This window comes from Tiliqua scincoides, chromosome 1 (assembly GCF_035046505.1).
Source record: "Tiliqua scincoides isolate rTilSci1 chromosome 1, rTilSci1.hap2, whole genome shotgun sequence".
In the NCBI taxonomy this organism is placed as follows: Eukaryota; Metazoa; Chordata; class Lepidosauria; order Squamata; family Scincidae; genus Tiliqua; species Tiliqua scincoides.
Genome location: NC_089821.1, coordinates 114082888 through 114330441, shown reverse-complemented (window position 1 = coordinate 114330441; position 247554 = coordinate 114082888). Strand labels below are relative to the sequence as shown.

At 42.9% G+C, this 247554-nt stretch overlaps 2 protein-coding genes, 1 long non-coding RNA gene and 2 pseudogenes across 3 annotated transcripts; 1 reads left to right on the top strand and 4 right to left on the bottom strand.

Annotated features, from left to right (window-relative positions):
- Positions 1-23827: 23827 nt before the first annotated feature.
- Positions 23828-23947, bottom strand: LOC136638263 (5S ribosomal RNA; annotated as a pseudogene).
- A 20675-nt stretch (positions 23948-44622) lies between these two features.
- Positions 44623-44742, bottom strand: LOC136638079 (5S ribosomal RNA; annotated as a pseudogene).
- Positions 44743-63169: 18427 nt separating this feature from the next.
- Positions 63170-156668, bottom strand: LOC136636606 (uncharacterized). Its single transcript, XR_010793531.1, has 2 exons — positions 156527-156668; positions 63170-63743 (listed from the first exon to the last, which is right to left on the bottom strand). It is a non-coding gene; the product is annotated as an uncharacterized lncRNA (long non-coding RNA).
- Positions 156669-173482: 16814 nt separating this feature from the next.
- On the top strand, positions 173483-190423 carry ZSWIM2 (zinc finger SWIM-type containing 2). The gene is made up of 9 exons (XM_066621714.1): positions 173483-173635; positions 177991-178067; positions 181227-181267; positions 183218-183431; positions 183671-183922; positions 186076-186160; positions 187933-188048; positions 188468-188621; positions 189932-190423. Exons 1-9 carry the CDS (start codon positions 173483-173485, stop codon positions 190421-190423), a joined length of 1584 nt encoding a protein of 527 aa, XP_066477811.1.
- Positions 190424-197378: 6955 nt separating this feature from the next.
- On the bottom strand, positions 197379-238406 carry FAM171B (family with sequence similarity 171 member B). Its single transcript, XM_066621701.1, has 8 exons — positions 238208-238406; positions 212229-212462; positions 211594-211686; positions 208069-208227; positions 204118-204288; positions 202626-202742; positions 201122-201245; positions 197379-198717 (listed from the first exon to the last, which is right to left on the bottom strand). The coding sequence occupies exons 1-8, from the start codon at positions 238404-238406 to the stop codon at positions 197379-197381; spliced, it is 2436 nt and encodes an 811-aa protein (XP_066477798.1).
- Positions 238407-247554: the final 9148 nt, after the last annotated feature.

Genomic DNA, 247554 nt, shown 5'->3' with positions numbered 1-247554 from the left:
ATTATGCATTGATTAATATATAACATGATGGTCCTATTCCTCCAAACTCTGATTTTAGTGATTTTGAAAACTTGTAGAGTCACACACAGACACCCCCATGTCAACTTACGAACACCTTATTGCAGCAGTTCTCAAACTTTTAGCACTGGGACTCACTTTTTAGAATGACAATCTGTCCAGGACCCATTGGAAGTGATGTCATGGCCAGAAGTGAGATCACCAAGCAAATTAAAATAATTATAATAATTAAATTAAATTAAAAGAAATAATTAAATAAGGGGGAGCCAGTCGTGTTCCACCAAGTGAATCTACTCTGAAGTAAGTCCTATTGTGGTCAATGGGGCTTACTCTCAGGAAAGTGTGGTTAGGATTGCAGCCTGTGAGCCCAAGCCTATGCATGTCTACTCTGAAGTAAGTCCCATAGTGGTCAATAGAGCTTACTCTATTGAGTAAGCCCTCAATTGTTATTATAGTCTACCTGCAATAACAACCCCCCCCCCCCAAAAAGAATCAGTGAGATTTCCAGCCCTTCCCAGTGCCCAGTTTAAAGTTCTTCTATTTCAGGTACATCAAGATAAAAACGCTCCTGGCTTTGCAAGTGAAAAATAGAAAACTTTCCTCTTACCAGTTGAAGCCTCTTTTCTTTGTCCTTTTTAGGGGGGGGGAGGCTGCCTTCTGGAGCATGTGTTGCACTCCAGCTCCATCGGATCAGGACCATTCTACTGTCCTCACATTCCCCTTTGCCTGGCCTGACCACCAGCCAAGGCACGTCTGCCTACTCACGAGTAAATGCAACTGTGCGGCTGCTTGGCTTTCCATAGGGCTCAATAGACTGCAGCTGGGAGGGAGGCAGGGACCTCTTTCTCTCTTTTGTGTTTTTGGGGGCTGCATCCATTGGATTGGGACCATTCTGGTGTCATTGGATTCTTCTCAGCCTGCCCTTTCCAATGAACTATGGCAAGCATGCCTACTCACGAGTAAACGCGCGATATGGCTCACTTTCACTTTCCATAGGGATCCATGCATTTTTTCTTTCCAGTTTTTTGGCCATAACTTTTGAAGGAAAGGAGCTATTTCAATTCTGTTTTTTTGCATTGCATTCTGCTGGACATTCCGCATCCAACAGTGTATAGCACAATGGGGTAGTTCCTAAAGCCGCAATTTTAGTGCGTCCTCCCCCCAGAGTGGATGTCACCCGGTGCGGCCCGCACACCCTAGCGACACCAGTGATGGTGCTGTACGCTCTGGGCTAGGGAAAGGATTGGGCAGTTGGTTTCTTGTAATATAGGATATGATTGGAAATACTGTAATGCCAATAATTTGATCATAAATGAGATCTATACCTAGAATAGTCAAATTGCCCCATTTCTAACAGCCCAATCCTATTCCCCCTTAGCCTACACAATGCAGCACGGCCGGTGAAGTACACACAGCATCTCATGGTGAGGGGCCACCCAGATGGCCCAGGAGATGTAAGTAAAATACATCATTTTTTTTACTTACTGCCCCCAAGCGTCCTGGCTGCCAATATGTCTTCTCAGACCGATGCCAGCTATTTAAATGGCATAGGACTAACAAGATTTGAATGTGTGCCAGGCCAAGAAAAGAAGGAAAGGATCTTGGCATGTGCAACTGCAGCTGAGATCTACCCCATCACACTTTCAAACCACCTCTGCAACCCCCTGCAATTTGGCACCCGAGGCCTGAGGCCCCCTCAGGCCCTCCCATTTGTACACCACTGAGTGGATCCAATCTGTTTTGAATTCTCTGCATGCTACATATAGAAAGATGAAAGCTTCAGAACACTTTCAATTGAAGTTTTTCCCCTACTGTAAATAGTGTGTAGGAAGTGCAGCAGGAACAATGTGTTAAAGCTCCCTGCTATATTTTCGTTGTGTTTCACACCTTCTACCACACAGTATTTATTTTTTTATTTTTTAAAAGAAAGGAAAATAGGCAAACACATACATTTAAAATAATGTGATTTGGGCTTCCAATTTGGGGATTTGGTACTCTTGTGTGGTATTTGCATAAATGAAAAGCATCTATATGAGAATGGTCTCATATTGGTGGGAAGTTTTAATGGAAACCATGTCAAGCCAGCTCCAGCAATTTATTTTCCAAAGGGAGTTATGTTGTGTCTTCATAAAAGTCCCTTTATTTATAGATGCACAGGATAGGAGATTTATAGGGTTGCTGCAGCCTAGAAGAACAGGCAGTGTCAGTTCCAAAACAACAGCACTCCCAGACATAAAACTTAGCCACATATGAAGCCAATGATTGCTTCTCAGTCTCTCTTTCCAGCAATGAACACAGCCAAAAAAAAAAAAACAAGTGAGAATCCCTCCCTTCCATCTTGCATGTCTGTCTCTGGTTTCTAAGGAAACCATGTGAATTCAACAAGCTGGTCAGTGTCAAACAGGTTGTAATGTGCTTCAGCCAATCGAATCGTGTCAGCATAGATGAATCTCAAAAGAAAGCTAACTAGATCTTTCTAGGTTCTTCTAAGCAGACTAGGCTCAAATTTTTTGAGACGTAAGAAGAAGGAAAAACTTATGAAGGATTATTCCATGCCACTGAAGTCACTTACTGATAAACAGCCAAATAATTAAAAACAAAATACATACGGGAGCTTAAATTATCCCATTCTTTTTGGCAGGTCACAAAGATGGGCCGTGATGGCATGAAGACATGATTTGTTCTTTCCATCAAAACAACAGAATGCTATCCCGGTGAAAATGAATGTACAGTTCTACTTTTACAAGTTATGTAAGGAGTCAGTCTATACAGTATCTCACCTCTTGCATACAGAGTTGATTGGGTTTTGCACAAGAAAGTTGACCACTGAACAGAAAGGATCAGTTCATGTATGTGCTGATCCAGCACCTTCTTAAGGACAAAGAACTCCAATACATACAATTTATTTTCTACTTTTAAAGGCTTTCTTTTCTTTTGAGAGAACATATGCAATCATTGGTATATGCAGGGTATTTTTTGTAATGGAACGCACCGGAAGAGCGTTCCGGCACCTTTTTCCCCCCTCCTCCTGGCCCCCACCTTTTTTTCCTCCTCCTGGCCCCCACCTTTTTTCCCCCTCCCTGCAGCACTGCTGGCTAGGGAGGGATTCAAACAGGCACCTTTTTTCCCCCTCCTCCTGGCCCCCACCTTTTTTCCCTCCCTGCGCCACCCAGCACTGCTGGCTAAGGAGGGATTCGAACCTCCAACCTTGTGCTCCACAGCCCAGCATGCTCTCCATTGGGCTATAGGAAAGCCTAGAGTTACAGTGTTCAGAACTAATATATAAGGTCCTGAGCCCAGCTGGTGGCCATCAGCGCCTCAAGTATTAGTTCCAAACACTTTGAGTCTAAGACTTCCAATGGCTCAATTACTAAAGTGCTGGTCTGTGGAGCCAGAGGTTGGGGGTTCAAATCCACATAAGGAATAATTTTTTTTCTTATTTTTTTTTTTAGGTGGGGAGGTAAATAAATAAAAGATTACACTTGTTAATCTTAAACTTGTTCTTGTAAGTGGGTTCCTGCACCTTTTATTTTTTTTTACAAAGAAAGCACTGCCCCTGCCTCACCGCACTCACAGCTCTCGCCTGAGCCCAGCCCGCCTTTCCTCTCCCCGAGCTCTGCTTCCCGCGCAGCTACCAAGCCGGTGAGGGCGTGGGGACATGTGCTGAGGAGGAGGAGGAGGACAACGACGAGGGACAGCCAGCCAGTCAGCCAGCCAGGGAGACGGGTTGCAGCACCCAGGTACTGGCCTGGCATTGGAGGGGGAAGGAAGCTGGCTGGTGCAGCCCCTACACCTGAGACAGCCTAGGCATGTCTACTGAGAAGTAAGTCCCCTTGTGTTCAGTGGGGCTTACTCCCAGGAAAATGTGGATGGGATTGCAGCCCAAGCCTATGCAGGTCTACTGAGAAGTAAGTCCCCTTGTGTTCAGTGGGGCTTACTCCCAGGAAAATGTGGATGGGATTGCAGCCCAAGCCTATGCAGGTCTACTGAGAAGCAAGTAATTCATTCATTTTTATAGTTATTAATATAAGGCTTGGCTGATCTAAATTAATTAAGCAAAAATTATTACTAATAATTTAGTAGCTTTGTAATGTCATCAACAGGAGATTTAGGTTTTTAACTATAAATGGGGAAGCTTAAGTGTCCTTGCTGCATTATAATAACACTTAGGAAATATGTATTCCTCTGTGCAGTAGGTCAGATCACTGTTGTCTATTAATTTTTGGTTTTATTAGACTATATTTAATAATTACTATTATTATAATGGGGAATGGGAACATAGTACACAGGGGAAAGGGGGGAACCACAAAAGATGGGTTAATGAATTGATTAAGTTATGAAGTTATGAATCAAAAATCATGTGGTCACACACCCTCTATTGGTTCAAGATGAGTTGTAAAATAGATTATATTCCGGTATTATATAATTTATCTATTTTACAATTCATCTTTTGTGTTTATTCTTCTGCTCCCCCCCTTGTGTGCTTATACTGTGCATTCATTGTTATCTGATCACATATTTCTCTTTTTTTTTTTGCACCAATCATGTTTCAATGTCTTGAGCCAATAGAGGGTATGTGACCACATGATTTTTGATCCATAACTTGTTTATTAATCAATTAATTAACCCATCTTTTGTGCCCCCTCTCCCCTGTGTGCCAATTGATTTGGGTTCAAACAAATCTGTAGAGTGATGTAATGTAATCATTTTTTTATATTTTGCCTTCATCAATTGTTTTAACCAATATTTATTAAATGTTTTAAAAGTTTTAATTAATTTTTTTGGTTGTTACATATTTGCAAATACATGCAACAAGCCGTGATATAATCCTTGGTGTGTGCTCCAGAGGTGGTCCGTCTCTTTTTGTTCTTCTCTCTTGAAGATCTCCCCTCATTTTCTAGTTCTTAAGTAGTTGGGGAATGGGGATTTAAAGAGAGAGAAATGAGATGAATAAATAAATAAATAAAAGATTTATTTTATTTTAAATTTATATATATATATATATATATATATATATATATATATATATATATATATATATAATAATATTTTATTTTAAATAAATTTAAAAATAAATAAATAAATAAAAGATTAACAAGTCGTGAGTTCCTGCACCTTTTTTTTTTTTTTACAAAAAAAGCACTGGGTATATGATATATGTAATCATTGGCAAATGCACAGATGGCCCACTCTCTTCTGCAACGGATGAAGAGTTCCACATATTCCAAGCGTGGAACTCTGAAACAGGGCAAAGTAAGCCCAACTGAATACCATAATGGGAAATCCATGGGACTTAATTTCAGTAGGATCTAAGTGTGCTGAATTGTCCATACCTAGTTATTTTCGTTCTACCAATCAGTTTCAAAGCAAAAGAACAAAGAGACCAAAAAAATCTCAAAAGAATTTTAAGGATGAAAACATTAGTAGCCATGCGAAATGTATCAACAGATCACAAGGAGGAACGCTCATGAATGGCACCTCCTGATCTCCAGGTAAAGCAAACAGCTTAGATTGCAGTATAAGACATTACTAGAAGGAATGGTAAACATGAATCTAAGGCCCGGATCCTATCTGGGGCTTAAGGTGGTGGAATTCACAATCTGCCAGCATAAGTTCCAGGCCAGCAGCACAAAAGCTGTGCCACTGTAGAGTGTGCCAGGGCTGTCAGCTCAAGGTTCAACATGTCTTACTGTGGATCCTGGACATCCTGCTGGAGCAAGTAAGGTGGCAGTGAGGGTAGTTTGGGAGAAGACCAGGGCAGGGAGCAGGCCAGGCAGTGAGGCAGTTCAATGGGAGGAGAGGGAAAATGTTGGGGGCAGCTGTGCATGCAGAATTCCAACCGCCCTTTTCCTAAATAGCTGGTCTAGGTCTGAAGAAACCCACTGGAGGCCAGGTGGTGTACAAGGAGATAAGTAAAAAGGAATTTTTACATGACATGGGGGGCATCTGGTTGCCCCCTATCATATCATGCAGTGCGCATGCTTTCCATCAGCAGTGCTGTGCACTATGGGCTGGAGGAGGATAAGACTGGACTATAAGTAAGTCCTGAACTAGGACATCAGCTGCACAAGCTGTTCTTATTGAAAGAACAGTGTAATGGAGCTTGTGACACTGAGAAAAATTATGCCAGTGTTTTACATTATTCACATTTTTCCTCCAACCAGGAAAACTTTTCTCAACCAGGTGTTGATAAACGAACCAGGTGATGGCTCACCCCCTCAACGGTCTGTGAGGTACAGCAAATGGAGAAGAGAGGTCATGAGACAAGTGCTGAAGAAGACAATAAAGGGGAAATTATACTTTAGGCTGCTGCCTACCCAGTATTGCCAGCTAGAGAATGTACCAGTTACTGACCTGCCATTGGGCTCTATGGGACAAATGCCCCAGGTGCAAGTCTCTATGACCCTGCAGAAGCCTCTCTGAGGCTCCCAATGGGATTGGAAACTGCACTTCCAGTTTTACAGAAGCACAGTTTATAGCGTCAGAGAAGCCCAGAGAGGTTTTGCCAACTCCGCACTGGGTTGTGTGAGGCTCTAATAGCCTTAGGTGAGTGGAGGGAGATGGATTTTCATGCATCTGAAGTTTGCTCTGATCCAAGGGAGCCCGACTGACCAAAATGGCACAAACGCATTCGAATGCAGTGCATGACCAACATTTTATAACACCTAAAGACACATGGAACACTTACTGCTTTAATTTTGATCCTTTAGGCACTTGACTCCAGGAAAGAGAGAGTGGAACAATAACCGTTGCAGAATTTCAACAAAGCTGTGCGCGTGATTTGAAAATAAAGCTAAATCCCATATGATTCCTTAAAATGTCCACATTTCTCTGCTGTCAAAACTGGAAAGAGAGTTTAAAAACTGATAAGGCATTCATGTTGCGCTTTTATGAACTTCAGTAGCATTGCCCGTAAGCAGTGTTGCTTGAACTGTAGTTTTTTGTTATGGGAGATGAGATGCTTGCTTTTGGTCTCTGGAATAGAATAGGCTGCAGGATAACAGGCTAATAGATGAACAAACAAATCCTCCTTATACCAAATGAGACCATTGGTCCTGCTAGACCAATTACTCTATCAACTGTTGCTCATGCCCAAGTCCCTGGTACCTGAAATGTTCTCAGCTTGAGAGCTCAAGGATCAAACCCAGGGCATCTGCAGAATACCTGTGCTTTAACTTTTGACCAGTGGTCTCTCCACAGACATAGGACATGTCCACACCTCAAAGTCATCACTGAATACGTTGCTGGTCTGTCTTTAGTGTTTCTCAAACTGTGGGTTGGGACCCACTAGGTGGGTCACAAGCCCATTTCAGGTGGGTCCCCATTCATTTCAATATTTTATTTTTAATATATTAGACTTGATGCTACCACCGTATGTGACTGCATTCGGGGAAACGTTACAGACCTGTACTTTTAACAAGCTACTAGGTATATTCTTTTAACAACGATAGCTACTGGGACTTACGCCTGGGTAAGCGTGGTTAGGATTGCAGTCTAGGATTGTTAAAAATTTTCCTGCTTGATGATGTCACTTCTGGTCATGACATCACTTCTGGTGGGTCCTAACAGATTCTCATTCTAAAAAGTGGGTCCTGGTGCTAAATGTGTGAGAACCACTGGTTTATTTTGTTTTTATCATTGAAGCAGGAGCCTGATCAGGATTAGGACGATGGGATGTGGGAAAGGGAACTTTCACTCTCTCTTCCCATCTAAGCAGTCCTGATGATAATCCAGAATTAGCTATAAGCTGCAGGTGGGATGCTTCCATAGGCATTTCCATGATATTACCAATACAATGGGCAGGGGCCCCATTTTCTTTGGGACCACAGAGAAAGGATTAAATGCCTTGCACTGCAGTCCCAATCCTGAGCTTCTCATGCCTGCTACTTGAATTAAGGAAAAAAGGTTGACACTTCAGAAAGGCTGCAGGTGTTCTGTAGAGATGCAACAGCAGAAGGAGCACTGCTGAAAGGGCTGCCCACATAATAATAGGGCTCTCCCAGTGCATCTGCAGCTTCTCCCTCTCTCATACCTCTTGGTCTAGCTCTTACCCTGTACTGTTCCTCGCCTTCTGAGGCCCATCCCTCCCTCCCAGTGCTTTAGCAGAAGCGGTGCTGCTGAAAGGGTGGCACTGGGAAACCCTAATTATTACGCGGGCCACCCTTTCAGCAGTGACACCTCAGCAAAAGCAGAGCTGCCTAAAGTGTGGCCTGCCTGCTAACTGGGCTCTCCTGGCACCACATTTTCAGCAATGCCACTTATGCCAGGGTATACTTCTCAGCTCAGCAGCTGATGGTCGTGCTAGGAGAACCCAACTATTTTGTGGGCCATATAAAGAGCTTCTGCAGGCTGCGTCCAGCCTGCAGGCCTCATGTTTGACACCCCTGTGTTAGCCTGAGGTTTGACAATCCTTGTCTGAGAGCCTAATAAAATTTTGTGTTTGTATTCAAATTTTTGTAAAGGATATTGTAGTTTTCTCCCAGAGAATCTTGGAATTGTAGTTTGGTAAGGGCGCAGAGAAGTCTTTGGTAGAGATTCTGAGACACACCCGCACACAGAGCTACAATTCCCAGGGTCTGCTGGAAAAAGAAAATGCCTATTAAGTATCAGTCTGTGGTGTAGATAAGCTCCTTCTGGTTTCCATGCAGTCTTATGTTTGGGAAATTCCTGGCTTCTCTCTCTACTGATCCTCACAGGAAGACAAATCTTCAGCATCTTCCAATATTTTGACAATTGATCTATGAGTCCATTGGAAGCTGATGTGTGATTGTTTTCCAAGGACTGGCAGTATTACTGGTGGGAAATGTCTGAAAAGTTTGGACATAAAAGTGGTATCTCACATTCCGTGCACTGGTTATTAGAACTGTTAATCAGACAAGAATGGTTCGTAACACTCTATTAAAACAGTGATTCTGTCAATGCTTCATTGCTTTGTCATTGGGTAAAAAAAAAAAAATTGTGGTTTATCCTTTGACAACTGCTAAATCTTTAACAAAATGCCCTCTTAATTATTAAAATGTGACAACAAAAAAGTTGATAGTGTTGTGGCTTTATAGCTTTAATCCTTTGGATTTCATCTGCTCTGAATGTAACAATGTGAATGTGAATCTTCTGAATGTGAAGATGTTATTCATGGACAACAAACATTTCTCTGGTATTCTTGGAGCATCGACATATGCAGCAGAGCCACAGATTTCAGGATAGAGGGAGGTCCTCATTATAAAGCAGCAAGAATGACATTGTGACAAGAGAGAGACCCAATGGGAATATCATCAATTTTGATCATAATCAGGGTGGCATCAAGCATCAGCAAGATTGGGTACCAGCCAAGGGCCTCCATCCATCAAAGGACTCACATGGCTGGGTTGACAGTTGAATCCTCAATACTGGTGGCAATGGTAGTACACAATGCTCCATTGGGGGCAGGCAGGAGATGCCATGGGGAATTCAGTGGAGTGTTTTGCCCCAGAGCCTCAGAAACTTGGTGCCAACACTGTAATCAGGTCAAGCCTTTCAAATGTTATGAGGATCCAGTTATGGGAAACCATGATCTAATGTAGGGCAGAAAAGCACAGCAGCTACAGCCTGATGTACAACAGGTGCTCTGTTGACCAGATGAGTCATGCACCTTTGCTAGTATTGAGTAACATCATAATTAAAAATTGATCAAGATATTAAGACAATATATTTCATGCAAATATGTTTTGAAAATAGAGTGTTTTTGATAATAATGGGTTGACAATGAAAATTGCAATATTTATGACATGAGTCAGTTTCCTTCATGTAAAACAGAATGCTCAGGCACAGGCAGAAGACCACATGCTGAGCATTCAGAGCAAACTAGGGCAATTCAGAAGCTTCATAGAGTTGCCCTTTCATAAATCCTGATGTACATTGTCCTGCCAAAACCTTTGTCTACTGATCTTATGCCCACTTTAGACTAATTACCCTCCCTTCTAACCCCCACCCCCAAGAGCCAAAGTTCTGTGGAAAGCATCACTGGACCCCACCACCAAGGTAGCTTGCCTGTTTGAAATGCAGAGGTTCTCCTTCCTCCCTGTTCCGGTCAACAGCTTCACCTTAGCTCTCAGCAGCTCCTGAGCAAGACAGCCACACACCAGTCAGTCAGTCACTTCTTCAATCTTTCTCCTTCTACTCCCACACCTATCTGGCTTTCAGACATCACTTTTAGTTCCAAGGCGTTCATTACCTTCCCTTGGTTGCAGCTGTTAACAACACCTATTGCAATTCAAACCTCTAGCTCTAACACCCTAGCGCAGGGGTGCCCAAACCCTGGCCCTGGGGACACTTGCGGCCCTCAAGGCCTCTCTATGCGGCCCTCAGGGAGCCCCTACCCTCCAATGAGCCTCTGGCCCTCCGGAGATTTGTTGGAGCCCACACTGGCCCGATGCAACTGCTCTCAGTGTGAGTGCAACTGTTTGGCCTCTCGAGTGAGCTGTAGGATGAGGGCTTCCTCCACTGCTTGCTGTTTCATGTCTGTGATGCAGCAGCGGCAGCAAAGGAAAGGCCAGCCTTGCTTTGTGCAAGGTCTTTTATAGGCCTTGAGCTATTGCAAGACCTTCATTCATTCATATAAGTTCATCTTTAATATATTCATTTATGTAAATTTATTCAAATTTGAAATGTAAATTAATTATTTTCCCCCCGGCCCCCGACATGGTTTCAGAGAGATGAAGTGGCCCTCCTGCCAAAAACTTTGGACACCCCTGGTCTAGCACCCAGATCTGTCAGCACCAGGGGCCACTGCTGACACCACACATCATCTCCTCGAAGGAAATCTTCTGCATTTCCTCTTCACACACATGAAGGTCATGCAAGCTTTTGAACAGTGCTCCAAAGAATTATTTCCAAGTATAAAGCTGCTACACATGGTAGCTTGCCTTATTTTTCAGTTCATTCGTGGCGTGTCTTTTTGCTTCTCTGCATAACCAATGCACATGTGAGCATTTAGAAAACATGACAAAAAAGAGAAAGAAAAAAAAGTCAGGGATGCTGACAAAGCTCACCAAAGCTTGGAAATAAACTCCAGGAGCTTTTTAAAGAAGTGAACTTGAATGCCCACCCCCCATTCTGTGTGCCCGCTGGGCAAAAAGGCGGGGTATAAATTAATAAAATAATAAAATAATAATAATAAATAATTCTTCTCTGGCTCAGATTAAAAATACATGCCTGCGCCCCTCAATCTCTGTTTAAATATAATGGAGCACATGGTGCCATTATATTAAATAGGAGGTGAATTCAGATGCTGCAAGGGCAAAAACATTGGGGAGGTTTAAACCCAATCTCTACACTGGCTTCCCCCTCAGTTATTGCCTTCACAGCATCAGAATTCTGCTCCATTTTTTTTTTTTTTTTTTTGTATCAGTGTGACTTTGCTCCATTGCACTGAATTCAGGGCTTTGGGTTCTTTTTCCAGGCCTTGATTGATTCAAAAAATGATCCACGGTCTTCCAAATTCTTAACTTCTCAGATCACTTGTCAGTCAATCTGAGGTGACCTTGGAGAGCTCACACATCTCTAAAAGCAGTCTCTGAAAATTTTCCTAATCAAGCTAGCTTTCTGAAGAAGCGACGAGAAAGCAGAACAAACTACAGAAACAATAAAGGAACAGGCAGGAAAACCCTGCTATCCCTTGGGTCAATTGTGCGCAATGCCTGGAAGAAGTCAAATAGTGGAGCTCAGCTGAGGGTGTTGGTTTTGTTGTTTTTGATTTTGTTTTTAATGAGAAGCTGTTACTAGGCTTGGCACCTCCAAGAGACAGAGTATTGCATCTTTGCTAGTGCTAACAATCGAATGAAAAATTGGACTATGTATTAAGACAATATGTGTTGTACAAATACATTTTGGAAATATTCTGTTTTTTTTTTTATCATAAATGGGTTGACAGTGCAAACTGTAATACTGATTATGTGAGAGTGCATCCTTCATGTAAAAACAGAATGGTGCCTAATTTTTAGGGCTCTTTGTGCAGAAGAATATAATGATCACAAATCGATAACACTCCCTAGAACAGGGGTTCCCAAACTTTTTAGCACCAGGACCCACTTTTTAAAATTACACTCTATCAAGGCAATTTTCAGCTTTTTCATTTCATGGCACACTGAGAAGGCATTAAAATTGTCAAGGCACACCATCAGTTCTTGGACAATTGACAAGACACACTGCACTGCTGGCCAGTGGCTCACATCCCTCAATAGCCCTACTAATATATGACCCTCCTCCAAACTCACACAGCACACCTGCAGTCCATTGTGGCACATTGGTGTGCCACAGCACAGTGGTTGAAAATCACTGCTCTATTGGGACCCACTTAGGTTTATCGGCCTTTTTTAAAAAAAGAGAGAGAGAGATAAAAAGAAATAATATTTTATTTATTTATTTATTTATTTATTCATTCATTCATTCATTCATTCATTCATTTATTTATAATAATAATAATAACCAGATAATAATAATTATCTCCCTATCTTTACACATGCTTGCAAACTGTAGGATCTCAGTTCCTTGCAGGGCAGTTAGCAGCTCTCTTGCAAACTGCAGGAGATGAGAGCTCTTTGCAGGGTAATTAGCAACTACAGTATCTGATTTTTGAAGAGCCTTAAGCCTTGAGGCAATTAGTTATCTGATCTCTCCTTGCCCTTTGGTGACCCACCTGTGGTTCCCGACCCACAGTTTGGGAACGGCTACCCTAAAATTTATATACCATTTTGAGTGCGCTTATATGCAGCAACTCAGTCAGACTCACTATATATAACCTTATACGTACAATAGGTCCCATATAATAGAGAGAGCTGATACTGTATAGTGCCTAACCGTGCAATTTTATACATGTTTCCTCAAAAGTAAGCTCTACTCTTTCCGCCAAGTGTGTATCAGTTTGCTGGTCTAGCAAATTTGCAGGATTTCCTGATTCACTGCTCAGAGGGATTGTGTAACTTTCCTAATGGCAGTCTGAAGGTCTATGATATTGTTTCAATACCTACAGTTTTTCAATTGCGTATGGAAGGAATTGGGTACATTATGCCACTGCACAACACAGGTCAATTGTGTAAAGATTTTAGCAGGAAAACATGGCAGCTTGATCCACTATGATAAATATTTAGCGTGATGATTGATGTGCAGTAAGAGCCCCCTAAGAAATGTCATGGGTCTATGTTTGCTGCATGACTGCCTCCTTTGAGAATCTGAATCTGCAGACATCTGCTGATTACAGGTAAGCTCTGTCGGAAATGTGTGGCCTTTGCATCTCTCCAGTCTGGCTTCTCTGTACATAGAAAAGGAGTGAGATTTCCCCACATCTGGGACATTTGGCCCAAAATGATAGTTAGGCCTGGAAAGTGGTTTGCCACAGCAAATGTAATGCTTCCTTATGCTGGCGCACTGGCATGCTGGCTTTCTCTTGTGACTGACGTCTTTCCTCTAAACTTCTGACCTTTTTCCTGTCCCACAGCCCGGATACATTTCTTGGTGCCTGGTGCAGACATGCTCTTCATTTATATTTGGGTGGCCTGTGAGGCTGTGCAGACGTCTTTTGCAGTTCATTTCAGGCTCCTTCCCTTTATTCCTTTCGGTTGTAGGATTCAAGTCAGCCTGCTCATTGCCGAATGGTGAACGAGTAGGAAATGGGCACTGCTCCAGTACAACAGTTGTTTTTGGTTTGCATTCATTCTTGTGAAGAAATGAAGCCTCTTCTTGGGTAGAAGCAACCTCTGTTTGCTACAGAAGTGGGTCCTGTACTTTAAAGGCAACCTTCACCAACAACATGTAATAATCAGACCACATGAAATGCTCCTGCCATTTTATCTGCCTCTGACACAATCATACAGTGGTGGGAGGGGTGGCATCAGGAGCCAGCCACATCAGGCACTAGGGGAGAGCATTCATCTCCTCTGGGCCAGGCCAACCCCTGAGCCCCCAGAACCAGTTGTAGAGAGGAGCACCTAGGAAGTGCCATAGACTCAGGCCCCCCTCCCCCCCACAACCTGGTACCAGCACAGCATAGTTCCCTCTCCCCAGTTCTCAGCAGGGTTTCCCACTAGGGACAAGGGCAGGGATGCTGTCAAGTCCTCCATTGGAAACAATCTGCTTAGATCTCATGGTGCTGCATTCCTTTGGTTCCTCTTCCTAGAATTCACTGTGCGACTTGTACAGCTGCCAGGAATTTCTCATGCCACTGTTGACACCAGAGAGTAGTGCCTTTGGAGTCAGTAATGAGTAATGAAGACAGTGACAGTAATAACTATCATGTGGACACAGCTAATGAACATAAAAGGCTTCAACCAGATTGGTTGGCTTGGTGGCGAGACTGAGGTCTGAATCATCACTTTCCTGCTTTGAATCTCTCCTCTGCCATGAACTCACTAGCTCGCTGTAGCCAGTCGCTTCCTTGCATCCTCAGCTGCAATGTAAGGATAATCATCCTTAATTACCTTTCTGAGTTGTTGCTGTAAGGATTACATCAAAATAATTCATGTGAAGCACTGCTTGGGTCAGAAAGTGTTACACAAATACTAAATAATGTTTAACCAGGCTCAAATTGCACAAAATTTCCACCCAGCTGCTAGTCCTGCAGTGCATCGGAGTCCTAGAGGGCGTCCAAAGTCGTCTTTACTAAAATAGTACCACTCAGTAATGTTACCGGGGGGCAAAGTGCTAGGTTTTGCAGGGTTCACTATACTATTGTATAGGGGCCACTGTTCTGAACAACCACATCTGCCAAAAAGTCATCCACAACTTGGTCCTCAACATGTCTACGGAGAAGTGAGCCCTGTGGAATTCTGTGGACCTTACTCCCAAGTAAGCGTGCATAAGATTGCAGCCCAAGGGTGCACGTTGTGGCAGTCTGGCCCATAGAAACAGAAGCCGTTCATTCCCGAGGCCCACACTAGATAACAAAGCACCACTGGACTTGCCATATTAAGCAGCAGAGATTGCACAGCGGTTTCACCACTACAGGGATTGTTTCCAGTGGATCAGGGAGAGGAAAAGAGAGGAAAAAGATGAACTACATCTAGGCAAGAAGAGCAACAGCAGCTTTTTTCCCATTGAAAGACAGGGGCTCATCTGGAAATGATGAATGTTATTTTTTTTAGCACAATTATTTAGCACATTTTTTATTATTATTATTTTATTTTAGCACCATTGTTTTAGCACCATTGATAAGAAGTTATTTTAGCACAATTTCTAAAAACCTGAGGAAGACTGGGACATAATCACCTGATACCTGAAGAGGTGCCCCCCCTTTACCTGGTGATCCTCTAGTTCAGTGGTCTTCTACCTTTTTCATTCCTGTAAGTTGCTGTGACCCCACAACTGAGGCTTCGCCACCCCATTGAGGTCCCGACCCCAGGATTAACGAACACTAGCCTATATCACCCAGCTCTCAGATGGCTTTTAATATATGGATTATTATTTCTTATATTTCATAGCATCACTATGTGTAAAAAGAAGAAAAACATCTCCAAATTCTGTTCCACGTCAAACCCAAATTCAGAGATAAATCAATAAATCTGAATCAGTTGTCTCATTTAACCCTCCTCCTACCCAGCAGATGCATTTTCTGCTTCAGTTATGCAAAATACTGCTGCCAGGGCTGGACCATCCATGAGGCCAACTGATGATGTTTCCTCAGGTAGCAGTTTGGTCCTTCTTCTCGTCCTCCCTGGATTGGAAAAGGAAGAGAGCAATGGGGTGGAATAGAAAATATTGGGGGGGGGAGAGTTCTGAGCCAGAACATTGGAGAGTGAAAGAAGCAGAGATCAGCACTTCCCTGGGTAAGGGGGCACTGTTTGGCATGCAGCTTCAGATGCCAGGAGGTCTTGGGCGAGTCCTGACTGCAGCCCTGTTACTTCTTGGCCACTGGCTGTGATCCACAACCCATTTTTTTGAGATTATTCCAGAAACATCCCAGATTTTATACGCTGATCTTCATAGAGGGACAAGTGGTTGGTCTCGGAGTGTCCAATGTTGCAGGACTGCTGAAAACAAAACAGAGCAGATGTATGCCTGATTAGGCCTTTGGGTGGAAAACGATCAGGAGCCAAATCTACATAAAATGAAGATATATTCGTTTAGAAATTCATTGGTGAAAAGCTTCTTTAAAAAAGGTCATGACAGCAGGGATTCTCAAGGTGCTGACCTCTGTGTTTGATGTCGAATTCCATGCTTGTGTGAAATGATAAGATGGGTGGAATGCACACCCATCTTACAGTGTATCTATGTTATAGATATGCAGGGCAATCCTAACCCATTTTACTCAGAGGTAAGTCCCACTGAGCAGCGGCGGACCTGGGGTGGAGCAAACAGGCAAACACCCCGGGCGCTGAGACTCGTGCAACTCCAGAACCATGCAAGAAGTCTTCTAAGACTCCCGACATGATCAGAAACAATACTTCCGGTTTAAGACTACAGGGAAGCCTCAGGACACTTCCCCAGTCAGTCTTGGAGTTGTGTGAGGCTCCATCATGCTGGGTAGGTATGGGACAGTGGTGGAGGCATCGCACGGGAAGGCAGCATCACAGACCTTTGCCCTGGGAGAGGCGAGAGGTAAGTCTGTTCCTGCCATTGAGTTTGTTAGGCCATATCCCCCAATAACTTTGTATTGGACATTGCCTCTCTCTATCCAGAGAATTCTGGAAATGAATTGTATTGAATTGAGGACTTGAAATCCCTAATCCCCAACACTCCCATAATACTGTTTCCAGGACTGTATTATATGGGGGAGGGGGAGCCATGACTGTTACAGTAGTTTAAATTATATAAGGAAGTAGTGTCAATATACCCAGACTACAGCAGGATCTCATTACTATAGTCCGATTTCATGCACAGCAAAAAAAGATTTGACCAATTTACATAAAATAATACAAACACCTTGTGGTTTCTTGGTGTCTGGCAATATTTCACTTTTTAAAAAATATGTTTTATATGACTATTAAAAAAAAAATTATTCAGCATGATGATTCTTTCTTCTTATCGCATTTTCTTGCTAAGGGCAAAAGTTCATGCACTGCAGGACAAGCCCATCTGCTTTCAAGATGCTTGCTTCCTTCTAGTTTACATAGTTTTCCTAGCAAATAAATTCCTTTGAGAATGCAGTAATATGCCTTTACAGATAACTCAATCTTGACAACACCAAACGAACCCTGGCACAGAGCGCAGGAGAGATTAACATGGCTTAAATTGAATTAACTACCACTATACAGATATCAGTGTGTTATTACACAAAGTGATCTGGTGAGTGCCATGCACTGAAAGGTGCTGGATGGCCATCCAAGCAGTCAGTGTTGCTGTACTGGTGAACTGAACCATATAGTCAAAAACAAAGAGTGGTCACAGATTGAAATGCATTCTATATATTGTTGGGGACGTTCATCCAGATCTCTTTCTCCTTAATGCTCTAGGGCTAAGGTCTCAAGACTATCCCCCAAGAGTTTATGTGATGCAGTGGCAGCAACAGAGCATATGCTTCATCCTGTGATGGTGGTAGAGGTGACCAGAGAGTCCAGGAGAGGTTTGTAAACATATTTTTTACTTACCCCCTGGTAATAATAATAAATAATAATACAGGTATTTATATACCGCCTTTCTTGGTCGTCAGATTTCTCCTCAGACTTTAATTCAAGGCGGTTTACATAGGCAGGCAATACTAAATCCCAATAGGGATTTTTACAATTGAAGAAGGTTCTGTCTTTCAAGAACCACAACATTTCAGATGGATCTTTAATGATCTGGTATCGCATTCTGGCCTCCATTTTCCTCCCACACAGGCTGACAGCGGCCAAAGAGCAGGTGGAATAACGTGGCTCAGCTTGTCAGCTGCTTCAAGGTCTCGCCGTTCACGGTGCCGGTGGCCTCGAACTGGCGACCTTCGGATGTTATCTTCAGGCAAATGGAGGCTCTACCCTCTAGACCAGATCTCCTGCCCACTGTAGGCGACCTGGTCACCAATGAGTCTCCTCAGACCTGTGCCAGCTCTTTAGCTGGCATAATTTCAAGGAGGCAGGGTTGGTTTGGGAAAAGGGATAGGATCCCAGCGTGTATGCTGCAAATGATTCACCTCCTCCCACCCCACATTTCCCCGTCTGACCCTCTCCCTGCCTTGATCCTCCCTTGAACCACACTTGACCTGCCCTGCCTCCACCTTACCTGCTCCGGCACTGCCAGGGTGGACCATTGTTGTGTACATGGGACCGCTGGCCATTTGCCTCAGTGGTCCTGCAGCACAGAATAGTGGCGTGCTTTTTGCGGAGCTGAACTTATGGAGGATGACTCGTAGGTCTGCCACTATAAGTACCCAATCAAATTGGGTTGCCAGTCTGTATGTGCATCTGCCCACCCTTTACACTTGAACCACGTTATTGGCCTGGTGGCAGATATATTCTAAGAAATCTGAGAAGGGGACAGGCAGAGAGTTAAGGCTGTGGAATAATTTGACCGTTCACCTGGGAGAAAGGCTCCTGTCCTGAAGAATTACAGTGGGTAGAATCACGGGGAAATTATCAGAGTGTGCATGTGTTTGTAAGTGCCTTTGTGGGACCTTGTCAATTCAGTTTGCCAGCCAGTGTGTCAATCCCCACTTCCCACAATCCCCAGATGGCCCTATTAGCAATCCCTAACTGTGGCCAGGCACACGTTGAGAGTTCAAGCTAGTCAAACCTAGAGCCCCAATGCATTCACTGCCATCCTCCCTGCTCTTCTCAGCAGTGGTGGACCTCCCCAGCCCCGCACCATGCGGCAAAGATCCACAATGGCACCCCCCATGGGCTGTTGCCACCCCCACGTGGAAATCCAGCCCGCTCCACTCACCTGAGGCTCACGGAGCCTTGCACGACCCATGCCTGCATCGGGGAAACCTCCTGAAGTTTCCCCAATGCTATAAACTGTGCTTCCGGAAAACCGTGAGCACAGTTTCTGACCCCATCAGGAGCCTCAGAGAGGGTTCCATGGGGTCCTAGAGGCTTGTGCCCAGGGCGCTTGCCCCATAGACTGAATGGGAGGTCTGCAACTGCTCCTCAGGTTCACCATTTGTCTGAGTAGCACCTCAGCCCAGGGACCCTTCTTCCATGTTTTGAACTGCATGGAGGTAGTGCCCCCAGGTTCAGCACTGCTCTCCTCAGACAAATGCCAAGCCTGGGAAGAAGAAAGGGCATGGCTAAGAGACTGTCAGTGTGGAGGCTCAGAGGGGACCGGCTGGCATACACTTGAGTAGGGCCTTATGTCAAGTGGCTAGTGAGCACTCAATGCCACTGAACCAAAAAGTAGACTAGTAAACTAACTAGCCCAAACACAGTCAGAAGTACTTTCTTAAGTATAATAGTATCTCCATACTACCTGATGGCAACGTACTATTTCTAACTCATTTCTAGTTGTCCAAATAGCCACATTCATTTCACTGTGAGGGAGCATGCAGTGTCTTGCCACCACACTGATGCGCAGAGGTCCCTAACTTGGAAAAAACCCTGCCTTTATCTTTTTAAGCGTGTCCATTCTGCAATCTGCCAAAGACCCACGGACCTGGGTTCCAAAGTACTGAACGGAATTTCTTTCAACAATTGGATTTTTCCATCACTGTTTCTTTGGCTGCACAGAGCTGCTGTTTTGTATGAAATGCAAGTGTATCCAGTGCAGTCAATGAATTAAAGATTCATGGGCAAAACAGAAGGTCGAAATGTGGGTTTGACCTCTCCTGAATGAGTAGTGTCCCCAGCTAAAATGAATAAAATAGATGCTTCTCTGAACCTCAATAGTTTACCCCCGGGATTTGCACTTTTTGCTTTGTAAAACCTTTCTGCTGCCATTTGTTAATGAGATAAGTGAACGTCAGCATCATCTATTCACTTCAAAATATCCATCCAGGATGGATGGATGGATAGGTAGGTAGGTAGATAGGCAGGTTGAAATGTAGATGTTCCTTTGTGGTGGAGTAACACCAGGACAAATCAACAGGATTTGTCAGCAAGTGGGAGACTTTTTGAGAAGTTGTTAGTGGTATTCTTAATGTGTGTTTTTTAACACAAGAAGAGTGGCATAAATTTAATTAGTGACATTACGGTAATGTAACAGCGAGTGCTTAATTGTTCCCTCCCTGGTTCTGGGAATAGATGAAAAGGGAAAAACACTCTGTAATCCTTATTTCGAAAACAGAGCGATGGGGTTCTGTCCTTTAGAATGTTAGAAAAAGAGGCTGCTAACTTTTTCTACTAATGTTCTTCCAAAGTTCCCATCTGGGTGGCATTTCAGTGATGAGACCATTATCAAATTAAGGCTTTATTGGATGGCTGCAATAAAAGTCACTCTTTTGCCTTCACTCCTGAGGTTGGATTGAGCTGTGATGACACACACATGGCTGCGGCAGCCTTCTCCTTGTCTCCGCTGTAACATCCAATAATGTGAACATGTGATATGATATCACTGAATCATGATGATCCCCACTCACACTCTACTTCATAAGCTATTGCTTGGGAAATTTGAAAGTGATGAAATAATATCATGTGTTTCATATTATTAGATGTTACTAGAAGTGTGGGGAAGAGAGACGTTGATGAGAGACTCCTGATTTCTGGTAGCACCAGACAAATGCTTCAGGGGCCTGGAATGTTTCATTCTAAGCTTCACCTTGGAGGAACCCCATAGAAACTTCATTCTATACCTCTTGTCGTTAAGGGCCTGACCCTATTGGGCCTGGTGCTGGTGCTCTGCTGGCCTGACTGTCACAAAAAGTGCTGTAAGGCACTTTTGCACAGGAGGTACAGGTTCACCTCCGGCACTGGGCCCAGAGGCAGTTGGTGCAGGGCCACAGCGTTGAAGGACACGCAGGGAGGGCTCCTAGTAGTAAGTTTTGCCACTGGCTGAAGGCAGGAGGGAGAGCGGGGGAGGGGAGGGAGGGGGCAGAACTGGTTGGGTGAGGACGGGGGAAGAAGAGCAATGGGTCCAAGAGGGGGGCAGAGATGGCAGCTCTTCCACCATATCCTGACCCTCCTCCCAGCCCAGAAGACCCGACATGGGTCTCCTCAATTCTGTGCCCGCTCAATAGCGGGTGTAGTTCCAAGGAGACCCATTGGGGCAATCTGGCCACTACATAGAGGAGACCTGGCGCTGCTTCCCTGGCCCCACTGGATGCAGCGGTCGCCATTTTGGTGCCGCTACATCATGGAACACCAGGGAAGCTTAGGTTTGGGCTGCCCAATGAATTAAGAATGAAATTACTACCACTTCACTACCATTATTACTGCTAAGATCCACTACTCCTAACGTATTATTACTGACATATAGAGCCAGCGTATGCTTCCTTTATAGAGATACAAGGGATGCACGCCTCTTCTGTGTTTCAATGAGCATATTTTATTTATGTAAGGAAACAGGAAGAGGAATATGCCTACTGAGTGGTACGAATGAACAAAGAATCCACTGAAATGAGGAAAAAATGTAATATGATGGGATGTTCTGGTATTCACAAAGGAAGAGTTCTTTGTCCTTTGTAATGCATATCAAAGGGTTGGAAGAACAGACACATGAGTAGGAAAGAGCCATGAAGACAGTAGAATGGATTGTTCTTGTTTTAACTGTATTCAGGCATAGGAAGGCATGACATTCTACCAGCAAACTGGGTCCCTAAATTGTGATAAAAAAGCAGAAGCAATAGCCAAGGAGAGTGAGAATGATAAGAGGATGATACTGTAAATGTCTGTTCTGCTTCACATATGCATGGTCATCTCTCACGAGGCTGAGAATGTCACAGTGAGACCAGGTCCAACACATCTCATCCAAAAAGTGTGCAAGAAACAGCAGGGATGTGCAGTGCAGGGGTGACAAGTGAGGAAGAACTGCCCTGTTGTTGTCCATGGAAAAGTACTGCAGCTGCCCCACCTGCTTACACCCAAGGAGGCTCTCCTTACATCTGCTTTCACAAGTGTAAGGAGAGCCTTCTCAGGTGTAAGCAAGTGGGGCAACTGTGGTGCTTTTCCATGGACTATGACAGGGCGATTCTGCCTCACCTGCCATCCCCACACCTCACATCCCTGGGATGATGTTTGTGTACCCTGTCCAGTCAAAGATACCGCAAGCGGTGTCTGATCTCTCATTCACCTGTGCAGACTGCCTCTGAGACCTCTTGCGCAGCTGTACCAGCGGGAGGAAACAGTAGGATTGGGCTGCTAATTACCGGCACAATTATGAATATACGTTCCCCCAAAACTCAGTCCTTTGACATTGCTGTAATTTCTAAGCTTGAATGTTCTGATGCGTTTGGTTTTATTGCTTTTTCAATGTGCACACTGAAAATTAAATGGCCATGTGTCCTATTTATTATCAGGAGATGGGAGGTATCTAATTAGCAAAAGGATAAAGGGCTTAGAAAAGTCATTAAAAGCTCAGTGAAACTCACAGGAAAAAAAGATGTCAAGGAAAGTCTCATTGACGAAATCTTCCTTTTGAGCTATATCCTAGAGACAGTGACGCTTAATCCATTTTTGCCCAGCCCACAGGTTTGCGCATTTGATCCCTGTTGCATATATGCAACATTGGGCAGAAATGGCTTAAATCAGGGGTGTCCATACCCCGGCCTGGGAGCCAAATCTGACCCTCGGGAGAATTTTATCTGACCCCAAGGTTCCCCAACCTCTCAGGACTAAAAATAACTCAAAAGACACACTTCCAGGTATATACAACATTCAGCCATTAAAGGTGCAGAATGTAATGCAATATAATGGTAAGAAATTATTCCTTAATAATTTCCTAGTGACTGAATGAGATATATGTTGATGCTGAGAGACCTGCCATATAAATATAATGTTAATTCAACTTAAAATGGAGCAGAAACTGAGACAAAAGTTTGAGATTTGCATTGCAAGTTGCTTGATGTTTTTTCAAAGTCCATTCCCCCCTTTTCCTATGCAAATCAATTTTGCCCTCTGCTCCCTCCTCCTTCCACTCCCACCGACTTATTGTATTCAATCAAACTCTCAGCACATCGGTCCTCCAATATTATTTATTTTCTGGCCCTTGACACTGTGTCAGATACACAATGTGTCCCTCACGCCAAAAAGTTGGACACCCCTGACTTAAATAATGGGGCTGACCATCAGTGATGAAGTCTGGAGCAGATGCTTAGCAGACTTTGCGCCTCATTTCAGAAGTCAAATTGGCAAATGGCATCACTTTGGGAAGGATTCATTGACTGAGGATAAGTGTATTCTAGATATTCAAGAAGAGGCAGCTTTAAAAAGTTCAGGGTTTTGCTGAACCTAGTGCCCCAATAACCATCAGCAGCCATTGGCTTTTGCAGGTGTCACTATAGTCAAGGAACCTCTCCACTTTGCATGATGGGAACCCATAGCTCTAAAACCTAATGGATCCAGATTCTGTGTCCTAAATTTTCACCTTCCTTCAGCTTCCATGCCGAGGAAAATGTAGGAAAAAAAAATTCATTGGTGCTACGTTATTTTCCAGAAGAACATCATGCATAATACATTGGAAGGATATTTTTTATGGATGAAACTGTTTTGAAGCTGGGTGGGTCCGAAACATTCTATTACTTCCCTTAATCAAATGGGTGACATTATTCCAACAACAGTGACTCTTTTTAAAAATTAAAAAAAAAAAAGAATGTTCTAATGCTGAGACAGGATATTCATTTATATGCTTCTTTTCCCGTTATTAACCTTTACTGTTACAGCTCATGGCCTAATGCCTAAGAAGGAAAAACAAAACCTAATAATCCAGAAGACTCAGATGGTACATCTCATAGCAAAAATATGGTTGGCAACCTTCAGTCTCGAAAGACTATGGTATAAGCCTACAGCACCCGGTATTCCCAGGCGGTCTCCCGTCCAAGTACTAACCAGGCCTGACCCTGCTTAGCTTCCAAGATCAGATGAGATTGGGCATGTGCAGGGTAACAGTTGCTCATAGCAAAAATATACTGTACATGGATGGGCCCAGTTTCTTAGAATGTTGACTGAGAATAATAGAAATTCTATCAGTTCTGCACCAACATTTTGGCCTGAAATCGTTGCTTTTAACCTACTGAATACACAGCAGGTGCAATGGTGGCCCACTGAAGTCAGTAGCATAAGGACACGAGAAAAGCCCTGCTGGAGCAGGCCAAAGGCCCACCTAGTCCAGGATACCCCTTTCCATATTGGCCCATCAGCTGCCTCTGAGAAACCCCCAAGCTGGAGAAAAGGTATACTCCTTCCTTGCTGTTATTCCCCTGCAACTGGTATTCAGAATCAGACAGCTGCTGAAACCAGACATAGAGCACAGCCATCGTGACTAGGAAGCATTGATAGACCTGTCCTCCATGAATTTGTGCAATCCCATTTTAAAGCTGTCTAAAACCCCCTTCCCTGCCTAAAACCCCCACCTTCCTCCTGGGCTCAGTCCACCCACTAGCCTGCCCACCATCCACCCTCCCACTGCCCCCAAACACCCCCAATCTGCCCTCTACTCTCCCCTGTACTGGCCTCCCCAGGCCAACACAACCTTACCTTTCACCAGCCAGGATCTAGCACAAGAGGCCAGTGTGCATCCTTGCACCAGCTTCGCTGACTCCTGAGTCATTGCAGATGTGCCTTACGGCACGTTTGCAACACTCCCGGGCCTGCCTAAGGTACTTAGGCTGGCCCAGTAAGTGTTTTGCATAGCGCTCTGAATTTCATCCCAGCCAGCCTGAACTAGAAATTGATCCTTAAAGCTTCTTGGTGACCTATCTTTCAGTCTAACCTACCTCACAGGGTTGTGATGAGGACAAAAGGTAATGAAGAAGGTCAATCGGAAGTGAATCCTTGGGCAGCTAGGCTAGTACTTCTTAGGCCTTCCTGAACCTCTGCTCTGATTCCATGTCACCACTGTTCCTGGGTCCCAGGACAATATAAAGGTACTGGGTTCAGGGGTCCAGATGGAGGAGTCGTATCCCCCAAATTACTTGCTGGATCTCACTTGACACCAGTACTTGCTGTGCTGCTGTGAGTGGCTCTTCCTTCTCTCCCAAGGAATCTTCTTCAGGGTGTGGAAATGACTGAGCTCCAGCACCAGCAAAAGGATTTCTGATGGGTCAGTGCTGTGCAACTGGTAGTCGAACTTTTACTGTATGATTTGAATAATCTAGCTAGTGATCTACAACTGCAGCATTGACCTCCCCCCACCAGAAATGTGTAGGATGTAAGCATTCACGGGCATCAGATACAGTATGAATTCCAGAAGTGAAGGTTCGTGGTGTGCAGTAAATTATTCAAATGAGAAGATGCTGTGATGTGATGTATACATAACTGCCTTTGTAAGTGATGTATCCAAGGAACCAAATAAACTCTGCAATCTCTAAAGAAATTTCTGATCAATGCCAGTTTCCTTGTTCATTGAATTCTGTTGGGTTATAAGGATTGAATTAACATGCAGTATGGGAAGAGGAATAATGATATTGGAGAGACATCTGAACGATTCATTGCTCCAAAGAAAGCAGTAGCATTAGCCCTTCGATGTTTATTTGAACTGTTAAGTGCCAAAAAGACAGTCACCCTTGTTCAGAGAAGTCTGTGAGTGTAGCAGAAAGCTACCCATACTTTGCTGTACTGTGCTTGGAGATACAGAAAAGAAAAAAAAAGGATCCGTCCAAATAGAGTTATGCCTCTGATTCTCAGTGTGCATTGATGAATGCCTTTCTTTTTCCTGCTGTTCCGTTACTGCCAGGGTGCAAAAACAGCTGACTGTGTGATGCCTTTGGTAAAGGAACCATTTAGGGACAGTTGTGTCTCAAACCTGTACCTGAGCTGAGGATTCTTCCAAAGCACCTGTATCTCTGACCAGTTCACACATCAACTCACCATATGCCACTCAATGAATCCATGCATTAGCTATAGGCACAACAGGCATATATTACATTGTTCTCCCTGCCCCCAAGAGGTGCCAGTTTTGTCTTGTGGTGCTTACACAGCCATCATCTTTATGGAGTATTTTAATAACCATAAGCACTCCAAAAGGACACTTTTTGCTGTTTAGCCATTTATGAATTTATCCATGCACAGCCCTCTAGACCAGCTATTTTCAGTCTGTTTCATCTCATGGCATACTGGCAAGCCACTAAAATTGTCAAGGCACACTATCCATTTTTTTGACAATTTACAAGGCACACCATGCTGCTGGTGGGGGGGCTCAGATCCCCCAATGGCCATGCTAATAAATGGCCATTTATTAAATGACCCAAACTCCCACGGCACACCTATGGACAATTCATGGCACACCAATGAGCCATGGCACAGTGGTTGAAAATTGTTGCTCTAGACATTGCTGAATTTTGCCTGCCTCTTCCCCCTGAAACCAGCAAATGGCCCTTACTTGTTGGGATTTGAGCACCAGTCCCTCTTGAGGCTGGTTCAAAAAGTTGAAGTCTCCCTTTAAGGATGAGCAAAATGAAGTTGTTCAACAACACCATAAAATTTTGGGCAGAGATCAGGGATCCTTTGTGCTCCAGATGATGGAAGCTGGAGAGGATCTATCCCAGATGTGAAATTTGTGCTTCTAGCACAGCTGAAGAGGACTCTCCAGGAGGCCTCCTCATCTGACTCAGGCCTTCAGAATAGTTAGAGAATTGTGTTTCTGTTGCCAGTGGGCTACATCAGACACATAGTATAATGATCTGGCAGCATTAGGGGCTTGACAGACAGGTAGCATCACTGGGAAGCTTGGGAATGAGTGCTGTAGGAGGCCTCCTCATATGCTCCAAGCTTCTGATGTGACCAGTGATGGGTAAAACCAATGACTTGGATACAATCAGTGTGTGTAGAGTCATATCTGCGAAAAGCCTAGAGATATTCCTAAGCCCTTCTAGGAAGCTGCCTTTAATGCTCTGAATTTCCACTGTGACCAAAGAGTGAGGAAAACCACCCTCTGGTCATGCTGGATGCAACTGGAAATACAAGTAACCATCCTATAGTGTCTGCTCAAGAATAGGGTAGGCAGTCCTGGAGGCCTCCTTGAGGTAACAGAACTTTCGTTCCCCTACCTTGGAGTAAACGTCCGTCACCCCAGTGAGTCTCCTGGGACCTGCATCAGCCATTTCACTGGTGCAGACCCAATGGGGGAAGTAGAGAATTGGGGAAGAAACAGGGATAGGATCCTAGTGCATGCTGGTACTACTGGAATCCACCCTGGCCCTTCCCTGTTCAGCCTCCTGCCCCCTTCATGCCCAGTAACTCCCCTGTTCATACCCAGTAATTCCCCTGCCACCGCCATTTGCAGCAGCATCCCTGAAATGGCTGCTGGCATTGCTCTGTTTGTGACATCATAAAGGCGTTTATCCTCTGGGGGCTGGGGATAAGAATAGGCCCTCAGTTTGGCTGTACTTGTCTTAAGAGGCGACTAAACAGCCACCGGGTAGATGGGACTCGTCAGCCTGGGAAGGCAGCTCATCTGAGAGAAGGAAAACTCTGATCCCAAACCTCCACTGCCTTGTGGCTACATCCAGTTATGGAAAAGGCTTCAGGAGTCAACCTCGAGGCAAAATCAGGAGCCGGAGTCCCTGAGGCAGTTTGTGGCTGAACACAGTAACGTTCTGGCAACTCCTGCGACCAACCGTATTGGCCTCTGCCGTATTGGCCTCTGCCTTTCCATTGGACCATTTCAGCGATGTGGAGAGGGGGGATTTGCTGCATGGGTAACAGCCTATCCTCCATACCTACTTTACCCAGGATTTTTGTGCACTGGAGAGGACACTCTGTTCCAGAACCACCATTCAGAGCGTGACACCATAGTCTTCCGAGACTGAAGGATGCCAACAATGAAAGGCGTTTAGGACATTGCAAAGCCCAGCTAGAATTGGACCCACAGAGCCCAGCAATAATCGTGTCCACTTAGAACTGCAACAAGTCATACTGGATTCAATAAGGTTTTTTTCCCTGGAAAGTCATATAGATTCTACTCTTCTGATGAACTGTACCATCCTAGGGTCTATCATCCCCCACTAAATACTTTTCACTCAGTGCCTCTCTCCCCTCCCATCCCCTGAGAGGTTTCTCCTGCTATTGCAGTGATGGCCCAACCATCCATCTGTTTTTCTTGAGTAAGTGCACACTAAACACACACACTGTAGAATAAATTGAGTAATGTGATTGTTTCCCCTTTTTAAAACAAATCCTGGCTCATTGAATCTTCAGGAAAGCTATTGGCATGGCAGGAAGGTAAATCCCAGGGAGGGGCACGCCAAAAAACATTTGTGTGAAAGTAGGACAGAAAGGAGCTGGAGCTGACAATAAATCAAAAGGTTTTAATGAACTCTGAGCCACAAGGAAACAAAATGTGGTAAAAGATAAGAAGTCCAACATGAAAGCTGTAGGGAGAAAAAAAAAAGTTGAGTACACTGAAAACCATAAAATTGAATCCAGTCTGAGGGTTGTTTCATACAAGTTATTTTTATGGGAAGAGTGCACAAGGGTACTTTTGTGTTATTAAAACAAACACAGAGGGCATGGTCCTTTCCTGATCATGATGAAACAAATAAGTCAGTTTAAGTTATAAGTGCTCATTGTTACACATAAACACTTGAATAGAAGTGCAGCATGCCCTAAAGTCTCAAAGACAGCAACTGGGACCATGAAACAAAATGTGCCTCTCTGAAGAGGGCTATTTGACCCTCTCCCCCTTCCAGTTGCTTTTGTAGTATGAAAAGAGTCAGTATAGAACAAATTATCACTGTAACTTCGCCTGCATTTAGTCTACTGCCAATCTAATTTGTTTGAAAATGTCCCGCATCACTCATCCCGTTCTGTTTCATTTGCAACCCCACCAAAATAGGAGCACCCATGTGTCTCCATGTGTCCATGCGTCTCCCATGTGACCGTCATTGTGGTAAGAAATCAATAATCAAAAGCAACAAAAAATGACATACTCCCGCATGTCCTAGGACCTGAGTTATGTACTACAGCAACTGAAGTACAATTCCCTGGTATAATGTGGTAATCACATGCCCAAGGCACCATCAGCACAAACATCAACATTGCCAACTGGGACACTCAATCCAAATTTGCACTAAACGCTCAAATGGAAAAGCACCAAAAGATCAAATCAGTTATGAACAGAGAAGGGAGGGAGCGGTGTCAGCACCAGGTTGCTATGGCCCTGCCCTGGGGCAAAGTTCTGTTCTTGGCCCACCCCTTGATGGTGCATTGGATACGTCATTGCCACCAGTACTGAGGATTCAGGGGTTGGCCTGGCCATGTGGTCCTTCTGAGGAGTGTTGGCCTTCATCAGTATTCATGACTAGATCAACCTATGACATTACCCCTCAAGGGGAACCTCACTAGCACTAGTATAGTCCAACCTTCAGTGTGGAAAGAGAAAACGGACACCTCAAGCATTTAGGAAGCATGCCATCTACCTCCCCTAAGCACTATAAACTGCAGTGTGTTGTTTCAGAGAGTTTTGCTGACACTTGCTAAAAATCTGTCTGTTATTGGACTATTTCACTAGCTAGACAACCTATCTTCAAAGGTCCTTAAAATCAAGAGCATTTTTGCTCTCCAGTTGAACAGCAAAAGGAAGGACTGGCATGTATAATTGGCAGCTAAATCAGAAAAGGGTGTGTGTCGCATTTAATATGTTTAAATAAAAATGCCAGTCCTTCCATGTCATAAATACCTGATATCCTGTTCCATTATGGCAGTGGGTGTATATGTCTAATGGTATAACAAAGGAGTATGACTGTTTATTTGACATTTTGCCCTGGGTCATCATACTGCATTGTCTCATTTCAGGCTTTCTTCTTTCTCATGGGAACCATGTTTTCATTAAAAATGCCCAACATTAAATGTTGGCGTGTTGTTCTTTGATGTCGATGTGTATATTAGGGCAGCAGTTGTTTTCATTAACGATAAACTTTACTCAAGGCACAGGCCCAGATCCAGCTGTGTGCGAGCATAGCGGTGGGTTGCTTAAGGAAAGGCTCTGTAAATAATCTGCAGTCAGGCAGTCAGGAGACGGCAGAGTGGGAGGAACTAAATTCCGCCCCTCCGCCTGACCGTTTCCCGCACCCCATGCCAATTCACTGGCATCAGAGGATCGGGAGGGCTGCACAGCTGGCACCTGTTTACCATGTCTGGCAGCAAACCAATAGCCCGCAACAGTGTGTTACACTTTGCAATGCCATAAGTTGGGCTGTGCTGTTAGAGTGTGAAATTCAGAAGCACGGCCTGATGGTTGAGTAGGACCGTAAGACATTCATTTCATTTCCAGCTGTTCCGTACAACTACAAAAGGCACAGCAGCTCTGTCTGGTGCCTCTGATCCCCTTATTTCAGCTGTTTTGATGAGTCCAATAAAGGTGTTGTCTGACTTGTGCTCTTTTTCCTTTGCTGTTAGGTGTGTGTGAGCCACTTTTGAAAGGATGTCATACCTTACAGTGTAGAAGGATCCTTGGACATTGTTAACAATCAATCAGTGTAATGTTACAATGTTGAGTGGCATTCTTCAAGACTTCTGATTCCATATATTGTATTAGTTTTAATTTTGTCAGACTCTTCAGTAGCTCTATCCCTGATTTTATCTACTGCTAGGTCTCGCCACAGCTGGGCTGAGCTGAGCAGCTTTGAAAAAGTTCGGTAGGCCATGAATCAAACTATATGGCTCAAACTACACAGTATGGGGGAGGTCTGTGATATTTCTTCCTGATGTGTTTGGTTTTACTTTAAGGCATCCACAAGGCAGGGGGAGAATGGGGCAGGCTTTGAATTTAACTAGAGCACCAGCACTGAAGTAGATGGTTTTTCAGTTCTGTATTTCAGGAGAATATAGGACAAACGTTTTCTCAACACAAAATACACTGAGGAGGGCAGGTCAAGAGAAGACCAGAGGACCGTTGGGAGCAGCGTGAAGGGAACATGCACATACATGTTGATATGACCTAGCTAGCCACAGGTGTAGATCTGTCTTGCTCCTGGGCGTAACTGTCTTGCTCCTTGCTCCTGGGATTCTCTGAGAATCCTCTTGGGTGTTACAATTACTATATATCCCAAGAAATGTTGGTTGAGTAAGATACAAGCTGCTGGAAAAGTAAAAGATAGACTCCGGCCAACAGTTGTTGGACTTTCTCTTGATTGTGCCTGACTCAAATTGCAAGGAGCATTTTGCAATGTGTCCAGTCCGGTCCAAGACCTCATTTGATTAATGTCACACATCCTACAGTTTCATGTTGGTCACTTGGCTTGTAGCCTTGGTAGTAAAGTGTAATTTATCACTGTCGATAGAATTAAAGAAAAAGCTTTCCAAACTCTAACCCCATGTACAGATTCTAAGGAGGGAGCAAATGCATTAACACTTGTGCATGGTCAGAAAGATGACCCAGTACAAGGAGCTTCTTCAAGATATTCTCTCCCAGAGGCTCCGATTTCCCAAGTTAATACGCATCCTCTCCTTTCCTTCTTAGCCCTGCCTCATTCATTCCAAATCAGACATCATTTATAACTCAAGTGATTATACTTAAATTCATTTGTTTTCACAGTTGACAAGACACAGTGGACCCAGCTGGCCCTGGGTTGATGAGGATGGTTCCTTTCCTTGCCTGTTGGAGATATCTCGAATTGGCTGCAGACACCTCCCTGCAATCAATCTCCTTGCACTTCATTGAGGTTGCTTTCTGAATGGCTTTTGTTCAGTTTTCATATATATTTTGTAACTGCTTTTGAGATGCTCAGTGCAAGAGCTGTTTGATCAATCCTGGTGAGTCAGAAAACATATTGTGATCCATACATCTGACATTCTCTCCTCCGCAGTGCCGAGATTCTCAGAAATGTTGACAATAAAAAGGATCACTTTTCGTGATTTTACAGCATCCTAGAGAGCCAAAGCAAACAAGGGAAGAAACTGCTTCCAGGAAAGGATAAAATGTTTTCTTTCTTTCTTCTTTTTATGCAATACCTCTGGGGGCAGTGAGGGCCACTAATGTGCCTCCCAGGTAATGAATTTTTATTTTTTATCGGTATTGTGGATTCTTTGATGCATCATTTGAAGCAAATGGCTGATCGAAACTCATGTAAGTGGCTTGCATAATCTTTACCAAATAAGCTAAATAAAATATGAGGGGAAAATGGGCCATATCCAAGTAATCTTTTTGAAATATTTATTAAATGGACTTTCTAAGGTGCTGATCATCTCAGTGAATAGGTCCAAGGTGCTGGTATTGACTTCTAAAGCCCTACATTGCTCAGGACCACCAGACTACGAATGGGTTCAGAGGTACTTTCAGTTCTTTTTCTTACATGTTAATAGTCCTGTCACCAAGGGGGCTCACAATCTGACATGAAAATGACCGCTCTGATCCAGGTTCATTCACTGGCAAAAATGAGGCTGCTGGGACCTGCAGCCTGACATGTTCACTGACACTTATTTGCACATGTATATATATATGGTGCTGGGATGCCTGCCAGGAGAGCATGATTCAAGCCAGTCATGTGGCATTTTAACTGGACAGGAGGCCTTAGGTCTTACTGGCCTTAAAGTAGAGGCCAAATTTTGCTTTTCAGAGCAACCCCCTTCCCCTCTAGCTGGCTGGCTTAAGAACCTCAACTGTGGTTCTTTGGGAAAATTCCATGACTGGCTGCACCTTGCTTTGGTCAGCACATTTGGAACCTATGAAGAAGCCACATCCTGGGAGCTTCCTGACTTGGAGTAAACAAAGTTGATAGCCACACAAAAAACAAGCTCCCACAAACTTAGCTTCCTTCACCAAATCCATGATTAAATCTAAGGTATATGTTCATTGAGGCACTGATCTCCAGAGCAAATCAAGAGTCCATAGCTGCACGCTTGGCAAGGTGCAGAGCACCTGTCTTAAGATGTGGATGAGCTATGAAGGCCCATCGAGGCAAAAAAAGATCCTTTTTCACCCCATAATAGCCTCTATGCTTCCAAAAGGGAATTTAAAGCACTGGTCTTCATTACTGTCATTGTCAATCATGGATCTATAAAGGTTAGTATATAAAAATGTAGGTTGATAAACTTAGGGCACAATCCTAACCTACTTTCCAGCACTGACATAAGGCCAATGCAGTTCCAAGGTAAGGGAACAAACTTTTCCTTACTTTGAGGAGGCCTCCATGAGTGACCCCCAACTGCAGGATGCAGCACATGCCTCATTGGCACAGCTGTGCCAGTGCTGGAAAGTTGATTAGGATTAAGAACATAAGAAGAGCCCTGCTGGATCAGGCCAAGGGCCCATCTAGTCCAGCTTCCTGTATCTCACAGTGGCCCACCAAATGCCCCAGGGAGCCCACAAGACAACACACAACAGACACAGTGCCCTCCGCTACATCTGGCAATCAGAGGCAGCCTGCCTCTAAAACCAAGAGCTTGCACATACCTACTATGACTTGTAATCCGTAATGGACTTTTCCTCCAGAAATGTGTCCAATCCCCTCTTAAAGGCATCCAGGCAAGGTGCCGTCACTACTTCTTGTGGCAAAGAGCTCCACAAACTAATTACACGCTGGACATAGAGCAAGAGCGCAATAACCTGTGAAGAAGCCACATCCTAGGATCTTCCTGACTTGGAGTCACTAATTATTGCACTCTTGCTCTGTCACTGAACATATGGTGTATGCAATTTTTTTTTAATTTCCAGTTTTTCAGAAAACCTTCAATATAGTGCCCAGCAACAACAAGAGCCTCATTAAAACACACTTATTATCAGCTCAAAAATGGTAACTTTTCATTACCAATAGAAACAGCAGCTTAAAGGGGCGTAATGAGGAAAGACAATATAATATGAATAAAAGCATGACCTTTAGTTTGCATAAGCACTGAGATACAAAAACATGAAGTATGGGAAGGCGCCAAGCAGCAGGCCTACCGTCTAATCAGCACTGCCTGAGATAAAGGAGGAAGTGTGATGAAGGGAGGAACTCTTGGACATGTGCACCAATCCCCCAGGATTCCAGCCTCATGGTAGTTTTGTTGTGTCTTTAGGAGTCCTGCCAAGTTCAAGCATGAGGGGAAGTTTAAGTAATCACTAGTTATTGGCTATGTATTCGTGATGGGATAGTGAATAGTTGCTAGGACATGAAAAATAGGTGACATTCCTTAATAAGTTTCTTAACGTGCTTGTTAGATCTTTATAGCTGTGGTCCACATTCTCATACAATTTATCCAGAAGTTTATCCCTCAGAAACTCTAGTCGAAGGAAGGACAGGAAAAGTTGGGAGAAAAGAGAATGGCAGGGGGAGAGACAAGAAGACGACAAAGGGGAAAGGGCCATGCTTTGCACATGCTTGGCATGCTTGGCATTTCCAGTAGGCCAGTGCAAAAACCCCTAAGTGCTAAACCTAGAGAGCTGCTACCATGAAATGTTTCTGCCATGACATGGCATGACGGGCAGGAAGTCTGGTCTAGAGGGTTGAGCCTCCATTTGCCTGAAGATAACATCCACAAGGTTGCCAGTTCGAGGCCACCGGCACCGTGCGACCTTGAAGCAGCTGACAAGCTGAGCCGAGCTATTCCATCTGCTCTGAGCGTGGGAGGATGGAGGCCAGAATGTGTGACCAGACCAAGAAAGAAACATCTGAATGTTGTGGTTTCTTGAAAGATAGAAACCTTCTTTCAAAAATTGTAAAAATCCCTACGGGGATTTAAATTGCCTGCCTATGTAAACCGCCTCGAATAAAGTCTAAGGAGAAATCTGAGGACCAAGAAAGGTGGTATAGAAATACCTGTATTATTATTATTATTATTATTATTATTATTGTTGTTGTTGTTGTTGTTGTTGTTGTTGTTGTTGTTGTTGTTGTTGTTGTTGTTGTTGTTGTTGTTGTTGTTATTATGACATTGTTTTTAAAGGATATCAGGGATCAATGGCTACTGACTCAGGATGAGTCAGCAGCCTATTTAGGTTGTTGAAACATCTCAGAAATTTCAGAGGAGGTTAAAAAGGTCCAAAAGGAGGGAAAAGTAGAGAAAATAGGGGTTTTTTTTACCACTGGTAGGAAATGCTGGAGACATTTGAATCTCAAATTAAACAATTAGAATAAGCCTTCGCATGAATTTTTATGGTTTTCTATTTCTAAGAATATATTTCTATAATTTACCAAGTCTCTAATGACATAGGACATCAACCATGGCAGTACATTAAAACTGTTCATTGGGCTTTATTGGATAATTATTTTTCTCATTAAAGTAAGCCTAATATTTATATAAATTATCTTGCTTAAACAAAGCAAGCTTATCCACCATGAAGGGAATTCATTCGTCATCATTAGAACTAATTTTCAGTATATTGTAGGTCTCTGTTTAAGAGAACCTGTGTAATTTTTAACCGGTCTAAATGAAAGTGACTTCTTTTATGCAAAAGCAAGTAACATTTGCATCAAAGGGGGAGGGCTATGAGGACCGGTTGAGTGCCAGCTTGTGTGCACAAAGTCACTTCTGCCAGACTTCTTGTTAGTGTGGCATAGGATAGTAATGATCAAGAAGAAATTGCATATTTTAATGATTGGAGATGCTCAGGTGCAATCCACTATGACCTCCCCTCCACACACACATTTCAGTGGGTCATCAATGGGGTGAACAGTAGTAAAGGTATTGCAGGGGGCCACAGCACTAAGCACAGCTCTACTGGGGGGCCACATGCAGGGTGCATCAACACAGCTGTTCCACCCCCTCACCATCAGAGCCATTCTGGGTGGCGATAGCAAAGTCTATCAAGCGCTTAGGATTGCCTTTCTTTGTGCAAACCAGGCTCTGGATCAGTGTAATAGATTGGAATTGATACTTGCTCCCCCCCCCCCCCAGCACTACAAAGTTGTTGTTGAAAACAACTGGAAAGTTGGATAGGATTGGGCCCTGAGACACCTGATCTAGTCATCCTTGTGTTTGGTTCCCAGGAGTGGCTGCTGTATACTCCTGGGAACAATGTTCAAAAAAGAATGTTCAAAAAGATGTTCAAAAATGTTCAAAAAGAATCAACACAAATTATGTCATGTGAGGAGCAGTATCGAGGTCAGATGAGCTAGCTGCAAACAAAAGTGTCATTTCCCTGAAAATTGGGGGAGGGGGAGAAAAATGAACACAAGGTGCCAGATTTGGCTAACACCCCTCTTACATCACCAACTATCACCCTAGCATAAATGAGTGCTGGTCTTAACCCAGAAAACTTTTGTCATGATGTCCTTGATTGTCCTAAACAGATTGTTCAGGATTCTTTTTTTTTCTTTTTTTTTTAATCCCCCAGTAGCTGTCAGCAAGTTCTCAGGACTGAAATCGCTAAGCAGGAAAGACAGTTATTGGGTAATATGCGTTAGCCAATGAATGTAAATATGACATTAAATAATGAGCAGGCTAAAAGGATTCAGGTTCTCGAGTTGCAGAATATAAAAAGCTGGAAACTGGAACTCAGCATTAACAAACTTTTCTCATCAGCTTAAAGAAAAAAGAAATTTCATTGACTACAAATTAAATCCAAATTTGAAATGGATTTGACCTTTCTGATCTTACCAGTGGTTTTGAAGTCAGTCTGATTCGTTCCTCATTAATCATACACAGAACAAGCCACTTCAACCATCTGCATTGGTGGAATATCAGGCTTGCACTGTTGCAGGCGCTCTAGTTCCCTGGGCAGCAAAAGGTCCGGAAGGAACACAGCAGGGATTCATTTTCTCTGAATAAAAACAGGTGTTGCCTTCCCAGGAGGCAGAGGCCCATCGCCTGGTATGAGAGCTCATTGCGTCACCTCCATGATGGATCTCCTCCAGTACCAGACCATGCCAAAAAAAATTACAATATCATACACACAGCCTAAATACAGTGGCATCACTAGGTTTGGTATAACCCCCATTAACTTATTTTAATATAGAACAGTACAGATCACCCAACAAATCAAACCAACAGAAAACCAGTAGCCAACTGGGTGATACTCACACAACTGAATAAGAGTTCTGGTTTTAGCTCCAATACATGGAAATGAGAGTTGACTCATACTAACAACTGATTGGTTCCCTGCTGTATCATAATTACACCTCATTGGCTCTCAGAACAATCAGTTTCATTGGTCAGTTCTGAGTTAAGGAAATCCCCTTTTTGCTACACAAGGCAGTTGTTTTTATTTTCTGGTTATTTGGCCATAACGTTTGAGAGAATACAGATACTTCAACCTGGTTTGATTCATTGCATTCCACACTGAATTACCCAGCAATTGATATGTAACATGATGGTTGGTTGGTTGGCAACCTTCAGTCTCGAAAGACTATGGTATAAGCCTACAGCACCTGGTATTCCCAAGTGGTCTCCCATCTAAGTACTAACCAGGCCTGACCCTGCTTAGCTTCTGAGATCAGACAAGATCGGGCATGTGCAGGGTAACAGTTGATATTATTTGAAAATGCCAAGATTTTAACCATTTTGGCCAATCGTGGTGTCACACACACCCTGTGTGTCACTCAGTGTGGTCCACACACCCCACACCCCATCATGATGCCACTGCCAGGAGACAACCTAAAATACTTGTTTCAGGCAGCAGATTAACTGGGGTGCCCATGCACCATGAGAGTAACCCCCAGCTGCTTGCTTTGGAACTAGCAACCTGCTGCCCCCTTCCCAAGAGAAAGTCTTAGCAGCACCAGGAGCCAGGATACAAAAAGCTGTTACTCACTTTTTCTTCCTTCCTTTCTCTTTCCTACAACTGCCTGTTCCCTTGTAAGATTTAAAGGGGCATGCTGTGAGCAAAGGAGCTGCTGGCAGCCTCCTTCACTTTTAAAGCATGTAAGGGCAGGCTGGGGAGCTCATAATCAGTTGAAAAGTGGTATATAAATATTCTTATTAACAGCGACAACAACCCTTGCAAGACCATACATCTCTCTCGCACTCCCTGCACTTCCTTGAAAGCAAGCAGGGAACTTCCCAGTTGGGCACTTAAAGGCCGTGCAAGAGGTGAGGGGTCAGTGGGAGAGTTGCCAGCAGCCTCACTAGCCCTGTACCCGCTTTCCGGCCACCTTAAATAAGGGAGTATTGGCCCTTGTTATCCAGACCCTATGGATTTCAAAACCAACAGATAAGCAAATCTGTGGGTTTGGGCCATCAGACGGCTTCTGGACATGACCAGAGGCACCTTCTGGTCACGTCAGGACCAGAGAACATGTGTGGCCTCTTTGGGCCACAGAAAGTCCCCTGGAGATGTCGCAAAGGCACTGCCAGTTTTAGCGAAAACCAGAAGTGCCTTTCCAAAGCTACAAGAGGTTTTTGGAGGCCTGGAGAGGCCATGCAATGCCTCCCTGGGCCTCAGAAAATGTGGGCGTGACTGGAATGCGCCTTCGGTCACGTCCAAGATATCGGGTGAGACCTCCAGTGTGGGTTTGAAATCCTCACTGACTCAAATCCCAGATTCTGAACCTGCAGCTAAAGAGGCCCCACTTGTACTTTGGAGACTTACGGTGTCTTTGCAACATCTCTTGTATTTACAATAATTCCAGCAGAGCATCATGAAAACCAATAGATTCCTACAACAGGCAGCAAAACCAGGGATCCTGCATGAGACTGCAAATAAATGATGTGGAACTCTGCATACTCAGATTGCTGCTTCAAAAACTGAAATAAATCGAGGCCTTGTGCTATATGATTAATATCTATTCAGTATAATTTAAACTTTTCAAAAAAATGCTGTGGTGGAACAGTTGCTATGGAAGGTGTTGGTGGTGGTGCATTTTTAAAAGCTAAACCTTCCTCAGAATAGCACGAGACATAAACACTGAAATGCAGTATGGTTCTGGCCTAATAAGAATCTTGCCTGATATTTAAAATGAGGTTGGCACAGAACCAAATTCACTATTTATGCAATATTCAACCTGCAGCACTTTGATTTTATGCAGGGCCTGACTCCAAGCAAGAAAAATGTGTCTTCCTTCATTTGCTATCTGCCTTTTCCAGAAATTTCCCTAGAATTGGAAGATAATTGTACTCTGATTGTCACCAGTGAACCAGAAAATGCAGAAACATGAGAACATTCCATGAAAGACAAGAGTTGTCAGAGCTGTCTGGCTGTCACAAAGTTGACAGAAAATTAATTAATACATTTCAGGAGTCCAGGAGCTAAACTAGGTGTTATATGGCAGGCATGTCTAACAATTTCCCAACAGATATGTGTGTGTGTGTATGTGTGTGTGTGTGTGTGTTTTAGGATGAAGAATTGATGGGAGGTAGGGCCATCCCAACCATGAGGTCAACTGAAGTGGTTACCTCAGGCAGCAGACTGGTGGACGGGGTAACCATCTTTGTGATCATACTTTCCTCCTCAGCATCACCTTCTCTTTCCACTCTCTGAATTGGAAAAGGAAGGGGAAGCCAGATGAAGAGGAAATGTGAGAGTGCTGAGATAGAACATTGGAGAGTGGGAGGAACCGAGGCCAGCACATTGGGTAAGAGGGTGCAGTGTTTGGCATGGTGTCAGGAGGTCTTGGGCCAGCCCTAATGAGAGGCTATCAATCTGAACAGGGGAGCATCAGGGGGATTCCAAGGAGATAACCTTTCTCCTACAGCCATATTTTAGCCCAAAATCACACATACAGTATACCCATATGTTTTTCCACCCATGGGAAAATTAAAAAGATGGGGCAAGAGTTAAATATGCCCTTCCTCCTGACATTTCTCCACTCAGAGTGACGGCTTTCAGTGACTGCTTTTTATATTTGGATTTAAAACACACACACTGAGATATTGTTAGGGTCTCAGAAAGGAGTCTTTCCCAGCCCTATCTGGAGATGCCAGAGTTTGAATTTGGCATTAGATGTATGCAAAGCCTTGTGCTCTTCCACTGAGCTATGAGTCCTCATTGAACTTGAGGGATGCATTTGATTGTTACATATGTAAATAGAGACCCCCATTTAAGCTTTGGGCCACAAGTGCAATTACAGATGGATTAGTGCCCAAAGCTACCTGGGCAGCCCTATCCAGCACAAATTCCCCCACACCAATGCAGCGGCACCAGCATGGCTTGCTCTGCGTCCAATGGGGAAATTTTGCATGCTGGAGGTCTCCTCGAGGGAAGGGGACATTTGTCCCCTTGTCCCAGGAAAGCCCTAGCTAGGGCAACAGGTCTACTCAGACCCATGCTAGCAAGATCGCTGGCACAATCCGAGTTGATTCATGTTGGCGGATCAGGCCCAGGAAGGGGGATAGGATATGACGCATGCCAGCATCACTGATCCTGCCCCCTACTGGGCCCAATCTGCCCACCCCTGTCGCTTGCCTTCCCCCACTCTGTTCCACCCCTCCCTGCCCAGCAGAGATTTACCTGCTCCAGTTTGCACTGCTTTCTACTCTGTCACAAAAACACTCCTAGCTAACTATATATCTACACATGGACTTTAAGAATGTTACGGGTGATGATTCACAGAGCAATAATGTTTTCATTATTTTCTCTGCAATTATGAGAACCGGAGTTTTACTTTTAAGAAAACTGTGATTTAATAATATGGTCAAACAGGGAGGACCGTTTCCCACTCTTAGCCCGACAAAGTCCTGATGGTTATATTTACCCAAAAGTTGCATCTACAATGTTATCAATAATGATGATAAAGCCAGAAACAAAACTAACTGGAAGGAAATGTGGGACTGCTGATATGATCTCCATGTGAGCAACAGGAGCAGCTTTACTCGGTCATTAAAGATTTAACTATTGAAGAAGCAAATGCCTACAAATAGCTTTTTCCTTTTCCAAAGGAAAAGAGCAAGAGACAATCATGTTAATGCAAGTATCTTATAGGATAAGGAAGGATGCTGGCTGTTGTCAGTGTTGATATTTCGGCAAAGGAAACAGAGAATTGAAGCTGGTTTTAGTGCTGTCATTAATTATCCTTCAAAGGTGCTTATGGGCTCCAATTTGGCCATACAGGTTGATCTTTGGCATCTATGGGGGTTCCATTCTCGGAACCCCCACGGATGCCAAAAACCATGGTTAATGAAATACGTAGTCCAACCTATTTTCTAAGGCATGGGGAGATCACGTGCGACCTCCCCACACCTCAGAATGCTTAAAGAGGCCACAAGTGGCCTCCCTGTAACTCTGAAGACCTTCCAGGTGCAACCAGAGGTTGCATCCGCGAGGTCCTCTGTGGGTCCTCAGATGCAGGTTCAGAACCCACAGTGGATCAAGTCTATGGGTTTGGAATCCACGGTGGAGCAACTCCACTGGTTCCAAATCTGCAGATAAAGGGGACCTATTGTACACAGTTTGATATAGTTTTTCACCTTAGAAAAAATGGAGCTTAGAGGTTTGCAAGTGGATCCCAGGACATATGCTCTACCTGCCATACCTTAGATACACTATTGATCCTGACATCTAGTTTTTTGTGTTCAGGGAGCTTTTTGTATGGAGAATTGTTCAGTGATGTGAGCCCGCACCAGCAGTCATCATCATCATCAAACCTTTATTGCTTAACCATAGGTCATTACATTAGGAAATAAAAATAAAAATATAAAATATATAAATTCTTTAGTACAATAGTGCCTTACAGTAAAAACATCATTTATTGACAGATTGAATAAAACAAGATCTTATATTTTTGGCCGCTAGAGCAAAATGTGCCACAGCAAATGTAACCTTTGATTGTAAATCCTCAAGTAAATAATAAACTAATTGTTCAGGGGAATAACCACACAGGGGTTTTATTATTGGTTCCAAAAAACGGCTTCTCGGATTCTCATATAAGGGGCAAATCAATAAATAGTGTAACACTTCTTCAACCTGCCCACATCCATAAACACATAGACACTTTGCTATTGGGATTTTTTTATATCTACCCTCTAAATATGCTGAAGGCATTTGTTGAAATCTCAGTTCAGTAAAAGCTCTTCTTAGCTGTGGGAAAGTCAGAGTCTCAAAATACATGGACATTGCATACTGAATGTTAATATGGGAATACCAACTCAAATAATGAGATTCCCATAAAGAAACCTTGTCTTGGTATGATTCCCAGTCATAAATCCATTCCCTGAGCTCTTTAGGACTCAGGCAGAGAAACTTGTCAAACTCCAGATTAAAATACTTTAACTTAAGAAAAACCTGATTAGTCCAACCTCCAATAAGCATCTGTTCGTTCCAGCATTCTTTAACCAGAGCTGACTCTTCCATAGCATTGATCCTTCTCCAATATCTGAAGTAAGCAAGGTCAACTCTGATGGCTAAAGATGGCAGTCCTAACTCTGCTCTAATATGAACCACAGGAGTACCTGGAGACAGTCCTAGTATTTGTCTCAAAAATTTATTGTGTAAGACTTCTAACTTTGCTTTAACTGAGTCTCCCCACAACTCTGCCCCATATAACATATGTGGTAAAATCTTAGCTTCACAAACTTTAATCAGTGGGGGAATTGCACCAGCAGTCTGAAGTAGTTCAATCAGACTCAGCTTTACCATTGTATCTCATACCTCTGTATCTGTATGTATTGGCTCTCAGTGGTTATTTATATTAACAATTACATTAGCCAAAGTCTAATGGCCAAAGTCTGCATACTCAGCAGATTGGCTGAGTATGCAGGCCAAAGTCACTACCTCCTTTTCTTTGAGAAACAAAGCATTGCTGTTTTAGTGATTTGATCCCAAATATAGTCAAAAGTGGATGTGACAATCACCACTCTAGTAACACCTTAGGGCCCAATCCAGACCCGTGTGTGCCGGCTTAGTGCCAGAGCGCACCGTCGCAAACATGTCGTAAGGCACGTTTGGGAGCCTTACCACAGGCCCAGTGCTGGAGCTAGTCCAGCATGAGCCCATGCTGGCCCAGCTCTGGAGCTGGGCTCACAGTCCGCCAGCCGGTGCTCCATATGAACGCCAGGCGGTAGAGAGGTAATATGGGGCAGGGGGAGATAGGGAAGAAGCATTCCGGGGTGGGTGGAGGGCGGGGAAGGCGTAGCAGGAGGAGGGAGCAGGGCAGGCGGGGTGGGACCAGTGGAGCTGAGCTCTGCCAGATTGGAGCCCCATGTTAGGCTGCATAGCCTGACATGGGACTCCTTGATTCTGTGCTGGCTAAACAGCTGCCCCAGAATCAAGTAGCCCCATTGCAGGGCTACTTCCCTTACCTGGGGGAAGGAGATGAAAGTCTCCTTCCCCTGAGGAGCCACCAGCGGCTGCCCGGTGCGCTCAGGATCCAGCAGCAGCCATTTTGATTGGGCTGTCAGTCCCCTATTCTACTATTTACTGGATGGACTACTTGGTACTGTAGTCTCCTAGAACCAAATCCTTCAAAGCACTGGGGAAAAATTATGTTTCAGTTTCTATTTTAGCATGTTTAAACAAATGGTTGTTTTCTACCACACAGATTTCATAAGGGTCATCTTGGTGAGGAAGAGTTCAGTTGTCCCAAGAAGCATTAATACATCCAAAAAATATGTTAAAGCTCATTTTAAATCAATGTTGTTGTTGTTGTTGTTTTAAAAAACTCCATAGACTGGCAAAAACAATGTTATTAAACTTCCCAGTTCCAGTTAAAGGGAGTCATAGAAAAATATATTTTAGGACAAATTTGTCAGAAAAGAATGGACTGCCTTATACATGTAGATAGTTTTACGTGTAAATCCTGTTCCTTGTAATAAGTGTTGATTCTATATTTCCTCTGTGACTATAAAAGAAAATGAATAATATTTTATTTAACATCTGCTTTCCTGAAATTATGTTTCCTTTTCCCCAAAGCCCTTTATTTGCTGCATTCATACATAGGTTCTCTTAGGACAACATTGTTTAAGGTTAGACAGACATACAATCTCCTCTACATATTCATCTTCTCAAGTTTTTATTATCCCCTCAATTTAATTTTGGCAATGTCCTTTGGCAGTATTTTACATATTGAAGTATCTTATATTCCCTTGCCTCATTTGGCATGGGCATGCAAGACTATTTTCACAATACAGCTGAACTTCAGAAACAGAAACTCCAGAAATGCAAACTTACTGGCAATCTGAACCAGGGATGTGCAGTAGATGGGGAGGCAGGTGAGGCAGAGCCTCTCCACCAGAGTCCTTTGAAAAGCCACCGTGTGAGGCACCCAAGCACTCACAACTCACACAGTCTGTGCTCTTCATGCTCTCCGCACTCCACACATGGGTTGTGAGTGCTTGGGCACCTCAAACAGTGGCGGTGCTTTTCAATGGATTCGGGTGGGGAGGCTCTGCCTCACCTGCTTCCCCACCCACCGCATGTCCCTGATCTGAACACTTTTTCATGACTGATATAAATTAGCTCCTCAGTCAGGAGCTCGATTACAGAAAGACCTCCCCATCTCACATTACCTTTGCAGTATGGGAGCCGCTGTAGTGTAAGTCCTACTCGGATCACAAAGGTAATGTTCCAAGACTCAGGTTGTATGGGAGACAGGGCCAACATCACAAGATGTCATCCTTGGGCAGCTATTGGGAGCCCAGTGCCCTTGTGGAACATTGCTGAAGCCTGTTCTCCCCCCCCCCCCCAGTATGTGTTCGTTCTGACTGGCAGAAGGTAGCTCTTCCCTTAACTTTGGCAGTGCAGTAGATATAGTATTTAGTTCATGAAGTTGAGCCAATGATGTTTTAGCTGACAGGGACAGGTAGGTTGGTAGGTTGGCTACCTTCAGTCTTGAAAGACTATGGTATAAGCCTACAGCACCCAGTATTCCCAGGTGGTCTCCCATCCAAGTACTAACCAGGCCTGACCCTGCTTAGCTTCCAAGATCAGACGAGATCGGGCATGTGCAGGGTGACAGTTGCTGCTGACAGGGACATTCTGCCCAATATTTCTCCTCCCATAGTGCCCTTGACCAACAGAGCATATCACTGCACTATTTCAGGGGACACCGTGAGGGGGAAAAATGGCCTGTCAGTAATACTTCTGCCAATGCAGTGGCAAATTAAATAGCCACTGCCAATGAAAGGTGAGGAGGTCGATCACAGTAGGCAAGAGCTCACTGGAGGTCCCCTGCTGAGACCCAAACCTGCCCTGGAAAATACCCAATGGAATTGGGATCTCAGAGGGAGGGAAGCGTAAAGCTCTCCTACCACCGTTGCCAATCTAGATTGGAGGATCCTATGTATACTGTTTACATAAGAAAAAGCAAACACTGGGGCCAGTGAGGGTGACGTGATTAAAGTCACATCGAGTCTGGCCCTTAAAAAAGGTTGATACAAGACGTTCTCTTGTGGGCACACCCACATAGGCAGTGCACAGAAATCACAACACACATTTCCTTTCTGGAAACACTGTATATACCAAAAGTATTCACAGTGGGTATTGTCCATTCTTTCGGAAGAAAAGATTTGTTTCAGAACTTCCGGTAGAGTTAAAAGGTTGCCTGAGTTTTCTAGCTGAGAGGAAATTTCTTTAGGAGAAAAAAAATTATCTGCAATTATGTGTCCACTAAAGAGAAATGTGGCACTGGGAATTTTCTGAACAGCATAACGCATTTTCAGTTGGTTTAATTAAATGTGTTAATTTTGCTGTAACTTTCTGCACCTTAGCACTATTTTGCGGTTGGCCTGCTTGGCTACTTTAAAATTGACACTGCAGAAGTCTAGTCTACTGCTCATTTAGAGCCTCGTGCTATATGTGGGCCTCTTCTGGGTGAGATGAGAAGCTCCCCAGAGATGCCCGAGACACAGAAATATACTAGACAAGTATTTTATAGTTTTATTTCCTGATCTTATTATGAGTGGTTTAAAAGTACACATGCAATTTTTTTTCAAAGGACGCTTTAAAAATAAATCCAGGGAAATCTGTTTCCTCTTATGTATCTACTTTTAGCACTTGGCTTGACATGACCTTCAATTTCCCATGATATAATCAGATATAAATATTTTTACTTTGCTCTGAGAGAGTGCTGATCAAGAGGACAAAGGAAAGGCATCTGCTTTTAGTAGCCGTTTTTAATGCATAGCAGCCCTGAAATTTTATTCTTTTCTCTGGCTCTGTGTAGATTAAATGCAATGCTCAATGCATACGAGGTGATATTCTCTAAAAGAAGACCAGGGAAGCCGATGGGGAAATGCAAGCTCCTGCCTTATTTCCGGTAGCATAATTGTTGTGGGTGGAAACAGATAATCACTGAACACACAGGGGACCCTTTTATCACATTGAAATTGTATGCCTCCCGCCAGCATTAAGCCCACTCCTGCAATTGCATGGAAATCAGCAGATGTGGAGTGTCCGCCAGTGCTAATGCTGAGCTTAATATTGACCAAAGGCCTGTGCCTGAATTGTGCCAGAACATGACATGTGAAATGGTTAGAATGATGACATGTTGCACTTGCTGTGCTGGGAAACCCACATCAACAGCTGCTAAGACTATTCTCTCTAACATGCTGCATAAATGTAATGAGTTTCGCTAATGTATCATGTAATGTGGGGGAACAACTAATTCAATGATACTCTGTAGAAAATGTGACAATTTTAATGAGTGCATGAATTTCATTGTCTGCAAAACAGATATTGCCTGAAAATGTCAGTCTCAATCTGCAATCTTACATGGCCTTGCCTGGGAGTAAGGCCCACTGAATACAGTGGGACTTACTTATTTCTGAAGAGACAGGTCTAGGATGTCACTATAAGTATATTTGGATATATCAATGCAGGTATCATAAAAACAGTTATATTTTTATTTATATATAAAGGTTATATATTTAGGTTCACGAAGGAGGTCAGGTCAGCTCCTCCACGCATTCATTTGTACCTGTGTGAAACACTGGGCTCATGTTTCGTTATAGTGATGTAGAATGGTCACTGATGGAGACAGTCAGCAAGGGGAGGAGCAAAATGACAGGTTGTCCCATCAGTTACAGAAGGGGCCTCATGACCCCAACACAGATTACACCCTAGGGTGTGGCCTCTTCCATATGTCAGTGGTGAGCATGGTTTTTCAGAGTAGAAAACCAATAACAAGCAGAGTCTGAAAAATGAGCAAACTAATCAATCTCCCCTCAGTTTTTGGTGCTTGGTGAGTAAGAATCACCTCTAATGATCAGACGGAGAAGTGCAGGCATCCCCAGATGCCAGGGGATATGGTCCTGCCCTCCTGCAGATACTGAAAACCACAGATGAAGGGGAACCCTATCACCACATGATCTCTGCACGCCCTGCTTAATTAACCTTGCTGTTAACGTTTGCTTAGACTTCTCTAGCCCTGCTTGTCTTCCTAGAAGCTTGCATGTTTATAGCATTTGGTAAAAAGAAGAGACATTTTTGTTTAGCGTGACTGTAAAGAAGGTAAACAAAGGCGTGGGGGCATGAAAGGGGCATGGAGAACCATGAAGTACAAAATCAGCAAATACTGGATCTGCAGTTCTGGGAGGAGCCTGTATTTCAAAATGTGATTCTTTTGTTTCCTTTGGCAATAATGGATAGCAGAAGTAGGTACGCCCAGGTGGCCTTGTAAAAATATTTGTGGGTTATTCATTTTGGGGATGTAATTGTAAGTAACAAGGCAATGTCATTATGCAAAACTGGAAAATACAAAATTGTATCTCTTGTAAAAGCGGCCTCTGGGAGTTTTGGGGAGAGGCATTATGAAAGAAGACAATGGAGTATATACCACAGATATGGGTATGTTACTCACCTGTCTTGCTGAAATGGTGCTTGCTTATGCCTTTCTTCAAATGCTGAACATTCAGACCATTTTTCTAAGCTACTAACAACAAACTTAAAGGTATGATAACTCTCCTGTCAAGTCAAGGAAAGATTTATAATCAATTCTCAACAGCCTACACAATTTCAGACCATCCTGTTATGGTACAATGACTTAAAAACTGTTAGCAAGAGTTCTTGGCGAGGTCTCCTCATCAGCAAATCAGCTCATTTGGGATTTGAAGCTGTTCAGGCTTCTCTTCCTATAAATGCAGGAAATGGTTGTGTCATCTCAAGTGTGCAGGAGTTGCTTGTAAAATGGGTGGAAGGCTTGCAGAGGAAATCTTTTGAACCTGTTCTGGGTGGAGATTGAATTAAAACATTGCTTCATGCACTTGAGCTTTCACCTCTGGAACTTGAACTTGACTAGAATGAAGCAATGGAAAATTCTTTCAAATAGAAAATTTCATGGAAAAAGTGCATACAGCTCAGATATAGGTACAGAAAGCTAATTGTTGCCATACCTAATGTTGTTTAACGAATCGGCATTCAGGTTTAGATACGTTTCAGAACTGTGACTGATTAAATATCTTTAATAATAATATGTGGCTTATCCTGATAGTCAGTCTGATTGCAATAGTTATAGTTTGAACAATAAAGTTCAAAACCATTCAAATTGGCTTGGTATTATTTTCATCGTATTATTTTGAATTAGTCAATCTGAGCAATGAGCAGTCCAGTCCTAATTTGTGCTGGCACAGCTGGGCTAAGTGGCCCATGCTGTATCCAGCACAGGTAAAAAGCAGGCTGGAGATCTCCTCCAGGAAAGGGATATTTTTTCCCTTACCCCAGGTAATATTCCAGTTTGGTAATGGGGCTACTTGGATCTGAGCCAGCTAATTTGCTGGCTCAAATCCAAGCAACCCTGTGTAGAGCATTCAGGCCCTCCTCCGCCAATCCTGCTCCCCTCCCAGGCCTGATCCACCTCCTGTTCCACCCTCCCTACCCTGAAATGCCCCCTCACAACTTCTGTGCTGTTGGATGGGGGCTATCTCAGCAGAATAATTACAAGTGGAAACCCCGCCGCCGCCGCCACACAGGCTACTTGCTACTAATCAGGGACACACAAAAGGAGACTGAGGCTAGGTTCAAAATTCAAAGAAATGTTTACTCATAGTTCCATGATAATTTATCTGTACAGCACCTGGTTATGGCCAGGGGTTTCTATCACTTAGAAGTCCAGGAGCCCTATGTAGCTGCTGGCATGTGCATGGAGGTCTAGGGGAATGGCAGCAGAGACCAGGAGCTCAGTAGCCTGCATCCATTCACTTGGAAGGTCAGGAAGCAAGAGAGCAACATGTTTGAGGGGGGAAGTGGAAATGGTCAATGGGTACACCTCCTGCAATGATCATTGAGAAGGGACAGATAGAAGGTCACTTCAGGTCAGCAGACAGTACACTGCCCCCACCTGACACATGCAAGTCAGTGTTGTCAGTTTCCAACACATACTGCCCTCCCCAAGCCCCTGTGCCACTCAGTGCTTTTCTTACCTCCACTGGCAGCCAGGGGCTCAGTTGCAGCACCTGCAAGCCTGTGCAGGCCTTCCTATTGGTGCCGTTTACTCTAGAGTCATCACAATGTGCTTTAAGACATGTATGTGGCACTCTAGGCAGGTGCAGATCCAAAATTGGGTGTAAGCTCCCCATGGTGTAGACGCATGATGGGGAAAAAAATTACTGCGTAACATGTGGAGCTATCCTAAGAATGAAAGTTTTCATTACTTCATGTCAACTGAAGAGCCATAATCAGACTCACAATCAGGCAAAGAGCTAAATGAAAGGAGGCCAGAATGCACAAAAGTAGGATATACTCAGGAATGAAGCAGAAAAGGAAGAGACAATATACCTGGAGCTAGGCGGTGCTTCAAAATCTGGGAAGGAAGAGAGATATCACCAGCATGTCTCCACTCTCCACTCTCTAAAACCTGGACCTTTAGTACCAGGTTGCTCTGATGATTGTCTGGTTAAAGAGAAAGATTCCATGTACTACAACAAAATAACTCTTAGTGGCTTTTGGAAGACCTAAGACTTTTGCATTTGCTCTTTCTGATGCTGTCACCACATAAAAGTCATACATCAGATGACTTGGAAAAGTCATTTGTCATTGTATATCTCTATCTCAAATAACAGAATCAACAAGGTGCAGAATGATGGTCTATACTGTTCTTTCACTTACATATTACCTGTCTAACATTTGTTTCAGACAGTGACTTTCTTTCAGGACTTATCACCAGAACTAGGCACTGGTGGCAAACCTCACAGAACCCTACTGCTTTTTATACTGCAAAGTGGTGCGGAAGGGACATACAACATTATTTTTCCAGCAGCAATAGTTGCTGAGGAGCAATGTATAGGGGAGAAGAAGGGGGTCGTGGATCAGCTAACTCTCCCTCCAACCAATGCCACTTTGGCATGGAAAAAAACGGCAGCAAATGTTCCAGGATCCATGTTGGTTATTGGCACAGTCCAACCCTTAGACAGCACTCCTACGTTAACTGTATCCAAAGGACACAGTGCTAATGTTCTTTAATTTAGCAGGTTTTATTTTAAAATTTTCATTAAAAAATTTTTTTTAAACCTTGCAGAAACAGACTCCTTTTTTCATGGCTTCAGCATTGTGTTGTGTATTACAGGAGATACAGAAATAATCCAGATCAGCCTGCTGTTTCTACACCTCTGAGTTTGCAATCAGCTGTTAAGATGGTCACTTCATAAGAGATGAGTACATCAATCTACCATTTGAAACATATGGCTGCCTCTCTGGCAAATAGCCTGGACTAAGTCTGATTAGTATGGGTATAAACAAATGGGTGGGATGTTTTTAACTTTTGACATTTTCAGTTGTGGCACTGATTCATTGTTGCTTGTCAAGAAACTGTAGACCTGGGAGTCTGGCCAAGATTACAACTTTTTTTTTTTTTTTTAACTGGTAGATAAATTGCCCTAACTGTTGGCTATTGAAACTCTGACAGATGAAAACGAGGAAGGAAATGATAAAATGAGAGAGGAAGATGTCAGAGATGAATAGCTTTCTGCAAATCGTAAGAGGTGCTTGTGAACACTGTAAGGTTGCTACATTGCGCATTGGTTTCATGGTTTGGGGAACATGTATAATAAATGCAGTGTGAAATTTCTGTATAGAAACTTTGTTGCCTAGATATGGAACTGAGGTAGAAATATGGGAAGCGGAATACAATAGTGGCCATTAAAGCTTTAGAGAAAAATGATATCACAGGAGATCCTCTTCCCCCCTTTTCTGCTGTATTTGCAAAAATGTGAGAGCAGCCCCAGTTTAGAGGGCACTTCCTGCAATTGTTACAAATCATAACCCAGACCTTTTTCCCAAGTTGAGTTCTTTTGTAGACTGATTGCAGAGCTATGTTTGGTTCTGAGTGCGTGACGAGTGGCACGCTGACAACATTTATTCCTGCATGTTGAGGAAAATGTCGAAAAAATAGAGACTGCAAAGGCTGCAATGCTAAACACAGGTTAGGTTGCATATATTTGTGCAAGATTTCCCAGAAAAAAAAGGCTTGGGGTGCCTTGGTTCTGAATATTTTGTTTCCCAATCAACATAGTACTGCATCTGTACTTTAATCCTTACAAAACCCCTATCATCGTGACCAGAAAATGGGAACAGGGTCTGTATATTTTCTACTGCACTGTCTCATTTTGCCACCACTGAACTGTATCCCCAGATGCAGCCCATCACTGGGAACTGTCAGACTAAGGGTGCAATCCTATCCTGCGCTGGAGCAGGCAAGCCAAGAGACTTGTGCTGTATCCAGCACAGGATTGTGGCCATAAGCAGCTCAGCCAGAGGTAAGGGGAAACATTTCCTCTTGCCTCTGGGAAAGGATGCTGGCCCCAATGGGTTTCCTCTGACTTGTGCCACCTCTGGAGGTGGCACAAGTCCAAGGAGAGTGGAGCGGCTTGAAGCTGCTGGATAACTACTGGATTCCAGCCCCGCCTCTCACTCCCTGCCACCCGCCCACCGCTGGGTAGAATTGGGTTGTAATTCAAATGCAGCTCAACAACCGGGGGTTCAGTAAACTTTCTTATTTTACTACCCAGTTGAGTCTACAAAAATAAAGGGAGTTGTGAAACACCTGACCGGTCATGTTACATGGTTAGTGGAAGTGCCACTGCAATAGCTCTGTGGGCCTTAGGACAAAGCCCAGCCCTCGGCTACCAATCCCTATTGTCACCACTGCTCAGACTACCTGGCTTCAGTGGTTGACCAGGTAGGCCCTGTGATGGACATGGGCCCTAAACCAGTGCCTCAACTGGCTAACCTCTGATGCCAGTGCTAACTGGTGGGTAGGCTAGCCATGCAAGTCTGTTTAGAAACTGAAAGCACATATTCATCAATGTGACATTTATTATTTTTTGGACAGGAAAATGGGGAATGATCATTTAATTTGATGTTAACAATTTCACAAGAGTTTTGTAATGCAGTAAAACAGACTAATGTGAGAACTAACATGTGACTCCACATGTTTTCTTAAATCATCCTTGCAGCAATTTACAGAAATGAGACACTGTTTTTCCCTTCCACCACTCTGACGAGAAATGAACACTTTGAAAAACTTGCATAAGTCACTATCCTCTTTTAATCAGTCATCTGCTCAATGAATTCCCTGAGGAAGAGTAACATAAAGTATAATTTTCAAAATCCTTCAAATGCTCTGTCTTGGAATTAAAGCTCCTGTTTCAAAACAAGTTACAATTGTCTAGGTTTTTCTTTTCTTTTCTCTTTTGTATTTTCATGTCACCTCCTGGGAATGCAAAATGTCTCTGTGATCATTTGTCTTACTGTAATTCTTTTCTGTCAGAGATTTTTTGATGAGAATATGTGCTAGATGACACATATTGTTGAGTAGAACAAAAACAGTGAAAACAAGGGATCAAAACATCCAGAGCTTGAATCCTCTAAGTAGGGAGTTCTGGAAAACTACAATGAAATCAAAACATTTGCATTTAGGGCAGGAGATAAGAGATTTCCGACTCTGGGGGTGGATGGGTTAATGGAGGGCCTGAGGAACAAAATGTAACAGGAATCTTAGAGTTGCTGCAGAAAATGAACCATCTGTGTCATTCCCTCTTTCCTCTCCACAATATCTAGCACAATTAACCTCATTACACTGTGCATTTTTCACTTTCCAATGGGTAACCAACAGTGATGGCAATGCCATGTTTCACGCTGAGTTTCCCCCTGAGAGAACGTTTCATATGCAGCCTGGAGGCTGGGTGAAATTCACATAGGCTGCATTCCAATAATGCAAGTGCAAAGTTTAGTTTGCGAGACTTTTGTTAGTCTTGGGCTGCAATCTAAAAGACACTTCCCTGGGAATGTGGGAATGACACAGAGGGAATGACACAGTGGAGTAAGCTCCACTGAGCACAATAGACATGCATAGGATTGTGCTGCTACTGTCTTACAGTCATGTAATGCAGTGTTTCTCAATCTGTGGTTATGGGTACAGCCAGTGGTACTTGAGGTGGTGTCAGGTAGTACTTGCAGGACTTCTGGACCCTGCCCAGCAGCAAGACCAGGCACGTGACACAACAAACAGTGGTAGGAGGCTCAGCTCAGTGGGCAGAGCTCCAACGCATGCTTTTCTCTGCTCCAAAAAGCCCTCCTATCCATCCTGAGCCTCTTACTGGTGTTTGATCATATCATATCTGGCCTCCTAACCCAGAAGTAACTATTGATGATGTCCTCGCCGGTTCTGGTGGTACTTTGAATAGTTGAACCATGTGGAACAAGATGGTTCAACAAGATGGCAGAGGGCAAATGTTGAGAAACACTAGTTGCTTGAGATTGAGGGTCAAGAGCTATTCTGCGCAGCTAACACCATTTGCTCCCCTCTCTATCTGCACATCCCAGTCAGTTTTGGGAAGCCAGTTTCTTTCTTTTATCATCTGCAGTGCCCGCAGGCTCGCAGAGCATTCTCCCTTGTGAGATGTAATGCATTTCCATCAGCTCTGCTAGTGGGCAGGTTTAGTGGCATTCCCTACTCAGAAAGAAGATGTACCTGTGACAGGAACTGTGTGGAGACATTACAACATATATTTTTTTATTGCCCACTTCATGACATCCTTCATAAGAACTATCAAAGAACTATCAAACTATCAATTTTGAGACATACAAAATTATGCAGGGGATGGACAGAGTGGATAGGGAGATGCTTTTTACACTCTCACATAATACCAGAACCAGGGGACATCCACTAAAATTGAGTGTTGGGCAGGTTAGGACAGACAAAAGAAAATATTTCTTTACTCAGCGTGTGGTTGGTCTGTGGAACTCCTTGCCACAGGATGTGGTGCTGGCGTCTAGCCTAGACACCTTTAAAAAGGGATTGGACAAGTTTCTGGAGGAAAAAATCCATTACGGGGTACAAGCCATGATGTGTATGCGCAACCTCCTGATTTTAGAAATGGGTTATGTCAGAATGCCAGATGCAAGGGAGGGCACCAGGATGAGGTCTCTTGTTATCTGGTGTGCTCCCTGGGGCATTTGGTGGGCCGCTGTGAGATACAGGAAGCTGGACTAGATGGGCCTATGGCCTGATCCAGTGGGGCTGTTCTTATGTTCTTATCTGGCTCCACTGCTGAACAAAATGTAGGGTTGGGAGGATTCAATTACGTTACAATCTCTTCTTTCTATAGAGGAAACTGATTCTCTCGACAAGGTTGCTAACTTTGCTTCTGGGGTACTGGCAGGATGGAATTCTGGGTCTTCTGCTATATTATGGTGAATGGGGGGAGGGAGTATTGGATGATTATAATTGTTCTATTTTATTGTTTTTTGTTTGTTTGTTCTGGATGCCTGTTTGTTGTTGTATATTTCCTTTATCTATGCCAATAAAGGTCTTACGTATATGTACTGGTGTAGAAAATATTGAACTGCAGGAGCTTGTCATGACATTCTCCACTATAAACAGATTGTGTCTGCATGGAATGGAATGTGTGAATTCCTGTACCAAGCTACAGACCAACCATGATTATACCAGGTATCCAGATATACCCAGGCAGAGTTTAAGGGGTGAACAGACTTATCAGCAAAGGCAAAAGGTTTCCATGCCAAGAGACTGAGCTGTGAACCAGACCTTTCCTGGTTTGAAACTCACCTGTGTCATGAACTGGGACCTGAGGGAGGGGGGACTGGCAAGTGCAGTCTTCCTTTCTCCTCACATGTTTACTGAACACATGGGGGGAAATGTGACACGGCCATCAGTTGCAGCTGATCAGTAATGGAGGCCAAGGACTGAAACCTGCTCTGCCTGCGGTGTAAAACATCCTAAAGCTCACAGTGAGTACAAGGTTTCCTGCAAGATGTCATTGTTGCATAAACTAAAGCAGTGGTTCTCACCATTTAGCACTAGGACCCACTTTTTAGAATGAGACCCACTGTCAGGGCCCATCAGAAGTTATATCATGACCGGAAGTGACAACATCAAGCAGGAAAATTTTTAGCAATCCAAGGCAGCAATCCTACCTACACTTACCCAGGAGTAAGTCCCATTTACTAGCATTGTTAAAAGAATATACATAGTAGTTTGTTAAAAGTACAGGTCAGTATTTCCCCAAATGCAGTCACATACCATGGTACGAGTATCAAGTCTCGTAGTATCAAGACTAATATATTAAAAATAAATTATTGAAATGAATGGGGACTGATCTGAAATTGGCTTGTGACCCACCTTGTGAGTCCCGACCCACAGTTTGAGAAACACTGAACTAAAGGGAGGACTTCATCTGCATTGCTCTGAAATGTCAAAAAAGTAAAATTTGAAAGGAATGTCAAGGTTTCTTCCATATCAAAACATCCTATAATTTTCTCAGGGGCTTCTTCATAACCTTAGAAAAAGCTCTAATGTCTTGTGTTTTTAATGTCTAATGACAATATGTCTTGTGTTTTAAAAACTGCATGTCTCCGTTCTTATGAGCTATATATCACAGTTATTCTTGTGACTGATATCATCAAGTGACAAACAGTAGTGTCTGACAGCTGTGGGAAAAGTGGGTTGAGTGTCATTTGGCCACACCCTGTAAATGGCCCTGGTGGTCAGTCCCTCAACCTTTTCAGAAGGTTACATTCCACATCATATAAACAATTTGCAGCTGTTGCCCCCTTTGCAGACACACTAAAGAAAAACATCTCCTTTGTTCATACTTGAATTTCCAGAATTAAATGTTATGGCTCATGGTAATCATTTGCAGGGCAGGGCTGCAGCCACATATGGGAGTTTTACAGAGTTCTTCAATCATTGGGGGGGGGGGAATTACATCCAGGTAAATTTGTTGTTTGTCCATATGGATTAATACGACTATGACCCCTCAGAAAATTGTTTTATATAGATATCCCAACTATACAACCTGACATACAGTTAGTACAAAACTAAGGGCACAATCCTGAAGTGCCCATGGGCCGACACAAGTCCCTTGCACCGGCTACCTTGCTGAGGTTTATGTCGGCCTGGTTGGGCAAGCCTCTGGGTTGGGTAGGGGGAGGGCAGGCAGTGGGCGGCCCCGGGGGCGGGTGGGGAGCAGGTGGTAGGGTTGGGATCCAGCAGTTATGCCAGATCAAAACCCCCATTCCTGGGGAGATCGGAGCAGATTCAAGTTGCTCCGCTCTCCTCGGACTTGCGCCACCTCCGGAGACCCATTGGGGCAAGGGCGCCTTACCCAGGGGTAAGGGAAAAAGTTTCCCCTTGCCTCTGGCTGAGCCATCTTGGGCCCCTATCCTGCGCTGGATACAGCACAAGCCTCTTGGCTTGCCTATTCCAGCACAGGGTAGGATTATGCCCATAGATATCAATTTGAGGCCTTCCAGAATTATGTCACGGGCCATGCAATCCTATCTTGCACTGGAATGAGGAGAACAGCAGGCCTGCCCCATATCCAGTGGGAGTTTCAGGCTGAAAGCGGCTCAGCCCAGGGGAATCGCTTCCCTTACTCCAGGTAGAGCTGCTGCAGCCCCAATAGATGTACTTGAATCTGCACCACCTCAAGAGGTGGTGCAGGTTCAAGCAGCCCAGAGCTGGCCCAGGCTCTCCAGGAATGGGGTCAGGGTCTGGCATAATAGTCAGCATAACAGCTGGGTTCTGACTCCGCCCCCCACTTCCCCACCACCAGCCCACCACCAGCCCATGGGCCCACCCACCACCCGCCTGCCGCCTGCTTCCCCACCACCAGCCCCCGGGCCCACCCACCACCCTCCCTCCCCCCATCCTGGAATGCCCCCTCCCCGCCCTCCCCACACACCCCCAGATCTCCATGCCAGTCGAGCTCAGCCAGCATGAACTTACCCTGTTCCGTCGCCATGGAGGTTGGATCTGGCCTCTGCGGGACAGTGCATCTCTGTGCACCTGTGCAGTTGATTCTGGAATAGGTGCGAACATGCTTTATAGCACATTTGAGACCCTCCTAGGCTGGCACAAAAGACTTGTGCCAGCCCAGCGCAATCTTAGGATTGCACTCTTAGTGTAGTTAAAAATTATAAGTAGCCACATTTGTATAGTAAGAAAAAAAAATCCAATTGCTACACTCTGCCACACCTTTATTAGAGCCAACCAAAAATGTCACAAAATGATGACCAGGCAAGCTTTTGAGTTCTCTAAACTCTTCATCAGGCTGGATGCTAAATGAAAATGGGGCATGGTGCAAAAGTGCCAAATTCTGCAGTTTATAACAGTAAGGACTGTTATATCTCAAAAGCTTGAGATGGAGTGCAGGAGGAATTAAGTAGACCACTGGTCGCAACCCACCAGTTCGTGTAAAGTTTCCCCCATCCCTTTAAGGGGCAGGGGGAGGAAAGAGGCAGGGAAGCAATCCCCAGTATCATGGCCGTATGGGGGGGCAAGGGGGGTGCTTGTGATTTATTTTATTTTTCACATTTTTATACCACCCTTCCTCCAAAGAACTCAGGGCGGTTTTACACAGCTGCTCCTCCCCTCCCAACTCTGTGAGATAGGCGAGGCTGAGAGAAAGTGACTGGCCCAAGGTCACCCAGGAAGCTTTGTGGCTGAGGGGGGATTTGAACCTGGATCATCCAGGTCTAAGTCCACCTCCCAAACCACTACACCACCCTGGCTGCAGCAGGCTGCAGGAGGAGCAGGGAGCCCTGCAAAGCCCTCTGCAGCAGTCCCCAAGGCTTGGAAAGTTCGGAGAAAGTGGGCGCAAAGCACTTCCATTTTGTAGCACTTCTCGCCCCCCCCTTAGCGGCGCAATCCTCAGGATCGCGTCGCTGCCCTAGCCTCTCCCCCGCAAGAACTTACTGAGGGAGTAAAGCTTCCTCAAAGTTTGAGAACCACTGAAGTAGACTGATCAACCTCACTAGCAGCTCAATCCTATCAGAACTTTTTCCTGCCTGTTAATGCAGCCATGAAAAAAGGCTTGCGCTGCATCCCAGCTGGGAGGAGCAGATCAGGAGGCTTGGAAGGGGTAAGACAAAATATTTTTCCTTACCTCCCTGTAAGCCTCTCGACTTCCCACATGTCCTTACGTGAGATCTCAAGCACTATGTATTCAATGAAGCACAACAGCAGGGAATCTGCAAGGGTCATAGATTCCTCATACACTGGGCAACCAGGCTTAAATGAGCTGCTGGCACATATGCAGCACAACTCAAGACAACTAATTCTTATACAATTAGCATCACGTTTCAGTTTGACTGTCTGCTTTACGAGCTCATAATTTGTTGCTGTATACATGAAACATATTGCTAGCTTGTGAGAGCGTATATTAAGTTCATTGAAGCATCACAATTTCATTCCCACTGCTAACATCACTTTAACTGCTTCTGTTATTGATTGATGCTTGAATAGTTGGGTTTCATTGATTGCCATACTATATGTATTATATTGGCAGTAAGGGTGATCAGATGTAAAGGGGGATTTGTTCTTGTCCCTTTTCAGACAGTTGTGCAGAAGCTGGAATATCAGCAAATGATTTTTGTCAGCCCACAAGAAGCTGTACCTGTTAGCATTTCCTCTCCTATTGGCCCTCTCTCACATCTGGTCAGCTTTGATGGCAATGCATATTCAGAGGAGGCTATGAAATGTGAGGTTGTAGAGCATTCGATGAACATCTTTGTGTGGGAGCCAGAACAAATGTTCAGTTTTTGTGTAGGAACTGACTCACTTGGGATTTGTTCCATGATTGTTTTCCATGTGAAAATGCATTTAAACATTCAGAGACTGAAGCTGAACTCCATCTATGTCAATCTTCTTGTGGAGGTATTCAGGTCTATGTCTGAGTGCACACGCAGAACACATTGACCACACGTTAATGTAAACCAAATGTTCATACAAGTCAAATGTGAACCAAATGGAAAAGACTAAAATCATGGTTTGGGGATAAAAGGAACCCTGTCAGCTGCATGAAAAACAAACCACAAATATCCATGTGGAACTGCCTTTGGATAACCATAAAAACCATGTGAAAACATCAAACTCATGTGATAAAAGAAAAGTTTGTTCTGGCTCTAACTTAAGACTGAATTGTGGCTTAAAATATGACAAAGCAATTGCATGGTAGCTATTTAGCTCACATTAATTTTAGATGAAATTACCTCCTGTCTGTCAAGCACTATCAGACTCAAAGGCCAAGCCTATGCTTATTTACTCAGAAATAAGTTCCATTATAGTCAATGGAACATAATCCTAGGTAAGTTTGGATATGATTGCAACTTCATACATACAATCTAGGCATTTTGTTGTGTTAGTTAATATTTTCAATTCAAAGTCTTACATTATAAACTTCCATGCAAATTTATATCCTTACTTATTAAAAGATAGGCTGGCATCCTTCAGTCTCGGAAGACTATGGTGTCACGCTCTGAATGGTGGTTCTGGAACAGTGTCCTCTCCAGTGCATGAAGCCTGGGTAAAGTAGGTATGGAGGATAGGCTGTTACCCATGCAGCAAATCCCCCCTCTCCACGTCGCTGAAATGGTCCAATGGAAAGGCAGAGGCCAATATGGTTGGTTCCAGCGGCGTTGCAGGAGTTGCCAGAACGTGACTGTGTTCAGCCATGAACTGCCTCAGGGACTCTGGCTCCGGATTTTGCCTCGAGGTTGACTCTGAAGCCTTTTCCATAACTGGATGTAGCCACAAGGCAGTGGAGGTTTGGGATCAGAGTTTTCCTTCTCTCAGATGAGCTGCCTCCCCAGGCTGACGAGTCCCATCTACCTGGTGGCTGTTTAGTTGCCTATAAGAATAGGCCCTCAGTTTGGCTGTACTTGATTAAAAGATATGATCTACAATATTATTCATTATTCAGTTCTGTGTCAAACAAGGCCATAAATTCCATTTTAAGGTCCAGCCCGAGAATAAGATACCTTATTTGTGAAGCTTAACATCAAAGTCCTTTTTCAACTAACCAAATGGATGGTGTTACTTGCTTCTATAGTCAACTTTCTTTTAAAGGTAATAAGGATTAGAAACGTAACTTGTTACAGCACCTAAATCTTTTAAAGCTGACCTGTGTAAAAAAAATATAATTTACCATCTCTGTGGAGACACAGAGTTCTTTTAAATCCAACCAAAGTAAGATGTGCTCCACACTAGTACAGTATTAACATGTACAGAGATCTTCTTAAACCAGGCAACTATGGTAAACAAAATCTCACTAAGAGTATACAGGTCGTGCCTCTCTATCCATGGTTTAGGGGCCCACGGTTTGAACCCATGGATTTGGCTGGTTCTGGACCCTCCAAACATGATCAGAGCTGTGTTCCAGTCATGTCCGGAGTGCCTTCTGAGGGTTGGGGAGGCTGCACACGGCCTCCCCGACCCTCAGAAGGCCTTCTAAAGTCTCCAGAATGAAGAAAATTGTCACTTCTGGTTTCAATTAAAAAAACAGACGTGACGATTTTCGGTCTTCTGGAGGCATTCTGCAGACCTGAACCTGTAATGGACCTGCTCTCATTGCGTCCAAGGGCAGGTCTGTGATATGCCGTCCCCCCATCATGCCGCCCCCCCATCGCTCCGCCACCTCCCCTCCCCAGGATACTCACCGAGGCTCACAGAGCCTCATGCAATCCACAACCCGACTCAAAAAGCTGTCTGAAGCTTCTCACAATGTTTTAACAATACTCCAATTTCCCAACGAAACCAGAAGTATTGCTTACGGGTGCACAAGAAGTCTCAGAAGGCTTTTCATGCTCTGCCAAGCACCACGCTGGGCTTCGCCCGCCAACAGGCAGGTGGCTCCAACAGGCAGGTGGGCAGTGAAGTGGGCAGAGACGGCAGTGGTGACCCTGTGGTAAGCACAGCGCTCAGTGCTTTTGCCCCCCCAGCCCTACCGCCACTGCCTCTTGTTTCATTTTTACAGCTCAATACGAACTGTGTTTACTTGCAAGTAAGACATGCAGCTGAATAGAACCTAACTGTAAGGAAGTATACTTCCCATACATCTGCATACAGATTTAGGAGTAACCTCTGTTGGATTCATGGTGATTTGATTTACTCCATACAAAGAATACTGGGTGGCACATTTTTGTTGTTGTGGAACCACAGACAATGAAAAATTAATTGTAACATGCAATTATCAGTGAACTTCCTGTGAACCCTCCAGGGAGTGCTTTAATGGATAAGGTATATTTTGAATGTTGATGAACAATACATTTTTAATAAAGTTGGATGAAATCAAATGAAGGCTGGCCCATCAGTCCCAATGAAAATGGAATTCAACTCCCCCCAAGTTTGTTAATTATATGGGTTTGTTTCTCTGCATGAAGAGCTCTTAATTTTAGAAAGAATGTGTGAGTGTGCCTGACTTTAAGAGGTGCTAGAGGGAAAAAAGTGATTCTACAATAAATAAAGTAAAAATATCATTGGAAGAAGAGGGGTTGTCTCTAGTTCAATGATTGCTCAGAACTATATATATAGTAAGTATATCATTGTTATGGAAAGCTATGATGATATTTCTTGTGTAACTCTGCCATCTCTTGGGGCCGAATTAGATAATATGTGCAAACACATTTCCTTTTTATACTGTTCACACTCAGTTAACCTCTGAGTTGGCAATACAGATAATTCAGAAATGATGTATTTTGCTGTTGGAGTAAACTCTTGCTGTTTGAAACTGAAAATGTAAATGCACTCATCACATGACTGAACTGGTCACCTGTCGCTTAACTAGCCCAGCACCAAGATGACCCAGGACCTACACTGATTCATCTGTGACAGTTAACATCACCATCTGCCTCACAACATACTTCCTGGGACAACACGCTTTACATTGTTCTCTTTACAACAGCAGTGGTAAGAACAAAGAGCTGGAAAGTTATTTAACATTATGGTCCCCAGGATCACTCATAACTGTCCCACCACCAAGACACACCAGAAACCATCTCATCTGCATGAGAAAAAAAAACCACACACCTGAGCGCCTTTTTCATCTGATGCAGCCTTGCCCTGCCAATACACTTCCTTGCGACAGGGCCCCTAACTACAGCAGTGACAGAAACATCAGAAAACTGGAGACAGGTTTCAATAGAATCATAGAGTTGAAAGATGAAGGTAGTCCAACCCTCCTGCCTGTAGCAGGAAATCCACGTAGAGTATCTCTAGCAGGTGCCCATCAAATCTCTGCTTGAAGATTTCCAGGGAGGGAGAATCCACCACCTTTCTCAGCAATCTATTCCACTGCCCAACTGCCCTTACAGTCAATAAGGACTGAGATGTGTCCCCCACAGGCCGGCACCAAGCTTAACATGGCTCTGTGAGGTGCACCTTGACCAGCTCTCCTCACACACCTGTCTTCTACCCTGGCCATGCCAGGTGCACTGTGACCATAATCACTACATCTTCTCCCCTCAGGGAACCAGGCTGACAGAGGGCTCTTGGCCAAGCTGCCTCTCTTAGTTCACTCCTCACCAGCTCTCTTGGTTGCTTGGCTAATAACCAGTTGGGAGGCCCATAATTACTGCCAGCATCTTGAAGTAGGTGTTGGCAGTTGAAAAAGATGAGCCAAACATGGTTACAGGGAAATCCTTCCCCCCACATTTCCCTCATGTTGAAATGAAAAGTCTTTTAGGAGAACTTTTCCCACCACTTTATTTACTATATAGCACAATGGAGTGAAAAATCCTCTCAGCATGTTAAGGAAACATTCCTTTATAGCTGTAGTGGAGAGAGAAAAAAAAAGCTTCCTTGGCATTAAAAAAAAATGAGAATGTAAAATGTTCATATAGAGACAGAAATGGCAACATCTGAAACATAATCAGCATTATTTGCCTCATTTTTTTCTTTGCCATTCACTGGTCTGTCGCCAGTGGAAAATTCCAGGCCATTCATGAGAACACAGGTGTATAAATCAAATGACAACGGAAATGTATCTTCCAGCCTTCAATAAATAAAGTGCAGCTGCAATAATTTTCAGAATGAAGGGTTTAGCATTTTCATTTTATAAACACCTCAAGTCACTAACGCTCATAATGTCACTGCTGGTTCATTGTGCACCCGGCAAACGGTGCGTTCCACTTTGCAACTCGCAAAAATTGGCCAGAGAAAATATTGTGCTGTAGAATATGATTGTTATAGTGAGTTTAATTTTAGAAGATGAGTTGTGTGACCCCACTTACAGGTCGGCTAGCAGATTTTTTCACCGCACAATGTGATTTAAAGTGACAGTACCATTTAAGCTCAAATACGGAAACCGAGGAAGAAAAAGGAAATGAGTTTACACATGAGACTCTGGGAGCAAATTGAATGCAATCAATCACTTGCACAGGCCCCAGAAATGTGTAAACATTTCCACAGAAGGTGATGACAGAAGGATGTTTGTCTCAGGGTTTCTTAAGCCACAGTCAGCATTTCTCTTCCACAGTGTACTTGTGCCTTCACCTTCTTTTCAGGAAGTACAATATCTCCCCCCTTTTTCCTTCAAGCAAGACGCTTCTCGGATAAACCAGACCCCCTTATAATAAGAACTGAAACATCTCTGTGTAAACTGTATAATGTATTTTTGCTAGTGATTGTATTCCATTGGTTTAGGTTTTGTTCTCTATTCCTTGTGAGGAAAACGAACGGTCTGGTTCAATGCATGCTGAAGTTCACGGCTGTTATTCCATTTGTCTCGCAGGGAGCTCTTATGAAAGAGAGAGAGACAGAATACAAAACATTGTCAGTAAAAGACTTATCACAATAAGCATGGAAAAGATGCTCATTAAGAAATATGTTGACTGTTTACTGACACTTGAAAGGTATCGTTCGTTTTTTGGCTTGAAACAAAAAAAACCTTTGTTCGGGGGGGGCGAACACAGGCTTTCTCCTTATAAGTGGCTTGGATGCTAATGTTTTAGAGTCAGCTGGTGTGCACCTCATTAATTATCCCTGAACACCAATGTTCACAAACAAAGTGCGGGTTGTTCCACTTTACTGGAGAGCTGGTTTAAAGCCAAAAAATGGGAAAAGGGAACAGATCAATAAATAATTATGTGTTTGACCTGAACTTAATGGGTACTTTACTTCATAGCCAAATGTGTTGCTATTTTTTTTTTTTTTTTTTTGCATGCCTCATTCTCCAAAAGCTAGGAATTTCAGGAGAGCCTTTAAATCGGAAAGTTTTTCTTTGGACACAACTTATGGTGTCCTGGTGGTAATATTCATTTTTGTTTACAAGTGCATTGCTTGTTAGGCATTTCTGGAGCAAAGAAATCCTCCTAGCATAAAAGTAGGTCACACTAATCTCAAAGTCATGTAATGGCCAATGACATGGACAGAAAAATGTAAAGTACTGTAGTAGAAAAGCACAATAAAATATCATGACAAAGAAATCAGTGACAGGTTGCCACACTTCAGTGGCATCCAGAATCTTTAATCTGACAACTGTTCAGTCTTCCTAACAGAGACAGAATCATCAAACCTACCCCCCCCCCAATCCAGACCAGCAACCTGACAGTAAATCTCAATTGCTGCTTTTCCTCTTCTTTGTACATTTAGATAGACATCAAGCCCATTTCAGTCATTCCCAACCTTCAGGGAGATTGCCTCAAAGTCTATTCCAATTAGAGTTCATTGAGAGAATAAGGGCGCAATCCTAACCCCTTATGTCAGTGCTTTCCAGCACTGGCATAGCAGTGCCAATGGGATATGTGCTGCATCCTGCAGTTGGGTGCCACTCATGAAGGCTTCCTCAAAGTAAAGGAATGTTTGTTCCCTTACCTCAGAGCTGCATTGCCCTTATGTCAGTGCTGGAAAGCTGGAAAGCATTGACATAAAGGGTTAGGATTGCACCCTTAGAAAATTAGAGTTCATTGTCCTCCATGAATTACCAGTCTGCATCAAAACTTAAGACAGTACAGCATGGCACACAATAGCCATAGAGTGTTAAAGGGGGCAGGTACGAGGGCAGATCAGGCCTGGGAAGGGGGCAGGAATGGTGACAGCAGCATCCACCAAATCCAAACCCCCTTCCTGGACTTGATCACATGACCCATGATTTGCAGACATGTACCAGCAAATTTGCCAGCACTGGTCTGAGTACACCCATCCACACCTCAGGGGCACAAATGTTCCCTTACCCAGAGAACTCCAGGACTGCCCTTCCCTACAAGATGCAGTGTGCACCTTTTGAATGCAGTGTGCAGCTGCATCAGAGGCAGGGTCATATATGATTGGGTTGCAATATACCTTTTATGTGTATCTGGGATTTTTGTTTTAATTTCAGTTTTTACTTTTTATACTGTATATTTGTTTTTAACTGTTGCAACCCTCTCAAGGGTTTGGAATGAAATGAACTACAGATAGATCTTTAAATGATGTATAAGTAACAAAGTGGGAATAAGGGCAGGAGACTAAAAGACTCCAAAGAAGAAATACAAAGTTAGTTTTTTTGTAGTATAGTCTTAGTGGGAATTGCCATGATAAGTTTCTGCACATCAGAATTTACCACTGTACCTTTGCCTGCCCTCCTACCCATGCCTGAGTCTGACCACCTGGAGACTGACCCTTGCTGAGGCCTGGCAAAAGTACAGGAAGGTTGCAGTAGGTTAAACATTTGGAAAAACTTCCTATTTAAATGGTAAAAGAGTTCAGCAAAGGGACAAGTTATCAAGGAAAGCTGTAGGAGTTCCCCTCCCCTGCCCACTTATGTAGGATTCAAAGGACATCTGGGCAGGCATCTCTCTGGGATAGTTCATCGTTTTGCAATAATACAAAAATCTGTGCAAACTGGACAATTCAAATGAACAGCAATTCTGTTGGTTAGATATTGCACGGAAGGGCAGCCCCGTTCTGAGCTGCCTGGTGCACAGGGCTGCTATGGCACTGAAAAAAATGGCTGCTGCGGCTTCCAAAGCATGCCAGGCAGCCGCCGGCAGCTGCTTGGGGAACGGGACATTTGTCCCATTCCCTCACGTAAGGGAAGTAGCCCCACAATGTGGCTATTCAATCTGTGGCAGCTCTTTAGCCAGGGCAGAATCAAGGAGTCCCATGATAGGCCACGAAGCCTGACATGGGGCTCTGGGTTCAGTGGAGCTGAGCTCCACGGGTCCCATCCCCCTCCTGCACCGCTCCCTCCCTGCCATGCCTCCTCCCTGCCCTCCCCCCGCTCTGGGACGCCTCCTCCCTGACTCCCCCCATGCCCCCACTCACCTCTCCTCCGCTCAACTGCTTGGGTGAGCCACAGAGCGGAAGACCTCTGCAGAGCTGGCCCAGAACTAGAGCTGGCCCAGAGCTCGCTCGCGCTGGACTAGCAATGGCACTGGGCCTACAGTAAGGCTCACAAACGTGCCTTATGGCACATTTGCAACAGTGCATGCCGGTGGTGAGCCAGCGCGCAAGGCTCAGTATTGGGCCCTCAATAATACCAAAAAATCCCATTCAGCACCAATATTTTCCCATGGTTCCTTCCAAAGCACTGCAGATTCTAGTGTATATTCTCCCTGTACAGTGAATAGGAAGTAAATGGTGCTGACGGGGAGGCAGCAGGAGCCGCAATCCTGCAGAGAAGGGGTAAGCACCAAGCAGCGCAGGGGCATAGGAAAGGTGGCGGGAGGGTATGGGGGAGGTGTTTCTGGGTAGGGGAGGGTGTGGAGAGGGCACAGCAAGAGGAGGACCAGGCCCAGGAGGGGGGTGGGACCAGCGAAGGCCCTGTCTGGCAAATCCTATCCCCTGTGAAAGGCTCAGAAGCCTGAAATAGCAAAACAGCTGGCTCAGACTCAAGTAGACCCATCAAGCAGGATGGGGTGTTACTTGTGGTAAGGGGACAAATGTCCCCTTCTTAGGAGAACACCTCCAGCCTGCTTGGATATTGCATAGGCCCCAGCACTTGCCATTTAGCACCACTGCTCCTGGGTTGGATAGATTTGGGCCATAAGTCTCTTGCTTCTTGCCTTACTCTTTTTTTTGAACAGCCTTCAATACGCTTTGTATTGAAGTTCTGGATGCAAATGCGACAAAGATATGAGGAAAAACAAATCAACAGCATGATCACAGTCATTGATTTGGGAATCTCAATTTTAAAAGCACACAGAGTATGATATCATTATTCTCTCTACCAATTGGTTATTTGGCTAAAGCTATTTCTAAGAAAACGGAATACTACAGCAACTGTCAAATACTGTGCTGTTATAAATAGGGGAGGAAGCTAAGGATCAAACTGCACATTATGTGAAGAACGTGCTTGCATTTCTATTTCTTTTTTGTCTTTGAATAGTAGCTCTGCCCCTCGTGTGTGTGTGTGTGTGTGTGTGTGAGAGAAAGAGAGAGAGAGAGAGAGAGAGATCCTGATTAGTACTGAAACATGGAGGAGGGGAGGTTCAGCCCTTTCCTCTCTCCATTTTCCTAACAAAAATCCTTCCACCAAGCTGCTTTTCTCCCTGGGGAGGGAAGCTGCTATTGTTTTGAACAAATAACAGCTTGGTGGTGTGATCATCAGGAAAAAGAAGGAGAGGCAAGAGTTAAATCCCCATCTTCCACCATGCTACCAGTGTGGATTCGGTCTTGTCTCTGCTTAAAAAGGCGGGGGATATGAAAATACAAGCACATTTTTCAGGTCATGAATAGGTTGACCTATAAATACTCAGAATTACAAAATAAAAAAAACTTATATAAATTGGAATCCAAGCATTGACTGTATTAGAACTTTCCTAAAACTACTCAATACATTTACAGCCCTGTCCTAACTAACAGCCCTGAGCTGCTCAGTGCCCAGGACTGCAGCAGCGCCAAAATGGCTGATGCTGCTTCCCATGAATGCTGGACGGCTGCTGGCAGCTCCTGACGCCTCCTCAGGGGAAGGGGACATTCATCCCCTTCTCCCGACTAAGGGAAGAGGCCTTGCAATGGGGCTACTCAACTCTATGCTGGCTATTTAGCTGGCACAGAGTAAAGTAGCCCCGTATCAGGCTAGGAGGCCCGATGTGGGGCTATGGATCCGGAGGAGCTCAGGCCCCTCTTCTGCCCCACTCCCTTCCCCTGCCCCACCTTCTTCCCACTCTGCCTCTGCCCCAGAATACCTCCCTCGCACCCCCACTCACCTCCCTGCTGCCTGGCGCTCTTTTGGAGTGCCAAGTGGCGTCTGGCCAGGCTCACACTGGACTAGATATGGCATGTGCTGGCGCCACCAATCCCATCCCCTCCCAGGCCATTCTGCCCACTCCCTTCCATCTCCTCCACATTCCATCCCTACCGTCCTTTCCCCACGCTCCTCCTGCCCTGTACGAGACTTAGCCTGGTCTGGCAGACCGCATGATGACTGTCGGCGCACTCAGGAATACTCCGACTTTCCTGCTGGTGCATTGGTTATGAACACTGCCGCAAAGCATGTTACTACACTTTTGCAACAGTGTGTGCCAACAGAAGTTTTGCAAGTATGGTTTTGCAAGTGCAGCTCAACCATAGGATCAGGCTGTTACTGCATTTCATTTATTTTTTTCCTGTGTTGAAAAAGGTGTCCCAATTTCATTTATTTCTATTCGGATTTGCTACAAAGACATTTGCATTGTTTAAAGTAGTTTCAACTACCACTTTCCTCCGACTCCATTCTCCTCACAATCCTCTGTCTCATTTGTCCTCATTCCTGGTTGGTCCTTTTGGCTGTGGTGATCCACAGGATTAACTACATGACACCTGGTTGTTCATAAATGAAATAACGTTAGTCACCTCAGATTCAACAGCACGATGGACGAATGTGGTTGAAAGCAAAGGAGGAAAATCCTGCTGACAGGAAGCCCCAAGCAGACCATGAAAAGGATTTTAATTTGCGGCAAGGCAGCACAATTATTTGATAAAAGCAATCTTTACAGTCTTTTGGGGTATATCAAAAGTGGCATGTTCATAGCAAAAGTTAAGATTAGAGAACACTCAGCATGGTCCTAATGTTTGTTCACAAAACCAGCGTACGGCAGTTGATTATTTAGGTTACTCAAATGTTGAATTTTGCTTACAAGGCCAACCCAATAAACATTTCAGAACAGAAAAGACAGGTTGCTGCATCAAAGAAGCTATGGAACAGAAAACTGAAAATTGCCAAGATAGTCTGGAAAATATTTCAAAGAGATTATTTCCTGCGTTTCATTTTATTCCCTTGAAAAGCTCTTAGAGTCTTGCAACTGAGAACAAAGAAATGCATGACAATTGATGGAAAATGAGAAGCAGATATAACAGGACCAAATCCAAAACCTACAATTGGAAGATAACTCCATTCGTTCCAAGTAACTTTGGATCAGGCCTATAACACTTACTTAAATGAAACTGGGTAATTGAATTGACAGAGTAAATATGGCATGGAAAGCTCCATACAGTTGGATTTTAGGAGTAAAGTAGTGGTTCCCAAACTGTGGGTCAGGACCCACTGGTGGGTCACAACCTAATTTTTGGTGGGTCTGCAAAGGGGGATAGAAAGATCAGATAACTAATTGCCTCAAGCCTTGAGGCTATTCAAAAATCAAATACTGTAGCTGCTAATTACCCTGCAAAGAACTCAGCTCCTGCAGTTTATAAGATAGTTGCTGACTGCCCTGCAAGGGGTTGAGCTCCAGCAATCTGCATGCATGTGTAAATATAGGGAGAATATTTGAGGATATCTTTTCTGGTTACAATTACTTATCAATCAATCAATCAGTTATTTCTTTCTATAACTCCTTTTTTAAAATTAGGTGGGTTCCGAAAGAGTATTGCTTTAAATTAAAAAAAGTGGGTCCCAGTACTAAAAAATTTGGGAACCACTGGCATAAATGGTTGGCTGCCAAGGCCTGTAAGATTGTGCACATGTTGGGAAGGAGGGAGGAGGATGGGTAGAACGGGTGGGGGTTGAGTTGAACAGGGATGCAAAGGGGGTAGAGAAGAGGGTAGGTTTGGCAGCAGTAGCACCTGCTGAAATCCTAATCCCCTTCCTGGGCCCAATCCACCTTCACCGTTCAACATGGACATCCACTAAAATTAAGGGTACAAGAATTCAAACAAACAAAAGCAAATATTTATTTATCCAGCAAGTAATTACTCTGTGGAACTCCTTGCCTCAGGCTGTGATGATCACACCTGGCCTACATGCCTTTCAGGAGGTCTACATGCCTTTCAGGGCAGGAGGTCTGGTCTAGAGGGTAGAGCCTCCATTTGCCTGAAGATTAACATCCACAAGGTCGCCAGTTCGAGGCCACCGGCACCGTGCGACCTTGAAGCAGCTGGCAAGCTGCAGCTGAGCTGTTCAATCTGCTCGGAGCGTGGGAGGATGGAGGCCAGAATGTTAAACCAGATCGTAGTGTAACATCTTGAATGTGGTGGTTCTTGAAAGAGAGAACCTTCTTTCAATTTGTAAAAATCCCTGCGTGGATTTAATAAGCCTGCCTGTGTAAACCGCCTTGAATAAAGTCTTGAATAAAGACCAAGAAAGGCGGTATATAAATACTGTATATTATTATTATTTATTTCAGAGGGGACTGTACAGACTTATGAAGGAAAAGTCCATCACAGGTTACAATCTACAATGACTATATGCAACCTCCAGATTTTAGAGATAACCTATCTCTGAATGCCAGTTGCAAGGAGTGGCAACAGGACCCAGGCATCTTATTGTCTTCAGTGCTCCCTAAGACATCTAATGGGGTATTAGGCATTTGTATCCTGGACAATTGTGTCCTGGTCAAATGCGCCTTGATCATTGCAGTATTTGGACATTCACATCAGTGGCGTTGCTAAGGGAGTGCAGGCTGCACCGGGTGAAACGCACGGGGGGGGGTGACACCATTACAGGCCAAAATGTTTAAAATCTTGGTACTTTTGAATAATACCATCATGTTATATTTATTTATTTATTCCCATTTTTATACCGCCCTTCCTCCAAAGAGCTCAGGGTAGTTTACACAGCTGCACCCCTCCTTCTTGTCCTCACAACAACCTTGTGAGGTAGGTGAGGCTGAGAGAAAGTGACTGGCCCAAGGTCACCCAGGAAGCTTCGTGGCTGAGCAGTGATTTGAACCTGGATCTTCCAGGTCTGAGTCCACCTCCCAAACCACTACACCACCCTGGCTCTCAATCAATTTATATATCAATCTAAAAAATCTATAAAAAGCAGATGGTTTTTTAGTCTCTTTTGATTCTTTGATTTGATGAATGTACTGGGAATAAATGCTTTCAGGATGCCAAATAATGATAAAAGAGAAGATAGCAATGCTCACTGAATTGATTTAAATCCAAATGTTGTTTGGAAAGGGTTAGGAGAATCCTACTGTCATATCAAATTAATACATTAGCCATTTATTCCTAGGATAAACCATTAACAATCACTGTGAAATTACAGTAAAACCTTGTAAACGAAGAGCCTACTAGAATGCAATCTAAAGTTAATCAGAATGCCACATGAAAATGTAAACTCTTTTTACAGAATTTAACTACTCTAAAATTAAAAGGAACCCTGAAAACACGAAGACAACCCTGTCATCAAAATGCATGAGCGGGATATAGCTGATTGAAATGTGATTCACAGCACTACTGAATGAATTTGAATAGGAACAAATTGCTAATGTAGTTATCCTGAGCAGGGTGATAGCCTTGATTCCAGGTAGAATGCAGGTACCTACTTGAAAAGGATACATATGGGTAGTCTCTAACTCCTCGAAAGCTGATTAGGAACAACTGCTGCCATGTGCTGGAATTAAGGTTTTGGATCATGGTGGCATTATACAGTGATGCCTCGAAAGATGAATGCCTCGCGCAACGAAAAGCTCACAAGACGAAAGCGTTTTGCGATTTTTTTGGTGACTTGCAAGACGAATTTTTCTATGGCCGTGCTTCGCAAGATGAATTTTTTTCCTTTTTTTTTTCTTGGTTTGTTTTAAATCGCACTTCGCAAGACGAAAATTTCGCAAAACAAAACAACTCACAGAACGAATTAATTTCGTCTTGTGAGGCACCACTGTACTTCAGACTAATTTAATTATATTTTAATCAAATTTAATCAAAATCAAACATGTATTGATCAAAAGCAGGACTGTATAATCTCTGTAGAATCAATTTAAGTTTGATGTCTAGGCATTTCTTATTCTAATCAAGAAGCCGCAAAATTTGAATAAGTATAGCTAAGGTACATGACATTCTCTCTATGAATTTTTAAAAAAATATATACCTTAAAACAGTAGCTCTCAACCTTTTAGCACTGGGACCAACTTTTTAGAATCAGAATCTGACAGGACCCACCGGAAATGATGTTATGACTGGAAGTGACATCATCAAGCAGGAAAATTTTTTAACATCCTAGGCTGCAATCCTATCCACACTCAGGAGGCGCAGCCCAATCCTGAGCTGCTCGCAGCGCCCAGGTTTGGCAACTCCGTGGAGGGCTGCCACCAGATCCTACACCTCCTGCGCTGCCGTGGGAGGCACCTCGGGAGAAGGGGACATTCATCCCTTTCCCCAGAGTAAGGGAAGCAGCCCTGCAAATGGGGCTACTCTCTTTGGCGCCGACCAAAAGATCGGTGCTAAAGTAAAGGCACTTGTGTAGGGCGCACAGCCCTGCACGAGCACCCTGGATCCTGTGGAGCACAGCTCCGCAGATCCACCTCTCTCCCTCCCCCCGACACGCCTCCTGCCCGCCCCCTGGCACGCCTCCCCCCTTCCCAGAACACCTCCCCCACGCTCCCGCCTCCCGTTCTGCAGCCCGGCAGTCCAGGAGACCGCCAAGCTGCAGAACCCAGGTGACCGCCACGCACTAGCTCAGCTTCGGCTGGTGCTGGCCTAGCTCCAGAGGGAGCCCAGCTGTGAGCCCCGCAAACGTGCCTTACGGCATGTTTGCGACTGTGGTCTGCGGCACGTAGCCATGCCGCAGACCACAGGATTGGGCTCTCAGTCTCATTGACTATCATTGTTAAAAGCCTATACATAGTAGCCTGTTAAAAGTACAGATGTGTAACATTTCCCTAAATGCAGTCACATACCATAGTAGCATCAAATCTAATATATTATAAATAAAATATTGAAATGAATGGGGACCCACCTGAAATGGGCTCGTGACCCACCTAGTGGGTCCCAACCCACAGTCTGAGAAACACTGCCTTAAAAAAAAATCAAGGCTATGAGATTTGGTAGGGAGAATCTCAAATGATCTTTTGAAGTTCTAGACAAAAAGTTTGAATAAAATACAAATCTAAGAAATGTAAATAATTTAAATATACATTCACAAATCAAGTATTCTGCTAAATGGAAGGTGATTATTTTATTACTTATTATTACCTTAAAAAGAAGAGGGGAAGAAAGGTTTTTAAAAAAGGAAGCATCTTAGCAAAATTATAGTATAGTATAGTATAGTTATTTGATTTTTCTCTGTAAACCACTTTGTGAACTTTTAGTTGAAAAGCTAAATAATATTAATATTTTCAATTTAGTTGAAAAGCTAATAATAATAATAATAATAATAATAATAATAATAATAATAATAACCTACTTGAAACTGATAACAGTAAAATGGTGAATGAGTTAATTGTTGCATTACAGATCACTCCCTTGTGCAATGTGTGTTCCTCAGCAATGACTTCAATAAGCCAATTCACATAAAGAAGTTGTGCTTTATAGACAGACAAAAATGAGAATAGTTCACTGACCTAATTCATTCAATGATCTTTTAGCCCATCTATTTCAGTTTATATTGTTTGAGGGCCGCTTGGCTGGTTTGCCAAGGAGTTTCTTCTCCTCATGAGGTTCCAAGCAGATGTTCATCTGCTTCAGAGGTCACTACGCAATGGTTTCTTAGGGCAGAAGCTGTTTCCCTCTTCAGAGCAAACCTTTTAGCAGAACAAAACAAAACATCAGTTTCACTTATTCTGCTTCTACTAACTTTTCCTAATTTCCTAGTCCTGACTTTCTCAACCCTGTGATTCAACAAGCAGAAATAGAGTCTACCAGTCATGTACCTTTGCTGAGATTTGTGATATTTCTATCTCACCCTTCCATCAAGGAGCTCAGGATGCCGTTTGCCTCAGTGGTGGGCTAGAAGCTGGCAGCAGCAGCAGACTGGGAATGAAGTGCACCCGGAATCCCCCATCCCTTTGGAACCCTTACAGTCTGCTATTGATACAATCCACTTCACCTATCTCATGGCTGGCCAACAGTGATGTCATCATTAGAAGAAAAAGACATGAAACTAAACTAGACATGATCCTAAATAAGTCATTGAAACTTTTGTGAGTTTTTTATTAAATTAAATAGCAAACTGGGAGTGACTAAGGGCCAAATCCTATTCAGCTTCACAGCCCTGGTGTAGTTATGCCCATGAGATGTATGCTGCATCCTGTAGAGGGTGGGTAGTCATGAAAGCCTCCACAAGGTAAGGGAATATTTGTTTCCTTGACTTGGGGCTGCATTGCAGCTGCACCAGTGCTGGAAAGTTGGATAGGATTGGGCCCTAAATAGGCTGAAAACATGGTTAGAGGGTAAGGGGGTAGGGGAGATTTAGTACAGTCAGACTGCATCTTATGCACAATAGACTCACAAATTCAAGTACAGTATATAGGAAATACATTCAGTCTGTCCCCCCAAAAAGGAGAAAAATGGAGACAATGGTGAAGGGGCACTAAAATTTAGCAAAAGTGCTCAAAAACAAAAGAAAAAAAAATAAGGTGTTTCAGTTGGGTCCCCTTTGACATCCGAAGCGTAGTGAAGCAGGGCCGTGTTCTTGCGCCAACCTTGTTTGGGATTTTCTTCGCTGTCCTGCTGTCCTGGGATTTTCTTCGCATGCCTTTGGAACTGCAACAGAAGGCATCTATCTCCGGACCAGATCAGACGGAAAGCTCTTCAACCTCTCCAGACTGAGAGCAAAGTCCAAAGTTCAGCTGAAATGTCTGCGTGACTTCCTCTTTGCCGATGATGCAGCTGTCACTACCCACTCTGCCAAAGATCTCCAGCAGCTCATGAATCGTTTTAGCAAGGCCTGCCAAGATTTTGGACTGACGATCAGCCTTAAGAAAACACAGGTCATGGTTCAGGATGTGGACTCACCTCCCTGCATTACAATCTCTGCGCATGAACTGGAGGTTGTCCATGACTTTGTGTACCTTGGCTCAACGATCTCTGACACTCTTTCTCTCGATACCAAGCTAAACAAACGCATCGGTAAAGCAGCTACCACGTTTTCCAGACTCACAAAGAGAGTCTGGTCCAACAAGAAGCTGACGGAACATACCAAGATCCAGGCCTACAGACCTTGCGTCCTGAGTACACTTCTGTACTGCAGCGAGTCATGGACTCTTCACTCACAACAGGAGAGGAAACTGAACGCATTCCACATGTGCTGCCTCCGACGCATCCTCAGCATCACCTGGCAGGACAAAGTTCCAAACAACACAGTCCTGGAACGAGCTGGAATCCCTAGCATGTATGCACTGCTGAAACAGAGACACCTGCGTTGGCTCAGTCATGTTGTGAGAATGGATGATGGCCGGATCCCAAAGGATCTCCTTTATGGAGAACTCGTGCAAGGAAAGTGCCCTACAGGTAGACCACAGCTGCAATACAAGGATCTGAAGGCCTTAGGAGTGGTCTTCAACAGGTGGGAAACCCTGGCCTCTGATCGGCCCACTTGGAGGCAGGCTGTGCAGCATGGCCTTTCCCAGTTTGAAGAGACACTTGGCCAACAGTCTGAGGCAAAGAGGCAAAGAAGGGAGGCCCATAGCCAAGGAGACAGACCAGGGACAGACTCCACTTGCTCCCAGTGTGGAAGGGATTGTCACTCCTGAATCGGCCTTTTCAGCCACACTAGACGCTGTGCCAGAACCACCATCCAGAGCGCGATGCCATAGTCTTCCGAGACTGAAGGTTGCCAACAATGAATTTAATTAGCTTACTCACTCTATGCAGGGGAGGTCTACAGCTAACATTCACATAACAATGGAGCCCCCCCCCAAGCAGTTAGGAAGTGGAAAGAGAGGAGAGAGGAACCCCTTGAAGGAGAAGGGGGCAGAGCAACATGGGGAACAATCTGGTGGGAGAAGGGACATTGGTGGATTAGCATAGTTTCCTATAGGAATCGGGGGGGGGGATGGAAAGTTTTAGGGTTCCAAAAATGGGAGAGAGGAAGAAGGTTACTGGGGATGGAAAAGCTTTTAGATGGTTCAGATTGTGACAAAAGACTGACTGGAAACTGCTCACTCTCACCTAAACTTAGAGATCTGGGCAAGAGGTGACCCTTGGAACTGACCCTGTATACACTTTACCCACTTGTAATGAGGGAGGTAGTATATCCCACTGAGCCAACCCTCTGGACCAGGGGTGCCCAAACAGCAGCCCTGGGGCTACTTGTGGCCCTCAAGGCCTCTCAATGCAGCCCTCAGGGAGCCCCCAGTCTCCAATGAGCCTCTGGCCCTCCAGAGATTTGTTGGAGCCCATGCTGGCTTGACACAGCTTGAGGGCGACTGTTTGACCTCTCGTGTGAGCTGTGGGATAAAGGCTCCCTCCACTGCATGTTGTTTCATGTCTGTGATGCAGCAGTGGCAGCAAAGGAAAGCCTGGCCTTGCTTTGTGCAAGGCCTTTTATATAGGCCTTGAGCTATTGCAAGACCTTCATTCATTCATATAAGTTCATCTTTAATATATTCATTTATATAAACCTATGTAAATTTATTCAAATTTTAAATGTAAATTAATCCTTTTTTTCCCGGCCCCCGACACAGTGGCAGAGAGTTGATGTGACCCTCCTGCCAAAAACTTTGGGCACCCCTGCTCTGGACCGAGGCAGCAAGTCTCAGAGGACTAGCTGGATCAGTCATGCGAATTTGTTGGGCCAGAAGGAATCTGAGGGCCTCCAAATATGGATTAAAGTTACTGTTCCTTTTTCTCTGAAGTGTGAGAGTGTTTTTGGTGGCAAAGGACCATCCAAGTGAATCTCCCTTAGCAAAGTGGGGTCTCAAAGACTGAAAGGGGTCTACAAAGTTGAGCTCTACTAGCCCAGGATTGATGGTTTCTATCACCCACCGAAAGGTAAAGAGCATCTTGCCACACTTCAGGACATAAGAGTAAGGCTGAATTGTGTAGTAAAGTGTCTATCTGCATCTACCCAGGGAGGGTCACAAAAGAGAACGGGAGACCTTGTCTTCACAAAAACTCCGGTTCAGTAGGCAAAAGAGCACATATTCCAATGAAGGGCATTGTGTTGACTTTCATGTATCCAATTTGTTTATACAGCCACACTTTATTTCATACATCTTGTTGAAACATTCTATTGCCTTGTTTGGGGGGCTCTGTGTAACCTTATTACTCTAATTAAGGGTAGACATAATTCAATGAACATAGTTCTCGAATTTCCTTCTGCTTTGTTTTCAAAAGCATCCAGGTTTAGCAGGTTAACATAGGCTGCAGGCCCATGTAACAGAATCTTTATTTTACTTTACTTTTTAGTGTTTTCTTTGAAGATTTCAGAAAAAGAATTTCTAAGCAGGAAACTGACACTAACGTTTAGGACTTTAGTTGGCCCAGTAAATGTTGCTTCAGTCAGCCTGTGGATCTGTAGGACCAACCAGTAGGACCTGAAATAGTCTGAAAGCATGACAACAGAGTTTGATGTCTGAAGCTAAGCAGGTCTAAGTGCTCCATGGATGAGAAATTGCCAGAAACGTTCATCAGCTAAATAAAACAAAGTGGCAGGGGCCACTTCACCACCACCCAAAAAAAAACCTCTTCTCTATTAAAAGTACAGTTCTCAAGAATTTACAAAATAAATAAAGGCCTCGGACCTTCTCCTAATATGAATTTGGTCACCTGGATGTGTATACAAAGCCAAACAGACACACGTAGGGTTGCGAGCTTTTTTTACTGTCTTTCCTCCTATTCTTTCACAGCAGTCTGTAACATAAAAAAGAGGCATGGAAAAGGCAATGTTTCACCTAATTAATTTCTCTTGTAGCAGTCTCCTGTTAACAACCCAGCCCCCAGGACCACTTAAAAACTAAAACAAAAGCAAAAATAACGTGCAACTTTTGAAACCTGTGCATTTCTCATGTGAGATTTGTGCAATTTCCTATTTTAAATAAAAAATTCCGTTTAGGAAATTTGGTCACGGTTCAGGTATCACATCATCTCCTCAAAACAATCCTTTCCAGAAACTGGTGCGCTAGCAAAGCTGGGAGACTCACTGCAATAATAATACATCTACAATGCAAACGTATGTCTGTCTACTGAAGACGGTTCGGAAACTGCAACTAGTGCAGAATATGGCGGCCCGTGTAGTTACTGGAGGTAGGCAGTTTGACTCTGTCAGTCTGCTTCTCCAGTGGCTGCATTGGCTGCCCATTCGTTTCTGGGCCCAATTCAAGGTGCTGGTTTTGACCTTTAAAGCCCTATACTGCTCTGGGCCAGGGTAATTTAGAGATCGCCTACTCCCATACAATCCGGCTTATCCTCTTAGGTCATCAGAGAAGGCCTTTTTACAAGTGCCGCCGCCTAGGGAGGTACGTGGGGCGGCGGCAAGAAATAGGGCCTTCTCAGTAGTGGCACCAATGCTATGGAATTCCCTTCCCCTTGACTTAAGAATGGCTCCCTCTCTTGAGACTTTTCGGCGAGGCCTGAAGACCCTTCTGTTTAGACAGGCCTTCTGAGTTCTCGGCCTTTTTAACATCTTTTCAACACCTTTCAATATTTTTTAAATACTTGGTTACAGGCCTGATTCTTTTATGATTTGCTGCTCTATGCTCTTTTTACCTGATTACTTTTTATCTGACTGCTGTTTTTATGATATGTGTTATATGCTTTTATCTGTTTTTTAAATTATGTTTTTAATCTGTTTTAACCTGCTGTAAGCTGCCTTGAGTCCCTTTGGGGAGAACGGCAGGGTAAAAATAAAGTTGTTATTATTATTATTATTATTATTATTATTATTATTATTATTATTATTATTATTCAGAAGTAAGCCCCATTAAGTTCAATAGAACTTATTTCCAGACACTGGCGATCTTGGCCCCTGTGCCACCTGAGGCCAGGACTACAGAATACCCCCCCCCAAGAAGAATGTCCCACATACACATCCAGGAGCCTTCTGTGGGCCAAAGGAGGCTGTGCATGACCTCCTCTGGCCTTCCAAAGGCCTTTTGATGCCTCCAGAAGGCCTTAAACGCCACTTCCACTTTTAGCTGAAAACTGGAAGTGAGGTTAAAGGCCCTCCAGAGGGAAGGCCACCCTGGCCCTCTGAACAGGGCAAAGAAGACAGGAGCAAGGAAGGTAGCAAGGGAGGCAGCAGCGCCCCCACAGGTATCCCCCCAGATATTTCTCCCCAACCCTCCCCCGATATGCCAGTGCTTCTAGGTAAGCTTGCACAGGCCTGCAGCCCTATAAACATTCTGGTCATGTAGAAACAAACTACATCTTTTTTCAGGAAGTTTTGCCAAAACTGCTCCAGTTTTGCCAGATTACTCCGTCCACAGTACCTTTCCAACAAAAGAATGCATACAGCATGCTAGATTAACTAAGAATTGTTATTAAGGCTACTCAGTATTATAGGGCTTAAAAAAAATTTTTTTTAAGACATGTTTCTTATGGAATACCATTGAAACAACCCCTCACTTCAAGCCAGTATTTCTGCTACCACATAAACATGAGCTTTGGTTGGCATTGGCTGTGCTCTGTGGCCGTCCATTGGGTTTTAGGACAAAGAGAAACCTAGAGACAATTATTTCAGTATCCCTGTTTGTTTGTTTGTTTGTTTTGGCAAGTTTGCTGTAACCTTTTATATAATTATGACTTCTGGATGGTAGGGAGAAAAAAATATCTGGGTGTCTGTTGCAGCTGGAGGGAAGCTTGTGCTCTCCAAAAACAATGAAAATGATTCCTTTCTTGCATATTTGTTGGCTGCAGCTGTTGGCTGCTGAAAACGAACAACAAACTCTTACTTTTTGACTCAAATGTAAATTAATATCGAGTAAAAAAGATTGTGTCATTCCATGCCTTATGTAGAATGAGGCAGCAAAATACCCAATCATAAGTGCTGAAAAGTATGACTTCAATGCGGGTCATGTTTTGTAATGTTCCCAAAGAACTCTCTGCATGTCATATCAGGAATAGAACAATAAACTTTAAGTTCTGGCAGTTTATTCCATGCTACAGTTTTGTTTTTAATGGTGAAACAGTGGACGTTCAAAGATGTAATCTCTCTTTGCAATTTGAACTAGTGTATGCCAGAATTCTACTGCCTCAAACTACTGTCTCATTTTGCATAATGTGTAGAAGGCTAGTTCAAAAACTAATTTCCTTTTTTTTTTTTTTGAAAGATGCTTCTCTGAGGTCTCTCTCTGCAGATTAAAGTTGTATTTTTCTCACATTCCTGCTGCCTGTATTAATAGACCCAGAAATGTATACTAATTTACTACTTTACTAATGTGCTATTCTTTACTTAAAAAAAAAAAAAGGAGTAAATTAGTAGTAAATTTTCAAGTTGCGAAAAACAGTAGTAGATTTACTACTCTGACAGAGGTCAGCATAGTAAATATTCTTGCTAACTAGGCAAAGAGGCACTTTTCAAAGTTGTGTTCTCATATTTAGCAGGGGGAGAACGACTTTCTGTTTTTACCCCCAGCATGACGTCTTTTCCAGTGGCTGTTGCTGGAATCTCTTCTGCATTATTTTTTTTTAGTGTGTGAGCCCTTTGGAGACAGGGAACCATTTATTGATTTAATTTACTATATAAACCACTTTGTGAACTACTCTGTTGAAAAGCGGTGTGTCAGATTTGGGCACTTGACTTGGATGACTAGGACTCGAGTTGTGAAAATACACAGTTTTCGCTGACTCGTTGACTCATGAGTCACATGCGTGGAAGACTTGGAAAAAGACTTGAGTCAGGGCCACCCTGACTCGGCACTCATCCCCACGTGTGCAGAATTTAATCTGCCTGTGTCTGGGTGTGCTTGCTTACAGTTTTTGCAGCTTGAAAAATCTTGTGTGGCCATCATTCAGACTGGGTGAGCAGCATGGAGTTTCCAGCCGGGAGACAAGGAAGGGTTAATGTTTGCTTTTGCAGAGGGTGGGAGGGGGGAGGTGGAAGTAGGCTTCTCTCTCTCATTGGATGAAGGATGGGCAGTCTGGTATTTTCTTTGGCTGTGGGAGGACAGAAGGAGGAGCCAAGGGCATTCTTGCCTTACAATTGGCTGCAGAAGCCCAGGAAGGGCAAGCAGGCAGGGAAGCAGAGGGGACGCAGTTCATAGCAATCATGTTTTTCACCGCATGGCTACTTTGAGGTGCTCCATTGTTACTTGGGCATAGGAAGCCTCACTGAATGACCGGCTGAAGTGGGACTACTTCTGAGTAGAACTGCCAAGTATCAGGTCATCCTGGTAAGCCTCACAGATACTGCTTGTGATCCTCTTGCCGCTTCTGTCCCTGCTGTCTCACAGTCCCTCGACCCCCTCCTGCCCTATTTACAGATGGGCGGGGAATATCAGGGGAGTGTTTAAAGTGAAATTCGACAACACACACACATCCCGGCAGCAGCCCTGTGGCCCTCTGCAGAGCCATGGTGGGTTTTTTAAGGGGGGGGGCAACTTGACTTGAATCTTATCAAGTCGCGAAAGGGTGACTCGGAAAGTGTCCTCATTATGACTTGTTTTCAAGTCAAATTGCGGGGGCGGAGACTCTAGGCTCAACTCGAGTTGGGCCACACTGGGTTTTCCCATCCCTAAGGTATATGAATGTTCTTAATAACAATAATAAATTAGAAGAGAACCAGAATACCCTAGAAATATTTCTGAGACATACAACATACTATTGGGAAAGGGAACAGTAAAGGCCACACCCCAAATGGACAGAAGACCTCGTTAAATACTGTTAAGTGCCTCAGCACTAAGTACATGCATTTAGATGCAAGTACATTCATATCTTGAACTAAACAGAATAAACAGAAATAAAATATTGATCATGTAATACCCCCTACCTGGAGTGGTTAGGAGTAATTTCCTTAATTGCCCTCCTGCATGTTATATAGTAAAGGGGTGGGGGAACAAGTGGCTTAATTCAGATTAACATCACCTGGATCACACTTCTCAAGGTAGTGGGAGTCATCTCTCCCCCGCCTCCAATCTTCCGTGATTCTTTACCACATCTTCTTAAGAGTAATTCCCACTGGACTCCATAGGGTTTTGTACAGTTAATATGCCCTAACATTTCACTGTCATGTTGCAGAATGCACTAACTGTGGGCCCAATCTTCCTAGCTCTTTCCTTCTCTTCTTTCTGTTTCCCATACATTGTCCTATTCCTTGAAAACAATAGTCTTTCATCCGCCTTGCCCCTGAGCAGAAGTGTTCCAATGTACTATGAAGTCTCTTTAGAGATCCAGATTCTCTCTTTTAAATCTTTAGGTTCTTCAAGGAAAAAAAAACACAACCTATTTTAGGGTGGCTATTTGGCATCTTTGGGGGGGGGGGAGTTGTTTTTGAAAATTCCTAACTTCTGCAAAACTCTAAATTTCACTACGTGCCGAGAAACCTTCATGGGTGGTTCCTGCTTGGGCTACAATCCTATCAGCATGGAACAGGGACTTCAGAAATAAAGGAATAGATATTGACCATTGTTGAGGAATACTGCAGGCCTAGAAAGAATGAAATACATTTTATATGCCTAGGAAAAGTAGGCCAAACTGTGGGTTGTATGTCACAAAATTAAGACGCTTAATTAAAAACCACAGCTTTGGTGAATTAACAAGATCTCTGATGAGTAATCGAATTATCTGCAGTGTGGAACATAATGGGCTGCATCCTAACCTGCAAAGGTAGAATGAAACACATGCAAGGTATCTTCCCCATTCCTTCCTCTCCTCTTCCTCTTTTTGTAGATTAAATTGCATTTTTCATCATATCTGTTGCCTGCTGTAATGGACTCGGAAACAGTACACTTTGCAGTATCGGCACTTTTGGATGAAACCAGAGGCACAATGAGCCAATTTAAGATATAGAGGCTTAATTTATAGTAGGACTTTTGCCCACTTTTCAATCACTGGCAATTCAGAAGTCTAGAAATGGGAAACAACTAATGGAAAAAATTCTCTTTGCTCCTTATTGTATACAGTACATTAGCCATTGTGCAGCGAGAACTCTGAAACAATAACAGCATATTGCTACTGGGAGAGATAATAATTTTCCCATGGGAAATTTTAAAAAGTTCAAATGTAGGGCTTGATTGTACTGTTTTGATACTATTCTGCTTTCTGAGTGGCATCAAGCTACATTGTTTTAGAGGGAGCTGACCAGGAGAGATTCTTGGATGGTCTTGAAGTGCAGATGTACTGTAAACATATGTACTTCCGTGCTTTTTGCCAGAATGTGGTATATTCCGGGCTGCTTGTATTGTGTACAAAATGATCATGCTGTGGCACATGAACACACATTCTTCACTGAGAAAAGTTGGACATCTGGGAAATCAGAACCTTCTCACAAAAACTTCTCATCTGAGCAGTGGTCACTCTACTGTGGTGAAACCTAAAGTGGGTCCAATAGTTAACAAGTACAAATTGTTAGACATTTGGTAAAGTTTGGGACTCCTAGGATCTGGCTAGAACAGTGGTCTCTAAACTTTTCGGCTGAAGGGCCACATCAAATATCTGGCACAGTGTCGAGGGCCAAAAAAATATTAAATATAAAATTTAAATAAATACATTAGAGATGGAACTTAGATGAGTGAATAAATGAATGGACTCAAATGTCAAGGATTTCTCCAAGCACCAACACAGACCAAAAAATAAAGCACACACTTAAATGGACTCCCATTCCCTTACCCCAAAAGCATAACTCTGGTTGTGTTTGGTCAACTGGGCCAGAGGCTCTCAGGAGATCAGAGGCTGGCTGCGGGCCAGATAGAAGCTTGCTGCAGGCCACATCTGTCCCCCGGGCCAGGGTTTGGAGACCCCTGGGCTAGAATATCACATTTCTGGATATTTTAATATGTCAGTAGGTTATAGAATTTCTATTCCCCAGCGTGAGCTAAGTATTCACATGTGAAATATTCAAAATGGTTCTAAGTACCTTAGAAAATCAGTAACTGATTTTACAAACCACTACATGCTCCTGATAGCAAAGTTGTATGCAACTTTGGCAAGAGAGACTAGCAACCGTTCAAAAAAAAAAGTTTTGTTTTTGTTGTTTTGTTTTAAATCCCCATCTGTTTGGTTAATGCGACAGCATGGAATCCTTTATCCTCAATGGCACTTTGTATATCTGTTTCCTAAACCTGGCTGATGAGGAAGGAGCAATCTACAGCTGGTTTAAGAAAAGCCAGAACAGAAACATTTTAATGTAGAAAACACACCGCTCTCTGCTGGCAGACACAGAGAAAAAGCAAAAGAATCAACTTGCCTTTTCTCTTAACGGATTCTCTCTCACAGCCCAGTCCTGAGCTGCCCAGGGTGTGCGGCTGCAGCAGTGCCGAAAATGGCTGTTGCCGCATCCTGCACGCTTTGGGCAGCCGCTGGCAGCTCCTCAGGAAAAGGGGACTTTCATCCCCTTCCCCCAGGTAAAGAGAGTAGCCCTGCAATGGGGCTACTCAATGCACTGCCAACAAAAAAGGCGTGGGGCGTGGGGAGGTGGGAAGGAGGTGTTTTGGAGTGGGGAGGGTGGGTGGCAGGCATTTCTGGGGAGCAGGAGGTAGGGCAGTTATACTGGATCCTAGCCCCGTTTCCAGGCAGTTTGGAGCAGCACCTGACTGCTCCATTATGTTTGGATCTGCACCACCTCGACAGGTGGTGCAAATACAAGTAGACCCATTGGGGTTGCTTCAGCGCAACACGGTGTAAGGGGAAAAGTTTCCCTTGCCTCGGGCCAAGCATCAGGCAGCCCCAAACTTGATGCAGTGCAGTTCTGCTGGCCTGCCTGCTAGAGCGCAAGTTAGGATTCGGCCTAGAGTGTTCCAGCACTGCTGATCCCATCCTCCCCTGCCCCTGTGCTGGGCTTATCTGGTCCGGTAGGTGTCCCTGTGGCCACCATGGCCAGTGGGAAGGCTCTGGTCTTCCCACTGGTGTGTCTTATGACTCTTTATTTTGCTTTTGCAGCAGCACACGCCGATGGAACTTGCTCTCTGCCAGCACTACTAGCGATCAGGATTGGACCAAAAATTAATTCAACACAGCTACATTTTCATCAAGCTTGGGACAGAACTAAAATCAACTGATAGTGAAGACAGAGATTCTTTGAATTCACTGCTGGAGTGAATTCTGTTACCACGTTAATTTAATGCTGCCATGTAGAAGAGAACTGAACACTGCCTCTCTATAAAGCTGATTCTGAGCTCTAGTTCCATGAATGGAAAAGGTATTAAAATTGCTGCCATTCCATTGGCTGAAAAGTTGCCAGACTTTTTTTGAAAAATTCCATTGTCAATGAAGATGTCTCAGCTCATCACAGCCCCTCCCCATCCCTCTGGCAGGGATCTAGGTGCAAAAGGAAATGAAGCATTCCTGGTTCCCGCCTTTTCCCAGATACAGTCTCCATTTTTTCAGCTTGATGCAGAACAATTGCAGGAAATGGTAGAAAGGTGGAATTTTTTTCCTCCTTCCTAGAAGGCAGCATTGGAATCTAGCAGAGACACACCTAGTGGTGCTTCATTTATGAATTAGAGGAAGCAGGACACATCTAGTGGATTAAAACTGACTGACATGACAGAGAGAGCTAGCTTGTCACACATACACACGCACTTCCCAGATGTACCTCCCTCTGACAGTTTATGTGGCACTCCTTTGTCATTCATTCCTTTCCTTCCAGGATTCACTAGGAGAACCTGCAATGTGATCATGTTAAAGGGCATAAAAGAGGCGGCTCCTCTGGCAAAAAGCCGACAGACTAGTGACCTATAAAGCAGTGCTTCTCAACGTGTGAGGGAATCTTCCCTAGGGCGGGTACAGATGGTTCCCAGGGAAGTTCCAAACATCCCCCCGATCCTCCCAATTACCGTCTCCACTGGAACATGGGGCAGAGTGCCAACACACACACACCAGGCCAGCCCCATGGTATATGGGCACTGTCCAAGAAAAGTGAGGACTGGTTCACATATGCATGCCTGTCACTTCATCATTACTGGAACTGGTGATTATCTGCATGCACACATAGCCATCAAAGATATAACTTTCATATCACCTCATGTCACCCCCAAACACAGTGCTTGTGGATGGGGTCAGTTCGCACATGTAGCTGCCAGTCACCAAATACAGGGAAAGGGTGTTTCTGTAGTTCAGCAGTGCAGCACCTGTTTCGCATGCCAGAGGTCCTTGGCTCAATACCCTGGTCCTTCTAGGTAGGGCTGAGAAAGATTTCTTTCTGAAGACCTGGAGTGTTGGCCAGTGTAGAGTCGGTGTGGACAGGACTGAGTCCAATGGATCAGTATAAAACGGATTGGTATGCTCACATGCTTCAGGTGTTCAAGTGAAATGCAGGTATGAACCAACCTATAAGTTCTGTCTAAGCCTCCTTGAAACCAATGGAACTGAAGCGCACAGTTAAATTAAAGCTAATTTGTGCCCTATGTACCAACTCCCAAACTTTGGAGTTGGCCATGACAGTGGATGGCCCACCAGGTGCATGTGGACAAGATTCAGGTCCACAGGATAAGTAGTGATAAACATTGTGCAACAGCTTTTGGAGATTTATCACATGGTCTACTGTATGATTCTGCACACCACGCAAGAACTTAAGAATATGAGATTGAAATTCTAGTAGGAAAACCCTTAATTAAATAGTAGCAATGGAGACAGGGAGCATTTCCTGGGCATTAATGACCAGCTGGTAGGAACTGATGGCTCTTGGAGGTTATTCATAGCCTGAAGCTCAGCCAAGCACTGTCAGCTTCTACCAGCTGGTCCAGTAATCCTCAGGAAGTGCCCTACACTGCAGTCATTTTTACTATTATTATACCCATCTTGCACGTAAAGGACATCACAGGGTGACTTAATGGGCAGTGTTACCAATAATTTTAGGTTACAAATATTATGCCACTGCATATATGTTTTGGAGCTTCTAAATTATCTGTTTGTTGTTTTTGGCCTTTAAGTATCTATGCAGAACAAAGAAAACTAAGGGTGGAACTGCATATTACATTAAAAACTTTAGCCTTGACATGCTCATTTTTTTTCTTTATCCAATAGTAGCCATAGAGGACTTGATCTAGAACAAAACCATAGCATTGAGGGAGGAGGTATTAACCTTTAAGCCTCACTACAATCCTATTCTGGATAAGCTGCCCCATAATGATTATGAACCACAGGAGAAAACCTCTTATTTTTCCAATGTCCCAAGGCCAATAGCAGCCACTGAGTGGATTCATAGCAGGGGCAAAGGGTTAAAGTCATGGTTCCAATTAGAATTGGAACCCCATGGATGCTTTTGAGTACCGAACAATTAACCATATCAGGGTCAAGCACATTTGTTAACAAAAAGCAGAGTTTAGCCCCAACAATGTTGTAATAAGCATTTCAGTTCTAAAACAAGCCACCCTACGGCTTTCATTGTCAAAGTCATTTAATCATTTGTTTGTTTGTTTACTTGACTTGAAATTCCCTAATCCACTTTTCAGCTCATAATAATTCTCAAAGTGGAGAACAGGAACAAAAAAAGGCTAAACATATCATTTAAAACAACAACACTAATGGAATCATAACAAGAACAACTCAATCAGCAGCTTATCTCCACCAGCAAGGAAAAATAAAACACAGTTCAAATAAACATCCATCACATTAAAGTTTAAAGACTTGCCTCAAGAAAAACATGTCTCTAGTGTGTGCCTCAATATGCCAAAATATTCGATCCTGGCAAAACTCAGATGGCAATGGATTCCACACATGCAGAGGCATGACTGAAAAGGCTCTGTTAAGAGTTTGACCTCTAATTGACTGCTGTGGCATCTGTAACAGAGCCTCATGACTGAGTGTCAGCTTCATATGGGAGAAGGGCTTCCCTTAGCTATTTTGGATGGGACCATAGCTCAGTGGAAGAGTCTGTGTCGTATGCCCAGGTCTTGGGTTCATCCCTGCATAGGAAAGTTCCCCATCTGAAATCCTGATATGTAGCCAATGCTGAGTTCGGTGGTACAATGTTCTTACTCAATGCAGGGCAGCTTCATAGGTTGTCTAACTAGGCCTTAAAGGTAAGAACCTTGCTGGAAGGAAATTGGTCATCATTGGCACTGCAGGCCCAAACCTATCCAACTTTCTGGCATCAATGAAGCCATAATGCACCCCAAGGTAAGGGTGTTGAGGAGGCCTCCATGACTGCCCCCCCAGGATGCAGCACACACCCTATTGGCATGACTGTGTCAGCACTTGGAAAGTCGGATAGGATTGGGCCCTCACTCTTCTTAATATTGGAATTATGTACGTTCCTGGCAATGTGAATGTCTACCACTAGTATGGCTCCCACACTTTAGTCCAACTGAAGTTCCTGAACTGTCTTCTTAGGCAACCCCACCTACAGTACATTACAGTAGCCCATTTGACAGCTTACCAAGGCATACTTTACAATAAATATTGTTCCTTTTTACGGGACCACCTCTAGCCCATACGATGCCTTTGTGTGCATTAGAAAAAGGCATCTTTGTGCACAGTAGAAAAAGACGCCTCTTCCTCTCCACCAGAGATTAAGTTTCACCTCCTTCTTATATGAATGGTGCCCCTAAGATATGGCACCCTTGTGCAGTTCACAACCTGCACAACTGTACATGGCAGTCCTGCCCTTTTGCCCTGTATTTCTTCCTCTTTTTCCTGGAAGGGGTTGAGATGGGGTACCAGACTCAACTGATAAAATGCACTGCTGGTACAGTCTTCAGCCCAGAATCAAAGATCACTGGTGGGTGAGCTAGGAATTCCTAACAGAATTCTCAGCACCTCATCACACAAGAATTCTCAGCTCTCTTTGGGGGAAACAGTTACTGGGAAACACACACAAACTGACAACATAGATCTGCCATCTGTGTATTCTCCACAGCTCTTTAATACTGCCACACATCCTAAGGCTGAACTGTGGCAGTGAAGATGGGTTCCAAGTCATCTTCTTGTAAAATAAAAAATGAGAGGAGACACAGGATTCCACCATGCTGTTAAAGTAATGAATTCTTTGATCCTAAGAAAAGTCACAACTCAGGCGGGAATGGAACCTAGAAAATGCTGTCAATACTCCACACTTTAATTTGCCCTCCCTCTGAGAACTATTTGTACTGAGGGAGTTCATCAGGTTGGCGGCTTTATCAGCTGTTGGTGAATATTTGAGATGGTTCAGAAAACAGTTTTGGTTTTCTCTTTGGAAGAACAGAATCAGCATGTCACCCCCAATGCAAGCACCAGATTGCTTGAGGCCTGAGGCAAAGTCTCGCACTGGAGTCCCCATATTATTGCCACCAACCGCCTGAAAACCCAATCCTATCCAACTTTCCAGCACTGGTGCAATCGCAATGCAGACCCAAGGTAAGGGAACAAATGTTCCCATACCTTGAGGAGGCATCTGTGACTGGCTCCCCACCAAAGGATGCAGTATATGCCCCATTGGCACTATATTGGCAGTATTATATGTGACCCATTGGCAGTATATGCCCCATTGGCACTGAAAAATTAGATAGGATTGGGCCCTGAAGCTGCTTTAGGTACTGCTGCCACTGACCACAAGGTGGTCCAGCCAGGTGGACTGTTTGATGTGTGTGAACCTTTGGTCAGTGCCCAACTTCTAATAACATCCTTTAGGAAACACACACACACACACACACACACACACACACCCTCCTTCCATCCATCCAGACTCAACAAAGGACAACTATGAGAATATTCAGGAAGTGCTTTCAAGTCTTCTGTTCTGGCCTGGCTTTGAATGGTAAAATTAAAAGCTGGTACTTGTAAAGATTAGTTTTTGCTGTTTTGCTTAGCTGTAAATGCTGCAATTTGGTCAGAGCCCAAGAGATACGGGAACAATTAAAAGAGTAAAACAAATGGCTCTTTTATCTTTGCCCAAATGAAAAAATGAGTAGCTTCAACAGCACCTTTTCTGTTTCATCTCCGACAAACTAGAAGAAAACTCTGTTGGGCAGGAGTAGCGCACTCCTTCCCTTCTCCCCCGGGGGGATTCCTAGGGCAAGCAAGGGGGTGGAAGACATACGGGGAACACATACGACCTTTTGGTTGGTGCTAAAGAGAGTAGCCCCATCACGGGGCTGCTTACCTTACTCGGGGGAAGGGGACGAATTTCCCCTTTTCCCGAGGTGCCTCCCACGGTAGCGCAGGAGACGAAGGATTCAGCTACAGACCTCCTTTGAGCCGCCAAGCCTGGGCACTACGGGCAGCTCAGGATTGGGCTGTGAGATAGTAAAGAAATGTTAGAAAATGATATATAAAATGTTATAAAAGATATAAGTGGGTAATACCATTCAAACTGAAAATGTTCCTCCTAAATATGTTATTAGAATTTGTATAAGAAATATCCCATTATACATATTAATATAGTAGTAAAATTATATGCGTAAATGTGGAAATTTATAGATATTTCAGATAGAAGAAAATATTGTAAGCCTTTTATGAATGCATAGAAGATTTTAGATAATAATATTGTTCTTTTTTTGTTTTTCTCTTTTTTAGATTAATAACTATCATAAGAATAAGAAAGATAAAATATGTATGAATTTTTTTTACTTAGAGATTGATATGATGTAATTCCAGGCAACTTCCCTGATGTGTAACCTTTGTATCCCTATTCCTAAGTCTAATCATTTCCTTTACCCATACCTGAAACAAATAAATAAATAATTGTGGGGGGGAAAACACACATACTAGTTCTGAAGCAAGTTGTGACTTTCAGTGATGAAACACTGTAAATACAAGTAATTGGAAGGGAAGTTTGTTTTCTATTGACTTCATAATCACTGCTGGCATCAAACAGTGAGCTGACCAAGGTAGATGCCCGGGGAAACCCCTCCCCCCAAACCCCACTGAACAACCCAATGGCTGCAATGAAATTCAAGCAAGTCAAAAAGCACAGTATTAAAATATAGAGTCGAACGGGGCAGGTGGGGGTAAAGGCAATTGCGATCATGGGCAGAATTTGACAAAACATGTCATTCAATAAACTTATGGTATTATAATGCACTCTGCATGTTGCTCAGTATTTCCTCCAGTTAAATTCAGCTTTCGAGACATAGGCTGGGGGAGGTGGGGTGGTGTTGAGAAGGCCTAAGATGCGGAAAATAAAATGCCACCTCTGGAAGCCAATCTTGGCATTCCACCAAGCATCTGAAGCAAAACAGACGTTGATTGGAAATGGCCTTTAGAAGGACAAGCACAAATTTAAACATCTCTTCATCATTTGTAGCACTTTGGGTCTGAATAGCAGCTTCACTCCAAACCCCCTCCCCTTTACTGTGTTCTGAACTCACATTTCCTATTTCAGTTTATTTTCCAGAAATAGCAGTTCCAGCATCTAAATTGTTGGGAAAAAATTTAAAAAGGAGGGAATTTCCACTCTCTGTAGTGCCTTAATTCATAGCGCATTAGTCTACTTTATGTGGTACAGTATTGTCCCTATATTCTGTGTTGAGGAAAACTCTTATTTCTTTTTATTATAACCATTTGTTGCATACTTTTGAAAATGTACTTGAAGCAAGTATTTTAGAAAGAATAAACCAATTCCCATTTCCTTAATTCATCCCCTCCCCACCACACTCTTTGCCCGTGGCTCTTCGCCAGTGGATCAAGACAGTGGATCAGAAGGCTGTATGACTCTTTGTTATGGCTCTTGTTGCTGAGCAGCTCATCATCTTTGGATCCCTGATCGCCAGCACTACACATTTTCCTTTGATGCAGCGCTGTGCTGTTTAATGATTGGACATCTGGGAGGGGTTAGGAGGCATTGTGTCAGCATTAGGGTTTGTCTGAGACTGAATGCAGGATTGTGAGTGGGTGGCTGAGGAGGTGTCATGTGAGTGAGTTTTGGTTGTGATTCAGGAAAGTTAACCTTTGGTCTTGGATTAAGGTCTTGGATTAAGGAACTGAGAAGCTGGTGTCCTCTGTCTTGGTGAGAGAGGGACAGGGGAGAAGGTGGGGACCTCTGGCTCAGTGAAAGGGGGTCAGGGGGCAAGAGTTCAGTGAGAGGGGATGTTGTATGTAGTAATAACATACTGTGATGTGAGAGTGACTGAATGCCGAATGGAGTGTGTGGTTGAGGTTGTGTGGTTTATGGATCAACCCTGCCGAAGGGTAATGTGTTTGACATCTCAAGGGAGTTGGGGGTGTGAGTGCAGCCACCATTAATAGAGTGAGTGGATTTTTTAAAAAATTTATTTTAATTTTGGGTTCCAAGTTTTATTGTGTTTTAGTGTTTTTTAATTATTTTATTTTTATACATATTTGTATTTTTTTGTTTTTTATGATTTCTTTTGTAAGCCACCTTGAGTGCCCTTTACTGGGACAGAAAGGCAGGATATAAATTCTATAAGTAAATAAATAAATAATAAAATAAAACTGATATTTTCTGTTGCTAAGAGCAACAGCTGTCACACTAAAGCAGGAGTGTTCTAACCCGGGCCCAGGGGCCGGATGTGGCTTATGGCAAGCCTCTATCCAGCCTGTGTCCAGTCTCTGGTCCCCTGAGAGCCTCTGGCACAGCTGACTGAACATGACCTGAGCTCTGCTTGTGGGGTGGGGGAATGAGGGTCCATTTAAGTGTGTGCTTTATTTCTGTGGTATGTGTCGGTGCTTGGAGACATCCTGGAAATTTGAGCCCATTCAATTTTTCATCTAAGTTCCATCTCTAATGTATTTATTTAAATTTTATATTTACATTTTATTTTTTTTTTGGCCCTTGACACTGTGCAAGATATTTGATGTGGCCCTTTGGCCTAAAAGTTTAGAAACCCCTGCACTAAAGGAAAACATTGGGCAGCATTATCTAGCAGAAGCACTGAAAACCAATTCTGATCATCCTCTTAGCCTGCATCAGTGACAGCTTTGCATTTGCTTACACAGTGCTTTCAGCTGCACTGCCATGGGCCGTCATGTGATGACCATCAACATGTGCTAAACTCAGCATGGCTCAAATGCTGAAGTCCAATTCCTGGTGCATGAATTGGTGGCCATATTGCTACCTTGGCCCACGCCACTATGGGTAAAAGTGAGTATGATGAATAATCCTATTCAAATTTTTCTTCTCTGTGTTCACTAGACACAGGAGGGGGCACCCACCGGCTCTGCCCCCGACCTCAACACATCGAGGCAAAGGTCTGAAAGGGGAGCCTTCCTGTACATGCAGCTGCACTTGCTTTGTCCTTCCTTTCAGACCTTTAGGCAGTGGAAGGGTGGGGTCATCAAGTGCACCAACATAAAACTGGACCAGGAGGCATGATCCTACCTCACCTTCACATATTTACACACTGCATGGAAGAAGGTGGAAATAAAACTAGTGTTTAATAGCCACTTTCAAGAATGATGAAACACTGGCATCACTAGGGGAGTGTGGGCCACACTGGGTGATGTCCATGGGGGAGGGGTGGTGTCACTACTACTGGTCAAAATTTTTAAAATCTTGGTATTTTTGAATAATACCATTATGTTATATATCATTTGATGTGGAATTACATGGAATTTCATTTCAAATCTCTATTCTATCAAAAGTTATAGACAAAAAACCAGTGGGGTGGGGCAATGGTGCATTACCACACCCACTGCCTGGGGTGTTGCCCTGCCAACTGCATGGGAGAAGGTCCATCATGGGGGTGACACACTGGCCTCCCGCACCAGATGACGAAAATCCTAGTGACGCCACTGACTATTAGCCAAGATGGTTTGAATGGAGAAGGAATTTTCTGAACATCATCATTCTCACACTAGGCACATGATTGAGCTGTATCAAAAACACACACAGGACAAGGGGCATTTGGTTGTTAAACTCCATTCAATGTACTATTTCACAGGCTTCTGAATGACAAATGGCAGGATCTAAGGGCCCAATTCTATCTAATTTTCCAGCTGCAATGCAGCTCCAAGGCAAAGGAATAATCATCCCCTTACCTTCAAAAGGCCTCCATGACTTCCTCCATCAACACAGGATGCAGCATGCACCCCATTGGCACAGCTCCATTGGTGCTGGAAAGTTGAATAGGATTGGCCTTAAGTGTGTGGTTCTCCTGTACTTGCCCCCATAGGCTCTGCACCCTGTACATGCCCAATCTTGTCTGATCTTGGAAGCTAAGCAGGGTCAGGCCTGGTTAGTACTTGGATGGGAGACTGCCTGGGAATACCGGGTGCTGTAGGCTTATACCATAGTCTTTCAAGACTGAAGGTTGCCAACCAGGCTCTGCTGAAGGAGGTGGGATGTGTGGAGGCAGAGAAACATGGTAATGTGGCAGCAGTGGTAACTGTGGGGACCACCTCACACTAATTTTCCTCTGTAGTCCCCATCTCCAAACCTGCTCCAGGCTCCACCCTGGCCTTTAATTTTTTAAAATTAAAATTTAGCAATCCTAGAACTTAGAACCTCCTATGTGAAAATCACCAGAGCTACCATCAAGCAACTATACAGAGTAAACACAGAATGCCTTCAGGGACAAATGCCAAATAACTATTATGTATTAGCAAAACAACAGATGTTCCTAAGCCCGCTTCCACAGAACTGCTTTTCTTGTACTCAAGCTTTTTTCGGTGCATTTCGCCTGAAGCCAACATCCTCTTCAACTCAAGGGCAGAATAACCTGGTTTATTTTCAGGCAGCATCTTTCAAGCAAACATGTAACAAACACCCTTCACAGTCAGATAAATTAAACTGAACTGGTCTGAACCCTGTGTGGATATTTAAACTCTCTGGTGAAAGGAAGGGAAGCTGAACTATTTCTGTGGCCTGGGCCCAGTTGCTTACTGAAACCACTTACTAGATTCCTTGGGATCACCACCTCTGATATGAAACTATAAATAAATTGTTGCACATTTTATTTAGAAGCCAGCTTCACATCAAGCTAGCTTTCATGAGAGTCCTTTTGCCAAGAACAGGAGGCGAGACTTGGCTCAGAGCCAAGAAGCCTTATATGGGGGAACTATCTGGATACAGATGGGGGAGGGGGAGAAAATACTAGAACTTTGTACCTTTCATACATGTTTCAAAAGAAAAATAGAATGGAAAGTATCTAATAGTTAAAATATTGAATGGAAAACAGTGGACATTATTTTCTCATATTCATATTGCCTTAGATAAAACAATGTTTGCTATTTTCATTCACACACATATGTGTAAAAAGTAGAGATCAGAGGTAAAAGGTCTCCGAGAACAGCATTCCACACACACACACACACACACACACACTCCAATGAAGGGCGTTTTATACAAGTGACTTAAAGCAACTCTTGCTTCCATGGGGTTTGTAATGCAAATGTAAAACCTACATGGGGCAGACAGCTCATTTGCATTATAAATGTGTTTACTACTGGATGAACAGGCATTAAAGTAACTACTGTACATGAGAGAGACCCAGAAGCAATTAAAGTGTCACAAGTGAAAACTCTCAAAGTCATGGCATTCTGACAACAGTGCTCCGCAGCAAAGAGGTGGTAGGTTTCATTTAGCTTGCAAGCACAAAAGAGAGTTGGGGAGCTTTTAAATGCTGAAAAAGAGAGAGAGAGTGTATGCTGGATTTGCAAGGATTTTCTTTGGTTTTATTCTAGTATGACTTGTGGTCAGACAACAGAGCCAGAACTTTCAGTGGGTGGAGTCAGGGCAATGTCCTATTATGCTGGGGAAGAATGCAAGGAGGTCAGGTGCAGAAATGTGTGAAGGCATCACTATTTTTTTTTTAAATCATGGGAGATAAATATTTAAACCTGGGAGCAACTATACATGGTTGTAAATCATGGTTGTAAATCATGATCATGGTTGTAAATCAAATCTGATAAATTAATCCAGCATCACTAGTTAGATCTCCCCTGGGGGGCTGGAGATAAGTATAGGCCCTCAGTTTGGCTGTACTTGTCGTAAGAGGCGACTAAACAGCCACCGGGTAGATGGGACTCATCAGCCTGGGAAGGCAGCTCATCTGAGAGGAGGAAAACTCTGATCCCAAACCTCCACTGCCTTGTGGCTACATCCAGTTATGGAAAAGGCTTCAGGAGTCAACCTCGAGGCAAAATCCAGAGCCGGAGTCCCTGAGGCAGTTCATGGCTGAACACAGTCACATTCTGGCAACTCCTGCGACGCTACTGGAACCAACCGTATTGGCTTCTGCCTTTCCATTTGACCATAAGAACATAAGAACAGCCCCACTGGATCAGGCCATAGGCCCATCTAGTCCAGCTTCCTGTATCTCACAGCGGCCCACCAAATGCCCCAGGGAGCACACCAGATAACAAGAGACCTCATCCTGGTGCCCATTCCAGCGAGGTGGAGAGGGGGGATTTGCTGCATGGGTAACAGTCTATCCTCCATATCTACTTTACCCAGGCTTCGTGCACTAGAGAGGACACTCTGTTCCAGAACCACCATTCAGAGCACAATACCATAGTCTTTCAAGACTGAAGGATGCCAACAACTAGTTAGATGTTTGTTATAGCCCAATCCTCTGCATCTGCTGCACTGCCTAAACATGAGTTCTGGCAGCACAGTAAGCTTTACAGCAGTTGACCGGCTATTCTGTGCAGCCGGACCACTGCCCAAGGTGGTGAGTTGCTACAGTCACATGCTAGCAGCCTCCAGAAAAGCCCCAGTGTCAGTAAGTTGTTGTAGACAGTGACCAGTGGGCGGAACAGGGAGGATAGGGGGAGGAACTTAGCAGAAACCAGTGCCGGAGGAAGGTGTGTCGAGGCTGAGAAGGGGCAGTATCGGCACTTGCAGCTCCACCAGTATCCTATCCTATTCCCCTTCCCAGTCTTGATGCACTTTTGCAGGTGCGCTTGGGACTTGTGCCAGCAAAATCACCAGCACAGGTCTGAGTAGACTCATTGTGGCAGGAGAGGCTTCCACCTGGGCACTGGAACAAATGTTCTGTGACCAGGAGGAGACCTCCAGAAGACCTCCAGGCATCCCTGCATGGTGCAGTGTGGTCATGTGTTGTGGCTGCACCAGTGGAGGAATTTCCGTAAGATTCAACTGTTAGTTTCATTGCTGGACCACATGTTATTTATCCATGATGCAGGATTGTGATTAATCAAATTAACAAACAGCAATATTTCTTGACCAGCTTTTAGATACCAGGTATTACTGATCAGGACTCAACAGCTCAATTCAAACAAGTTTTCCCCCTTACCTTTGCCCTAAATAAAGAAAAAAAAATTGAAAAGTTTAAAAAGAAGGAATCTTTAAAGAAGGCTTTTAATTTTCTGTAAGAAAGAGATATATTAAATCCTGGAGACTGGTTGATGACAGCTTACACTGTATTATCTGACCTGCTCTCACTTTCTTATTGGGCGACCTCCCACAAGTAAATTGATAATGGTGATTTAGAACATTTAGCCTATTTGTTAGCTGAAGCATAAATGGCAATTTTCTGTAATTGAAACAAAATACTTGTCCTCCCACTATTACAGCATAATTTTCCTGACACTGGGCTATAGTTACAGAGGTTAAACTTACCGTATAATCTGTCTATGGGAACAGAAAACTGTTTCATTGTAAACCAAGGTTTATTTGTAATGCTTTGGAACAACTAACATCAGCATTCATGTAATGTGTTTATGGTGTTGTAATATGGTAATTATGTACTCCTCTTTTCACTGATGTGGTTTTATGTAACATTTCTAGTATTGCTTTGTAATTGAAAGAAAACGAAACACAAAGGCCTTCAACTAGTTATCCATCTGGATCTCACTGTAGATTTCAGTTCTTCGATTAAGAAAATACATAGGATCATTCTTCCTTTCAGAACACTGACAGTTTGCATCAGCACTCAGTGTCTAATATGTTGATGAATCTAATGTGCTGATGTGTCATCAGGATACGAACCATGTCCCACCCAGTTATGTCAACTTTTATCATGGTTTTTATCATTGGGTGGGACATGGCAATAACCAGACTTCGGCAACTCAAAATTATGCACTTCTTATTTTGATGGGATCATGGTAACAAAAAACACATGTGGAAAATAATAGACTCTCAAACGTGAGCTGCTAAAAGGGCAAACATTCACAACACTTTTCATTAATTTTGCATTCTTTCTTTTCTTGCCCAAAGTTACACCCAGTATCCTTTTTGTGCACTTAAGATCTCAACTAGTAGAGAAAGGATTTTGTTCTTTATGACTCCAAAGGGATGCTGTTCTATCATACGTTGTATTTCAGTACTGGGTTTGAGAGAAAATCGATCTCTATTTCACAGATTTTTGCAGCAACAGCTGGAACACAAGCTGCTGTGCACAAGGATGTCCTCACTAAACGTATTTAGTCATTGCCACAAGTTATGAAAAAAGCAGAGAAATGAAAAGAGAGAATCTAGATTCAACTTTCAGTTTATCCAATAAACAGGATGTTGGCACTGCAAAAGTGGACAATGGCAACAATTGTTCATAAAGATTCTGTGTTTTCCCAATGGGGTGGTTTTTCCCAGATGGCTGTCTGCCTGGTTTCCTCAGCCTGGGATGATGACAGTAAGTATATCTACCAATTCTCCCCAACGCTGCCACCGCTTTCAGCCACTGACCTGATAATTCAGTGGAGCAGGACGGAGTGTGTTGAGTTGTCACCACTAGACACTACTACCCTTGATCAGCCTCCAGCTTTCCCACCACTATCTTTACTGCTGTTTGATTGCATGCATCCTATTAAGCAACTCTTTTTTCTCTGTTCTGATAAAACAAGTGGAAGGCACAGACCTGTTCACAAAAATAGAATCTTACAGAGCTTACAGGAACATGTTATATAATGAAAGAAAAGAGTTGTCTGAAATGACTGACAGCACGGCCATCAGTTGAAGACCTCACAAACAGTATTTAAATATGCTGTATTCTAAGTGTTATTCCTTTTAAACCGCTATGTGTACAGAAACATCTGTCACTCAGTGGGATTTACGATTGACAGCCCAATCCTATCCAGGTTTGGGCTGCCAGCCATACTGCGTTATGACGGCAAAGCACACTTCTGCTGTAACAAAAAGGCCGGCAACAGCCCACAGAACCCTGCATTGGTGGCCCTTTTGGGAGCACTGCCTCAAGAGGTGGCAGCACTCCCCAGCCATTGCCATTCCCGCCGTGCCTGTTGAAGCAGATAAGGCAGAATAGGTGCAGGGGAGGGATGAAACTGGGCAGGGAGGGGGAGGAATGGGTGGGGAGGCTGCAGAAGGCGATCCTATCCCCTCGTTTTGCAGCCTCACCTCCCCTTTCTTCTCCTTGGATTTGCACCAACTACAGAGCTGGTGCATGTCCGAGGAGAGCCATTTGCAGAACAGGAGGCTTACAGAGGAGTAAAAGGAAATAATTCCCCTTTCCCCTCCAAAGCTTCCTGATTGCCCCCTCCCCTCTGGATACAGTGTGCTAGTTTCCAGCATGGCTGCATCGACAGCGAGGGAGGATAGGATTGGGTCCTATGTCAACTAAAATGAATGGGTTAACCATTTCTGCCCAGCCCACAGGCGTACACATTCGATCCCTGTTGCATATATGCAATGTTGGACAGAAATGGCTTAATCACTTTCATTTTTTTACTATCTTGCATTGCACATACCACATTCGACTGAAAATTAAGACCCTGGTTGTTTTTACAACCTGCATGAAATCTTTCTCTTTAGGGCTATATTCACACAATTCTATGCCAGGTTTATTAAAGTTTATCTTATTATTTATTAAACACAAAACAAAGAAGAAGTAGAAGTCCATACAATTAGAACAAAAGTTGGGACACCATACTGTATCATGGAATACAAAACAGGGGCTCATCAGATTTCTGGGGGGAAGCCCTCATAAAAAGCATTATAGAATACCATAGGATAAATTGACTTTTTAATTACTTTTGGCCATATTAATTTGTGTGTGTTTATATTAATTTGTGTGTGAGAGAGCCAGGGTGGTGTAGTGGTTTGGGAAGTGGACTTACAACCTGGAAGTTCCAGGTTTAAATCCTGCCCTAGCCATGTAGCTTCCTGGGTGACCGTGGGCCAGTCACTTTCTCTCAGCCTCACCTACTTCACAGGGTTGTTGTGAGGACAAAAAGAGGCGAGTAGCTGTGTATACGGCCCTGAGCTCTTTGGAGGAAGGGCTGTATAGAAATGTGAATAATAATAATAATAATAATAATAATAATAATAATAATAATAATAATAATAATATTATAAAGTATATGAACTTGAACCTAAGTGTTGAATTTTTAATCTCTTAATCCATATTGAGTATCTTCAGAATATTATGTTCTGAATATGTGTTCAAGAAATATCCATTTGTTTAATGGATAAACAAATACCATACAATATTGTTGACTCTACCTGGATTGGGGGGGGGGGGGTATTAAATGATTTGTTTGAATTTGAGTGCAACTACATCACTGAAATTATACCCAGCACTGTACCACTGTTTTGTAACTTACTGACATCTTGATGTACTCCATCTGAGAATCAACATTTGTCTATCAGTGCATTTGAGAATTCATATTGGATCAAAGCCAAACAGAAATTGTTTTCTGGCAAACTTAGCTTCTCTCCTCTGACTCCTCTCATACCTACTTTGTATCAACTGACAGTTCAAAAGGATGGCAATAATGTCCACTGAGTTTTTCTGAAACCACAAGGAGATCTGAGAAGTTTCATATAATCATCTTCCCACTGAAATTGGTGGCAATTTTGTCAAAGGGTGAAATCTTCTCCCCTCAAAAGCTGCTCTTTGATATTTGGGGTTGGTAAATTATATGGAGTCTATTTTTAGTTATGTTTTGTGTGCAATTCAAATTCATTAAAATTACTTCTCCATCTGCATACCCATGAATGGTAAAACACAGATCTTACTTGCAGATAGATCTATGTTGTTTGGAGTTGATTTCATAATGCTAGAACATGCAGAATTGTGTGCCGTTAAGATACATAGGAACACCTCCTTGACAGAAGGGGATAGAAACCTTTTTAAAGAAAGGAAGAAATGTGGTTTTGTTTTGCACATTACATTTTCTTGTGCAATCCAGACATGAGAGAAATTTCAGCATCTGCAAAAATCTTCAAAAACACATGATGATTCAGCCTAATTGTCACTCTTTTTTGGCAATCCCTTGGATTAAAAGAAAAAAAAATCTAAATATCTCTTAGTTTTCAGAAATCTATTGATGCAAGAAAAAAAAATACCAAGTTTCTAAAACTAGTTAAAGCTGGATCCACTTACAGTTTTATCCAACACATTAAAGTAATGTTTTAAAAATGTGTTTAAACCACCTGCATATTGATAAAATGTAAAATGTGTGTGGAAACAAAACAAATAATTGTACATAACACTTGGCTTTCTTGTCAGTCAAGTGTATTAAAAAGTTAGGATCCAACATGTTTTTTTTATTTTGATGCCAGTATTTAGAAAAACATCTGTTTCAGTTGTACACTGTCATTACTGAATTAGCCAGACTGAACACAACATCCTTCATTGCAAGCACTGAATGTCCCCGGGGTTGCTTCAATTTAATTACTCATACATGATAAAGACTAGACTAAGTTTCACTCCTATGAAAAATACAGATTGTTACAGGGAATTCTACAGTTTGGCATCCCTTGTCCAAAGTGCTTGGGACCAGAAGTGTTTTGGATTTTTCCATATTTTGCAATACTTGCATATACATAAATGCCATGAATAATAATAATGAGCTATCTTGGGGATGGGGCCCAAGACTAAAGACAAAATTCATTTATGCTTCATATACCCCCTATACACATTGCCTGGAGGTAATTTCATAGCATACTTTTAATAATTTTGAGCATGAAACAGTGTGTACATGAAACAGTTAGTGATTTTATTTCTTTAGGCAAAAAAAAAGTTTAAAAAAAGTTATGTTGGTGCTCAAAAAAATTCCATGTTTCAGAATATTCCATTTTTGGATTCTGCTGATGTGGGGAGAAAGGGAAGAAATGTGGAGAATTTCAGCACCATGTCATGCACCAGTCCAGCTTCAGGCTGGGCCTAAATGCTCAAGTGGATAGAAAAGTAAAACTGAAGGCTTGCTTGTTTGTTGCTCAATATTGTAGAAGTAATATCAGGATCAGCCCAAGCCAACATCCTCACCCACATGGTTTGGATGGCATGGCAAGCTGCCACTTCTGCTTGTGTGGGTGCCCGGTCAGACATGCACACACTCCCCCAATCCTCTACTATCTTTAACCTTATGGTATGTGAGTGCCTTTGCTACCTCCACCTTCTTTTCCTCTTGGCCTTCTGTGGTTGTAAAAAAGGTAGAGGGCAAGACAGAGGAACACAAACTGTATGGAGGAGAGAGATCAAGGAAACAGAAAAGAAAGTGTGTGGAAGAAAAGCAAGTGATAGCCTAGAACATCTCCTGAAAGACACTCTAGGCCATAACTCACTTCTCCACATTCTTCTTCTTCTGCCTTTATAGGGCAGGGAGCAGTAGGAGGATGGGGTAGTGGTGGTATGTGGTAGTAGCTAGCACTGGGCTATATAAGGGTGTAGGAAAGGAGGCCACAAAACTGTTTCCAATACTGAAATGAATGCAGAACCCCTATAGGTGGACTCTATTTGCTTATTAGAGTTGCTACGTTTGTAGCAATTCATTGCACTGGTATAGTGTATTATCTTTTAAGCCAGGCCTATTAACCAGTTAAAGATCTTTAGTACGTGCCCAATAAAGTGATTTGCCCAATTAACAGCGTAGTCCAAACCTCAATTACCTGGGAGTAACCTCCACTGGACAAAATTGAAAGTACTTCCAAACATAGGAAAACTACTGTGCTGTAACTTTACTTATATAGTACAAAATGTCAATAAAGATGGATTTTCTTAAGGCATCAAAATTAAAGTGAATTTCTTTTAAGCATTTTTTTAAACAATTACTCAGTGTATAAACAGAAAATATCTATCCCCTGAATTTTCAATAAATATGTAAAACAAACAATGCTCTTAATATTTCAAAAAAGTGACATTTCCAGTGAATTTTTGAGTGACTCCCAAAGAAAAACATCTGAGAATTTTCAAAGGAAGCCAAATACATTTCTATAAAACCAATGCAATATTTTTCAGAGGGTTTCTACATAGTCTTGAATTTGCTCTAATTGTTTTAGGTTTGGGCGAGCAACAACTGTATTCATTTTTTTTAACAAGAAGGAAATACGTCTATACTGAGAACTTCATCTAATAATGAAATCATGTCCAAAATTACTGTTTATACAATATGCTACTCAAAAGTTTAATCAAATTTCTCTCTCTTACCCCTCCTCTCCATTCCCAGTGTAATCAGGACCAAATGACTATTATATGTAAACCAATAAAACAATTACAAAGAAAGAACAGTAAACAAGAGCATATCCACAAATAATAAGCACACTTGAAAATTGAAAACACAAAAGGAAGAGTTGGCCAAGAGCAGCTAAGCAATTAAACATTGTCTAAGCAATCAAAAATAGTTGATAGACAGCAGCATTGTTTTTTCAAAGCTCTGCATCCTTTTGAAAGCTAGTGCACCAAGATGGCAAAGAGTCTGAGCTGCGAATTGCTTTGTTTGTTTTTCATATTTTTATATCTCCCTTCCTCCAAGGAGCTTAGGGTGGTGTACATGTTCCCAACCCTCCTTTTGTGCTCACAACAACCCTGTGAGGTAAGTTAGGCAGAGAGATGGTGACTGGCCCAAGGTCACCTAGGAAGCTTCATGGCTGAGCAGGGATTTGAACCTGGATCTTCCAGGTCTAAGACTCAACCTCAGAACCACTGCAAAGCAGATCCAGCAATGAACTCACTTAATGGCCTTAGAAACTCCTAGTATCTTTGTCTTTCTTCAAAAAGCAGCTGCATGTAGGGCGGTAGGATTTGGAATGAGGTTGTAGTGTGGGTGACAGACATCTAACCCTTTCTTGTAAACCTGACCAGCCTGTGCATAAAGTGCACACTGCAGCAGCAAAGCGCTGAGGCATGGGAAGCAGTAAACAGATTCAGAGTGCTTTACATCAAGAACCTGCCACTGCCTCCCTCCAACCCACTGCAAATAAAGATGTTCTGATCTGCTCCAGCTTGCTCTAAGCAAGCGGGAAGTGAATCAGAAGACAGCAATCTGCCCCTTGCCCTCACCTTGCTCCTTCCTTGCTCAGTCTCTTTAAACAAAAGAGGAAATGCAGAATGCACTGGGAGCACTGCCAGAATCTCCCACACTTCCTGTTTTGTTTAAAGAGACTCACAAGAAGGAGCAAGGTGAGGAGCTATAGAGTCAGATGGTTTCCTTCTACATTGGGGGGGGGGTTAGCAGTGGAATTCATGTCCTTCTTAAGTGACTCTTGGGCTCAGGCCAAACCTGTTGCACAAGGCAGCCACAGTCCTGATCCAAATCTCCCCTGAAACTGTGATTAGCAGCAGATGAGAAAACTTACAGGTACAAAATTATGGTCAGAAGTTTTCTCCTCTCTACTAGTAGCAGCTACAGTGGGGAAGTGATTTAAGTCAGGCATTTGGCACAGGAGTAAATAGTTATGCCTCTCCTCCTGTGCCATTGCCTTAATCAAAATCAGGGAGTTCCTACATCATATCTACTTTGACCTCTTAAGCTTGCCACTTTCAGCTTTCATCTGTAACTTGGGAATAAAATGACTGATTAACATTACAAAGTTGTTGCTGCGTTTGTTGAGATAATGTATGTGAAGCAGGCTGTCCAAATGCTTATTTTGTTATCTTTATTATCATAATATTATACATTTGCTTATGCACTAGCACAGGGGTGCCCAAACCCTGGCCCTGGGGCCACTTGCGGCCCTCAAGGATGGCAATGCGGCCCTCAGGGACACCCCAGTCTCCAATGAGCCCCTGGCCTTCCGGAAACTTGCTGGAGCCCGCACTGGCCCGACACAACTGCTCTCCGCATGAGGGCGACTGTTTGGCGACTGTTTGACCTCTCACATTAGCTGTGGGATGAGTGCTCCCTCCACTGCTTGCTGATTCACATCTGTGATGCAGTGGCGGCAGCAAAGAAAAGGCCGGCCTTGCCTTGTGTGATGCCTTTTATAGGCCTTGAGCTATTGCAAGACCTTCATTCATTCATATAAGCTCCACCTCTAGTATATTAATTTATGTAAACTCATGTAAATTTATTCAAATTTTAAATGTAAATTAATTCTTTTTTCCCCCAGCCCCTGACACAGTGTCAGAGAGATGATGTGGCCCTCTTGCCAAAAAGTTTGGACACCCCTGCACTAGCAGCTTAAAAGCTCACATCTATGGCAAGAAAAAATGTTGACTTTCTAGCCTAGCAACCATCAGTATCATCCCTGTCCCAAACTACTGAGAAATAGTCAAAATTATATGCAGTTTTGAAAGGTTTGCAAGCCACTCAACACTGTTTATAGGTCTTCTTTCTCCTATAAAGGAGTATGAGCATTTTGGTTCCCAGATATATGTACTAAATTCTCCCCACAAGAGCCCACATTACTACAAGCAGCGAAAGAGGGGTTTAACAAGACTGAAATAGAGGGTTTTTTGATAGATTTTGAGGTTCAATAAAACTCAGATTAGAGTCCCACAATTTGAATACATATTATGCAACAACTTAAACTATCATAAGGAAGGGAGAAAATAAAAAACAAGGTTCGCAGGTCTGGCAGATGCCATTCACAAACTATCTCAAAGTGTGATTATCTTGATCCAAGAAACAGAGGTATTATACAGGCAGGTGCTGAAACCGAAACTAAAACTTTTAAAAGACTGAAAACTGAATAAAAAGTGACATCTAAATCTTTTCTCCCAGACTCTCAGATATAGGTTAGTTTAACAGCATATTATTTGAGCCAAACTACCTGTCACACATTAAGGTAAGCAAGAAAAACTTGACGGCCCACTTCTTTGCAAAGAAGCAGCATTAGGATGGGGAGATTTTGAGCCGATAATTGATGAAGGAAGGGGGGTTTGTAACCCTTTCCCCAACTTGCCACTTTGAAACTGAAATCCTTACCACAAGCTGCTTTTTTCCCCACCCTCTGTTCTATGTGTATTTCCAACATTACACGTCTGGAACTTGGGGCGTGTGGGTGGGGAAGAAGTATGAGGTAATTGCACTGAAAACACAGTGGGTAAGGAACGAGTTGTCCTTCCCCCCCAACTTGCACACACACACACACACACACACACACACACACACCCCTTTTCTGTAACTTGCTCTAGCCCAGTGTTCCTTCTCAACAAAGCAGACTCCCTGGTTTTCCTATGATTTTTCCTATGACTCCTGGTGTCCCTATAACTGCTGCGCATGGTTGTAGCCATGTCTGGGGCCTATTGGAGCCCTCATTATAAGATCTCCTTACCATCTCCAACGTAGGTAAATTATGGAAAGTGGGGCCTTGCTGACCCATGGGTTGAGGGGGCTTGCAGCAACCACTGAGGGAATTTCTAGGCACCATCAGAAGCGTGATGTGAATGTACAGTAGCTGGAACTTTGACCTCAGTTGAGGTCTGAACTTTGAAATGAATTGGAGCTCACAACATTCTGAAAATAAGCCGTTTTACTCAATCCCATTCAAATTGAGACTGGGCAGTTCACTCATCACCCATCACTTGCATCATCTGAAATGACAGGCATGAAAGGATTTACTTCAAAATCAAGTATACCTTTGGAGGATACTTCTTCAACAATCTGTTTAAAATAATCTCTGTGTTCTCAAGCTTCTTGTCATTTCCATTTTGTTCCTTGAGTCTCATAACATTAGAGGTTCAGTTGGGCCTCTATGCTATGAGAATCAAGGAAATGGCAATTTCAAAGCAGGATAATATAGCACACAAAAGTTTGATTCTAATGTCCTTGAAAAGAGAGAAGTGATGAGAAGGAATTCCCCATCCATTTCAGTGGAAGGATCACATCTCTCCACTGAAGTCGAGGGGGAATTTGCAAGCATGGACATTCTGCAGATGTAGTGTTTGATCTCACTCTCTGAGGCTCACAATGTTAGAACGATGAAAAGTGCTTATTTTCTACTGCCTAGTAGCGTACATTTGTTTTATAGGGATGTTTGATACAGAAATTCAGCAATCCAGATAATGTTGCCAAGCCTGTTTGGGATGTCTACATGATAAATACTGTTGCCAGTTCTGAATGAAATGATTCCTAGAGATTTTTTTTTCCTTCATAATGATGGAAATTCCTGGAGGTCCTGTTAAAATCTCTAGGATTGCTGTAGATTGATACTGATACCTGGAAACTCCAGGTCAACTAAGGAGAGTTGGCAACCTGAACCTTAGCAAACGGAATTCTGCCATTTGTGTGGAGTAACTCAGAGTTCATGTCGTGTCAGGCTGACAGTGCAACCATGACCTCAACAAAGATTAATGTATATATGAAAACATCTGGTGTCTCTGAACAGCTTCTTTTTGAAAGGCCTCTTCCCACTGTAGAGCATCAACAAAAGCCTTTCCAATGCTCTCTGTATCTCATCACTGACAACACTGACAACACCTTTAATTACTTGTGTATGTGTGTATGTATGCAAGGACACGCCTGCCTGTCCTTGCTGTACACACACAAGCAACAGAAGTAGGGAACCACAATTTTGTCTCAGACAAAATTAGACCTCAGTGTGGTCTAATTGCATAAAGGACAGCTGGATATATAACATATGTCACTTCTTGAGAAATGCCATTGTTTCTACAAATACCAATGTAACCAGAAACTGTTCCACACGCAGGAAAAAGGAATTAATCAGACCACTGCCATATATTTTTTCCAGTACCATATTGTTGAATTTTGCTGAAATGCTTCTTTCTGCCCTCTCTGAAGTCACTTTTCTGTGGATCAAATCATACCTTTCATACTCCGGAACAGCTGGAATTCTCTCTGAAGGAATTGTTTCAAATCAGGGTCTTTCTGAATGTATAATTTTCTTTCTGAATTTTCTTTCAGGGTCTTTCTGAATTGAGAGCAGCTTCCTCATTATTAATGTTCCGGCGCGGCCTGAAGACTTTTTTATTCAGGAAAGCCTTCGAGGCACTAAAAGGGCTGTTTTTATAAATTTATAAATTATGTCTTTTACTGTGTGCTTTTAATCTGCTGCTATGTATTTTATCTTGTTTTAATTGTTTTAAGGGTTTTGTATTTTTAATGTTTATCTGTTGCCTTGCATTTTAACTTGATTGTTAGACACCCTGGGTGCCCTTCGGGGAGAAAGGCAGAATACAAATCTAATAAATAAATAAATAAAATGGAAAGATATAAAAAGGTGAACCCATGATAAGTGATCCAGCACTCTGTGCAAAAGGAAAAGCATGGTCACCATCAGGAGTAGGCCCTTGTTCCAATCATATGTGCTGGCTATATTACTGAGCTGTTGACTGGCTAAGTGTTCCATTCACTTCAGTACATTCTACACACAATGATAAAAGATTGACATTTTTATAATACATTGTCGTGCTCCGAATGAACATTTACTGGATTTAGTGGGGAAAATAAAGTGGGGAGGAACTAAACACATACACACACACTCTCTCTAAAATCAACCAAGCAGCAGCCAACTGGCCACTTTCCATGTATCTTTTATGAGCTTTGAAACATGCATCTCATACCACATTGTCTTTTTAAATGTATGATTTTATTGCTTCTTAATACTCATCAGTAAAACATTAGCACTTGGTAACAATGAGCCACATCATCATCATCAAGATGATGGTTACCCTTATTGTAATGAGGGACACATAAAACCAGTCTTTATAGTCTTTGGCTGTGATCCTGCATACAGCTTGACTGCTAAAATTCCAGGGAAGTCCACAGGATTTTAGCTGTCTAATATTGGACAGCACTCTGGCCTTTCATTTTTTACACTCTCATCCTCAGAAACTATGAACAGGAGAGACATGTGCTTTCAATCCGAAAAGGGGGCCACACTAACAAACAGAAAGATGGAAGAGGTGAGGCCAATGAGATGCAATGGCTATTTTAATCAGTAATTTTCAGGGAAGACTACAGCAGTGACAGGCAGAAGATAACTTCTGCCCTGTAAATAGCTCCTTTTCAATTGAAATTATGAAAGTGAACTGTTTACCACTTTCCACCTGCTTCTTAAATGAATGCTTTTTATTTACTCCCTCACCCTGCCCTCATGGAAGTTATAATTAGCCATAATCGTATTTTAAGAATTGCACTTAATGTGAAATCTGTTTCAATCTGTTTAAAAATGCAGATTTGCAAAGTCTCATTTCCCTTGCATTTTACAGATAACATAATAGTCATTAATTTAATGTCATTTAATTTAATCTGGGATGTCGAGACTATTTTGTTTTAATAATCAGACAGACCAAACTCAATTTCCCCGCTATGACAATTGGGGGGGGGGGAGAAATACATACTTTTCTGTAATTTCTCAAAAAGAATAGTGTTTCTGGTTAAAATCCCTTAGACATGTTTGCACAAGTTGGAGCACCAGCTAGCAGATGGTGCCTTCTGCTCATTAACTTTCCCATTCAAATATGGAGAGGAATATGAATAAGACAACATTATTTAAATTTGCATTTATGACTCTGCAGGAAGGAACAGAATTGATGCAATCTAAAAACTCCAGACTACATACACCAGAGTACTAATATGCAGTTGAAGCTCTAGGGAGCTCAGCAAAAATTTCCCAACATTAAAGCTCACGCAGCAGCCAGTGCTTGTATAGGGCTCGGTCAGATTGAAACCTAAATCTTAATACAGAATCTCTAGGACAGCATTTCTCAATGTATGTCCCATGCCAGACCACTTCACATGGTCAACCTATCAGAAGTACCACTGGAAGTAACTGGGAATGATGTCATCAGTGTATTGTATGTATGATGAAGTGTGTACCTCAGTGCATTTTATGTATTGCAGTGATAACTCTTGAAATAACATTCAGGAAGTAATACCCTGTGTTTTAATAGGACAAAGTTCAGAGAAAGGTTCAGAGCTGGAGCCCATGAGACACAAAGATGGTTTGGAGCCCCTCCTCCCCAACAGAAGTGGATTGAGACACAGAACCTAGGACAAAATCCATTAATTCATGTGCGGTACCCTACTTTACTCAACTGTTATGGTACCATTCTATTTATTTATTTCACATCTTTTGTCACTAGAGCACAAGAGGATCTATGAGATGTGTGAGTGTTTCCCCATCCAGCCTTACTTACTCCAAAACTCAGCCTTACTTAGCTTTCACCAAAAGTGGCTGTATCATGTGCCACACAAACCATTGCTCTGGACCCTCATGAGACTGACATTCGCCATTCCTGCTCTAGCTATATTTCAACAAACCAGCTTTGTTTTCACAGGGACACATGTATATATACACACATATCCAAATTTGTGTTTCTAATGGTCTTTGGATCACTGGTTGTGGTGTTCCTCAGAGGAGCTTGCATTCACCAAGAGATGCAGTGTATTATTTATTGGAGCTGCGCATCTGCAATCAGAGGGAAAGGAAAAACAATGTAATCAATGGATCAATGATTCCGGTGGTTATATTCACAGTAACATTGTCTATAAAACAGCATTACTCCTAACAAGCACTGGTTTCTTGTAGAAAAAAGAGAGAGAGAGAGTTACTGAGCTATTTGGAAGCAGAGGAGTAGACTGTAGATCCAAAGTGGACATTAGTATTCTGTGTAATTAATGGTCCAGTCTTATTGAGGGCCTATGGCAGTCCCAGGCTGGCATTGTAAAAGCTGCGCCGTTATTATGTGCTTTGGAGCCACTGGCACAAACAGCTGGAGGGTTCTGTGCATCCACCAGCAGTTCATCCATCCCACACCAGAGCAGGTAAGGTAGTAGTGGGGGCAAAATGGGGGAGGATTGGAGTAGGGAGTGGACCAAACTGGGGATAGGATAAGAAGAATTTTTGCTGCAGCATTGCATGCCATGATCCTTTCTTCTTTTTACTGGCCTGACATGCCCACCTCAGGCTTACACCAGCTGAATAGCTGGCATAGGTCTGAGGAAACCCATTGATGGCCCAGCAACTTACAGGAAGTAAGTAAAAAAAAATTTTAAAATTTACTTTAGGAGTAGGGAGTAATTTTTACTTACTCCCCCAGGCCAACTTATTGCCCCCATAGTATGGGCTGTTGGGGGGTAGGATTGGGCTCCCCCCCCAGGGAAAATAAGGAAAGAAAAGTAAAGGTAGGAGAGACCGAAAGATAGACGTTCTGTGACTATGTATAAAAACAGCAGGCACTTCAGCCATGTATGGAGATATCACTGCAAATCCGTTTGTGTTAGCAAAGGAGCAAAATTCAAAGCATGGCTCAGGCTCTTTAGCAAGCTGGCTATCAATTCATTGTCTTGGGTAGAAGAGCTTATGGCTCTCTGTATGGTACTCTTTACAGGTACTTTACAGGTACAGGTAGGTACTCTGTATGGTACCTACCTTCACTGGATGCAGATTTTAACAAAAATAAAACCAAATGGTCCTTCGCTATATCAGTGAAGGGGAACCAGCCTAAGGGAGTCTGGAGGAAAATCTTCAGGTTCCCATCTTAACTGGTTAAAAGATATAGATGTAGAGAAACAGGAGGGCAGAGCAGTAAGTTGCACCACCAAGAGACTATGTGCAGGAATCTGGAAGATAGGGAAAATGTGAATGATTGCCTCTCCTTAAGGTGCTGAGATAATTTCTTGGCACACTGGAACAAAGAGGTGAAAAGGGAAAGAGTCTCAAGGCCATGTGGCCAAGTCTAAGAACTTTCCTCCAATAAACAAGGGTGGTTTCCAACCATAAGACCATTTACTTGAGACTTATATGTAGTGAAGTGACTTCCTGGGGAAAGTGAGGCACCACAAAGTCCACCAAAAGCTTAGAGAAGGGAGAATGGAGATGTTTTCCTTGAACAACAGGGTTTGTGCATAGCTCTTGGGAGCAGCTGGCTAGGTTTTAGTGAAAACTGAGGCAACAGCAGAAGAAAGAAGCAGAATAAGATAGTGCTATGAGATAAATGAAGAGGCAAATGAACTTCCTAGGTGCCTGAGTTGTCATGGAGATTTCTCTGGAGCTGGTGGAGTAGAAATGCAGCAAGTCAGCACAGAGGATGACTCCCAAACAAGAGAATAAGTAAGAGTGAACATCAAGGGGTCACTGGTCAGGTTTTTCTGTAGGGTCTCCCACTCCAGGCTACTTTTAGCTCAGAAGAGTTTTGCATTTTGGTTGCAGTATGGTCTTGAGCCAGGGAAGATAATTGAATTAAGGGCAAGGGGAAAGGCAGATGTCTGCAGTCTCTCAAATGGATTGATATGTAAGGTGGCAAGGAAATTGGATAAGTGTAGGATTTGGTGGAAGACTTCAAAGATTCAAATCTATTCTTTCTGGGCATACACGGCCACTTTCCTATCTAGTAGCAGGACATCCTGATAGTCATTCCATGTTCTGCATGTCCAGAAGATGACCAGTGCAATCACCTTTTAGGAAATTTCCACAAAGTGTCTCTAAAAAGAGGCAGAATTTGGGGGGGGGGGCACACAGACATGATGTCCTCTTGATTTTGGCTTGGTTCAATGAGTTCCTAATGTGAAACTTCTACAAAAATAACATCAGTCTGGCTTGGGGTACCTCAATTTCAAGCACTGATCCTTGACCAAAATCACATGTCAATCAGTCTGGCTTGGGGTACCTCAATTTCAAGCACTGATCCTTGACCAAAATCACATGTCAACGGCACCCCAAAACAAATAGGGGTACTGCTAAATAGCAGCATGTTGAAGCAAATATCTGTGAAAGCCTGTTCACTGACAAGGAAATATTTTAATTGCATTCCCCAACTGCGTAGATTTTGTTCTCTAGGACATGGTACAATACAGAGTGGTTGGCTCAGAAATTACAGTGTCCCTGAAACACAATATCTTTGATTTTATCGGTAGGAAATTACTTTTCATCCTATCTTTGTTTCTTTGCTCCTTTTAAAAGCTAATAAACCTAGGTCTCTTGAGGTGAAAAGCATTATTAGAAAAATTTTAATCATTCCCCCCGCCCATACTTTTGCCCTTGACAGTTCTCAGCTATGTAAGACTGCTTGTAAGTAGTGGACAGAGGTATGCATCAGCGCATTATTCCATTAATGGAGCCATTGGTATTCTAAGTGCAGTGGGTCTACATCAGCATTAGCGATAACCAGCTTGCCACTTTGAGTTTTAAAGAGATTGATGGCAAGATGCACTCACCACTTACAGTGGTCTAGCAGTCCATACTGGAGCCAAAAGTTCAGGGTGCCACTATCTATAGTACTCTTCTATTAAAAAGTTATTAAAGGTAATACTCAAAATGTCTAAGACTCAGACTAAACATGACATTTAACATTGTGACTGTTAAATGAGAAAAGTATATGGTAAATGTTATGTGTATTTCAGGTCTCAGGGAGAATCTATCTGAATGAATATTCACATAATTTAGATAGTTGTACAGTTCAGAGACTGGTTTGCCACCAATTTTGTGGTTTTGTGGCGGTTTGCTTGTGAGACCTAGAGAATTGACCAATTGGGATTTCTCCCTTGATAATGTCATCCATACAGCATATGAATACACACTACCTTTTTTCCCCCAACAGGGCTAGTTTGCCTTTATGAGCTGTGTGAGCAATTGCATCTGTTCCTGGCACACACAGATGATGATGAGAAAAGCATCTTCTGCTGAATTCATGAATTCACCTTTGCGGCTGTTTAAAGCATCACAGCCCTGGCAAAGGAAAGCAGAATGGCATCTTTAAGGAAGAAAGACACCTGAGAAAAGGGACCTCTCACACAGCTGAATAACTTACCTTACACATAAAGGCCACTTCACCCACTATGGGAAGTACAAGCATCCATGTGTGTTCTCTGCATGTCTCTGCATAGAGATGGACACATGAATATGTAAACACATGCCAACCAAACAGCTAAGACAGCGGTGTCCAAACATTTTGGCAGGAGGGCCACATCATCTCTCTGACACTGTGTCGGGGCCGGGGGGAAAAAAGAATTAATTTACATTTAAAATTTGAATAAATTTACATAAATGAATTTATTAGAGATGGAAGTTATATGAATGAATGAAGGTCTTGCAGTAGCTCAAGGCCTATAAAAAGCCTATACAAGGCCTATAAAAAGGCCTATACAAAGCAAGACCAGCCTTTCCTTTGCTGCCATTGCTGCATCGCAGATGTGAAACAGCAAGTAGCAGAGGGAACCCTCATCCCACAGCTCAGGTGAGAAGTCAAACAGTCGTCCTCATGCTGAAAGCAGTTGCATCGAGCCAGCATGGGCTCCAGCAAGTCTCCGGAGGGCCAGAGGCTCATTGGAGACTGGGGGCTCCCTGTGGGCCTGATTGGGAGCCTCCAAGGGCTGCAAGTGGCCCCTGGTCGGGGTTTGGGCACCCCTGAGCTAAGAGACTGGATCACCCCGAGCTCCTCCTGGTTCCTGTTTTCATCCATACACCTTCATCCTCTCTTGATGTGCAAAGTGGCCGTAGGTCCTCTGTATTGGGATCATTTCCCATGAGTAGAATTATGCTGTAAGGCAGTGGTACCCAAACATGTCCTGCTCATCATGTCTTTCTTTCATGACACTCTGTCGTGTCACCACTGTGACATGGGAGGATGAGACAGCCACCAACAGTCCCCCCAGACTATATGTGATCTTGCGCAAGATCTCAGCCTGGCCAAGATGGCTGTGCCCAGGAGATCCAGGAAGAAGAGTTCGTAGGGACATCCTGCAGTGCCCTTGTGAGTTCACCATGGCGTCCTGGGATGCCATAGTGCACAGTTTGGGAACCGCTGCTTAAAGGCAAGCGGGTTACACCTATGCAAGCTAGAGCCAAGCTAAGAATTATGTGGTGAAAAACTGCAAAGTTTAAAACAAATGCATTTCTACTTTTGTGCGTGTGTGTGAATTATCGGTGGCTGTGACCCTATGCAGAAATTCAGATATGCATGGGGGCAGGGGTGGAACTGTGGTGGTTGACCCTGCCTCCAGCCTGTACCCATTCCAATGGCCCTCTGCACAGAGCCTGTGCTTATAAGACTGTACAAGCTCTTGTAAGACTGGGCTCTTCCCAGGCAATCAGGCAAAAATGCAGTCTCATGCACATACAACTGCACATCTGTCAGCCCTGTGCCCATGTTTAAGGGCATGTAGGCTTCCTCATATATACACACATGTTCACTGTACACAGTGTTAACATCTGCACAGGACTAGTCTGTTTCTTCTTCCCAGGAAGTGAGTGTACAAACCAGGCAAAGCCATTTCTGTGTAGGATTCTATTGATTTTCCACTGCTTGCCCACATTGGTTAATTAGGATGAAAGCCTGGAGTGAGAACACTCATAGGTCACATGAAATCGCAGTGGAGCATGAGGCAACCATTTTTCTGATTGGCTTCATCATGAATGACATGAAGGTACCACTATAACACCAGAAGCTGGCCTAAGGTCTGAGCACTAGGCAATGATCACTACTTAATCTCCAGCAATCCTGTTTTTGACCGTGAATTCAATTATGTTATTATGTGAGTAGAAACAATGTCCTGGAAAATGAGATACCCTTAGGTTTTTTTCCTTTCAAGCTTACTCTGTGATGTGGTTAGAGTCCTAATGGATAGAGCCAAGAGTACAAACATCACAAGCCTAATACAATCATCCTAAAACATTTAATAAGGCTTCAGCTGCAATAAAGCAGTTTGTCACTAAATCATAACCTTGTTTCATTTTTTTCTCCAGGGTCCTGGAACAGAACTGCTAAGTGAGCAGTGCTGTATGTTCAAAGATGTGGGAAATGGCAAAACTGCATTAGGAGTAAGCAAAGTGGAAAGGGAAAGCAAGGATTGAAAGAGCAAGTAAATACAGCAAGTAACCTTCACAAATATGATAGGAAGAGCTAAGACTCGTGTGTAAACTAGCTTCTAGGCATATATTTGGATCACACTTGTAAATGAGCAGGATTCCCCAATCCAGGAGCTGGATGCATACAGCTTCACACACAGAGCAATCCTAACTGGCTCTGGAATGGGGAGGCCAGCAGGCCTGCCAGGTATCCACTGCGAGTTTGGGGCTGACAGAGGCTCAGCCCACAGTAAGGGGAATCGCTTCCCCTTCTCCCGGGGAGAGCCACTGCAGTCCCAATGGGTTTACTCGGATCTGTGCCACTTAAAGAGGTGACACAGATTACAAGTAGCCCAGAGCTGCTCCGGGCTGCCCAGAAGGGGGTCAGGATCCAGCATAATTGCCAGGTCCTGGCCCCACCTCCGCTTTCCTGCCGCCCATCCACTGGCCCACCTGCCCTCCTCCCACCCCGGAACACCCCCTCCCTGCCCTCCCCACACCCCCCTCCAGATTCCCGCACCAACTGAACTTGGCTGGCACGAACTTACTCCATGGGTGTGCGCATGTCCTTGAGCCAGCCCGGCTGATGCTCGAGGTGGTGTAAACATGTTTTATGGTGCATTTGCAACCCTCCCAGGGTAGAACACAAGCTAGGAGATGAGAACCATAGATGAACCATCTCCTTACAGTCATGGGCCACAAATCAGATAACTCAGGCTCGAGTCGCGAAAACACATGCTTTTGAGTCATATGAACTTGAGTCACACTTGTCAAAAACTTGGGCACTGACTTGGGGGTTTCATCCTAAAACTGAAAAGACTCAAATAGACTTGAGGCAAGACTCGTGTGTGTTTGTGACTCTGTTTTGTGTGTGTGCCTGCTTGCTTTTTTCACAGCTTCTGTGTCTTGACTAGCTTTTTGAAAAGACAAGTCAAATTGACTCTAAAAATGCCCCTGGATGAGTCATGATGGCCACAAGTCAAGGGGGGGGGTGCTCAGGACTTGACTCGAGACTCGAGGAAGTAGCTTCAGCACATCCCTGCCTACTGATGTTTAACAAAGACAGCCACACTTATTCTGGGTTAAGAGCATGTTCAGAGAGTAGTATTGGGTAGTGATTGTTTCTTCTGCATGACTTTTCTATAGGCTTACTACCACCTGTATTTTACTTTCCTGTAAGATTATAATTGGCAAAAGGCATCTGCTTCCTACTGCAATGTAGGCCACTACCATCCTCTCCTGCACTCTTTCTTTCTGTTGCTGTCTTCCTGTTCAAATTCAAGGAATGGGAGTAGCAGCAGTAGAGGAAGCTAGCAGGTCCCAAGATTAGGGGGCAACATCTGACATGGCAAGGTAGTATTTTGGTGTGTAAAGCAGTGGGAGATCTTGGACCAGCCCTAAATATATGCTTGGAAGTGGTTGTCTCAACAGCTCAACAGGAAGATGGTTCACGGGTAAGCACTATGGAATTACCTGGTTATGGTTACACATGGTTACTGTTAAAAGGCTTTCCTTACTCTTGCTTGTTGTGTGCAAAATGAATACATGAAGGAACTGGGATACATTGTGGAAAACTGTCACAGAGAAGAAAGGAAGAACACATTATTTTTGAGAGTCAACTTCCCTGTTTGCTCTTTGAGCTCATGGCGTCGGGTGTTGAAACAGCACTACAAGTCCCTGTTTGCTCCCTGTTTTGTTCACTTATTGGAGCTGATGGAAGATCATCCTGCACTGATGACATATATTGGTGCATGTTAGGGAAATGTCAGCTGTCCTCTCTCTTCACAAACACCATTAGTCTGCATGACTAGTAGGAGAGTGGAACAAGGCCACTTCTGAGTGGACTGCTTTGATCCATTTGTATATTATACTTGGGGTGTTAGGTGCTTTGAATTCTTAGTCAAAAAGGAAATATGGCATTTGATCATAAATAAATAAGATGTCCGGATTGTACACAACAAATGGGGGAAAAGGTGAGCAAAAAAATGGTTTCCAAAAGGTCACATGGATAAATATAATTAAGGAAATATTAATGAAGCAATGCCGCAATTAAGATGATCAAAGTAAATTGTTCTCTAAAAATGAACAAAAAATTGCTGCTATTCTAGAGTTAGAACAGGAAATGATCTAAATGTGCTAATTAATGTGCTAAATGTGCTAAATGTGCACGTTGGGGGAAGAATACCAGGCAAATCTCTAACAAAAACCCTTGACTTCCGACGGGCGGACTTCCCTCAAATGAGGAGGCTGGTTAGAAGGAGGTTGAAAGGGAGGGTAAAAAGAGTCCAGTCTCTCCAGAGTGCATGGAGGCTGCTTAAAACAACAGTAATAGAGGCCCAGCAGAGGTGTATACCGCAAAGAAAGAAGGGTTCCACTAAATCCAGGAGAGTGCCCGCATGGCTAACCAGCCAAGTTAGAGAGGCTGTGAAGGGCAAGGAAGCTTCCTTCCGTAAATGGAAGTCTTGCCCTAATGAAGAGAATAAAAAGGAACATAAACTGTGGCAAAAGAAATGTAAGAAGGTGATAGGGGAGGCCAAGCGAGACTATGAGGAACGCATGGCCAGCAACATTAAGGGGAATAATAAAAGCTTCTTCAAATATGTTAGAAGCAGGAAACCCGCCAGAGAAGCGGTTGGCCCTCTGGATGGTGAGGGAGGGAAAGGGGAGATAAAAGGAGACTTAGAGATGGCAGAGAAATTAAATGAGTTCTTTGCATCTGTCTTCACGGCAGAAGACCTCGGGCAGATACCGCTGCCCGAACGGCCCCTCCTAACCGAGGAGTTAAGTCAGATAGAGGTTAAAAGAGAAGATGTTTCAGACCTCATTGATAAATTAAAGATCAATAAGTCACCGGGCCCTGATGGCATACACCCAAGGGTTATTAAGGAATTGAAGAATGAAGTTGCAGATCTCTTAACTAAGGTATGCAACTTGTCCCTCAAAACAGCCACGGTACCAGAAGATTGGAGGATAGCAAATGTCACGCCTATTTTTAAAAAGGGAAAGAGGGGGGACCCGGGAAACTATAGGCCGGTCAGCCTAACATCCATACCGGGTAAGATGGTGGAATGCCTCATCAAAGATAGGATCTCAAAACACATAGACGAACAGGCCTTGCTGAGGGAGAGTCAGCATGGCTTCTGTAAGGGTAAGTCTTGCCTCACAAACCTTATAGAATTCTTTGAAAAGGTCAACAGGCATGTGGATGCGGGAGAACCCGTGGACATTATATATCTGGACTTTCAGAAGGCGTTTGACACGGTCCCTCACCAAAGGCTACTGAAAAAACTCCACAGTCAGGGAATTAGAGGACAGGTCCTCTCGTGGATTGAGAACTGGTTGGAGGCCAGGAAGCAGAGAGTGGGTGTCAATGGGCAATTTTCACAATGGAGAGAGGTGAAAAGCGGTGTGCCCCAAGGATCTGTCCTGGGTCCGGTGCTTTTCAACCTCTTCATAAATGACCTGGAGACAGGGTTGAGCAGTGAAGTGGCTAAGTTTGCAGACGACACCAAACTTTTCCGAGTGGTAAAGACCAGAAGTGATTGTGAGGAGCTCCAGAAGGAGCTCTCCAGACTGGCAGAATGGGCAGCAAAATGGCAGATGCGCTTCAATGTCAGTAAGTGTAAAGTCATGCACATTGGGGCAAAAAATCAAAACTTTAGATATAGGCTGATGGGTTCTGAGCTGTCTGTGACAGATCAGGAGAGAGATCTTGGGGTGGTGGTGGACAGGTTGATGAAAGTGTCGACCCAATGTGCGGCGGCAGTGAAGAAGGCCAATTCTATGCTTGGGATCATTAGGAAGGGTATTGAGAACAAAACGGCTAATATTATAATGCCGTTGTACAAATCGATGGTAAGGCCACACCTGGAGTATTGTGTCCAGTTCTGGTCGCCGCATCTCAAAAAAGACATAGTGGAAATGGAAAAGGTGCAAAAGAGAGCGACTAAGCTGATTACGGGGCTGGGGCACCTTCCTTATGAGGAAAGGCTACGGCGTTTGGGCCTCTTCAGCCTAGAAAAGAGACGCTTGAGGGGGGACATGATTGAGACATACAAAATTATGCAGGGGATGGACAGAGTGGATAGGGAGATGCTCTTTACACTCTCACATAATACCAGAACCAGGGGACATCCACTAAAATTGAGTGTTGGGCGGGTTAGGACAGACAAAAGAAAATATTTCTTTACTCAGCGCGTGGTCGGTCTGTGGAACTCCTTGCCACAGGATGTGGTGCTGGCGTCTAGCCTAGACGCCTTTAAAAGGGGATTGGACGAGTTTCTGGAGGAAAAATCCATTATGGGGTACAAGCCATGATGTGTATGCGCAACCTCCTGATTTTAGGAATGGGTTAAGTCAGAATGCCAGATGTAGGGGAGAGCACCAGGACGAGGTCTCTTGTTATCTGGTGTGCTCCCTGGGGCATTTGGTGGGCCGCTGTGAGATACAGGAAGCTGGACTAGATGGGCCTATGGCCTGATCCAGTGGGGCTGTTCTTATGTTCTTATGTTCTTATGTAATTAGGGCAGGGCTCCTTTTGTCAGTGTGTTCCAGTGCTTAGTTATTAAGACACAGTTCTAATAAGGAGTAGCTATTGTGGTGACAAGTGTTGCGATTCCTCATTTCCAGTTTTTCAGGTCAGAATAAGACAGCCATGGATGAAAACTGAAGAAGAGGTGGAAAACGAAGCCTTTGTGGCTCTGCTTTCATTAATGGCATGAGAAAGAAAGAAAGAAAGAAAGAAAGAAAGAAAGAAAGAAAGAAAGAAAGAAAGAAAGAAAGAAAGAAAGAAAGAAAGAAAGAAAGAGTATATTGTGACATTAATGCTGTAAGTAACAGCAGATCTTTGAAGGAAACAGGTGTATGTCATTAAGGTACAAAAGGGCGCTTTTCCAATTTAGCTCCAGGAAAGCTTTAATCTGCTTAGCATCTCTGCTCCTGAGGCTAAGGTTGTAATGAAAAGGTAATAAGGCTGCCTGGTAACACCAACAGCTATTAAGTCTTTCCTCTGTGCTGCTCTAATATGTTTCTTTTTCATAAGAGAATTAGGGTCCAACTCCACAGTACCTCTTGTAATGGAAACCTGGTGGCCCTATTTCTGCATGAAAAGCCACTTCAGGAGGAAGCAGTTGAGAACAAGCTTCACCATCTCCCTGCCTGTGGATCTCCTACTCAGAATGCCCCTTACCCACAACTTGTCCCCCTCCCACAAGGCTTCATTGTGTTTGAAGGTCGGCCTCACATTTTGCCAGGAAGATGAGTGTAGCCATTTCTAGTGTTCTATGTGCACTCAAGTGTGTGCTAGTTCACAGCCCCTGCACCAACTCCCCACCAGTGTGTGATGAAGACAGAGAAAAGCATTGGCTGCACAGGCAAGCAGACTACCATCACCACATATCAAGGGCCCTGCTATGTGCTGACACCAACCCATATGTCAGCACTAACAGAGGGGAACTGCATTCCAGACTGGGGCTAAAGAGGTCCAGTTTCAAATTCTGACTCAACCAGGAAGCTCACTGAGTGACCTTGGGCCACTCTGAGTCTAACCTGCCTCAAAGGGTTGTTATGAGGAAAACATGGGGAGGGGAGCCATGCATGGTCTTTGAGTTCCTTGGAGGAAGGGACAACATGGAGGCTAAGAGGAAATTAGTTAGATTGTATGGTTATTAATCCGTGAAGAGGCAAGTGAACGTGAGCCCTAGGAATCATTATCATCTCCAGAACTGCCATTAGAAAATGTTATTGATCACCATCACAACCAGACAACCAGAACAACCAGAATTCAACTGAGATAGAACCAAAGGAGTGTTGGAATCTTAGGAGAAGAGTGAACTGGGGGATTCTACTTATCGCTTGTTACAATTGGTAGAGGGAACACTTTTCCCTCATGGGAAGGAGAGGAGAAGGGCAGTGGTTAGATTCATAGCACTCCTATGCATGTCTACTCAGAAGTAAATCCCATTGAGTTCAGTGGAACTTACCTCTAGGTAACTATATAGCAGTCTCACAGCCCAACCCTATCCACACTTTTCTGGGAGTAAACCCCATGGACACTAATGGGGCTTACTCCTGAGTAGACATGCCTAGGATTGGGCTCTGACTCTTTACATAAGTGGTCATTAGCTGGTAGGAATTAAAAACCAGGTATGTTGAACATAGAAGATACAATATTTGAGTTACTTAACTGTTCATAACCACTTTTATCCTGAATATATGAGTTAGTGGGAGAATATGGTTGTATACTAAAGCTTTCTTACTATTAAGGACTTTCTTAAGTCCTTAATAAGGACTAGCTACTTTTAAAGTATTTTAATGACAACTTCAAAGTTGCAATCAGTGCAGTTGAAGTAAACAATTCTCTCTGAATCCTTATACAAGCTTTGGGGTTAAGCAGAGGCTTTAATCCACATTGGTAACTTTGAATATGGAACAGGGAGCGGTAATTATTTGGCGATAATTAATGCAGAGTAAAATGATGTGGGTTTGTAATTAAATCTTCCTGGCAAGGTCTACTTTATTTTACCCATTTGCTAGGTTTTGTTTAGCTGTTAGGTGCTGGAAGGGGTGGGAGAGAACCTTCCTCTGTGTTCCCATATGTCTCTCCAGATCAGTCATCAACCAAGCTAAGCCAGATCTATAAAAAGCAAGTTCATATTTCCTGTAAAGCAAAGTAAGCTGATGCCCCGTGCTGAGTAGAGAAATGCATAAGCAAACGATCATTGAGGTATTCTGTGCCGGCTTCGGCTTAAAATCCATAAGTAAGTATGTATATAAATCGTTTTATGTGAGGAAACTTGCCCACTTTAGATGTGCAACCAAACATGTTTTCTTCAAAAAAAACAAAAAAACCAGCCTTGATCTTATTTCAAGATCAAAGTGCATACCCTGAAAATATTTATATGACTTCCCTCCCTGCATCAAAATGAAATCATCTGTTTTCACTAGATGTTTCAACTTTGTCATATGCAGCCAAGAAAATATCCTTACAACCGAGGAGGGGGAAATCAACACAAGTTCATATCCCAAAACAGAGTATGAAATGGTTTAGGATGAAATACATCTTCATTACCTGGCAGGTGGCAAAATGAGTTCTTTACTTTTTCCCTTCAATATTATGAACTTTAAGGTGAAGGGGGAGAAAAAAAACCCCCAGAAAGAATACAGCTGGTTGTTGATTCGGTTCACGTCATTATGAGTCCAGCTTGTGGAGGTTCTAATTAAGGTTCCAAAAATTGGTGTGGGTAGAATAGGCTCCCACCCTCAATTCCGTCGGAATGGGGGATCCTCTTTTACTAAAGTCTGAAACGTTTCATCAATTTTCATTCCTGCCATTATCCAAATAGAAGCCAACTTCTGAGCTGTTAGCAGATAATAGGCTCCATGTTTGTTTGTGGTTTGAGTAAAATGCTTGCTCTCTCTCCTTACTGCTGAACAATACTCCACAAGCGACTTGGGAGGCCCTCTTCTTCATGTCTCGACCTGGGATGGACTAGACCTTCTGTCCATTTTGGTTTAATGAAGCACCTGCCTGCCATTGGAGTGTTACTGTTCATTTTAGGGAGGGAAGCCTCTGTTTGTGCCAGTTTGGGGGGGACTAGTCAGGCAACTAGTCAACAAATCAGGTTATCTAGATTGAGATTGCAACAAGGACAAGGAATAAAGGTGTCAGGCACTGAGCAGGTGGGGGGGGGGAAGACATGGAGCTATGATAGACTTCCCCCTTCCTCCCTCTAGAGGGCCGCTGCTGCCACAGTCATCTTCTGACTTTCTTTCAGCAAGTCAGAAGAGGATTGGAGCCCCTAGGGAAGTGGCATGCTGGAGAAGGTGGCTGACAGATGGGCTGGGGGGGGAAGGGCATGTCCATTCACTGGCCCTCCAAAGGTACTGCTCAGTGCAACCATTTCAGATTGCTTCATGTCAAGGCCAAACCCTATGCTATTGGTAGACCCGGTAGAGATGGGTGAAAATGGTTTTATTTTCTGATGATTTTGGTGTTTTCCAATGTTAGAAGTGCAGAAAGTGCTGTTATATGTTTTTATTCCAAGGACACATTTTTATAAAGTATAATTATAAATTATAATCACTTTTAAAATGTACTAGGCAGGTGATATAGGTAGTATAGTGTCAGCCTATATAGTCACATGCATGTAGAGGTGTTAGAGAATGGTTTTATTTTTTCGCAGATTTTGGTTTATTTGTTTTTTTTACAAAAATGAGAAGTGCAGAAAGTGATGTTGTGTGTTTTTATTTCATTATCACTGAAAAAAACCCCACCATTAGTTATGCGATATCAATGAGATGCGGGCTGTACTGACAGTAAATGCTAGATGTGCCCTGAAGGACCTATCATTAAGCAGCTGAGTTTCAAAACCAAGCTTTGACTTAAATAAAAACAAAGTAGGCTTTGCTGGTGTAGACCCACATACACGTACAACAGAAATCAGTGCAGCAGTTAATGTTTTCTTATGGTTCCTTTCCATGGTGTACTAATCTCATGCCAAAAGTTGAGGTAGACTCAGATAAAATTCCAGCAACTCATCATAGAAAGTCATTATTTGCATTATCAGAGACTGGCAGCCCAATCCTGAGCTGCTCAGAGTGCGGGACTGCTGCGGCACCAAAATGGCTACTGAAGCATCCTGAACACAACTGGGCAGCTCGCAGTGGCTCCTTGGGGGAAGGGGACCTTCGTCTCCTTCCCGGGTAAGGAAAGTAGCCCCACAATGGGACTACTCGATTGTGTGGTGGTTCTAGAGCTGGCACAGAATCTGAAACTCCTCTGTTGGGCCATGTGACTGAGCAACACCAGACCACCCTCCTTCTGCCCCATTTCCTCCCATGCCACACCTCCTCCCTGCCCTCTGTCTGCCTTCCCCTGTCTCCACCCGCCCCAGAACACTTCCTCCCACACCTCCACTCACCTCTCCGCTGCCAGTCAGTCTAGGCAGCTGCCCAGCGACAGATTGCGGGCCCAGTGCTGGAGCTGACCCAGTGCGGGCTTGCACTGGGCCTGTGGTAAGGGCTCACAAATGTGCTTTATGGCACATTTGCAACAGTGCGCACTGGTGGTAAGCTGGCATACACAGGTCTGGATAAGGCCCTGAGGAAGTAAAGCATGATGAGAGCTAGGATGGTGGAGTGGTTCTGGTGTTGGACTTTGACCTGAAGATCCACGTTCAAATCCTTCCTCAGACACGAAGCTGCCGGGGTGACCTTAGGCCAAGCTCTGTCTCACAGCCTAGCCTACCTCACAGGGTTGTTATGAGTACAAAGGGAAGCATGTACACTGCCCTGAGCTCTTTGGAGGAAAAGTGGTATAAAAAAGTAAAAAATAAATAAAACGTGAAGTTACTTTCAGAGATGAATATGAAGTAAGTAACTTGAGATTCCATTACTGACTTGCCCAGATGGATATTTTGGTGATGCGGGTGTTTTGAAATGCAAAACAAAGAAGTAAATAGAGGAAATGCCCTCATCCAAGAACAGTGTTTATATAACCTGCATATTATCCTATGTCAGCTAGTGAAGAGCAATAATTTCTGATCCACTTTAATCCAATCTCCAGGATTTGTGCTCATAAGTTTTGCTTACAAATTCCATTGTGAATCACCAGGTTTAAAAGTCTGATTCTCTCTAGCAGTGAGGTTGTCACTGCCAAGGCAACTCACATGGGCACCCTACTGGATGGGAAATTGTTTGTGTGAAGGGTCTCCAATGTGGTATAGGCTGAATTTAATCTCCCCTAGTTCAACAAAGCCATAAGCTATGTCAAGCCAGACCCCCTTAGAATCTATATTGTATCTTGCTGAGGCAATAACATTAGCCTGACCCCCATGGAAGCTGATCTACAGAAATGGTTTGGCATGGAAAACCTGCTCACAAAGGTAGACACACCACCTGTGTAAGGTGCGGAGCAGATCTGAGTGAAGCCTATGAACAAGACTATATGTAGCCTGCAGTTCCTTGCATCTGCAGCCATTGTTTTTATCAACACATACAAAGAGAGAGAGAGAGAGAGAGAGAGAGAGAGAGAAACAGGGCCTAATGTTGCCTGGGGTGGAGCAATACGGTGATATCATCCCAGGTCACCGCACCACCCCCTGCACCAACCCGCCAATCGCCCCCACTGTCCAAAATGGCTCCATTTCAGCACCAAACATACACAGGGGAGGGCAAGAGGGCCAACCTTTACTGCTGCTTTTCTTTGTCATTGTCACCGCCACCGCTCTTCGCCTGTAAGCCCACCCTGCACCCCACCTCAACTGGCACCTTAGGGACCACCTGTCTTGCACCATCCAAGATACACCTCTGTGCGTGCAGGCACGTACACAAATACATGCCGTTTTTTAAAAAAAAATAATGGAAATTCTACACACATAATGTAACATAGTTTAGCTCTCAGAAACCAGAAAGAGATTATTTCTAGTGATGAGAACTCATGGATTCATTGACCTGAGTAGCTATGTGTGCCTCACAGAATTCAGCTTATCCTGATGCATTTTTGGGGTTACTGCCTTAGTGCAGTTTGCAGAATGTAGATTGCCATGTCTCAAACCTCTCTTAAGATCAGGTGCCATTAACCCAAACTACAGCATTCTCTCAAACACACTTCTTCATCAAGGTTAGAAGCTTCCTTTAAATAATAATAAAAAAGAATACAAAGAACTTGCATACTGGGGGTGAAGAGGGATGGTGACAATACAGGTGATGGCCTAGTCATGAACTTGAAAGGAAGAAAAATATTCCAGTATTTGGAACAGTTTGGGGAACTATATGGAATTGTTTGTGCTTTGACAGCTTTGTCAGTAGTTTCACAGACAGGAAAACCCACTTTGTTAATAACGTACCTGATTTATGGAAGTGGTGAAGTTCCTCCAGCACCACAGTGTCTTCTTGCAGCTTCATGCTCCAGGGAAATCCAAATAAAGTTGCATAGGGCAGGTAAATAAATTAGCTTTTAAATAAATTAGCAAGAGAAAGAGAGCAGTGAAATGGTACAGCTGCCATTTCATTTAAAGCAGCAGTCCTCCTTCAACTCAGCAGTCTCTCTGATATTCACCAACCTGCTGCTAAAGCACTTGCTGAGTTTTGCATAAGCACATCATTGAGCTTAACTAGAGTCGAAGAGCTATTATGAAGTGATCAAATAAACCCAAGATTCCTGATCTGGCCACTGGACTGAGAAGAGCTTTGTTTCCCTAAGTGTGACATGAAGTTATGAAGATTCTGGTGAAATTTACCATGTGATTGATGCCCTGTGCTTAAGACAGAAGCGACAAACTGTGATTAACAGAGAAAAAGACTATCACTGCAAGATCAAGACCAAAAGAGGAATATTCTATATGAACACAGCAACAAGTGCATTTTTGGAGAGGGCAAGAAGGAAAAGCTAACCAGGTGATATCACCATTGCCACCTGCACCTGCTGGCACTTTTCAAGACTACTCCTCCCCTGTCACAGTGGGCATAACACCACCAGCTGCCCTGTGAGGAAGAGGAGGAGGAAGAAGAAGAAACTATTGTCTCCTCTACCTGCTGGTGTTTTTTTCTTTTCTTTTTAAAGCTGGTTGTGTTCCTCTGCCCTCACAAAGCCCCAGAACCACCACTGCTCTGTGAGGAAGAGGAGAAGAAACCAGTGAGGCAGTGTGCTTGCTGAAAGGTACAAATGCTCTAAATAAATAAATAAATAAATAAATAAATGCAAGAGCTCATATATAAAAGAACCATTCATAACTGTTTTCCTGTGATTGCTTTCAGGTACAAAGACTACATCTTAACTTCTTCCAGTAATCCATGAACATTTGATGAGGCTTCTTTTATTAGAACCATCACAAAAAACAGCATGGAGACATGAAAGGTGCTAAAGAGGACTTATCGCCCACCTCTTTACAGCAGTAAAAAGTGTGTGTGGTTATATACTTTACTGTGCCTAAATAATTATGTAACATCGAAGACTTGTCAAATTCTAAGCTTATATTAATTTACAATCAGTTCTCATTATCTGCTAAGGTTAGGTTCCTGGAAAACCTGGTGGATACCGAATTAGCAGATACGGAATCATTGATCCTATGGTGAAAATGGGGTTCTGTTCCAGAGGACTCCTTTCTCCATACACTCTATGAAATTCATGAACCCGAATCTTAACTTGAAGTATATGACTGGGTGATACGAGGGCTAATCTGTATCTCCAATATATGATGCTTTCTCCTCCATGCTGGATATCCCTTGAAGCATTGGAAGGTTGTGGCAATGGTGATGGTGATTTCTCTTTTTCTATCCCTCAACTTGTTCAAGGTTGGTGGCCCAGCAATGAGGCCTCAGCAGTGGGGAGGAGGGGTATCTTCACCTGTCACTTCCACCTGTCTCTTGGCTCTTTCCCTTGGCTTGTCCCACTCCAGAGCAGCCCTTAGGTAGCTTTCCTCTCATCATAGGCCTCTTATCATTGCCAGGATTGTGAAGGTTCAGCTGGAGTCCCCGAGATGGTGCCCAAGATGGTGGGACAAGTCTGGAAGTGGACGTGAATGTGTCTGACACTTTTCCACAGGCATATACCAATGCCCGTTTGATGCAGCACCAGCACGGTACTTGTGGATAATGAGAACAGAGTCACAGACAATGAAAGGTAGGTGGCAATTCTGCCCCTCACAGATTAGTGAATTCACTCACATATAAAGAAAACTGACTGCATTTTGAGTTCCTTGTACTAAAAATAGCATTGAAATTAGGTAAAGACTTGATAAGTCTCTAAGAATAAGACTTTATTGTAATCCACATATATAATCTGCTGAGAGTCTCCTTGGGAACTTTTGTCCCCTTCCCCTGAGGAAAGACCCAAGCCCCACAATTGGGCTTCTCAATTCTGTGCTGACTATTTTGCTGGCGCAGACTTGAGAGACTCCATGTTGGGCTTTTCAGCCCAACATGGAGTTCAGGGTACAACCCCCGCTCCCAGAGACCGCATCACTGCCAGGTGATTTCACTTACCCCTGGCAGCAGTGTGTCCTCCTCCTGCCAGCCCTAGACCAGTGGCATGTCCTCTCCCTGTGGCATGAACAAGCTTTATGGCACATTTAAGGCACCCAGCACTGACACTAGTTATCCACTGGTTCATCTGGGTACTTAGTATCTCTACAATTGGCTTAGAAGCAGGACTTCAATATCATGAATGTTTATAATGACTCTACCACAGAACAGGGACATTAACTTTCCATCTAGCCCTTCAAGGTAAAAAGTTTTAAGCCTAGCCTTCTCCCTGATATGCTAGTCTCCTACGTGCAGGAAAGTGTTTTGTCGCTTTGTTTTTTGAATGGGCATGAAATTCATCTGTAGCAGAACACTACAATATGTAATTTTGCTGACTGTAGCTCAGTTCTTTTTCCTCTATCAATTTTGCTCCCACAGCAGGAGGATTTCTCCTTTTCGTGATTCCCATGCTGGGGTCTCACCAGCGGTCACGCAAATGAAACCTCTAAATATTGTTGTGTTTTCCAGTCCCTTCTGTCTATAAGCATTGGTTGCAAATTCTGCTTGCCAAAAACTCAGCCACTGTTCAACTTGGCCAAAATGATGAGACATTCTATACGTTCAATTACAAAACTGCAGTTGCCCGTATAAAGTGACCTCGTTTTTACATCTGCTCAAGCACTTCATTTTGGTTTATTTACTTAGGAAACCCAGGAGGCACATCTGTATCTCTCTCCCCTTTGAAAACGTACTTAAAGATGACAAATGTGTTAGATGATTTCTTTAAAAAAAATTCAAATAACACAGAGTCATAGCAAAATCATTTTTAGACACTAGTGAGAAAAGACAACCATTAGAGCAATTGAAAAAAAAAAACATTCAGGGTTTTTCTTCCTCCTTCAAAGATCATGAGGAAATTAAATGCTTCCTCTGGTAGACATCAGAATACCCTCAGGAATGGAAATTAATCTGTTCAGTTCAGATGTACCATATCACATCATAGGTAATTAAGAAAAAGAAGAAGTTGACAGCAGTAAGGGATGGCATGACCCACAGGGCATTTTATGGTAGAAAAGGAATGGCAAAATCTTTCTTCTGCAATTAATAAGAAACATGCAATATGTTTCTATTAATATTAAAGAAGGCCCAAGAGGGAGCTCAGAGAAAGCTCTTACAGGTGTAAAACTTCACACAGGAGGTGTGAAGTAGAGATGATTCAAGGGCTTACTAATGAGACTCCATTCAACCAACATACAATTTAATTTTGATCGAAAAACAGACATCCACATGCAGTCTCCTTGAAGAAGCAAGCCCTGTGCTAGCACAAGCTCACCTGGCCACCCCAAACTGTGATTTGAAGTTCAGCACAACTTAACTGAGAAATGTAGCACTAAAAAATTCTGCTGCAGGATGAGCCTACTGACTTGTCTTGTGTGATGGAAACCTGGCTGGACAATGCAGGAAAGATTAACCCTTTCTTAAAGGTGTCCACCAGGCGTTTCCAAATTCAGTATAGCAGTAGACAAGGGCTGGGGAAGGGGTGTGTTACAGAAATCTATCATGATTTGATCCCTCTGTTGATATCCCCTCCCAAGCAGTGCCAAGTATACGTAAGTAGGGACACCAAGACAGAGTCAGGATTCTGTTGGTGTACCACCCAACCTACTACCCAACAGCCTCCCTTCCTGAGCTTACAGAGATGGTCTCAGTGTTGTGGCTGTCTTCCTCTTGGCTGTTGACTTCAATATCCATGCTGAGGACCTTTTGTTTGCTGTAGCTTAGGAATTCATAGCCACTATGGCAGCCATGGGTTTGTCTCATATCTGGCCCCACACACGTGGCAGGGCATATGTTAGACATGTTCTCTCTACTGGGAATTCACAGCATTCTAGAATAAAACTGACATACTTCTATGCAATCTTTCCTGTTTAAATTGGTTTACTTTTCAAATTTCTCTCTCTTCTGTAATATTGTCTTTCTCAAAGTAATCTGTTTCAAGGTGGCAGAAGGCATTTTTGAGTATCAAAGCTTCTGAAAAATCAGAACTACTGGCAAAAAACTGAAATTTATTCAGAAAAAAATACATTAAAACAAATCAAAGCAATATCTTCACATACATGTGGAAAGGGTCCACCCAGGAAACAAATCTTGGATTTGTAATGAATAGCTCACTAAAAACACCAATATTGTGCAAGTTCCATTTTAGGAATCATTAGGAGAAAATATGGAAAAGGGGTTTTGCTTTGGTGTGACATCATCTTTCTCATGCTACAGAGCTAATCATCACCAACTGAGACTTTCTACTGTTGGCTTATTGGGCCGCTCTTTGAACACAGAAGGGTGGAAGGAATAAAAGTGTTAGCTGAAATCTGGGTAGCACAATTAATTAAACTCCACTAATATTTTCATGACTATTTAAGTCATTTCCTATGCATGCTTTTTGGAAGTAAGCTCTATTCTATTTCATGGGTTTGACACACACGTGTACATGGGAAAACAGCCTTAGAGCCCTGTCCTATACATCTGTGCTCATAAATAAGCTTCACTGTGATATATAAGACTTAGAAGAAGGTTAGCCTTGGAACCATTACACATTGGCCTGTTGTATGTATGGCTTCCATGATGGAAATCTTAGTGTTATGATGGCTACAAACCAAGCGTATTTCTTATACTTCTTACAGATTCCTTATGCACTCCATGTCATATCCTGCTGGGCAGGGGGCAGGTGGCTAAATTATCATTATTATTATTATTAACTTGCTCAGGATGATTAGGAAACCAATTGCATATGATGCTAGAGCTCCATCATGTGCTCCAAACCTTCTCTCTAATTTGCTTTATAATTGTTACTTTATAAAACAGTAGACTATTGTATGTCAGCTCAGCGGCAGGTCTTATTTTTGTAACAGCCACATTTTGAATACCATATTTTTCGCTCCATAAGACGCACCTGACCATAAGACGCACCTAGTTTTTAGAGGAGGAAAACAAGGAAAAAAAATATTCTGAACCAAATAGTGTAATAAAATATTTAATAAACTATAACAGAATAACATTTGAACCATGTAAAGTGAACAGCAGTCAACAGTGGCATTAAGAACCATTATCACTGTCATTAACAAATGGAGAGACTTAAAGGTTTGAGTATTCTAGTTTTCTGGAAACCCCAAGAACTCATCATCGCTAGAGTCAGAATTTATGAAGCTCACAAAAGCAGGTGCACTCAAATAGGGGATCACATTATCTTTCTGCTACAATGATGTTCTGCCAAATCCCAATCCACTGGGCCTTGTGCCCGCTTAAGGCTGATCAGTCCCCCTTGTGCAACTCACCAGTGCAGCAAGCAAAAGTGAGTCCAGTTCCAGTCCACAGATACCAAGTAAACCAGTCCCATCAATCAGAGTTGCCAAATCAGAGTCCAGAACCAATAAGCCAAATTACAGTCCAAGGTCAGTCAAATCCATCAGGGTATCCAAGTCCAGTCACAATCCACAGTCAGATTCCAAATTCAATAAACCCAGTCAGTCTCCTCTCCAACCTGCACTCCTTCAAAACCCACAAACCCTTTCTGCCTCAGTTACTCCTTATATCCCTGAGGGCCCTATTGCCTTTCAGTGGCTGCAGCTGTGCAGCACACTTTGCTGGATGCCCAGGCCTTACCCTTAAAGGGACCACTGCTGACACCACATCTACCTCCTCACCAGTTCTTCCGTGATTTCAATACAAATGAACAAGTGGAAAGTCCAACCACAACTTGAATTCTCAAGACACAACAAACCTCTGGATTTATGGTGAGAACCGAGCCTTACCTGGGGCTTGTGCAATAAGCAAACACTGGCATTCTGACCAAGGAGACAGTTTTTTCTTTGGAATGGGGGGGGCTTACATTCAGATGCTGGATGAGGTGAGTGAAAGTGCCCCTCCCCTGCTGTGTGAGTGAGTGTGGGGGGGCAGAGCATCTGTGTGTGTAAGAGAAGGGGGCAGCCTGTGTGTGTGAGAGAGAGGGGGGAAAGTGTTTGTGTTGCAGAGAAGTTGTGATGCTCCAGGCTTGGGGTGGGGGGGAAAGAGGCTGTGATGCTCCAGGCTTGGGGGGGGAGAGAGGCTTTCCTGGGAGTAAGCCCCCCTGACTCTAATGGGACTTACTTCACAGTAGGCATGCACAGGATTGGGCAGTGAGACTGCCACCCCATCCATGCTTTCCTGGGAGTGAGCCCCAGTGACTCTGTGACTTACTTCTGAGTAGACAAGCTGGCTTGGGCAGACTGCCACCCCACCCACGCTTTCCTGGGAGTGAGCCCCACTGACTCTGAGACTTACTTCTGAGTAGCCTCTGACTGCCCGGGGAAGCAGAGCAGAGCGAGCGGGCCAGGGGCGGGGCCAGGGCTGGGGCGGAGTTGTTTTTTTTCAGTATTTGCTCCATAAGATGCACACACTTCCCCCCCACTTTGGGGGGGGGAAGTGTGTCTTATGGAGCGAAAAATACGGTAATTATCTGCTATCAAGCACAAAGGCATTTGTTATATGGTTGTAAGGTGGGAGTAAACCATTCTTCTTCAGTGCACCTACTTGGTGAGGGTTTAATTATGTTAACACAATGTGTTCCCTGACTGTGAATATATCAAGGTTACAGTTACAGCACAAAAGCACCATACAAGTAAAGTGAAGGAAGCGATTCAGTGCTTAAACAGTACATGGCATAGTGTATGCAGAAAGGCACAGACCTTAGAGATATATCTTCCAGAGATTGGGAGCGATTAATTAGCCACCTATTCACTAGCTGCTATCTGCAACTGGAACTTATGGACAGTTAGAAGCAGTGGTGTACCTGAAGGGGGGCAAGGGGACAAATTCCCCAGGCACCAGGCTGGGGGTGGCAGCGTTACACCGCCATTCACCCTCACCACATGGCACCCCCCACACCACCTAGGACCTTTTGCCCAGAGGCATTCTGAGGGCTGGGGAAGTAGCATACTGCTCCCTAACCATCTAAAGGCCTTGGAGAACTGAAAAAATATCACTTCCAGTTTCACAGAAGAAACAGGAAGTGATGTTTTTAAGCCCTAAGAAGGCCTTCTGAGGGCCGGCGGTGAAGCCACTGGTTAGAAGAGTCCAAAGAATAAGAAAAAATAGGCAAAAATCAAATAATAATGGGTAAACAAGGTTCAATTCAGATCTAGATAGTTGCTCCATGGATTGGGGGGGTATGATTACACGATTCAAATGGAAAGTGTGGCCTTCCTGGCCTGTGAATCTGTGACTTCTTGCCATCAGTCCTTCTAATAGTCACCTTACTGGTCTGGTTCTTTGTGCTCCAAGAAGGCATGTAGCACCAATTACACATGCTTAGATGTGGTTCTAGGAAAAAAGCCCAAATGGAAAAATATCTACAAGAATTGCCTATAGAAGAAATACCCTAACCCGGTGGTTTTCAAACTGGGGTGTCGTGACGCCCCAGCCTGAGGGCCCTGGCCTCTGCCCCCTTAAGGGGCAGGGGCAACCAGGAGGCAGGGAGGAGGCAGCAACACAATCCCCAGGACCGCTAATGGGGTTGCAGGGACTGGAATGCAGTCATCAGTCCCTGCAGCAGCCTTTCCAGGGATGCAGGGAGCCCTGCGTGAGCGTCTGCAGGGCTCCCCAGGCTTCTAAAAGTGAAAGTGGAGCAACTGCGATCCACTTCCACTTTTGCGGAGATGGGGTGTGATCGCTCTGCTTTCACTTTTGAAAACCTAGGGAGCCCTGCAGATGCTCGCACAAGGCTCCCCACGCCCCTGGGAGGCTGCAGGAGGGTCTGGTAAGTCCAGCCAAGCCCCTGCAGCCCCCTTAGCGACACGATCCTGGGGATTGCGTTGTTGCTTCCCCCCCGCCCCCACAAGGACTTACAGGCTTTCAAACTCTCCCTGAGAGTTTGAGAACCACTGCCCTAACCCCAACCCTTTCCCTAACTCATTGAATCCCCTTACCCTAACCCACATGGGCAAAGTTTGTGTGGGCTTCTTTCCATGTAGGCTTTTTTCCAGATACCCTTAGATGTATGTCTCCCACACATCTTACATCAAAGGATAATACTGGCCATGTAACACAGTCCTAAACATATTTACATGGAAGGCTGAAATCAATGGGACATACACTAATCATACATAAGAGCTAACAATCAGACAAATAGTCTTATTCATCCACGTTTGGGTATGTATAGCACACTCCTGGTTGTACTGATGGAAAAGCATAGTTTAGGAGTCCGAAACCAAAAACAGGTCACATAATTGATTCCTTGAGATTGAGCTGCACAGATAAATCTCATTGAGCTGCACAGATAAAGAGATTAAATAAATCTCTTTAAAAATGCATGAGAATTCAATATGAAAAATGGACAAGTTTTAAAGTTGTTTTGTAATAAAATGTGGGACAGTCCTTTATACTGGAGCTACTAGGGACTATAAGAGGTGACTGTTATTTTATCTCAGCTCAAGTGCCATGAGAAACAATATTTTTGCCAGGCATGCTTAGTTCAGCTACTACCAGCCCTCAGCTTCTTCCTCCCTGCCTCATCCTTGGCCTTTTCTGCCCTTAAATAGTTTGTCCCCTTTCCTGTTCCCTCTCCTTCCAGGCCCCATCTCCATCAATTCTTTCTTCCCGCCTTCTGTCTCCAGGTAGTTCCTTCCTATCTGGACAATCGATACCTCTGATGCTTTTGCAATTCCATTCAGTTGGCAAATCGTCCACATCTGCCTCTTCACCTGTCAGCCGTGGCTTACCAGTATGACCAGGAAGATGCACAAGGGCCAACACATCAGCTGCAGAACTCCATGCTTGGCCAAGTGCTGCTCAGAAGATCAAGCGGCCATTCCATCAGTCGTCTTGCTGGCCACAGCTGCACCCATCATTCTGAGCCTCCTGCTGCCAATCCCATCAGCAGTTCCTGCTTCCTCTCTGCCTGGGCGAGTCACTCTGCACTGTCTACCCCTGATGGAGGTGAATCCAGCTCCAGACAATTTCATCCTGGAGCCTATACATAAACATCAAAATCTACAATGACTTGCCTCCAGTTTTATTAGACACAACTGGTCCTGCAGCACATCACACTGACTTTGTGATCTCACTGTATCAAAACTCCTACTCCCACCCCATTTATTTATCCAGAGCAGGGAGGAAAGACACCAATGCTATTTGAATTTATAATGGAAGAATTCTGATAACATAATATTGAGCTTTATTTTATTAGAGGAAAGTCCATGAATTTCAAGGCCAGTATGATGTTCATGTGAAAGGATGGCTCTTAACTCCTTGATCAGTTCCTTCCCCCTAATGATCCTTGCTTATTCACTTGAGTTTTCACTCCAATAATTTTGTGGTTGTAGATGTTATGTCATGTAAAATGGAAGAATTATATTTCCTTCTCTCTCAAGCATAGTTAAATTGCTAGATGATGAAGAATGAAGGTTGATTAAGAGACACTTTGTGATCATAAGCTTTTGACTAAATGCAGGTCCAGCCACCAAATAGGAAACCTTTTCATTGTGATGGATACAATTGTAATGATTCATGTTTTTTAGCTATCGTAACCTTTTGATCCAATCCAGGTCTCGGCTGCCAGAAATGAACTGTTCAGATTTGAGAGGTGGACAGATCAGGGGCATAAGAAACAAGGGAGGGCAGTGGCTGAGAATGAAAGCACTCTAGATCAGTGCTTCTCAAATGTTTAGCACCGGGACCTACTTTTTAGAATGAGAATCTGCCAGGATCCACCGGAATTGATGTCATGACTGAAAGTGGTATCATCAAGCAGGAAATTTTTTTAACAACCCAAGGCTGCAATCCTACCCACACTTACGTAGGAGTAAGTCCCATTTACTACCATTGGTTAAAGCATATACATAGTATAGACCAGTGGTACTCAGACTGGGGCATCATGACGCCCCAGCCTGAGCGCCCTGGCCTCTGCCCCCTCAAGGAGCAGGGACAGGGTGGAAAGCAGCGATGCGATCCCCAGGATCACATCGCTAAAGGGGCTGCAGGGACTGGGGTGTACTCACCAGTCCCTGTGGCAGCGTCCTGGGGGTGCGGGGAGTCCTGCGCGAGCGTCTGCAAGGCTTCCAAGCATGCAGAAAGTGAAAGTGCAGTGATAGTGGTATAGGCTATATTTACCAGCAGCCTTGTAAAAGTGCAGAACTGTAACATTTCCCCAGCTGTAGTTACATATCACGGTAGCATCAAGTCTAATATATTGAAATGAATGGAGACCCACAGGAAATCGGCTTGCAACCCACCTAGTGGGTCCCGACTCACAGTTTGAAAAACACTTCTCAAGTCCCTAGAGCAGGCCAGTCCACTGTCATTCCTGGAGGGGGGACAAAACACTAGATTCTTTTCAGGACAGGGACACCTGTGTAACACATCCCCTCCCCCTTGCCTTCAGAGCCAGTTGCAGCTGTGAAAGCAAACACTTTCACAGCCGGGACTGACTCTGAAGGCAAGAAGAAGGGAGCACTTTATACAGGTGTCCCTGTGCCTGAAAAAACCTAGGGTTTTGCCCTCCCCCCAGGAATGCCAGTGGGCCAATCAATAGAAAAACGTGTTTTAGAAATGAGTTACTGGGATTGTTGTATTAAAAGCAGACACCAAGCCAAATCTGCCACATACAGGGTAACTAAAAATGTCAGATGCTGCTTTCAAATGAGTGGCTGCTGCTTTAAAACATAACTTTTAGGGTCATTTTCCAAGTCAAAAGTCATCATGTGGCAAGGGCAAAGCAACCTTTGGGGAAATGGCTGCAGCTGAGAAAATAATTAACTAATTTGTGCATGCTATACAAATCAAATGAAGGTAATAATGTATTTACATTAATCTTATATTAACCAGATAGATTGCATGGTATAGTATACAGAGTATAGAGTATGTGTGTCCATGTGTACATGTGTGTCAGTGCAGTTCCAGTGAATTGCTATAAGGGCTTGAGTGTCAAAATCCCCAGAAATCATGGCTTCAGATTGCATTACTATTTAATAGATAAATACTTTATTGTCACTGTACAAAGTACAATGAAATTTCAGTGCACTCCAAAACACAGACATAAAAAACATTTATTCGTACAACAATCATATAACACATTTAAATCCATCCCACATTCAATACTACATTGAATACTACTTCTACTAAATTAGCCACATTACTATTTAACATAGTCACATAGCTATTTCAAGTACAGTGGTGCCTCGCAAGACAAATGCCTCGCACAACGAAAAACTTGCAAGACGAAAGCGTTTTGCGATTTTTTGGTGACTCGCAAGCCAAATTTTAATGACCGTGCTTCGCAAGACAAATTTTTTTTTTAATGCTTCATGCCCGTTTATGCTCACATTCACCCTAAGGAAGGGGGAGGATCTTCATGCCAGTTTATGCTCACATTCACCCTAAGGAAGGGGGAGGATCTTCATGCCAGTTTATGCTCACATTCACCCTAAGGAAGGGGGAGGATCTTCATGCCAGTTTATGCTCACATTCACCCTAAGGAAGGGGGAGGATCTTCATGCCAGTTTATGCTCACATTCACCCTAAGGAGGGGGGAGGAAGACAGTGAAGAAAGTGATGTCAGTGATTGTGAGCAAATGAGCTTCATAAATTCTGACTCTAGCGATGATGAGTTCTTGGGGTTTCCAGAAAACTAGAGTACTCAAACCTTTAAGTCTCTCCATTTGTTAATGACAGTGATAATGGTTCTTAATGCCACTGTTGACTGCTGTTCACTTTACATGGAGCGAAAAATATGGTATGCCTTTAAAGAGCACTTAATAAACACTTTGTAAACCAAATTTGACTTTGTTCTGACTTTTTTTGCCCATAGGAACGCATTAATTAAATTTCAATGCATTCCTATGGGAAACCGCACTTTGCAAGACGAAATGACTTGCGGAACGAATTAATTTCATCTTGCGAGGCACCACTGTATATTCCATATTTGTAAGCCAGCTCATTTTCTACAATCTGATGTGCAACATGTCAAACTAGATTGATGGTCACCAAGTTATAACTAAGACACTTTTTGATGCAGTTATTTTTTGATATATTTTTGATACAGTTGCCACTTTGGAAAGAGGCACTTTGAGACGGTATACCTGCATGATTTAATGAGAGCTAGTATTGTGCGTTCATGCAAGGTCTGAACCTGGGCCAGGGCAACTGGGTTCAAACAGACTGCTCAGCCATGAAATGCACTGGGTTACACCGAGTTACTCTCTTTCAGTCTCTCCCAGCTTAACCTATTTTACAAAAAAAACAAAAACAAAAAAACACTACTCTGAGCTCCTTAGAAGGAGCTTGAGACAAGAATGAACCAACATTGCCCAAGGGTGTGGCAATTTGGAGCAGAACAGCAGGTGCTGAAAAGGATAAACACCTCTCAAAACTATCATCTCCCTTCTAAATTAGACTTTCATCCAAAAATCAAGCTGTCGGATCACCGTTACACATATCTGAAAGTAATGCTTTGGCCTGAAGTGTTAAGTAATTCAATCATACCAAATCAAGTGATAGAAACACACATGTGAACCAGCCTTTAATCAGAAATTGCACAGAGTTATCACCATCAAAAGCACTGCTGTACATCTTCTCTTATCTAGTTTGATCGTTAGCGTTTTTCCAAGTATATATGCTACCAACCGAAACAGTTCAAACCTAAGTCAAGATTGTGGATCAAAACATGCCCACATAACCTCCAGAATCCCAGTGAGCTGTGTATAAAAGGCTTATGGAAGATAGATATGCTGTTGACGTGTAGTTCGAGTGAACCTGCTGTTGATACTGGCCATCTGAGATCATTTAAAGAGGTGATTTGTGAAGCCTGGGTCACATATTTAAGCAATACATGAATGGATAACAGTTGCTACCCTGCTGCGCAGCTAATCAAGTTTAAGAAAATCAGACAGATATGAGCTAGAAAGAGAGTTCCGCTTCTGGGAGGGGAAAAAAACCCTGTTGAAGCACTTTCCACTGATCAGAAATGTCTCCATAGCAATAAAATTATCTGTTGTTAATAATGCTTCTTAAAAAAGAGGAAGTATGAATGCATTCTGATCACAAAGGAGCATGGATGTGCGCATTAGACATTACACATAAGTGACCTACAAAGCTGAACCACTCCCAAAGTGGATGCTCTTGCTATGTATGGCATAATTGTCTGGGAGTTTCCTATGATTGCAGGGGTGACTCATTACAACAGGGGATGGGGGGGGTCTTCTTTCAAATGTTCTGAGGTTCTGAAGAGACATGTTGGCTCTTTGCCAAGCCAAAAATGCTGCAGCCCAACAGTAGAGAAACTCCAGTTGTTAGAAACTTGGCCAGCTTGAGAAGCCAAAAAAACTGTCTAACCAGCAAAGAGCAGAGGATTTCATGAGTAGCACAGGATAGAACGGAAAGGTTTGAGGGAAATTTTCTTCTCTGCCTCTCATCACGTGTGTGCAGATGGATAGGAAGACAGGCAAAAAGAATGGCATCTATGTACATTTCTAACAGAAAGGGTCTCCTCTGTTGTTGAATCTCTGGAATTCCCTGGAAAATACACCTGGTAGCTTCATTTTTGATGTCAAAACGAAGCCATGTTGATTTCAACATGAGTTTGACCACTTGCAGTGGTCTGTCTTTACTCTTTTTTTCTTAACAATCTTTCTGCTGCATTTTATTTTATTAGACATTATCTTTTATTTTCAAAAATCTGATGGCCTTGATTGGACCCAATTGCTGAAAAAAGGCAGGACAAATGCGGGCACACACACAACTACGTGTGTATGTGCCAAACATTCCCTACTTTCCACATGCAGAAAGTTACCACATGTGGAAAGTAGTAGTATGTAGTACTACTACACATGTAGTAACGGGAAGGGGACAGGGACAGCAAGGACTGTAATTGCTGGCAGTAAAAGTAGTTACTTTTACTGGTTGCCCACTCTCAAAGGATGCTGCCAAGACAGGCCAATTTTCCCTTGCACAAATGCCGCCAGCAAATACAGTCATCACTTGTCCTTGCTATCCTTGTCCCCTTCCTGTTACTAAAACTAGTAGGGAGAGAGAGGCCAGACTATAATAGAGACAAGATGGACCTCCTTTTCTTGGCATACAGATTGGTTGGATTCCCTTCCCTTCCATACAGAAGGTAAAGGGAAAAAGCACAAACTAGGATGGTCCAGAGAAATAAAAGATGTCTCTCTCTCTCTCTTCCCTGGTACACTTTAAGCTTGGCCTCTCTTCCTATCCTCTTCTATGGAAGACATTCTCTTTCAGCCTTTTTAGAACCTATCTGACACTGGGCACAATCCTAACCAACTTTCCAGTACTAACATAGCTGTGCCAGTGGGACATGTGCTGCATCCTGCAGTTGGGGGGCAGTCATGGGGGCCTCCTCAAGATAAGGAAATGTTTGTTCCCTTACCTCGAAGTTGCCTTGTTGTTATGTCAGTGCTAGAAAGTGGGTTAGGATTGTGGCCACTGTTACATATTCAAATTACAAAAAACTTTCTGGGATTTTTAAAAATAAAACACTGTACTCATCTTAATAGTTCGTATTTCACATTTCCAGTATGAAACAAAAGGGGTTTTTCCCTAGGGAGAGGTAAAGTCATGACATCTCATTAGGTAACTTGAGACAAAAGATAATAATCAAGGAACAGGGAGGATGATACCAGCTTAGGAACACAGTATATCAACTATGTTCAGCCATCTGTAGTTTTAATAAGGATGTATAATAACATTAAATTAGTTAGTGCTGTGTCTTGCAGGCATCTCAAAAGAGTTTTTATCATCCAAACTCATTAGCTGTGGTTTTCTTATGTAAAGGTCTGTGCTAAATCACTGGGAAACTGGGCACATTATTTTACTGATAAACACTCTCCAACATTTCACAGATGAAAACAGAGACACTTTTGTGGGTGGGGTAGAGTCTGGCAGTCGAATGGCCTTGACTTGGAGGACAAGGGTGGCCCAATAACAGGATGTGTCATAATGGTCTCTGGGATTTTGGCAAACCATAACACCATAACGGTAAGGGATATGGAAACACAGTGCATGGTGATAAAAAGAGAAAGCCTTCATGTTTTGTATGTGCATGCAGCAGGGAATCAATGCATCCTTGACTGGTAGGGGATGTTCCCCCTCAGTCAGGATGGTGTCAGGCACAGATACTATGTTTTGGAGTACGTGTAGGATGCAGTGCAAGTCTCCTTGGGGCAGCTACATCAGTAGTTGTGCGTGTGTGAGACAGAGAATAGGATTGGCCCCTTAGTCATTGAAATTAGTGGCCTTCACTGCAATAAACTTGAGACTCTGGGCAATGGGGAGGGAGAATATTACAAAGACAAAAGCTATTTACTCTTAATTGACCTTCAGCTATAAAGCCATATATGGTCATGAAGTTTAATACAACTGACATTTACAAGATAACTGTGTGATATTTGAGGTTCACCTTTGGTATCTTTCATGGTGAAATCACATCTGTTCTTCACAATAGCACTTAAAAAAGCTTTCATAAAATGTAGAAACAAAATTTGTGACTATCAACAGAAATACTAATCATCCTGAGTGACACACTATTTACCAGTGTAGTATAAATACTCAACAGTTATTGAAAGTTCTTGGCATCATCTTCTCTGAACAATTTTATGCTTAGCTGCGAACATGCATTAAAAGAGATGTGATCAGGAAAGAGAAAACAGTGACTTCCTGCATGCATCTCTGTTTGGTTCAGATGGTCAGACCTGAGAGGTGAAACACACAACTTTTGTCCCATTCTTTAAAAGTACAAAGGGAAACACACTCTTAGAAACGGACCCTTGGAATCAAGGAATAAATTGTTGGATCACGGAATACAGTTGAATCACATAAGGACGTCTCATATCAGATTCTGACGATCATTTAAATTCATTAGGTAATTTTGAACAAGGCACTAAAAAAACCAACCTTGGAGCAGTCTTTATAAGCAATGCTGTGATCTGGTATACAGCAAGAGGAATACTTAATAACGGACTATTCAGGATTTACTGTAATGATTTCCAAGTTCAGAACAAAAACAAACATGGGGTGGTTATAAAAAAGAAAACAAATATACATGCTGTTTACTTGGCATAGCTTTCAGAAGCGCTTTATAGGACACATTCAAAAATGCTCCAGTTATAACTATTAATTTTTGTACTGCTCTCAAGATAATTATGATGTATGTTGTGTTTGAGTAATCTATGCTGGAGGCAGGACACCTGTTGATGGTTGGTGCAGAACTCGCCATTGAGAGGAAATTGTATATCCTTTGGCAAGACATAGGAAAAGACATGAAAGTTTCCCATAATCATCAAGCTCAGTTCAAATTCCAAGCCCTCCCACTTGTATTGATTTCATTATGAAACATTCACTCTTCTGAAAAACCCACCAGGGTGACATGCAATAACAATGCATGCAAACAAGAACAAATAAGAACACTATCGGAATGCAGAAATAAAAGACAGCATCAATACGAATTCACTAAAAGTTCAGCAGAACACTTGGTTGTCAGAAAGTCACCACCACCTTCCCAGGGTGATGTTCATTCACAAATCAGTGCCTTCCATTTATGTGCTATGCTTTATTTAATCCATATTTTTAGCTAGGTTTGTGGTGATGAAAAAGATCAGGCGGTTTTCATCATTAGCAATCCATTTCCAGTTCCACACGCACTCTCATGACATGGGGTTAACTGTAGTGTATTGAACATGCTTCTTCGTCTATACCTATGAAAACACAACTTTTGATCTATTCTTAATAAAGTACAGCTGGTTTTACTGTCACTACTGAGTCATTCAAGTAAATGGAGTATAAACTGAAACAGGCACAACCTGTAAGGGTAAGTCTTGCCTCACAAACCTTTTAGAATTCTTTGAAAAGGTCAACAGGCCTGTGGATGCGGGAGAACCCGTGGACATTATATATCTGGACTTTCAGAAAGCGTTCGACACGGTCCCTCACCAAAGGCTACTGAAAAAACTCCACAGTCAGGGAATCAGAGGGCAGGTCCTCTCCTGGATTGAGAACTGGTTGGAGGCCAGGAAGCAGAGAGTGGGTGTCAATGGGCAATTTTCACAATGGAGAGAGGTGAAAAGCGGTGTGCCCCAAGGATCTGTCCTGGGACCGGTGCTTTTCAACTTCTTCATAAATGACCTGGAGACAGGGGTGAGCAGCGAGGTGGCAAAGTTTGCAGACACCAAACTTTTCCAAGTGGTGAAGACCAGAAGTGATTGTGAGGGGCTCCAGAAGGATCTCTCCAAACTAGCAGAATGGGCAGCAAAATGGCAGATGCGCTTCAATGTCAGTAAGTGTAAAGTCATGCACATTGGGGCAAAAAATCAAAACTTCACATATAGGCTAATGGGTTCTGAGCTGCCTGTGACAGATCAGGAGAGAGATCTTGGGGTGGTGGTGGACAGGTCGATGAAAGCGCTGACCCAATGTGCGGCGGCAGTAAAGAAGACAAATTCTATGCTTGAGATCATTAGAAAAGGTACTGAGAACAAAACGGCTAATATTATAATGCTAAACGGCTAATATTATAAAGTTTGTGATTTGCGTTGTAGGTTGCTTGATGCTTTTTCAAAATCCATTCACCCCTCTTCCTGTGCAAATCAATTTTGCTCTCTGCTCCCCCCCCCACCTTTCACCCCCACCCACTTATTATATTCAATAATTGGTTCTCTGTATATTTATTTTCTGGCACTTGACATTGTGTCATATATACAGTGAGGCCCTCATGCTGGAAAGTTTGGAGACCCTTGTTCTAACTGATGTGGTTGCCACTGAACAATCTTGGAAATTTGGCAAGGTGCTAAGAAGAACAGGGAATAAACAAGCTAATAAACTGGAATAAGCTATCTAATGAATTATGACCCAAATCCTAACCAACTTTCCAGCATTGGCATAGCAGTGCCAATGGGGTATGTGCTGCCTCCTGCAGTTGGGTGGCATTCATGGAGGCCTCCTCAAAGTAAGGGAATGTTTATTCCTTTACCTTGGAGCTGCATTGCCCCTTATGTCGGTGCTGGAAAGTGGGTTAGGATTGCACTCTACATGGATTAAACTTAGTAGTGATGGAAAACATTCATCTCAATTCAAAAAGAAAAAACAATGTTTTATGGTAGAATAAAATGTAATGAAATAAAAATATGACTATAGTGTGGACAGTATCAAGCAAGCACTATATAGCATTCTAAAGTGGTTAAGATTCAGACGAGGAGGTAATTTTTTGATGTTCTGCCGTGGGATAGATTTGTCATTTTTAATAACATGGCATGGATTGCAGCCTTGTATCATGCAAAACACTTTGTGCGAGAACAGTGTGCAGCATTTTTAAAACTTTAAAAAAGATTTGACAAATGCAACAAAACTATCAGCATTGCAGAAAGATGAAACTAAAATGAAACTGTCATTCATCTGGAGAGTCCTTTCATATACTTATAATGGTTTTCAAAAACTTTTCTATTTGAAAACAGAATGTGTTTAGAATATGCTTCAGCTCTCCTTGCCTGACACAGAGCTACAAATGTAATTTGGCAGGTGGCAGTAATAAAATTCAAAGTATTTTTAAATGCGTGCCTAGGAGCACTCAAGGAAACTTCTCTTTGGCTGATGTAGCAATTTCTGTTGGGAATAAAGGGGGTCAACACTTGCAAATTTAACACCGTTTTATAACAGAAAATCCTTTTTCTGATTGCTCCCTGCTCCTCTGCTGCTAACAAAACAGGAGCAGAGGCAGTAAAAAGTTTCAAAGAAAAATATTTTACTTACAATTTGCAAACCTGTACATTCAATGGCATCACCAGGAGGTTGATGCCAACGTTTCACTCCTATGGGTGGCAACCTTCAGTCTCGAAAGACTATGGTATAAGCCTACAGCACCCAGTATTCCCAGGCGGTCTCCCATCTAAGTACTAACCAGGCCTGACCCTGCTTAGCTTCCGAGATCGGGCATGTGAGCAGGGCATTGTCCCGGGCAATGGGCGTGGTGATGCACCATTGCCCCGCTCCTGCTGGTTTTTTGGCTATAACGTTCGATAGAATAGAGATATTTCAAAGCTCTTTGTTTCATTGAATTCTGCATGAAATTACACATTGAATGACATGTAACACGATGGTATTATTCAAAAATACCAAGATTTTAAAAATGTTGGCTAGTAGTGGTGTTACCTGCCGGTGTGTGTTATCCAGTGTGGCATACACCCACTGCACCCCCCTAGCGATGCCACTTTGTACATCTGAGGATAGTATGTGTCTTGGATTTTGGAACAGGGAATCCTAAAGCTATCCCCTTTGCATGCATGCATGACAGCTCATGGCCTGGTGACCTCCATGTGACTGACAGAACTCAGGGAGGGAGCTGTTGGACATTGCAAGATGGGGACGCACCTCTACAAGTTGTAGAGGGCAAAAGTAAAGGTCTGAGACAGGTTGCCTCTGATAGGTTGCAGTTCACAGGAATCACTGCAGACTTTCCTATGAAGCATTCGCTGGAAAGTGCGGGTACCATCATGGAAAGAGCTGTTTGCTATGTTCATCAAATATGATTGTGACCCATCTACAAGATCAAGTGGAGAAGGCAAGTCTGGCTCTCATGTAGGATCTGGCCCAGCAACAATGTTTCACTGCCATCGAAAAATAGCTCGTTTATAAGCAGAGGCCTCTCACTCTATATTTGTTGTAAGTATAATATATTCTCCTTTTCAATCTCCTTTACACATAGCTGCTCATTTACATTGTCAGGGCTGCTTCTTACATTAGCTTTTGGACTGAGCTATGGATATTCAAGTACAAAATGTACACAGCTCGCATTAGAGCTTTTCACACAGTTCATTGTAGGTACTCGTACGGGTGTCTGAATGCGTATGCACATTTCCATGTGAACCACTGTACAGGCATTCATTTTTCAAGTCAGCATGAGGACTAGAGCCCTCAGAACTGTAGAGTACAGATCATACGTAGTGCTGCATGTGTGCCGATCATAACATTTGATTACGTTTACATGTATACAAATCCGCAATCATTGTACACATATGTACACTGCATATGGTACATGTGTTGAGTAAGGATGCTGACTTAAGCTGTGCATGGCCCAATCATGTTTAAGCCACTGATTTTCTTAGCCAGTGGAAGCATTCACCAAGAGTGGATTGAAGTTCAACTATACAGTATCTTGCCAGGGAAAGTACCAGTTTAAAAGCATAAGAGCCATTTACAACTGCTGTGAGCCATTTGTATTTTAAACATGGGTGTATCTACCCAATGTATCTTAAACATGTATTTTAAACATGGGTATTGTTTAAAACAATGTTGTTTAAAACATTGTATTTTAAACATGGTTGTATCTACCCACCACCTTGTAGAATGCTTCATTTTTCTCCTTTCATCCCTCCTCCTTTAATTAACTTTCTTTACATAATACATTCATACATACATACAAACATATCCACCTAACGCATAGTATGGTTTCAAAGAAATAAAGCAAGCAAAATCTAGCAGAGAAGTGTGGCATATTCATTCCTAATCTTTAGCTAAAAAAAAAATCCAGAACTAAAGACATTGTTTGGCAGATCCCAGAGATATCATTAGGGAATTAGAAGTCTGTGGCAAAGGATATTCATTTCCCACATTCAAAAGGGTGTTACTACTGGCAAGGTTCATGCACAACTAAGTAAATGGCAAAAATAGCTTCACAAAAGCTTTTCTCACAAACTTTCTATGGTAGGAAGGAAGATAGGGCTTATGCAAGTGCACCCAAAAGCTGAACTTTAAAATCCCATAGCAGTGGAAAGCTCTAACCCTTTTCCCGCAAAGATTTTTCTTTTTCCTGAGAAAAAAAATAAAATAAAAATCAGATACATCAGCAAACCATTGACTGTGTTTTTTTTTTCTATAACCAAGTAAGTTGATTATGCTAGTGGGTGAAATACTGAATCTTTCTTACAGAAATACATCTTGCAATTGCCTCCAAGAAATAATTACATGCTCATAAATTATGCCAATGAAGTAACACAAGCAAACAGCAAATGATAATTCTGTATCTAAAATGCTATGCTTCTCTTTCATGCCAAATACTGCCTACTTACACAGACTCATAATAGTGTTATTCTCACATTGGTAGTGAACCAGTTATGGGAGTGATCCATAGCAGAACATATGCTTTGTATATAGAACGTTCAAAGGACCATGAGAAATAAAGGACCTGGGAAATACCTTCTTTCCTAAAACCTTGAAAAGGCATTATCACTCAGAGCAGGCAGCACTAGGCTAGATCGGTGTGTCCAAAGTTTTTAGTAAGAGGGCCACATCTCTCTGACACTGTGCCAGGGGTCAGGGAAAAAAAGAATTTACATTTCAAATTTGAATAAATTTACATAAACAAATATATTAGAGGTGGAACCTATATGAATGAATGAAGGTCTTGCAATAGCTCAAGGCCTATAAAAGGCCTTGCACAAAGCAAGGCCGGCCTTTCCTTTGCTGCTGCTACTGCATCACAGACATGAAACAGCAAGCAGTGGAGGAAGCCCTCATCTCACAACTCACGCGAGAGGTCAAACAGTTGCCCTCACGCTGAGAGCAGTTGCATCGGGCCAGTGCGGGCTCCAGCATTGAAAGGCCTCGAGAGTCACAAGTGGCCCCAGGGCTGGGGTTTGGGCACCCCTGGGCTAGATGAATCAGTGATTTGACTGTGTACACCTTCATATATCATTACAATCTACTTCCTAGCAAAAAAAAAAATGAACACAAATGAATAACCATCTCACCACCCCAACCCCCAGTTACTGGGACTGGAGGATTGTCTTGGTCCTCATGACCTGTAGAAGCCCATTTATAGAGTACATACATCAGCTGGGCTTTGGTTAAGTTCAGCTTGTACAACTTGTGACTTGCCAAGTCAAACAGTCTACCATATGGTGATCCATAAGAAGCTGCCTGCAATTTGCTGCCTGGCTGCAAGGAACTACAACACACACACACACAGTGGGGTTGTCCAGCACCCCACACACATTGTTGGTAGACTGAATTCATCCTGGTTACACTCGTTACCTATTAACTACAAGGTAGGTGAGTGAAATGAAAATCTGATCAAGTCCACTTCGGCTTCAGAGAACATACAGTTAAATTTTGCTAATAACCATTTCCTTTCATAGTGAACTCAGGGTCCAATTCTTTCCAGTTTTCCAGTGCTGGTGCAGTTGTGTCAATGGGGCGTGCACTGCATCCTGTGGAGGGGAGGCAGTCACAGAGACCTCCTTAAGGCATGGTAACATTTGTTCCCTTACCTTGGGACTGCATTGCAGCTTCACTGGTGCTGGAATATGGATAGGACTGGGCCCTCAGTGGTCAAATGCCTAGCAGTTTGGAAGCAAACTGGGGCCCACCCAAAAATAAGGTAGTGATTTATATATATTTGGAGAACTCCATAGGTATGCAGAATTATAGATCATCATAAATTTAAAGAAAAAAATATTTTTAAAAAACCAAATTTCCTGTAAGATTTCAGAATCTGCACAAGCATCCTAGGCACTTGAAGAATGCCCAAGGCTTTTGAGCCAGCACAAGCTGGAGTTTTTATTCTTTTATTGTTGAAAGGGGGGGGGGACGAAGGCAAAGGGAGAGGAATCAGCTTGCTCAAAGAGCTTACAGAAAGGAGAAGAGCTGGGGAGATGCCTACCATAAGGTGGAAAAGTTCCCCTCTCCACACTATATATATATATAGCAATAAAATACTCCATTCATAATGTGACTTTCTAGCACTATGGGCACAGTCCTAACTTGCACTGGAATAGTCAGGCTGACTGGCCTGTGCTGTATCCAGTGCAAAATAGGTGTAGGCTGGAGCACAACTCGGGGTAAGGGGATTTTTTGTCCCTTCTCACATGTTGCGCGCCAGCCATCCCATGGACTACTCAGATTTCTGCCAGCAATTTTTCTGGCACAAATTCATGCGGCTCATGTAAAACTGATTGGGCTAGGGTCAGAGGTTGGGATGCAGCCTAAGGTGCCGCAGCTGATCCCAACCCCCTACCGGATCCAGTTGCCTCTCAGTCTGCCCTCCGGCAAAATTGTCCCCTCCCTGCTTCTGTTCCGCTCTCCTGCCACCATCTCCACTCCTTTGCACCAGCCTTCCTGGGCTGGCGCAAACTCCATCACTGGATTTGGCACTGGGAAGCTCGCATGTGTCCTTGTGCTGGCCTACCCAACTCCCAAAGTGGTGCAAACGTGCTTTATGGCACATTCACAACACCCGGAAGGCAGAGCAAGTCAACTTGAGCCAGTTTAAGTGCTGGTTTGGATTGCACTGCCCATCACATAGCAGCAGACTGCCTCAAGGGAGTGGGGGGGGGGCATGAGTTTTTCCCTTCCTGAACTTCCCTGCACTTGAGACCTGAAAGTAGGCTGGCTGGACCCCTAAGTATTCCTTAGGGGCTTGGAACATACTGCAATATCTTTTTGAAGGTCCCACATAAGAAAACAACAGAGAATCCACATTTTATGAAGATAAACTGTGGAGATTCCTTTGGAGGATACGAAATTGGCACGCTACTTACAAGGACTTCACCATTCATTTCATGGACAGTTGCAGACTCACAAAGACATACATGCCTAGAGTGCGCCTTCCCACTGAAGTGAATGAGTAAGGCTTCTGATGCAAGACTGTGTGTACATCAGAGTGTGCAAAAAGCTTTGGATCAGTGACTGCTGCTCCTTGCTGTACTCTTTGCCAGGCACTTTCCAGCATGCAACAGGGGATGGGCCACCCAATTGGCTGCCAAGTGTGGGGGAGGTGCTTACACCACTGGTATTCCGCTCAGCAACCTTCACATGCCAGTCTTGTTCCAGCATGAAGACTGTGGATCAGGGAATAAGCTCTGCTTACATGTTCAAAGAAATGATAATCATTTGGGAAACTTTGCAAAGTAAGGGGTTTGTGCTGGTAGTTCTGTTAGTTTTCTATATGACACTTGTTTCTTTAGGCTCATGAAGCATCCTCTCAGCAGGAGGACTATAAGCAAAAAGATCATTATTTGAACAGCTGAAGATCAGTGCAGAGAGTTTATGATGGGAATATGGTGACCTCCAGCACTTTTATATAAGCAGCTGTCCTCAGATGCTGCAACATTCAAGGGACACATAGAATTTATCTGTTCATTCACAATGAAGTAAAGCCCTAATACTTGGCCAATACACCAGAAGTTCATCTCTTTATGTTTTTAGTCTTTTTTGTAACAGTAATATTTCCAATAGTTTAATATAGATACTATGAAATATTCTTAGTTATGTCTACAGTGTCCATTGCTACAACAATGCTCCTGCTGCCCCACTGAAAAACGTTTATTCCTCTAAAAGTTTTCGAAGATAAGAACTTTAAGTTACAGTACACTGTACACACAGTTTGATCTGATTTGGAAAAGTCAGAGGTTAATGGACCTACAGTTTACAAATCCATATCCACACACTTCAGAAATTACCAGTCCTTGAAAGTGAATGGCAAATTTCTTTTTTAAGCCATTTCTGCCCAGTGTTGCATATACACAACAGGGATCAAAGGTGTACACCTGTGGGCTGGACAGAAATGGGTTAAACATAATTCTTACATACTACGCAAACACAAGAACACAACAAATAATGCCACAATGAGACTCAAATTGATTCCAGAAGAAACATACAGAGAATAGCTTGGATCCAATTATTGACCTCCTGTGGCCCAAGCCTTCCTCTGAAAGGAGAACTTCTTGGAAGGAGGTTCCTCCACAGGACGAAGCATCAATCAGAATTTTTAGTGCACTGTCCAAGTTGTGATGGATGCAAGTGATTTTCTTCACATAGTGCCTAGTAAATTTGTCATGGCAAGATACTCTCATCCCCTCCTCGGGGGTGGGGGGGGGAGTTAAACTGGTTGTGAACAACCTGGTCCTCTGGAATATGCCACATGATTCTTTCCAAAAGCAGCCCATGGGGGCAAACACTCCCCAAAAGACCAAAAAAGGTACAGCAGGGAGAAGGTAAAAATAAAAAGACCAAGCAAGACGGATGAGTACAGGCTGCAGAGCTTAGGAGATGTTTTGTCTAGAGCTACAAAACAGCCACGACTGACCTTAATCCAAGGCAGTAGATTTCTGTATGAATAAGGCAAAGCTATAGAGTACACACCAGTGTGGGAAAAGAAAGGAGTGTGGGAAAATCTAAAGACTGCATGGAGGTTATGCAACTTTGTATGACCTCTATTCAGCATTCCCAGAGACAAGTTCAAAGTATACTGCAAGTCACAAAATGGGGGCATCTTTCAAAATCACCAGTTTTTTTTTTAATTTGTGAACACAACTATTTTAAAAACACTATTAAGGGGAATGATAGGGGCAAATGTTATACCCTTGACAGAAGTGAACTTTTTATTGCTGACACTACACCCAGGGGATTACACAGTTCCCTCACCATGAACAGTTTCTCCACAATTATGCCATAACCATGAGATACAAGAGACAGAATCAAGGTTTGGGGCTCAGTTATATAGCAGCTACCCTCTTATTCCATTCTCCCATTCTTACTTCTATCCTTTCTGGTATGCCTCTCCTGTTTAGAACAGCCTCCTTTTTATGGCAAAGCTGCCTAACTCCTCATTCTTTATATGCTCCTTGGAACCCTAATTCCTACTTCAAATAGTTCTGGGCCCCTTGTTCTGCACTGCCTGTTACTGGAAGAAAACTGGACCGTCCTCCCCTTCTATACACACCTACAACAATGTATGATGTGGAAAGGTATTGCAAAACACATACAAGTTTAGGTATTTAGCACCAGCATTGTGCATTATTTTAAGTATGTGGTAGGGGAGGAAGGTTGCACGTGTCTACCCTTCCACCATATAAAATTACTGACCAGCCAGCTAAGCATCTGACAGTCCAAACATAAGGATTTCTACTCAGAAATAAGTGCCATTGAGCTAATGGAATCTACTCCTAGGTAATCATGCATAGGATTGATCAGGGTAGAGAGGGAAGTAGTTCCAGGGATGAAAATCCTAAACTGAACATTTGATTTAAGGCCACTTAGTGTGGGGAGAGAGGGAGAGAGAGAGAGCGGGAGAGAGAGCGCTTCAAGGAGTCCCATCTGAAGATTTATGTGAATTGGATAGCTGCCATCAACATATAACATTTGAACTAGTCCTAACTGCTGAGTTGGAGAGAAAGTCTGCTCCTGGGTAGGAAGCAGACAGATCAGAGCATAAAACATTATGAAGGCCTAACACACACAAGAGTGAGAGAGCCTCCCTGGAAGGTCCTCTCTGTGAGAGTTAAGGGCTGAAGAAATGGCACTTCAAAGAGACATGAATAAATGCTTTTAAGAACCAGAGAGAAAGAAAGGTTTAAATCTCCCTACAGACATTCTTCACATAATCCCTCACATTTCTTCATACCCATACTGAGGTTTAGTTTGATGATAATAATCGTCACCATCCATTTAAATACAGAAACTCCCCTAAGAAAAAGTTGGGTCCTGGGGTTTGTTTGCAAGTTGTTTTGTTCCCAAGTACAACATCACTTTGAATTAGTAGCAAATGTTGTAAGATTTTTTTAAATGTATTTATAGTACACTGCTCTGTACTGTGTGGTCATATCTTAAAAAGTAGGCTAACCGGGCTTGCTAGAATAAGATGGGGAATGTTCTGGAATGCTGGAAGTGGGTGCTAATTTTGTCTCTGGATGTATGGCCAGACATTGCTATAGGTGGGAAAGACAGGTCATATCTCCTACACAGTTCCTACACACATATCTCCTACACAGACAAGGGGAATTGTCCTCCCCCACAGGTAAACATATGTCCCTACTCACTTTTATTCTACCTGTTCATGCTGAATTGACATAACCTATGACTAATGTTTAATAATAAAACTATGCCTCTGTCATCATCGCCCTGAGGTCCCTAATTTCTTGACCACAGTGGCCTTCCACAGGGGCTGAAAAAAGTCTCTCTTCCATTTGGCCTTTGGGTTTGGTTGTTTTGTTGTCATTCTTTTGACCCTTGTTGGTCTTACTGAATTCTTTGTACTGCTGAACTGCATTTATCTTTCAAGGCATGCTACCTTGAGCATTGTAAAGGTGGCTAACAAGTGGCTATGGTAACAAATGGAATAATGATCCTTTACTGCAGTGATTTTCAACCTTTTTCAATTCAGGGCACGCTGATAAGATGCAAAAATTGTCAAGGCACACCATCAGCTTTTTACTATTTGACAAGGTACACCAAACTGCTGGTGGGGGGCTAACATCACCCAATGGACCTAATAATAAATGAGCTCCCCCAAATTCCCACCTGCACACCTGCAGACCCTTCACAGCACACCAGTGTTCCACAGCACACTGGTTGAAAATCGCTGCTTTACTGGTTAGTGTTTTATCGCTACTGGAATGACAATTCCAAAGTTCTTATTAATCAAACTGTGAAATGTAATAAGTACTATTTACATGGTGATTTGCTGTGCCTCTCCCCCTCACAGAAAAATGCCAACTATCTGTCGAGGAAGAAAGCCTATGAGACAAGAATCACTGATGCCTCCTAAACTTGCTTTTGACTATGTGAGTTGTGTTTTTAACTGAATGTGAGTTGTCTCAGAAACCTCTTAGGAGGTGAAAAGGCATAAGAACACAAGAGCAGCCCTGCTGGATCAGGCCAAAGGTCGATCTAGTTCAGCTTCCTGTATCACACAGTGGTCCACCAGATGCCTCAGGGAGCACACAAGACAATAAGATACCTGCTTCCTGGTGCCACTCCCTTGCAACTGGCATTTTGAAGAAGCCTACTTCTAAAACCAGGAGGTTGCACATACCCATCATGGCTTGTAACCTGTGATGGACTTATCCTCCAGAAATTTGTCCAATGCCCCTTTTAAAAGGTATCTAGGAGAGGTGTCATCACCACATCCTGTGGCAAGGAGTTCCACAGACTAATTACAGATTGAGTAAAGAACTGTTTTCTTTTGTCTAACTCTCCTGATACTCAATTTTAGTGGATGTCCCCTGGTTCTGGTGATGTGTGAGAGGAAAAAGAACATCTCTCTATCAATTCTATCTATCCCCAGCATAATTTTGTATGTCTTAAACATACAAAGCAACATATAAATGCCCAGATAGGTAAATTAACAAACTAAAAGCCTGTCCACTTCTCTGGGTGTGACCATAACCAGACAATCTCCTTAAATTTACAATCAGATGTTTTCATCAAAGTTGATAATAACCCTCAGAGCAGGCTGAAAGCTTTCTGATAAATTAAGGCAATTCAAATTGACTAGCCATAACTTGCAACTCCATAAGCAACTGCTAATTTGGAAGCAAGACTCCAATTAAAATAAATGGCACTGGTTTTGTATGGTCAAGTGAGCAATCCTCCACTGAAGCAGAGTGCCTTTGGAAACCTGTATGACCGTCCAGCTGACAGAATGCAAAGGCCTTCCTGAAATAAACCTAAGACGGGGTTGCAGATGTCAGGGGGGTGTTGGCACAGTAAGTTTGGTTCTGGCTGTGTTCGTTGCTCGGAAACTGAAGCTTAACAGAAGCATTCTGGGCTGGCGTGCACAGAGCTTGTTAGATTTGAGGAGGAAAGAACGGAGCAGCTGTTGTGATGCTGGGTTATTGCATCAGATTAGCAGATCCACTCCTGCCTTTGTTTCCTTCTCATTCACCCCTACTGTTCCTTACCAACCTGTAGATTTCTAGATAAACTCCCCCCCCCGCCCCCAAAAACACACCTTCTTCTCCAAAGGAAACGGATTCAGCAAGGACTGCCTTGGGGAAAGAGTATGAAGATGAAGCCATTTGGTTACTACAAAAAGAAAAAAAGACTCTAGACTTCCCCCCCCCGAGTTAAATATTACTATAGTAGTAGTCATATAGCACGTTCAATCAAGTGTTCAAAGTGTGTCACAAACAATACCTCAGTCCTTACAATCAGGACTGGCTTTAAGCCAACTGGACCAAATGCCTCCAAGGGAAAGGAATCTACTCTTTGTCAAGTATACACAACACCACAATGCAATGAACACCAAACACTATATTGCAGGTTTTATAGAAAACAGAAAGCATTTTGATTTTCTTCTGAATTCTTAAAAAGTCAGTAGTGTTTATTTACTTTGCTTATATTTTGAAAAAATTTCTACTGCACTTGAATTACTTGAATTACATGTTAATTACAGAACAAAAACTTCTAAAAAATATTTCCAGTTGGACCCTTCAGCTCCTAAGTCCAGCCTTGCATACAATATCCCTGTAAAGTAGGTCAATATGAGACTGAAAGCAAAATCTTCAAAGTCTACATCTGCTAGCTTCTCAAGCAGAAAGTCAAAATAAAGGCACCTTTTATTCAACCCTGCCATGAACTCAAGTTCTTTTGTTTTCACTTATATAAAGAATGGAGGGATATACATGATTGGAAATAAAATGTAAACGGAAAACAAAACAGCATGAAGAGACATACACTGGAAACATGCAATGAAACAAGTAGATTCAAATTTGGCACCACAGTGCCTGCTTCAGTGCTGACCCCATCACATTAAATACATCTCAAGTTTATTAGTGATTATTTATATATTCTCTTCCTATAGGTCAGAGGTAGAATACCTGATACGTATGCAGAAGGTCTCAAGTTCAATTCTTGGCTTCTCCAGGTAGGGCAGAGAGAAATTCCACTCTGAAACTCTGGAGAGCCACTCTCACAATATGGGCCTAGATGGACCACTGACTTGATTCAGTAGAAGGCAGCTTCCTGCGTCCCTACAAATGATTAAATATGAACAACAGCTGGTAAAAGTCTACTGCAAGGAATCTAGTTCAGCTGGGACCATGCTCAGTAACATGCTTAGCCTAATGCAGAAGGGAAAGAAAAGCAACTGGTACTCCAGTAGTACATTTACTTCTACATACAACACAGATCTCTGACTCCCTCTTGTGACTGATTAACCACAAGTGAAGATGTTTATGCTTCCCTACCCCCCCAATTCATAAATACTAACTGCCAAGCATCTGTCTCATGGAGAAACCCGTACATACACATTCTGAATCAACAGCAGCACAAATTCCAGAGTTGTTATTATTAACAGTATTTATATACCACTTTTCAACGGAAAGTTCACAAAGCCGTTTACAGAGAAAATCAAACAAACAACTAATGACTCCCTGTCCCAAAAGGGCTCACAATCTAAAAGGATGCAAAAGAACACCAGCTGACAGCAACTAGAAAAGACAGTGCTGGGGTGAGGAGGGCCAGTCACTCTCTCCCTGATAAATAAAAGAAGAGCACCCACTTAAAAAGTGTTTCTTACCCAGTTAGCAGGGGTTTAAAAAAAAGCAACTATTTGTAAAGGCAATGCAGAGAATATGACAGAAAATATACCATCAATACCAACCTTGAAAATACTGAAATCTGGGTTCAGTATTAGTTGCATTGGGTCTGTGCCCTGATTAATTCTGCCCAATGTTGCATAAATGCAACACAGACCAAATGTGTACACCTGTGCAAAAATGGGTTAAACAAGAGAAAGAGGTTTACCCACAAGAGTTTCCCTTCTGAATCTGGATCTGAGCTACCAAATGTGGTTGCAAACACACAGTTTTCATTGTGGCAGATGAGGGGGTCTCTCACAGCGCTACTTACTTGTTTCAAGGACTCCTTTCTCCAGCCTGTGTCATTTGCTTTTGTGCATGAATATTTTTACATTAGGACCATTACTTTTATGTGCCTTTAAGGCTGCAATTCTGTGCACACATTCATACGGTATACTTCTGAGTACACATGCATTGGACTGTGCTGTACATCTGTGGGAATGTACTTTTTTAATAAACATCTTTTTCCTCCTCAACACGTGTGCAGCCAAACCTCACTTCATTTTGATGCTTGGTTGATACTCCTGGAAGCAACGCAGGGCTTTGTCCTGCAAGGGTGCTATGCCATGCTGAAATCTTAGGAGAGCTCATGCCAGTTAAGGGCAATTGGGGGAAGGAAGGCCGTGGCACTGCAGGATATCTACGTGCCTCTTTTCCTCCAAGGTCTTGCAAATGTGGGTACCCTGGCTCAATAGTATAATGGTGCTGCATAATAAGTTTCAAGTTGCTCAGAGGCCAGGCTGCCACACCTTTTCAGATTCCTTTGCCAAGAAGCCTCTCCGGTCAACAACTGGAGCCTGGGTGCAGCATACACCTGACTCTGTCTTTTCTCTCTCAGGAGTTTTGAGGCTTCTTTCTCCATGGAAGCCTCCTCCATATTTGGGTCATCTCTTTTCCCACTAGAGGTGACCATGCTGATAGTTTTTCTTCATCTTGCCATTTGATAACGTGCCCATCCTGCTATGCATTTTGTCTCTTCCACAAAGAGACCCCCACTTCCATTAAGGTGGCACTTTCTTCCCTGCTGAAAGTCTTCACACTTTTGCTTGGCAATGCTGTCCTATGGCCAGGAAGCCTCGTGCTCTGGTAGCTGCCCTCATACTTAGAAGAGCTACCTTTCTGGCTCAAAGGAGCACTTTTTTGCTGTATGTTTCTCTCCTGGAATCTGGAATTGTGTGGCCCTGTCCTTACTGCTTAGACAGACTTCGTATTCAAAGCCTGCCCAACAGAATAGGGATGGTAATCTCCCCCCACTTTTGATACTCATACGTTCTCCACACACACCCCTCCCGCAACAGCTTCCATTCTCATGTGCTTATTTCAAAGCTTCCTGCTAAATCACCTTCTTCCTCAGCTGACAGGGGAGGAAACCCAGTTCAGCGCAGACTCATTCAGACACCCTCCTGTCTCTTTCCAGTTAATTTCCATTAGCCCAAATAACAAGAATTTTATTTGCAACCATTTTAAGCACTGTAACTGATCTCCTAAGCAAAAGCAAACGTGCCTTTTATTTGTTAGCCATAGTATATTTCTTTGGTAAACTACCTTCTTTTGAGCAGCTCAGTCTTATTACTAGTAGCCTAATTTTGCAGCACTTTGAGGTTGTTTGTATTGCTCACCCACATAAATTATCCCAAAACTGTCAGACCCTGCTGGATTTGACTTCTCACTCTAGAACAGTGATTTTCAACCTTTTTTCATCTCATGGCACACTGACAAAGTACTAAAATGGTCAAGGCACACCACCAGGTTTATGACAATTGACAAGCCACACCATGCTGCCAGTGGGGGTTCACATCTCCCATTGGCCCTATTAATAAATGACCTTCCCCCAAATTCCTGTGGCACACCTGTGGACCACTCATGGCACACCAGTGTGCCACTGCACAGTGGTTGAAAATGGCTGCTCTAGAAATATTGCTAATTCCCCCATTTGTTTCAATGTAAGTTTTTATATGTGCGTATGTAACACATGTAGGAATACATAGGTGTGTGTGTGTGTGTGTGTGTGTGTGTGTGTGTGTATGAGCAGTGTTGGCAACACATACAAATAGGTCAAATGTCATTTTAGCGGGCACTAAATAATTTAACTCTAGGTCACCCTCAGGCACACAGTATCGATAGACCAATCCAATGGGACCATATAAATAACAATCAACTATTGATTTTGCTTTCCAGAAACAAAGACACAATTTTCTTTTCTGCTGATGCACAGGGAACCAAAGTGGACGATGCTGCTCCTATTGATGGTATTATCTCATCTAGTGAGGGCTCTCGGATCAATGCCCTTGCAACTGGAGTCATATTTATTATTTATGAAGTAACAAATTTATCCCTAGATGGAGTATGCTGAAACACTGGCTCTTTCATAAATGCCAAGCTTACAAATTATATCTTTCCTGTACACTATAAAGCACATACACACACAGATGGGCTTCAAAGCTGTCATGCCTGAAGCTTTTTTAAAATGCCTGGGGGCAGGGATTGATGGGGGCTGTTGGTTATGTTTTGTGTCATGTGTAGCTCTAATACTTTGCAATGTTTCTGAATGTCGTATGATAAGTGGTGGATTTCACCCACCCTGCTCCCTGAGCAAAGGTCCGCAAACCTGCCCCCCCCACTTGCAAAGCTGCTCCCCTACCTCCAAAGTGCGACACAGCTTTGCAGGACCATAGGACCGACTGGAGTAGTGTTTGAATGCTTTCCCGCAGTCTTAAATTGCACTTCAGGAAAACTGGAAGTGCATTTTCTCATGACAACAGGAGCCTCATTGAGGCTTTCCTCATGGTTCTAAAGTAGCGTGAGATCAGTGCCCAGGGCATTTGCCCCATTCGCCCAGTGCTGGGTCCACTTGATAATAGTAATAAATAGTTTATAGCCAAAAAAAAAAAAAGTGTTGCTAGAGCAGTGTTTCTCAAACTGTGGGTGGGACCCACTAGGTAAGTCGCAAGCCAATTTCAGCTTGGTCCCCATTCATTTCAATGTTATTTTTTGTATATTAGACTTAATGCTAACATAGAACGTGACTGCATTTAGGAAAATGTTACAGATCTGTATTTTTAACAGGCTAACAATTATAGCCAATGGGGCTTACTCCCAGGTAAGTGTGAATAGGATTGCAGCCTTTGGAATGTTGGGGGAATTTTTTAAAATCAGATCAGCAACTGCTTGGGACAGTTATTTTATTAACTTTATTTTTTATTTGTTTTATTAACTTATACCCCGCCTTTTTGCCCAGCGGGCACACAAGGCGGCTTACAAACACCTTCAAAATACATTAAAAAACAATTTACAATAATTAAAAAAAACTAAAAACAAACAAACCTTGTGGATTTTCATATAAAAAGCAAAAAGCAAGAACGCCAGCCAGCCTGTCAACAATTAAAAGCTTTTCGAAATAACAAGGTCTTCAGTCCACGCCGAAACATTAGCAATGAGGGGACAGTTCTCAGTTCTAAGGGGAGGGTATTCCACAGTTCAGGGGCCACCACCGAGAAGGCCCTCTTCCTGGCTGCCGCCCCTCTCACATCTCTTAGTGGCAGCACAGTCAAAAGGGCCCCCCCAGATGATCTAAGAGCATGGGCAGGATTGGAGGGAAGGAGGCGGTCCCTCAAATACCCCGGACACGAGCCGTAAAGGGCTTTAAAAGTCAGAACTAGCACCTTGAATTGAGCCCGGAACAGAACCGGCAACCAGTAGCCGCCGGAGTTAAGAGGGTTCTTTACTTAATTGATTTTGTTTTGTTGTATGGGGCTTGCATCTCACCTAGTGGGTCCCACCCACAGTTGGAGAAACACTGCTCTAGCAACATTTTTTTTTTTTTGTATGTAAACTTTTCCTGCTGGATGATGTCACTTCTGGCCATGATGTCAATTCCACATTAATGACCTCATTTTCCTAACAGATTGTCATCTAAAAAGTGGGTCATGTCGTGAAAAAGTTTGGGAACCACTGTGCTAGAGGGAAAAGCAACACTTGTTTGGTCTTTGGAGAAAAAAATTAACCCTTTTTCCCCACAAAAGTACTAACAAAAGGTTACAAAAGGTTACCTCATAGCACACATTAATGCTTCTCAAATAACACCACCACAGGTGTACCAGGCAGCATTGTTTTCATGTATACCTATCCTGATCTTCTCATTCCTCTGTTCCTGAAGCACCTGGACAGAGGACAAGGTGACCTTTTGTTGCCACAGCCACCCAGTGGGCAGCAAAGCAGCCACTGACCTTGGCATGGTTGTGCCAATGAGAGACCTTGGCATTGGTATAGTAGGCAAAAGCTGGCATTGTACAGGAGAAAAACACTGTCCAGGGCGCTAGAAATCTGAAAATGCCTCCATATTGCCCAGTGGCATTATAGTTGCATTTAGGGCTCAATCCTATCCAACTCTCCAGGGCTGAGGCAGCCATACCAAGGGGGCATGCGCTGCATCCTGCGTTGGGGGGGGGGTTAGTCACAGAGGCCTCTTCAAGGTAAGGGAACATTTGTTCACTTAGCTCAGAGCTATACTGTGGCTGCATGGGCACTGCAAAATTGGATAGGATTGGGCACCTAATATTCTAAATTCTGCAGTTTGCACATCACTAGTGTTCTTGCTGTCTGCCTGCTTCCTCTGCTGTCCATTTCCTGTTAGCATTCTCACTGTTGCTTCCTCTAGCATTCTCCAGCAGCTATCTACTTCCTTTTCCAAAAAGTTTCCTTTTGCAAATGAAGAAAAGTGAAACATTCGTGTTTTTTGGGCGGGAGGGGATTTTAGTAGGGTTTGCTACTCTCCACCAGTGTTGGGAAAACCCAAAAGGGCTTGACTTGAGTTGCTGAGGCACCACCACCCCCCACAACTCAGCTCAAAAAAGAGTCCCAATGGGGGCACTTTCCGAGTCTCTGAGTCACCTTTTAGTGACTCTAAGGGCGCAATCCTAACCCCTTCTGTCAGTGCTTTCCAGCACTGGCACAGTGGTGCCAATGGAACATGTGCTGCATCCTGCAGTTGGGTGTCACTCACGGAGGCCTCCTCGAAGTAAGGAAATGTTTGTTCCCTTACCTTGGAACTGCATTGCCCTTATGTCAGTGCTGGAAAGCACTGACATAAGGGGTTAGGATTGTGTCCTAAGGGAGTCAAATCAAGTTGCCCTTCCCTTAAAAAACCCACCATGGAAAAAACAGGGCTGCTGCTGGGGAGCGTGTGTCTCGGAGTTCCCTTCACTCACTCCCCTGATGTCCCTGCCCATCTGGCGAGAGAGCCAGGACAGAAGCAGCGAGAAGGAGGGTCACAAGCAGCAGCTAGGAGGTTTACCAGGACGACCCGATCCTTGCAGTTCTACTCAGAAGTAGACCCTCTGTAGTCGCTCATTCAATGAGGCTTCCCCCTCCCCTGCTCATCCTCCAGTCCTCCCTCAGCCAATAGAAATATGAGAATGCCCATCCTTTGTCCATTGATCATCCATTCCTTCCTTCCTATCAGAGACAGGGAAAATACAGCCCAGTTCCACCTCTCCTCTCCTGCTCACATTAACCCTTTCCTTCCTCCTGGCCTGAACTCCCTGCTGCTTGCCATTGGGATGCTTGCCCCACAAGGTTTTCCACACGGTGAAAACAGTAAGCAGGTACCCCCAGACACAGGCAGACTTGAGTCAGCATGCGTTGTGACGAGTGTCTAATCAAGAAGGCCCTGACTTGAGAGTCTTTTTCAGAGTCTTCCACACGCGAGACTCATGAGTTGCTGAGTGACCCACAATTAGGCATTTTTGTGACTCGAGTTTGAGTCACTGACTCGGGTTCCCAACACTGCTATCCACCATTTCAGGTAACTGCGGCAGCAGCAGGAATGTATCCCCTTGGATATGTGAGGGATGTATCCACAAACACATTTATGTAACCACATTTTAGGATACTTATGAAGAAATCTAAAATTTTAGGCCCAGGGTCAACTTCAAAAAGATGATAAAGCATTGTTTCCAACTTTAAATATACAGTATATATTTTCAGAAGAGGGGATTTTCTTCAGGATTTGCAAAATGGATAGAAAGGGTTTTCTCCCCTTCCCCCAGTCCATGGACATGATTCAGACAGGTACCTCTGACAGCCCTTGTAGACGATATAGATCTGCTCCAAGAGGGATCTACGAAGGAAGTTGTCACTGGCACAAAGACTGAACAGGAAAACATAATCAGAAGATATCCAAATGATCAACCAGTTGTTTAAAAACACACACAAATCAAAACAAGCACAAAAAACCTTTATCAAAATCACACATATAGTGAGACAACCTTAGATATAATTAAATAAATAGGCTTAAGGATGTTTGAGAGCCCAATCCTATCCAATTTTCTAGTACTGGTGCAGTTCTACCAGTGGGGTTTGCGCTGCATCCTGTGCTAGAGGGGCAGTCACTGCAGCCATCTCAAGATATGGGAACATGTGTTCCCTTACCACAGGGCTGCTTTTTGGTTACGCTGGAGCTGGAAAGTTAGATAGGATTGGGCCCTGCGTCAGTCTTTGCTACACTGCAACTCCCGTGTGTCTTACTGGAAAGGTGAAGGAACAAAATGGAAAGAAATGAAAAGGAGGGTAAATACGAAAGGACATGCTAGAATTCTGGGTCAAGTTTTTCACAAAGATCCCTACTTAAAAACTAGAGTGGACCTTCACTAGACCTTAGTCATTGATAAATGCAACATTAATTAGACATAAATTAGGCATGGCGTGTTGCCTCTGGAATACCCTCTCACTGTTGATATGATTCTGCACTGCTCTCTTGCAGAACGAGCCTGAAAACATTGCCATTTTCTCAGACCTTTAATAGAAGCTGAAACTGCTGCTGATGACTTTATATTATCATAGGTGATTTGGCTAATTGTTGATACTTCCGTGGCTTTACAGTGATTATTAGCCACCTAGTGATCTGGTACTATTAAGTAGAACGTAGTATTTTTAAATAAGCAATATAGTAAGTCATAAGCCAACAAAAAAATAAAATACACAACTGTTCCTTTGCGGAACTGTTTTCTTCATGTACCAGCCTCAAAAATATGGCTGCTGAAGCCTTAGCTTACCACTCATGCAAGACAGTATTATAATTAGTCGAATACCTCTCTACAAAGCTCCTTTAGGTTTTAACAACCTGACACTCTTCCTGTATTTGTGTTGTACAGAACATAAGCCGGCACATAGTTTCCTGTGTGATGGTGACAACATGAATCTGGCTTTGTTGCCGTGAAGGAGAAGACGGTGCCCTTTGACCCCGGCAAAGCTACACAGTCTTATCAGATCCTCTCCAGATATTGCTTGAAGGAAACTAACTGGGAGGGCTGCTCCTACCTAGGAAACATATTATGATTATTATTTTAAGTCACCAGTAATCTGTTTTATAATGTCATTAGATAAGCAGTTCTGTACGCTTGAGCCTAGCCTTTATCTAGACAATGCATTCTGTAGCATGGAAAGTGAAGAAAAACACCAAGTCAAACACTCCGCCCAGCACACTGCACACATTTTTGTGTCTTCTTCTAGTTTTATGACACGCAGACTTCATGGTGTCAGAATGAACAGTTGTGAGCTAATAGTCCTCCCCTTTTCCAAAATGTGTTAAAGCATTTCAAAAGGTTAAACATTTTGCACGTCCTAGGAACATAAGAAAAGCCTTGCTAAAACAGGCCAAAGGCCCATCCAGTCAAGTTTCCTGTATCTCACAGCGGCCCACCAGATGCCACAGGGGCACATAAGGCAACAAGTCACATGCATCCTGTTGCCACCCCCTTGCAACTGGCATTCTAAGGCAGCCTACTTCTGAAACCCAGAGGTTGCATAGACCCATGATGGCTTGTAACCTGCGATGGACTTTTCCTCCATAAATCTGTCCAATCTCCTTTTAAAGGCATCTAGGCCTGATGCCATCACCACATCCTGTGACAAGGAGTTCCACAGAGTAATTACACAATTTTCATTAACATACCGGTACCTTTCTTCTAGGAAGGTTCACATGCACAGAATAAAGGTGTTAACCTCAGCTGAAAACAAAGAAAGCATAGATAGGCAAGCAGATATTTAAACATTTGGTTCTTATTCAAGATCAGACCAGTATGGAACATGTTAAGAGAAAGACGAAATTTAAATATACAGCAGGATAATCTGTGTCTTTTAGGAATATCTAAGGGCTTTTTACATTCTGGCAAAGAATCAATTACTTTGTACATTTACATTTTGTACATTTAGTACTACATACTGTCTTAATTAAATGTAGCCAAAAATGAACAAAACCCTTTTACTAAAACACCTCGGCAAAGAAAGTTTTATTTTTCTCTCATGAAAATGCTTTGAATGAAAATAAAACATTAGAACAAGAGAATTATTTTTGTTTTGTTGACTGCATGTTTTAAAACATAATATATCTAGCCACTTTTGCCATTTCCTCTTTGAATAGCCTCATAAAACTGAAATTACTGGGAGTATAACTAGTAACTTCAGTGAAAGTTGGAAAGGAAAACATTTAAATTGGATGCAGTTAGAGATATATTAAATACATAGGACAATCTTTTTTTCAACATTCTGTTCTGGTTGCTGTAACCTTTGTTTGAAGACATGTCAATAGAAAAACATCCCCCTATTTCAAATGGCAGTGCTTTAAGGATGCAATCTTGAGGTGCCCTTGGATTAGCACAAGCCTCTTGTGTGCTAGCACAAACACAAGCCTCTTGTCACATAAATTGATAGCCAATCCAACTTGTTTGTTTTTTGTAATTTTGAATCGGTTAGGCTGGCGTACAGAGGTGTGCCAGCCCACGGAGACTGAATTCAGCCTCCACGCCAATAGAGGGACCGAGCCTTGCATCAGCTGAGCTCGGTCGACACAAGGCTGTGGGGTGGGCAGGGAGGAGGCAGGAGGGAGGCATTTGGGGTGAGGGGAGGGTGGGTGGTGGGCGGTCCTGGGGGCAGACGGGGAGCGGGAGGCAGGGCTGGGACCCAGCAGTTATGCCGAATCCCAACCCCATTCCCCAAGCAGTGCAGAGCAACTTCAAGTCACTGTTCTCTTTGGACTTGCACCACCTCAGGAGGTGGTGCAAGTCCAAGGAGACCCATAGGGGCTGCAGTGGCTTACCCAGGGGTAAGGGGAAGAGTTTCTCCTTACCTTTGGCTGAGCCACTGTGGTGCCCTATCTCGCGCTGGATACAAAGGAACAGAAAAGTTATTATCTCCAGGAGCTCACAGTCTAAAACAGGTTACATATAATCAGATAAATAAAAGTTCACTACCATAGGTGGTCACATAAATTGATAGCCAATCCAACTTCTTTGTTTGTTTTTTGCAGTTTTCCCTGTATTTCAGTCTTATCGAACCGCCTCAGGTTTAAAATGTTCTTATTCCAAGAGTCTGTTCAATGCTTCTCAAACTGTGGGTCAGGGCCCACAATGTGAGTTGTAAGCCAATTTCAGGTGGGTCCCCATTCATTTCAATACTTTATTTTTAATATTAGACTTGGAGCTACCATGGTATGTGACTATATTTGGAGAAATATTACAGATCTATACTTTTAACAGGCTACTAAATATGTGCTTTTAACAATTATAGTCAATGGGGCTTACTCCTGGGTGAATGTGGATAGGATTGCAGCCTAGAATTGTTAAAAATTTTCCTGACTGATGATGTCACTTCCGGCCATGACATCACTTCCAGGGTAATGACATCACCCCCGGTGGGTCCTAACATATTGTCATTCTAAAAAGTGGGTCGTGCTAAAATGTTTGAGAATCACTGGTCTATATGATTATAATAATTTGATCCAAAGATCAATCAAGTCACGGTGTACCATTTGTTGTAAATTCTTCATTCCTGCTAGGAAAAAAAAATGAACACTATTATAACCAACATTCTTGCTTGGTTGTTTATTCCCAGAAATCTTAGCATGCATTTTCTGTTGACATGTTCAAACAAAGGAAACTAATTTTAATACTGTGATTTCCTTTCTCTACATTCTGTCAAAGTCTTCACAGCCATCTATATCTGCTCTGATACTAGATGTGAAAATAGCTAATTACAATAACTTGTCGGTATTTTCCTTTAGAAAAGTTGAAATCAAATGTCCCATTACATACAGAAAGCCCACACTTTGGGCGCACCCAATAAAAGGACACACACTGACTGTAATGCAAAAAGGGGGGAGTTCCTAAAAGGCCATGTATATATGTATGTCTATCCAGAGATGAACACCAAGTGAACTCAACAAATAAAATACCATAATTCATATTCAACATGATTTGCCAACAGTCAAAGGTGATTATATTAAGGAAATGAGAAACATGCTGACCATAGAGAAAAGTCAGATCCTGGAGAGTGCATTCAGAACTTGGATCTCTTTTTTAAAAAGCTGGTAATGCTTTTGAGTTCTGCCAAAAACAGAAAAATATTTTTATTGTTTCAGTGCCCAATAGTAAATTTACCAGTTTAGATTTAGTTTAGAAGAACAGTTTCAATCCTCTTGTTGCATATTGTATTAAAATGCTCAGATTAATGAACTTTGAACTAGCAAACGTTAAAAGTGACGTAATTCTAGTTAAGTGAAACTCTGAATTCTGTTCAGAAAAAATATTTTAGTCCTCTATCCCCACCTCATACACACTCAATAGACCTCTCACGGACCTCAATTTGCACCAGCAGAAGGTACTTCTGTGCTTATGATGGGGAGTGATTTTTGCAGATACTCTCATTTTTCAGCAGTCAATTCTATACGCCAGTGGTTCTCAAACTTTTTAGCACTGGGACCCACTTTTTAAAATGACAATCTGTTGGGACCCAGTGGAAGTGATGTCACATCTGGCCAGGAAATCACTTACAGGTTAATGACATCATCAATTTAGGCTTCAGACCTAAGCTGTGATCACTCCCATTACACAGCGTGCTTGTCCTGTTATTTTGCATAGCTCAGAATTCAAACATTCCAGCTTGAAAGTCAAAGCAGAACAGCCTGCAAATTTGGATCCTTCTCCAACTACGCAATTCCCCCCCCCCCCCGTTTCAGCGACCCATCTACTCAACTATTCAGGACAAAGTACCGTGTCTTTTCCCCACTGGGACCCCACCTTGCCCAGCAGCTCTCTACCATGTATTTTCAGTTCTGTATTTTCAATGGCGTCTGAGCTAGGTGTCACATGATCCACCTGAAATTGGCTCACGGCCCACCTAGTGGATCCTGACCCACAGTTGGAGAACCCTCTGAAGCAATTTGGCATATGGCAGTGTTTCTCAAACCTACAAGAGTGGAATTTCTAGGGCTATATTAGATTGCTACAGGGAGGAAAGTGGTAGGGAAGCTTCTGAGCAGGAACTTCCTTTTGTACATGCTACAGTAGGAATGTAACCCATTACATACACTCACAGAAGCAGCCATGTCTTCCTGACTCTGATATTTTTATTTGCTCTGCTCCCAGATTTGGTCTAGGGAGATGCAAATGCTTCCAGGGATGGCTTGCTCTGCCCCACCATTGAGACCAAGATACTGACAATTTCAGTATTCATTAAACATAAAGCAATTCAAATCAGTTTAAAAAAGCGAAGTCTCTACATGTGGTAGTACCCTCTCATTGAGACTATCTGAAAGCTGCCTTTCAGACCTAAATGCTGGAAAAATGACAGATGCATATGTAAAAATATACATAGAAATAGTAAATGTTTCTTCCTGATGGGTGCTGAACTTTGACCCAACATGCATTGCTTTAATTTTACTTATATTGAACCTCACTGTCCACTTCGTTTCTTGTTCACCCAGTTTGGAGAATCTTTGGCAGTTCCTTGCAGCTTGCTTGGATTCTCACCACCTTGAATAATTTTGGCATCATCCATAAATTTGGCTATCAAACTGTTCACCCCCTAGCTGGAGATCATTGTTAAACAGCACAAGCCCACAAACAGATCCTCTGATGACTTAGGGTCCAATCCTATCCAATTTTCCAGCACAGGTACAGCCACAGTGCAGCCCTGAGGTAAGGGGACAAGTGTTCCCATACCCTGAGGAGGCCCCTGTGACTGCCTCCCCAACACAGAAAGCAGTGCACACCCCATTGGCACAGCAGCACCGGCACTGGAAAATTGGATAGGATTGGACCCTTAGTTTACTCAGGAACCTTTGGTGAAGGACTGAGGGCCCAATCCTATCCAACTTTCCAGCACCGGTGCATCCTCAATGCAGTCCCGAGGTAAGGGAACAAATGTATCCATACCTTGAGGAAGCCTCTGTGACTGCCTCACCAGCACAGGATGCAGTGCATACCCCATTGGCACAGCAGCACCAGCCCTGCAAAATTGGATAGGATTGGGCCCTAAGTCAAAAGCTAGATTTAAAATAAATGGACTTTGCGTTAAAAAAATACAAGGTCATTTCCCTTTTCTGTTTCCCCTTTCCCATTTCCCTATTTTAATTTCCCTTTTCTATTTTTTCTTAGAAAAGGCAGTTCATAATGCAGACATGTAAAGGGCTGAGAGCTAACCGAATCTGAGATCTTATAGATGATAATTTAAAAAGTTAACTTGCTGCTCAATACCCATAGACCTCAATGGTATTTAAGCAACTTACAGCGCAACTCTACGCATGTCTATTCAGAAATAAGTCCCATTAGAGTCAATGGAGCTTACTCCCAGGAAAGTGTCAATAGAATTGGGCTGTTATATTCACACTTAAAGGTGTTCTTAAATGTTTTTAGTTATTGTTTTTTCCACAAGGAGGAAAAGTGCAGAATGGGATGTTATGTATCATTATTCACATTTTTATAATTTATAAATTATAATCGCTTTAGAAGTGTTCTAGGTAGCCGACATAGGCACCACAGTATCAGCAGATGCAGACAGTTTTTACCCATGCACTCTCCCCAGTCCAGCCCACGAGCCTTCAGTGATCAATATGTACAGGTGCTTTCTTTTTTTGGAGATTTTTTTTAACAAAACTGACAAATGCAGAAAGCAGTGTTGTGTGTTTTTGCTTGGTTATCACTGAGGGAAAAAAATCACACCTCATGCTACAAATGTATAGGCTACATTTGAAGCAGTACCTAACGAAAATGACTAAGGGGAAATGGGCAATAATCTTGGAAATTTTTATACTAGAAATCTGAAACAAACAAAAATCTTTATTTACAAATCTACCAAAAGGTCAGTAGTGTGCTACAGAGATAGTTCTTTGCACTTTTGTGACTAAATATGACATACAAAAATATGTATAGGATATGCTGTTTATGTACAGGATATGTTTTAAAATAAAAGTTTCTTTCATTGCTGGATGGGCTTGCTCACTTATAAAAATGTACTGGAGAAAAATTCTGATTACCACCTGTGTAGGGACAAAATATTATTTACGGTTCTGGCCAACAGTAGTAGTTTTCCATTTTTTTAAGACAGGACACTGCTGGCTTTAAAGACCATGTTAGCTAAGAACTGAGTATCATACAACCAGGGAGTGCTTGAGGAAGTTATTAGTCACAGCAGGAATGTCTATGCCGACAACTTTAGTATGTCTTTGAGAAGCAATAGATCGTGACTTACAGATTTCAGAGACAAATGGCTACCAATGACGCAATATAGATAATAATACATAGTTGCAAGACCATATTTTTGCAATATGAAGCCCATTGTGGGTTTTGGTTTGGTTTCTTACTTCTTTGTGTGGTATTTGAAGCTGCCCATATGTTTTGTTGCAGTGGTGCCTTTTCTCCTTAGTGATCTATATTCTTCTTGAACTTCTGTTATTGTGGTTTTAAATAACCTCCATTAACTTCAGAAAAATCTGACCCTATTGACTTTTCCTTTCAGCTTCCTTTTTTTCTAGTTCCTTCATTTTTTGAGAAGCCTTTTCAAGTCAAAAGTTGGACTTCCCTTTCATATATGTGGAACTGGATAGCACTGCGGTCATTGACTTCTATTGGTTGAACAATATATACATCTTGCACTAGGTCCTGGATGCAACTTAATCCTTAAATCTAGGCTACCTCCCTACCTCTTTAGGGCACAAACCTAAGCAACTTTCCAGCACTGAGGTAAGGGCACAAACATTCTCTTACCTTGAGGAGGCCTCCATCTGCCACACAACTTCAGGATGCAGCACACGCCCCATTGGCACAGCTATGCCGGTGCTGGAAGGTTGGTTAGAATTTGGACCTTAGTGTACCTAACAAGTTTCTCTCTGTCACAGCCTGAATGTAACTTTAGCTAGTGTACACAAGAGGAACTGAAGTCACCCAGACACTTTCTCTTTAGAGTACCTACCCAATTTCTTCCTCCATATTAAAATCACCTGAAGCTTCTTATCCTTACAATGGTACCTTCATCAGTACAGTGCTCATAACTTGTAAGTCAATCTTAAGTAAATAACTTGTAAGTAAAATCCCAAATGTGAGGTTATTCTGCTTTTATAAAAAGAGAACAATCATGCAAGAAACTCAATGACCTCAAACCACAGATGTGTAGATGTGTTATGAGAAGTCAACTTTGTCCAGCACAACAGCCTTCCCCTGCTCAGCCACACAGGGCATTTTCACTGAGCCTTGTGGTGAGAGAACAGGAATATTCCAAAAGAACACAGGCCTGCTGTGACCGGGCAAGCCCTTATGTAAATGGGCTCTCTGGATCACTACCAAAGTCAGACATTTCCTTTTAAGATAATCCAACCAACTTCAAGAGTATGACTTCATTGTATGTGGGTCAACAGCTGCAGTAAATATAACATCTGATTTAACAAACAGTCATAAAAACAGCCCCATTGGATCAGGCCAAAGGCCCATCTAGTCCAGCTTCCTGTGCCTCACAGTGGCCCACCAGATGCCTCAGGGAGCCCACAAGATGACAAGAGACCTGCATCCCAGTGCCCTCCCTTGCACATGGCATTCTGAGGCAGCCTACTAAAGCCAGGTTGCATAGTCTACAAATAACTATCTCACAAGTAGCAAGAAACCATCTTGACCAATCTGGCGATCGCCCTCAGGAGATCCCGACAGCATTACAGCCACTGGCTTGTCTTTTCTATATAATTTGTCTCTTTTCCAGTCTGGCTGCGGGATTTCTTGCTTACCTTTGACATATTTCCCCCTCTCACGAGCCAGAGAACTGTCCACAGGCACTCAGGCAGAAAAGGAGAAATTCTGCAAACTGATGAGAAATCAACCCATCTTGTGTGTGGTGGCTTTTTTGTACTTGCTTGTTAAAAACGCATAAAAACATAACATGGCACTAGGGTGCCAACCAGACAGAAACACAAAACACTTGGGGGTTTCAACATATTTCCCAGAAATCAAAACAGATTTCTCTGCCATTGAGAAAAAAGACTGTGACTGTGTCTATGGACATCATGAGCCCAATGCTATGCCTGTCTACTCAGAAGAAAGCCCCACTGCAGTCACTAGAGCTTACTCTCAGGAAAGTGTGGAGAGGATCGCAGCCCATATTACCTGTGTCAGCTGCCTAGTATATTTTTAAAGCAATTATAATTTCTAACTCTCATTTATTAAAATGCACCCTTGGAATAAAAACACATAAATACCACACAGCCCAACCCTAGCCACACTTTCCTGGGAGTAAGCCCCATTGACTACAGTGGGACTTATTTCTGAGTAGGCATGCCTAGGATTGGGCTCTCAAGCTGCAATCTTATCCACACTTTCCTGGGAGCAAGCCCCTTTGACTCTAATGGGACTTACTTCTGAGTAGACTGCACAGCATTGAGCTGTAAAGACATACAAGGCTGCAATCCTCTCCACACTTTCATGGGAGTAAGCCCCTTTGACTCCAATGGGATTTACTTCTGAGGAGACGTACATAGGACTGGGCTGACAGCTATTTTACTCAAGAAGTATCGGTGGCAAGAACAGCAACACTCTCTCTTCCCATTCTGGTAGAATGGGCTGATTCATCCCATTCTACCAGGTGTTAAATAGACCACTCCATCCAATCAAAACCCAGACAGGCGGCGCGCGCCTCTAGACACACCCAAAAGGGGCGGGGCGTGCGCAACGAAGACGGGAAGGCGCTTCCCAGCTTCCACTCTGACCTGTCATCGCGCGCGCTGTTTCTATGGGAACCACCCCAGGCGCGTCCTCCCCATCCACTTCCGTCGGTTGTCAGCGCGTGGTCCGTCTCCATGGCAACCGGAATCCCTGTGAGCGCGGAGACGGCCGCCTCGAAGGGAGCCCCCCCCCACGCGGCTTGAGACCAGCGGTCTCCATGTCGTCTCGGCGGCGTGTCGTGGCCACCCCGCGGCTAAGCTGGAGGCAGGACCAAGCGCTGGGCGGCGTCATGCGCATCGTGCGGGAAGTGGGGCCCACCGCGTTCGTCCTGCAGGAGGAGGGGGAGGAGCAGCGGGCGGCGGAGCACAGGGTAGGCGGGAGCCCCTTCGGCGAGCAGCTGCCCCCCGCGGGTGACGCTCTGCCAGGCTCAAGCACGAGGCGCGCGGAGAGGAAGCGCTGCCCGTCTGCAGTGGTCGCCCGTGCATCCGCGGCCCAATCTTGTGCATGTCTACTCAGAAGTAAACCCATTCTAGTCAATAGGGCTTACTCCCAGGTAAGAGTGGACAGGATTGCAAGCACGGAGCTCAATCCTATGCATGTCTACTCACAAGTAAGACCCATTGTAGTCAGTGGGGCTTACTCCCAGGGAAGCGTGGACAGGATTGCAGCCATAGAGCCCAATCCTATGCATGTCTACTCACAAGTAAGACCCATTGTAGTCAGCGGGGCTTACTCCCAGGTAAGTGTGGACAGGATTGCAGCCATAGATACCAATCCTATGCATGTCTACTCAGAAGTCAGTCCCATTATAATCAATGGGGCTTACTCCCAGGTAAGCGTGGACAGGACTGCAGCCATAGAGCCCAATCCTATGCATGTCTACTCACAAGTAAGACCCATTGTAGTCAGTGGGGCTTACTCCCAGAGAAGTGTGACTAGTACTGCTGCCTAAGGGCCCAGTCCTGTCCAACTTTTCAGCACTGATGCAGCCCTGAGGCAAGGGAACAAATGTTCCTTTACCTTGTGGAGGCTTCCATAACTACACTCCCACCACAGGATGAATCACACCCCATTAGCTACACCAGGATTCAAAGATGAGGTAGGATTTGGCCCTTAATTAGGCCATAGAACTCCAGAAAACCATAGTTTTGTTAATTCTGGTTCCAAAACCATAGTTGTAGTGACCAGAGAACTCGGCCACAGAACCATGCGCCTCTGAGCGCAAGCAAAGTATATATCCTTCCTCACAGCTGCCCTCCCTACCTGGATTTGACTGTGGAACTAGCTCCAAAATAGTAGTTCTGACTCCTCACAAGTTAGAAGTTAAACACTGACCTCTGCTGTGATACTCATGTCATCCTTCTTCACTTGGGATGCTTTCCATTCACATGGAAGGCTATGCTTTCTCCCTGCCTGTTGTGCACAGACAGCCCCAGATAAAGAAAAAGGGTAGGTATAGTAAAGCTGTGCCTGCCCTCTCTACTACATGGCGATGCAGCACAGCAGAATCAGGGCTAGTTCCAGTAGTTCTTAGAAGTGGAGCCATAGCTCAGTGGTAGTGTAAATGGACAGTTCAAGGATTGAACCTGGGATCTTCTAAGTAGGGCTGGTGTGGAAAAGATCCCTTTTTTGGAGTGACACTGCCAGTCAGGATAGGTGGCACCTGATTAGTGCTCTGATTCAGTGTCACACAGGCTCATGTGTATGTCTTGATGTACTTAGGGCCCAATCCTATCCAACTTTCTAGCACAGCCATTTTTCAACATTATTCATCTCACAGTGAGAAGGCACTAGAATTGCCAAGGCATACCTTTGGTTTTTGACAGGTGACAAGGCATACCACACTTTCAGCCAGCGCTCACATCCCCCAATGGCCCTACTAATAAATGACTCTTCTCCAAACTCCATGGCACATCTGCAGATCATTCGCAGCACGCTGGTTGAAAATCACTGTTCTTGCACCTATTCAGGTTGTATGCTGTATTCTGCAGTGAGACTAGTCATAGAGGCTTCATCAAGGTGTTTTGCCATATTCCCAGTCCAAACCTATACCCACTTTAAGCTAATTAGCTCCCCTGTGTTCCCCAACAGTAGCCCTAGTACTGTACTGCAGCACTGCTAGACCCCACCACCAGGGCAGCTCACCTGTTCAGCCTACAGAGGTCATCCTTCCTCCCATCTCCTGTCAGGAGCTTCTCCAACCATCACAGCAACAACTTGGTCATCAGCATGTCTTGAGAGTGGCAGCTACACACTAATCTCCAGTGTCTCCAGCAATCCTCAGAACTCCATTTGCCCATCAGTCAGTTAGCAGGTCTAGTAGTTCCTTAGTCCATTAATCCATCAGTTTAGTTCTCTGTCTTCCAAGCTCATTCCTTTTGCACTCTCTCAAACCCCTTCCTTCTACACCCATCAAACACTACACTCCCTTGTTCAGGTGCTGCTTTTATCTCTTAATGGCCAGGTTGCCTCTAGTGGTTGCAGTTGTGCAGCATACCCACTGCTAGTTAGAGTCCTGGAGTTAACTCTGTACTTGCCTGCCAGAGCAAGGGGCCACTGTTGACACCACACACTATCTCCTCAAGGGATCTTGTGCATTTCCATTACACGAGGTAAGGGAATGTTTGTTCCCTTACCTTGGGTCTGCACTGCAGCTGCATCAGTACTGGAAAGTTGGATAGGATTGGGCCCCTAGGGCTGCAATCCTATATAATGTATAGGGCAGAAGGTTTTTTGTGAGGATTCTGTGGCTTCTCTGACTGGTTTCTGCCACTCCCCAGAGAACCACAGCTCACAGTTTGGGAACCACTGAATGTAACCTATTTGTTCTTACCCACTGGGGTCTCTAGATTGCTCAATTTCTCTACTACAGCCTTGTTCCATATCACTGGCCCTCCTCAGATGTTCATTGTCTGTGGTTTGCCTGCAGAGACAAATGCTGAACCAGCAAGAGGACAGAACTAAACATAATCCCTGAGCAGAGAGTGAATATGAAGAATACTTGTAACTATCTGTGCAACTCTTCTCTCACAAATATTTTTGCATAAGTTGCTGCTTCTAGTTTAACCAGGTCTCTGTTCTGTGACAGCCCAACTGTCACCACCACATATATACTTAAACAAATGATCTTCTCTTGCAGGGCTGGATGAAGATATTGGGCTACCTGACTAAAGGTGTTACCCTCTGCACAGCCACTGCTGTCTCCTCTAACCTAAACACCCCTTAGGTGATTCCTTCCTCTGTGCAGGTTCTTTGAAACAAACACACCTTAGGTTATTCCTTCCTCTGTGCAGGTTCTTTGAAACAAAACAGAAAATGCACAGTGTGCAGGGATCTCCCAACATGCTCTGCATTTCCTGTTTTGTTTATAAAGACCCTGCACAGAGGAAGGGGCAGGTAAGGAAGCAGACCCTGTCAGTGGCAGACTGGAGGAAGGTGGTGGATGTTTGTTTGCTGCTTACCCCCTCCTCATATCTGCCACCAAATGCAGATATCATCATTTGCTTCAAGGATGGGCTACCTATGCTCTCATGTATAGCCTCCTGCTATGCTTACAAATATTCACCAAGCCACACACAATTTAAGTTTTGAGATTAAGGTTACTTTCACAGAAGAAATTGCTGCTTGCACATGCTTTGTTATATGCTCTCATTGCACAGCTCCCTGTGTTCTAGCCACAGATCTTGGGTGAGCTTAATTTCAGAGTCTTCTTCCCCTCCTGCACCCCAAGCTGCAGTTGTCCTATCCATCCAACTCTCAAAGACTATGCGTGCTAACCTTGTCTCAATCCTGTTTTTTGAAATTCTTTTTTTAAATTTCAGTAAAAATACACACTGCCAATTTCTCTTCCCCACAGGTGCAGCATCTTTATTAAACAGTCAGCCCTTCCATGATCTGAACCCATAGAGGGATCAAGCCACAAATCCTGTAAACTCCAGTTATGAATCAGAATCAGTTTCCACATAGGGGCACATGATTGACTTAAATAATTCTTAAAATAAAAATAACATTTCCATTTTTCCATTATCATTTTCTGGTTGTCTAGAACATAAGTAAGTCACCTACTTTCAGGATTTTTGAATATTCGATAGAAGCTTAGCTGGAAAGTACCAAATCAGATCTAATTATAGTATTACAAGATGTAGTGCTTGAATGAAAAAGAGAGATGGTTACGCAGTCACCTATTGTGTGACATAAGCAGTGCTGCTGTTCTTCTGGAGTTGCATATGTCTGACATTTCATAAAGATTTTTCTGAAAAGAAAATCTGCATGTAGGCAATAAGCACATAAGTTGCTATGCTGGATGTGCTTTGCTTGTGCATAGAGCTGTGCAGGATAAACAGCTGTGTTCCAGCATACATCCAGAAACTGCATGTGACATGGTCCTTGTTAATGCAAGTCCACATGTGCATGTCCCAGTAGATTTTCAATACTGTTCACTCTGATGTTACTGATAATCTAACAGCTGAATCTCCTCTTGTCTCTTTTCCTGTTCATGCTCCTACAGATGATTGGCACTGTCAGAGCTGACAGTATCAGTCATGTATTTTGTGGATACAAATGCAGACAGCCTTCTACGGAATCAGTAGTCACACAACATTGGGGTCATGTGTTTGAGACATTGTGAAAGTAAAATAGGGAAAGAATAGGAAGTTTTCATTGACTTCTTCTTTCCAGTGTGCATTTTATAATTCATTAAAGAGTGTTCTGTTGCTTTGATATTAGGTTTCCCTGGGGAACCCTCATTCGTGCAGCTGCTCAGTGTTCATGAAAGAAAAGGACCTCTGTAAACATATCTGCTGGTAAATGGATTTTTCATATCAAGTTATACAAGTATATACTAGATTCGGTGTACAGGTTGAGCCTCATTATTCATGTGGGTTCTCTTCCAAGCAGTCATGTGGATGGCAAAAAGCACACTATAGCAAATCAATTTAAAAAACAAAGTTTCTTTGCTCCTGTGATTTAAAAACAGCCTTGGATTTTGGATTAATGGATTGTCAGCCAGCTGCCCCCCCCCCCCATTAAGGAGGCTGTTGTTAAAGGACTGTTCAGTTTTCTTAAACTGATTTTAAAGGGATGCATTTTTCCCCTTCTCCAGGGATCAGCACATTCCTTCTCATATGCAGTGGCCATTTGTGTTGAGTCAAATCCGTGTATAACAAGGCCAGACCTGTATTTACATTACTTGTGCAGTCTTGTTCAAGGAGGCAACTATTTAGCTGTTTTAAAAACCAGATAGCTATTCTGATGTCAACAGGACAGCAGACAAAGTGTCCTCAGGAAGGAGAGACAAGAAAATAAGGGGACTTAGAAAAGGAGACAGGAGCTGAAGATTCAAAAATGAGGGAGTGACCCAAAGGTATGAAGAAGTGAATAGACTGAAAGATGAAGAAGGAATAGTGGTGGGGCCCACCTCACCCCAGCAGTGCCTTTTCTAGTGGCTGCCTGATGATGTTGCATCTTTTTAGATTGTGAGCTCTTCTGGGACAGGGAGCCATTAGTTATTTGATTTTTTTTCTGTAAACCGCTTTGTGAACTTTTTGTTGAAAAGTGGTATATAAATACTGTTAATCATCATCATCATCACCATCATCATTGATTGTGACTGAATGTACTGAAACAGATTGGCTATGTTGAAATTAGTGTTGTTTTCAAATATTTACTTTTGGAGTCTGTTGCCATATGTTTGAAGATGTGATAAGGTTGCAATCCTATATGCCACGGTTCCCAAATTTTGCAGCACCATGACCCAACTCATCCTCTGCAGTGGGTCGCAATGCTCCTGGTAGTGCTGGAGGCCTCTCCCAGGCTGGCGACCCACTCTGCAGGCTTCAGAAGCCTCTGTATGCCACTTCCAGTTTTCGGAAGCAAAAGATAGTGGATTACAGGGTCCTCTGAAGGCCATTCTGAAGCCTGTATAGTGGGTTGTCAGGCCAGGGGATCCCTCTGGAGTCTTGGGTAAGTACTGGGGATTCTAGAATGGTTCCTATTTGGTGTCATCCAGCGCAGGAGCAGGTGGGAGGGTTCAGATCATTACCTGCTGTGCTTGGACTCACAACTGAGACTTTGGGAAACAATGCTATATGCAATTACGTGGAAGTAAATCCCATTAAGCTAATTGGAACTTATCGCCTGATCCTGAGCCCTGTGTGCTGGCTTACTGCCAATAGGCACTATCACAAATGTGCCATAAGGCACATTTGTGAGCCTTTACCATGGGCCCAGTGCTGGAGGTAACCCAGTGCAAGCCCCTGCTGAACCAGCTCCAGCACTGGGCCTGCATTCTACCTCCCAGTGGTTGCCCAGACCACAGGGTGATGGAGGCGGGGGGGGGAAGCATTCCAGGGTGGGGAGGGAGGTGGGAGAGGGCTGGTGGAGGGCGGGGAGGAGGCGTGGCAGGGAAGGGAAGGGGCTGTGCGACCCAACACAGGACTCTTCGATTCTGCGGCGGCTCAAGAGCCGCCACAGAATTAAGTAGCCCTATTGTGAGGCTACTTGGGGGAAGGGGACAAAAGTCCCCTTCTCCCAAGGAGGCAACAGCAGCTACCCAGAGTGCACAGGATACTGTGACAGCCGTTTTTGGTGCCAAGCAGCCTCACGATCTGGGCAGCTCAGGATTGGGCTGTTAGTACAATTACATTGTAAGATGTAGAAACTAATTATTGAGCAAACAATTCAAACCATGAGTTCTGCAGAATCAAAGCCAAATTTGGTGTTGATGGAACAGACATGTACAGAACTGCAGCTTTAAGGGAATAAGTTAAAAAATTATACATTTAAATAGACATATTTATGGGCAGCACAGTCCTGAGCTACCCGGGGCGCCCAAGCTCGGCGGCACTGAGAACAGCTGCTGCCAGATCCTGCGCGCCTCGGGCTACCATGGAGGCACCTTGGGAGAAGGGAACTTTTGTTCCTTTCCCCCAGTAAGGTAAGCAGCCCCGCAATGGGGCTACTCACTTTACGCAATTAGTAAAGGTAAGGTAAAGGCGCTCATGTAGGGCACAGAGCCCTCCACAAGCACCTTGGATCCTGTGGAGCAGAGCTCCGTGGACCTGCCTGCCTCCCTCCCTCCCCCTGGCACGCCTCCAGCCTGCCCCCCTCCCTGCGTCATGCCTCTGCGTTATGCCCTCTCTCCGCCCCCCCAGTGGCCTCCCCCCTCCCCAGAATGCCTCCTCACTGTCCCCGCTTACCGTGCCACAGTTCTGTGGTCCATGAGACCACCGAGCCGCGGAGGCTGTGCGACCGCCCTGACCTAGCCCAGCACCAGTCAGCACTGGGCTAGCACAGGCGGGAGCCCGGGGGAGAGGCTAGCTTACGGCACGTTTGCAACAGTGCTCAGCGGCACACAGCCGTGCCATCAAGCGCAGGATTGTGCTTGCACTCTCCTAGCAATCTAAAATTGAATACAGGTCCAGCCTATTTATACATGGATTTTTTTATATAAGGAAATAACATGAATGGCCCTTGCAAATGAGAAGGAATCTGCTGATTCCTGGAGAAGGGAAAAAATGCAACCCTTTAAAATCAGTTTAAAAAACTGAACAGTCTTTAACAATAGCCTTCTTAATGAGAGGGGGGGGCAGCTGGCTGACAATTCATCAATCCTTCTCTCTCTAGCTGACCCCTCCCTTCCCCTTGAGCATGAGAAAGAAAGGTGATCACTTTGCATTGGTGAAGGGAGGGGCTGAGTGAAGCTTTCTAAGCTCTCGGAGAAGGACCGATTGATGGATTGTCTTCTTAATGACTCTCATCTTACATCACAAAGGTCAGCAAGGCTGTTTTTAAATCACTGGAGCAAAGAAACTTTGTTTTTTAAATTGATTTGCTATAGTGCGTTTTTTGCCATCCACATGAGTGCTTGGAACAGAACCCACACGAATAATTAGTCTCAACCTGTAGTCAGCTTTAATTTAATTGTGTTTCTGAATTACTGTATTCTTTTTGCCATTTATTAGGTTATTGCTGAAAAAATTCAAACTTCCAAGAGACCATGAATGTAAGTACTGCTCAATGTCACATTGTTGTTGATCAGTACATAAAGTAGTAATATCCTATCATAATTTTTCATTCTTGTCCTACCACAGGCACTGGTAGACTAGATCAGTGTTTCTCAACCAGTTGAATGGGTACCACCAGTGGTACTTGAGGTGGTGTCTGGTGGTACTCACCTGCTGCTCAGCAGCGAGACCAGGAACAGGACGTAACAAACAGAAGTAGGAGGCTCGACTTGGTGGGCAGAGCTCCAAAGCATGCTTTTGTGTGCTTGAAAAAGCCCTTCCGTTCACCCTGAGGCTCTTACTGGTGTTTGTCACATCACATCTGGCCTCCCAACCCAGAAGTATCTGGTAATAATGTCATTGCCAGTTAGTTCTGGTGGTACTTTGAATAGGTGAACCATGTGAGTATAGCGGAGGGCAAAACTTGAGAAACATTGGACTAGATGTCTGGGAGCTCTCTTTTCTTTTGGCCAGAGCCTTGGGAGCTTCAAGTCAGAAAATGGCAAATTGGTGAGGCCAAGCCTGTCACAAAATGGTAGTCTGTACAAAAATTTACATCTGAGTTACTAGAGAGCAGATTTTAACATAAAACCATATTGTAATAAAGCCCAGAATTTTTTTAAACTGGTCTGCTTATGGACAGAGTAGATTTGAAAAAAGTAACGATGTGAAAATGTTTTTGTTTTGATTAGAAGCGCCAGCACTTTAAGATTATTCCTGGAAGGCAATGTAGTTCAAAGCACTTGCAAGTGTCTGTGAGCAGAACAAGCAAGGGACATTTTAATCTATGCACATCCATTCCTTTCTTCAGGCACTTCTCCCCTTCCTTTAAGCATTTATTTTGCTATTTAGGTCATTTTATTAATTTTTAAATTGGAATGCAGTATAAATTTTTTAAATAATAATTATTTATTTCTCTTGCACACTTGTAACACTTTCCAAAGGGGTCACTCTTAATTGTATCAAAAACAAGCAACTTTATGGAATCTAAAGACTAACAAATTTATTTAAGCTTATTTTAGCTCTCAGTTATCCTGATAGTGCAACAAAAATTTGTTTTCCCCCCCCACACACAAAATCTCAGTGCACTGTGATTAATATTCTGCCTTTGAACAATCATTTAGTGAGTCAGCACAATTATGTCCTTATGAGTGCTATTTAAAAATAACACTACTACTTTTAATTAAAATTTAATGCCAACTGTGCTACAGTTTTTCAAAATTTCTGAATAGTTGTAGGCTTGTAGTATAGAATCAACTCACTTTAAGGCAGATAATTCATTGCTTTTAGATTTGATTTTTAATAGTATTTATTGGCTGCTTTTTTTAACCATCCAGAACCTTACTACATCCAAAGAGCCAAAGCAAAAGCAAATATAGGAAGTTGGGTTTATTGATTTTAGACTTTGAATTTATCTGCAGTGAAATCTTTGCCTCACATGTACTGCAAAACTATTCCCAATAACATGATGGTAAGTTCCACTGAATACATTGGATCTTGTTTTCAAGTGAACATGCATAGGATTGTTCTGCCAATCACTTTACCACACAGTAGCCAAAATCAAGACATGGAAACAGAAAGAGAGAAAAAAATATATTTAAAAGTTTCGTTGGGTTGACTTAATGGTCAGAGAAATGTTATTGCTGTGCTGTGAATACCTTTGGGTTTTAACCTATACACTGAACAGAAAGGGACTTATTTATGAATATACATGTATAGGATTGCACTGAGAGACAATTGCATATGCCTCCAATATTTCCCTCTACCTTTATCCTCTTCCCCTCATCTGCTGTCTCCCTTTTGTCAATATCTAGTTTAAATGCCACTCAAGGGGGACAGGGAACTCCTATCACTTTATATAAAGTGTCATGCACATTGATGGTGTCATAGAAATAAATGACATAAAATAATTTTATCTGAGTTTTTTTTAATGTTGAATGTTTCTGTAGATGCTTTACAGTTTGGTCTTGTGGAAAGAGAAATTAACTATGTGCTTCAGGGCCCTCAAGTCGCACCCCAACCAAGAGTAACCATCAATCCCACTAAAGAGTTGAAGCCAGCTAATGATGGGTACATTAAACAAAAAGACATTGATAATGAGGATATATGTCCTATTTGTCAGGATGTGCTACTCAAGAAAATGCTTCCTGTCACTTACTGCAGGTGAGTCATTTCCATTAGTTGAACAGGGTAGACTGTCATATGCGTCTTCATGAGTGCCCAAACTAAAAAACGCCCCCCAATAACTTTCTGCTTCAAATATTTGATTGATAGGATTCTTACAATAGCATGATCCTTTAGTACTTGCCTGTTTTGAAATATTTCTAAGTGTAGTATTGTAGAACATTTTGTTTATGAATTTCCTTAAGAACAAAATATAATCAAAACCTAATTTTATATAGACTTAGTTGTGGCAACAACATACATGTCGTATGTATGAAGATTTGGGCTGATCATCAAAAGGAGTTGGAGAGAGATTCTTTGGTGAAGTGCCCCCTGTGTAGGGAAGATTTTGCACCACTGAAGCTAATTTTAGAGGAATTCAGAAATTGCAAAAGACTCTTCACTGCAGCAGAGAAACAGCATCTTGACAAACACCTTGGAATCCCTTGCAATAATTGCAAAGTATGTCCAATCGAGGGAAATTGTTACAAGTAAGTATTTAAAGTAATCACTTTACAAAAGTATTCACATCTTCGTTAGTGTTTGTGTGATGCTTTAATTTCTTTTATATATATATATATATATATATATATATATATATATATATATATATATATATATATAATGCTTTATTTATTTATTACAGATACAGGTAAGGAAAATTGGATAGACTTAGGTGTGATGCTTTAATTTCTGACTGAGGAAATGCTAAAACAAACTGTATGTGTATTAAGTCACAGAGATACAACCTTTGTGACTAGTATCTTGGTGGATTGTGCTGGCAGTTTGAACAGTGAGCTATTAGGTTTTCCACTCTACATTATTAAAAGATAATGCCATTCTCTTTCCTCATAAAAACACATTTGGTTCATAATCTTTAGAGGAAAAGCTGTCTCTCTCACTCATTCACTGAAGGCAATCACAAAGCTTCCATTGTTTCAGTGTGGCCATTCACCTAAAGTTCCCTTTATAAATGATTGGTTAGATTTCTTTATGTAAATCTTAAAATAGGAAATTTAAGTAATACATTATTAAATTATTTGCAGATTGGGGTGGGGGGGTGCGCATGCACCCATTAATGTAATTTAGTACCTTACCAGGGTGCAAATAGCAACATTAAGGCAAGCTGTCAGCAACCTGAATGCTTGAAAAAACTAGATCAGCACTAACAGAAAGCAGTTAACTTCCTATTTCCAATTAGTGACAATCTAATTTTTTCAAGCATTTAGACTGCCAGCAGCCTGCCTTAACATTGCTATAAGTTTGAATGCTTCTAGCAACCTGTATAGGAAAGATAGTTTTCACTCTGGTAAGGTTCTAAACTACATTAATAGGCACAAAGGGGGTGCTTGGGGCCTGGGGACAAGGTTCCCTCATCTGTGGGTTTCTATATCTATGGGGGACCCATCTGTATTTGATTGTGGTTGTTCTTTAGGCCTCTTGAAATGAAAATTAACCAATTTTTTGTTTAAAATTCACTAGAACCCATTTTTAACACTTTTCTTTGTAAGAATTTCAAGAAAGAAACTTAAGAAAATAGTGTAAAATTAATGCTATTTCTTGCAAGCAACAAAGAGTAGATTATTAATTCTATGACTTAAATACAAGAAAAGAACTTTTGCTCCACCTACTGTTCACTTGGGGAGAGTTATTCTGTCTAGTTCTGCTCTTTGCACATAAAAAAAGACAAGCACAATGTTTCCCTTTTCTGGGGACATCTAATATAACTCCTTAGATGGTGTTCTGTATGTTGAAGGAGGAGTCTTGTGTGATTCATTGGAACACTGTGTCAAATGTATTCTTACCTTACATGCCCATGCTGTTTTCATTGACAAAGAGGTTTGTATCAAATGAAGCCTGCATTCAATGCTTTGAGAATGATTGCTTTTGAATACTGGGAAAGGACAACAGGAATCCTTCAGATACTCATGCTGCATATTCTATTGATGGTGAGCAACAACTTTCAGCCAGCTGTACTTAACTCTTTCACCTATAAGTGTGGTGATGTGTAACAGCATATAGGAAGAATCAGATAGTACAATCCTAAACATGACTATTCAGAAATAAGTCTCACTGTATTCAGTGCGACTTATTCCCAGGTACAAGTGCGCAGGATTATGCAGTAAGTAGAGTAAAATGCTGACAATTTGTTCTGCCTAAATCAGTCTCCTTCAGTGGTTCTCACACATCTTGCACTGGGACCCACTTTTTAGAATGAGAATTTGTCAGGAGCCACTTGAAGTGATGTCATAACCTGAAGTGATACCATCAAGCAGGAACATTTTTAACAATCCTAGGCTGCACTCCTACCCACATTTTCCCAGGAATAAGTCCCATTTACTATTATTGTTAAAAGAATATATATATAGTAGCTTGTTAAAAGTACAGAGCTATAACATTTCCTCAGATGCAGTCACATACCTTGGTAGCATCAAGACTAATATATTAAAAATAAAATATTGAAATGAATGGGGACCCATCTGAAATTGGCTCACGACCCACTTAATGGGTCCCAACCCACAGTTTGAGAAAAACTGGTCTACTTTATTCTAATATATGAATACTTGCTTATAGCTAAACAAGGTTTTGTTTTGTTCTTGGTGAAATTAGGAAACACTGCTAACTTCATTCTTCTTGTTTCAAGGTGTACCCAGTGCAGTGAATACCACTTATGTCATGGTTGCTTTAGAAGCTTTTGTCATCCTTCACATACTTTTGCTTTCCGAGAGGTACAGTAAGAAAAGTAAATCAGTTTAACTTACCATAACCCTTGGTAAAGGTTCCCCCCGGCGTGAAGCCTAGTTGTGTCTGACTCTAGTTTCTCTGTTTCTAAGCCAAAGAGCTGGCATTTGTCCGTAGACAGTTTCCATGGTCATGTGGCCAGCATGACTAGACGCCTATGTGCACGGAATGCCATTATCTTCCCACCAAGGTGGTACCTATTTATTACTCACTTTTGTACATGCTTTGGAACTGCTAGGCTGGCAGGAGCTGAGACAAGCAATGGGAGCTCACCCTGTCGCATGGATTCAAACTGCCAGCCTTGCAGTCAATAGGCTCATCGACTCAGCGGTTTAACTCGCCTCGCCACTGCGTCCCCTTATCTTAACCGTTATTAAGATGCCCTGCTAACTGGGCAAGATGCACTTTTTCAAGTGGTGTTCCTCTTATGCATAGCAGGAGGAGAGTAACTGTCCCACTTCACCCAGCACAGTGTCTTTTTTGGTGACTGCTGGTGTTCTTTTGCATCTTTTTAGATTATGAGCCCTTTTGGGACAGGGAGCCACTTAACTATTTGACTTTGCCTATAAACCGCTTTGTGAAGTTTTTTTGTTGAAAAGAGGTATATAAATACTGTTAACAATAATAACAACAACCACAGAGGAAATTGGTAACACATTCTATCAGATGAGTCCATCTGCACATCATTTTTATAAAAGAAAGATCTGTGGTGTGATCTTCTCCTATCTTCTTTAAATATTGTTAAAGGTGATCCAGGGATCAAAGCAGAGAATAAAAAGGGCAAGAGTGACTTGATTCTTTGGCCATTTTTATTTTTCTATTCTGTACAACATGCTTCCTTTCAAACAAGGCCTTGGCTACCTTTTGCTGTATTGGTAGCTTGAAAATTGATGTCTTATTGCACTTACTATTTGGAAATGTAGCAACCTCTAAAAGCCTTTAAAAGCTTTACTGTGCTGTTAGATCTAGCTTAAAAGTCAAATCTTGTGTAGCACCTGACATTTTGAACCAGTGCCTAATGCCACTGCTAAGGGAAATCAGCTTTCTATCCAAAAAGCAAGGCTTTATCTGCAGAAAGCTTTGTAGGAGTTACTACAGGTTCACCTTGCTTATCCATGGGTTTGGAACCCAAAGATTTAACTCTCTCTGAGTTCTGAACCCACAGTAGAGGTTTTAACCTGAGCTCCTGGACACAACCAGAGGTGTTCTCTGATTGCGTTCAGGACACTTTCTGAGGCCCACAGAGGCAATGCACAGCCTCTCTGGGTATCAGCATACCTCAGGATGCGACCAGAAGATACCTCCAGTGGCATCCAGAGATCCTATTAGACCCGACCTGTGGATTCACTTATTCATGGGTTTTGGATACTGAGTTCCAGCCGTATTTCTTTGCTGCCTCCTAAAGTTTCACCTGCCCACCAGACTGATGATCTGTTTGTCCTGCTATGCCAGGAGGCACCAAAAAATACAATTGTTCTTGGGTTTAGATAAATAATTTTGCAAAACAGTTTTCTAAAGAAGTGAGACCCACATGGGCCCATACTTTTCAGCCTATTTCAGCTGTAACCTTAAAGTAACCATCTAGAACCAGGATTGTTTGTACAAACTGGGCACTGCTTAGCTGCTTACAGTATTGGTGATCTTGCATGTAAGTCAAGGGCAGAGTTATTTTTGAGGATAGCAGCTTGAGCTGACTTGGACAAATCAAATCAAATCAAATGCTGTTTTAGTTTTAATTAGGTCTTTGCGCATTTCCTAGAAAAGAAATCAGAGATGGAGATCAGTTGAACAGGTAGTCCAAATATCCACCTCAGGAGAAAACATGAAGAGCATTAATCCAGAATGGCATTTTAAGGAGGAAAAGGACAAGGAAAAGTAAGATATTTAACACAATTACCTTTAATACTTTTAATTAAACAGTATATACTTATATTCCACAATACAATTGTGGAAACGGTAATTTCACACATTTTAAACTTTGCTAGAAGATAAGCTCCTACAGTGCTGTATTTGTGGGGCATTGTAATTAATATGCATTCTTTAAGAAGATGCCACCTAATCTTGTGGTCTTGCTGAATACCACAATATTATAAGTTGCAGTAAGTGGTTGGTATCCTATCTTTGCTGTGTAAGACTATAGTGTGAGTAAGAAATCCACTGTGAATTCTATCTTCCTTTTAAGGACTATTTCTTCAAACGATACCATTGCTCACTCCAGAAGTCTTGGAAAGAGGTCAAGAAAGGAGAAAACAAAGTTATATTGACTCATCTGTCATTTGATTTTTTTTTTTTAGGTTCATTTGTATACCAGAACATATAGTATGCTCGTTACCTACTGTGCTGATTAGGAAATCTAGCTGTTTGCTCCATCCAGGTTTGCAGTGTAGACTCTGTTTGAAGATCTTTCACATTGGCCAAGTCATAAGGTTCTTGCCATGTAATCACAAGGTAAATAAAAGATATGTATGACTGAGCAGCTACCCAGCCTTTTATCTACAGTCTTAGGCTGCAATCCTAACCTTACTTTCCTGAGATTAAGCCCCATTGAACAAAATAGGACTTACTTCTGAGTAGACCTGGTTAGGATTGTGCCCCTAGACTCACAGATTAGTCATCTCCAGTACCGTGGATTTCAGCAGCATAAGCTCCAATACTCATCTGTGCTTACACCAGTTGTCAAAAATCAGATGATGCATATGGGTTCAACCTAGAGTAGTAGGTGCCACAGCATAGCTACTTTTCCCCCACTCTATTTTGTGCTGTGGAATCCAAGGGCATCTTGTCAGCTGTGCAGAGCAGAGTGTACAACTAGCTTTTGAACACGTTTTTAAGGACTTTGACTTTAGTGATGGAATGTCTGGGTGTTTTCCTTATGCCATTTTATGTTTAAAAATAATTGTTTCCCTTGGAATTTGATTTTCTCAACAGGCTGCATTAACATTCCATTTCTACAGGATGATGGTTATTTTCTTGGGCTACAATATAATGCAGGACATTAGAACATATTATGTGTAGAATTATTTCCAGTTATTTTGCTCTTACTGGAAGAGCTTTGTAATTGTCATACAAGTTAGGAACACGGCTGTGATAGAGCACATGCTCTGTATGACCAAGCTTACAAGTTCAGTTCCAGTTAAAGCTAGCAAGGCTGGGATAGACTTCTGCCTGAGGCCCTGGCAAGTCACTGCCAGAGTAGGCCATCAATGATCTGAACGTGTAGGACAACTTCATATGTTCCAGGTTTGAACTGGTGGAGCTTAATTCAGCCCAGCTTTAAAACAAAATATCTTTCTTTCATAACAATTTGGCCCTGTCCTCCAGAATACAGTTAATTTTTAAGCATTATAGCTTTCTATATGTTGAGAGGATGGAAAGTAATGTAACAGGAAAGTATTGGACTGTAAACAGAGACCATATGGATAGCAGCAGAAAGCATAAGTTCAACCATGGAATTTATCTGAGTTAAGAACTTCATGGCTACTTAAGTGTATTGATTTGCAACAGTCAATTCCATTTGAGCTAATGCATTTTCCATAGTAAATTAGTGTGCTTGGGCTGATAAGTAGATTTGGATCAGTATTACTGCAAGACCACTTAAGTAACTCCTGATTTGCACTAATCTGGGAAGAGAATCTGGCCGCTTTGGAAATAATGTGTTCATTCCATTACTTGTTCAGTAAGATTTTATTCAGTTAGGAACAGTCTCTTAGTAGAGTTGTATGGACATAGTTCCTTATGTTGTTACTTTTATCTTTTAGTTCCATAGGAAATGCATTGACCATTGGTTGCACAAAGAGAATGCATGCCCTATTGATGGACAGGTTATATATAATCCATTAACCTGGGAGGATGTACCAAGCAAATGTAAAGTGAATTCATTGGTGTCACAAGCAAAGAACAAACTTGCAAAGCAGACTGAACAGGAACTTTTTATACCAGGGACTGGATTGATAGTCAGGCAGTTGAAACCTGACCAAGGCCTTGAGAAATTTCAAAGTACATCTTTGAACACTAACAAGAAGAAAGGGCCTTCAGCATTTCAACAGAATTTAACTCTGAATGGCTTCAGCTGTACTTCTCTGAGAGAGACAGACTCTAGCCAGCATATTGCTCCAAGGATCAGACATCTGAGGTTTTCTAGATATGTTAAGGGTTTGGCCCTTATTCCAAAGTCTCATTCTGATGTATTTACACAGGAGACAGTTGTCACTGGTTTAAGAGGCTTATCTGTAAATGGAAATGCAAATTAAGATTGCAATTCTATATGCATTTACTTAGGAGTAAGGCCCACTGTAGTCAGTGAGACTTTGGAGTAAATGTATATAGAATCATGTTGCAGCCTCTATTCAATTTTTAATTTGTTTTAATATTTAAAGAGGTAATATGCTGTTTAACACTCTGTGTGATATTGAGAGCACACATGTAAGATCTGTGCATAGATCTCACCCACTTTATCTCTTATGTTAAAATAGCTTTTTTTTTATGTAGGAGATTATGTCAGGCTACATGATGCTTGCACAATTTTGTTATATGTTTAATTTCCTTTGATGTATCAAATATATATAAAAATAGTAAGAAAAAAATTTTGGTATCTAGGATCTTTTGTATTATAGGAAAGATATTTGCATCAGTCTTGATCTGAATGGGAGAATATGTGCACAAATGGCTTCCATGTATGTAGTATCTATGCAGTCTGATCCAACAGCTAAAACCTCTAGAGATTTTAGTTTTTAAAAGGTGTTTACGTACATATTTGTTGAATCAGAGCAAAATTTCCCTGTAACTTATGAAAACATAGTGTATTGTGGACAAGGAAACTGATGTTTGAAACCAAGACGTTTTAAACATCTGTAGTTGAATAAGAAAAGATACTAGTGTACAGCTATGTGTATTTGATTTCCTTACATGGTAGATGAGACTCCTGTGCAAACTTGTAGGAATGTTGCAAGCACAGGAGCTGCTAAACAACATTCCTGGGAATTGAAGTAAAGCTTAGCTAATAAATGTTATCTCTTATTATATTTTAATAGCTGTCTTAATTATGCAGCTCTTTTATCAGGCAATGTTCATTTAAAGCAAGTTTACACTAAACCACATTTGTATCTTTTAAATTGTATGTGTTTGATAAATATCTTTGATATGTACAAGAGTACTTTAACCCATTTTTGCCCAGCCCACAGGTATATTTGCCACAGCCCTGTTGCGTATATGCAATGTTGGACTGAAGTGTCTTAAACACACACATCTTTATACGAATGTACACAGAATGAATTAAAGTTGTATCTCCTGCAAAAAGAAAAATAGTTCTTGTAATTTGTAGTATTGGTTTAATGGCACTGAACTAGTAAAAGGAATGCACCATGCTTAATTATGTATTGTAGTATGAACCCATACCAGGGAGAGATGCTGTGCATAAAAGCTAATGGGAGATGTGCTTTGATATAAGCTTAATACCCCTGAGCAATTAATTGCAGATTCCCAGTCCAAGCTCCACCTGAAGAATTATGCCCACTTTAAGCTAATTAGCTCACCTTCTTTCTCTAAAAATGACTCTAGGTCTGCCTTGTAGTTCTGCTGGACCCCACCACTGGGGTAGCTCGGCTGTTCAATCTGCAGAGATTCTCTCTCCTGCCAGCAGCCTCCCGCCACTACAGCAGCCCTTGGGCACAGCAGCCACACACCAAACTCCAGTGTCTCTAGCAGTCTGTTCCAGCAGTCTCCAAGGTCCATTCACCCATCAATCCATCAGCAGTTCCATTAGCCATTAAGCCAGTCTCCCCTTCCTCAAGCTTTCCTCCTTCTACTACCCACACCAAACTCTCCCTTCATCAGGTACTTTTATGCCTGAGGGCCTTATTGCCTTCAAGTGGCTGAATCTGTGCAGCACACTCTCTGCTGAATGCCCAGGCCTTCACCCTTAAAGGGGCCACTGCTGACACCACATCCTACTTCCTCGCCAGATCTTCCACAATTCCAATACACCCTTCCATGGAGGGAATAGGGAATTCCCTCCCCCCCCCCCATTTAAAACATGATTTTTATATTCCATGAGAACAAGAAAACCCCTTGCTTCATTAAAAAGCTACAGTGTACATTCATGACAGTCTAGGAACTTGTAAAAAGATATCAAGAATCATAAACTTCAATAGTTTTTAAAACTATTTTATTATATAGCACAAACTCTTTAACATTTTATAAATTTTAACATGAGCTATAGCAAGTGATCCATTTGTACTGCAATAATTACAGAGACATAAGTCATCCTGACAGAAAAATAGAAAATGTAGGAATACTTTTTTAAAAGGTGGGTAAATGACAAAATATCAAATTGGAATGAAAATAACAGAGAATTCTAAGGCTGCAATCCTACATAGATGGGAGTAAGACCTATTGAATTCAATGCGGCTTACTTTTGAGTAGACATACATAGGTTTGCACTCTGTGTGTGTCAAAGAATCAATGCTGTGGCAATGGAATGCTTGTGCATATTTACAGCTCAATCTGAAAGTGGTATCCCATAAGCTTTGGGAGCACTTTGGAACTAGCCATTACCGGAGCTGAGTGGCTGAGTAGTAGTTCTGCATTGTCTCGTAACATCTAGTATAGCAAACAGTGAGAATGTGGCTAAGCAGTAAGAGGGAAAGACAGACCCCATGTCCTTACTGGTTGGCACCACTAAAAGGCCAAAGATGCAAAAGTCAGCTAGGGGTAGCACTGTGCACGCATATGGCTCTTGATTGGTAAGACACACCTGTACGTCATCTAGTACACTGGCTCCCAACCAATGGTCTACAGACTACAAGTAGCCCAGGAGACTGAGAAGTGGTCTGCAAGGTCTCAGAAAAAAATACATTGCCTTTGATCATTCCCAACATCTTGTTGGGTTAGCACTCCTTCATGGATCACCAGAGAGGAGTACAGACTGCCTGCAGCCAAGCACAAGTTTTTCCAAGTCTTTCTGAGGGTAGGGGCTCCCCATGATTCCTCAGAATGGCCTAGTGAGGCAGTGCTTTGGTCTTCCTGATACTCTGAGCAACCACCCAGCTTCTATAATACAGTATTTAGTTCCAGCTTCAGTTCCCCAACTGCAGCTCACAGAACTGGGTTCTTGATGCAATTTGTGCTCTTAGTGTGCACAGAATAAAGATTTCCCAACCAACTGCTAATACGCAAAAATACTTTTTAAATAAATACTCTGAATTTGCTGAAGTACAATAAATTGTTGTGCTTTAAGATGAGAAATAGCTAGTGGAAAATGTACAAATATTTGACAAATCTTTTGTTATTTGTAAAGTTATTTTAAATTTCAGTTGGTAAAACTAAGTGATACAAAATTTCAAAATTCTAGGAAACATCAGAATTTTTTAAATATAATTATAATCAATAATTTACTACAAAGGAGTAATGTGGCTTCAGACACTTTAAAAGTTCTTAAAAACAGCAAGTTTAAACATATTTTGCTTGAAAAAGATTTTTAGTATCCCAAATGTTTGGAAAGCTCAGTATAGCTGAACCCATTAAATCCAAATTTCATTCTGTTTCAGAGAAGGCATTTATACTTTAAGGCTGAATCCTAAGATTACTTTGATATAAAATCTATTTAAGCCAATGGAATTTTTTTTCCTTAAAAATCATCATTAGGAAAAGGTTGATGGTCATCTTTTGTGCACACTCTGGAGTTGACTGAGGTCCAATTTATGCATTCAACAATTAAGTTACAAAACTTTTTCTGGACTGCAATTGTCGATGCAGTTGCATGATTGAACAAAACCCAAAGTGACAACACCTCTCCATACCAAAAACTAGTACGTCAGAGAGAAAGTGTCCAGTCTAACCTTCCTGCCATTCACTTTTTCTATGTACAGGTAAGCTTTATTTTTTAAAAATGCAGTTTCTCCCACTGCAGCCCAAAGTGGTACAGCCCAGGAACCATTTTATTCTCCTAAACTGTGAATCAAGAAGGAGGTCTTTGAGTATGCTAGCACTGAAGGATCAAACCCGAGAAAGGGGTAATAACTCAGCAGTTTCCCATATGTACGGAATAGACTTTTGATTACCCACTTATTCCATAACCCAAAAGAAAATCTCATCTACATTAAGTTGCATTCTGCAGCTACATGCATATTTCCTTAACATACTAAGTACACTATTCCAGATTTTGACTTGTAACACCATTGTCCTAGTCCAACAAACATCTGTGCATACAGTTGACCTCTCATTGCAATTTGCTTCCAATGTAGTAACTCAAATGAAGGCAAAGTTTCAATAAGCTAGTGCTGACATTCCATAAGGCTTGATGTCTACTGGAATTTTTAATTACTGTATTTCCAATTGTATTGCGGATCTCCATTCCATATCACATGCTGTTCCTACAAGTTCCATCTGTTCCAAAAGTTGTTGGACATGTGGCATGGAAGACTACTTCTCAAGAAATAAAAATGCAAAGCTCAGTTGGGCACCCAATTCTTTTAGATCCAGGCCGTAATGCTTTAATAAAAGTTTTGTTGCTCATAAGAGAGATCCTTCTTCTGGAAAATCTTCATTACTGGTTAAAAGTGGTTTTTTTAAAGTTAGACTTTTAAATATTACCTACATGCAATATTACAACAATGAAAATTGACAATATGAATGTGTGCCTTTTTAAAAAAAACAAAAACATTTTAGTAACAATCCTTTTTGGCTAACAGAAAGTATACATTTCTCTTTCTAAACACTCCTTCCTCAAAAATCTACAATAGCGGCATAATTATGAATACGAATTGCAAATTTTTACCCATTTTGCAAATTTTATTTAAATTTAAAATTTTTATTTTAGATTCCAGGCATTGCAAAGCCATTCTTTAGAAAATTTGCAAACCTAAAAGTTTTGATAATTTAAAATGACCTGAGTTCTAATCCCAGCTGACAGGATTAGTGAAAAATAAGGCAAGGAAAACTTCTTAGTCTGTATAGCTTGGATTTAATTCTACCTCAACTATAAATGGTTGTTCTATAAAATGGACTGACATCATCCATTTTTTAATTAAATTGCAGAAGTAAAAGAGCTGCATAGTTCTTGCAGCAGATAAGATTCTAAGACAAGACAAAATATTTCCTTCACATATATATATATGTTTCTGTTAGCCAAAACTGGATCTATCATGGTGAGAAAATGACCTCTTAAAAACAAAAAATATGCCTTTATGAACTTTTCTTCCTCTATATATTTTCTTAGGTACATTTCATGCAATCATTTCTTTTGGTAACTTTTCAACTCTACAATATATCACTCCCCCCCAAATGGCTGTTGTCCTATAGCCCAGATTCACAGCTTACCTTCTTCATACTCAGAAAATATCAATAGGCAGCCCCTGAATGCTTGATTAACATGTTCACAGTGCACAACTTAGGTTAGGACGCATTTATGTTGTGTACAAACATACGTAATGTCAACAGTGAGAACACTGAGGAAGTGCATGCACCATGTTTTGTACAGAAATATGGTCTTCTCTTCAAGAGCAAGCTCTGAGGAAACCCATTCTTTCAGAATCTTCCTGTTTGCAGCAGAAGTCAGGTATACAGAACAGTGAGTCACTGGCTCCTGTATTATCACAAAGCTATCTCCCCCAGCTGGTTTCCTAAAGCAGTTTTTCATTTAAAAAAAAAAAATAAGGCAAATGATCAAGAGAGTGAATGTTCATATTGCACAAAAAAAACAAAAGAAGTTCCCCCTGAAAATGGGATGGGGAAGGGCAAGACACATATTTAGCAGCATCCAAAGTGTCCTTAACTACGTCTACCATTTGCAGCGTGAAGGCAGTGGAAAGTGGCTTACTCTGCAGGGGAAAAACGTACACACCTTAGGCCTTAATCCTGTGCACAAACACTGCCAGGTTAAGCTCTATTGAAATCTGCTGGGTGTATTTCCAGGTTTAGGATTGTGGTGTCCAATATTTTCCACAGAGACTGATGAGAACCAAATTGAGCCTGATATTGTCTTCCTCCTCCAGGACCAATTTTGGTGTCATAAAGTTATGCTAACCACTTGTCATTTTGACAGGCTTTCTAATGCGGATGGTACTAAATAGACTCAGAATGACCAGATAATGCCAATTTGCCTATGCAAAAGAGTACCCTTATAGTTATGGCTAAGCTTATTGAGAATCACAGTTTAGTTCAACAGATTTCAAAGGGAATTTTTTTATACTCAATGATGGACTTTTAGGACAGGGGCCAAAGTTGTTCAAAGCTCGCAAAAGGGGAGGCACATCTTCAAATTGCTTAAGTATTACTTTTTGTTTCTCTTCTTGATGCTGCACAATAGCACAGCACATTGTTTCTGGAGGATTTTTTTTTTTTAATAAAGCCATCCTTTTGGCCAAGTTTACAACAATATTTATCTTAGATACTGAAGGCCAAACTCTGCCATAATTACATTAGTACAAATCTAATTATCCTAAAAACAGAGCACAATTTGGCTCATACTTGAGCAGCACATGAAAAGGAGAAGTTTGCACGCTTGAACTAGCATCTGGAATAGATAACAAGTCCCTGATTTTTTTTTTTTCTCCCCAAGAACATACAGAGAACATCATGGTGGAATGCGGTAAAAAATAGTAAAGAGCAACAGGGCACAGAGAAGAACTATCTGTGAAACATGATGCTTTTGGTCTCTCATTTCAGAAGAAAAAATGTTAGCTTTCATCTTGCTATCCAATGTGATGTCAACATCAAACAATATGTGGTCAAATCTCCATCACTGGACACAGATTGTAAAAACAAAAAAACATCTTGTCATCCACAGCATGCCCCTTCCCCATGGCAATGCAGCCCAGTATCAATGGGCTCCCTTTCTTATAAAATGTCCAATTCCAGACCAGATAAACTAGGTTGCCATGAGCACTTTTTCAGAGGATGTACATACCTCCCCACAGATATATCCCAGAATAGTTTTGTATGTTTCAGAAACCTGGAGCTTCGCTCAGACAACTGTTGAAAGCATGATGAGCCAATCTCAAAGACACACCAGGAGTCTCTGGCACATATGAATTCCCATTGTTCAAATATTCATCACTTTGGGGAAGGTACAATCTGCTATGAGATTTAAGAAACACAACTTGACCTGATTCAGATGGTCTCACAGTAATTTCAACACTGCAAGTTTACAGATAAGAATGGAGGAATGGAAAAAAGTACATGGACCATCAGACAGCTATCACTGCAATTTTAATTTATGGGAACGAGAGGCTTGTCTTCTCTCTTCTTCCAGATGTTGGTTTTGCTGTCTCTCTTGGTCAGAGGTGGTCTTCCCCGTTTCTTAGCTGGAGGAGGGCTAGCCTCTTGCTGTTCTGCCATGATTTCCCTTCTGGGCAGATTTTCCTCACTGTGCTGGTCTACGACCGGATCACTCCCTCCACCATCCGGCATATGCTTGAGAGTATGATCCTCAGGGGTACAAACTGTGGTTCCACTTTCACTGCCGCTGAGATCCAGATCTTCCAGAAACAGGATCTTAGAGTGCTGCATGCTTTTAATGAAGGTTTTCTCCCTCTCGAGTTTTCGGCTGGGGTTATGTTCATTCATGTCCACACCAGAGTCCAAGCTAGTATCGTTACTCTCCGTCTTCTTGCCTTTCTTGAGGTCTATGAATGAATGCCTCACTTGAGCAATAGGCTTGCCATCCAGAGACACAAACCATGCCCTTGGATGTGGAGACTGCTTTCCTTTTGAAAGCTCCAGTAAGGTTTGCTCTGAAATGCCTTGAAGTTCAGATGAAAATGGTGTCATGACCACAGCTTCATTTAGTGTTCCTGGGACAGAAACAGACTCAAGCAAACTATTGCTGTAGCGCCCCCAGTTGGCAGCTTGAGGAGATAAGCCCTGCTGGCCATCTAACACAGTTGTTTCATCTCTGGAAGTTGGTGGCTGCAGGTGAGAGTGCCCTGGCATTTTGGGTAATGTCTGGGTATAAGTCTCCCGACTCATAGGCTCCATCATTGGGCTGTAGACTAATTGTCCCTTTCTTGGCAAAGTGGCTGACTTGGCAGCGTGTATTTGCTCTGGAGGGTGGAAAAGGTCTGACGTTTGAAGGATTGCAATCGGTTGACTATAAAGATGCATTAACTGTTCAGGAAGAGGAGAGACACCATACATTTCCTCACTCATTGACAGATACTGGTTCTGTCCTTGCGAGTCTTCTGAAGGGGACGTACTTCCACTGAAGTGCTTAGTTGGTTGCAAATGTCTCACTCCCTTGCTAGGTTCCAAGGACTGTGGTGAGCTCCTACAGTGAGTGTTGTTGCCAGAGGACTGGTACGAGGTGCCTTCTGTGCAGATTTTAAAGCTATCACGGGCTTTTCTATCCTCTGCTTCCACAGAGGGCCCTCTCTGGGGGCCATAAGGTGATAACTTGGGTGAGTACAAGTGAGATTTACCTTCAGGCTTTAATGACCCCTTACCCGTGCCAAGGTGATTTATCTGAGTGGTTGAAGTGGTTTGGTCTTTTTTTAAGATGTCCAGTTTAGTCATATTTTTTCTTCTCTTTTTGGAGAGACAACACTTATCCCTAAGGAAGAAAGGAAAATGGTAAACTCTCAAGTGTACTTCACATCAGAAGATGGTGACATGCTTAGAATATGCAATCATGACCACAGTTAGGGGATTAAATCTGCTTTGGTTTTGGGACGATGGCCTAAATATCCCAATATTACCTCAGTTCCACCCTGTGACCATTCCAAAATGGCCAATTAGATTCTACTCCAATTAGATTCCAGTTGGGAATTTGGATTTCAGAATGCTGGTGACCAAAAATAACCAAAGATAACCAGTCCCAGTTCTGCACAGCTCAGGAAAGGCTCTGCCTGGTCTCTCTTGCTCACCAGGTTTGATGGGCTCTAAGCCCTGGTGAGCAGCTACAGCCTGGGTGTGTGTGTGACTGTCTTTCCTCTCACCCACTCACCAAGAGTTTTCAGGGGTGTAGTCTCCTGACTATTGGATTACAATGGAGGGAACAAGGAAGAGGAATCCTGTAAACTTCGGAGAGGAGACACACACTAAACCCCCCCCCCAGCCCTCTTTCTCCCAAAGGTCTTTTGTGGGTGTTAGTATGCTCCCAGAAATGCATTTTATTAAGATATAGTTTCTTTATTCCCCCACCATGAAATCCAGTGAAGACACTGATGTCTATTGGTTTGCTTAAGAGTAGAGATAGAGGGCCCAATTCTATCCAATTTTCCAGTGCTGGTACAGCTGTGCCAGTAGGGTGTGGGCTGCATCCTATGGTGGAGGGGCAGTCACTGGGGCCTTCGTAAGATATGGGAACATGTGTTCCCTTAGCACGGGGCTGCATTGTGGCTACACTGGAGTTGGAAAGTTGGATAGGATTGGGTCCAGATGCTGCACCCTTTGAAAATTTCTTTTTGAGGGAGACCCATAAACTTGGAAAAACATCAGGGCAATAGGAAGTTTAGGAAATGTTCCTTCAAATTCCAGATCAAACATGGGCTCAGACTCGCAGAGGTTATTTTTATTATGAAGTTCCAATCCGGACCATATAAAGTGGAATACAGAACAAAAAAACCTGAGTTGGCATCCAGGAAAAGCAGATTCCATAAGAATCCCTACTAGAGATATAGGATCCATTTTATATGTTCATAGGTTTTCATGGCCAGTAATAATGAAACAATTTGACATATATTTATTCGGGTGAGAAGACCATGGTTGTGTCAAAGAATTAGACTCTGTTGTTTAAAAAAAGGCAATGTTTCATTCTGTTTTCTCGTTCTGTTTCTGTTTTTTAGCAGAGATGGGTTACTGTGATTAGGCTGAGTTTGCTTTAAGGACACAGCAGTAATATGGAACTCTAAGCACCTGAACAGTACTGGCTTTTTAACTTCTGTTTTCTGGCTTGCTCTCGAGTATGTCCTGACTAGGCGCATTTTCCCTAAAGGTTCTGAGAAAACAGAACGAAACGTTGGATTTTAACAACACGGAGTCTAATTTTTGACACAACCATGGTCTTCTTACCCGAATATACATCAGATTGTTAACATCCATTTTGTTTTGGATTTTACTGAATGACTTGTGTGCACACAATAAGTTCTATATGTTATCTGCCTACTTTTCATATATTTATGTGAGATTGATTAGAAAATCCTATACAAAGAAATAACACTAGACGGTCCTAGAGCCAATGAGTACTGTGTGTGTGCGTGCACCACAGTCTTTAAAAACAACATCAAACAGTTAATTCCAGAACTCCAGTCACTAAGGAGCAAACATTCTCATCAGTTGTGTCCTAACTGCATGTCATCACCTTAGATCAGCTTGTGCCTAATAGCTGGGGTTGGTAATCCAAAATGCAGTTAGTTCCTGTGTTTGAGTATTGTCTTCTAACAGATAGGAAGATATATAAAAAGTACAGGAGAAAAGCTGAAGCCAACTGGAAGAATTCCAAATCATTTCAGATTGTAGCCTTCTATTAAAAGAATGTTGGTTCAAATGATGGAGATGTATCCTTTAGAACAGTGTTTCTCAAATTGTGGGTTGGGACCCACTAAGTAGGTCGTAAACCAATTCCAGGTGGGTCCCCATTAATTCAATATTTATTTTTAATATATCAGACTGGATGCCATGGTATGTGACTGCACTTTTAAAAAGCTATCATGTATACACTTTTAACAATGATAGTAAATGGGACTTAATCCTGGGTAAGTGTGGATAGGATTGCAGCCTAGGATTGTTAAAAATTTTCCTGTTTAATGATGTCACTTCTGGTCATGACATCACTTCTGGTGGGTCCCAACAGGTTCTCATTCTAAAAAGTGGGTCCTGGTGCTTGAGAACCACTGCTCTAGAATGCTTTAAAATGTTTCCCGATTTTCAGAGGGAAAAAGGCTGCTGCCCAGAAGGATTACTTCAATGCAATTTACAGAATATAACATTGTTTGTGATTGGTTTCCCTCCCTTACCTGCAATAGCAGAGAAGAACTGCAAAAAATCCAATGATAATTATGATGGTGCCTGCCAATATGGCTGTGAGGAACATTGTGTGATATGCAGTAATATCCTTAGTTACTGTTGCAATGAGGGAATCTAAATTTTTAATCAGAGAGAGAGAGAGGGGGGGGGAGTGATTTCTTTGCAAAAATATGTTTCAATAACATTGCTGTTTCACATCTTTCTGCCCCCTCTATTATATTTTGTCCTTAGATATTTCAGTGAAAGGGGATAAGCAACACTATTTTCTAATTCAAGTGAAATAGAGGTGGCTCACACAGGGGAATCAATGTTCACAATTTACAAATCTGCTGTACTCAAGAAATGGTTTAAGTTGCATACAATAGTACAAAGCCATCGTGATCCTGCTGCAGCATAAGCCTATCATAAGATCACACAATTCTCCAACAATATTCATGGTATACTCTTCAAACAAGACGATCTAGAACAGCTCCTTCCAAACCATGGCCCACGGACAGGATACGGGGTTTGAATGAATTTCCCCCCCCCCCCACAGTGACCAGTGCTTACTGTTCTCACGCACTGTGGCTCTTCATGTCTCCAGATTGGGGCGATGTGGTGCTCTGGGCAGTTACATCTGCTCAAAAACCCAGACACAATGCTGCTAGGGCAATGCACCATAGAAGTGATTGCCCAGAGCATCACATTGTCCTGATCTGGGGACATGAAGAGCCACAGCACGCTGGAACAGTAAGCACAGGTCACACTGGGGAAGGCATTCCCAGTGCACAGCTATGTCCGGTTTGGAGACCGCTGATCTAGAAGATGTCTCAACAGCCTGGGGTGGGGGGAGGGGGTTGAGACAACAAGAGATGGAAGTGGATGGCAAAAGAAAAAGAAAGGCAAATATTGTCCTTAAAATAAAGTTGATTGGAGAGAAAAAAATACTTGTGCCTTTTCACCACAAAACAGCACCTACTCCAAAGTGACCGTGGTATGTCACCTTGATAGTCCCTTTGATGGGTAAGAGAAGTGGTAAATACATATTTATTTAAAGTATTTAACAGTGGGAAGCATTCATAAAGTTTACTTAAATAAAAGTAGTGCAGATTTGCACAAAATGTATTGTACAATAAATAGTACAAGGGTATTTTACCCTAAATAGTACAAGGGTATTTGTACCCCCCCCCCCAATTATAAAAGTGTCTTCTGCAAGTTAATTTTTGCAGGAACCATGTCAGTAAAAAGGCATTGACATAACTGACACTGACATTTATTTTATGCATATACCAAAGCTATTGCAACTTAATTCTGCAATATCACTGAGATTCTCATGTTTGGAAAAACAATGCACCTCCCCCCCACAGTTGATTTATGGCACTGAGACCATTTTAATGTTTGTAAAGAACCATTCTTCCTTATTATATGTTATCTTTCCCATTCTGACTTCAAACTCATTTATAATTTTTGTCTAGAAGTCAATGAGTTGCATTCAAAATTATGTTTCTGGCATACCTCTACTTCCAGGCAGTGGGGCTGCTATCCAGTAGCCTAGACTTGGAGCAGTGTATGTCCACACGAGATGATCACCAGCATCCTTTACCATTCCTAACCCACGATTTACCCATGCACCTGGGGAGAAAAAGTCTTTAGAAAAGCAAATGACCTACACACTGAAGCACAGGCTACCTGATCCAAAGTTCAACAGAGCTCTGATGTGCACACCACGGTCTTAAAAACCTAACAACTGCCTGACTGCATTAGACCAGGGTCCATCTAGTTCCAAAAGTAGTCAGCCTGGTATCTCTGGAAGGTCAAAAGCAGCAAGGTAAGAAAGGATAGTCCTCCACTAGTGCTTACCACAGCATCTGGTTCTCAGAAGTACAGTGGGGCCTCAGTATCCTTGGGGGGGATCCATTCCAGGATGCCCCACTAATACTGATTTCCACAGATAATCAAACCCATGGTCAGCCCTCACAGGAACTACCAGACACAACCAGAAGGCACTTCCGGTTGCATCTGGGAAGTCCTTGAGGCCCTCCAGCCATGGGGTCGGCACCCACGCCGAGTCAAATTGATGGTAACGAATCCGTGGATAAGGAGAGCCCAATGTGTAACACCTCTGAACATGGAAATTTGTTTAGCTATCATAGCAAACAGCTACCAAAAAAACCGAACCACCATAAATTTAATTCTTTTTAAAAGTAATCTAAATTAACGGTTACCATCACGACTTGGTGACAGAGGCTCCCCAATGCATCTTAGCATTTACAGCGTGTAATGGAGATATGCACATGGAGCTGTCTAATGCTGAAGTGAGCAGAAAAAAAGCTCTTTTCTGGACAGAATTTCCATGTGCACATCACAGATTCCGAGTTAAGAAATCAGCTGGCAGATCAAGAAAACAATATGCTTTATGAAACATATGCTTCATGACTGGCAATTAGCTTCTAGGCCTTCAACAAAATCTAAATTCACAGTTAAGACTATTTAAAAACAAAATGTATACATTTTCTAACATGAAATGAGTTACTTGACACAAAAGTTTGTGTTTGTTTAGGCCAAGATGAATATTTAACTCTGAACATTTTTAAAGGCACATAAATCCTATGAATGTTGGGGAAAGTACCAGGGCAATTATTCATAGCTAGGAATTTATTACAGTGTAGAAGTTGACAGTGCCATTTTATCTGCTTATTTGGCAAACAGGAAGCAAGTGGCCAGTCAAGTAACAATACTCCGTTTACATACAGTGCAATCCTATGCATATCTGCTTGGAAGTAAGTCCCACTAGGTTTGGTGAGGCTTACTCCCACGAAAGTGTGTGCAGGACTGCAGCCTTCGTAGGAACTTTCAATGGGACTTTCTTCTGAAAAAGGAAGTTAGACTCAATGGAGTTTTCTTTTGAGTAAACTTACATAAGATCAGATTGCAAAAGGTGCCAGATCATTCTTTGCATGCAGCAGCAATATGAAGGCTTTTGCTGATGTAGAAAGAGAGCACCTACCAGTTTTCATGTCAAAGGTCCATGCTGGGATGTGATAGCCTGCATTCATAGTACTGGTAGGTAGAAGAGGCAATGTAATGTGGATGGGGCCATCCACTTTCAGTTCTTTCCCAGCCGAAAAGAGGCTGACGCATATTGCAGCAAGAGGGGTTAACTCAATACTTTTAAAACCTAAACACATACAGAAAGAAGGATTTTTCATTGTATAGTGCAAATGTATACTAAAGCATTTTCTAAATATAGGCTATGTAAAGGCGTAACGTTTTGGGAAGAAGGATGATAAGCATTATCGCTACCAACAATTTATACGTATACTTCTTCAGTTCCGCTTCTGCAGGAACTCATTTTCAAAAGAATTCAAGAGCCAGTAGCAGTGGATGCAATACAGACCAGTACCACTAGATGGTGATAAAAAGTACACAAACAAGCTCCTTGCCATAAATCACTGAATTGTGTAGCAGAAGTTATCCAATAAATATCTATTTCCTTTGTTAACACTGTCCACAGCTCTGTACAAAAACATGCAAATATATGTGGGTTCCGTTTTTGTATTGCAGTTCTTGCAGCATGGTAAGCATGCAATCAACAATAGAGTGAAAAAACATTTAGAAACAGTTCCTCAGATAAATCCAGTATGAAGAACACATAGCATTGCCCAAAAACTGGCTTAAAGAAATTGCAAAGCACTGTTGATGGAAAGGAGATGGCTTTTCACCTTTGAAAATGGGAACACAGTTTCCTCCACTAGTTGTTTTTTTATCTGAAGCTGTGGAATGGGAAGGATGAATCAATGTACTGTAACTAGGTTAGCACAAGAAATGAAACCCTGTACGTGTCTATTCAGACGTATAGGATTTCAGCCAAAAGCGCCTGGACTATCCCCATCAAGTTCAATGGAGCTTACTCCTAGGTAAGCGTGTATAGGATTTCAGCAAAAGAGCCTGGACTTTATTATTTTATTAATTTATACCCCACCAGTTAATAAACTGCACCTAACCACATAGGCCACGTTTCCCAATTTACGTTTTAGATATGGGAAAAACTTCCAAATCCAGAAAAAGATAACATTGACTATTGTTGTTTTGAAGAAATCTACACTCAACATGCATGTTTTCCCTATGAACCAAAAACTTGTTAATGTTTAAATGTTGATAACAGCACTGTAGCTAAGCATCTGTATGGTGCTTTCCGACTGTGTAAAAAGTTTCATGTGTATAATCTTGATGTAGTCCTTCCAACAACCCTGTAAGGCAGAGGTTTCCAAACTTTTTCAGCTGGTGGCTCCCTTTACCTCCTGAGCCATTGGCTGCGAACTCTCCATTATGGCTACAATCCTATATATTGTAACGGGTGACAGATTTTTGGTAAGGATTCCGGGGCTCTCCTGGCTGGTTTCCACAGCTCCCCAGGGAGCTATGTCTCACAGTTTGGGAACCACTGCTGTAAGTAGTATTATCCCCATACTGCAGCTGGGGAGTTGAGGCTGAGGGAGTGGCTTGCCCAAGGTCACCTAGTGAATTCAAGTATCAACTAAAATGTTCATTAACAAAAATTTAAGAACCCAAGCTTCCGTGTTTAACCACAAAATGCCTAGCTACCATGCCTTCTCAAAATGTTCTGAAAGTCAGTCAGATTTATGTGCAATGTTACCTCTCCTTTCCTGGCAACACCTGAGCCACATGACCCTTTCTTGCACAGCCTGCAAAGAGTGAGGTCATGAAAGAAAGGCTAAAAGAGAATTATTGAGCATCAGTAGTCTTCCTAGCTTTTGCAGACAGATGATAGCTGCTAGAAAACTGTTCAAGTATCATGTATCAATTAACTTGCAACTGCCGTGGGGCAGAAGCTGCTTTTTCCAGAAACACATACATAATTGAAGAACACATCAGAGAGATTTCAAGAGACTCTAGAAGGGGGAAAAAATAGAAAGCTGCTTTATTTGCTGATTCTTCAAATGCAAAAGGTGTAGGCATACATTATTAATCGCTCTGTCTCTTCATGTGCTCAAATGCCTGCATATTAATATGGCACTGGTTTATGGGAGAATTGAGGGGGAAAAATGGACAGATGTATTTAGACAAACCAAAATGCGCAGTTTGATAATGCATGCTAACACTTGCTTAGCAAACATATAAGTACTGGTTGTTAAGCTATACTTCTATGAATATTGTGGCAGATAGGGGGATTTAAGAATGCAATCTGAAATAGGATGAAAGGTGATTTAAGATACATTACCTTGTATCAGCAATATTTATCTTTTGTATCTATTCTGGGATACTGAATTTGTATACAGCTGCATTGCAGTAGGTTCAGTGTTTGACCCCTAAGTTCCACCACCATAACATAAGATTTATGACAAAGGTCTCACTGGATATTTTTTTTCCAAACTAAAGGCTATTAACAACGGATTCAGACCAATTAATACCAAGATGGTTTCTCCATCACTTGTAGTCTCCAAGCCAAACCAGCTTTCTTAAAAAAAAACTGCACCCGAGTCAAACGCATATGCACAGACTTATATATGGTTAGGTAGCTGAAGAAACACAGGTAGCAGTTCCATCTTGGACCACCCCTGGAACCAAAAAACTGATATAAGTGTGTCCAGTGAAGATAAAGCACTCTGAAAAAAAAATACAGTGCTAATCAAAATGCATAGCAGGGAAACTGATAGTTCTCATGGCCTATACTATGTCAGATATGTCGAGTCTAGGTTTCCAGGTCCACAGTTGAAGAACCTTTTACCTTTAGGCTTCCTGCGGCAGAGTGAGAAATACAGGGCACAGCAGCTCCAGACTGTCCATTCCCGACCCTCATGTCCACCTCCCTCCCTCTTGTGCTTTAAAGTTGCCATTCACTACATGGAATTGGGAGTGGAATACCTGTCCTGTCAGGCAGACATGACATGGATAGCAGATATGGAGGGTGCTGTAAGTAGTATCTTGCAAATGCCAAGTTCCTGAATGGACAGATGCCCCAGTTGATGTCAGTGGCCCACCACCTAACATCTGACTGTTAAAGCAGGAGTTCTTCTGCCCATCCATCCTCTTGCAGCTGACAGTGGCTTTAGAGCAAAACCAGAAAGGGACTGCACAACAGAACCAGGGAGGGAATGGCTGAGAGCTAATGTGGATGCTTCTCCTTTTGCTGCAGCTGGAGTCTTAAAGGTAAGGGGTTGATCTCCAGCTGCAGGCTTGGTAACTCTAGTAGATCTCATGCTTGACCATTCCTCTGTTTTAAAACTTGTCTTTACTTGCCTACTAGCAAGTTAGGGAGAAATCTTCTAGCTTACAGATGCAGGTAAAGCATAGTGTGGGGAGCATTCACAAAAGTGATCACTGCATGAGCATATCTAATGTCATACAGCCCAGCTGAATATTTTGCTGAATTATGACAGGCAGCTCAATCCTAACCTATGCTGGAACAGACCGGCCGGCTGGACTGTGCTGTATCCAGGAGAGAGTTGGAGGTGGATCCCGTACAACTTGAAGCAAGGGGATTTATTTTCCCTTACCCCATGCTGTGTGGCAGCCACCTCTATGAATTCACTGGCACCCTCTGTTCCTCTGCCCCACCCCAAAAAGCTCCTGTTTCATTCCCCCCACACACGCACACACTAGCTTTCCTAAGCCGGCCCTAGATATGGCCTCTTAATGTTAGTGTACATCCGTGCACTGCCTCAACTGACTCTTGAGTCATGACTTATGGCATGTTTGTGACAGTTCTGGGCTGGCGCAAGGGACTTGCATTGGCCCAAGAGAGCTTTGGATTGTGCTCCTAACTGCACTGCTGCAGGCCTATAATATTGCTCTCTGAACTCAATGAGAATTTTTCTGCAGACCTCTTTAGAGCTTCATGGCAAGGGCATATATTTTTACATGCTCCTGAAGAATTCTGAGAAGCAAGTGAAGTAAAAACTATCCATTCTCAAGAGTTGTGGTAAATCCAACATACCGGACTTATTTAGAAGAATTCCCGTTGTATAGAGAAAATGGTCCACTTTCAAGAACTGTTGTGGTACTGTAAGGTAGGCAGTTACATTTGTAATATGGTGATTCATAGGAAGCTTTATTAAATATTTTGGAAACTGAACACTTGGTTGGGATTTGGCATCTGAAAGAAATGAAGAACTCAAAGTCGGCAAATTTAGAAATACTTCATGCAAATGATTCAAATTTTGATTGACAACAACATCCAGGAACCCATGTTCAAAGGACAAGGAACAAATCCCCTCACACTGTATTCATTATTCAATATTTTGGTATGTTCAAAAGATTTAGGTATGTTCAAATGATGCTTCATCACTGAAATTCAACATCATCTTTTTATACTGGTCTTCAAAATTCACAGATCGAGAAAAGTAAAGCTTCCCAATTCTGATTCTACCTTGAGGCCACACATTTCCTAGAAGACAGCCATGATGAAAACATGTGAGCTTTCAAAACAGTAAAAATAATAATGCGCATGGAGGCTCTTTACCCCAGAAGACACATTAAATCCTGGCCATTAATCCACGTATCTATCCCAACATCCAAAATCAGCTATTTCTATTCAGACCCATAAATTAGAGCTATAAGTAGCTAATGTAGCATCAGTAGCTTTTTTTTCACCAAACCTAATGCACATTCTCTTTTCCCTTGGGACATACAGGGATGATTTGGAGCTTGCTTCCTCCACCCTCCTGGCAAGACCCTACTCTGAAGGGCATGTTGCCCAGTTATTGTAAAAGTGAGGTGAAGGTCACTCTTGCCCCATCTCTAACCAAAGGACAAAGTGCTGCTTGGCGGGTGTGCCACATCCCAGCAGAAATAGCTAATAAAAGAAAACTAGCCTAGCTCCAACTGGTTATAAATGCCTCTTGATAATTCGCTATCTTGTTTTGATCTTTGAAAAATGATCTCTCATACTTTTCTCTTCATTTCCCTTTTCTCATGTGTCTTTTTTATAAGGCCTGAAGGCAGGGACTGTGTGTTATGTGGATTTAATACAGCACTTAGTAAAAGATGCTCTATAAAACCAACAAACAGAACTATGTCTTATAATATGTGAGACAAGGCCTTGCTACCTTTCTCCTCTCCTGCAAGAACCATGCAAATGGTTGTGAGAGGAAAACAAAGAGAGTGACACTGCTCTGAACAAAATAGATAAATATTCCTGGTGAACCAGGGGGCAAACAGCTCATCTGTTTGAATGAAAGGGATTGTACAAAGGAGTAAGAGGGTGCAGAAGGACAGGCAGAAGGACACCGCCAACTCTAGGCACACATTTTGTAGCACTGTAAAGCAAAGCAGCATAACATAATCCTTTCTCACAGCAGGATAGATTCTAGAGTTACTATACTAGAGTTCCAGAGGTAATAGTATCTATAACTAAATTTTATAGTCTAAAAAAAAAACAAATTAATGTGTGGTAAGGTGCCTGTGCAAACAAGCTATAAGAGTGGATTCAGATGCAGGGTTTTTCTCATTGAGCAATTATTTATGCATTCACCATGAAAGCTGTTCAAACCCACAACAGGACTTTTGACCTGTACCATTTTTACAGATTACATCATTGTGATCAGTTGGAGCTTTACTCTGCACCATTCTTCCCCAAACCAGGCACCACTGCCCCAACTACGTCTACTTCCAGCAGCTCAAGCAAAGCAGGACAGTACCATGTGGTTCACCATAGTAGTGGGGTCAAGTACTACCTGTCAATTAGGAAGAATTACTAGTCTCCTGTGAAGTACTGCCCTACAAGAAAACTGCTTGCTAAAAGCATGATAGCAATGAAATAAATTATACATCCAGCCCAAACTAGTAACTATAATAACCAATTCTGTTCAGATAAGTCAGAGGTCTTCCTGATCCAGAAGGCAGCTATGCAGATACCAGACTTGCAATTTGCTCTGGTTGGAGTAGCACTCCCTCTTAAAGAGCAGGTTCGCAGACTGGGAGACCTCCTGGACCCACAGCTGTCCCTGGATGCTCAGGTTGCATCTGCGGCATAGGGGGGCTTTTGCCCAGCTTCAACTGGTGTGCCGGCTGAAACCATACCTGTGTCACTCGGATCTGGAGAAGGTGGTCCATGTACTAGTAACATCTCGGGCAGACTATTGTACCACACCCTACGTGAGGCTACTCCAAAAATGGTTTGGAAGTTGCAGTTAGTGCAGAATGAGGCAGCTCAGTTGGTCACTAGGGCTCAGCTTGCAGAATATGCTACGCCATCGCTCTGGCAACTTTCCATTCCTTTTCGAGGCCAATTCAAGGTACTGGTGATGACCTTTAAAGATATGGCATCGCACTGTGATACCTCAAGGACCATCTTCCCCCATATATTCCTGCATGCCCCCGTGATCTCAGAGAGGACCCATCTGTTTTGCCTAGCCTTTGGGAGGGAGAAACTTCCTAGAGGTCCCTTAGCTTTTATGCTACTATACATAATTTTATCTGTAGTCTGCTCTTTTATTGTTATTATGGTTTTTATTTTTATATTTTATTCTGATGATTTTAACTTGATGTATTTATGTTTTGTTGTACACCACTTTGGATTTTGAGAAAAGTGGTGTAGAAATCCTATAAAAAAAATAAGCCTCCTTAGATTTTGGAAAGGTAAAAGGGGAGCAATTTAAATCCACCTAAAGCAACCACTGACATCCCAATCCCAAACTGCCCAGAACATGGGGCTGCTGCAGTGGTGAAAACAGCTGCCACAGCATCCAGACAGTCGCTGATGCCTCCCTGGGAGAAGGGGACATTCATCCCCTTCCCCCAAGTAAAGGAAGTAGCCCAGCAACAGGGCTATTTGATTCTACGGCAGCTCTGGAGCTCTGTGTTGGGCCATGTGGCCCTGACACAGGGCTCAGGAATCGATGAAGTGGATCTCCGCTGGTCCCACCTCCTCCCTCCCTTTGACTGGCTGCATCTGCTGACTCTACACCACCTATATCACCTACCTAGCACACTTTTAAAGCAATTGTAATTTATAATTGGAGAGCACTTTGCCAACAGTCTGAGGCAAAGAGACAAAGAAGGAAGGCCCATAGCCAGGGAGACAGACCAGGGACAGACTGCACTTGCTCCCAGTGTGGAAGGGATTGTCACTCCCGAATTGGCCTTTTCAGCCACACTAGACGCTGTTCCAGAACCACCTTTCAGAGCGCAATACCATAGTCTTTCGAGACTGAAGGTTGCCAACAACAAATTTATAATTACAATGTAAATTTTGAACAAATACATAAAACCTCTTTCTGCGCTTCCAACTTTTGGAAAACACCAAAATCCGTGAATAAAACTGTTTTCTCCTGTCTCTAATTATAATCATTATTCAGTTACTTAGCACAAGGTTGAAAAGTCTCTTACAAAACAAAACAGTGTCCTGCCAGTCTCAGAACTAGCTATATGCAAACTGAAACTGAGTGAACCGAGTTTAGTACAAAAAATCATCTTAAGAGACAATGCTTTACAATTTTGTCCATTTACTGCTGTCACTTACCAGATAGTTTCCCCGTTATTAAAATGGTATCATCAAACAACCATATATTTGCTTGGCTTTGGGGAAACAGTGAAAGTGTGACTGATGAATATACTGTGGGAGATAAAAAAATGATACATTATTGCAAAAGTATGTTCATCAAAATAGAAAAGCGAGGAATAAGACTATAGTTCTGTGGAGTGTGATCTTTAGGGCAAGAAAGACCAACTATTTCACCTGGAAAGAGAATTCTAACCAAAACAGTTTTATTAAGAGGTCACCATTTTATTAAGATGGTATCCTCTTATTTTAACAGTGCATCCTAAGCAGAAGTACAAAACAAAAATGATAATTTTCCTGATCCATCTGGGAAAATACATGATCATCATTTGAGTTAATGCGTCACGCCCACTCCTTCCAACATGCAGCAGAATGTTTCAATAATGAAAATAACTTCTTGGGTTCATTTTAATCACTTTATATCCACATCAAGACACGTGGCATTTACTTTTACATTAGCATTGAGGTATAACCTATTTAGGATGGCTTTGTTAAGTTACATTCATGTGTAATAATTAGGAGGATTACCCAAAAGGAAGTTAGGAAGTTCAAGTACCTTCAGTTTCATAATAGGATTTTAAAAGAAATTTACTCACTTGGCATCCTTCCAGTCTTCCAAGGCAAAGGTGTTAACATATAACCATCTTTATAAGATGCAATAGTTAAACTCAGACCTAGCTGATAGGGAACCTGGATCAATACTGCTCCGTTGCTTCCAGTTAATGTGGAATTTGTTTTAGTGTAGTTCACAAAGACTTCCACAACTGCTTGCTGCAAATATTGATGGCTGATGATATCATTGACTTGAACTTTCAGAGTAAACATGGATCCTAAAATGGGATGAGAGAGAAAGACAATCCTCATGATGCTGCAATATTACTTTTATTTCAGCATATGCTTTTAAAGGATGGATTCTCCAGCTTGTTAGTAGAAAGTTTCCCTAATTCAAAAGGTAAGATTTATTTGCATTCCACACTGAATGATTTAACTGGCACAGTCCATATATCAGAAAGATGCTGAGTTCCTATTGATGGACAAGCAGGCATCCACATTTCTACCCAGAGCTGGTGTCATTGGTTTGCAACTTAAAAAAAGCCTTTATATAGTTCAAGGGGCTTAATCCAAAGTCATACAGCCAATATCCACTGCCAAATTATATCTGCTGAGGGGCAAGAGACAAATTTATATTTGACGTTCATGTACATATGCAAAGCAAGATTCATTTACTCAGGCTGAAATCCTATGCCCATTTACTGTATTTAGTAGTAAGTTCTATTCTGTTTAGTTTTGAGTAATCATGGCATGTTTGGGCTGTAAATGTCCACATTTTTCATAAGCAAGAGCTAGTAATTATTGGCAAAATAATGTTTCTTCAAGAGATGGAAAGTGGCAATCATTTTTAGTGAGTAGAGGCAAAAAGATTCATAATTTGAGAACGCTGCAGAACTCAGTGATTGAAAGGAAAAAAATAAAAGTGCATGATCATCATTCACCCATATGGACTCAATGGACAAGCCTGGCAATATACAAGATGGCTGCTACTGGATCCTTCACCTACGAGGACTTGCTAGTCTACGGGTCAAATAAGAAGATCACAATATATGACATATTGTGTAATATGTAACGCTTGATCTCAGAAGTTATATTTTTATTGTTTCCCCTTTTACACAGAAACCTTTAAATTTTTTTTTATAAAAATGACATCATTCAATGTTATGTTTGTATTAAATTCAGATTTCCTTTGAAGTCAGATTATTTTTTAAATAAATTTACTATAAATGATTAAATACAAGTTCTTTAAAATCCTACATTTTTATTATTGCTTTTAAATCATCTATTTGTATCCACCCAGTCCTCATTGGAATGGGTTTAGTCACCTAGCAATGCATAAAATGGATCAATATAAAAGCTTGACCAGTCTCCATTTTACATAGTCATATTATTCAGGAAGGCATCAATCAAGGAAGAACTGCACTCTCACAAGAAGATGTGAAATCCGCCCTTTTTCTGTCACATCAAAGTGTCTCCCCTTTTAATATAAGGTGACTTCATGGTTCAAATTTACACTACCAAAGCATTCCCCTCCCTTCATATCCCATCCACTGAGGGCCCAATCCTATCCAATTTTCCAGCACTGGTGCAGCCACAATGCAGCCCCAAGGTAAGGGAACAAAAGTTCCCATACCTTAAGGAGGACTCTGTGACTGCTGCCCCACCACAAGATGCAGTGCATGCCCCATTGGCACAGCTCCACCAGCACTGGAAAATTGGATAGGATTGGGCCCTGAGTCTTCAGAATCCACAATTGTAATATACCAGACCAATTTCTTCCATGGAAAAGAAACTAAAAATTTCCAAAATATCAAAGTTATGAAGACTGTCTAGCATTGTAGTTTTCTACATTTGTGGTTTTTACTTGGAATTCTTGAGAGAATACACTCAGGAGACACTATGCTTTGAAACAGGCAGATGCAGCCACTTCAAACTGTATGCCATGTGCACACATGGAAAATGTTTGCTCAGGCATGGGAAAATCTTGCTAGCCTAGAAATTTTTAGCTGAATGTAAGTGCCAAAATGAATATTAGGTTTAAAGGGCTGTCTGCAGATCAAAGTAAAATCCAGAAATGGAGGGGGAGTAAAGCCTGGAATAACTAAATGAAAAAGGGAAGGGTTCACTTTCCTTTTACTTCTTTTCTAAGATGGAAAAAGAATGAATGGGGTCAAGTGCCAAATGTGAACAAACTCAAAGCAGGAGAACATTTATCTTTAATCTCTCTCCCCCCCCCCCCAAACAGGCTCATTTCATCATGTTAAGTTTTAAGAACAGTAGGTAAAGATTACAGGCAAAAGCCTGACTGCTAACGAGGTGTCCTTTTAACACCAAGTGGGAGCAGTGAAAAATAAAAAAATGCAGGATGTAGAGCTGTGATTTACTTCTCACAGTATCACGTCTACTGTAAGGAGTTATAACAACCTTCAGCACATGGTAAGGGCCAATTCTTTCTCTCTGGAGAAAATGAGAATGAACAATTGATATACAGATACTTGGAAAAAAGACAGCATATATTTTAGCTAAGAGTTTCTTCACACAGAACAGTTTAGCAGGTTCACCCAGAATAACCTATGAGACAGACAGAGGCTTCTTTACACCTAAATCACAAGCATATACTGCAGGTAACCATGGCCATTTCATTTGTAATGAGGAACACCATAGGTAATCAGCATTTTTCTTATTTAAAGAAACCTGTAAGCATTTGGGGAAGGGATATGACAAATGTTTGCAGTGCAAACATTTCAGTGTGAGAGGGAAGGAAAGCTTTGGGAAGCTCTAAGATACCCAATTTAAATACCTCCTCTTTTGAGAGCATGGGGCAAGGGGGGATACCTGTTGATTGCCCACCTTTGGCACCCTTTAAGAAGAAACACTAAACTAAGTGAACAGAAATCTCACAGTTAGGAAGTTATGCCAGTTTAGCAGATTCAGTTGGCTTCAATTCATTATTCTATCAATATCTATCAAAAGGCAATAAAAAGCTCAGCATATTCCAGAGTGAAGATAATTAATCTTGGTTTTCCCAATAGGCAGATCACAGAAATAGTACTTAGAAGCTGTCACTTCAACCAGCAAATACTTTATCAGAGCCAGGAATAATTCTTAACCAGCAGCAGAATTTTTAAAAATTTAAGGGCCCAATCCTGCCAGGCCATGTGCTGTCAGAACTTGTTTTCCAGCAGTGCAGCAGACTTTCTGACATTGCAAAATGCAACAAGCTGTCACACACAACCAGGTCACCACCGGAAATGGCAAGTGGCCAGCCCAGATGCCCTGACATGGGGAGTGACACAGCCCAGATACGCTGACATGGGGTGAGAGGGGAAGAACAGAGCAGAGACCATGGTGAGAGGGGTGTGTTGCGGCTGGGAAGGGAGCAGTTAATCAGAGGCAGCAGCGCCACAAATATCCTATCCCCTTGCTGGCCTTGATCCACCTTCTTTGGTTCACTCAGAGTGCAGGTTTGAATAGAACTACTGGGGAAGTGGAGGCTTACCCCTAGGTGGCCTCCATGACTGCCCCTCCACCAGATGCAGCTTGCTTTCCTTGGCATCAGGGTGGGGGTGGGTGGGTTAGTGCAGATTGGACAGAAACTGTATGTTTAGCTTTCAGTTGAGTCTAAAAGTTAAAGTTAAGTTTCAAATCACAATTATAGGCCTAATTTTTTAAACAGACATATCTGAATTATTAAACTCAAACATGATCATTTTTCTGGTCAAGTTACTACCTTACCCACCCACATAACTCTTAGCAACATTTTTAAAACCCTGACACCCTTGAGATATCATTTCCTATAGCAGCATAACATTAGCTTCACTGCACAGCTCTTAGGATCACAAGGTTTCCCAATATCCTTTTGGGAAGCAAGGTCAAATTAGCCATTATAAGAGGCAGAACATGCAAAAAAGTGTGCTACCTGTGGTATAAATCTGGCAGTTGTCAATAAGACTGTATTTCACAGTAGAGCACACCAGAAAAATCAGACAAGTATTAGAGGACATAAGTAATTCTTAACTTATTGAAATGCTCATCTTAAGGATGATAAGACATTCGGTTGATATATTTACTGGAATAGCATATATTTCAAGGACGCTTGAGGAGAGCAACAGATCGCTGAACACTCAGCATACCAAAATGCAATGACCATCATGTCCTTACCACACACAGAAGACCAAATCATTATCTCCATCACCTGTACGAGACTCCATCTACTCATAGCATCCTTGCTCACAATGACTGGCTTACAAACAAGTTCAAAATTTAGAACCTAGACCAGTTTCATGCCAAGACCCCAATAAATAACAAAATAAATACAGTATGAAACTGGGGACCCACCACTGATTTGCCCCCCCCCCCGCCAGGACCCTATCCTCCCACCACCATCCACTCTCATTATGTCCCCTAGCACTGTTTACTGTAACCCAGAGTTTCTCAAACTGGGGTGTAATGTTACCAAAAAGGGCTGTTATGTTTTAAGGGGAATTATTATATTACCCTTTTGGAAACTTCAGGATCGCAGGCTAGATAACAAGACAGCGCAATGCAAAGAAATTCCTTTTTAGCTTGAAAAGAGACTGGGAGAAAGATAACTTTCAATAGGATTATATTTTTATTGCAGAAACACACAGGTATACATAATGCACATGGAAGATTGATAAGTATATGTTTTTAGTACTTGTGTCTAGTGTACCTAGCTTCTGGTGGTTGCATGTGAGCAGTATTTGGTGCATCCGAGGAGATCAGGAAAAGGGAAATTTGTAGGGCAGGATTTTAGGGGTCCCTGGTCTGCATGACCCAGTTGCTAACTAAAGATAGGGAAAGAAGGGGAGAAAAAAGGGGGAACAGGGAAAAGGTTCCAGACCCAAGATATAGTTACCTGTCCTGAGGAGCAGATGGATGGGGGGATGGAGAGTCCTATGGAGGACCCCCACAACACAGATGTGTTGTGTCCTTGGAGGGGGGGAGCCCAGAGAGAGAGAGAACATGTGGCGAAGTTCTCTCTTAAAAGGCTTTTTGCTGACCTGGAAGCTGAATGTGTCCCCAAGCTGATCTGGATGTGTTTGCTGCTAACACAGTGGGGCACGTGGAGTATGTAAAACAATGGAAGGATCAGGAAGTCAGCTATCAGCAAAGGCTGACCTCCTGGGGGAGGGGGTAGCTGGCTGTTCAAATCTACATACGGTGATTTAGTTAAATACGGTGATTTAGTTAAAACAATACATTACCTAGAAAGGTGGAAGTTGTGTTGTAGCTTCACCAGGGTCTCTTGGAAGTTTTGCCTGTGAGAAGTGTACTGTGTTTGCATACCCAGTGATTGGATTAGAAAAACACAGTGATTAGGTTAAACAATAGGAGACACTTTTGCATATAGCTACAATGCATTTCTTGACCTACAGGGAAGTGGGGGTTGTGTAATTTATGTGCTTGTGGCTTGACCAGGGACTTTGGAAAAGTGTGCTGGGGGAAGTGTGTCCTGTGTTTTGAGGTTTGGCCTACATGAGTTTTAGTTCATAATACATAACCAGATATAAAAATCACAACTTAAAAGGAAAACGGGGATTTTCACGTAACATAATGACACCCCAGCCTGAGGACCTCTACTTGCACCCTGTACCCCTTTAAGGGGCAGGGAGGGGGAAATGCACAACGTGATCCCAAAGATTGTGTTGCTTTCAGGGGGGGGCCAGGGGCTTTCTTACACAATGCAGCAGCAGACTCCCAGAGGTGCAGGGAGCCCTGTGGAAGCCTCCGCAGGGCTCCTTACGCCACAGGAAAAGTGAAAGTAACAATCATGACCTACTTCTGGTTTGTGTGGGGCTCCCTGCATCCCTGCAGCTGCATTGTGTAAGAAAGCCACTGGACCCCCCTGAAAGTAGCACAATCCTGGGGATTGTCTCTCTGCATTCCCTCCTCCCCTGCCAAGATTTACCTCAGGAGTTTTACTCCTGAGGAGTTTGAGAATCCCTGCTGTAACCAAATATTCTTATTAGAGAAAGCAGAAAAAGGAATCATGAAGCCTGGAACTAGCAAAAGCAATTTCAGCACAATTGCTAAGAACCTGAGCAGGACTAGGACAGAATCACCTGGCACCCAAACCGCTAGACTAGATGCCTCCCCCTTTACCTGGTGGTGCTCTAGTCCAGTGGTCTTCAACCTTTTTCATTTCCAAAAGTCGCCACAACCACACAACTGAGTGTTCGTGATCCCATTGAGGTCCTGACCAGAAGGCTGAAGAACACGGTTCTACACTAAAGCTAGAGCTATCCTGTAAATAAACTATTTCTCTTTCCTCATTTCTGGAAACACAGTGGGCCCTCGGTATCCACAGATGATCTGCTCCCATGACCCCCCCTCCCCATACCGAATACCGAATTCAGCAGATAGTGAAATCAATGGGGGGCCCTCGCCAGCAAACTGGAAGTGCCTTTCAGAAGCATTGAGGTGGCCTTCTGAGGCGAGAGGCTGTACACAACTTGCCTGCACCTCAGAAGTCCTCCCAGATGTGACTGGAAGGCACTTGCAGTTGTGTCCAGGAGGACGCCGATGCCCTCCAGCCCTGGACTTGCACCTACGGAAATCCACATCCATGGATGCTGAGTCTGCGGATATTAAAAATGCACATTGACCTATTTTAAAAAAGAAAGAGAGATAAATTAAAGTTTTTTCGCCCTCTCTCAATACCACAACCAGGGGTCATTCGCTGAAACCTACTAGCAGGAAATTTAGGATGGACTAAAGGACAGTGGCTACAAGTGGTAAGGGAAACTTTTAAGGGCAAGTTAAACAGCTTTCACCCTTCTCAATTCCAAATCTTGATATCTTTTCCCTAGGACAGGTAGACAGCCAGGTTTTAATACATGCACATGTGTGCAATGTTTAGTTTGACCCTCTTCCTTTTTTCCCCTTCTCCAATTTAGAGACTGGCATAACACAACAAGGCAATCTTTTATTATTAATCTACCTTTATTTTGAAAATGCCAGGCATATGTTTAGGATTAATTTTTTAGAGGCTGCCCCCAACATGTATTTCCATCTTGCATACTAAGCAGCTGTAAGCACTCATGCTGGGCTATCTGTTTGGTCATACCTGAGTGAACAACCATCATTTTCCACATTTCACTGTTGCCTTTGTAAAACATGCTATTTCCTGCTCAATCTCATTAAAGATATGAAAAGTGCACTGACCTATAAAAGAAGAGGTAAATTGTTCCAAGGGTATCAGGGAACATTCACCCAGCATGAATAGTATCATATAGGGCCAACAAAATAGCTAAAACTCCATAAAAGTCAACACATAAGTTAACTGATAGTGTATATTTTAAAACCGAAGGTTCCCAGATGAACAGGAAAAATGAGGAGATAAATGGTTGAACGAAGCAGCATACAGTATACAGCATACAGAAAGCATACAATGACCCCAAAGCAAGTTTTGATTCCATATTCTAAGAGGCAAGTTGTGAAAGCACTAAACTGAGTGACCAGACCAATATTTGCAGAACATTGCTAATTAGTGGCTATCCCAAATTCCTTATCATACAGTGAACACAATTAACCTTTCCACAGTACAGGTGTTTAATTATTATTCACTGGTGCTTGTTCTGAAATACCAGGGACTTATCCAATTTGAGAGAGAGTGTGTGTCCATTCTAGAGATTTTTAGTTGTCATGATTCCCAATAAAACAATCAGATGATGCCACTTGTCAAGGGACTAAAGTAAAAGTTGGTTACTAATAATCATGAGAACAGCCTATGAATGTTTAGGTTTGTTTGTTTTTAAATTGGATTATCATTTATAAAGATGATAATTTTTTCATCAATTTATCAATTGATGAAATTGATAAATTTTCCAATTTTTCATCATTACAATATACACATACTGCGATCATAGATGTGAAACAGTTCTAGAAATATTGATATAAATTTGCATATTTGTCTTATATTTTTGAGATTTAAGTTGTGGGAGAATGTCAGGAAGGAATAAAGAAGATGATAGCATGGTTTAGGATGAAACTTGGAAAATGAAATGAGCAGGAGGAGAATCCAATTGATTCAACAAGAAATCATGGGATAAAGAGCGGGTTACGTCTTTACACACAACTTTGGAAATGTCCATATGTACCTAATGACTGATTTAAAACTCAGACAAGTTGGAGAGGGAGGTGTGCCTCAAGGAAGGTTTACCAGCTAGTACTTTCTTTCTCCACAGTGACCTCTATTATGGGCTCTGCCTTCTATGCAAGATCTGGTAGACCCAAATCTGCCAATAAGAATGGGGGAGGCCAACAAAGTATTGCCTCAGTTCTTGTATAAATTCCAAGCACCAGGTACCTGAATTTGTGCGCCTGACACTTAATGTAAAAGCTGAAGAAGTCCTACTCATGCAGAAGTAGCAGGAAAAAAACAGGTTCAATATAAAAAGGACACAGCAATACTAGAGTAAAATACTTAGCAAATAGTGATTCTTCTTTAACAGTTAACATTTTTTGGCGGTAGGACAAAGCCCCCCTCCCCAAGATAAGCTGTTAGAAAGACCTGTGAATAAAAAGAACTGATAAATCTAATCATTAAACCAGCAGCAGAGTTTCTTCCATGATCACATTTTACCAGTTCATATATTACTAGATGCCATTTATGCAGGTTTTTATTGTTCTTAGCAACAAATTTGACACTGCTGCAAGAGCCTTTGAATGAAAAATGCCACTTTATTGCAATATCCTGTCAAGTAATTACAGCAATTACTTTTAAGTGCTTGTGACCATTTGCTACTGGTCTACATTGTGAAGAAATGCAGAAAACAAAGAGTGCTGAGGGTTCAGGCAACTGTAGTCAAAGGATGCTAAATGCTTTCTACTATGTAGTTTTCATTGACCTTTCAGTAGTTACAACAGTGAAGAATTTACATAATCTGCCTATTTCCTATGTCTCACCTTTAGCTGGTGTACCCCTCCCCCCACCTTCTGTATTTAACAGCAGCACAATTCAGATGGCCAATTTACCAATAACTAGGAGAAAGGCACAAGGAAAAACAATAGTAATTAGAACTTTAACAGATTTTGCTCCCACAGAAAATAGTCAACTCAGACTCATGCAATAAGAAACCATCAAGTAGTTAGAATTCAAGTCTGAACATTAAGTGACAACCTCAAATGGTAACAATTAATTACAAAAAACATGTTTTTTTGGCAAATCTCTTCAAACTGGACGCTACAGAAATCAAGAACGGAAGCATTACAGAAAAGCAGTATCACAGGAAAATCCATGTTTCAGAGAGCTCCCTCCCCTTCCTCCCACAGTAACTCAAAATCCATTCAGGTATTGGAAAATAATGCCATGTTTGCACCTTTAGTACAGAAGCTTGGTTTCAACAGGTAGAAGAAACTGAACACTTTCATGAACTACTAAGCGCTTTTATAGTTTTTCAAAAAGGATAATGTCAACTGACATATCATGTAAGGTACATTTGACAACTTGTGTTTGCTATATATAGTACAATTTTGTGACATAACTAAAAAAATTTTAAAATGAACATTTTTTACATTAGGGATAATGCAACCTTCTTTATGGTCTCTAAAAACCACTGGAAAAAAATTCTTTCCTGTCTTTTTCATGGTATACCTTGTGATTTCTACTACTTAAAACAGAGCACTACTCTAAGAATAGAGCGCTGGTCCAATTGTTTTTCCTACTTTAATATCTATAATGAGCAGTTCAGTTCTATACACAGAAGTCAGTCCTATGCTGTTCAATTGAGCTTATTCCATAGCAAGTCCTTTTAGAATTACAGCCTAAAGCAGTGATTCCCAAACTCTCCGGGATAGTTTGGGCTGCTGTGAGTAGTTGTGGGGGAGGGGGAGGTGCTGGAACTCCCACAATCATGCTGGCGGGAAAAGTTCTATTTTTACATACTTACCGGGGATTGCTTCTGTTCCCGGAGGGACCCCTCTGTGAGCCTCCCTGTGCCTCTGAAGTGCCCCAAAATGCAGTAAGGAGCTACTTCTGATTTTTGCTCAATCACATTTCCTCCATGGGCTCCCTGCAACCTCCAAGAAGCAGCAGTGACCCCTGGTAAGTGTTTAAAAGTGAAAAAATAGAACTTTTCCCGCTGACATGATCACGGGAGCACCAGCACTACTGCCCTGCCCCTTAAGCGGACAGTGACAGCTTCCCAGGCTGGGATGTCGCAATGCCCCAGTTTGGGAACTTCTGGCCTAGAAATTTATTTAGTTCTATATTAAGATAAACACACTAAAGATTTCTTTAGTCCTCCCAATTAATTAAATCCAAACTTATTTGTGAAATATTTATAAACAAAATTCTTATTCTTAACTAGTCACACCCTAATACAAAAAGGCAAAAGTTTTTGGAAGTTTAAACACAATCACACATTCTAGCAACATATTATGACATGTCAAAAATTTCACTTCGTGTCAACATTCCTCTTCAGCTCAATTACAACTTCACTTTGGGTACGGCTAATCTTCTATTGTCCCATTCCCTATGCAATAAATTGAGAAGCTTGAGCAGAATACAGAAAGCCATACATTTTCCCTATAAGGACATCCCTTGCAAATTTTGGGCAACGTGACTGAATAGTTGGTGGCTTCCCAGCTCCAGAGGATCTTGGATGAAGTTTACTCTCTAGATCAGATGTTCCCAAAGTGGTGGGTTGTGACTCACCATTGGGAACCAAAACTGGGTCATTCCCCCTTAAGAGGAATGGCCCAGTAATGGGATGTCCCAATGGCACCACAGTGATCACGGCACCACAGTGATCACGGCACCACAGGAACCCAGGGGTTTTCCCCTACTTGGGGGGTGGGGGTCCTGTTGGCCTTGGAGTGAAAATGCTGAAAATTGCTCCATTTGGCAACTGGAGTGCACTTCCAGTTTTGGGGCGAAAACCCGAAGTGTTCTCCAATCCCCAAACGGAGCAATTTTCAATATTGGGGATGCCCGCAGAGGAGGCTGTGGGCCCTCCAGACCCTCCCAAGGTCAGTAGGACCACCCCAGGTAAGGACGAAAGCCCTTGGGTTCCTACAACGCTGCCATCGCTGCAGCACTGTCGGGACACCTTCCCCCCAGGCCCCATCCCCACAACCACTGGGACTTTGGGAACCAATGATCTAGATCCATTTCAATCTGGTTGCAGGCTGGAGTTCAGAACTGAGACAGCTTTGGTCAGCTTAATGAATACCTGTGGCAGAAACTGGACAGGGAAAGTGTCCCTGTTAGTTCTGCTAGACCTCCTGGTGGCTTTTGGCATCAGTGACCATGGTGTCCTTCTGGGTAGGCTGGTTGAGCTGGGGTTTGGAGGCACCCTTGGGGTGGTTCTGGTCTTTCTTGGCTGACAGATTTCAAAACATGGTGCTGATAAATGTTTATTCCACACCTCAAAGGCCAGGGTTCTGAGTGCTGTAAAGTTCACTTCTATTTTCCATGGTGTTTAACATCGGTATGAAGCTGCTAGGAGAGATCAACCTCAGGTTTAGGGTGAGGTGTCAACATTATGCTGATGGCACCCAGCTTTTTCTCTCTCTTTCCACATAATTCTGGGGGGGGGGCAATCAAGGTCTATGATCGCTCTCTGGAGGCAGTTGAGAGCTGCATGTGGGGGAGACAAGTTGAAATTAAATCCAGATAAGACAGAGGTTCTCCTGGTCCAGAAATGTATGATGTAAGTACTGGACTATTGTCCTGTTGCACTCCCACTGAAGGAGCAGGTCCACAATCAGAGTTCTCTTGGATGTGTTGTTGCTCCTAGACTCCCAGGTGTAAATTTGTAATAGCAGAACAAATAAATAAGACTGTAAGCCACTTTGGGCTATGGCATGCAGGAAATGCAAGAAAACTTTTTTTTTAAAAAAATTTAAATTTAAAACCAACTAACAGTTATGTTAGAGCAGGCTAAGGAAACCAAGACAAAATGGGTTTATTGTCAGTAAAGCTCCCAGTCAAAGTAAAAGGCTACAGTGATGAAACTATTTAAAAGTCAGTTTAAAGTGTTGAGATGGGGCTGGCCAGTCCATAAAAATTCTAGGCACCAGCACTGCATGTTTAGATACTGCTTGAAAAATACTGTAGGTTCCAGTATTCTGGGCATACTAGTATAGTCAGTATCCTTTATTATCCTTCTCCTCAATGGAGGACAGAAACAGGTTACATGGAGTTGCCATTTAAAAACATCCCATGTAGCTAAATGGACACGTACTGATGTTGAATGCTTGCAGAACCACTCCACCTAGCACATGGTTGTGGTCAACAGATCACAGGTCATGTGGCAGGAGCAAAACAGAGGGCAAAAGAGAATGAAAAGCACTAAAAAGGCATAATGAGTGACAAAACATGAGATGAAGAGCATGCCATACCAGCTCTTCATGTTATTTCCAATGATAAATCACACGAAAATGAAGTTCATGCAGCAGATATAGAAGCTGGCACCTCCTGTTTTTCAAGACTAGTTTGCACTCAGAATGTCTGATGAGCTTATACCAAGGCATTTGTACATCATTTGGAATTTACTGGATTAAAGAGTCACGTAACAATTCATAATGAGAAAGAATTGCACTGCATAAACTAGAACTGTCTAAAAATTTTGCTGCGCCCTGACATCTCTTTTTTCTGTTTCAGAATTTTTATGTGCAAGTTATCCATGGTCAAATTAATTCAGGCACTGCCCATGAAACTTAAAAGCTACATCCACTATAATAAATAATAGATCTCTAATAAAACATTTATAAGCCAAATTGATATTTACATGAAAGGAGGCTGATTTGTGGAAGCTGTGTTTTCTTTCAAAGTCATTCATTACATTTTTCAAAGACAAATAATCAGTGACATCAATAGGAAAGCCACACATAAAGAAGGTAAGTGACCAACAGGCATCTCAAAAAATAAAAACAAAAACATAGTCACTAAAGGTTATTCTGCCAGAATTCTGCAAAAAATAAAAAATAAAAATAAAAACACAGTCACTAAAGGTTATTCTGCCAGATCAGGGGTGCCCAAACCCCAGCCCTGGGCCCCTTGAGGACTCCAACCCAATCCGACCCACTGAGAGCCCCCAGTCTCCAATGAGCTCTGGCCCTCTGGAGACTTGCTGGAACCTGCGCAAATGCTCCGAATATGATGGCCAACTGTTCGACTGTGACTGGCCACACAGCTCTCGTGTGAGCTGTGGGATGAGGGCTCCCTCCACTACTTGCCGTTTCATGTCAGTGATACAGCAGTGGCAGCAAAGGAAAGGCTGGCCTTGCTTTGTGCAAGGCCTTTTATACACCATGAGCTACTGCAAGACCTTCATTTAGTCATATAAGTTCCATCTCTCATGTATTCATTTATGTAAATTTATTCGAATTTGAAATGTAAATTAACTTTTTTTCCCCCAAATTTCAGAGAAATTATGTGGCCCTCTTGCCAAAAAGCTTGGACACAACTGTGCCAGATGAAAGACTCTTTCATGAAGGTCGTACTTAAACTGGGGAGATCTCATTACTCTCTTCCCTCGTTATCCATACTCAGTTCATTCCTGAAAATGGCCCTTATAGTGAAAATCCAGATAACAAGTACAATTATTACATAAATTTAAATGGGAAAAATTCTGACTTATGCCAACACCATTTCAAAGTTCACCCAAAACTCACTCAAAGTTCACCCAAAACTCACCATAACTGCCTAATACTATAAGTATTAGTTGCAAACTATGAGCACCTCTCTTACATTTCACCTGCTTTTTTCCTATGAGTTTTCTCATCTTCATTAGGACCCATATTCACAGTAATTTGTAAAAATGCAGCACACAAACAGGGAGCATGTAATATATGTGCTTCGAAAGTGTGGGGACGTGCTACCCATCAGGCAGTGCGTCTCACACAAAGGAGAATGCCTCTTCCCTAGTGGTGCTCAATCTTCCAAGGGTCCTGAAAAGCACTCCCCCAAAGCCAGCAGGAGGATACCCAAGAAAGAGAGCCTTTCTGAACCTCTGTCCTACCAGGGGGAGAAATCAAAATTCAGTCCAGTCTCCTAGAACTCCCTCCTGGGCACGTGAGGCAAATTCATCCCCTTTTCTGCCTCCAGAGCCAAGAGAGGAGTGGAGGTCTAACCATTAGTTAAAATGAGAGGTAGATCTTGCCTCGGCAAGGGACATGGTTCTCCCGCCACTATTCCCAGACCTAATATCAAAAATCTTGGTATGGAGAAAGAAGGATGTTGTTAATATGTGCAGTATGGATAAATGAAAATTTGTATAGCAAACATATGGATAAAAAGGGAGTAGTGTACTTTCCGACCATTCAAAGCACTATATTCTGCCATTGAGAAAAGGTGAGAGCCAGTGTAACGTAGCAGATAGTGCTGGGTTTTTGATCAGGGACACCTGGATTCAAAATCCTCTCCAGATGTTTTATCTATTTACTTAAATTACAGTGGCTCACATCCATCCCTTCCATCCTATCTCTCTCCTGCCTTTCTATCATTCCCCATTGTGTACAGGAGGGGCCCCGTATCCATGGATCCTGTATCTGCAGTTTCAGTTAATTGTGGATCAGATTCGGAGGGCCCCCCTGCATGTCCTCTCATCTCCAGAGGGTCTTCTGAGCCCCACAGATGCCGTGGGCAGTTGCAAAGCTATAATAAAAAGGTGACTTCCAATTTTATCATAAAACTGGAAGTGTCACTTTTACACTAAAACTAGAAGTCACTTTTTTTACTCTGTCATTCTGAGGCCTGCAGAGACTGTGGGCAGATGCACACGGCCTCTGTGGGAAGTCCCTCCAGAGGTGAGGGAAGTGCAGCTCCCTTCACCTCCAGAGGTTGGGAGCGTCCCCCCATATCCACAAATTCAACTGTCCGCGGAGGGTTCCAGAACAAAACCCCCATGGATACGGGGCACACCTGATCTACATGTTATGAATTGGGGAGGGGGGAGAAGAGATCTATCTATTTTTTGCTTCTTGAAGTCTGGCAAGTACAGATAGGGTTGTATAAATAAGAATACAGGTCCAGCCTATTTATACACATATCTTTTATACACGAATTTGACTCCTGCAAATGAGAAGGAATGTGCTGATCCCTGGAGAAGGGGAAAATGCATCCCTTTAAAAACAGCTTAAAAAACTGAACAGTCCTTTAACAATAGCCTCCTTAATGAGAGAGAGAGAGAGAGAGAGAGAGGGCAGCTGGCTGACAATCCATCAATCCTTCTCTCTCCAGCGGACCCCTCCCTTCCCCCTGAGCACGTGAAAGAAAGGTGATCACTTTGCATTGGTGAAGGGAAAAACTGAGTGAAGTGCCTTTTTAAGCGCTTGGAGGAGGACCGATTGATGGATTGTCTTCTTAATGACTCTTATCTTACATCACAAAGGTCAGTAAAGCTGTTTTTAAATCACCGGAGCACAGAAACTCTGTTTCTTTTTTACTTTTTAAAAAACTCCAACTGTTTTTTAAATTGATTTGCTATAGTGCATTTTTTGCCAACCACGTGAGTGCTTGGAATGGAACCCACACGAATAATTAGTCTCAACCTGTACATGCATAGCTCCAAAGAACACATTTTTTTAAAAAAAACAGCATGGAGATTATAGATCTTGTTGAATTATAGGTTCCAGGGCAATGAAAATAATTGTCAGTTAGGCAGTCACCTAGCTGCCATACTAACTTTTGATGCAATTCTAAATGCAACTTAGAAAGCCCTCTAAATGATGAGCTACATCTGTCTTGGTTATGCAAGCCAAAAGACTGTCAGACTTGAGGCTATAAATGAAAGGACAAGAGTGAAACATCAGTTCAGGGACTCTTAAGTTCTACCATAGGAATAATTTCTTTAAAGCACAAGGGAACCCATTTCATTACCTTAAATGACTCCATGTTTCTGATGCAAGCCTATTACAACATTTCATTAGAGAAGACAAACTATTTGTGCACTGAACAAGTTAATTTCATAGCTGGGTGAGTGAGATTATTTAATGAGCAAGTTATGGTATTAGAATCTTTGAAATATATTGAGAGTAAATTCATTTGAACATTAATTGCAGGCACTAGAGCTTTTAAACAGAGTTCATTTCTCTGGTCTCTTAGAGTCATCTTGTCGAAGTTTGTGCTTCTTAATTTTAAAGTGATTTCCTACAAAATTAGTGAAAGGAGGGATGTGGAAAGAAAACTGACTTGCTTGTGGCTGAAGTCCAAGAATATGGCTGAATGAGATTTCTTTCAAGTGCTAGAAGGTGTTACAGTTTTACCATGAAAAAAGGGTTTGCCATGAAAAAGGGTATTAAGATGGCTTGAACCCTGAAACAATATACAGCCAGAATCTAAAGAACTGCACAACAAACTCTATGTGAAAAGGAGGGCTCTGGGCCTCTGCTTCTGGACCAGCAGCCCCATTTGCACATTGCAAAGCCCTTTTGAACCTGGGAACCTTTTGAATCTGCTTTCAAAAGCAGATTGTGACATGACATGGAGATGACTGTTGTTTAAGGAAGAAAAATCAAAATCTCACTTTGTGAGGCCAAGCCCTTGGCTGCAACTGAAGTAGGTCTCTGAAACCTGGCTTATTTCAAAGCTATAAAAGTCAGTGCTAATTATTTCATTGTTCTTTCCAAAATTAAATGAGCTTAGAATTTCACCTTTCAGCAAGTTTTTTTTTAAAGTTATTTTGCTTTCTCTCTTACAACGTTTAAAGAACTTTAATCAATTACAATTTGAAAGCACTTATAAAAATAACCAGGAAAAACACATAATAGAAATAAGAACAGGGAAGATTCCAAATGCAACTCCTTAATGAGAAAGTATAGTCATTAAAAGATTTATACTCTACATTTTCCTCTCCTGACAGGGAGGCACTCGCTTACTACAAAAACTAAATACAACAAAACGGCTAAAATAAATAACGAAAGACAAAAACAAAGACTTCAGCAAAACAAAATCATCATGACCCAGCATTTCATCATAAAGTAAAAGCAAAGAAGATCAGAAAAGTCAGTACCAGAGCATCGACCTCATTTCCTGGAGTTCCACTGCTTGGGTGCCACCACTGATAAGACCCTTTCCCACATCAGCACCAGGCCCACCACAGCTAACAGTAGAACATATAGAAGAGCCCTCTCAAATGATCTAGGACTAGGCAGTTTCATATGGGGGGGATGCGGCCCTTCAGATACTCAGGTCCCAAGTCATTTAGAGCCTTAAAGCCAGCACCTTTGATTGCACTTGGAAACATTCCAGCAACTAGTGCAGGTGACACAGCACAGGCATAACAAGATCCCCATGCTGACAGCAGTCTACCAGCAGCATTCTACAGGACCTGAAGTTTGTGGGTTGCCTTTAAGGGCAGCCCCACGTAGAGCGCATATTCTAGTAGGCAAGAAGAAGTGCTGCCCCTGTTTGTTCCCCTTACCCCATCCCTGGCCACCAGAAGCAGAAACTCATAACATGAGGGAAGGATGAGAATCTTGCGGAAAATCACTGAGATAACAGCACATAAGAACAGCCCCACTGGATCAGGCCATAGGCCCATCTAGTCCAGCTTCCTGTATCTCACAGCAGCCCACCAAATGCCCCAGGGAGCACACCAGATAACAAGAGACCTCATCCTGGTGCCCTCCCTTGCATCTGGCCTTCTGACATAGCCCATTTCTAAAATCAGGAGGTTGCACATACACATCATGGTTTGTAACCCATAATGGATCCTTCCTCCAGAAACTTGTCCAATCCCCTTTTAAAGGCGTCCAGGCCAGACGCCATCACCACATCCTGCAGCAAGGAGTTCCACAAACCAACCACACACTGAGTAAAGAAATATTTTCTTTTGTCTATTCTAACTCTCCCAACACTCAATTTTAGTGGATGTCCCCTGGTTCTGGTGTTATGTGAGAGCGTAAAGAGCATCTCTCTATCCACTCTGTCCATTCTCTGCATAATTTTGTATGTCTCAATCATGTCCCCCCTCAGGCGTCTCTTTTCTAGGCTGAAGAGGCCCAAATGTCATAGCCTTTCCTCTTAAGGAAGATGCCCCAGCCCAGTAATCATCTTAGTCACTCTCTTTTGCATCTTTTCCATTTCCACTATGTCTTTTTTGAGATGTGGCGACCAGAACTGGACACAATACTCCAGGTGTGGCCTTACCATCGATTTGTACAACAGCATTATAATATTAGCTGTTTTGTTCTCAATACCTTTTCTAATGATCCCAAGCATAGAATTGGCCTTCTTTACAGCCACCGCACCAAATAGGAAGGGGGTAGAAGTTCCACAATAGTAATTGGTTACTAAAAACAACTCTTGGAGGGCATGACATATGCACACATATAGCACAATCCAAACCCCCGGGGGCTGGGTTTAAGTATAGGCCCTCAGTTTGGCTGTACTTGTCCTAACAGGTGACTAAGCAGCCATCGGGTAGATGGGACTCATTAGCCTGGGAAGGCAGCTCATCTGAGAGAAGGAAAACTCTGATCCCAAACCTCCACTACCTTGTGGCTACATCCAGTTATGGAAAAGGCTTCAGGAGTCAACCAGAAGGCAAAATCTGGAGCCGGAGTCCCTGAGGCAGTTCATGGCTGAACACAGTCACATTCTAGCAACTCCTGCGACGCCGCTGGAACCAACCGTACTGGCTTCTGCCATTCCACTGGACCATTTCAGTGACATGGAGAGGGGGGATTTGCTGCATGGGTAACAGTCTATCCTCCATATCTAATTTACCCAGGCTTTGTGCACTGGAGAAGACACTTTGTTCCAGAACCACCATTCAGAGCGCGATACCATAGTCTTCCGAGACTGAAGGTTGCCAACAGCACAATCCAGAAGACACTCTCCACCAATTTGAGAGGGCCTGAGAGGGAAGAGGGAATGCAAAGTTCAAGCTATTTAGGTCAACACTCACACCTTTAAGCAACAGGAACTTGGTAATTCATCCAGAGGTGACCTGCTGTGCTATTCAATATCTGAACAATCTTTGGCTCAAACTCCCTGACAAACCCTTGCCAGTGGGCTCAGGAATTCACCAACCAGACATCCTCATGCAGGAAGCACTATTTGCATAAATTGCTTCAAAGAAGTTTATCAGAGCTGAATATACAGCCGCCATGATCTACATAACCACTGTGGCACTTTTTCAAATTTCCAGGATCATTCAAATAGCACTGGTCGCACATGCAGATCCAACCTGGAAGCTCTGATTCCCACAAACTGTGCCTTCCCATGGAAATCCTGCTCAGCCACACACTTGGCAACAGCCCTAGATGTTCCCTACAAAGACATTTGTATGGGGACTTCTGGACAGTATAACCCATCCCTTAGGCAAATTTTCAAAAGCATGCATCTAAGCTGCCAGACCAGAAGCAGCATCTCTAGAAATCAGCTGATGTCGTGTGCAGCACGCTGAATTCTCAATAGTCTTCCCAATGCAATTTTATACATGTTTTATTGAGAAGTAAATTCCACTGTGTTCAGTGAGATTTACTTCCATGAATGAATGTACAGGATTGTAGCCTGATACAAAAATGGAGTCCTGCCCTGTGCCAACAAGGAAAATAACTTTTGAATTGTGACTCCAAAATGAAAACAAAATGCTGTTAAAACTTATATTTTCATGAATGTGCATAAATTCATATTCTTGCTGTCAAGAAGGTTATGGAAAGTAAATTCTTAGTTCTCAAGAAAAATGCACGCGCACACACAAATCCATTATTTTTTACAATACCCAACTATTTCATATTCTCTTTATTACTCCACTGGGCCACTTCACCCCTTAAATTCTTTTTCTTTATCTGAGTTCCATAATATTGTATCTTATTTCTTTACTGCACCAGCCTCCTATCTCCACTAAGCTTTAATGTTTCTTCCCCTTCACGTTCTACAGCGGTACTCCATGAATCTTACCTTATCTTTCCTTTCTATTTCTAATAGTGCACTGAAACACACTTTGAATGGCTTTATATTACCAATAAGGTTGCACAAAGACCACCATTAAAATCTTTGCTGCAGATATCTATTAAGTTCAACAATTCCAAAACCTAGTCACAGTTTCTCATAAAACTCAAGTGTCAACGTTCAAGCCCAGGCACTCAAACACACACCCCACTCCACTATAATTTTCCTAGTGAAAGAAGAGATGTATCAAGTTTAGTATAAAGCAAGATGGGCTTCAGGATTTTCTCCCTTTGCTGAAGGTCAAATGGAAGAGAGAATGTAAAATTATATTGCCCAAGTTACTACAAATCTCAGTCATGCTTATGAACAGGAATTTGAAGAGATCTGGAGCTGTGATGCAGTGAATGCGACACCTGAGCATATTATGTGGGCTTGTTCAGTAGTGTGACTTTTCTGGGAAGAAGTTATTGTGTGTGTGTTATTGTGTGTTAGCATATTGCAACCATCACTGGTATTTTTTGTTACATAGGTCCTTTTTAATTATCTACCTGCAGCACAGAAGTTAACAGAGGAACAATGAAAACAGACTCTCAGTGCCATCACTGTTAAGTAATTTCTACCCAATGTTTCATATACACAACTGGGATCAAATGTGTACACCTGTGGGCTGGGCAGAAATGTGTAATGGCCCTGGGCATATTAGAACACTGGAGAAATAGGTGCCCTCCTATCATAACCTAGTGGATTGGGGACCTTTTAATATCAACATCTGAACAAATGACATGTATTGTGTATTGGCAACCTTCAGTCTCGAAAGACTATGGTATCGCGCTCTGAAAGGTGGTTCTGGCACAGCATCTAGTGTGGCTGAAAAGGCCGATTCGGGAGTGACAATCCCTTCCACACCGGGAGCAAGTGCAGTCTGTCCCTGGTCTGTCTCCCTAGCTATGGGCCTTCCTTCTTTGCCTCAGACTGTTGGCAAAGTGTCTCTTCAAACTGGGAAAGGCCATGCTGCACAGCCTGCCTCCAAGTGGTCTGCTCAGAGGCCAGGGTTTCCCACCTGTTGAGGTCCACTCCTAAGGCCTTCAGATCCCTCTTGCAGATGTCCTTGTATCGCAGCTGTGGTCTACCTGTAGGGCGCTTTCCTTGCACGAGTTCTCCATAGAGGAGATCCTTTGGGATCCGGCCATCATCCATTCTCACGACATGACCAAGCCAACGCAGGCGTCTCTGTTTCAGCAGTGAATACATGCTAGGGATTCCAGCACATTCCAGGACTGTGTTGTTTGGAACTTTGTCCTGCCAGGTGATGACGAGGATGCGTCGGAGGCAGCGCATGTGGAAAGCGCTCAGTTTCCTCTCTTGTTGTGAGCGAAGAGTCCATGACTCGCTGCAGTACAGAAGTGTACTCAGGACGCAAGCTCTGTAGACCTGGATCTTGGTATGTTCCGTCAGCTTCTTGTTGGACCAGACTCTCTTTGTGAGTCTGGAAAACGTATAGACACAACTATAGACATATAGACACAACTATGCACACACACATTTGGAAGCCATTTTTAAATACATATGCATAGTGTATTTTTTATTTATGATTTAAGGTTAATAGTGTAGATTGCCATCGATTGTTCTCTTTTTCTTGTATACGTACAGCATTGTTATGTATATATAATTTCCCTCTTTTTCCTTTTCTTTTTCTATCTGTTCTTTCTAATTTATACTTTTCTCTTTTCACTAATAAAAGGTGAAAAAAAATTTTTTTTAAAGAATTTGAAAAGATAATCTTATCTTACAGTGGATAACAACTTGTGTTATTTAAGCCAAGTAGGAACTTGAGTAAGTTGTTGCATCAAACACTGTTTCCACATATAATGCTTAAAATACTTTTGCATTCATATGGTGCTTAGAGTGTCAAAAGAGCATCACGTAATTACACTGCTGTAATTTTACAACAATCCTGTAAAGTAGATCTTGCCTCCATTTTACACATAGGTGTACATGTGTGATGAAGATAAATGTCAGTTGCCTGATTTACAAAAAAAAAAAAAAAAATACATATACAAGGCCAGGGCTTCTATCACACAGTTATTCTGTGCTCCTGTGTGATATGCCTAAGATACTGCTAAGTCAATGCAATGCCTCCACTGAATGCAAGGCCAAGAAAGATCCCTTATCTTCCTTTATGTGATTTTTCAAGAATCCAGCCAGTCCAAAGGGACTGACCTGCTCCCTGCTTCCCTCAACAGAAGTGCTGACAAAATATTGTAGAATATAACTTGAACAAGTGAAGGAATCATAGTTCTGTGGAAAAGGACATGTTTTATATGCAGAAGGTCCCGGGTTCAGTTCTTGGCATCTCTAAGTAGGGCTAGGAAAGCCCACTGCCAGAAACCCAGGAGAGCCACTGCCTGTCATGGTAGACAACACTAAAGTGAATACCGTAACAATGTTTTCTGTGAATTATCTATAAAACATGAACCAAAAAGGGAGCAAAGGTCAAAATATGGAAAAATGTGTCCTGGGAACCATTTCTCACAGGCCACGCCATGAAACAGCGTTGACAGCTAGCTGTGGAAGAACTTTAGGAGCTTTATAAACAATAAACCAAACCACTGGAAAAAAATCATTAAAAAACCTTTCAAAAACATCTGCTTAACTGGCCATTTTGGCCAGAGTTGTCAAATGCTTTATCATGGCTAAACCATCTAACAGCCCCATCTTACACTTACTGGCCATCATTAGTTCCTGCTTTGCCATAAGCAGTCAGATCTGTCACAAAAACACTATATCAGCATGCCACTTGGTACCCGTCCCTGTCATCAGAAGTTATCACACTTCCAGAGGACATAAGATGGCAGAGGAGGTGGGGATGGGTGGATCAGGTCCTGGGAGGGGTGGCAAGACTGGCAGTGCAGATATCCTAATCCCCTTCCCAGGCCTTATCCTGACAGCAAAATAGCCATCACAGGTTTGAGTAGAACCATCTGCATCATAGAGGCTGACCTCTGGGAAATGGAACAACTGTTCCCTTATCTAGAGGAGACCTCTGCAAGTTTCCCCCCAACACAGGATGCAGTGGTTGCCACTTTGGAACTGCTGCATCAACGGAGGCTAGGATACATAAGATTCAGCTGTTAATTACCTTTTAAATAAATATTTTCCTGATATTTGTTTTACAAAATGAAAAAGAACACTTTACACTATGAGGAGAAAGCGTTATTTTGCTCATGTTCAACATAACTTCAATTGCCTAGTTTTAACTCTGTAACAAACTAGGATAGGGTTTTTTCAGAGCCAACATCTCTTTAATAGTACTAGCCCCATTTAGTCACAGGATGACATCTTTCACAGGTACACAACTTGCTTAAGGATAGAGCAATGACTTCATTGGGCCAGAAGTACCTTCGTGAGCCTCTTGTCAAAGAGAATGGAATTAAAGCTCTGCTGAAGTGCTTTTGTGAATTAAGCCTATGGAGCTTCAAGGCTTAAATTATGTGTCTAAAAGAACACCAAATCCTCTGGCAAATGCATTTTTAATGCCAGATCAGCTATTGCTGTTCCAAAACATTTTTCATGCTCTCCTTATTTTTAACAAATGCAGAGCCTACAAGCGTCATTTCTTATGCACCACTTATGCAATGTGGGGGCATTTACAGTGCAAGACTGACTACAGATTCAAGTCTGAAACATCACCACATACCATCGCTGGAAATAAAAAAAAAATACTGTATGACACATTTCCTTGCTCAGCAAAGTATATCAAAAAACAAGTGAGCACAAAGATTTTGCCAGTCATTGAGTGTAATGGCTAGAGCATGTCTAAATCCCTTCATCTAGTGATTACGTTTCAGTTACAAGCACAAATTCGCTGAGCCATGCTTACCAGAAAGCATTATCCTGCAAACTAAGAACCACAGTCCAACTGACCTACAGCATGTCCCTCCAGGTCCTGACCTATTTCCCCCAATAAACAAACACTGCCACCTCTGACTAGTAAAAAAGAAAAGCCAACAATGAATTCAAAAATGAATAATGAGAAGAAATGAATAATGATTAGAAATTCACAAACATCCATTCATTCACGAAAACACATGACAGGTTAATTTCATTTCTGCACATTAGCTCATCGATGATGTGTCACCAATCACCCGATGTGCAAGTTCCTTGTTGGATGCGTCAGATACTATGCATATCTGGGTATATGCCAAACAGGGGCACAGAACAGCAATGCTGAATTTAAACTGTAACAATGTTTTATCTCCTTTAAACTACCAAGAATGTCCTTTTAAGAAAAACAAACAGAAAATGATGCACAATGAAGTCAGAGCTGTGGAAAACTCAAGCTTCTTTCACTGCCTTAAAAAACATCTTTCAATCCTTCAAACCAGAGGCAACAGCTAAGAGTAAAATAAGAGATTCTCTTTTCTGTGCATATAGGGAAAAATCTATCCACATTATGCCAATGGAGCTGTTTTCATATCAGCTGTAAAGTCTAGCAGCTGCTGCTCTAGGGGAGCTATTAAATCCCATAGTGGGGAAGGAAGAGCAACTGGAGAGCTAATTCACATCCCCAAGAGGCATGAAACCCGCTTCATTAAACACACAGTGGCCTAGACCCTTCCCCAGCAACACTATCCATAAATAACAAGCAGCACATGCATGTCTAGGGTTGTCCATTGGGAAAAGGGGAAACTGCAGGATTTAAAGGGACAGTGAAGGCACAGAGCTGTAAAAGGAAGAAGGGAGTCTACCAATGGAGGAAAACAGGGAAGCATCTGTTACAGGTGCAGTGTTGAGGGGAAAGTGTTTAAAGTGTAAGCAGACTTGCTCATAAGCAAGTTAAATAAGAGGGAAGGAATGGTGTAAGCTGAATAAAGAATACGTGGACTGCATTCAGGAGAGAGAAGCAGGGGGCAATTCTAAGAGGGAAGAGGGCTTGTTCCCTTGTAACTGTGCCAGTGGTTCCCTGAAAAAGAACACAGAGCCCTCTTCTGCCTTCTTCTGATCTACAACTAGAGGTGTTTCTTTCCAGTGAGTGAAATAGGATTACAGCCTACGCCTTACTGACCCCAATGGCCTTATGTTTGAGTAAGGTAAATAACACCATTTTCAAACATCTCTACCCATAATCACTTATTTCAGTGATTTTCAACCTCTCATCACAAGGCACACTTGACATGGCACTAAAAAGGTCAGGGCACACCATCACTTTATTGGCAATTGGCAAGGCACACTTGCCCCAATGGTCCTACTAATATATGACCCTCTCCCAAATTCCTGTGGCACACCAATGTGCATGTCACAGTGGTTTAAAATGGCCAGTTTGGGGTTTTTAGACCGCCTTTTTGGTTTATGCACATTTTACCATCCTGACCCCACTCATCCATCTGTAGGAAAGAAAAGAGGGAGATCCAATAATAAAAGGACTGAATGGACGGGGGGGGGGAGAGATGATGGGGGTCAGTGGGGAATGGTGGAAAGGCTTCTCTAGAAACAGTGAGGCAGTCTATGATGAAGCACTGTATGAGTGTAACTTGCAAACCTCCAGAAGGCAAGGATGCTGTGCAAGCCACGTGGGGGGGGGGGAGGTGGAATCTGCTGCGGCGAACCTCACCAAGGCAGAGAAGGATGCTGCTGCTGCAGCAAGCTCTGGAGGCTCAAAAGCCCAATCCTATCCACACTTTCCTGGGAGCAAGCACCCATGCCTAGGAATGGGCTGCCAGGTTGCAATCCTACTCACGCTTTCCTGAGAGTAAGCTCCATTGACCACAATCGACCTTACTACTGAGTAGACATGCATAGGATTCGGCTGTCAGGTTGCAATCCTACCCACGCTCTCCTGAGAGTGAGCTCCGTTGACTGTAATGGGTCTTACTCCCGAGTAGACGTGCCTAGCCTTGGGCTCCAAGAGCGCAAGCCCTGCACCGGACAGAGGGGAGCGCCAGACAGACACCCAGGCTGGCCACTGGACAGAAGGATGAAGCTGGTGGCTGCAAAAGGGAAGGAAGGGAGGGGGGGGCACTGCAGCCACTGAAAGGTGCAGGCTCCCCCAACACGCACAGGGGAGATCGGTGGGAGAGGTCTTGGAGGGGGCGCGCTTGGCAGCAGCTGCAGATGCTGGCAGGCTACGCGGCGCGAGGCGAGGCGGAGACGTACCTGGCCCAGCAGAGGCGGCCGCAGACGCCCCCGGCAGTGCGGCTCGCTGCGGCTGGGGCTGGGGGCGGCCCCCGGGGCTGAGGTCGGCGGCGGAGCCCGGACGGCCCTTCAGCGTCGCCAGCAGCAGCAGCTGCGAGAGCAACGCGGTGCCCGGTCCCCGAAGCCAGCGGAACGGCGAGCGCCCGCAAGTCCCCTGCATGGCGAGCAGCCAGGGGGCAGCGGAGGCATATTGCGGGCCAGCGAGAGCGGCGGGCGGCGCTGAGCCGCCGCGGGAAGAGGGGCTCGCTGGCTGGCTGGCACGCGCTCTCCCGCCTGCGGTGGGGCAGGAGGCGGCCCGCGCTCCCACGTGACGGAGGAGGGAACCGCTCGCCCTCCCCTCACCTGAGCCCGCTTTCTGCAGGGGGGAAGAGGTCCGCGCCTCGGCCGCCTCCCTCCCTCAGGGCTCTCGGTCTGAGCGCTGCTGCCGCGGAGGAGGCGTTGCTCCAGGCCCGGGCAAAGCAGCCACCCTGCCTGCAGGACTCTAGAGGTGGGGGCGACTATTTTCTCTAGGGGGGCCATGATGTCAGGCATCTCTACTGGCGGGCAAAAGGAAAGGAGGGGTCTGCAGAAGCATCAAAGACCCGAAACTTCCCCCATTTTCATGAAGGGAAAAGAATGTGGGGTGTTTTTTTGGGGGGGGAGGGAAGATGCATTCATGATCTCTAAAGCAGTGGAACAAGAATTGGCAGCGAAGAAATGCATGTCTGCACGCAATGGGAAATGTATTGCCTACTTAGAAAGAACATGCAGCGTATCCTTTCCTTTACACACCAGTGCAATGCACAGGCTTGCAACGCTGCAGAAGCTAAACATATCACTCTGATGCACGTAGTATTTGCTTGTATTGAAAGTGCATATTTAACAGCTATTTCACACCTTGTTGGCATCCTGCAGTCTCCCAAGACTATGGTATTGTGCTCTGAATGGTGGTTCTGGAACACTGTCCTCTCCAGTGCGTGAAGCCTGGGTCAAGTAGGTATGGAGGATAGACTGTTTCCCATGCAGCAAATCCCCCCTCTCCACATCGCTGAAATGGTCCAATGGAAAGGCAGAGGCCAATATGGTTGGTTCCAGCGGCATAGCAGGAGTTGCCAAAATGTGACTGTATACAACCGCGAACTGCCTCAGGGACTCCGGCTCCGGATTTTGCCTCGAGGTTGACTCCTGAAGCCTTTTCCATAACTGGATGTAGCCACAAGGCAGTGGAGGTTTGGGATCAGAGTTTTCCTTCTCTCACATGAGCTGCCTTTTCAGGCTAATGAGTCCCATCTACCCGGTGGCTGTTTAGTCGGCTCTTAAGACAAGTACAGCCAAACTGAGGGCCTATTCTTCTCTCCTGCCCCAGGGGAAATTTTATTTCACACGTATCTAACACCTATATAGCGCCTATATAACCTATTTAATACCTATATAGCGCCTGTCCAGCACCTACCTATTTAACACCTATCTAGCACCTACATTACACCTATTTAACACCTATATAGTGCCTATCTAGCACCTATATAACATTTCTCGATGACACATTGCTGATGCTTTGATACATATTAAAATAAAATTTATTTACATAAAAGCAAGAGGAAAGATATGCTAGTCAAATACATTGGAACATTGGTTTTTTGTTTTTTTTTTACAATATTCATTACTTTTAAAAAGCAAAGTACAGTAGATTTGAATTTATTGAATCTACCTAGTTGAGCTGAATTCTCCTAGCTTTCTGAGTTGAATCTCCTTAGAACCAGGGGTGGATCCAGTGTCTGTATTTGGGAGGGGGCCATGAGCACTACCTTCAGAGCCCAGGTCAACCGGGCAGGTAGACCTGGGCTCTCGACTTGGAGCCCAGGATCCACCAGCTGAGTAGACCTGGGCTCCTGATTGAGCTTATCGCCTACATAAGAACATGAGAAGAGCCCTGCTGAATCAGTCCAAAGGCCCATCTAGTTCAGCTTCCTGTATCTCACAGTGGCCCACCAAATGCTTCAGGAAGCACAAAAGACAGCAAGACACAACCTGCATCTTGGTGTCCTCTCCTGCATCTGGCATTGAGGTAGCCTACTTCTAAAATCAGGGGCTTGCACATACCTATCATGACTTGTAACCTGTGATGGAATTTCCTCCAGAAATTTGTCCAATCCCCTCTTAAAGGCATCTAAGCAAGTTGCCATCACCACTTCCTGTCCTAACTCTCCCAACACTCAATTTTAGCAGATGTCCCCTGGTTCCGGTGTTATGTGAGAAGGAAAAGAATATCTCTCTAGCCATCCCTTGCATAATATTATATGTCTCAATCATGTCCCCCCTCAGGCCTCTGTGGCTATTTGCTGGGTGGCTAGACCTGACATCCCGCCTGGACTTGGAGCCCAGGTCTACCTATTCGGGTAGACCTGGGCTCCTGATTGAGCTGAAAGCTCTGTGGCTGTTTACTGGGTGGGTAGACCTGAGTTCCCATTCCATCCAATCTCCTTGATACCCACCCAGTGGGTGTTCTCCTGACACCTGATTTTGCTCTCCATCTTGGCAGACACCCTTCCCTGCTGGCAGGACAGTTGGGGGCATATGCACCCCTGGCTTCCCCTGGATCCGCCCCTGCTTAGAACCTTTCCTACACTTAAGTTTTTGGTTCTCTTTAGCTCAAATGCTTTCCATGTTTTCTCCCACCAGAAAAAGGGTCTCCCCAGCCCCCAAGCAGCAGCCATTAATTTTAAAAGTACATCTGAAAGGCAAGAACCTGCCACCATGATTTCTCCAAACAGAAACATTTCTCCCTGCCACCCCACAGCAGTACCATTATAGTAATTAGCATGTTCCACAGTAGAAGGAATAGCACCCTACATTCCCCCAGCCAATACAAGAAGAAATCTCTCCCAACCTTCTTGTAGCTGCTCTTGACCAGTCCCGCTCTCCATGTGCTCTGGATGGGGGCAGGGTGACCAGCGATCATAACTTCCAAGAAGACCCCCAGGACCCTGTTCTACTCACTCTACATACATGCACTCTCTCTCTCCTCCCCAATCCCTGCCAGAAGCAGGAGCCGTCTTCCATCCTGTGCACAAAATGTTGCAAAAAGGGCTTCAAATTACCCCCAACTGACGCCAGATTAGATAAAGAGGACAGGTTTGAAAAAAATGGTGGGGGGGGGGGGCAAACTGCTGGCTCAGGGAGGGCAAAGCCCCCCCTGGCCCCCCTAGCTTTGGCCCTACTGTACAGTCTCTGTGGGTGACCCACAATTCTCCTGCATGTCCCACAAGTGCCACAGGAGAAAAAAAAATTTGGACCTATTTTTCTATGACCCCGGGGTCATCGTATTTTAGGACTGACCCCCATTTTTCCTCGATCGCCCTCATATTTTTCCACGTACCTCTGTTGATGCTCTACAGTCTCCTTGGATGACCCGCATTTCTCCTGCAGGTCCAACAGGTTCCTGGACAGAAAAAATTTAGGTCGGAAAATTTTTTCCCCCTGAGACACATTTGGGACATGGAGGAGATGTGCGGGTCATTTAAGGAAACTGTAGCGAATCCACAGAGATGTTAGAACAGGATGAGGGCTATCAAGGAAAAATGGGAATCAGGCCTGAAAAATGATGACCCTGGGGTCATCGGAAAAAAAAGGTCAAAAATTTTTTTTTCTTGCGGCATATTTTGGACATGCAGAATTAGTGCGGATCACCCAAAGCAACTGTAGAGCATCCACAGAGATGCTTGGGACAGAATGAGGGCTATCGAGGAAAAATGGGAGTCAGGCCAGAAAAACGATGACCCTGGAGTCATCAAAATAAAGGTCAAAAAACATTTTCCCTAGGCAGATTCTCAAGATGCTGGAGCACTGCTGGTCACCTAAGGAAACTACGGAGCATCAACTGTGTTGATAGGAAAAAAAAATTTTCCCTAGGCACGTTTTTGACAATGCTAGAGCAGTGCGGATCAAACAAGGAGACTGTGGAGTATCAACAGGGTTGATTGCGACAGGATGAGGGCGATCGTGGAAAAATGGGGGTTAGGTCAGAAAAACGAAGACCCCGGGATCATCGAAAAAGTAGGTGGAAAAAAATTTTTCCCTAGGCACATTTTTGACATGCTGGAAAAGTGCGGGTCACCAAGGTGACTGTGGAGCATCAACAGAGTTGATTGGGAGAGGATGAGGGCGCTCGTGGAAAAATGGGGGTCAGAACAGAAAAACGATGACCCTGGGGAAATAGAAAAAATGCATGAGGGAAAATTTTTTTCCCTACGCACATTTTCGACATGCTTTAGCAGTGCAGATCAGCCAAGGAGACTGTGGAGCATCAGCAGAGTTGATTGGGAGAGGATGAGGGCGCTCGTGGAAAAATGGGGGTCAGAACAGAAAAACGATGACCCCGGGCTCATCGAAAAAATAGGTGGGAACATTTTTTTCCCTAGGCACATTTTTGTCATGCTGGAGCAGTGCCGGTAAGCCAAGGAGACTGTGGAGCATCAACAGAGTTGATTGGGAGAGGATGATGGCTATTGAGGAAGAATGGGATTCAGGCTAGAAAAACAATGACCCCGGGGTGAAAAAAATAAATTTTCCTAGGCACAATGCTGGAGCATTGCGGGTCACCGAAGGTAGCTCTGGAGCTTGAATAGAGTTTGATCAGGATGAGGGCGGTCATGGAAAAATGGGTTTCAGACCTTAAAATCGATGACCCTGGGGTCATTGAAAATAATAGGTCGGGGAAAAAAATTTCCCTATGCACATTTTGGACATGCTGGAACAGTGCAGATAACCAAGGAAAATCTGGAGCATCAACAGAGTAGCTTGGGAAAGGATGAGGCCCATCGAGAAAAAGTAGGTTTCAGGCCTGAAAAACCCCGGGGTCAGTGAAAAAAATAGGTTCAAAAAGAAATTTTGCCAAGGTACATTTTGGACATGCAGGAGCAGTGTGGTTCACGCAAGGAAACTCTGGAACATCAACAGAGTTGATTGGGACAGGATGAGGGCTATCGATGTAAAATAGGTTTCAGGCCTGAAAAACGGAGAACCTGGAGTCATTGAAAATATAGGTTGAAAAATTTTCTCTAGTTAAAAATAGGTCAAAAAATTTTTTCCCCAAGGCACATTATGGACATGCAGAATTAGTGCAGGTCACCCAATTAAACTGTAGAGCATAAAGAGAGATTTTTTGGACAGGATGAGGGCAATCAAAAAAAATGGGGTTCAGGCCAGAAAAATGATGACGCCTATTTAACGCCTATATAGCTCCTATTTAACACCTATCTAGTGCTTATATAACACCTATTTAACACCTATCCAGCACCTATCTAACACCTATATAGTGCCTATCTAGCACCTACATAACACCTCATATTTAACGCCCATATAACATTTGTCGATGACGCATTGCTGATGCTTTGATACATATTAAAATAAAATTTATTTACTTTACATAAAAGCAAGAGAAAAGATATGCTAGTCAAATACATTGGAACACTAGTTTTTTTACAATATTCGTTACTTTTAAAAGCAAAGTACAGAAGATTTGAATTTATTGAATCTACCTAGTTGAGCTGAATTCTCCTAGCTTTCTGAGTTGAATCTCCTTAGAACCAGGGGTGGATCCAGTGACTGTATTTGGGAGGGGGCCATGAGCACTACCTTCAGAGCCCAGGTCAACCGGGCAGGTAGACCTGGGCTCTCGACTTGGAGCCCAGGTCTACCAGCTGGGTAGACCTGGGCTCCCGCTTGAGCTTATCGCTTCTGTGGACATTTGCTGGGCAGGCAGACCTGGATCGGGGCTCCTGCCTGGACTTGGAGGCCAAGTCTACCTGCTTGGGTAGACCTGGGCTCCTGATTGAGCTTATAGCCTACATAAGAACATGAGAAGAGCCCTGCTGAATCAGGCCAAAGGCCCATCTAGTCCAGCTTCCTGTATCTCACAGTGGCCCACCAAATGCTTCAGGGAGCACAAAAGACAGCAAGACACAACCTGCATCCTGGTGTCCTCTCCTGCATCTGGCATTGAGGTAGCTTACTTCTAAGGCTACAGTTAACCCCTGTAGGTTAACCCCTACAGTTAACCCCTGCTAACTGGTAAGAGGCACTTTTTCAAGTGGGTGCTCCTCTTTTATTTAGCAGGGGGAGAGTAACTGGCCCACCTCACCCCAGCAGTGTCTTTTCTAGTGGCTGTCTGCTGGTGTTGCATCTTTTTAAATTGTGAGCCCTTTTGGGACAGGGAGCCATTAATTATTATTTGATTTTTTTTCTGAAAACCGCTTTGGGAACTTTTTGCTGAAAAGCAGTATATAAATACTGCTAATAATAATTAATAATAGACATGCATAGGATTGGGCCCACTGGGTGGAATCCTATCCACACGTACCATTGACTATAATGGGCCTTACTTCTGAGTAGACATGCATAGGATTGGGCCCCCTGGCTGCAATCCTATCCACACTTACCAGTAACTAATGGGACTTACTCCTGAGTAAACACGCATAGGATTGGGCTCTACCTCACACACTTGAGGCTCTTGGCACCAGGGTGACCAGATGTCCTCTTTTACTAGGACATGGCCTCTTTTCGTAGCCTCATATCCTGGAAAAGAACTTAAATGTCCTCCTTTACCCTGTGAGCTGGTAGCGCAGAGCCTTCTTGGAATTCATAAATTAGATGTCATAAATTATATATAATATAGTTTTAAATTTAATAATAAGTAACATAGTGTTTATATGAACCACATAAAATCAATAGACTAGTGTTTTCAGCTTTTGTTTTGTCATGTCCTACATATGAAGGAGTTTGGGAAGCCCTGGTTAGTCCAACCCGCTGCTCAAAGAATGATGACCCCACAAAAATCTACGGGGATATTTGTTCAATATGCCTACTATTGTAGAAAACTGTGACAAAAGACAATAAAGCTCGGCAAAGCATCCCACAGAGCATTAGAGAAACAGTAAAGACTACTCTAGTTTAATGTTCTGCTTCAGACAGTGGTCAATATTATGAGTCTTCACTGGGGGTGTACCAGAATTCACTTGACAATTGTGGAGTGATGCACTTAAGTTGTTCAATCCTTTCTGTCTGGCACTTAGAGGTTTAGGACCATAAGGCTGCATCCTTTAAACCATCTGTCTATTAGCCACTAATGGCCCTGTAGCCCAGGCATTTGCTTAAGCATTTTCAGAGTAATGCCTTTTCAGAACCTGGTGATTTAGGGCTTCTTTAAAGCTTTAAGTTTAAGGAGGCAACAACAGTCCCACTCAAATAGCAGGCACAGATGTTTTAAACTCAGACACTGAAGCAAGTATAAGAAAGTCAGTACCATCTGACATTTTTAGGACACAAGGATTTGGACAGGATGCAAATGATAGTATGCGCACTGCTTAGTAATGTGCACATCTGTATCATCCTGACAAACAGTGAGCTAATTTTATCAGTTGCTTACTTGCTACAACTGTCTGAAGAGGTGTGGGGGAGGTGGGTTAATCTTTATAAGATTGCGGCCCTATTCCCCTGCATCCTGCACATTGCCATAAAATGTTCTTTCAATGCACTAGGGTGAGATGGAGGAACATATTGCAGTTGGGCCATTGCAATCTGCAAATTCAGCATACATAGGCCTGCATAATAGCAAAATGGTGAAAAGGCCATTCTTTTTCCTAACTTACCATTTAGTCTAATCTGCATTTATAAGAACCCAATCCAATCTTTCTCCCACTCCACTGGTGCAGCTGCACCAAAAATGGGTGCGCTGTATCCAGTGGGGAGGAGAAGACAGGGGACTTCAGATGTGGAAAGGGATTTAAATCCCCTTACAGCTCTGTAAGTCTCCCACTGTGCAGTGGGTCTCCTCAGACATGTGCTAGCGATTTTGCTAGCACATGTGTGAGGAAAGGGGGAAAGGATCCAGTATGAGCCATCACTGCTAGATTCACTTCCTCCACCCTGCCCCATTACAGCTCCCTCCTCACCCAGCTTTGTCACCTCCTCATTCCTGCTTCACTCTTCTCTCCTGCCTTCCCACAGATTCATCTGCTCCTGTGGGCAATAAGAGAGCCAATGATGCAGAAGGGAAGGTCCAGCCTTCCCACTGGCATCCTGGCAGCATGCTACTGAGTGCACTGCTGGAAAGTACTTTATGGCACTTTTGCAGCAGTTTAGTTTTAGTAGGATTGGGCTGTAAAAATGTCACAATTTGGTCCAAAAGCTGACAGATTATCACTTATCTGGACATCCAAAATCCAGACTATTTTGAAATCCAGATATTTTTGTCTAAGTCTTTTTACTTTCTGTAGTGTGACCACTAGAAGGTCTTGTGTTCATTCCCACATACAGTGTGGGTACAGGCTGTAAGTTCTGCTCAGTGGCATAGCTAATGATCGTGTAGATCGTCAAGCTCAAAATGTTGCCCCGGAAGTGATGTCACAACCGGAAGTGACGTCATGCCTGAGCTTTTTCAGAAATGAGAATTGGGAGAAAACCTGCCTCCTTCCCCCAGCAGCTTGCCACCCACTTGCTCTGCTGCCTCCCCCCAGTCAGTGGCATAACTAAAGCATCTATCTGCTACCTGGGGTCAAAGATTTGTAGCCCCCCCGCCAGACAAAATCAAACATAATTAATTAAATAAAAAAAAGGTGTGCCCCTGATGGGTTCGAGACACTGTGCTGGGGTGAAGAGGGATGGTTGTTCTCCCACTGCTAAATATAAGAGGGGCACCACTTGAAAAAGTGCCTTTTTACCCAGTTATCAGGGGTAACTGTATTATGATACGTGGAAATGTGAGCTGATTCATATTATCACCTTATTGGTTTCATGCTATATCATGATAATATGTCATTGGCTCTCAGAACAATCAGTCTCATAGGATGGTTTTGAGTTAAGAAAATCCACTTTTTGTTCCATAAGGCTTTTCATTTTCTAGTTAATCTGCCATAACTTTTGATAGAATACAGATATTCCAATGCAGTTTACTTCATTGCATTCAGCATTAAATTACTTTTCCAATGATATATAACATGATGGTATTATTCATACATACCAAGATTTTCACAATTTTGGTCACTAGTGCCAAGCTCAGTTTGAGGCCCCCCTAAAGCTTGATGCCCGGTGCAACTGCTACCCCCTGCACCTCCTTAGCTACGACACTGGTTCTGCTCTCTGCGGCCTGTATCTGTACAGACATAGTTGAAAAATGTCAGAGAGGCCAGCCAACATTTACAGGGGTAACAGTGAAAAGAGCAAGGGGAAGCATTTCTAATTATATTTATGCAATTATTCTGAAATCCAGAGACCATCCCATTCCAAGCAGTGTGGATAAGGGATACTCAACCTGTATTGTGCTGGGTGAGAAT

What these genes read in the sequence shown, in the direction of transcription:
- ZSWIM2 (XM_066621714.1), top strand. Translation starts at nt 173,483, where the DNA reads ATGTCGTCTCGGCGGCGTGTCGTGGCCACCCCGCGGCTAAGCTGGAGG. An exon ending in ACTTCCAAGAGACCATGAAT is followed by an intron (nt 181,268 to 183,217) that starts GTAAGTACTGCT and finishes ATGTTTCTGTAG; the next exon opens with ATGCTTTACAGTTTGGTCTT. An exon ending in CTTCCTGTCACTTACTGCAG is followed by an intron (nt 183,432 to 183,670) that starts GTGAGTCATTTC and finishes AATTTTATATAG; the next exon opens with ACTTAGTTGTGGCAACAACA.
- FAM171B (XM_066621701.1), bottom strand. Translation starts at nt 238,406, where the DNA reads ATGCAGGGGACTTGCGGGCGCTCGCCGTTCCGCTGGCTTCGGGGACCG. An exon ending in AATAACGGGGAAACTATCTG is followed by an intron (nt 208,228 to 211,593) that starts GTAAGTGACAGC and finishes CATTTCTTTCAG; the next exon opens with ATGCCAAATCCCAACCAAGT. An exon ending in AATTCTTCTAAATAAGTCCG is followed by an intron (nt 204,289 to 208,068) that starts GTATGTTGGATT and finishes GTATGTGTTTAG; the next exon opens with GTTTTAAAAGTATTGAGTTA.